Source organism: Zalophus californianus, chromosome 7, assembly GCF_009762305.2.
Source record: "Zalophus californianus isolate mZalCal1 chromosome 7, mZalCal1.pri.v2, whole genome shotgun sequence".
NCBI classification, from domain to species: Eukaryota; Metazoa; Chordata; class Mammalia; order Carnivora; family Otariidae; genus Zalophus; species Zalophus californianus.
This window is the reverse complement of record NC_045601.1, coordinates 32,854,898-33,098,690: the sequence shown is the minus strand read 5'-3', so window position 1 is coordinate 33,098,690 and position 243,793 is coordinate 32,854,898. Positions and strand designations below refer to the sequence as shown.

Genomic DNA, 243,793 nt, shown 5'->3' with positions numbered 1-243,793 from the left:
AGGAGTGTTCCTGCTCCTACGAACTATGCCTATCAGCCGGGCACAGTTTATTACAGATTTGTTGTATGAATGATGATAGAAAACAGAAGGTATTGATTTCATAACTCAGTATAGAGCAGTCTTTCTCTTGGGTATATCTTTGCCATGACTCCTGATACTTAAAAAATAATTTTTTTAAGGGTAAGTAGCCAAGTTAAACTATCGTTCTTATGTTTATCTACAAAGTGTGTCACTAATTAGTGATGAGTAAAATTAGGGATTCTGATCAGATAGATCTGGTTCAAGCCGTAGTTCTAACCTTTACAAACTGAGTGACTTTAAGCAAATGACTTAACCTCTCTAAATTTCAGTTTTTTTCACCTGTAAATACAGGCATTTTTGATAGCAGCTATTTCAGTTGGAGGTTGACTAATTGAGATGTCAATATCACGCCAGAACGCTTCAGACCAAATCATCTAAACTTTTTACTTTTTACTTACCACTACCAGACTCACAGGCATTGGCTTGTTGACTGTACCTTCACAATATGTCCAGATATATTTGCTTTCACGCATCTCCACTGCCCTTGTCTTGGTCTAAACTACCATCATCTATCACTTGGCTTATTACAATAACCTCCTAGCTGGTTTCAATGTTTCCACTCTTGCCAATGCCCCCTTCACACTTTTCTCAATGTTGTATCCAGTACCCACCTTTTAAAAAAAGATTTTATTTATTTGAGAGAGAGAGAGTGTGCACGAACAGGGCTGTGGGGGGTGGGGGAGCAGAGGGAGAAGCAGAGAAGCAGACTCCCTGCTAAGCAGGGAGCCGAATGCAGGGCTGATCCTAAATCGCTGAGAGCATGACCTGAGCGGAAGACAGCCTCTTAACTGACTGAGCTACCCAGATGCCCCTTATACCATCTTTTGAAATAAAAGTCAGGGGCACCTGGATGGCTCAGTTGGTTAAGCATCTGACTTCAGTTCAGATCATGACCTCAGGGTCTTGGGATTGAGTCCCACATCAGGCTCCGTGCTGAGCAGGGGGTCTGCTTCTCCCTCTCACTCTCCCTCTTGCTGTCCCCCTGCCCCCCCCCCACTGCTTGTGCTCTCTCTCTGTCAAATAAATAAATAAAATATATTTTTAAAAAAGAAAGAAAGAAAAGTCAGATCAGCTCAATCATCTGCTCAACACATCTCCCTCCCTAGAGTTTCCCATGTTACTTAGAGAAGAACCAGTCCTTGCAATGTTTTCCAAAGACTCACAGGATTTGGTCCAACTTGCTCTTCATCCTCTGATGCTCTCCCATTTTTTTATTCCACTCCAGCTCTTCCTGGAACACACATTCATAACTACCTCATGTAGATCATTTGCATTTGCTGAGCTCTCTGATCAGAATGTTTTTCCATCCAGTGTATGTAAGCTTGGCTCTTTCTCCTTTCTCAGATCTTTATTCAGAGGTTACCTCCTCAGAGAGGACTTCTTTCACTACTTTACCTGATATTGCACAGCTCTCCCTCTCTCCCCCTCCCTCCCTCCCACCCTCCCTCCTCCCTTCCCTTCTTCCTTCCCCTCCTTTCTCTTCCTCCCTCCCTCCCTCCTCTGCTTTACTTTTTTTTCTTGGTTCTTATCACCACCTAACATCCTAAATGTCTTACTAATTTATCTTTATTTTTAACTATCCCCCTAGAATATGAGTTCCACAGAAGCTGTGATTCTTAACTGTTTTATACCTTAGCCTGTTGTATACCTTTGCCAAACAGTGCTTGGCAAATAACAGTTGCTCAGTAAATAAATATAAAACGCAGGTTGAACCAATAAAGGAACGATTAGGAAGGCAAGATGTGGCTCAACCATTTATCTATCTATACTTACACCTATTGAACACGCCTCCCTGGATGACACTGATTTTAAGTGAAAACTCATTCTGATGTTCAACTCTAGCTAATGAGAGAACACCTCCCCAAAATATAGCCTCCACTCTTGGGGTGAAGATTCTCCAAGGTCTAAAGAAAGCAGGGAAGGAAAGGGAAGCTTCTAGACGTTTTTAGTCAACTCAGAAGATAGGTAGAAAATGCTGGTTGCCAACCCTCCCCTTATACACACACACAAACTGAGCTGCTATTGGTAGGCAAGGGCCATAAATTGGGGAAGATGTGGCCTCTCGTTTGGACCAACCAAACATTTTGGGATCAGGAAATTCTGTCTGAGCAAAGAGAGAACGTCACTCATAAAAGCCTCTTGACTCTGGGGCAAACTACTTGGATGTGGAAGAGAAATGTGGAAGGAAATTTCATCACAGGAAGGCAGCAGGACTCCAAAACATTCTGTAAAAGTCTTTATAAACTTGAATGTTTTAGACTATTTCTGTACCTTCTCTTTATTCATTCATTCAACTCTAAAATTTTTACATAGCATAAAATCTCATCTGCAGGGAGAAATTGGTGAACAGCTTGGAGAAGCACTTCCCAATGTCCCAACCATTTACACACACTCCACAGCCTTTTACTGCTCATCTGTAACTAAAGAGTTGCTTGCAAGAAAATGTTGAAATCATGAGTTACTTTTTTCTCACTACATTCATTATAACTTTTCAGAACATGTTACCATGGAAGATTTCATGTGAGAGATGGAGGCAGAGAAGTAAGGGAGAGAGATGGAGGCGTGAGAAAGATTAATCAGGTTAATAGCAAGCAAAGAAAGAGGCATTATCCAAATTTGAAAGGAATAAAATTTTGCATAAGTTGACAGGGAGGATAAAGGGGGCTGGTGGCAGTTCATCTACAAGAAGGTCTTTTGCTCTAGAATTATCTTACCACAGTCACTTCTTAGATTGCCTCTAAAAGACCTAATTATGTGGTTTTCTTAGGTCTGAACAAATCCTTTTTTATACTGCTCTTTATGGCAGACTATAGCATGAGTCAAAAATTCCAAGAGCATGATAATCTCCATCCTTTGTAGCACCTGCTCCAACTTTATGTTAATCATTGGTGGATAATCTCGAAAGCTGAGAGCTACACATTTCCTACTATTGTATCTAAAAATCGATAGTTATGATACCAGATTCAGTTGATGAGCTCATCATGCTTTGTATTTTCAGACATTAATTTTGACTTCAAAGTTTTCAGAAAAATAAATTCCAGAGAAAGCATTATTTTTCCTTTAAAAGACTTGAACACACTTACTGATATATCAAAAAAAAAAAAAAACTGAAAAAATGTCCTTGCAAAGACAATCATTTTATAGTGACTTCAGGCTGCTGATACATTCTAAAGACCTTTGTTAAATGGAATTTCCTTTCATGGTGGCCAATTTATCTTTTTACTGTTAGCGGTGTGATAAGGCTGACAACTCCAGAGCAGCTTAAATCTTTATTCAGAAGTATCACACCTAGAAAGAGGAGGTTTTGTGTTGTTATATTGTGGTAAAGTATATAGAACATAAAATCTACCATTTTAGCCATTTTAAGTATACAGTTCAGTGGCCTTAAGTATATTCACAATGTTATATAACCATCACCGCTTTTCATATCTAGAACTTTCTATCATCCCTAACGGAAACTCTGTGCCTGCTAACTACCAACTAACCATTCCCCTTGACCATCAGTTCCTGGTAACTTCTAATCTATTTTTGGTCTCTATGAATTTGCCTATTCTAGATATCTCCTATCAGTGGAATCACACAATATTTGTTTTTTTGTGTCTGGCTTATTTCACTTAACATAATGTTTCAAGTTTCATTCATGTCATAGCATGTATCAGAATTTCATTGTTTTTTAAGGCTGAATAATATTCTGTTGTATGCATGTACTACAATTTGTTTATCCATTCATCTGCTGATGGGCATCTGGGTTGTTTCAACCTTTTGGCAATTGTGAAAAATGCTCCAATGCACATTGGTATACAATGTTTTGTTTTTAAATATAATGATGTTTATTTTCTCCTAAGTGATTCAAAGATCTTTTTCTAAAATTATTGTTTGGCCTCTTGGCAAATATATCCGCATGTCAAACCTTTAGTTAAGATTATTTTTTTAAAGATTTTTTTAATTGATTTATGAGAGAGAGAGAAAATGAGCACAAGCAGGAGGGGGGGGAGCAGAGGGAGAGGGAGAAACAGGTTCCCTGCTGAGCAGGAAGCCTGATGTGGGACTCAATCCCAGGAGTCTAAGATCATGACCTGAGCCGAAGGCAGGTGCTTAAGCAACTGAGCCACCCAGGCGCCCCTAGTTAAGATTATTTAGTAAGTCATTTAAAAAAGTCTCAGTTTATCAAAAGACAAAATTCCCAGTGGATCATGGGCAATTCTGCACAGGTCCATGTGGGGCAGTAGCCTACACCTTGGAGGCTGCATATTAGAACCCCAAAATACTGAAACTTCAATCCCTGCACCAGAATAACCAAATTAGATTCTGGGGGTGGACTATGACTTGGATATTTTTCATACTCCTCTCCCAGGAGTGGGGGGGGGGACTGAAAATTCCAACCCTCTAATGACATGATTGATTCTCCTGACAACCAGCACCCCCCACCCCCCATATTTAGGGGATTTCTAAAAGTCACCTCATAAACTCAGTTGTAGTTGAAAAGGCTTGTTCTGCATAACAAGACATCCATTTCACCTGTATGGCTCAGAAGTGACTTCAAGAACTGAGGATAAGAGACCAAATATCATAATAAAACATCCTCCCATTTCCCTTACCAGAAAATTCCAAGGGCTTTGGGAGCTCTGTACCAGAAACAGGGACAAATGTACAAATACATATACATACAAATGTTTATACATTTAAAATCCAAAATGTGTTTATTGGGATAGCTTCGCACTCGTCTTGATTCGGGATGCTTTCAGTGCTGCTTCCATCTGAAGGAGCATCCTTCTGCAAGCCTTGCTTTTCCTACAGCAGGTTGGCAGAGGACAGCAGAGCAGCCAACACAGAACTACTGTGTGTGCATGGCTGAAGATGGTGGGGATTTTATCCTGTCCTGAGTATTTCACGTCCATGAACCAGGACCCGGGGCTCTGCACCAGGCACTTCTTGTGTTTCCTCTTTTCCTCTTCTAGAGAGGAATGACAGAGATGCTTTGTGAAAGGCATGTTCTTGTGAGGAAGTCATCGCTGTTGGAAAGTAGATTTCTTATTATAAATCACAATATCACACCTCCCCAGTGTAGGAGGCCATCATACAGTCCCATTAAAGGCCTGAATAGAATTTAAGAGGTGAAGAAGGGGAGAATTTGCTCCCCCACACCCTGGCTGTTCAAGCTGGGACATTGGTCTTCTGCTCCATGACTGAGACTTCCACCATTGGCATTCCTGGTCTCTAGGGCTTCAGACTTGGGCTTGGAACTACATGACTGGCTCTCCTGGGTTTCCAGCCTGCTGACTAAGGGTCATGGGACTTCTCAGCCTCTATAATCACATGAAACAATTCCTTATTTTAAAAATCACATATATGGGGCTGCCTGGCTGGCTTAGTCAGTAGAGCATGTGACTCTTGATCTCTGAGTCATAAGTTCAAGCCCCATGTTGGGCATGGAGCCTACTTAAAAAAAAAAAAAAAGAAATGTGAGCTCTCAGGCCCCAAACTAGACCTGCAATAATAAAAAAACCCATATATAGATATTGATATGGAAATATGCTCCTATTGGTTCTGTTTCTCCAGAGAACCCTGATTAATAGGCAGTTCAGTTATTCAGAAAACAAAAACAAAAAACAAAAATAGGAGCCAAGTGTAAGAGAATTGTATGGGAAGCAATTCAACTTCCAGCAATATAAGGCTAAGAACTGTAACCAATCTGAAGGTATTGTCTTTATTTTTCATCTTTTAGTATGCAGTCATTTGAATCACTTCTGTACCAGTTGCTGAAATTACTCATTTAAGGAGAGCTAAGTCTGCTCCATCTAAATACAGAACCCACATAAGTGGAAAGATGGTAAAATCTTTCCAACTCTTGGTATGAAAGTATTTTAAATATTTATCATTTAGCTTTCTACATGTACTTTAATATTTTATTATACTGCCGGCATCCTTCATGTTTATCTACAACTCTGTTCGACAGTAATTTCATTGATCAGGGATGGACAAATTATGGTCCATGGACTGTTTTTATATGGCCAAGATAGAAATAGTTTTTACATTTTAAATGCTTTTTAACAAATCAAAAGAATAATGTTTTGTGACACATGGAAATTATATGAAAGTCAAATTTCAGTGTCCATAAGTAAAATTTTATGGGAACACAGCCACATCCATTTATACTAGGATGGGGCGTTATGTAGCTGCAACAAAGACCATATGGCCTTGCAAAGCCGAAAATATTTAGAGTCTGGCTGCTTACAGAAAAAGTTTGCTGACCTCTGTCCTAGATAGCAAAAGGATGCGGGTTTCATTTCCTTTGTGCATTAACTGGCCTTTCTAATGAAGGCGATAATTCAGATGTGCTACTAGCATAGGTTTTGACTAGGCCACTCAAAATCTGGATAGGAAAACGTTTACCAAGCTATTTTATAGTCTTCACAAATCTAGTCTATAAGGTGTGTATAATAAATGTCTATCTGCTAAATTAGTAAGTAAATAACTGGAGAATCTCAAAGCATGTAGCCTCAGCAAGAAGCTAAAGAAAGACATACTTATTCCTGCTGTATATTTGCACAGAGCTCAATGTGTATATATGGCATACACTTCAGGAAGCATATCCATATCTGATATTATAGCTCTTTCCCAACAGATTTATAGGACGTTAAAATCACAGGGTACGGGGACACCTTGTTAACCAGAGACAGTACCATAGAATCATAGATCTAGAAGGGCAATATTTCATACAGCTGTTGACTTGAAGCAGGACCAGGTTTGAATCATTCCCAAAAGATAAATTTGCTCTTTAATAATAATAAAAATGATCCAGAGACACCTTCTAACTTTCTGTGGTTAGATATTTCAGAAGGTCACAACTAAATTCCAAAAAAGTACTTCCTATTTTTCAGCTTTAGTCTGCATATAGTAGCATAAGCATATTTTTGAGGCCATTCATTCAATAACTTTATAAACAGCATTGGCCATAAAGTTTTGCAATTGTGTCTCCCTTCTCCTGGTCACCTTATTCTTAGTTTGGGGGCAGTGTTTGGTACATTTTTATGTGTTTAAAAGTTATCACCACTTGGGGTGCCTGGGTGGCTCAGTCAATTGAGCCTCCCACTCTTGTTTTTTTTTTTGCCTAGGTCATGATCTCAGGGTCCTGGGATTGAGCCACATACCAGGTTCTGTGCTTTGCAGGGAGTTTGCTTGAAATTCTCTCCCTCTCCCTCTCCCTCCCTGCCCTCCCCTCTTTCTCTTTCTCAAATAAATCTTAAAAAAAAAAAATTATCACCACTTCTTGCATCCCTGGTACTCATAATGATGGGGATTAATAAATTGTGATAGTAAGAATATTAGATTTGGGGCTGCCTGTGTGGCTCAGTTGGTTAAGCATCCGACTCTTGATCTCAGCTCAGGTGTTGATGTCAGAGTTGTTAGTTCAAGGCCCACATTGGGCTCCACATTGGGCATGGAGTCTACTTAAAAAGAAAAAAAAAAGAATATTAGATTTGGAGTCTACAAATCAAATGTGAGTTCTGGCTTAAGATGGTGCCTACAATATTGTGGATGCTCGGTGAATATTTGTTCTCTTGTCCTTTTCTCTGTGAAGCTGGATGATTGACAGACTCTCTGTGAGCAGCAGTTTTCTTACCTATGAAATGGGAAATATGGAAATCATATGAGATGTTTTTTAAAACACTCACTAACCCTATGAAGCATTATGTAATTGCGAATTATTATAAGGAAATGAGAATTTAAAAATATAAGAAAAACTTCTGTGAGGTTGACTCTCAATGGTCAGAGAGTCAACTTGGACATTGTCTTCCCCCCACCCACTACCAGATTTTGAGTTCAGAGAGATCATTTACTTGATAAACATAGACCTCAGGCCAGCCTTTCTTCATTCTGGCCATCACGGCACTTAGCAGTAATCAAGCCCCCAGTGAATTCTAAATGAGGGTCCTGACTTGTGCTGAATTTGCCTTGGAGGTTTTTCAGTACAAAGATTTTTTAAATATGTTTCATTAGAAGTTATAATGAATTATCGATCAAATATTGCAGATTACTTTGCCCAATTGTGTAAAGAATATACATAGATTTTTCTAAACAGGCTTTTTTTTTTTTTTTTTAATCAGAGGTTAAGAGAACAGCATCGTGAAGGGGAGTAAGTCAGAGGGGGAGACGAACCATGAGAGACGATGGACTCTGAAAAAAAAACTGAGGGTTCTAGAGGGGAGGAGGTGGGGGGATGGGTTAGCCTGGTGATGGGTATTAAAGAGGGCACGTTCTGTGTGGAGCACTGGGTGTTATGCCAAACAATGAATCATGGAACCCTACATCAAAAACTAATGATGTAATGTATGGTGATTAACATAACAATAAAAAAGAGAACAGTGTCGTTCTGGCTATTTTATACTAGACTGAGGGGGAAAGCCCATTTAAATACACATTGATTATTTCAAATCTCAGAAAAAATATTTGATTTTAACAATTATAAATACACTTATTTAATTATTTGTGTGTTTGTTTGTTTGTTTGTTTGAAAGATTTTGCTTCTAAGTAATCTCTACACCCAACATGAGGCTCAAATTCACAACCCTGAGATCAAGAGTCACACACTCCTCTGACTGAGCCAGGCAGGTGCCCCTATAAAAATACTTTAGTGTTTCCTTTTCATAAAGGGGCCATGGTTTTGTTCTAGAAGTAAAACTAACACTTGGTTTTATTTCTATTTCTCTTTGTCTGAGGGCAATATTTTGGCTGTTCAGCAAGGTCACTGTCCAACTACTCAGTTTGCTGTTGTCACATGAAAGTAGCCGCAGATAATATGTAAATGTGGGCAGGGCTGTGATCTCATAAAACTTTGTTTAAAAAACAAAAGACCAGCCTACAAGCTCTAGTTTTCTGACTCCTCTTCTACGCTAATAAGTAAAGACCACCTGAAACAGCTTACTGTTACCCAGAAGAGTAGCAGTACAGAGTCCTGTCCCAGGGCGGTATCCAATCTCCAGCTAGCCCACAGGAAATCTGATAGTCTTGCCATCACAAAGGACTTCACACTGGTCTACTACATTGGTGACATACTGATTGGAACAAGTGAGAATTCACAAGTACGCTTTATGATTCTCAAGGCATGTGCCAGAGGGTGGAAGATAAACTCTCAGTAAGTTCAGGGCTTGCTAATTTGGTCAAGTGCCTAGGAATCCAGTGGTTCAAGGCCTGTCAAGTTATAGGGAGGGGAGGGGGGGAGATTAAATTTCTGCAACTTGTAACCCCTACCACTAAGAAACAATTCCTAACTCATACTACATATAGTTTCAGAAAATTACCTGACTACCCTTGAAGGTAATGAGTCAGATATTATTTGTTGGTACTTAGCATCATTTCCATTCCCTTTATACTCTCCCTTTCATCATAGGAGCTGGATGAATGAGAACTACATTTCCCATAGTCCCTTGTGGGAAGGGTTCCCAATCCAGTTTAGATTCTGCCAGTGAGATGTATACATGCATGGATTAGAAGGCAGGAGAGAAGTAGGAGCTATTCCTCTTTCTCCTGCTGTGTTGGTGGAAATGTGAACTTAAGACAGGATTTTTTGGATCAATTTCCCTTCCTGCTTTTTATCCCAAGGCTGCAAGGCAACCATGATCACTGATTTCCATCTCTTGAGTTTTTTTTTTTTTTTTCTGACTTCTGCATGAAAGTAAGGAATTTCAGATTCAGTTTTAGTGAATCTGGAAGCTGGGGGCAGCTCCCCAACTTTCACTCTGTAAGCCTCATCGAAAATTCATAAGTACCTCTTTCTCTGGTTTTAAATATTTAAATTGGTTTCTACTTTCTTGACTGAGCTTTGACTGCAGAGAGAAACAGGATCTAATTCATTTTTGCAGTTTCTGTATTACTCAAGAAGATCTGTTGGTGAAGTGCAGCTGGATGACTGAATAGATAGATCCATTGCACGCATATTCTAATAATTTTGTCATGAAGCCTTTTGTGGCATCATTCTATTTCGTGTAATGGTGAGGATCATTACTGTTTGTGTCTAAATCTCAAGCAAATGAGTCCTCCTTGGGGATTAGTACAGCATATTATCACTCCCTGCCATCTGGCAGGTGGATATGAAGAAATAAACAAGATATTAGTTGAGATAAACAGTTTTTGCTGGTTTAATATCATATACAATTTGACCTTAAGTTCTGGGGCCACTTGGGCACTATCTCTTAGTAAATAACTTCAAGAGCCCAGATAATAGTAAAATGTTATAAAATAATCAAGAAGTGGTGTGCTTTGAATATTTATTATCCTGTTTTTTTATTAACAGCTTATTGACATATAATTCAACTAAATGCACAATTAAAGAGCAAAATTCAATGGTTTTTAGTATATTTACAGAGTTGTGCAACCATCACCACGATCTAATTTTAGAACATTTTCAATATTCCAAAAAGGAACTCTGTGAAACAGTGCCCCATAGGATTAATGAAGATAAGACTATTGGGAAATTTAAAGTTTATTTTTCAGAGAGCGCTTTCTCCCTAATTGGCTATTGTTTCTTTTCAGACCCCACTAACAAACCACTAGCTGTCTCCGCAGAGGCCTGGACTGACACAAATGAAGGTCATTGATATAGTTCCAGCCTCTAAATGAGCAAGGCCCTGCATTCCTTACCGGAGATAATGATCCCAAGATCCATCTCAGAGCCTGCCCATAGCCCCTCTCCTTGTCCTCCAGATGAACTCCTGATGTCAGATGCCAACATTTGCCTCATTTTAATGTTAAGTCTCCACCCCCAAAATGACCATGGGATGTATGTTACATATATGTTTGCTCAATGCACATGCTCCATCTTTCCTCACCAATAGTATAAATTTTCTGGCCCTTTTCATCAATATGTATGTAATCCCAGCTCGTATGACTATAAAAACTTATTCTAATCCTTAGTTGGGTGAGTACCCTTTTGTCTCCTCATTTGGCTGCCTCTGGAATAAACCCTTTCCTTGCTACACACCCAATATCTCAGTGATTGGCTTTGCTGTGTGGGTTTAGTTGTACCTGTGACTATTCCAAGTTATCACCCTCTCTCTCCCCTCCAGCTGTAGGCAACCACAAATCTACTTTTTGTTTCTCTGAATAAGCTTAGCCTGGACATTCCTTATTTTCCCACATCCTCAGCAATGTTTGTTATCGTTATCTTTTTGATTATAGCCATCTTAGTGGGTATGAAGTATCTCATTGTGGTTTTGATTTGCACTTCCTTAATGACCAAATATGTTGAGGATCTTTTCATGTGCTTATTGGCCATTTATATATCTTTGGTAAAATATCTGTTCAAATCATTTATCTGTCTTTTAATTTGGTTATTTTAAAAAGGTATTACTGAGTCAAAGGTGTTTTAAAAAAAAAGTCTTCTAGATACAAATCTCTAACCAGATATACGATTTGCAAATATTTTGTCCCATTGTGTGGGCTGTATTTTCACTTTCTTAGCAGTGTCCTTTGAACTTTAAAATTTTGATGCAGTCCAATTTATCTACTTTTTTATTTTTGTCATTTGGGTTTCTGGTGTCATATTTAAGAAATTATTGCCTAACTCAAGGCAAAAAGATGGATCTTATGTTTTCTTCTAAGAACTTGATACCATCATTTTCAATATAACTTATTTAAGTATAAGTTCCTATAATTTAATTTTTAATAATAGCTGGTCTTATTCATCAGGTCTCAGTTCCAGAAGTTTAACAATTGGCTCTTGCAGTCTGGTGTGAGCCAGATCCAGCACATCATTGGTACCAAGAGTGTACAGGGCTGGACGGATCTAGAATAAAAACATTAGGACCAATAGGAGAAAGAAGCTGCTGGTCACTCACCCAGATCACTCAACCAGGAAGGCAGGGGTGCCCAGGGAAATCTAACCTCACTCCAAAATCTGGTCTTCCTAAAGGCAAGTAGAAAATTCATCTAAGGCTAATCCCATGAGGGACTCAGGTGTGCTTCCAGAAACAGCAGTTAAGAATGGGATTCCTTTGGGGCGCCTGGGTGGCTCAGATGGTTAAGTGTCTGCCTTCGGCTCCGGTCATGATCCCAGGGTCTGGGATCAAGTCCCGCATCGGGCTCCCTGCTCCTTGGGAGACTGCTTCTCCCTCTGCTTCTCTCTCTCTCTCTCTCTCTCCCTCTGTCTCTTATGAATAAATAAATAAAATCTTTAAAAAAAAAAAGAATGGGATTCCTTTGGACTAAATCAGAAGACAAGTTGGGGGCTGGTGGTGGCAGCATTAGATTGATTTATATTCTATAAAACTCAAGAGATTAGCGACCAGGGAAATGAGTTCTGACTGAGAGAAAGAACGTTGGTAGGAAATAAATGCGGTAGTGGCTCAAGTCATTAGATGGAACGCAGAGAAAGCTCCCATACTGTGACCAGACAGATCACCAGTCTTTGTGGAGTATGAAAGCAAAGTCAAATTACTCTGGGCTAGACCCATTGACTGGTAAGAAGTATGAAAACTTGAGAGAGACAGAGGATACCAGATTTCAGAGTTAGCAAGAACAAAGGATTGAAGGACATCTAGTTCTGGGAGAATATCATTTGAGGTATCTGAATTACTCTCCCCTCACAACACTTTCTCCTTGATCCCTTGTTGCTAAAACCAACTAGAAATATTGGATGAACTATGTAAAAATATCTTTAAATGTTTCATAGAGTTGGCAGAACATTAAGAGATCTATAGAAACAACAAAAAAAGGAAAAGGAAAAGAGTCCTGAAAGACAAATGATCTGTAAAGCTGATGTTCACCCTTATGATCAACCTAAGGGACCTTTGAGTGTACATTTTGCAAATTACACAGTATGCAGAAGATAGCAGATACAGCCAAGGAGCTATGCAAGATTGTTCAATAAATTTGAGATTCTAATAGGCAACGCAATCAGTATGAGTGAACAGGAAATGAATCTATCCTAAAGAAGAAGATCTTGCAAATTTACCTGTCTCAACCTTTGCCCTGGGAGAATGGGGGAAAAAAATTCCCTAAGACTTCATAACCTTAAGCAAGCCCTTATGTGGGTTTGAGACCAAATTCAAGCTACCTATGTGTAGGGTTGCCAGGTTTACCAAATAAAATAGAGAATGCCCAGTCAAACTTGAATTTCAGATAAACAATGACTAACTTTTTACTATAAGCATGTCCCAAATATTGCACTAGAAAAGAGTGTATAGAAATGAATAGTGGTGGCCTTGAATGCATAACTGAACTTATACTTAATTTGGTAGGCAATCTTAACTGTATAGAAGTCAGCCTCAAAAGTTCATCACAGATAGCAAACCAGCTTTCAGAGTCCATGCTCTTAACCGTTCCACTATGTTATGTATGGACGAGGATACCTATTTACAGAATCCAGTGAATTTTTGACAAAATATTAGGCACTTGATAAGTATTTGACTATTAGAAAAATTTCAGTGTTGCTGATGATTTGAGAAGTACAACTGTAGGGGCACCTGGCTGGCATAAGTAGGTAGAATGAGCTGACTCTTGATCTCGGGTCATGAGTTCAAGCCCCATGTCGGGAACGGAGCTTACTTTAAAAAAAAAATTAGGGGAAGGGGAAAAAAAAAAGAAATGCAACTGTAAACCTTTGGAAAGTACCAAATGAATAGTAAATTCAATACAGTGAGGGCTTTTGGGGAACAGATACCTTGCCTTTACACTATCTTTTTTTTAACCTATAGAACACTCTGATATACTACTAATAAAATTCATTAAAATCAAACAAGTTTCTCTTAACTTGGTAAGTTTACTTTTGTTGTATGCATCAAGAAAATAATACAAATAAAAGGGGAAAAAAAGTCCAAGGATATTTCTACAAAGTAGAATTTGACATAGCTTGTAACACTTTCATTTCAGTTATAGTGTTGTCATAATGATCAAGATTTAGGGACTGGCATAATACCACAAAACATCATATCATAGTGCAAATTATGCTATATATATAAAAATATTATATATAGATATTTTGAAATAGCTATTAGAAAAATATTAAAGAAAAAGGTGACATCAACTATTGTATATCATTTATTTACATGGAGAAATTATATTTAGAAAATGTACTGTGTTACTACAAAGTGATAAAGGTTGAAAGTCAGAGGACCTTGGGTTGACACCTTATGATGAGGGGATTTTTGCAGTTTTGTTGATTATAGTTATTTTGGCTTTCTTTCATCATATAGCTAGATCAACAGAAAATAAAAGATATTTTTTTTATCTGAAACCACATAATATTTAAGCAAAGGGCTGTTGGGTAGTGAATATATTAAAATAGATGACTATCACTAAGGAAATCCTTTACTGTGTCAGGGAAAAGAGACTCAAGGTTTCTCCAACTCTGATTCTATTTCTTTCTGGCACTTTTAAACTTTTTCTATTTTTTTTTTCATTCCTTATATCATCTAATTGATACACAATTCAAAGAAAACCACATAATATAATTGCCAACTATATTCTGATGGGTATGCAAATAAGATTAGTCTTGCTAGTGCCATCTTGTGTAATATTGTTTTAAATATCAATTACACAACAGAAAAATGAGGAATACTTATGCCAAGTAAGCAATAAGGTGATTAAATTTGGAAAGATGTGAAATCTGCTAACCCAGGTATTAATATCCTATTAATATAATCTGTTACTATGTTGCTGAAAAAGAATTATAACATTCACTTAAAATGGACAAGGAGAAGTTCAAACATAAACCACATCAATACTTTCAAGCACATAAGAGGACAGTGAAACCAACAAATAATATTTAGCCCCCATGATCTACAAAGTAGACTCTGACATAGCTTGTAACACTTTCATTTCAGTATTCAGAAGATCTTACCAGAAAGTAAGAACAAGAAATCACTAAGGCAAAATGGTCTAGTGGAAAGCATGACGGTTGACATGATTTATATGATACAAAAAATAGCCAAGAAAACATGTGGTTTTGAGCTAAATCTTACAGGATAAACTATCAGATGAGAAACAAATTCCCAGCACTAATCAAATTCAGGAAACCTAATTAGAGCTGTTAAGCCTAATCTCACAATTGGCATGTGACCAAAACGTGGTCAGAAGTACCAACTGCTTTAGTGTATAAAAATAGAGATTATCTCAAGACCAACAATATAAGAACATTATTATCTCTAAGTAATGATACAACCTAGTACATTCCTCATAAAAATTAAATGATCCCATTTCATTTGATTGAAGAAAAAGAATCACGTTCTTGATGAATATATTCTTACGGTGATTATTTCTTATTTTTACCTGGAAAGGAAGAAGTGTAATAAGTATGTAGTAATTCAGGAAGCTGATGAAATGTATTTAAAGGAAAAAAAAAAAAAGATTCTGATTGTAATCGCAAAGACAATGAAAGTGTTCCAGCCATCATCCCCTAACTTCATACACTCTCCCTGCGTGTCCTCAAACAAACCCATAGTTTCAATGATCACTTGTACATCTCTAAAACTTCTAAATCACCAAAATTCTTCCTTCAGTGTCTTCTCCTCCCAGCAAATGATTCCACCACCTATTTTCATGACATCCTTAGGAAGTAGCTCCCTTGACACAGCCCCATCCAAAAACTTACCGGAATCCATCTATCCTAACCAATCCTTCCTATTTCTCTTATCTAAGCTCAATGCCTTCATCTTGTTCTAACGTTATACTCCCAATATTACTTAACCGGTTTTATTCCTTTACTGTATCTCTCTCTACTAGTTCCTTCCCATGGGCATTTAAATGGAACAGAGTTGAATGGCACTCCCACCCCTCAAAAGCTAGTGAAACTGCTCAGATTGGGGTGGAACACGAAAGTCCAACCACCCATGAACAATTGCTGCAAATTCTTAGGCACTTACAACCATAGGACCCTCCCAGCCTCTAAGCGAGGTGTCCATGTGCTCTGCGTTCCTCAGCCTTCTCTTTGGTTTCCACAGCGGAATTGCTCACACTGAAAATTGATGGATTTAATTATTGATTTTACTCAAGATGCCTGAGGCATGCGGAGAAGAGTTGCATTACCCGCCACACACTTTCTGTCATCTTGCTCCCTCAACTTGCCCCTCTCCATCCTCTCACTTCTCATTCACCCTCTTCATTCTGGATTGCTCTGAGAACTCCCAACTCACCCCACTTCTAATGTCTTGGTGCCAACCAATTTTCTCTTTCTCCACATTATTGTTTGCTAAGTTTTGCCAGGGATTGTCTTGCAATCTCTTAAATCTAGCATTTCCATTTCATTTCTGGGCCAACACCTTAGTTCAAGTCTCTGCCTCTCATTCTTTGATGACTACAGTACCACAGTGAACTAACTAGACTTGGGGCTTTCACTCTCTCTGCCTTCTCCAGTAAATCCTGCACAGACATGAAAGATGGGTCTTTCTGAAGCCATCATTCACCATGTCAGTTCCAAGGTCAGAGGTCTTTAGCAAATCCCAGTTCTTGTGTAATAGAGTCCCAATTGCTTATCCTGGCATTTAAGACCTTCTATAATCTGGTCCCAACCTAATTTCCCAGCCTTATCTCCCAGTCCTCTGAACCAGTCAGACTGGTAGACCCACTCTCTCTTGTACCTACTTGCATAGTCCTGACTTCCAGCTTGGAATGTGTTACCCCCTGTGCTCTAAATCTCTCACTCCACTCATTTTCAGACCTGCTCTCAAATATTACCTCCTCTTCCAAGCTTTTCCTGGCTCTCTCAGGAAATCTTTATCCTTTGGACACATTATCTCATTTCTTTCGATCTGTATTAGGGTGACAATTGTCTGTTTGCTTGGGACTGAGGGGTTTCCTTGGACATGAGACTTCCAGTGCTAAAACTTGGTCACTCCACCTATAATATATGTGGTGAGGGTTCTTGGGAAGGAAGGGAAGGCAGTGACTTTTGTGGATACCTGCTGTGGAAATTCAGATGTCAGGGCTGTCCACAAAAAACTCCAGGGAGGGAAAAGTAAGGTGAGGACACTTATTGGCCCTAACAACAGGCCAAGTGGGGCTGAAACCTTTAGATTAACACATAGCCAAAGGGATCCCATTTCTGCAATTCCCTTCTACACACACACACACACACACACACACACACACACGTTAATTTATATATATTAAATAAATAATTAACTTTGAAGGAATTAAGAAGAGCAAGGGTGAATACAAAGATACATTCCAAGTAAAGGAGTTTTATCTTTTTTCAATTTTTATTTTTTAAAGATTTATTTAGTTATTTATTTTTTCAGGGAGAGAGTGCACATGAGCAGGGGGAGGGGGCAGAGGGAAAGGGAGAGAATCCTCAAGCAGACTCCCTGCTAAGCTTGGAGCCTGATGAGGGGGCTTGATCCCAGGATCCTGAGATCATGACTTAAGCTGAAACCAAGAGTCAGACACTCAGCGGACTGAGCCACTCAGGCACCCCCCATAATGAGGAGTTTTAATAAGGAGCTAAGTGGGTGGGAAAAGTACAAATCTTAAAACCAAGAGGAGTATCTAGACGGGTAAACAACCTTTTCCTTTTATTGTTACCTTGGAAACAGAGTAGGAGTTATTCAGTGCTAGGAGAATTAAATACAACCCAGAAGTTGAGGTCAGGCTTTCTGTGGATTTTCTGATTCTAAATTGAAATCCAAGGTGAGTTAGAAAGTTTTGCTAAAATGGCAGCAGATTAGACAGAGAATTTTGTTAGATTTGAAAGATGCACTTGCATTTCAGATCTGTTGCAGAACAATATTCAGATCCGTTAAGAAAAGAAAACTGTTGTAATTGTTTCTTCTGTTATAGAAGAAAAGATGAAATGAATGAATGAAGATGTATTATATACAGATCAATGGTGAGTAAGGGAAGCATGGATCTGTTAAATGTAGATGCATGTTAAAAGGGATGGAAGGGCCAAGAGCTATCTAATAATCAGGAGGCATTAGGTGTACATGAGACACCTGTAGATAGGAGTACTTATCTCTGTACCTTTCTGATAGAGCAAGTATGTGTCAGCAGCTTAGGGAACCTCCCAAGTATGGGCCCCCTTGCATGAACCTCAGTGCTTGTCCATATAACACATACAAACAGAGAAAGCGGATGGAGCAGCAGAGATAGACAGGATAAATGAATACTGCATACTCCAGGAAACACATTTGTATAAGGATTTAATATTCAGCCATTGAAATTATGGTATAAAAGAATATTTAATGACTGTGAAATTAGTCACAATATATCACAAGGAAAAATGCAGGTTATAAGGCCAGATGCAATATTATTCTATTTTTATAAAATATATACTATAGCACATGTGTGTGTATAGTATATAGAGAGATATACTTCTGCTTGATATGTTATAGTTAATTTTAAACATTATTCCATGAGTTTTTCTGAATTTAAAAATTGTATAAGACAACACAAGTTACTTACATAAATTAGAAATCAGAGGGGCGCCTGGGTGGCTCAGTTGGTAAATGTCTGCCTTCGGCTCAGGTCACGGTCCCAGGGTCCTGGGATCGAGCCCCGCATCGGGCTCCCTGCTCAGCGGGAAGCCTGCTTCTCCCTCTCCCACTCCCCCTGCTTGTGTTCCCTCTCCCGCTGTGTCTCTCTCTTTCAGATAAATAAATAAAATCTTAAAAATAATAATTAAAAAAAGAAACATTTTAAATTATTTTAAATATTTCTGACTTCAAATTTCTAATTTTTTTAAAGATTTTATTTATTTATTTGACAGAGAGAGACACAGCGGGAGAGGGAACACAAGCAGGGGGAGTGGGAGAGGGAGAAGCAGGCTTCCCGCTGAGCAGGGAGCCCGATGCGGGGCTCGATCCCAGGACCCTGGGACCGTGACCTGAGCCGAAGGCAGACATTTACCAACTGAGCCACCCAGGCGCCCCTAAAATGTTGTTTCTTGACATTTAACTTTTCAGATTTTTTAATTGTGACTGGCTACGGAAATAAATCTATTATTAAATAGGTGTAATGATTTTTTTAAAATGTAATAAACGTGGCCTCCCTTTGTCCCCTTTATTATTCTTTTTAATGTAATGAACAGTCATCTCTTAAACAAATGTTATACTCAAACATTAATTTATTTTTTATTTATTTTATTTATTTTTAAGATTTTATTTATTTATTCATGAGAGACAGAGGAGGAGAGAGAGGGAGAGAGAGAGAGAGAGAGAGAGAGAGAGAGAGAGAGAGAGAAGCAGGCTCCCAAGGAGCAGGGAGCCCGATGCGGGACTTGATCCCAGGACCCTGGGATCATGACCTGAGCCGAAGGCAGATGCTTAACCATCTGAGCCACCCAGGCGCCCCTCAAACATTAATTTAAAAGCATAGATGTTTTATTTTATTTTCTTTTTATTTATTTATTTTTTAAAAGATTTTATTTATTTATTTGAGAGAGGGAGAATGAGAGATAGAGAGCACGAGAGGGAAGAGGGTCAGAGGGAGAAGCAGACTCCCTGCCGAGCAGGGAGCCCGATGTGGGACTCGATCCCGGGACTCGAGGATCATGACCTGAGCCGAAGGCAGTCGCTTAACCAACTGAGCCACCCAGGCGCCCATGTTTTATTGTTAAACACACATTCCTCATCCAACAAAATGAAATGCCATCCTGAGTTGCCCTGGATGACCAAGGGCCGTAGTTGACTTTCTACTGATAACTGGCTATGTCTTGTGAAACCGTGTGACTTCATTTTCTTTGATAACCCCTTGTAGATGTAGTTTATTGGGAGGACCAAAGAACCTTCTAGGACAAATCTAAAGCAACAATAACTGTTTTGGTAGAAATGCATGGGGATGAGACCATAGCCCAAAAGAGAACCAAGGGACCTGAAGAGAGAGCTCACCATACAGCATGGAGTTGGCCAGATGCATGAGCCAATTCAGCAGCAGGCCCTGAAGGTCAGAGAGGGTGGGAGCCCAGGAGTGTTGTTGCAGCTTGAACTGGAACCCTTCCAATCCAGTTCTCTTGGCACTGTACATTATCCTCCGGGGAGAAAAAGGCCGTGTGTATGCACTGCTAAAAGATAAACTGAGGCATATTAAATTTTTAAGAGTTTATTTGAGCAAAAATTGTTTTGAAGCTGGTGGCATGTAATCTAGCAGAGAGGAAGGAGCTCTGGGTGGGGAGCTGTACGAAATGAAAGACTGTTATGAGCAGAAGGGATGGGAACAAGGAGGTTATACTAGGAACAAAAACTGTGTGGATTCTTGCAAGGTTACTTTCCTTGAGGAGGTGTCAGGGGTCTATCAGGCAGATTCCTTAACTAGTGCTAATCAGTTGACTCCTGACTGGTTTAAGATTCCATTTCTAGGACAGTTGAAACTATAATTAAGTCTTGGTTTGGTGATGTGGGGCTTGACATAAGTGACTCTGTTTTGGGCCTGTTGTCTTGTTTTTAATAAAAGGAACATGCTTTCTCAATGAATTCTCTCTCAGAGGTCCAAATAATCTTGTGTCACCTTATCCATTGTTAAAAAACAAAATTCGACTGAATACAATTGAAGATCAAATTGACTTTATTCAATGATTCATCAAAAGGGGCAGCATACCATCTAGCAAATAAAAAGGAGCTCTAAAGAGCTGAACAAAATGTGAGACTTTTATAGTCAAAAGAGGGCAGGGACAAGGGCAGATTACATTATCTTTCTTTGGGGGACAGAAGGGGTCTATCTGGTGCATTACCTCACTAGTGCTGACCAAGAAATTCCACATTTACTGGTTTAAGATTACATTACTGGGAGAGGTTGAAATTGTCATTAGATTAGATATGAAGTGCTGGTTTACTGACGTGACACAGCATAAGTGACTCCATTTTGGGTCTGTTGTCGCTGTCTCCGCTTCTCTCTCAACACCGCCAAGCAGAATGTAAAGCATGGGGGAAAACTGGTGTTCTCATTTGCAAGAGATTGTAACCCTGAGGACTGAGACGATCCATGTGGCCAGGTGAACCACCAATCAGCCGATGTCTGGTGAGGACTGAGGGCTTCCTGGAAAGGAGACTGAACCGGAGTGGCTCAGAGAGGCAAAGGCAGCCTGGAAGATTCATTAGCGATGTCAGACACCATTTAGAACCCCAGATGTATTTTGGAGTTATTTCACCAGTGGCTGGAGTTCTTGCTAGAGCAGGTAGGTTCATTTAGCAATTAACACTCACATGTTAATGTCAGTGTCAGCTGTTTTTTTTGCCTTAGGCTGTGAAGCTTTAGGACATTATTACTTATGATACTGTTTCTTTTTTATGAAATTTATTTGGGTATGTTGCTTTCTTTTTTGACAAATCTGAGTATTTAAATAGATCTGATGCTTATAAAAGTTTCATTCATTCAACAACTATTCATTGAGTAACCTCTATGCCCTCAGAAATACTAAGACTTTGTCTGCTTTCAGGTGGTGACTAGGAAATGTCTGGTAAATAAAGGTTGTTTAATAAGGTTCATTATGCAGATATGAGTTACTCTTCTCTGCTGATAGGATTTCTACCTCTTCCGGAAGTGGGGAATATCTTTACAAATGGAAATTTATGTCACCTTCACAAAGTGAAATTTATGCCCTGCTTTTAGCATAGAGGGGGAGGGCAGAATACTTTCACTACTGTTTCTCAATTGCTCCCAGCCCCAAATCTTGATGTCCAAGTGACATCTTTTGGGGTGGCATATTCTTATCCCCTTCAATATAGGCGTGGGTTACTTTTTTTTTTTTTTTTGCAGCTTTTAGTTTATTACTTATTGCAGAAACTCATGTTTCTTTCTCTGCTATTAGGTGATCAGTTCCTTAAGAAAAAGAACTTACCTGCACAACCTCAGGGCAGTGAATGTTAGGGGAACCCCGTTGTACCTCTCTAATCAGCCCATAATTGCTATGAGTGTGCAAATCATATACTCAACTTGCTAGAATCATTTTAGAATCAGAGTAACAAGCTTTATTACTTCCTGTGCATGGTCTTTATGTCAACTATCGTGGTTGTGCCAAGGTCCTCTTTGCTTCCATTCCTATTCTAGGATGCATTCAAGATCAGTCAAGCGGTATTTGCGAAATAGGCTACATTAATTTGAGGGGTGCACCTAATTTTTCTTACTGCGTGGCTTCTTTGCATTTAAAAGTTCAGTAGAATTCTGTTCCAAGGTCAGCCCCCCCAATTAAGTAAATTGCTTTTTCTCCCATTTTACTCGTACCAGTGCTTTAATCTGCAAAATATCAATTAGCTGGTTTCCATTTCTAGGCAGAAAACCATTGTTAAAAATTCGAGGCTTTGCCAAATTTGCTTTTTAAAAAAAAAAGCAAAGTAAATAAGACATTTATACAGAAGGACATGGTCTCATTCTTGTACATCTTGCTCTTTCCAAATATTTTGTAATCAGAACTATTTTGAAAGCTGTTTGCAAAACTAAACACACGGATCCTTAGAAGACCGCCATGGAATGCTTGCAGGCAGGTCCCAATCTTATCCTAATCTCAAACCGTGGGGCGGGAAAGGCCGCGCCACGGGAAGTGACTGAGGGCTCCCAAAGGCCGCAGGAGGCCTCCCGATCTGGAGCTCAGCCGGGGACCGAGCGCCCCTCGCGGCGACCCCTTCGCCCCCCCCCCCGCGCGGGGCTGGCGTCGGACGCACCAATCCGGGTACCACCGGCGAAGCGGCCGGCCTCTTCCGCCGCTTCCCGGCGTCCGGTCTGGCCATGCAGCTCCTTCGGGCGCTGCGGCTCTGGGGGCTCGGTGCCTCCGCCAGCCCGCTCGCCGCTGCCCGAGGCCCCCGCGCCGTCCCCCGCGGCCACCGCCCCCCGCCCCGCCTCCGCGCGCCGCCGGCTCGCCCCGGGCTCCGCCCCGGTCTCCGCCTCCGCCTCGCGCCCGGCTCCCGGCCGCCTCGCTTGGCCGCCGCCGCCGCCCGCCCAGACGCGTTGTCCGCTAGCGTCGCCGCCATGGAGCGCCCCGGAGCCGGTGAGCCCGGGCTGCGGAGCGGGCCGGGTGGGGCGGCCGCAGCCGGGGGCCGTTGGTCCCCGCTCAGCGCTCAGCCTCGGGGAGGGCCGGGCCTCGCCGCCCCGCCGGCGTCCCCAGCGCGGGGAGCGCGACCTCACGCCCGCCGCGCTCGCGTTCTCTTCTCTGTACCGGCGGGACTCCGGGCCGCGCCGAGGAACACCGCGCAACCCGGCGTGCCCCGGACTGCCTGGAACCCCGCGTTCCAGTGCGCGCGCTCTTGGCGTGGCGGGAGGCGAGGGGTGCAAACCTGCCCCAAGTTTCACTTTTGTTTCCCCCTTTCTGATCTTGTGACCTTCAGTTCCAATTTCAAGCCCCCCCACTCATGGTGTTTGTGTGGTCAGTGAACTCAGAAAAGTCTCGGTTTTCGTCGTCTATCCCAGACCTTAAAGATCTGAGCCACCGCGCTGTTTCATTTAGGAGTTTATTCTAGGTGTGGAAATGACCTCTTTTAAACTGGCGCCAAATCTGTAGTAGGGCCCAGAATTCATTTCCAGCTTAGGTCAGCATTATTGTGAACGGAACTTTGTGGGTGGAGCTAGTGAGGGGTTGGACTTGGGGGAAAGAGACCAAAAACCAATTAGAGAAAAGGCTCATCTGCGAGACGCTTTTTGTAGTATAAACGCATACAAAGAGAAAGAGCCTTAAAATGTTAGAATGTGTTACATGATAGCCGGTAACGAATAGAAATAGGTGTACAATCATTATGGGAATGAATGATTAAGACTCGTGGGTGGGTTTGGAGGGCATAGAGAGTGGGTGGGGGATTATCAGGGAGAAAGGAGACCCACACCCTGGCTCTGTGCTTCGTGTGTGGCCTTGAAGTTCAGGATACTGGTAACATTATCTGGGCCTTTTTCCTTACTCATACTTGGTTGGCAAAGCTTAAGATGTTTTTGGAGTTTACTGTGTCCCTATGTTCCTTTTCACCCAGTATTAACATTCTGTCCATTTCTTTCTAGTAGTGGATTGTATTTTTGTTCTCTTTTTATGAAGAGGAAACCAAAGCTGACTTGATTATCACACAGCTCAACACTTATCTAGATGTAAGATGCTGTTATTTTTAGTGGCTAAGCCCTCACTAGCATGGATGGCAGGGACCCTTTCCATTGGTTCTTGGGGAACATACCTCCCAGATATACCTAGTAGAGTGAACAGAAGAGTCTTACTTAATGAAGTCATATTTTATTATCCAAATAGGAAGCTTGCATTTTGTGTGACAGAGGGCAAAACTGTCCTTTTTTCGTCTGTTGGCCTGTCTTTAATATAAAGTCATTTGCTGAAGTGCACATATATTTGAATAGTAGTGTATACTTAATGTACGGTTTTATAATATATTTTAAATGTATGCATTAATCCTTTTTATAAAAGTAATATTCTATTTAAAATATTGGAATAGGGGCACCTGGGTGGCTCAGTCGTTAAGCATCTGCCTTTGGCTCAGGGCATGATCCCAGGGTCCTTGGATCGAGCCCTGTGTCGGGCTCCCTGCTCTGCGGGAAGTCTGCTTCTCCCTCTCCCACTCCCCCTGCTTGTGTTCCCTCTCTCATTATGTCTCTCTGTCAAATAAATAAATAAATAAAATATTGGAATAGCAGAATGAGGAAAAATACAAATATTTTGAGTACAGCTAGGTCAGCATTAGAAATAATTTATATCCTTTAGACTTTGTCTATATAATTGTAATGACAGAAGATATGCAATGTTGTATTTGCTTTTTAAAAAGTCAATATTTGTTAGAAACTTTTTTCGGTTGTCGCAGTCTTTATAGCCATTATTTGTAGTTGTCATTAGAGTGAGTGTGCTTCATTTATTTCTCTGTTATTGGGCATTTAAGTTGTTCCACTTTCCTTTAAACAAAGCTGTGGCGAGTCTAGGTCAGCATATGTGATAGATACAGATATGTTCGTAAGAACATTTTCATAGCTTCAGAGTGTTTTCTGAAAGCATTCCCTCAGTTTACAGCTCCATAAACTACGGATGTTGAGAGGCAGCGGGGTGTGTGGCCAGAAAAAAGTTTTTTCAGTAGAGTGACAGGATTCGAATTCCAGCCCCAAAATTAGCTGTAACCTCGGGCAAGTTACTTAATTGGCTAGTCTGTAAAACCAGTAAGTTAATAGTACCTCCCTGATAGCATATGGTTGTATGGATTAAATGAGTCATTTTCTATACAGTGCTTCCCGCTCTGCCTACTGTTACTACATACTTAAGTGTTAGCTGTCGTGGTATTTGGATTTGTGCAAAAGATAGAATTTTATTTTGACTCTAGTTAGGCCACATTTTTAGTACTCCAAATGACCATTTTATGGTTTAAATGCTTTATTTAAGAGTCTGTTATTTTAAGGCAGTTTTTCAAAAGCAACATGCTTCCAGCTTCTGTAGAAAGTGCAGTTACGATGGATGTCTTTCAGTGCCGTCTGTCACCTTTGCCCAAACAGTGGAGCTTAGAGAACTGGAGGAAGGCTTCCAGATTTGAACTCTGTTGAGAAACATTGCGCTAGAGAATGACCAGCAATTTTTGAAGTTATTTGGGAGTGGCATTCTCTTTTTTCTGAGTTAATAATTCATATCTACAAAATTGTTTCTATTATTCTGTAGTTTCATGGAACAAAGTTTGTATTTCAAGTTCTAGGCTGTTGATTTTGACATAACATTGCATTCAAGAGTTTATATATGCTTTATTTGACAAGATGGAGAGTGATATTGAGCAAGTACTAATATCCTTCACCTTTTATTTATGTCAAATGGGATAATAGTACCTTTCCTTCATCATCCTGTGAAAATGAGAAACTGATGTGCTGAAGCTGCCATTTAAACACCAGGAATGAGTTTTTCTTGGGCATTGGGACAGCTGTACTGCAGTGTAACTTGAGTGAATATTAACCACTCTCAAATGTGTGCTTACCTGTATCCAGTCATGCAGTACAAATGTACTGATCACCAGCTGTGAGCTGAACACTGTACTAGGCATTGAGGAATCAAATGAAGATAAGACGTGGCACTTAAGAAACTTAGACTAGGGGGGCCGTACTTATCGATGGGGGTGTAATTATGAAAATGCCCCCTTTCACTTTCACAGGTGTCCCAGTTTGGGTGGTAGACTATGTGATCACTGTAACTTAGTGTCTGATGGAGAAGACTGACAAATGGATGCCTACATGTGTTTGTCCTGTGACTGGAGGAAGCACTAGGTCCTGGGAAGGAGATGGGATTGCCTGCCTCAGCCCTGAGCTGGGGATCAGGAAAGTTTTCCCTAGCAGGAAACGGCAGATCTGAGTTTTTACTTTTAAGTTGATTATTCTCAACTGTTAACATAATCTCTTGGTCTGGTGAAGATTGAAGTTTGGAAGAAATGAAAGGGGATCTTTGGGAGCAATGATTTTCCGACTTCCGTTGGACATTAGAATCACTCTGTGAGGCTTCAAGAAAATACCCACAGCTACTCTGTGATGTCCAGAGATTCCAGTTTGATAGGTCTGGAGTGGGACCCAGACACTGGTAATTTTAAAAAGCTCAGGTCATTCTATTTTTTTTTTTTTTTAAGATTTTATTTATTTATTTGAGAGGGAGAGAATGAGAGATAGAGAGCATGAGAGGGAAGAGGGTCAGAGGGAGAAGCAGACTCCCTGCTGAGCAGAGAGCCCGATGCGGGACTCGATCCTGGGACTCCAGGATCATGACCTGAGCCGAAGGCAGTCGCTTAACCAACTGAGCCACCCAGGCGCCCAGCTCAGGTCATTCTAAAGTGCAGCCAGGATTTAGAATTTTTCAACCAGGACAACGATGTCATCTAGAAGAGGAGATACGTAGTGGGGCCTGGAGAGTTCCTATGAATTGCCTGGGATCACACAGTTAGTGAGGCGACAGCACACAACACTAGAATATCTGCCTCCTAATTTCTGGCACCAAACCCTTTCTGTTATAGCAGCCAGCTTGCCTTGTATCATTATCCAAATGCCACTGTTGTTACCAGTGACCATTGTTCCTTCCTGATTCTGCTTTTGGTATAGCCAGAGTGATCCACAGAGCACTTGTTCTCTAACTATTGGTTAATGGAGCTCAAGATAAACTAAAAGTATTTCAATAACTTTTTTCATTTAAAAAATGACAAGAGTTAATTCATCATGCCATTCAAGTCTTCCTTTTGCCTTCACAGTATGTGGTTAGAGCACAGAAGTCAGCCTCTTAGGCCGTTCTGCGTATTGCCAGGAATCCAGTATGTTTCTGAGGGGCACAGGGACTTGAGAGCTACAATTGAAATGCCAGTGTTAATGGGCCAATTTCATATCACTGAGTTCTTTTCTTCCTCCCAGCTTTATTGAGATGTAATTGACAAATAAAACTGTATATACGTAAAGTGTACAGTGTGATGATTTTTTATAAATATATATTACGAGATGATTGCCACAGTCAAGTTAATTAACATCCATCACCTCACATAGTTCCTTTTTTTTTTGGTGAGAATGCTGAAGGTCTACTTTCTCAGCACATTTCAGGTATATAGTACAGTATTAATTACAGTAACCATGCTGTACATTCGATCTTCAGAACTTAGTAATAAGTTTTTAGATTAAGAATACAATAGAGAAAAACAAAAGTTGGGATTATTTCATTTTGTTCTGATTTTCATTCGGCTTTGTGCATATTTAACTGCCCAAATACTCTTTGTTGCTACCTTTTCAAGTGTAAGCTTCGTGGTCAGTGATGATTCTTTATGAGTAGCTGCATGTGCCCAAAGGTACAGGATATGTATTGATCTATTAAAATTTTTGTTTAGGTATAAACTGCATTTATATTTTTCAGTGCAAACATAAAAATAGAGAGGAAACATTTACTTGTTTTCACATATGTCAAATAGTTGTAAGTCTGTGATTAGGCTCATAGTAAACTAATATTTGTTGAACACTGTTTGCCAGGCACTCATACTTGATAAATAAATAGTATCATTATTAAGAATGTACTATCACTTTTTTTGTTTTGGTATCGAACATGACTAATTTATATATAATTCTTTTTGTTGTATTTTTTTTGCTTTTATCTAGAAAATGTGCGTGTGTATGTGCGTGTGTGTGGTGTGCGTGAGAATAGAGGTCACTCAAATTGCAATAAAAATTTAGATTTTTTTGGTATACATGTTTACTGTTACTTTTCATGATAGTTATGTTGTATGTTGTAAGCCATATTCTTAATGGAATGTGGTTTAGGTATTATATTTGAAAATAGAGGGTTACAACAACAGAAAGAATTAAATGACTTCATTAATACCTTTAATGGTAAATTAGTCTTCAGGAAATACATAGGGTAAAAATTATACAATTATCCCAAGATTTTGTTCAGTCCTAGTTCGGACGACATTTGTGTTCTGTCAGTAAAAGCATGGAAAATAATGGTAGTGGGATGACCACCTACTGATACATTTAGCAATTTTATCAGTTTAAACAGACACCCTCTTTCCCTTAACCTCCACCCGAGGTATATGATTGTTCCCCCCCGTAACTAGAAAACAGACCAAATGTGAAATGTGGCTTTAATATTAACAAGTGTCTTTAATATTAGCAAATAGTTCAGGGCTGTCAGGGGAAGTATAAAATCTTTTGCTTTTTAATCATTGAATTTCTAGGAAAGCATATTTAGAACCATGCATATTTAGAGCCATGAATTTCCAATGTTATAGAATAATGGAGAGAAAAAATTTAAAAGTCTTTATTGAAAAAAATAAAGGTCAGAACTTGTACAAATGAAAACATACATGATATTGTTAAAAATGTGAGGGAGACTGACAAAACTTTGTTGATTTGTTTTCAAAAGTATGTGGAAAAAATGTAGTGTTAGAGTTAAGAAAATATAGCTATAAAAGATCTTAGGGATTGTTGATTAACTCAGTGTTCATCTAACCCCAAGTTGAATATTGTACTTCAGAAAATTATTAAGACTGTTTAACATAGAAGTGCATTTATAGAAATGTAGAATATGGTATAAATAATGTTTATATAGCTTTACAATATATTTGAATACAAGTATCATTTCTCAACAGATGTTAATTTATATTGAATTCAGTTGACTTGTTTTAGTTTAGGATATAATTTTAAAAAAATAAGTTAGATAATACATTTTTCTTTTTGATAAAGGAGGAATAAATTCCAGTGAGTGTGAAAATGTATCAAGAGAAGAAGAAACGTCAGAAGAATTTGAAGCTAATGCTATGGATTCTCTGATAGACATGCCATTTGCCACTATAGATATTAAAGATGATTGTGGAAGTAAGTACTGAAAATGAGACAGATTTGCCTATTATCCGGGTTACTTGTGAATAGAAAACAGGCAAAACCACCAATGTATTCTACAAATGTTTATTGATTATATACTCTTTGCCACTTGCTTTGCAGTCTTATGAAGAACCTTGCTATGATTTGATACAGTTTTATCTTGGCTGGGGTTCTGTAACTGGGGGATCCAAAAGAAAATGGTTTGGTCTCCCCCAGTGTGGAGTGCTGCCTTGCAAGGAACATCCCACCAGTCCCACTCCTGCCTCCGTGGATCTGAACTCTTGTCTTTTTGGGGTCCTCATTTACTCTCCGTGTTTAGCTTGCATTTTGAGCAATAAAGCCTGGCGGTAGTTTGAAAAAAAAAAAATAGTTCTATCTCTTCATCTAAGAAAAAGATGAGACTTAGAGAAGTTAATTAGCTAAATTCACATAATTGAAAAGACTATTTAGGGGCACCTGGGTGGCTCGGTTGAGTGTCAGACTCTTGGTTTTGGCTCAGGTCATGATCCCATGGTTGTGGGATCAAGCCTCCCTTTGGGCTCTGCTCTCAGGGTGGAATCTGCCTGAGATTCTGTCTCTCCCTCTCCATTTGCCCCTCCCCCCTTTTTTGTGCGTGTGCTCTCTCTCTCTCAAATAAATAAATCCTTTTTTTTTTAAGAAAAGAATTACCTACAGAATCTGTGATTTCTGATTCTTTCGACCTTTCTCTGAACAGCTATAATCTCATGAAACGAAGGCTGTACATGATGCTGTGGGCTTACATGGGGCAAGGCTGTATCAGAGAGGCGTCTGGCCTGGATGTGGTGGTAGTGGGTATCCTGGAAGGCCTTCCTGGGGGTTTGATAAGAGTGAATGCCTGGGGGCGCCTGAGTGGCTCAGTTGGTTAAGCGACTGCCTTCGGCTCAGGTCATGATCCTGGAGTCCCGGGATCGAGTCCCGCCTCTGGCTCCCTGCTCAGCGGGGAGTCTGCTTCTCCCTCTGACCCTCCCTCCTCTCATGCTCTCTCTCTCTCTCTCATTCTTTCTCTCAAATAAATAAATAAATCTTAAAAAAAAAAAAGGTGAATGCCTGGGGATGCCTGGGGGCACCTGGGTGGCTCAGTTGGTTGGGCAACTGCCTTGGGCTCAGGTCATGATCCTGGAGCCCCGGGATCGAGTCCCACATCGGGCTCTCTGCTCAGCAGGGAGTCTGCTTCTCCCTCTGACCCTCTTCCCTCTTGTGCTCTCTATCTCTCATTCTCTCTCTCTCAAATAAATAAAATCTTAAAAAAAAAGCATTTCATTTAAATACATTATTTAAAAAAAAAAGAAAAGAGTGAATGCCTGGTGGATAAGTATGAACTCTCCAAGGTTCTTTCCTCTATACTAACTGTCCTTGTACTTAACTGATCCTCTGGATTTTCTTTCTTTCTTTTTAAAGATTTTATTTATTTATTTGAGAGAGAGAATGAGAGAGAGAGAGAGAGCATGAGAGGAGGGAGGGTCAGAGGGAGAAGCAGACTCCCTGCTGAGCAGGGAGCCCGATGTGGGACTCGATCCCGGGACTCGAGGATCATGACCTGAGCCGAAGGCAGTCGCTTAACCAACTGAGCCACCCAGGCACCCGATCCTCTGGATTTTCTATGGAGTGATGGACAAGTACAGATTCCTCTTTTATTTTGAGCAAATAAAATGAATATATCTAAAAAAATGCAGTCACTTCTTTCTGATTTCATCACTTTCTCTAATTTGGGTATAAAATAACGAAGAATTTTCCTGAATAATCATGCCTACATGCCTGTGATGGGCATCTCCCATCCAGCCTTCCTGTCCCTGAGCCTCATTCTAATCTGAATCATTCCCATTGGAGTGCTCTAAAACTTGTTCACCATGCCAGCTCTAGGTGCTTGGGACTTAACCACCTGACACAGAGCTTGTCTGTTTGAACAAACAGCTTCTACTTGGGACTGACGGTGAACTGCAAGAATCCCAGAGAGCAAATACTATTTCCGAAGCTGCTGTATTTTATCTCCACTGGTGGGGAGAAACAGTGGCCACTGGGACCAGAAAGAAGGAAGGGGATGTGTTTGTGGCTCTGCACTCCTTTCTTGCTCTGAATGGTCGAGCTCCTTCTTTAGAGGATGGGCATTGGGAAGATTGGCCAATTGTTTATACAAGAAGATCTTTTCTCTGTGGTATAGGTTATATTTATTACTGAAGAGGTGTTGTCTGTGTAAGTTAGGAGCTCAGGTCAGTCCATGCAAATCCATTTTTAGCTGTATAGCATTGTACTACTTTTTAATAGTTCAGTCTTTGTGAATAAGAGGTCTTTGTGGATTAGTTTAGACTCCAAACCACCATGTACCGTATTATTTTTGTGGCAAGATAGATTTCAAATTCCAAGCTCCACTTTACACACAGTCAGTGTGGTATGAGAAAAACAGAAAACTTGTGTTTTGAGTTTTGGTTATTTCATTTTCTACTCATGTAACCTTGGACACTTAAACTGTATGAGCTGGGCTTTTCAACTGTGGACTGTGGGTAAGTTCCTCTTGTTTACCTCACAGTGTTGCTGTACAGATCAGAGTAGATAATGTGTGTAAGAGGGCAATTAAAATGTAAAACAATGCACAAATGCTATTTACAAAAGCTTTGAAACATATCCCTCAGTTATTTGGGGACAACTCGTTCTCACTCCTTTTTACAATAGCATTTACTAAGACACTAGAAACAAATACTAAAATTCTTTGCAACTTGAAATTACTAGTTTTTGTGAAATGAGATTTTTTTATAGAAATGCACAGAAACTGGGAGTTTTGTTGTCAACTCTTAAACTTAAGATAGACGGAGTAATAGTGTTTGTATCCAAAACACAGGAAAACTGGTTTGTGGCTTGAATGGACTTAATGTGGCTTTCTCTTACATTTAGTAACATGGAAATTTAATCAATTTACTGGACTGTGGTAGACAACAACCTTAAAATTCTCAAGTTGCTGGTTGTTGCCTTTGGTTCTTTCAGTTTCCTTTGGTGGGTGAAAATTGTGACTTAACTGCCAAGAAATTCTTGCTGATAGAAACCCTGGCAGAGCAATGAGGAAAGTACTGCTAACAAGAACATCGTGGGAAGGAGAATCCTTGCCAATAAGAAAATTCCTCCCCAAATGCTTGGTTCAGAGTGTCTTCGTTGCCAACTGTGTTACCTTTAGTGTGGGTGCTATCATGAGTAGGTGTCTTGTGGTTTGGTTGGCTGAAATGGGTCTTTACATTTTTTGTTAGTTTTGTTTTTGAGAAGAGACTATTTTACTAGAATTTTATGGTAGAATATAAAATGTATTCGGGGTGCAGGCACCAACTGGCTCAGTTGGTTAAGCATCTGACTGACTCCTAATCTCAGCTCACGTCTTGATCTCAGAGTCACGAGTTCAAGCCCCATATTGGGCTCCATGCCCAGTGTGGAGCCTACTTAAAACGAAGAATATAAAATGTATTAGAATATTATGTTGAATTAAATATAAGTTGTATTAGAATTATATATACTAGAATATAAATATACACATTGGAAATAAAATATCCAAATTTATGTGCAAAAGAAAATCTTTTAGAAACGTTGAAGAAGCAGTACAACCTGAGCAACATGTTCTGGGAGAAAATATAACATTAATGAGTTGTTGACCTGGGCCTGGATGGGTCTGTTCTTTTTACAAGGTGGAAGTGTCATATATAGAAACCCAGCAAATCATCCAGAGAATGCTTAGAGTTGCTGTTAGTCTTGCCTCTGAAAGTTGAACAAGAGTTTACAATGAAGAGTCATTCTGCTGGTAGGAATAGCTTACTGTACTTCCCATGGAGTATAAATCTGTGGAGAGCTTTAGTTTAATTGACTCAGTTCTCTCGAGAGAATCATAGTCTGTAACTATCAAGCTATATTTAAATCAAGATTGAAAATAAAATATTTGAGTGATTTTTTTTTTTTTTTTTTTAGTCCTATGTCTTTTATAAGTGGAATTCAGGTCTTATATCAAAGTTATAATTCTTATTTTACCTCATACAGAATTCTAACCTTGTTATTATTAGAGATTTTAAAGATATGGGAGATTATTATTTTGTTACTTATTTATTAACTAATACCATTAAGTTGTATTTTTTAAAAAAGTACTTTAACTCTTTTTTTTTTTTTTTTAAGATTTTATTTATTTATTTGAGAAAGAGAGAATGAGAGACAGAGAGCACGAGAGGGAAGAGGGTCAGTGGGAGAAGCAGACTCCCTCCCGAGCAGGGAGCCCGATGTGGGACTCGATCCCGGGACTCCAGGATCATGACCTGAGCCGAAGGCAGTCGCTTAACCAACTGAGCCACCCAGGCGCCCAAAAGTACTTTAACTCTTAAGTATTTTAAAATATCAAATGAAACCTACCTTTCCCTAAAAGATTTTTTTTTTAATAGAAAAATATATCAAATAAAGATTGAATGTCAATATCTGGTACAGTAAGTGATTATCTTGAGTGAATTTTAACTTCTTATTTTTTTTTAAAGATTTATTTATTTGAGAGAGACAGTGCACATGTAAGAATGGGGGAAGGGCAGAGGGAGTGGGAAAGAGAGAATCCCAAGCACACTCCCTACTGAGTGTGATGCCTGATGTGGGGCTTGATCTCACAACCTTGAGATTGTAACTTGAGTCTTGAAATCCAAGAGTTGAATGCCTAACCGACTGTGCCACCCAGGTGCCCCTGCTTTTTAATTTTTTTTATTTTTTTTTTAAGTAATCTCTCACCCAACATGGGGCTCGAACCCACGACTCCTGAGATCGAGAGTTGCATGCTCTACTGACTGAGCCAGCCAGGCACCCCTCCTGAATCAATTTTTAGAAAGGATGAAGTAGGGGCTCCCGGCTGGCTCAGTCAGAAGAGCATATGACTCTTGATCTCAGGGTCATGGGTTTGAGCCCTATGTTGGGTGTACAGATTACTAAAAAAATAAACTTAGAAAAAAAGGTAAATTATGTTCTGTGTCATCTCTGGGGAGGCATGGAGTACATATTCCAGATTTTTATGAAGGGGCTTAAGGCAAATATTTGTCTCAATATTTAAAGGAAAAAGATGTAAAATCTTTGTATTGTATTTGTAAGGTTTTACATCTTTTTCCTTTAAAGACACGTACACAAACACACACAAGAAAACAAATAAATTGGAAAAGCCCAGTGAATATATTAATTCATTCAACACACATTTATTAAATGCCTGCTGTGTAGCAGGTACTATTGGTGCTGGGTAAAGGATGTAGAAGATAAAATTCATTTAGTACATAAATGTATGGAGAGTTATCCAACCTCAGAAGTATAAAGGATGCATGTTAAAATACGATTGTAACTTACCAGATTGGCAATACCTTTTCAAAATAATACTCAGTGATTTTAATGTCATGTCTACATTGCTTGTGACAGTGTACTTTATAAGTCCTTTTAGAATGTAGTTTGTTGGGGTCTCAAGCAATGTTCAGACTCAGGGATTCCCAATGTAAGGACATAGTCTTACTTGCAGAAAAAAAAATTATTCATCAATATATGTGTCACAACATCTTTTATTTTTTTATTTTTTATTTTTTTTAAAGATCTTATTTATTTATTTGACAGAGAGAGAGAGAGAGATCACAAGTAGGCAGAGCGGCAGGCAGAGGGAGAGGGAGAAGCAGGCTCCCCGCCGAGCAGGGAGCCCGATGCGGGGCTCAATCCCAGGACCCTGGGATCATGACCTGAGCCGAAGGCAGATGCTTAATCGACTGAGCCACCCAGGAGCCCACAACATCTTTTAAATAGTAAAAATATTGGAAAAACCCCCAAATGTCCAAGATTAGGGAGTAAGTACGAAAATAATTTTTCTGAAAACTATCTTACAAGAAATATTTCCTACCTAAAATGCAAAGTGAAAAAGTATGGGGGAAAAAAGTATGGGTGTTTGTTTACAATTGTATAAATACTTTATGTGACCTGTCACCAGAATTCATAGTGGTTGTGTTAAGATAGTGGGTTTATGAGTAATTTTTTGGTTCCTTTTGTCTAATCTTCAAATTTTGTGAGTGTTTTTTATTCTTTTTATGAAAAAATACAATTAGCCAAACTGTGGAAAGAGCCCAAATGTCCATCGACTGATAAATGGATAAAGAAGATGTGATGTGTATATATATATATGTATACATGTACATATAAACACACACACACATACACATATACACAATGGAATATTACTCAGCCATCAAAAAGAATGAAGTCTTGCCATTTGCAACAACGTGGATAGAGGTAAAGTGTATTATGCTAGGTGAAATAAGCCAGAGAAAGATGAATATCGTATGATTCTACTCATATGTGGAATTTAAGAAGCAAAACAGATGAACATATGGGAGGGGAAAAAAGAGAGGGAGGTAAAGCATAAAAGAGACTCTTTTTTTAAGATTTTATTTACTTGAGAGAGAGAGGGAGAGCACACAGGAGGAGGGGCAGAGGGACGAGCAGGCTCCCTGCTGAGTGGGGAGCCCAACGTGGGGCTCAATCCCAGGACCCTGAGGTCATGACCTGAGCTGACACCGAGTCAGATGTTTCAACTGACTGAGCTCCCCAGGCTCCCCAGAGACTCTTAACTATAGAGAACAAACTGAGGGATGATGAAGGGAGGTAGGTGGGGGATGGATGAGTGATGGGTATTAAGAAGGGTACCTGTTATGATGAACACTGGGTGTTGTATGTAAGTGATGAATCACTGAATCCTATTCCAGAAACCAATATTGCACTGTATGTTAACTAACTAGTTAAATAAAAAATTGAAAAAAGATGGAAAAGAAAAAAATACAATTAGAATTTGTAAATGTGCTTAAAAACTTGCTTTTAAAGGTGTAAGCTTCATTGACTCAGTAAATAGAGAGCTGGATAAACTTTTTCCTCTTTGATCCTGTCCACTAATGTTACTCCTACACTTCCTAATAGTGTTAAACTATGGTGGTTACAGCTACGGCTGTGGGGTCAGATTGTCAGGGTTTTACACTTTCTCTTAAAAAGTTTTTTTTGGGGTCATCTGGCTGGATCAGTTGGAAGAGCATATAACCCTTGATCTCAGGGTTGTGAGTTCAAGCCCCAGATTGGGTGTAGAGCTTACTTTATAAATAAATAGATTTAAAAACTTTTTTTTTGGAAGTATAATATACACCATTATATTACTTTCATGTATGCAACATACTGATTCAACAATTCTGTACATTGTTCTGTGCTCATCATGGTACATGTAGTCACCATCTGTCACCATACAACATAATTACAATATTTTGACTCTATTCCCTGTGCTGTACTTTTCAACTCCATGACTTACTTATTTTATAACTGGGAGTTTGTACCTCTTAATCCACTTTATCTATCTATTTCACCCATCCTCCCCTCCCCTCTGGCAAGTTTGTTTGTTCTCTGTATTTAAGAATCTGTTTTCCCAGGGCGCCTTTGGCTCACGTCATGAACCCAGGGTCCTGCGATCGAGCCCCGCATCGGGCTCCCTGCTCAGCGGGAAGCCTGCTTCTCCCTCTCCCGCTCCCCCTGCTTGTGTTCCCTCTCTCGCTGTGTCTCTCTCTGTCAAATAAATAAATAAAATCTTAAAAAAAAAAATCTGTTTTCCCTTTGTTTCTTTGTTCTTTGTTTTTTTACATTACACATGTAAAAAAACAGTAAAATCATCTGATATCTGTCTCTCTCTGTCTGACTTATTTCACTTAACTTATATCCTCCTGGTCCATCCACATCATCGCACATGGCAGGATCTCATTCTTTTATACGGCTGAGTAACATTCCGTTGTGTGTATATGCTCCATCTTCTTTATCCATTCAAATATCCGTGGACATTTGGGGAGTTTTCATATCTTTGCTATTGTAAATAATGCTGCAATAAACATAGGGGTGCATATATTTTTCAAATTAGCTTTTCATTTTCTTTGGATAAACACCCTCTAGTAGATAAACACCCTTTATTCTTTTGCATGTGGATCATATGGTATTTCTATTTCTAAGTTTTTAAGGAACCTCCAAACTCTTTTCCACAGTGGTTGCACCAATCTACATTCGTACCAACAGTGCACGAGGGATCCTTTATCTCCACATCCTTGCCAACACTTACTTTTTGGCATTTTGATTCTAGCTCTTCTGACAGGTGTGAGGTGATAGCTCATTGTGGTTTTGATCTGCAGTTTCCTGATGATTAGTGATGATGAGCATTTTTTCATGTCTGTTGGCCACCTGTATGTCTTTGGAAAAATGTCTCTTCAGGTCCTCTGCCCATGTTTTAATTTTTTTTTTTTTTTAGTGTTGATTTGTACAAGTTCATTGTATATTTTGGGTATTAACCCCTTACTGGATATATCATTTGCGAATATCTTCTCCCATTCAGTGGGTTGCTTTTTTCATTTGTTGATGGTTTCCTTTGCTGTACAAAAGTTTTTTATTTTGGTGTGATCCCAATAGTTAATTTCCTCAGGCATCTAGAAAAATGTTGCTAAAGCCAATGTCAAGGAGATTACTGCCTGTGTTTTCTTTTAGTTTTATGGTTTCAGGTCTTACATTTAGGTCTTTAGTCCAATTGAGTTTATTTTGTGTATGGTGTAAGAAAGTGGTCCAGTTTCATTCTTTTGCATGTAGCTGTCCAGTGTTCCAGCACCATGCTCCTTCACTTTCTTATTGTGTCCTTTGAGCAAATGTCTAGGCTCAATTTCATTATCTATAAAATTGGCATAATAATTGTAGCTATTTCAGGAGTTGGGAGGATTTAACTTGTTAAGACATGTAAAGTTTCATCAATCTCATCAAAATTTTTTGCCTAAGTGTACTTGCTAAATTAAATATTTAAACAAATTTTCATCTTGAGAGCAATATTTTATAATAATATTATTGAATGCTTTCAGCACATTGCTAACTGCTTTATATTTTTTTTATTTAATCCTCAGAGAAAATGAGGGATGTAAAATTTTTTAAAAGAAAATTTTATTAATTTGTTAAAGATTACTCAATAAGGGGGAATAATGCTATGAAATGGAGAACATAATATTATAAGTCATAAATTCAGGAGTTTTAAGAAAGATTACTTCAGGGGCGCCTGAGTGGCTCAGTCTGTTAAGTGACTGCCTCTGGCTCAGGTCATGATTCCAGGGTCTTGGGTTCGAGCCCCGCATCGGGCTCCTTGGTCCGTGGGGAGCCTGCTTCTCCCTCTCCTCCCCACTTGTGCTTTCTCTCGCTTGCTCTCTCTCTCAAATAAATAAAATCTTAAAAAAAAAAGAATGATTACTTCAAAGATTTTGACTGCCTACAGAACAAGGAAAAAAGAGAAGATTATCAAAACAAAGAATCTAGTTTGTTCCCAGCCTTTTGGCTAAGAGGAAATGTGAAAACAGTCAACCAACAATAACAGATGGACTACCTAATTAAAGTAATTTCTCCCATAATTCATTCTCTTGTAGTTTTTTTTGAAGGAATAAAACTTAAGGAAAAATTAGATAATTTGCATAAAATGACATGTGCTTTGGATAAACAAATGCATGGATCAGAGAATTGTAGCCTTTATAAGACGAGATTAATTAGAGCACATTGAAATGGTAATGGAAATCATTATGAAAATTAACAGTTTTCATAACAAAACATTATGAAATTAACATTATGAAAATTATCACCAGTGTAATAAATTAAATTTATGAGATGAGGTTATGAGCTCCAGTCCAGTGAAAGATCCAGGGCGCATGGCCAAAGTGTTCTCTGTTTTGCTTCTGTGATCACTGATCTTTAATGCTTTTATTTATAAACTAGATATTACATGAATACTTTGTTCATTATTATTTTCATAAAAAGTAAATTAAAAGAACAATAGCAAATTACATCAACTGAGCCAGCCAGGCACCCCACAAAAGAAAATTTTAGATAATCCAATTGAAAAGAAAGTTAAATAGTTATGGGTAAGATTAGAGAGAGCTAAGGGAATTTAGAAAAACCCTCTATGTCTTTATTTTTACCAAGAGGTTGGTTTATTTTTAAGAGGTTGTATTTTGAATTGGGATTTTACACTATGTCATTCTCATGATACCAGAATTTTTTTTAATTAAATTAATTAATTAATTTGATAGTATAAGCAGGGAGAGGAGCAGAGGGAGAGGGAGAAGCAGGCTCCTCACTGAGCAGGGAGCCCGATGTGGGGTTGATCCCGGGACCCAGTGATCATGACCTGAGCCGAAGGCAAAGGCTCAACAGACTGAGCCATCCAGGTGCCCCGATACCAGAACTGTTAAAGAGTTTTTATATAATTATAACTATTGTCTTCCGAAATTATGGTGTTCCTTCTCTGGATGTCTGTAAAATGGACTTACGCAATGTTTGAAATGGCAAAAATAAGTCGCTACAGGAAGAACATTTTAGTTTTAAACAGATAAGGTATAAAACAACTTAAAAAGCTAAAAGCCTCGTGGTCTCCTAAATACCATGTTTTTAAGTCTGTTCATATTGAGTAAAATACAGCAGAAATGATTCAGTGTCTTAGTTCATACTAAGGATACATTTTACATTGCCACCCAGTACACGTGTGTGCAGAAACCCCGACGTGGAGCAGTGCTCGTATCTGCCATAAACAACGTACGACTATACTACTTGCGTTCTATCCTCTTCTGCATTCTAATAGTAGTCTATTCTGTTTATTCCATTTCATTACCTTCCACCCCATTCCATTCCATTCCAGGTTTTAAAAAAGTGCTTTTAGATTATCTTCTAAGTTGATTTCATAACCCACTTGTAGGTTGATACTAGCAGTTTGAAAAAAGAAAAACAAGAAAAACTAGACTATAGGTTCAGGATTCTCTTTCTACTATATTAATTTTGAAATGAACTAGAGGTGATAAAATCAGCTGTATTATTAATTTGGACACTCTTCTTCACCTTCCTCTTCAGGTTATTTATTCATTTATTTTAGTAATCTCTACACCCAAAATGGGCCTTCAACTCATGACCCCAAGATCAGGAGTCACATGCTCTTCTAACTGAGCTTGCCAGGCACCACTGGACACCATTTTTTATCTAATTTCACCATGAAATGTCCTAATTGGTACAGGTGTTAAATTAGTACCTTTACCACAGATGAGAGAAAACTAACTAGAAGAGACTAGATAGAGATTATCTAGCTCTCCCACTCCTGTACCTGCCCCTAATTCTTGTTTTTGTTTTTTAAAAAATATTTAATTATGGAAACTTTCAAGCATATTCAAAAGTAGAGTAGTAGACCGAGCCTCATCTCTTTATCACCTCTTCCTCACTGTGGATTATTTTGAAGTATATTCCAGATATATTTTATCTGTAAATACTTTAGTATGTATCTTTAAAAGATAAGGAATTTTTTAAAAAAGCATATCCAAAATATCTATCCCATGACAAAAAATGAGAGTAATTCCTAATGTCATCAAATATTCTGTCAGTATTCACATTTCTCTGTGTCATAATTTTTTTTAAAACTGTTGAATTAGGAACCAAAGTCTGTACATTTTATTTGATTGACAAGTCTCTTCAGTTTTCTTTTTTCATCTATAGATCTCCCTTTGTGTGTGTGTGTGTGTGTGTGTGTGTGTGTGTGTGTGTGTGTGTGTGTGTGTTTATTGAAGAAATCAGGCTGTATTGATGTACCTATATTATGGTCATTTAATGTATTTCTCTGTCCTTTGTATTTCAGTAAACTGGTAGACTAAGGAATCTCGATTAAGTTTTGGAATGTTGGCAAGAAAGCTGCAAAAATGCTATGAATTTCCTATTGTGTGACATCAGGAGGCATATGATGTTTGGTTGTCTTGCCTTTTTGTGATGTTAAGATTTATCAGTGGCTTTCCATCTTGTCACTTGATGTACCCATTAAAATTCCCCATCAGCTTTCCATTTAATGGATCATCCATTGATAATCTTTGGATTGATCCATTACTCTGTTAAGGGTTTCAAAATAATGATGTTTTAACTCTGTCTTTTTGAATTACTAGCTGAACATTTCTATAAAGAAGAACTTTCCCTTAGTTAACTGTTTGATTCCCTGTATGACTCTTTGCTTATAAGGAAAAGCAGGATAAATGCTTGATTTTTTTTCTCTTTTATCACCAAATTTGTAGATCCAAAGGTGACCTGTGAGTTTTGTTTTTAATTTTTCCTTTGAGTATCATAATGAACTGATGGATTTAAGCGTAGTTGATGTATTTCACACCACTGAAGTTATTATTCTATCTGATGCTGTAATTGTGCCATCTTTGGCCAGTGAGGGGACTTTCAAATTGACATGGTGCCAGGAGTCTTTGAAGATCCAGGCTCTTCTGGTATATTTTATGCCTCAGACCTCGAATAAGCTATTCTGTATGGACTGGCCAACTTTTTAAGTTTCAGGTAGGGAAATGAAGTGATTTGATGGAAAGATGCTTGCTGGAAGACTAGTCTTTGGGGTCATTGCTCTTTTCACCATCTAGTGCCGCCTCTGCAGGGCTGAAACGCACATTACTAGTTGCCTCACCAGCAGTTGTTCCCGTGCTTTTCCTTTCATAGATTACTTTCCCCACAGAGGCATAGGTTGGTAACTTCACTGTCCAGCTTCCAGTGCTGCTTGGGGTTAGCCCTGTGTCCGGATTTGGATAATTGGATATATAAGGAAGGATGCTGGGAACTTATTTAGAATTGGTTTGTGATTTTACCTTAAAAAGTGGGTGTTTTGCTTTAGAAATATTTTTCAGTGTTATCTTTAATTTTTTAAAAACTGCTCAAGATTGTTATTCATTTTCCATGATCATAGAGAGTATAAGTGGTCTGGATGGTGAAAAACAACAGATAGTTTATACTTCATCTCCGTTTCTTTTTGGAGTCTTCTAAATGATGTTAGCAGATACACATTTATCTCCCTAATTCTGTTTAGCTCTGGGTAACATCTCATAATTATAATAGAAAATGATAGTGCTTAATTTGTACCAGGAAGTAGTCTAAGAGCTTTCATGTATTAACTCACTCAAAAAATGGCCCTGTGAGGTAGCTACTATTATTATTCTCAAATTATGGAGGAGGAAACTGAAGTAAAGAGAGTTCTTGTAACTAATTGAAGATCTCACAGCTAGTAAATGGGGCTGGGGACAGGATTCCAACCCACAAACTCTGATCCAGACTATATTAAAATTGGTTTCCATTTCTAGAGTACTGGTTTACTAAGAGCAGGTGGAGGTGGGCTAGAAATGTATTCAGACGTGGCTTTAAAATATATATGGTATTTTATTAGCATATTTTGTGGCTCTGTTTAAAATTAGTAGATTTAGGGGCGCCTGGGTGGCTCATTTGTTAAGTGTCTGCCTTCGGCTCAGGTCATGATCCCAGGGTCCTGGGATGGAGCCCTGCATCCGGCTCCCTGCTCCGCGGGAAGCCCGCTTCTCCCTCTCCCACTCCCCCGCTTGTGTTCCCTCTCTCGCTGTCTCTCTCTCTCTCTGTCAAATAAATAAATAAAATCTTTAAATAAAATAAAATAAAATTAGTAGGTTTGTTACTATAATCAACTGTAGGACAGTTTCTTAGATGTCTAAAATTACAAGCAGCGCGACAACATATTGATTTGATTTTCCATATTTAAAGAATTGCATGGGAAATAAAACCCAATGGCATCATATGAAGCACTTCAAATGATGCTCATGATACAGATGAGAATGCGGCAAACTTTTTCTTAGTGATAGAATTTATAAAGTTCTGACTAGCTTACATGTATACAAGAAGCTGATAATAATTTATATTTCAAACACATGTTCTCTGTTTGTGAAGATATATCATTTTAACCATGTTAATCATCAGGTATATTGTTGAGAAACATGGTAGTGAAATGGATGCACAAACATACCAGATAATTTTGCCCTAACTCATAATGATATAGTTAGACTTATTACCCAGGTTACCTTGCTCTTAACTTACCCCTACCTTCTAGATGTCACAAGTGTATGTTACTCCTAGAGTATGTTACTCCTGTCTGTTTCTGCAAACCTTTAGTTTTTAAGTTTTAAGCATACTCTACTAATTTTCTTAGAAGTTAGCACTAAAATACTATTTGTGACATTTATTTAAACATTATTTACTCTTAATTTTTTTATTTTTTAAAAATCTTTTTAAAGTTTGTTTATTGTTAAGTAATCTCTACACTTAATGTGGGCCTTGAACTCATGACCCCAAGATCGAGTCACGTGCTTCTCTGACTGAGCCAGCCAGGTGCCCCTACTCTTAATATTTTAAAGAACAGTAGGGGTGCCTGACTGGATAAGTTGCTGGAGCATGCAACTCTTGATTTCAGGGTTGTAAGTTTAGCCCCCCAATGGGTGTAGAGATTACTTACAAATAAAAAAAAAAAATTTTTAAGAACAACAGAATAAGGAAAATTACTTCTGCCCTTTGGTTTTGCAGAACTTCAACAGAGAAGCGGTTTGAGCCAGTAGAAAACATACTAGAAGGAGAAAGTTAAAAGGTTTAAATGCCAGATTTGACTCTGTGACATTGAACAGTTTTTAAAAGTGTTTCTGCGCTTCTGTTTCCTCATGTATAATGAGTTCAGGCTTGCGTAGGCACATGGGCATTGTGCCGTTGGTTGAGCTCAGACTTCCCACAGTCCTTTCCGAGGCATTGTGTGTGATGATCACTGGGGTCTCTTAGAGTTGATCCCAAAGATGGGGAAAAAAAAATTGGGAAATAAAACTCAATGTCTGCCTTCAGCTCAGGTCATGATCCCAGGGTCCTGGGAGAGAGGATGGCTGTTGGTTGTGCTTTAGATCGTGGGCCAAATCTGGCTAACTATCTGCTTTGTAAAGAAAGTTTTATTGGAACACAACTATATCCTCTGTGTCTACAGCCGACTTGGGTGGTTTTGACTAAGACCATATGATCTGCAAAGCCTAAAATATTTACTCTGAGTTCCTTTACAGAATACTTTCCTAGCTCCTGCTTTAGACTTCAAAATGAGTATTATGAATGATTGCTACTTATGTAGTGCTTGTTTCCTTTTTTTTTTTGACTAAATTATCTTTGTTGAAATACATCAGACATATTATTGTTTGACTTTTTCCCTCTAGTCACTGATGTACCTCACACAAATTGGGAGAGAAGTAAAGAAAATGAACGGATCAGTAAAGATCAAATAAAGAAGAGGAAAAAAAAGCAAAAAGATTATCAACCCAACTATTTCCTATCCATTCCGATCACCAACAAAGAGGTGCTTTTTTTAAATTGAAGTATACTTGACATGAAATGCTACATTGGTTTCAGTTCTACAGCATGGTGATTTGACGATCTATATTGTGCCGTGCTCACTGTCGCACGGGTGGTGTAGCTCCCATCGGTCCCCATGCAACGCTATCACAATACCATTGACTGTATTCCCTTTGCTGTTCCTTTCATCCCTGTGACTTACTCATTCCATAACTAGAAGCCTGTACCTCCCACTCCCCTTCTCCCATTCTGCCCATCCCCCCACCCCTCTCCCCCAGGCAGCCGTCAGTTCTTTGTGTATGTATGGATTTGTTTCTGCTTTTTTGTTTGTTTATTCATTTGTTTTGTTTTTTAGAGGTGCTATTTTTTTAAAAAAACTATTTTACTATAAAGTTTTATTTTAAATTAGATTTAAGGTACATTAAATGCTTGTAAGCCCATTTGCTGTCAGCCCTTAAGTGTCTTTGGTGGCATTTTAGTTGGGCTATATAAGAAATAATCCTGTTTAAACAATAGAATCTATTTAAACAGTAATTTTGAGAAATACTATTTAAAAAACCATATTTAAATAATAATTTTGCAAAAGCCTTTTGAAAAGCGTTGCCAGATGGCATGTCAAGTGTGGTTCTCTCTAGGCATTTGCTCGCCACAATGGGGGAACCTTTCAGAAGCAGAGAGTAGTGACCAGGTAGAAAAAGAGGATTCTGAGATCTCTGCTAGGAAAGTAAAGTAGGATTTCTTGCTGCTTAGTCCTGTGTAAGGCGATGATTATTGCAACACAGTTTCTTTAAAAATTACTCATTGTTGTGCCGATTTAATATTGCGTGATAACTTGGGCAGAGTTAAATCTGTTAAATCTATTAAAAATCTGAAAAATTAATGTGGTATGAATAATAGGAAATGGGACCAGTTGATTGGCCCAAACTAAGAAACTCTTGTACGTAGCTGAGAGCTACAGTATCTGATTAAAACTGCTAGAGCGGTGAGGTGGGAAAGAACAGCTCACTTGGAAGATTGATTGTTTTCACATATTGGTGCAATTTGAGAGGCAGATCGGAATTTCTGTTTGATTGTGGACTATGAACTCTTTTACTAGTGTTAAACAACAAAAATTCCGAGTAAATTTGAAGATCCAGTTGGCTTTATTGAACAAGTCATGAATTGGGCAATATCTCATGTGGCAGAGAGAAAAGTACTCCATCAGGCTGCAGAAAAGGAGAGGGTTTTAAAGGTAGAGAGGGAGAGGAAAGAAGGAAACTATTAGCAAAGAATCCATCGTTTTAGATAAGGTCACCCTCCCATGGAAGGTGCTGACGAGGAAATTCCTTGTGGACTGGTTACGTTCGTGGGGGGACAGTTAGGTTAGGTGTTAAGTCTTGGGTGGGCTGACATGGGGCTCTTAACATGTGACTCCATTTTGGGCCTGTGGTTTTCTTTTTAACACTAGGCACATTTTGCATTTGTTTCTCCCTTTATTTAACTAGAATGTTTCTGGGGGATGCTAATGAATTTTTAAAGCAAAGTATTTAAAGCAAATGAAATTGAAATCAAATGAATAAATATCAAAAGAAAAAATAAATATTATTTATGCATTCCAGGAAATTCTAGTCCGTGAAACCACAGTTTAGCTGGGGAGAGAAGATACATAAAAAGAGAATTTCTATTACCTAGCAATACAAGGTTTTAGAATTTTATTTATTTATTTATTTATTTATTTATTTATTTATTTATTTATTTAATGGAGAGACACAGCCAGAAAGGGAACACAAGCAGGGGGAGCGGGAGAGGGAGAAGCAGGCTTCCCGCTGAGCAGGGAGCCTGATGTGGGGCTCGATCCCAGGACCCTGGGATCATGACCTGGGTTGAAGGCAGACGCCTAACGACTGAGCCACCCAGGCGCCCCAGGGTTTTAGAATTTAATGCAGTAATGAATTAGATTTTGATTTTACTGGAACACACCAGTTAAGAGTGGTGGGTTAACAGTACAATAGTCTTTAAAAGTGTTTAGGTGACACAGAGTTTAATATCATGAGCAATTATCTATTATGTTACATATTATATAGTGCATTAAAATACCTATGAGTTATTTGGACAGGTTTTCTTTTGAAATTTAGGATCATCTGCACATATGGGAGTTAGAAGAGGGGTGATGCTGCTTAACTGATCAGTCCAAAGCCAATTCCTTAGGACCCAGAATGTGAAACAGGCAAAGTGACTTTCCCACAGACACACGATTTGTGATTGGAAGAGACCCCAGGTTCCTTACTTTGCTTTACAGCGTAGAGATTGTTCCACTGCACTCCATCAGTATGGAAGTTTGGGAAGCACTTCTGTAAGTTGCTTTAATTAGGCCCTTCCTGTAGTCTGTCTCCCTTCACTCCTCCGTCCGTGGCTCCTGTGGTAGTCTGAACGGCAGCTTGGTGTCCCCTTCATGTCCCCTACCTCTCCTCGCCTCCTTCTGGCCCCCTTCCTCTTCCAGTGAAGATCAGTGGGGTGATTGTGGTGGGGAAGGGGATGAAGATGAAAGGGGGTCGAGAAATTCTTTCCTTCTGCCACTTAGTTCAGGATTTGGGCCACAAAAGTGCCTTGAGGAAGGGGAAGAGAGAGAATGGTCTACGGCTTTTAGTTTTCGCCCTGTAAGCTGCCATAGTTTTTGTTTCTGCTTCCCACTGTCTGGGTGGTTGTGTAGAAAGGAGGGGGAGTGCAGCTCTGGAGTCCCACAGGCCTTGTCTGAATACCATCGGGCTACAAACTTGCTGTGGACGTAGGTCAGGTGACTTCATGTCTGTAGATTACATTTCTTTAGGTGTAAAAGGGAGGTGATAATTATTTTCTAACCCCAAATCTGGACGTGTCACCCACCTGCTTATATCTTTCACTCTTTTCCTGTTGGTTTTGGGACAAAGACAGAGGCCTTACCGTGTTCTATGAGGTTTTGCGTGGTTCAGCTTTCTCCACTTTGGTACTTGTTCCTTCTCCTTGAGCCCCTCTGGCCTTGAATTTGCCAAGTTCCCTCTGCCCCCAGAGAAAGCTTTTTCTGTCTGGGAGTTTTCTTTCCTCTCTTCTTGGTTTTGTTAATGCCATAATCTCAGCTCAGACCTCTTCACTGGTGACCACCTTGCCTTGGTCACCCCCACCCTGCCACCACCAGGCTCTCATAGCTTTCCTTTTGGGGTCTATCATCCTTGCAACCTGAACGTGTTCATCTTCTGCACAAAGTTCTTCGGCTCATTCCCAGTACCTAGAGCAGAACTTGGCAGGAGTAGAAATATACACACAGAAAATACTGTCATTTCAGGGCTGGAAATGTGTTTGTAGCATACCAAGTTACACCAAAACATTTACAATAATTTACAAATAAGAAATACAGTGTTATAAGGTGGTTTCATAATACAAGTTTAACAGCCATCATTTGAGGGTAGGGTGACTGGTAGTTATGGGGAATGCAGGCTTCAAGGGATCTGGAAACCAAATAATTTAATGTTTTCCTCTCAAGAGCCTTATTTGCAGGTAACAGAAATACAAATACAAATACAAATACAAATACAAATACAGGGAGGAGAGGTAGGGTGGAACAAGATTAGGAGATACACTTTATATCTTTTATATGAACATCTTTTTTGTTTGTTTTAAAGTATCACATGTTAAATTTTCTTTTAAAACTACTTATGAGCTTTTGTGGGAAGGCCTGGGAAAAGAAGCAGCATTTATAACATTGTTTCAGCGTGAGACTGTATTCCAAGTTCCAATTAAGTGACCTGCAAACAAGCTTTTAGAAGCTAGCACTTTCACAATGAGTTGCTCTACTTTTGGCCTCTGCTTGTTGGCATCCAGTTTTAAAGAAAAAAGTGTTCAGACTTTATGGGTCTTTGATTTTTAAACCTATTCTTAGATGTTTGAAATTCTTCATTAATGGAAATTCATAATTTCATACTTTTAAGAAATAGAATTGGAAAATGCATTAGAATGGCTGCATAAAAATATCCTAGTTTCAAGTATATGGAAGCATGTGTTTCTCCCTTACCTGCAATTATACATTAGTTTAAAAATAAAAATAAAGAAGGAAAACATTTAATGGAGTTATAATAAATCCTACATGTTTCTTAAGTGGCTAGAATTATTTAATTAATTATTAATTCTAGTTGGATTTACTCTTATGTTGGTTTTATGCACTTTCCTATGAGTGGTAATATTATAAGGTAAATCAGCACTGAAAAAATGCAGGGGAACAATTAGAAACTGAATTCAGGAGTGTATTAATTTTTTATAAGATAATTTTTTATACTAATGGAAAAGTATGATTTTCTTTGGGGGTTTTAAAAGGTATTTGTAACATTTAATTCCATATTTCATCATTTTCTAATGTGAAAATTGCTGGTCTTATAAAAATAATAAAAGTATTCAGTTCTTTTCTGGGATATGTAATTGTAAAAGTATTTGCTCTCATCGTGTGTATGTTAAGCACTTGGTAGACTTGGAAAATTCTCCTATTTGAGAATGATTTTTTACTTTCTTTTTTTAAAGATTTTATTTATTTATTTGACAGAGAGAGACACAGTGAGAGAGGAAGCACAAGCAGGGGGAGTGGGTGAGGGAGAAGCAGGCCTCCCACGGAGCAGGGAGCCTGAAGCGGGGCTCGATCCCAGGACCCTGGGATCATGGCCTGAGCCGAAGGCCGACGCTTAATGACTGAGCTACCCAGGCGCCCCAGAGGATGATTTTTTACTTTTACTCCAGTTTTGCTCTGTCATCAGTTTTTCAGGTTCTTTTCATGGTTGTAGACAAGCAAGAAAAATGAAAGTATTCAGCAATGAAGAAAAGTTATGTAGCAAATTGAAGTGATAATTCTAGTAAGTCTTAATGAGGCAGCAAATTTAGGAACAATATAAGTTAACAGCTTCAAAAAATTCTGGAAATAATGTCAAAAGATGGGGTCAAAGACATTCTCCTACTCTGTGTTGGAATGTAACTTCTCTTCCTCATGCAGCACTGTAACTTTAAGGCTTTTTCTTTGTACTCATATATGCCTTGAGTCAATTAGAAAGCTTAAAAGATATAAAAATGAATTTTCTTACTGCATTATTTTTAGGCAGGTGGAATATGGCTTAGTGGTAAGGTTTAACAAGTGGTTGTTTGTTCTTGTTCTCTAAACACAAAGATAATAATGAAATATTTAAGATTTTAATAATGCTCTTATTTTTAAAAGTTTCTTTCAATAGCATATTTAAATATGACTATAGTAATAGGTTTTTATTTTTTTATTTTTTTAAGATTTTATTTATTTATTTGAGAGAGAGAATGAGATAGAGAGCATGAGAGGGGGGAGGGTCAGAGGGAGAAGCAGACTCCCCACTGAGCAGGGAGCCCGATGTGGGACTCGATCCCGAGACTCCAGGATCATGACCTGAGCTGAAGGCAGTTGCTTAACCAACTGAGCCACCTAGGCGCCCTATAGTATTAGGTTTTTAGAATGTGCCTGTGTAGTACTGTCAATGGCTGGGGATTAGGGTGACAGATAAGGTTTAATAGCTTTATAGAATTTTAAACAGTGGCTCTAAAAATTAGTTTTCTTTGGCCTTTAATGACATTGGTACTTTTTAAAGTGGCTTTCGGAAGAAGACTCTGAAGTTTTTTTCATTTTTCTTTTATGTTTTAAGAATGTAATTAGGAATAAAAAAGGATTTATAAAGCTCTTAAGATGATATCAAAGAATATTATAAATTAATCTGGAGCATCAAAGCATAGCTGGAAATATATTACTTGATTCAGGGCACTTGGCTGGCTCAGTCAGAGGAGCATCCGACTCTTGATCTCTGGGTTGTGAGATCAAGCCTCATGGTGGGTGTAGAGATTAGTTAAATAAATAAAACTAAAAAAAAAAGATATATATTACTTGGTTAGATTATCTTTAGAATTTTCATAGGTTGAAGGTAATCCTGTATCATAAATACTGTGTGACATTAGAGAATTAATCTTCAAAGTATTTTATGGTTTTGAATTTTCAATGTGAATGGTCTGAAATTGTTTTACCATGCTGGACATTGCACTAAAATGCTGACTACACAAATGAATGCAATTTTTCGATCATTATCCTGAATTTACATATGATTATTATTGGAGCCCAGAATGAAGAATGTTTTTATGAAAATGTAGGTATTCTACCCATTAGGTTCAAGTAGCAAGTCCTGGGGTGCCTGGGGGTGGCTCAGTTGGTTGAGCGTCTGTCCGACTCTTGTTTTCGGGTCAGGTCGTAATCTCGGGTCCTGGGATCGAGCCCTGTGATGGAATCTGTGCTCAGTGGGGAGTCTGCTTGGGGTTCTCTCTCTCCCTCCTCCTCTGCCCTCCCCCTACTCTCTCTCTCTCTCTCTCTCAAATAAATAAACCTTTAAAAGAACCAACCAAACAAACAAACAAAAAACAAGTAGCAAGTCCCCAGTTATGACATAAATATCTCCAAACATTGCCAGATGGCACCCTGGAGGCAGAACTATGTAGGGTAGAGGAACACTGATTTTAATATTGGCAGTGTTCCATACCTTATATTAGGCAAATGCTGTAGAGCTTACATTGTATTTTCACGTAGCTTATCTATTGTGATCTATAACACAACACTGTAAGTTTGGCAATGCAGATTCTATTATTCCTGTTTTACAGTTGGAGAAGCCAAGACTCGGGGAGACTAGGTGACTTGGGTGGGTTCATACCTATGGTAGATTTGGGGTTAAAATCCAGAATTTCTGAGCCAAGTCCAGCACCCTTAATTTGCATCACTCTATTTATAAAACAGAGTTCTCATCCTGTGCTACTTTTCATGTTCAGTTAAACCAGAATTACCATTTGTACCAGCTAAGATTTGGAGATGTAATTATACTGTTTAGAGGTATGACTTTTTTTTAAACTGAAGTATAGTTGACACACAGTGTTACATTCGTTTCAGTTGTACAACATAGTGATTTCACAAGTCTATACGTTAGGCTGTGCTCATCATGAGTGTAGCTACCATCTGTCACCATGCAATGCTATTATAATACCATTGACTCGCTACACTGTTACTGTATCTTACATCCCCATGACTTACTCATTCCATAACTGGAAGCCTGTACCTCCCTCTCCCCTTCACCCATTTTGCCCTCCCCCCTGCCCCCGTAACCATGAGTTTGTTTTCTGTATCTGTGGGTCTCTTTCTGGTTTTTATTTGTTTATTTGTTTTGTTTTTTTAGATTACACATATAAGTGAGATCTTATGGTATTTATCTTTCTCAGTCTGACTTATCTCACTTAGCATAATACCCTCCAGGTCCATCAATGTTTTTTTGCAAATGGCAAGATCTTACCCTTTTTATGCCTGAGTAACATTCCATTTTATATATATAAAAAATATATTTATTTGTCCCCTCTTGAAAATAAACCATTTCCTTGTATCTGTTGCATTTTTTCTCATGTGTTGTAATTTATCCTTAAGTTTCTTTGCTGTTTTGGGTATATGATTTTGAAGAGATTTTTTTTTTAATCTTCTGTTTTTCAATTTATTTTAATAGATTTAATACCCATATCTACCACATAGCAATGTTCAGAGGCTTCAGTGAACTAATATGTGTAAAATGCTCACTTTAGTACCTAGAACCTAGTGATCATACCATAAAGGTTAGTTACTTACTGCTATAGTCCTTTAAATACTGTTTTTTTGTTTTGTTTCCTTAATTAAAAACTATTTTTTAAGAAAAAACTTTATTTCTATAAGTAAGGGAGTAGATAATTAAATTGGAACCCTAGGCTATTAAAAAAAAGTAGATATTCTATGTCTTTAATATTTGGAAAGTGTCTAATAAATTTTAGGTGAAAAACACATTTTAGAATAATGTGGACTGATATGTCCTCGTGCCAGTTCTCTTTTTTTTTTAATTCTACTGTAGTTAACATACAGTGTTCTATTAGTTTCAGGTATACTTTAAATATTGTTTTTGGGTGCCTGGGTGGCTCAGATGGTTAAGCGTCTGCCTTCGGCTCAGGTCATGATCCCAGGGTCCTGGGATCGAGTCCCGCATCGGGCTCCCTGCTCCTTGGGAGCCTGCTTCTCCCTCTGCTTCTCTCTCTCTCTGCTCCTCTGTCTCTCATGAATAAATAACTAAAATCTTAAAAAAAAAAAAAGAATAAATATTGTTTTTATTATTGTCACTAGTCACCATGGTGAGAGGGTGGGTTAGGAGAAATGAGCATTTCCCTTGAGGTGTTTACAATTTAGTTTTATTGATAGAGAGTAGAGGAAAGTGACTCTGTATAATCTTTGTGTACTATTCGTCAGGAGCGCCTTGTTTATCAGGCTATCAATATTCTTTTGCTAGGTTTCATGGAAGTGACATCTTGCCTTGGGAAATAGTATGTTAGGTGTTACTGCATAACTTCCTCCCAGGAAAACACCATTTCCTGTGTCACTCTTCCAGATGGCAAGAAGCAGAGAAATGTTGAGATTATTTTGGGTGATGTGGATTTATTGTAAAGATACACGGGAAGTCGGATCCCAGGATGGCATCTCATGATTTGTTCAGTCACATTCTGCAGATAATGGGAACATTGTTCAGGATAAAACAGCTGCTCTAGTATCAGAACAGTCTGCTGTGCTCATGATTCTGTTTTTTCTTATCTCTGCTATTTTTTAATGGACTCTGCTTCTGTTGCCAGCCCCCTCTCCTTCCCCTTTGCTCTCTGACGAATTCTGCTGCCTCAGAGCTTCTGTGTGCTCTCTTTTCTCTGAGTATTGCTCCGTTTGCTGTTTTGCATTCCAACCATCTTCCAGTACACTCACATGGAGAAGTTGACTGGAATTGTACCTAGCTGGAAGAGAAGGGAAGGATATCATTCCCCCTGCTTGTTTCAGAGCAGAGACTGAGAGGGGGCAGTCTGATGAGAGACGAGAGCTCTCACTCCATGCAGACTGCCATTGTTTTTGTAACATATGCATTTGGACTTCTTTGCAGCTCTCTTTCCATGGTTATGCCCCTCCTCACACATCTGGAAAAATGACAATAGTCACTCCTATTGAGATTATTGCTGTCCTAAAAAATTTTAAAGGCCATGAAGAATGGGTTCTCAGACACATTCATTTGGGGACAAATAAATAATACTTCCAACAGGAATGGAATGTTGTCTGCTGGTTTGACCTTTCTATGGCAAGAATGAAACTTTTTTTTTATTTTAGGAAAGATCATAATTATCGTGAGTCATACTGCATATTCCAAGGACAAGTTTCTGAAAAGATGCATGGTCACTGAGAGGTTGTCAACCAGTGGGTTCAACCAGTGACCCAATTTATAAAATAAGGGTATTAGGCTTGATGTTTGTTTGTTTTTTTTTAAAGATTTATTTATTTATTTTAGAGAGAGCACGTGTATGAGTGGGAGGGGCAGAGGGAGAGGGAGAGAGAATCTCAAGTAGACTGCATGTTGAGCATGGAACCCGACGTGGGGCTCAATTTCAGGACTCTGAGATCACAACCTGAGCCGAAATCAAGAGTTGGATGCTTAACTGACTGCGCCACTGAGGCACCCCTAGGCTTGATGTTTTTAAGATGAACAAGGATTGTATGATTTTTAAAAACTCGTATATCATATTAAGCTTCCCAAGTCATTTTATCCAGGATATTTGAGAACAAGTAGGTAATTAAGCATTGCTTGGTTGAAGAATCTTGACATAGTTCTAATTTTGATTGTTGCTTATTTTTCTTGACATAGTTCTAATTTTGATTGTTGCTTATTTTTCTTCTTGATTTACAAACTGCCATAGGGAAATTTTGCTTGCCTAATCTATGTTTTGTATGTATATGTGTGTGTGTGTGTGTGTGTGATTAGATTACAAGAGGAATTAAGATCCTGCAAAATGCAATAATACAACAAGATAAGCAACTAGCCAAAGCAATGACCAGTGATGGCTCCTTTCATATTACCCTGCTAGTGATGCAGCTATTAAGTGAAGATGAAGTAAACATGTGAGTAATATGCCTTCCTTGAATATCACTTTTCAAGTTACTACTTTAATATGAGTAAACATAGCAGAACCCAGAGGCATTGAAATTCTAAGGAAGCATTCTTTGTTATAATTTGTTCCAACTAATAGTCAATGTACCGAATTAACAATACAAATATTCCTCCTAATTTAGACTTCTTCAACTCTGTTATTGTTATCAAATAGTAGCCCTTGGTCATGCAGTTGTTTTGCCCATGTTAATCATGTAAGCACTCTGGAGGCTGACCATTTAGGTTAGGATTCTTGGTAAAGATTTTGGAACCATGGCACAACCATCTCTGAATAGCTGCCTGATTTGGGGCAAATTGTCCACTTTTTAAGTAAACGGGAAAAATAATAGTACCAGTACACGTAAGAGCTCCTTGTACAGGGCCTGGCACACACAGGCAGCCGGTGTTGTTAGTCATTAGAACTGCCATTCCCTTAGGTCAGTAGACAATTACCATTTTACCTTACTCAATTTTAGAGTACCTGTATGCTGCCCAATTCGAATTCTAGAGTTGTGCTGTAAAGGTTGGGTATGAGTCATTGGCTGCTGCTTTTCAGCAGCCAGTTGGTCTTCTCCCCCAGTTCTCTGGGATACTCTGTACGTATGATTGCTCCTTTCCTTGGTACCTTCTGTATATCTCTCTGGCTTAAGCTGAAGCTTTAGCTCTTTGGAAAACCAGAATCAGAATGCATTGCAGGTTACTTCTGTTTTGTAGTTGACCTGACATGTAGTTTCCTGAGGGAATGAAGAACGAGGCTTGCATTGGGAAGAGGGTGAGGGAAAGGGAGAAAACAATGAACTTATGAGTAACTCAAAATATGAAGCCAAATTATGGTTTTTGTAGTTATGTCTTTTAAACAGTAGACCTTCATGTCTCTAGAGATCGGTCTTCTGATCTCTTCCAACCTGATCTACCCAAGAGCAGGTCTTGGGCACCCTGCAATTGCAGAGAGGCCTGGAAGATTTTTTTACTTGCCTCACTTTCACTGTTCACTTTGCCAATCAGAAGACAAATAAATACTCTGATGCTCTTAAAGGAAAAGAAGCCAAAGAAGAAGGAGATGAAAGCCTGAGAGAAGAGTGGTGCCCTGTGTGTGTTAGAACGCTGAATTAGTCCGCGTTCTCTGGAGACAGAACCAACAGGATGTATATCTGTATGGGTATCTAGATGTGTTGATATCTCGACATATCTGTATCTACACTTACATATGGAATTTATTTTACGGAATTAGCTCATGTGACTGTGGAGGCTGGCAAGTCCAAAATCCAGGGAAGAGTTGATGTAGTCTCAAGTCCAAGGCAGTCTGGAGGCAGAATTCCTTCTTTCTTGGGGGACCTCAGTCTTTTCTCTTGGTGAGCTGGTGTAAGGGGTGGCAAGTGGGAGACACTGAACCAGCAACAAATTCAAAAGAACTTCTGTGTGGTCAGTGAAAGCACAGACAACTTTGAGGAGGGTTGTAGGTGGCTGCTGTGAGTCTTCTTGTCCTGGGTGGGAAGGAATATGGAGCCCCTCCAGTGCTAGGTGGAGTCTTCGAGGCATGAAGGCAGACACAATGTTCTGGCTCCCCTGTTGGGGTTGAATGTTCTTTCCAAGCCTGGCCCCCACCAGTGCTGGAGCAGAGAATTAGGAATGGTAGAGACACTCACATTGGTTTGGGGTTCTCAGTGTATGGGGGAAACTCAAGCTTTTTGGGGAAGTTCCTGTTTAACTAATGCTAGAAGAATGTGGTGTCACATATCACATAGGTGGTAGATTAGAGTCGAGGAAGATTTCTAACAGACGGACCTGAGGAAGTTCCTTCAATTCTGCATTGCCTATCAAGACATAAAGATGGATGCAGAAGTTTCTTGTGCCCTGGTGGGTGGACTTGGAAGTCCAACTCAGAAAGAATTGGTGAATCAGGAGCTAGGTAAGGGTTGAGGACACTGCTGAACATCCATGTTTCTTGATCAGAGACTCTGGCAGGGATCTTGTGCTTCGGCAGTACCTGCTGCTACAAAGCCCAGAAAGAGCAAGCGTGCTGTCATGGACCCTGATATAGGGCACCCAGGGATATGACCAGACCAGTCCCCCCGAAGTGGGACTCTCTGAGGACTCAAACAGCAAGCAGTTGAGAGGTCTTCCTCAGTTCTTTTAGAAGGGTATGCTGGATTCCTTGGGAAGGAGGAGGAGAGAGGGAAGGGAAAAACTCCTGAAAGGAGGTTTGAATTAACTGAATAATTGTACCCCAAAGAGACTTTTTTAAACCAGAAAAGGTTGAGTCACCGTTGATCAGTAAGTTTAGGTTTATCTTTGTCATCAGAAATGGGTCTTGGCCATGGCGTACGGCATGTCTCTGTCAGCCTCGGCTCCCCAGCTTCCGTCCCCCATACAGGTATTATTTCCTTTTATTCTCTTAATGGTATTGGGAGGCAGCACAGAAATGCCATCTCCCTTATACATATGAGGAAGCAAGAGCCCTAGTAATTAAGCAAATACTGGTCAGTAGAGAAGCCAGAACTAGTCAGTTCTCTTAGTACTCCATGGGGTGTGTGTGTGAAAGATGGGGAGGCACAAAGAGAAGGGTGGGGTGGAGACAGGAGGGAGAGGATGAGCACAGGGGCATGAGAGAAGTGGGAAAGATCAGTCTGCACAGGTATGAATGGCTTCCTATGCCTCAGTGGCCTCTACTGATGAGCACGTGGTGTCCAGTGGGGTTAGGGTGAGGGGGAAGGTATGCCTCCAATGTATCGTACTGTTTACATTTCTCAGTGGGCTCAAGACTGCCTTCTCCAGGAGACTTTTAGAAATATTTGTGGGGGTATTTTTGGGTGTCACGATTACTGAGGAGTGCTGTGGGCATTTGATGGGCAGGAGTGAGGGTTGCTAAGCCATCTGCAGCACATGGGACAGTCCTGAACGAGGCAGCATCGTCTTGCCCTAAGTCATGGCATCACATGTTGAAGAATTCCTGTGCAGAGAGCATGGTGACTCTGCGTCATTCAGGCCTGTGTTTTACCAGGGCTTTTTGTAAATACTTCTAGTTTTGTGAAAAAATGAAATGTTTAGCAAGTCAACTTTGTGTTTGAAGTGGCATCCTTATGCAACTTTATGATACTGGGAATATTCTCTCTACTAGAAGATGATGACCAGATATTTGCAGTTTAGTAATTCTTCTTGACAAAAGTTATAATAAAAAAATCTAAGAAATAATGAGGTTTGCTATACAGACAAGACAGTGTTTTGCAACTCAACCAGCGTTAATTATCAGTCATGTGCAAGATACTGAGCTAAGTGCTTTGGGGAAAATGAAGATGAATCAGGGATGGCTCTTATGCTCATGGATTATACAATTAAGTTGACTAGATACCATATGAACTCAAATAACTATAATAGAAAAACATAAAAACTGTTATGTTTCATAAGATATAAAGTATTAATGGAATTTCAAAGAAGTAAAGATTTGCTACTAGTTTGGGAAGCCAGGGAAGTGTCTGTGGCAGAGTTTTTATTTTTTATTTTATTTTGTTTTTTAAAAAGATATATTTATTTGAGAGAGCGAGCGAGCATGCAGGAGGAGGGAGGGGCAGAGGGAGAGGGAGAATCCTCCAGCAGACTCCCTGCCGAGTGGGAAGCCTGACACGGGGCTCCATGTCAGGACCCTGCGATCATGACCTGAGCCGAAGTCAAGAGTCAGCCGCTTCATGGACTGAGCCATCCAGGTGCCCTAGCAGTGTTAACTTTTAAATAAGGAACAGAATCAAGATGTGACTTCACTTTGGGTAGCTATATAGTGAGAGAGAAACCGATTGGGTTTTCTGGTAAAACATTATTTGTAAGAAGGATTTTCTAAGTCTCTAATCTTTTAACTTTACCTTTCATCCTACACTGTATAGTATGTTGACATCTATATTATCAGTTCCTTGTTCTGTGTTCTTACTTTTCAAAATGTAGTATCATTATTTAGGTGTTTAATGATATATTGACCAATGGGTTGGGTATGGAGCATGCAGAAGCATTTTTTTAAAATCATGAATTTCTTCAGGGCACCTGGCTGGCCTAGTCAGTAGAGCGTGCGACTCTTGATCTCAGGGTCGTGAGGTTATGCCCTGTGGTGGGTGCAGAGATTACTTAAAAAAAAATTTTTTTTTTTTTAATCATGAATTTCTTCAGATACCACCTCAGGTCCTTTGCCCTCATGATGTAGAAGAAAGGCATAGAAATTTGTAAGGTCAAACCCAGCTGCTGAGTTGAAAAGATGGTTGTCCTGCCTTAATTGCAAATAAATACACCTTTGGGTCTGAACTCTAGTTTCAGAGTCTGTTTCGTGTATGCATTTACTTTTTACCCTTTTTACCATAAAGAAGTCTTTCCATAAATCAATCTTGAAAAGATATTCTATTTAAAAGAATTTGAAAGTTAGTGATACTTACCAATAGACACTATGACTTTTTCTTACTCTGTGATCAGTGACATCTCATTGGGACTTACTTATTGGTTTATGCTCCTAGAGCATAAATAGTTACATTTAAAATGAGTATCTTGAATTCCCCAGTTTACGAAAGATGAGCCAGAAGTGGTCATTCAACTTTCACATGCTCTAACTCCCAGCATTCAGTGAAGGACAGTCTTGCAGTAGGCGTATGTACACTGTGTCTTTTTTGGATGAACATAAATACAATCAGGAAAGATTGGATTTAGGATGCGGGTTTGGAGGTACAATGAGAAATGTTGACCTTTCCAAAGGTATTTTGAAGTATTGTACATTTTGTTACGGCATAGATGAGAATTGAAACTCAGTATGAAGTTATGGATGAAATCCGTTACAAACTTTATATGAAAACTAATTTAGAAATATGAAAGAGCTAGAAAAATACCTACATTTCTTTTCACACATTTGATGTATAATTACTGGTGAACAAATCACACTGATCAAGACAGTTTAAATTAACGATGTTTCAACAGAAGGGTGTTTTAAAGCCCTTTACATTATGTAAGACTGTACCCTTCTTTTTGGAGTAATTGCTGCCCTCTAGTGAGATTTTAATTTTTTTCTCATAACAACATACCTACACCAGAATTCTCTTAAAGATGGAAATAATTTATCCTAATTTTCAAAATATTCCAAACCTGATCATGTTTAATTCATTTATATAGTAAACATTTGTTATTATGAAGAAAAAGAAAGCATTTGAAACAGAGTAGTCCTATAATCACATAGGTTAAACAGAAATAAACTTGTGTGGTTGTAGTTGGTAAATATAAGCTTGTATTTTACCTTCTTACAGAGGCTATTATAGTTTAAGAGATAATGAATGTTAAGTTTTAGTAGAGTACTTTGCAAATACTATTTACCCTAAGTAAATAGAATAAATACTGTACTAGTACTTTTAATAAGAATCCAGAACTTCCCACAGAATCTAATATAAGTTCTTTTGGTATTAGGTTTTTGGAATATATGGTCAGTAATTTTTTTTGAGTTGTCTGTGCAGTGTTCCCTTGATTAAAAACTTCTTGGTGAACTATAAAGTAGTATTTTCTTTCATGTCTTTAATATAATATAAATTATAATTAAGTAAAGATTTAATTCACTTCTTCCATAGTTTTTGTTTAAAAAACAAAGAGGGAGACAAACCATGAGAGACTCTGGACTCCGGGAAGCAAACTGAGGATTACAGAAGGGAGGGGGGTGAGGGGATGGGGTAACTGGGTGATGGGTATTAAGGAGGGCACGTGTTGTGATGAGCACTGGGTGTTATACGCAACTAATGAATCGTTGAACACTACATTGAAAACTAACGGATGTATTATATGTTCACTAATGGAACATAATAAAAAAAGTTAAAATTAAAAAAAATTAATAGTTTTATTTTAATCATATGGATTAGGTTTTGAAGTTATTTTTGAACTTTAATTAGAACAAATATCAAAATTTATCTTTCTAAAACTGATTGGTTTTATATATTTTATTACTTAATATGTTACTGAAAATTATATTATCTCTTACCAGTGGTATAGGTGCTCTTTTGGAATTAAAACCATTCATAGAAGAAATCCTCCAAGGAAAACAGTTGATTTTGCCCTTTCAGGGGATTGACACTTTCGGAAATCAGGTTGGATTTGTGAAGCTGGCAGAAGGAGATCATGTAAACTCACTTTTGGAGATAGCAGGTAAAATAAACAGCAACACATCCATGTGAAATCTCATCTTTTGAAGAAATAACCTCCCCATCCCCAATTCTTATAATAGAAATTTGAAATCTTTTAACTTATAACCTTACCTTATAAATGAGTGGCTTCAGCATTTGCATGTGTAGGTAAGCAGCCAAATAAAATACCTGAAGTTATCTTGATTTTTTTTTTTTTTTTTGAGTATGGTTGACATCAGTGTTACATTAGTTTCAGGTGTACAACACAGTGATTTGACAGGTTTATACATTATGCTGTGCTCACCCCAAGTGTAGCTACCGTCTTACCCAATATGTCACTGTTACCGTGTCACTGACTGTATTCCTTATGTGGTAACTTTTATTCCCATGACTTTTTTTTTTTTTTTTTTTTAAGATTTATTCACTTTAGAGAGAGAGAGAGAAAGAGCATGGAGAGAGAGCACGGAGTTGGGGGGGAGGGGCAGAGGGAAAGTATCTCAAGCAGACTGTCTGCCGAGCAGGGAGCCTGATGCAAGGCTCCGTCTCATGACCCACGAGATCATGACCTGAGCTGAAACCAACGGTCGGTAACAACTGACGGAGCCACCCAGACGCCCTCCCATGACTTATTCATTCCATAACTGGAAGCCTGTATCTCCCACCACCCTTCACCCATTTTGCCCAACCCCCCCCCCACTCTCCCTTACTGCAGCCATCATTTTGGTCTCTGTATTCATAGGTCTGATTCTGCTTTTTGTTTGTTTATTCATTTGTTTTGTTTTTTACATTCCACTTATGAGTAGAATCATATAGTATTTGTCTTTCTCTACCTGACTTATTTCATTTAGCATAATACCCTATAGGTCTATCCATGTTGTCTCAAATGGCATGATCTCATCCTTTTTTATGGAATATTCTGTTGTATATATACCACATCTTCCTTATCCATTTGTCTATTGATGGACAGTTGGGTTGCTTCCATATTTGGGCTATTGTAAATAATGATGTAATAAACATAGCGGTGCATATGTCTTTTTGAAATTAGCGTTTTTGTTTTTGGGTAAACACTCAATGGAATTATTGGATCATATGGTATTTCTATTTTTAATTTTTTGAGGAACCTCCATACTGTTTCCACTGTGACTGTCCTATCTTGAGTTTTTTGACCTGAAGATATGTGGATTCTGGGCTCTGGAAGGTGATGGGCTGGACTTAAATATCTGCTAGGACTGTCCTAATCATAAGTCTGAAGGATTCTAGTGCTTTTCATGACATTTGACATATAGTTGGCATTTAGTAAGTATTGACAGTATGGATAAGAATTACCAGTTGCCTATTCAGGCTTTGTGGGCATTGTCAGCCCCATTCCAGAGAGTCTGTGGGTGAGACAGCAGCTTTTCCTCTGTGCTACTTTTTTCCCCCTTTCTTTTTAGGTTCTACTCTCTGAGCAGAAGTCCATTGGTGATGTTAGAAGGTCTGACAGGTCACTTTGTGCAGCATAATTGAAAGTGTTTAGTGAAGTAGAAGAAGAAAGTTACAAAATCTGGATGAATGACTTTTGAGTTGATCCAGAGATTGTAGTTTGGTTGTCAATCTACATGCTGTAAAGAATTTTTATCTTCATATCGTGTTGGATCATTTCCTGTTATTTCATTTCAGGTTTAGTGATCTTTGGTTCATAATACAATTATCATTGGTCCATGCTTGTTCTACTTTATCTATCTATCAATCATCTATTGGCCATCCATCCATCTCTATTTTATTTTATTTTATTCATTTATTTTTTTCATCCATCTCTATTTTAAAATGGTATCATAATCACCTGGGAATCTGCCACCAAACAAAAAACACAAAACAAAATCCATGAAACAAAAGCTAGGACACTGGTAATAACCTTAACTGTGTTGTCCTTTTCATTAATCCATCCCATGGCCATACTTCATTTAAGCGAACCATCATCCTGAAGTTAGTGTTTATTATTTCCTTATATTCTCCCAAAGTATATGTATTTTTAAGTGGTTTTAACTTTATCATGTATATGAATTTTTGAGACATACTTTTTTTAACTTAATAAAAATTATCTTTGTGTAGTTTTATAGTTACTCATTCAGAGGTACATCTTGGGGTGCCTGGCTGGCACAGTCCAAAGAGCATGTGACTCTTGATCTTGGGGTTGTGAGTTTGAGCCTCACGTTGGCCACAGAGCTTATTTAAATAAATAATTTTAAAAAACCAGAAAAATGAAAATGCTTCTCTTTTTGGGTTAAGGGAGACTTTGAGAATCAAATTTCATTTCATTGTTGGTTAAGTTTTCTTTTGTGGAGCAAAGTACATATCAACAAACATGCAAACAATATTTATGAGTCAAGAAGGACTTAAAATTATTAGTTGGTCAAGAAAAAGGCAACTCTAACAGTTTTGATAGCAAAGCATTTGGGAACCAATGCCCATAGTTAACAAACTTAATCTGTTCTTCCTAACTGTTCTGGAGACAATGCTAGATTTAGGTGTTTTTTTTTTTTTGGAATATAAATATCCCTGATCTCAAGAAACACTTCTGATTAGTCATTCATTCATTGTTCTTTTGAATAATTCAATGGGTGCTTGCAACATTGAGAATTCCATCCATTCTTAGCAAATATTCTCACAAAGGCAGTTTCCAGTATTGATGAAAGATCCATTGTGTGCTGAGGAATGTGAAATCTTGCCAGCTTTAGTATGACTATGAGCCCAAGGGTGTTGCTTTGTCATTTTAGGAAAGGCCACTGCCCCTGTAATTCTTTTCTTGATGTGAGAGACTGTTGCTTAAAAATACATACACTTTTCCAAACTTTAAGCAAAACATTACAAAAATGGAAAATAGAGGGAGAATAGCATTTTGTCCTCATATAATCACTGTTTGTTATTGCTTGCTTTTAATCTTTTATGTGTATTTTGTACTGTTGCTTTTGATTATAGTTTTCATACACTTTTATAAGAAATCTAAATATTTAAATGTGTATATGGAAAATTTTTGTTCAAGTTTAGTCAATAAATGGACTAATACTCCATATATATAGTGTTCAGATAGAATGTTCAATACAGAGAATTTTTGTCAACATTTCACTTCATTAGATTTATTTTGACAACTTCATTAGATTTATTTTGACAAGAATGCCTCAGGATTGGTATTGCTTTAGTCCAGCAGTATCAGTAAATAATGTAATTTGTCTTTGTATCACATTTTATAAACTACTTACTCAAATAATATATTTCTACTTTTAGAATTGACCAGGGTATACTACATTTCTTAAAAGTGTAATAAACTATGTGTGTGTATATGCTGATACAAGAATATTAAAATCTTATTTGTTCAGGGTGCCTGGGTGGCTCAGTTGGTTGGGCAACTGCCTTCGGCTCAGGTCGTGATCCTGGAGTCCCGGGATCGAGTCCCGCATCGGGCTCCCTGCTTGGCGGGGAGTCTGCTTCTCCCTCTGACCCTCTCCCCTCTCATGCTCTCTATCTCATTCTCTCTCAAATAAATAAATAAATAAATAAAATCTTTAAAAATAAATAAATAAATAAAATCTTATTTGTTCAAAATAGTGAAGGCAGAGCTAATTTGACTTAATGGAGAACAGCATTTTTAAAGAAAATAAATTTAATAAAGTATTGATAAAGAAGTTTAAGTACATATTATAAGTAAAACTAACTTGAAAAGTTGTTGAAAATTATAATTCATGAATAGTTTGATTTACCTAATTTTCACAGAGTTTTAAATTTATAAGTTAAAAGAAACATTCTTAAAATATTATATAGTTGTTACAAAAAAAGAACTGAATTTTAGGCCCTAACACTTGAATTCATTACTGAAAAATTACAGGATCAAGAATAATTTAGATTTTTTAATGTGTAAAATTGAAGAAAATTATTCTACATTTTGGACTAATACAGTCTGAATCTATGTGCTTTTACCATCAGTACTTGAATTATGCATCCAGATGTGCTGTTGCTAACTGTTGTTTCTGGTAGATGCCTAGTGGGCTGAAGAGACCAAGCCCATCTTTGCAAACCGTGTCCATCTAGGTTTATGGGATAGGTGCTTGAGGAAGCCAGTAAGGTGTGTGGCATCAGAACTCTGTGTCTCAGCTTCCTATCTTGACCTTGAGAGATTCTGTTTTTCCAGAATAAAACAGCACCTACTTTCTCCTTAGAAGTACACGGTAGCTCATAGAGCTAAGAAGATAGTGAAAATTATGCATTTATATGGCATTTCTCCGCATCTTACAATGATGAAATTGCATTGCAAAGCTGTTTGTGTAGAAATGAATATGATTTCATTCATTTATTTCAGCAAAATGTAATTTTGTAATTTTGTTAAGGTGTGTATTAGATTGAGAGATTGCTAAAAGTTTAGCCTGCTAGAATTACAATAGTTCTTGCAAATCTTTTTTTTAAATGAGAAAAGTGCCCTTGGTTAGCATGAGAAAACATTCCAAGTGTATTTATCTCATATAAGGAAAAGTGAAAGGTTTTTAGGATGTTCATTTGAACATTATACTTTCTCTTATGCTGATGGTCATTTCCCCGAAAAGATGGGGAGCATATGCCCTGTGTTTTCTGCTTGTTGTGGGGAATCTGTTTGGTTGCTGGTATCTTTGGGCCTTTCTAGGCTGCTCTATTACAGAAGAAATATAATATCTTCTATAACAGAAGATATTAGAAGTCTTGGACTTCTCACTACCACAGGTAGGTGGGCATCCTTCCCCTTCATGGCCTGGGTTAGTCTGTGTTTAAAAACATCAGAACAGGGAGCCTGGGTGGCTCAGTTGGTTAAGCGACTGCCTTTGGCTCAGGCCATGATCCTGGAGTCCCAGGATCGAGTCCCACATCGGGCTCCCTGCTCAGCAGGGAGTCTGCTTCTTCCTCTGACCCTCTTCCCTCTCGTGCTCTCTATCTCTCATTCTCTCTCTCTCAAATAAATAAATAAAATCTTTAAAAAATAAATAAAAACATCAGAACACCTTTGCCACACTTCATTTAGAATAAGCAAAGACCAGCTTTTCTCCCCAATCAGGATGTCTGAATCACAAGCCTGCACCACTGAGGACCTTCAGAGGCTCTGTTGAATGCCCTGCTTCTGTGTGCACGCTTCTCTAGGCACAGGTTCCCCGCACTTCCTGTCCCTTCACATCCCTCTTTTACCCTTTTCCACTGTCCCTGTAGGGGAGGAAATGTGTTTTTCCTTCCACCCTCCTGGATTGTCCCCCAGGGGCCCTGTAAAATTAGACCAATAAAAAATTAACAGAAAAACAAGGATTTTATTAATGTGTGCAGTACACATCATGTAGAGAAGATGCAGTGAAGAGTAACTCAAAAGGATGGTTAGAACTTTGGCTGATACGGCATCTTAACAGAAGAACAGCAACTTTGTAGAGAAATGATAAGACAAAAAAAGGATTTAGGCTTTCTGGAATGGCAAATTTTGGGAAGGTAAACATATGGGGGGCTCTAACAGAGTAAGGTTTGTACAGGTCCATCTTGGCCAAAAGACTTTCCTGGGTAAGGGGATTTTGGGCAGTCTCATTTTCTAGAAGTCTGCTTTTAGTCAGCAAGGAAAGATCTGGAAGGTTTCTTTCTGCATCTACTGACTCTCATTCGCTCAAAATTCTTGTGCCAAAGTGGCGTATTTTGGAGTGGCATATTGTGGTTCCCTACATCCCCTCTTTTATTTTACTTGATTTTCAGTCAAACACTTAAATGAATTTACTTTGTGCCATTATTCTTACCATCTTACAAATATTAACTCATTTAATTTTAGCATTTCTATGAGATAGGGACCATTATTATCTTCCCTATCTTATAGATAAGGAAACTGAAGCACAAAGAGGCTAAATAATTTGATAGTAAGTCATAGAGCCAGGACTCAAATCCAGGCAGCCTGGCTCTAGATTCTGTGTGCTTTAAAAAAAAAAAAAAAAAAATTACTATCATTCATTATAATATATGTGTGAAATATAATGTACATAAAGAATAGTATTTGGTACAGAATAAATGCTCTCAAGTTAGCTATCATTATCATCAACATGAAATAGTTTCCAAAAGCATTTTTACTGATTATATAGTATTCCATTGCATCCTAATTTATTTTACTGTTTCCCTGTTGTTAGACATATTCTTTTATTGTACAATTGACCCATAACATTATATTAATTTCAGGTTTACAACATAATGATTTGTTATTTGTATATAGTGAAATAAGTAGTTAACATCCATCACCTCACATAGTTAGAAATTTCTTCCTTGTGATGAGAACTTTTAAGATTTACTCTTGCAGCACTTGGGTGGCTTGGTTGAGCACCCAACTCTTGGTTTTGCCTCTGCTCAGGTCCTGATCTCAGGGTTGGGGGATTGAGTCCTGTGTCCAGCTTGTGCTGAGCCTGGAGTCTTGCTTGTTCCTTACCCCTTTTTACCCCTGCTTGTGCGTGTGCTCTCTCTCTCTCAAATAAATAAACTCTTAAAAAATATATTTATTCTTTTAGCGACCTTCTAATATGCAGTACAGCATTATTAAATACAGACACCATGTTGTACATTACATCCCCTGACTTATTTATATTATAACTGGAAATTTGTACTTTTGACTCCTTGCACTGGTTTTGCCCATCGTCCACCAGATTCTGTGTTTTTAATCACTACGCTAGTCGGTTACACTGTAAATTAACAACTGGACTCCTGGCTTTCAGGAGCATCCCCTTTACCTTCTTGCCTTAGCTGATCTATTTGCCAGTCTGAGATCGCAGCTTCCTCTGGGTGCAGGTTGTTCTTTCCAGCAGTGCCTCACACCGTGGGGCCCAGACATGTCATCCATGTTCTCTTAGTTCTCTTTCGCTTTGTTCCCATTCTACCCTCACACACAAGCCTTTTCTTATTGGTAGTTCTTGCTATTACCCTCTACCTCTCCTCTTTGCTGTTGTCCAAATATTTCCTCTCACTTTTTGAGCACTTTGTTTCCTAGCTCACATTGTGACCTTTTCTTGCAGCACCATGAACACAACCATCCAAACATCCTGGCTCAAAGTGAGCTGTGGATTTGGAGTCTTTTAGAACTGACATTGCATTCAGTTTTCTTATTTGTAAAACAAGCATAATAATGACTGTTCTCAAAATAAACTGAGATAACATACATGAAATGCTTAGCACAGTGTTTGGCACATATACAATGGTAAATAGATGGTAGCTATTATCATTAATAATAATGATAAATACCCACCACCCCCACTGCTACCATCACAGCTATTACTTTTCTTAAAATCCCTTGACTTCTTTGAAGGTACCCTCTAATACCCATACTCTGCTCCCCCAGTTCATAAGCATAGTGATACCTTTTGGCTATTCATCCACCTGAACTATTCTAAGACCGTAAATCGGATATAGCTGTCTAGCACCCTAACTTCTCTCCCTTTATGCTGTTTCACTTTCTTTCCATGCTGTGGAACCTCATGCTATTCATGCTGTGGAACCTCACCGAGGTCTCTGCTCTCTTCTTCCTGGCCAACAGAGTTTATTTCTTCTTAAACTGGTCACGGCCTCATGGTGCCTCACTCCGTGGGTGGTTCTTTCGGGTGTCCTGTCTTCTTGTTCTTCTCTTTCTGCAGGCTGGCAAACACCAATGGTAGATCAGTTTAGCCATTTGCTTTTTTACCTCAACACGTGGGCAAAATAAACTCCAGACTCCTTACTGTGGTCCATGGTGTCTCCGTGTTGGTCTCCTGCCTCCGTCTCCTGTCTTATCATGGTTCATTAGGGACTCACCGAGTTCATTCTTGCCATGGAACTTTTGCAAATGTCTGAGTAGACCCTCCATCTGGACCTTTTCATTCTGTAGCTCAAATGTCACCACCTCGGAGAGCGTTTCCCTGTGCCCTGTAGAGAGAGTCTCCTCATAAGTGAGCCCTCTGTCACTGTACCTGGTGTGTCTCCTTCACAGGCCTCATTACAGGTTGTAATTGTGTAATTTTGTTTGACATCGTTTCCTGGATGAAGCTCCATGATGGCAAGGACCATGACTGTTTTGTTGACCATTGTTTACTTAGTACCTTCTAGAATGTGTGACACGTAATACACGTTAATGAGTAGTTTTATCAGATGCGTGAGAAAAATGAAGAAAGTGTACAGTCCTATAGATTGGTTCTCCTGCAAGTATAAGTTTTCCAGACTCAGCAGCATCCTGTTCAGCAGTCCCACTGCTCCTGGTTTTTTCTTTCTCCTGTCCCCTGTCAACTGCTCCAGCCTTTTCTTAGGTTCCCTTAACCTGCTCTTCCCCCCACAGATAAAACTGAGGCTGGGACCCACTTCATTTGTTCCCTGTATGTAGTAAACCTACCGCTACTGCATTTGGCTTTTTAAATCGTATAGTTTTAGGAAAAGAGGTGTCTTCTGTCTACCTAAGACTAATCTCTTCAGCTGTGTTCTTGATCTGGTGTGGCAATCTGGATCTTGCTCTACCAGTTCCTTCCTCTCTTTACAGCATTTCCATATCTCCAGCGTTTCCTCTTCATCAGCTCATTTCCCCAACTTTGTTAACTGGATTATGCCTTTCTTATCCCCAAACAAATAAACAAACAAGAAACAATGTAAATAACAGAAAACTCAGCACTCCCTTGACCTTGAATTTCCCACAGCTCCTGCATTGAACCTCTCCTTCCCTTCTGAGCCAAATCTGTAAAAGCGTAGCCTCTGATATCTGTCTCCAATTCTTTATGTGTGCTTACTCTCCTTTCTTTAAGCTCCAGCAGTCAGTGGGTTATAACCTACTATGTCACAGCACAGGCCACTGATGGCTTTCTAATTCCTAAACCTAATAGATGCTTTAAACTCACCTTTTCGCTACTGAGATACCACTTTCTTGGTTCTTTTTTTAATCTCTCCTAATACATCTTCTCAGTTTATTTTATTGGCTTACCTCTTTATTTAAGTATATTTTCAGGTTTCTGAAACTTCTTTACTGCTTAACCTTGTTTCTGCTCTCCTATTTACTATTTTGGTAACCCTCTCCACTATCCTAAAAGGAACATGGGCCAGAAACGTAGGTGTCGTCCTAGAGCCCAGAAGGTTTTTTGTTTTTGTTGGTTTTTTTTGATGGTAGTCATTCTAATGGGTGTGAAATGATATCTCATTGTGACTTTGATTTTCATTCCCCTAATGAGAGTGATTTTGAGCATCTTTTCATATGCTTGCTGGCGTATTATATATCTTCTTTGGAGAAATGTCTCTTCTTCATTGATTTTTTAATCAGATTTTTGGTTTTTTGTTCTTGAGTTATAGGAGTTTTTTTTTTTTTTTTTTTTAAGATTTTCTTTATTTGCCAGGGAGCGAGAGAGCACAAGCAAGGGGAGTGGCAGGCAGAGGGAGAAGAAGGCTCCCCACTGAGCAAGGAGCCCCATGCAGGACTCCATCCCAGGACCCCAGGATCATGACCTGAGCCTAAGGCAGACACTTAACCGACTGAGCCACCCAGGTGTCCTGAGTTGTAGGAGTTCTTTATATATTCTGGATATTTAGTCCTTATCAGATACATGATTTTCAAATATTTTTTCCCATTCTGTAGGTTGCCTGTGCATTCTACGGATCATTTCCTTTGATGCACAGCTTTGTTTTTCTTAAAGGGGTTCATGAATTTTGTATATTTAAAAATATTTAAATGTAGTTAATTAGCTCAATATTTATGAATCTTGTATTAATCACCAAAATGTACAGTAACTGGTACATTTGAGAACATTCAGAACTTATAATATCACTTATTTAAATGGAAGGTATTTCTCTTTTTTCCAGCTTTAAGTTCTAGCTTTTTAATTTTTTAAAGTTTTTAAATTTTTAACTTTTCAGACGTTTTTAATTTAGTCTAATTAATCTATTTTTATTTTTGTTGTCTGTGCTTTTGGTGTCATGTCTAAGAAATCATTGCCAAGTCCATAGTCATGAAGTTATGTGTTCTTTTAAGACTTTATAGTTTTAGCTCCTATGTTTAGTTTAGTCTTTGATCCATTTTGAGTTAATTTTTTGTATATGGTATAAGGTAAGGGTTTAACTTCATTCTTTTACAATGTGGATATCCAATTTTCCCAACACTATTTGTTAAGAATGTCCTTTCCCCACTGAATGGGTCCAGGCATTTTTGCCTGAAAACCATTTGACCATATACAAGAGGGCTTATTTCTGAGCTCTTTGTTCTGTTCCATTGGTTTATAGGTTTACCTCTTTGCCAGTACCACACTGTTGTGTGTTTTTCCTTTTTTTATATAATTTTATATAATTTTTGTATAATTAATATACATACAGTATTATATTTGTTTCAGGTATACAATATAGTGATTCAACAACTCTGTACAGTACCCAGTGCTCATTATGATAAGTGTACTCTTTAATCCCTGTCACCTGTTTCATCCATCCCCCCACCAACCGCCCCTCGGGTAGCCATCAGTTTGTTCTCTATAGTTAAGAGTCTGTTTCTTGGTTTGTCTTTCTCTTTTTTTTTATCTTTGTTCATTTGTTTTGTTTCTTAAATTCCACATATGAGTGAAATCATATGGTATTTGTCTTTCTCTGACTTATTTCACTTAGCATTATATTCCCTGGTTCTATCCACGTTGTTGCAAATGGTAAGATTTCATTCTTTTTTTTTTTTTTTAAAGATTTTATTTATTTATTTGAGAGAGAGAATGAGAGAGAGAGAGCACATGAGAGGGGGGAAGGTCAGAGGGAGGAGCAGACTCCCCGCTGAGCAGGGAGCCCGATGCGGGACTCGATCCCGGGACTCCAGGATCATGACCTGAACCGAAGGCGTCGCCAAACCAACTGAGCCACCCAGGCGCCCCAAGATTTCATTCTTTCTTATGGCTGAATAATATTCCATTGTATACCACATCTTCTTTATCCATTCACCTATTGCTGGACACTTGGGCTGCTATTGTAAGTAACTATTTACTTATTATTTAATTTATTATTGATTTATATTTGTTTTTATATTATTATTATTTATGGCTATTGTAATAACGCTGCAGTAATCATAGGGGTACGTGTATCCCTCTGAATTAGTGTTTTTGCCTTTTTTGGATAAAGACTCAATAGTGTAATTGCTGGATCGTATGGTAGCTCTATTTTTAGCTTTTTGAGGAACCTCCATACTGTTTTCTGGAGTGGCTGCACCAGCTTGCATTCCCACCAACAGTGTAAAAAAAAAAAAAAAAAGAGGGTTCCTTTTCCTCTACATCCACACCAACACCTGTTGTTTCTTGTGTTTTTGATTTTAGCCATTCTGACAGGTGTGAGCACACTCTTTTGATGACTGTAGCTTTGTAGTAAATTTTGGAACAAGGAAGTGTGAGACTTCCAACTTTGTTCTTCTTTATTAAGAGTTTTTGGCTATTTAGGGTCCCTTGAGATTCCATATGAATTTTAGGATTTTTTTTTTCTATTTCTGCAAAAAACATCATTGGAACTTTGGTAGGAATTACATTACATCTGTAGATGGCTTTGGGTAGTATTGCCATCTTAGTGGTATTAGGGCTTCCAGTCCCTAAATGTGAAATGTCTTCCATTTAGTTGTGTCTTCTTTAATTTCTTTCAGTACCATTTTGTAGTTGTCAGTCCTTTGCCTCCTTGTTAAAGTTTATTCCTAAGTATTTTATTATTTTTGGAACTATTGTCAATGGAATTGTTTTCTTAATTTCTTTTTCCGATTGTATTATTGATCTTTTATAAAACTCATTTCAAAGGTCACTTCCAAAATAAAGGCTTTTCTGATTTCTTCAAAATAGAAATGACCATTTTCCCTCCTAATCTCCCCTATATTCCATAGATGGATATTTACTGTAGAAACTGTAATATTTCATAGGATTTGATTGTTTAGAAATCAATGTTCCTCAACTAGAGTGAAAACTCTTTGAGGGAATCTTTCATCTTTGTCTCCCCAGAGCCTGCTATGTAAGAGAGGCTCAATAAATATCTTTTAAATGGATATATAAACCAGTGAGAAATGTCTGATGTAAACATAAAAGTGTAATTGAAAGAACATTTAACCTTACATAGTCTTTCTTCCCTTATTTATATTCATGTCTAAATCTTTGTATGACAGTAAAATCCAGTCCTGGTGTCTAGAGTCCCTGATGGGGGTGTGCCTGGGTGGCTCAGTCGTTTAAGCATCTGACTCCAGCTCAGGTCATGATCTTGGGGTCCTGGGATTGAGCCCCACATGGGGCTCTGCACTTGGCAGGGAGTCTGTGTGTCCCTCTCCCTCTGCGCCCCACCCCCCACTCATGCTCTCTCTCTCTCTCTCTCTCTCTCTCTCTCTTAAATAAGTAAAGAAATTCTTTAAAAATGAAGGGAAATGGAATCCCTGATGGATGATGTACCAGCATTCTCTGACAATTTATTTGGCCTAGCTGGTTGTTAGGATGAGGAGAGGGACTTGAGAGATCATTTGTAATAGCCTCATCACTTTTACTGTCAAGGTTAAGTGACCTGTCCAAGAACACAAGTTGAATAATAGGAGAACTGGGCCAGTGTTGGAATGCTCAATCTGGGTCTCCTTCCTCTACTGCAGTGGAATGAATGGGATGCCTCTGGCATCAAGGTGTAATTTTAAAGACTCGCCTTTAAGAATGAAACATTTTAAAATTCTATTTGAGGGGCGCCTGGGTGGCTCAGTCGTTAAGCGTCTGTCTTCGGCTCAGGTCATGATCCCGGGGTCCTGGGATCGAGCCCCGCATCGGGCTCCCCACTCCGCGGGAAGCCTGCTTCTCCCTCTCCCACTCCCCCTGCTTGTGTTCCCTCTCTCTCTACATCTCTCACTGTCAAATAAATAAAATCTTTAAAAAAAAATAAAATTCTATTTGACAGTTTTACACAGTAATCAATTGGAAATATTTGCTTAAAATGATGAGTATAAAAATTTTAAAATGAAGTTCGTTTCAACATTATGCCTGCCATTATGTATCAAATAACTTACTAAAACCATCTAAAAATGGAACAGTTTGAGGAGCATACGGAAACAAGAATCCTTTAAATAGTAATAACAGGAATGACAAAAACAGTTGTATGGCTTTTACTTAAAGTTTTAGATGGCTAAAAAGTGATTCTAAAATTTTATTGAGATCTTTTGTATTATATGTGACATAGTTTTACTGTAGCTTACGATGGTATAAGAAAGTATCTTCCAGATGGAAAGCAAGAAAAGACCTTATCACCTCCTATTGTGTGGTGTATTGTCTAATCACAGATCAGTCTTCTTAAAACTAAAATCCAACTTATTATTTCTGTTGCATCTAAAATAGAATATTTAATCTTAAGAGTATGTTAGGACTACCTAGTTTACATTTCGTATTCTAGACTATTTTTATTAATAAACTTCTTTGTATACCTCAATAAAAAAATAAACCTCTTTGTGATTATTCTCAAATTATATATCATGCTATCATATAACTATCCCTCACGATGTTAGAAACAGGAAAAAATAGCAAAAGAAAAGGAAAGAAATTTATAAGAACATGTGTATAATTAAAAAGATATGATTTTATTAAAATTGATCTGTCATGGTTTACTTTCAGACAACTTTTAGCAATTTCTTCACATTTTAAGTATAAATTTATTGTTGCTACATACTTAAAAGAGTTCACGTAAAGAAAATCTCCTATGTAAAAATATGTCTATTTAAAATTTAAAAAACAGAGAAAACTTCCCAGTACTTAACACACTCAATAAATGTTTGCTGAATAAAACAAACAAACTCGCCTAAACAGGTAAAACTGTAATGTATTTGTTAGGATTATAAAATATTGTTTCTTTATTAAATTATTCATTTCAGTCTTCTTTTATATAGCCAAGTTTCCTGGTGTTTAAAATACACTTTACAAAATTGTTCTTCAGACATTTTGCATCTTTAGCTATGAGGTAAATTATATTATTTAGAAAGTGTTTTTAGCTGACTTTTGAAGGATGTCTGATATATTTGCTGTGTGATTTTCTATTTAGTGCTTGAAGGAATGTCTGTGGTACTAGGAGGAATTGAACAGTCTCTTAAATTATTCATAAGCTTTTCCTCCAGAACATGAATTAGCGTAGATGAAAAATGACATGTGGTTTTCACACCAGCAAAAACTCTTCTTATCTCAAGAATGGTATTTCCTTAACCATTATCCTGTAGTCTGGCTAAGCAATAGATTATACTAATAGGAATAAGAAACCAATACTAAGAAATATTTTTCAAAAAAAAGGCAACAATTTCTCTTTTCCCTATTTCTGTCTACCTAGAGAATGTACTATACTGGAAAAACACATTAATAACAAATTATATGTGCTTTGTGACACATATTATTTAAAACAGTATTGTGAATAGATATCCTTCATCAAAGATTTCAGGCCCAGTGAATAATGAGAACTCTTGGGTCAAAATCTAAAGTAATTGAAACCTTGGGGCTCTTGGGTGGCTCAGGCAGTTAAGCAGCTGCCTTCGGCTCAGGTCATGATCCCAGGGTCCTGGGATCAAGCCCCGCATTGGGCTCCCTGCTCAGCGGGAAGTCTGCTTTTCCCTCTCCCTCTGCCTGCCGCTCCCCTTGCTTATTAAAAATAAAATAGAATAAATAAAATCTTAAAAAAAAGTAACTGAAACCAGTAAATAGAAAAATATTGTATCTTTACAATCAATTGATGAGATTGTCATATCAAATAAAATAATATGTGAAAGCTAATGTAGATAGTAACGAACAGTACAAATGCCTACTGTTTTCATTTCTCTTAACAAAACTTCTTTCCTTATATCTTTGTAATTTTTGATAACTCTGAACATTGTTGAGTCCTCTTTATTGGGCCCAGATCTGTCCCCTGAGACTGTAAGCTCTGTGAGAGCAGGGCTGTGTTTGCTGTCGCAAGCAGACTGTGTGTCTGGTACATATGGGAAGTGCTCAGTATATAAAGAAATGAATTTTTGCTTTCACACCTTCATGCTGGTTCTGTTTTCTGGATTGATATGAACATATTGCTGAGTTGCTGTCAGCAGTTCTTCTATGTGATAATTCTTCAAGTACTTGAAGACCTAGAAAATATGCCCTGATCCCTTAAATCAGATCCTAGGAACTTAGTGAGTCCACCATTGTATATGGTAAGCCATCAGACATTGCCAGTATTTGACAAAAATGATGGTTTTGCATGATTCAGCCTAATATTTTAACTCGAGGTCTATCTAAAACAGTTGTGGGTATGCCATAATAGAGAGGGTCAGAGCTGGGTTATGAGAGTAGTTGAGGAAAGATATTCCTGCTTATAATTTACATGAGCCAAAAGATGATAAGTTAATTATAATAGTAGATGTTATGAATACACTCTTATTGTTTTAAAATATGCATATGCTGGACTGTTGTCTTTTTTTTTAGCTGCCCAGCATCTAAATTCTTCCCCACTGTCTCCTGTGTCACATACATTCTTCCTCAGGTTGCTTTGGTGCTAGGAACATGATCTTGCTTTGGTCTAGACTTTGAATCAGAAGCTAGGACTTCGAACAAAAAAGGACTGTGCAGAATCTGTTCTGGGGACGGGTTGTGTCATCAGTGGCAGGCAGGTGGCTGCAGTTGTAGCCCTCCGTGTGCTGTCATGGTCGCAGTGACCCCAGTGGGAGCAGGTGGTGACGGCCTTCTACCTGTGCTCCACCACAGCTCTGGACATCTGCTTGGCCTCCTAGCCTTCCAGCCTGGTCTTCCAGTCCTCCCAGTGTTCTTTTTTTTTTTTTTTCTTAAAGATTTATTTATTTTAGAGAGAGAGAGAGAAAGAGCATGAGTGGGAGGGGCAGAGGGAGAGGGAGAGGGAGAGAATCTCAAGCTGACTCCAAGCTGAGCATGGAGCCCGACATAGGGCTTGATCCCCTGACCCTGAGATCAGGACCTGAGCTGAAACCCAGTTGGGTGCTCAACCGACTGCGCCACCTAGGCGTCCCTTGGTATTCTTATACATTTCTTCCCTGCTTAACTCAGCCAAAGTTGCCATTTGTTGTTTGTAACTAAGAACAGTGTTGGGTTTTTGGTTTTTGGTTTTTTTTTTCATCTTATTGGTCCATTGCTTGACTTATTACCATGGAAGAGAGAGGAAAAATCATTTGCTGCTATGACTAGCAGTGATGGGTTTTAGGACATGCCCCACATTTAAAATGGTGATCAAAATGTCACATTTAGCACATATTAGCATTTAGTAGATATTATGAAAGTAAAATAACAAACTAAGATTTTGATCTTTATTTTGTTAAGATTTTATTTATTTATTTGACAGAGACACAGCAAGAGAGGGAACAAGAGCAGGGGGAGTGGGTGAGGGAGAAGCAGGCTTCCCGCCGAGCAGGGAGCCCAATGCGGGGCTCGATCCCAGGACCCTGGGATCAGGACCTGAGCCGAAGGCAGACGCTTAACGACTGAGCCACCCAGGCGCCCCAGTAAGCTAAGATTTTGGACATGTGGGGATAATATTTTGCGATACTGAGTTTTTCTCCTTGAATTTCTTGTATCCTTTGTTCTGTGCCTAGCTGCCTCCTGGACAGTGGCACCCATGTTCTCAGAAGAGAGAGAATATAGCAAGAAAAATAGAGAAAATGCTTTGGGATTTCAACACCTAAGCATAATGATAAATTTTTCCTGCTTTGATGCTAGAAAACATTCTCAGGGTCAGGCAAAGAAGAGAGCTAGAGGCCAAGGTAGAGTATGAGTTCTTGCCCTTTCATCATCCCCTGAACAGCACAGCAGAAACTCACATCAGTCTGAGAGCAGGAGTGACCCTGTGCCTTCCTCCGGGGGTGTGTTCATAGAGCCAGCAAGCCAGAATTCCCTCTGCTTCCAGAGTGGTAGTGGAGGTGAAGTGAGGGTGGTATGGTGTGTTGGGTGTCCTTCTAGTGTTCTGACCCTTTCCACCTTGGCCCCGGGAAATTCTGTTATTTTTGTGTGCTCAAGAGTAGCACGGAAGTGGTAAAGGGCCTGAGACAGGCCCAGCGAGTTCCTGCTTGCCCTGGTATGGTGTGATGATCCATAGAATGAAATCTTGCATGCCTGAGAGGGCACAGGAGTGGCAGAGTCATTATATATGGGAATGAGGGAGGCGGCAGCTACAAAATCAAGCGTGGTGCATGTCTCAGGAGATGCCAGATGGTGACCCAAGAGCCAGGCGCTACACCCCCATCGAAACCACTCTGACACCCCATTAGCTACCTTCCCTTCCGCTAAAATACAGCTCTAGGGAAAGAGCGGAGCACTTTGAATTGCCTGAGATTAAATTTCTTCCACCAGGAAGAAAGGTATATTCTAGCTGAAATAGATGAATAAAGAAAGTTAGTCTCACGTAAATTTTCCTTGCTTAAAACCCCCAGAATTTCCCACCATACTGAGAATAAAATCTGAAGGTTTTATCATGCCCACGAGTATCCTGCCTACTTCTCTGAACCCATTCTTACCTCTTCCCCAAAGGCTGACCCGCCCTGCTCCAGGTGTTCCATTCTTTTTATTCCTTTTCCTGTTTCTGGACCTACTAAACATTCTTCGTAAGTTCGTCCCGGGGCCTCGAGTACCCTTCTCCCCTTAGGTAGCTTCTCAGCCGTCTCCTCTTCAGAGTAGGCTTCTCAGACCGCCATTCTAACATCACAGCCTCTTTTCTTCCACATCACTTTGTAGCTCCTTCACCTGCTTTATTTCTCTTCCTATCACTGATCAATACCTGACAGCAGCCAGCATGTGTGGACGCTCCCCGAGGGCAGGGGATTTGCTTTGTGCATCGCTGTCGTTCCCACAGCTAGAACAGTACCTGACGACAGTAGCCGTCAGTAATTATTTGCTGAATGAGTGAGCAAATGACCAGATCTGAGTTTGTCAACTGTGGTTCATAAGTGCTATATAAGTTTTAAAATAAGCTAACCAGATTTTACCTTGTATTTAAGAAATTTTTTTAGAAGGGCGCCTGGGTGGCTCAGTCAGATAAATGTCTGCCTTCGGCTCAGGCCATGATCCCAGGATCCTGGGATCGAGCCCCGAGTCAGGCTCCCTGCTCAGCGGGGAGCCTGCTTCTCCCTCTCCCTCTGCCCCTCCCCCGCTCACACTCCTCAGATAAATAAATGAGTAAATCTTAAAAAAAAAAATAACTTAGAGGGGAGAAAGAAGATTTTAAATTCTTTTTTAAAAAGTTTATTTATTTTAGTAAACTCTACACCCAGTATGGGGCTTGAACTCATGACCCTGAGATCAAGAGTTGCATACTCTTCCACTTGAGTCAGCTAGGCCCCCCAAGACTTTAGATTCTTCACATAGGAGGTAGCATGAATGTTGTAGTCCGTTAGATTTGAGTTCAAATTCTATCCTCACCACGACTTAGCTCAGTGATCTTTGAGTAAGCTATTGACATTTCAGAGTCTCAGTTTCTTAATTTTTAAAAATGGGAATAATAACTTACCTCTTAGGGTTATCTGGAGGAGTAGATGATCAAGCATACATAAAACACCTAGCACAAAGGTGATGTTCAATTCAAATTCAGTAGGTACTATTAAATACCCATAGATGCTAAGCACATGCTCCAGACACTGTGGGTACTTAGCTGATTAACTCCTACTAATCTCTGCTCCAGGATCTCCTCACCTGGGAGGGCAGGTCCTTTTCTCTGCTTTTTATCCTTCATGCCAGCCAGCATACCAGATATCACTGATGGGGCTAATAATTATGTCATTGGTAAAAAGAATGCATCCATTTGAATTTTCTCTTGTGCAGGTATTTCTGTTTTGAAACTCTGCTCTTCCCTGTTATTTTATTACTTTCGTATGGACCAGTCATTACAGCAAACCCTTCTTTTTCTCAGAAAGGATACTATTGTATCTTTGTTTTGTTCACTCCCACATCTTTTTTATTTCGGGTTCCCATTCAAAAAAACTGAAGTCTTACCCTATGTAAAAAATAATCAGATTGGATGGAAATATATTTGGTTTTGTTTTCATCCAGGTATTTCTGGTTATAATTCTATGTATCATTAGTAATTTCCAGATTCCAACAGAATTGGTGGTTGAACTAAAGCATTCTTATGACACTAGTATTTATTGTATTAAAAACATCTTTTATTTTTTAGGACACATTTTCTGGAAATACTAGATAATCTCCTACTAGGTTCATGATTTTTAATTGTTAGAAAAATTAAAGCATATTTAACATTGATAAGAAATAAATGAATTTAAAAGGAACAATTTTTCACTAAACATTTGGATTGGATGTGGTTTTATTTGATATTCGAAGACTTTTTTTTGCCTTATATTTCACCTGTTTCTATTTTTTAATGGACATCACTGGCAGGATTATTGTTACTAAAGGGACCCTCTCTGTGTGTTTTTTGAGCGTTGATTTTTCAAACTGTTTTTGGGTAAATATTGGAATCCTTTTAGAAAATGAAAAGCTACTTAGAAGCGCATGCATAAAACAGGGGAGCTTCTCTGACTGAAACCAGTGTGTGTGTGGGTGTGGTGGAAGATGACAGAATGCCCTGCCTTACTTTTCCTCATTCAGTTGCTGGAGCAGCTTTTGTGCCCTTCGCTGACCTTGGTTTAAGCTAGGGTTTTATCCAGCTTGAAACATGGTCAGAGTAGGAGCGATGGCATCTGGATTCCAGTTCCTTCTTCACTAATAAGGAGGGTGACTTTGATCATCAACTTCTTATGTTTCTGTTTTCTTATCTTTAAAATTAACTTAGGGATTAGCCCTACCTGATTTTGAGGTAGAGAGAACAAATGTAAAGTTGTTTACCAAAGATCTTTGAAAACTATGAATTTTTCATACATATAGCAAAGAATTCTATTTGTGCATTCCAGTATGATGCTCGTGCACTTGTAATAATGTTATATTGCTAATGTCTAGTCAGTTATTGTGCTTATTTAGTTTTTTTTTAACTTTTTTTATTCAGAAGTAATACATGCTCGTTGTAACCACTCAAACAATATACAGATGTATAAAGAACATGTTACTGGTCTCCTCTATCTCTATTCAATGTCAACCCTCATCCTAAGGTATTTTATACCATTTTTATGCTAATAAAACATAGAGAGTTTATCTTCTTTAAATAGGCCATGAAATCATATTATTGTTAAATTAACCATGCAACTTGCCTTTTTTTGCTTAATAGATCATGGGCATCTTTCCAGTTCAAGATGTGTAGCTCTGATTCTCTTTTTCTTGTGATAGTCCTTAGTATGCTGTATGGTAATTTAATGACCATTTCTTTATTGATGAGGTTATTTCTACTTTGTGTGAATTCAGACATTTCTAAATATCTTCTATATAGAATTTTATATGCTGATAATTTTATTTTTGTGTATTTTCCTAGAATTGAATTTGCTGGTTCAACTACTTGTGCAGTTTAAATTTTAAAAATTATTGCCTAGATTATTTTCTGTCGTGGTTGTGGCAACTCTCATTCCCCAACAGGCATTATTTCTTCAAATATTTTTCTCTGTCTTCCTCTTGCCTCTTTTTTAGGGACTTCACTTATACATATATTAGACAACTTGCAGTTACCCCACATTTACCGATGTTCCTTCTTTTCTTTCCTTTCCTTTCCTTCCCCTTTCCTTTCTTTCTTTTTTCTCTCTGTATTTTATTTTGGGTGGTTTCTATTGCCATGTCTTCAGGGTCACTAATTTTTTATTCTACAATGTCTAATCTGTCATTAATTCCAGTTTATTTTTCTCTAGACATTGCAATTTTCATCTCTATAAATTTGATTTGGGTCTTTTTTATATCTTGCATGTCTCTACTTTTTGAACATAAAGAAAACAGTTATAACAGCTATTTTGATTCTCTTACCTTCTGACTCTAACATTTGTGTCAGTTCCCTTTGGTGAATTGATTTATCTCTTCATTGTAGGTCACATTTTCCTGTTCGTTTGCATGCCTGGACATTTTTTATTAGATGCCAGGCATTGTGAAGTCTACCTTGATGGGTTTGGATAGTCTACTTCTTGGGCTTTGTTCTGGGACACAATTAAGTTACTTGGAGACAGTTTTTTTTTTTCCTTTTGGATCTTGCTTGTAAGATTTTTTAGATGGGACTAGAATAGTACCAGTTCAAAGCTAATTTTTCCCCACTACTGAGGTAAGACCTTTCTGTTCATTCTACCCAGTTTCCCAGAAGTCTTGAGGTTTTTCCAGCCTGGCTCATGGGAACAGACAATTCTCCTGCCCCTGTATGAGCACTGGGCACCATTCCCTCTAATCCTTTTGAATGTGTTTCCCCATCCTCAGGTAGTTTCCTAATATATATGCACTGGTCTATACTCAGCTGAATACTCTATGGCAACCCTTTGTAGATCTGTGGGGTTTTCTCTCTGCACAGGTCTCACTTTTCTAGGAATCTTGCCTGTGAGCCGTAGATACCTTTGCTTCCCCTACTTTCGGCTCTTTTTACTCGACCCAGTGAGATGACTAAGCTCCACCTGGGTTTCTCCTCCTTGCACAGGGTCCTAGACACTCAAGGATGAAAGCTGGGCAGTTGAAGGGCTCACCTTGTTTGTTTCTCCTCTCTAAAGGATCACTGACCTTCATTGCCTGATAAGTAGAGTATCTTACAAACCACCATTTTATATACTTTGTCCTTTCATTGTTTCAGATGGGAAGGTAAATCTGATTTCTGTTATTCCATCTTAGTCAGAAGTAGAAGTTTTAGATATTATGGATTACAGATAAACTAGTCCTTTTTTTATGCATATGGGCACTGCTAGGATATTTAGTGAAGATCAGCATCATATCAGATAAATGCTTATTTATTAGATGTTTCCTTTTCAAATTGTTGCTTTTGTATGCTTAAAGTTTGAAATCTCTGCAGATTTAATAATATGTTGTCCTACACATTGTGGTTTTATTCTTTTTTTTTTAGAAAATAATATCTCATACAGGTATATAAAGCAATCTTCATTATAAAATAATTTGTTATTTTTTGAATTGCCATTTTTATAATAAAAAATAGCCATGTGTTACAGTAGCATTTTTATGTTTTTATTTTCTTTAGAGGCTGCAAAAAGGACATTTCAAGAAAAGGGCATCTTGGCAGGAGAAAACAGGAGTTTTAAGCCTCACTTGACTTTTATGAAATTGTCCAAAGCACCATGGCTCCGGAAGAAGGTGAGTGAACATTTTGATTGTAAGCCTTGTGTTACCAGCTACACCAGCCTTACTAAGCATGCTCGGGGCATGAGTGACATTTGTAGTGGTTCTTGACGCCCTACCACTCTCGGTCCTGGGATTCCAAGTCAGTTTGTTTTCCACTCCCAGGGATGCTGGCTCGCGAGACTCCATGCAGGCTCTTCCAGCTGTGCCCTCCTTTGCCACTGGGGCTCTTCTACCACATCCTCTGCCAACATTTAGCTGCATATTCGGACCAACATTTCCTGATGCTGCTTCTCATGCCACGTCCGCTTCATCCCTTGAAGAGCATCGAGGCAGGGCCAGGGTCCCGTTTTACTGCTTTCTTTGCTTCTGGTTGTTTGCAGCCTGCTGCCCTCCAAGCTTCCTCCTCTCGCCTGCATACCCTGGTGCTGCTCACTGGAACTGGGTTCTTCATGGTGGGACAAGCTTCTTTATCCCCTTTTACCCAGCTCTTTCAAGATTTCCAGAAGACAACCTTGTGCTTTTAGCAGTTGTCTCCACTGAGGACTTGGAACAGGTGTTCCATGGACTGGGCAAGAGGGTAGTTGAGGAGCCCCAATCCCCCCGTTACTTGAATGTACTTCTCCCTGAGGATGGGCAGAAGTGACATGAACTGAGAGATATGTCTCTTGACCTCCCAAATCTCAGGGTGACTTTCTGCCTTCCCAGGCCACCCCCTCCTCCCTCAGTTTGAAGTAACTTTTGGTTTTCTTCTGATTCGTGAGCTTTTCTCCTAGAATCCTAAGGGCATTCTTCATTGTTTTTCCCGTTTCGGCCTAGGGAGCTTCTCATGCAAATTTAGCCATCTGCTGACCTGCTGTAACATACCAGGGTTTTGGAGATAGGCATGCAGATTAATATTTGTTCCTGCTCTCCATGATCCCTTGCTGCAGTTAAGACTGATTTGCAGCTCTATAAATGAAGGTCATGTTTATTAGTAAGTCGATCTCTTTTCTAAATTGGGTACCTATTGTATTTAATGTCTCTGTGCACAGAGAGTCTTTTTGATCTTTTAAAACATGTGTTTGGGTGATTGGCCATCCTGTGGTTGTGCAAACTATTGTGAATACCTTTTCAAAAAGACACGTTGCATGTTTTTTTTTTCTTTTGATAACTATGCCGCACATTCAATAACTAAATCAGGTACCATTCCTGAATATTTAGGTAAAAATAATTTGTATAAATAATAGATTTTGAAATTTGGAATAAGAGCTGACAAAACTTGCAGACTGACCATTTACTTCTTTACTCGTTATCTTTCTTGTTTTGCTTTCAAATGGATTGTTCTCTTCCCAGTGATTTCACACTTAATCCCAGAATGACAAGTCAGTGGTGAAGGTAATATCCACATTTCAAAGTGTTTTGTCTGTATGGCATTAACTTTTACTTGAGAGCACACAAGGACATTTATCACAGGAGTGTTTAAACTACTCTAGAATCTGAATTTTAACATTTCAGACTAAATTTAAATGATTTCTTGGCAGTTAATTTCCCAGAATCTGCTCCCTTATTTCGTAGAGCAGGAATACGAGACTTACAAATGTGAAGTGGCCCATTCTTCCCTGACAGAGCCCTGTGTGGAATCCATCTTATCCCTTTCCCAGGCCCAGATTCTTCTCTCCCACTGGCCACGTCCAGTTCATCCAAATTAATTTCTGTCATCACGTGAGGAGCTCCCTGGCCCAAGCCATATTAATTCAACAAATATTTACTGCATGCTTAATACGTGCCAGACATGGGCTGCTGGGCCCAGAGTTCTGATCAAAATAGAAACAGTCCCTGCCTGAATGGTATATAAAATCTAAATCAGGGGCGCCTGGGTGGCTCAGTCATTAAGCATCTGCCTTCGGCTCAGGTCACGATCCCAGGGTCCTGGGATTGAGCCCCGCATCAGGCTTTCTGCTCAGCGGGAAGCCTGCTTCTCCCTCTCCCACTCCCCCTGCTTGTGATCCCTCTCTCACTGTGTCTCTCTCTGTCAAATAAATAAATAAAATCTTAAAAAAAAATCTAAATCATTGTATTTTGTTTAGATTAGAAAGCTTAATCTTTAGAAAATAAAGTATGACCTCACTGCCTTTCAGAAAGCCAAATGAGAGATTTTTCTCTTCAATAATAGAATGACTCTGTTCCTATGTACCACTCTGATGTCCAGTATTTCTGAATGCTTAAGAAAGTATATTTTAAACTTTGGGATTCATGTGTCAACGCCGAAGCTGCAGATTTCCACCCTCTAGCTTCAGATCTGGAGTTGTACCTAAAGATCGTGACTTTTGATGTTCGATCAGTGCCACTGATGATTCTGATCCAGATTCTCTGTAGAATAGACTATTCAGAGACCTGCAGGTTTCAATAAATAGCCAACATTTTCTTTATGCACTTGTTCCACTGTAAAAGTTAAAGCCAGTATGAAAAGGTAGCATGCATAAAAGTACATTTTTATTATGCTTTGTGGTTTGGAATACAGATTATTTGAAAATATGTGTTTCTTCAGTCTCTTTCTTCTTAACTTTTTAGCTTTCCAACTATCCTCCTTTCTCAGCACTAATTCTCTATTGGGTTTTTATTCGGGTTCACTCATTTGTAAGGGAGTGGACGTTGATAAAATCAGTAGTGGAATGTATTGCTAGTGTTCAATGTTGTTTAGATTGATTACAAAATAGAGAGAGAGAGAGAGAGGTTAGGAAACTAGGTTTTTATCACTGGAGTGTTAAAAGTTTGTCTTATTTCAAGTACTTTATTTTAAAAGTGATTTTAATTATAAAAGTATTAGGTAAATATTTGGTGATTGTAAACAGTCCAAATAGATGCAAACCTATAGAGTGAAATATACAATTTTCCTTCAGTACCACCCTACCACCCCCTTCTTCCCAATACAATTTCTCTGTCTGCAGGTTACCACTACTAGTATATTCTTCTGACTTTTTCCTATACACTGCAAATGTATATAGGTGCAAATACCTGCATGTAGTTTCTTTAAAACAGAAATAAATGTACATTATTTTGATTTATCATAATTTATTCTCCTCTTGATGAATAATTACATTAATTTCTGTTTCTTTGCTAGCACAAACAATGCTGTAGTAAGCATCCATGTTCATTTTCCTTTGGGTAGACATGCCAATATTTCAAAGAACCCATTTCTTGAAATGGAGTGTCAAGGTTAAAGGGTATTATATATTCAGCTTTTCGAAAACACCATAAATTGCCTTTTAAAACAGTGGCCCCAATTTATACTTCCAACCGCATTATATTAGAGGAACATTTGTTAGGATAAGCTTGAGGTAGAAGGACCATCAAAGATTATGAATGGTGGCTTGGCATGGCCCTTTGAGCTGTGAATTAAACAGTTCCCATAAAGAAAGTTAAAATATTCATATTCTTTCACTAAGAGGTTCATGCTGCTGGGATTATCTTAAACAAATAATTTTTTTATTGAGATAAAATTGACATACAACATGGTGAAAGTTTCAGGTGTACAACATAATGATTTAATATATTAATATATTGCAAAATGATTACCATAATAAGATTAGTTAACAAATCCATCACCTCATATAGTTACCTTTTTTTGTTGTTGTGAGAACTTTTAAGACCTACTTTTAGTAACTTTCAAATATACAATATAGTATATATATTTTTTACAATATATAGTATTTTTAACTATTATCACCATGTTATACACTATATCCCCAGGACTTATTTATTTTATAACTAAGAAATAATTTTAAAGAAGGAATTCTTTATGTATAAAGATGTTTATATCCATATACATATGGATATCTGAAGCAATATCCATAATAGAGGAAAAATTAGAAATAACTTCCATTACAATGAGGGAATTTTTAGGTCAGTTACTACAAATTGTATCAGTGATTTAAGAAGCTATTAAAATAGATAACTTATAAGAACTGTGGAACAGCATAAAAATGTAAACCATAAATAAAGTTGTGTAAAGATAGTTTCCTTGGGTTTGCCTTCAACACAGCTTAATGTGCTTCCTTGTATTTTGGAGGTAAAAGATAGTTTCCAACAATTGCTCTTTTAGCCCTTAAGTCTTCTGGTAGATCAGTGAATACGGCTGACCTTAATGTCACCTGGAATATAGTAGATTCCCCTTGACACACCCAGAATTTCTGTCTTGGTTGGTTAGGGGTTTGCTTAGGTTCTGAGGAAGACTGGAGCCTTAGGGGGCTGATCATAGATATGGTGATGGGCAAGTTAGTTGTCTCATGAAAATCAAGGGTAAAAGGAAACCACAAGATGCAGAATACTTGAAGGTTTTCCATGATCTTGAGGAGTGTTCCTTGAGTTTCTGATGGATGGGTGATGCATAGTGAAAGTATCTAGAAAAGAGCTAATGATGTCTCCCACTAAGATGCTCTGTTTTGAGGTTGGTGTACTCTTTATATTTCAGTTTGACCTGCTGGAAGGCCAACTGGAAATCATTTTATGTGTCAGGTGGATAGATACTGGTGTACTCCTAAGATACTGGTGGTTCTGTTTTCAGGGTAGACGTGATAATTATTAGTAAAAAGGGGTGTTCTGGGTAGAGAAGTGCCCCGGATCTTTATAGGCCAATTCTGAGATAGTTAAGATGATCCATTCATTATTATCTACAGGAGCTGTAACCTATTATTCTGTAATAGTACCTCAGTTGGTATTTTTTTGTTTTTGGTTTTGGTTTTTTTTTTTGCCATATATCAGTTATTTTTTATCGTCTAAAAAGTTGTTATCCATGCCAGTGTAAACAAAAAATTCAAAGTTGGAGCCATAATTGGTCTGTTCACGAAGGTAAAACATCTCCTTACATAAAAGATGTGGACAGATGTCAGGTGCAGGGGTTGAGTGTTTACCACCACTGGAATGGTCATAAAGATCTAGTGTGAGGATTTCCCAGTGGTGTTGAGTGTTGGCTGCAAAAGTCCCTAGGCTTCTGGGGTGCCATCCTCTGGTAGGCTCCTATTTGTAGGTAATACCATTTAATAGAATTAACCAAAAGCCCAGTGGGATAACCAAAAGTTCTATAGATTGTGATCAGAATTTTGAAAATACAGAAACCCTTCTTCTTCACATTTCCTGATAGGGATCTTCCTCTGCTACAGCATGGTATTCTGGTTCCCAAGCTTAGAACTGAGTTCTCTACTTTAGATTCTGAGAAATTTAAGATTTTTCTTGGCATCATATATTTTTCTAACACTAGGAGGCCTTTAGTCAATGTGTTTCACACATACTTAGTTGCATGAAATTCTAGTAGGGTATATTGCATAAGAGAATATTAAAAGTAGTTATTGTATATTTTAAAGCTAGTTTGATTATCATTGTGCTTTTAGAGTTGTAGTTTCTTTTATTAAATGAATGGAGCCTCAGAAAATCTTATTAAATTACCACAAGTCTGAAATAGTAACTAAAATTAAAGTTCTTTGTGTAGTTTTCTTGGAATACATTTGTTCTACATTGTTACTCTGCAACTTGTTCACCTCCATGCTTTTTATACTGCCCTTCTTTTAGATACATTTTTCTCATCGAGTGACCTTGTACTTCTGTGATTTAACCATTGCAAAAACTGGTTGGTTAGAAGTGTGTGCTAACACTTGGTGGCAGAAGAAGACCAGTTTCAAATCAAACACATACCTTAATGCAGATCTAGTTTCCTTAAGAAATAAATGTGATCTTTTCATGGATAAATCAGTTGTTTTTAAGCATTAATTATTCTCTGGTCTTTTTCCATACCTTTCTTGATCTGTGACTATTTCAAATTACTAAGGTAGCACTAAACTATCAAAGCTATAGTTTATTAATTGGCACTTCCTTGTATCAGCTTTTCACATAGTTAGACAATGAGAGAACTTTAAAATGAAAGAAATGATCTCCTTTGAAATTGTTAGCTATTACTGTCACTTAGATGGGTTTGTTTTGAATGCAGGATTTGATATGCCCAAAACATTGGTGGAGGGGTGGTTATTGGACCCTAAGATGATGAGGCTGAGGGGAAGTAGGGAGGTGGATACAGGGCAGTCATTAGTAGAAATGGCAATGGGAAGTGGAAAAGGAGAGCGTATGGACGAAGGTTGTGTTCTAATTGTATAATTAAGGGGGAAAACTCAGTCCCTGAATTGTTTGGGGATTCAATATACAGAACCAAGATTGTAAAACAAAATCTTCACCTACTACCAGTATTTACTCTTCTATATTTAATAGCACATTTTCTCAGGATTTTTTTAAAGATTTTATTCATTTATTTGAGAAAGAGAGATCACAAGCAGGGAGGAGGGGTAGAGGGAGAAGCAGACTCCCCAGAGCAGGGAGCCTGATGCAGGACTCGATCCCAGGACCCCGGGATCATGACCTTAGCTGAAGGCAGACACTTAACCGACTGAGCCACCCAGGCGCCCCTCAGGATTTTGTTAAATGGGCCGATCTAAGTTAGTTGAAGTTAGCTGCCACTCACTTTCCTGGTTCTGCATGATAATGTGCCTTAATAAGCCATTTCAAAACTCAGGAATACTAGTTTAGTTTAGGAATGAAAGACTATTCCTTCTCAAGGAGGTCTCTGTGATAAATTTGAAGGAGCATGAGTTTTCTTGTTTTAGCTTTGTTGTTTAGCATTGGACAAATCTTTTAACTTCTCTTTACCTTTGCTAACTCATAGTTAAAGAAGGAGTGTAGTCTTACTGACCCCTGACTCCTGTGCTATTCTGTAATGTCTATAAGGTCAGCATTTTGACCAACTAAGCGAATTTGGCTTCACATAGAGGTTTTTTTGGTGTTTTGTTTTTTGTTTTTTAAAACCTCAGATAGGTTTTCTTATAGGCAGAAAGGAGAAGGTCTTTAAGTATAAGAAGACCATGGCAACTTAGATTTGGATCTTTCCTTTCTGCTCCTGGAAACCGCACAGAGCAATAGAGACAACGGGGAAAATATCACAAGCTGCATCTTCAGTGAAAGTAGGAGATAGAGAAATCTGTAAAAAGCAAATGATGTGCAAGTATGGCCAGAAGCATCGGGGACCAGCAGGACTTTCATGAGACGCTGCTTCAGGATGGGGAAGACTGTAGAGGGAGGGGCAGACCCCTAGGTGACAGATCTCAGAAATGATCAGCAAATTCTTACTCCTAGAGGGTGAGGACTCTGCTGTAAGAAGGTAGAGAAAGTGTGAAAGGGGGCCCAGGGGAGGTGAATCTCAGGAAGCACCAGCTTCCAAAGAGGAGGGAGTCCCTCCTGCAGCAGGGAAGGAGCTTGGGGCTGGCAGCCGAGAGGCAGAGCCCACATTCACAATAGTCCCTCCCTGTAGCAGACTGGGAGGGAGCCTTGAGCAGAGGAGCCTGTAAGACTGCCCTGCCACTTCCTTCACCCCCTCCCTGAAAGCAGGCACTGTAGGGATCAACAAGCCTTTATCCTTCCAGACAAAAGCTTGTCTCAAAATATCCTTGGTACAAGATAAAGCAGATGGCTTCAGTAACTGAGTCCTGGATCTCCCAACGCCGAATGACTTAATTCCTCGTGGTTTTTAGTTGTTTTCGGACATCTTCATATGACCAGGTGCACTTAGATCTGAGGCTAGAGTGGAATTGGATTTTTCCTAATTAAAAATCAGTAAATAAACAAAACACAGCAACACATCTCTTTTCGTTTTAATGGCTTTTTAAAACTAAAAATCCAGTGAAATCTGCTCTGAGATGGAATACTAATTTCTCCTGAGATATTCTAGGTGCCATTAGTCAACTGTGTCATCTACTGTGTGTCAAAGAGCATGATTTATAGCAAGTGACTTCACTTATGTTTCTAATGCATTTTTCAACTTCATGCTGTTGTATTGTCTCTTTCTCTTATATTGAAAAAAAAAACCCAAACTGAGTTTGCAATTATTTAGCAATTGGCAATTAAAAGTGATACCTACACAGGTAAACTGAGTATTCATTTGAAACCATTTACTACTTTATACATCTTTAAAATTGAAACATATGGGAAATTATAGACAGAAAGCTGAATTATTTAAGGGAGGATTCTAGGAATTGACTAATGTCAGAGGAGCAAATGATGCCTGGTTGACCCTAATTCTGTTAGAAATTTTGAAAACTTGGAAAACTCTAGAAGAAATGACATAGTCAACCTAATTTTAAGTCTGTGCAAAGTGGAATGGAGATTTGAAGCAAGTATTTTCATTAGCATGTCTTGAAATTTTTCTCTTGCAATCTCTCAGGGTTTTACGTGAGGCAAGGATTCTGTGATCAAGCGAATGTTAGCAGTGTTGGGTTAAATAAAGTTTATCTGATTCTTTATTCCAACACTTCCTAGGAATTTTGAACTGCTAATATATATCATAACTCTCAAGGGCTTAAAGCAACAAAGATTTATTTTTTGCTCACAGATGTGGGTCACGTGTGGCTCTGCTCCGTTTTGTCTTTACTGAGGACCCGGGCTGGGCAGCCTCCACGTAGGACCATGCTGGTCTTTTGGCAGAAGGAAAAGGGAGATGGCAAATCCCAGGCTGATTCTTAAAGCTCAGAAATGATTCACGTCATTCCTGCCCACATCTTATTGGCCAAAGCAAATCACATGGTCCCTTCTGAATTCAACAAAGCGGGATGTGTAATGTACTTGTAGGAAGGGACACTACAAGGAGGGGCAGTGACTATTTCAAACATTTAATCTACCTCAGCATCATTTCCCAGATGTACTTGACTAGCAAGTCCTTTTTTCATTGACCGTCTTGTAGCACTAGTGTTTGGCAGAGCATGGTTTAGGAAATGTTGATCTTGATAATTCAGGCCTAAGTGATATTTTTGCTTCAAACATCCAGATTCAGTGGACATTTTTACTTATTTTCTAACATTTGCATTCACAGACAAAATTCTGACTTACGTGTAATTTAAGGAGCGCTGTGAATTGTGTAAGACTGTTGAATCACAGACAGACCTGTGCCTCTGAAACAAATAATACATTATATGTTAAAAAAAAAAAGATAGCAGGAAGGGAAAAATGAAGGGGGGGAAATTGGAGGGGGAGACGAACCATGAGAGAGTATGGACTCTGAGAAACAAACTGAGAGTTCTAGAGGGGAGGGGAGTGGGGGGATGGGTTAGCCTGGTGATGGGTATTAAAGAGGGCACGTACTGAATGGAGCACTGGATGTTATACACAAACAATGAATCATGGAACACTACATCAAAAACTAATGATGTAATGTATGGTGATTAACATATAATAAAAAAAAGAAACAGTTTTAGAACTGGTATTAAAATACAATAACAAAGGAGTCAAGGTAATTAGAATTGCATGGGTTTGGCTTAACTATATTAAAATATAAACGTTCTGTCTATCTCAACTATTACCATTAGTGTTGGGAAAATTTCTTAACAGGTCTTTTGTAGACATTTTGAAACTCTATTAATTCCATTTTCCTAGTTAAGGACAGAATGGAGCATATTGATCTTGTATGAAACCAGCAAGCCCCACAGTGGATTGATTATGGTTAAAGGCAAAATAGAACACATGATCCAGAAAACTTAAACTTTATTCCAAAACAGTGTTGATACAGAATTATTTAGTTTATTTAGTTATAGTAGCTAATTTCTTACCCACTTGACTAGTCACATAAAAGCAAACCAGCTAGCATTATTTGGATGGTAATAAGATTTTCTCCACCACTGGAGAGTGGTCATTCACCTCTTGTTAATTTTAATTAATTGCATCAGAAAAGAAGATAAAGCTATATTTTTTTCTTGAGAGCCCCAGTTAGATTTGAGGGGAAATTAAGGTTGCAATCCAAAACTGTACTAGTTTACATTGGAATTATACTTCTATTCCTAAATATGAGCTCACTACTTTTGGCCATTCATTAGAATATTACTCTCTCGAGAGGTACCTTAAAAACAGAGTAATACTAATTTGAATTACTAAGTTGGCTCAGTTCTCTTTCTCTTGGTTACTCCAGTAAGTTAGAAAAAAAATGTTATTGGCCTCTTTGCCGGGGCCAAACTTCATGTTATGTGTAGTTGAAGACCTAACAAAACTTGCTCATATCACCTAAGGGACTAGCCACTTGTGACTACAGGAACTCCAGCTTAGTTCCTGCAGTAAGGGTTCTTTCTCTTAAACCTACCTGATGGCACCATTTTGAATTGTTGCCCAAACTGATACCATTTGGAGACCCATCTTCAAGGCCTTCCAAGTACAACTGTGGCTATGCACTGCCCTTAAGCTCATGGCCAGTATAAAGACTTCCTTCTTTAGCTACTGCCTTCCCCACAGCTGAAGTTGATGATAATAATTCGTTACAGAACTTTATTTGGACCAGGACATTTCTTGCACAGTAATTTCATGTTTGGTTTCTAGCACTACTGTGAGATCTTACTGAGCCATTGCCTGGGACGCTGCACCTCCAGCCACATCCCTCCCTGTGCATACACATTGCACTGTTCGGGATGTGGTCCTCTTGGATTCTTACTTCTCACCCTCCCAGACCTACCCTGATAATCCCAGGATGGTAGACAGAGAACTTTGTACTCTTGGACTTCCAGCACAAACATCTCTAGAACTTAATTCAGTGGGATTAAGTGTGTGTGGGGAGAAATGGTCCCATGGGAATAAACTGAATGGTTATAGAGTCATGTCACGTATCCGTCTCAGCGGGTTGTAACTGTCTATGACATATATCCCTACTGGCAGGTGCCAAAATTGTAATCCCTGTTGGCAGGGATATGTGTGATGGAAAGGGGTAGATGTGTGATAGGTACGGTGGATACGGAGGGGATGGTGTCAGGTGTGGCCAGTCTAGCTTTCCTGAGGCCCAGCCCACCGTGATGACACAGACCAGGTATAGCCAAAGAATATACCAGTGCATATACTTTTTTGCATACTCTTATCCTAAGATGCAGATCCCGTACTTCTTGTTAACTTTTCCATCAAATTTTTTTCTACCAAACCCACTGCCTTATTTTATTAGTCTAGAAGTACTTCTCAAAATTTTGAAAAGATACTTCATTTAAAAAATTTCTAAAAGAGAGAGTTGTATGAAAATTTCTGGTTAGTCTGGTATCTTTATCTTTGTACTTTTTTTTTTGATGGGTATATAGGAATTTTTATTATACTATTTTCATGTGGTTCAAAAATTATATAAGAAAAGTTTTTTGAAATTGTATAGATAATAAAGGGGAACATCTCTGTACTTTTTTTGAAGCAATATGTAATCTCATATTCATAGATATATACTGACAGTGAGTCCATTAGGGAAACTGTGTAATCCCTGTAATTGTATATTTCAAGAATATACCACAGGGAGATTTCACATTAAATGTGATTAAGTTTGAAATGAGGACACAAGAAAGATTCCAATTGTATATTATATACAAATTTATTTTGCATAGCAATGTGTATCATATTAAAAAAGGAAATCATTGGATACATTTCTTGCTCTATCTGGAGAGAAATACTAATTTTGAAGTTGGTTTAGAGGTACGCATGATTCCCAGGTTGTATCTTTGGTGACTGTTTCATATGTAACTATTTTTTTTTCTACCAAGCTCTCTTTTAGCTAATATGATATTAAGGGAATGTTTCCAACCAAGTAAAGTGAAAAGGCTTGTATCATTGAGCACCTTTTGACCTTGTCCCATTTCCTAACCTATAGCACACTCAGTGTACATCTTAGTGTTACTATTTCTTTCCTGCTCTTTCACTCACTTCTCATCAAATTCCCTGGTTGGGACACCTTCCTCTGGAAGGTAGGGGCTTCTGTCCTAAGGAGTGTGCACAGAATAGGCCTGGGCAAGTGAAGTAAAGCACTCTCCTGAGAATGATGGGGGAGCCAGAGGAAGGAAGAATGTTAATGGGAAGAAAACCAAGGACACTGATTAATTCATAAGATAGTGGGAAAAGAAGCGAGTACTAGATGCATAGAAGTGTGATGAGCTACAAAAACGTTCTAGGTCTTTCTTGCTTAACATTAGAAGGCTATAGTTAGTGACGTCTGTGGATGCGTTAAGCTATTTTGTCAAATATATGGCCCGCTTCTACACTATCTAGGTATTTAACTCTCATTTGGATCATATCTGAGGCTACAGTTAGGTCTGAAGTTCTGTCTATAGACAACCTAACCAATTTAGGTGAATAGTTTTGACCTCTGGACTATAAAATCAGAACACATTCAACCACGATATAAGTATGTTGCAGTATATAAGCCAGTGTTATAGGACAAATTACAATTGTTAGGATTTTCTGAATAATTTTTTTACTCTCCTGCTTGATTGTTGAGACCCTGAGAAGTTTTTACACCAATAGCTTGCTGGCATTACTTCATGTTGGGAAGTATTGATTAGAAGGGAAAGCTATTGACTGAAGGAGGAGAACATTTAAGATTAAGTTGCGAGTGAAGAGAGTTTGGTAGAATACTGTTGGTGGGAATGCAAACTGGCTCAGCCATTCCTGAAAACAGTATGGAGGTTCCTCAGAAAGTTAAAAATAGAACTACCCTATAATCCAGCAATTGCACTCCTAGGTATTTATCCATAGGATACAAACATATGATTCGAAGGGTTACGTGCACCCCAATGTTTATAGCAACAATGTCCACAATAGCCAAAATATGGAAAGAGCTCAGATGTCCATCAACAGATGAAAGGAAAAAAAAGATGTGGTGTACACACACACACACACACTGGAATATTACTCAGCCATCAAAAAATGAAATCTTACCATTTGCAACAATGTAGATGGAACTAGAGGGTATTATGCTAAGCAAAATAAGTCAATCAGAGAAAGACAAATACGTGATTTCACTCATATGTGGAATTTAAGAAACAACACAGATGAACATGAGGAAGGGAGGGAAAAATAAAATAAGACGAAATCAGAGAGGAAGACAAACCATAAGAGACTCTTAATCGTAGGAAACAAACTGAGGGTTGCTGGAGGGGAGGAGGGTGGAGGGATGGGGTGACTGGGTGATGGACATTAAGGAGGACAGGGGATGTAGTGAGCACTGGGTGTTATCTGCAACTGATGAATCACTGAACTCTACCTCTGAAACTAATAATACACTATATGTTAATTGATTAAAAAATGTGAGTGAATAGACCACATATGGTGAGAAATTTTGAGGTGGGGGATATTTTATGTTTTATCTTTAGTTTATAGAGATAAATGGTTAAGTTGGTGAATTCAGGAGAACGTGTTATTTGTTCCAAACAGCAAAATATTTGGGAAACAGATGTGACAGGGAGGAGCAGGCTGCAGCTTGTTTACATCTGAGTGACCACAAGGCTCTGGTGAGCCAAGCACACAGCTGGGGCTGGATCAAGGGGAATTGAGAGTCCAACTGAGACTGAGTTGTATAGGAAGCAGTCTTGGATGCCTCCCTTGAGAGATTCTTTGTTTCAGTGTAATGAGAAAAGCCACAGGAGAATATAATAGTCACATGGCCAAACAACGTATGCTATCCTCAAGAAAGCTTGAGGAGGAACTGAGAAGAGGTTTGCTAAATAGACAAAGAATGAGCATATGTAATTTTCCAGGGAGCTGGTGACCTTGAGAATGTCCCAGGGACCGTCAAACTGTTACCTCTTTGGTTAATATGTCATTAGTACAAATGAACTAAATGTGGATTCTTCTTCTGTTCTCTCTGATGTCGGCATCTCATGGAAAGAACCTCCAGGAAGTGCTACAGCATATTCTTTTGGTGATTTTGTGAGGTAGCTTGCGCCCTGAGGAGTTGGACATCATCTTCAGCCTGTGCAGGCTTTCCTGGCCACTGGACGCCCCCAAGGAGCGTTCAGCTCCTCTCGAAGTGTTAAGATAGGTCGAAGGGGTTATCAACAGAGGATTAAAAAAAATAGAGCTCTAGCAGCTATATTTCTCCTTATTACTTGCTGAAAGGTGTAATATTTTAAATATTAGATATAATGCTAAGGTAAAGAGTTTCAACTGTTTCTTTTCCTAAAGCCTCAAGATTAAACAAGGCAGTAGTGCTAAAACCAAATTTATAAATAGAGGGATTGAGGAGATGGCTTATCTAAAAACCCCATGGTGATGCCCCATCATAAAGTAAAATGAAAAATTGAGAAATACTGTATACTCAAACAGCTGGTTTAGAAATGCAATCTCTGCCAATATTTTACTCAGTTATTTGGGTGTTGACAGTATAAGAAGAGTTCTTTTTATAGGCTGGATTAGATATTTTTTTCCATTTATAAGTAACCTCTGAATTCTTTTCCATTTCCCTCTATGAAGTACATTTGTTATGGACATATAATTATCACTTGATTTATTAATATTAATGCAACATGTTAAAGGCAGGTATTTTTAGAATGCAAGAGATTCCCAAAGTAATTTTCACATTGGTTTTAGAAATATGATAGTACATATGATTATATATTAAGGATGATTAATAGCCTTAGGATTTTAATATTTTAAAAGAAATAGTGATGAGCTTGACTATTATCATTCTGTTCTTTTCAATTTGCCTGTGCTCCCCACTTATCCTGAATCTGAACCACACCACCTCTTACTAGCTATGTGTACTTTAGTAAGTGACCTAATATCTGTGATTTAGTTTCCTTCTCTGGGGATAATAATAGTACCAATCTCATAGAGCTATTGTGATTATTAAATGAGTTAATAAGTGTTTCTAACAGAGCCTGTACAGAGTACTATGTATTTTCTATTACTGTTGATATACAGATAATAGAGCATCATTTTTTTCAAATTGGCTCCAAACAATAAACAAAGTACCATTGTCTTTTCTATTTTCCATCACTCCTACTTTGTCATCTTTAAAGTTAGTGACAGGCACGAGGCAGGGGATCAGAGCCTCACCCAGGCAGCAAATGGGCATGCTGGACAGGGGGACCAAGGCGGAGCCCAGCCCCGAGGGGTGACCAGAGAGGCAGGGCGAGGAGACAGGAAGGCTGCCAGGCAGATCTCGCCCAGGGGTGCTGGATACTGGATCTGAAATCAACATGCTATAATAGAGGCCAGGAGCTCATGTGGTGAGGCTCCTTCATCTTCTTCCATCACTTTCAAGAACAGGCTTGGATGGAACTGAGCCTGAATGGGAAGAGACTCCGTTTTCCCAACTGAGAGGAGCTGAGGGAAGGCTGCAGCTGACAAGAAGGTAATCGAGGGGTCTGTATGAGGAGGAAGACGGAAATGAAACAATGCAAATAATGAAAAGTGTAGTTATGCCAGGACATGAAGGAAGGAGTCATTAAGAATTATAAAGTAAGATTTGCCTCAGAGAAGTCCCATGTCAATATATATATCCTTTTAATAACTTTGAATTGCCAATATGTAACTTTTCATTAGGGGCAGTGACCCTTAAAAATGATTTTAGTTTTTTAACTAATGCTATACTACTACAGATATATAAACTTTCCAATTGTGGAAATGAGTTATAAAAGATTACCATTCTTGGGGCGCCTGGATGGCTCAGTTGGTTAAACATCTGACTCTTGATTTTGGCTCAGGTCATGATCTCAGGGTCCTGGGATCAAGTCCTGAGTTGGGCTCCGTGCTCAGTGGGGAGTCTGCTGGAGATTTTCTCTCTCCTCCTCCTTCTGCTCCTCCCCCTGCTTGTGTATGTGTGTGCACACATGCCCCCCCCTCAAATAAATAAAATCTTAAAAAAAAAAGATTACCAATCTTTGACGAGCTGATCCCCAAAATGACAAACCAGTTTGGTTTGGCTCTTAATTTATTACTGAATTTTGGTTTCATGTCATTATCACAGGAAACATACATTTCTTTATAGCCACTCATAACAGGAATAAACTATTAGAAAACACGGCAGAGCTCCAGGAATGTCAGGCTTACTATCAGTGGGAGACATAATTTCTTTGATATGCAGCCTATTTATGTTTTCATCATGGAAGTTGTGATTATTGTAAGATAACAAGTCACGATAAGAAATTATCTGCTATTATTTAAAAGTCTTAAACTTTTTAAATGAAACTGGCATTTCATTGTTCCTCTGATCACAATAGCTTTGTCACAGAAATTAAATTTTATCTTTCAGAACCTTAGAAGGATTTTCATATTCAGATTGGAAACTAAAGTGAATTTTCATATTTCATGGCTTTCTTTACTTCTATATTGAAAATAGAGTTTGGTGCATAAAAATACTAAAATATGTCTGAGCCCTCTTTGGTACATATTAGATTATACATATTAAATTATACACATCATTTAGCTAAATGGTGAGTGCTTTCTGAGTAAATAGGTTCTATTATTTAGCAGATGCAGCCTCAGATGATTCTAAAAATACTCATCGTGGTCTCAATGGCATTTTTCCTGTGTTGGCTGTTTGGTGCCAAGTTACAATCAAGAATGAAATTCTCAGGGTTTCATGGTACATTGTATCAAAGATCATCAAGTAGCTTTGAACACCACTGATAATTCTCCTTAAACTGTGCCTGAAACTAGGCTAAAGGAAAGTAAAACTTTAGTCATTTCTAATGACTAATTAAGACAGTCTTGAAAAATTTTTGTTTGATGTTTCTTGCTACTCATTTATTGTTTCGAAGTCAGATATCTCATATTTAACTTCCTATTTTGTCTTTCAGTGTTATGTTGCATAATTGATCTGTCGTTATATTGGATAAAATTATAAATGTGAAGCCCTTGAAAATATACCCTGTCCCTGCTAGGCTCAAGGCAAAAATAATATTCAGGTTTAGTCCTAGGCAGTCACCAAGCATGTCCACAATTCTGGGGGTGCAACACCCTTCATGTGGTTTGGTTGAAGTTAGCCTACACATTGTTTCCCTACCTTTGAAATAGTCCCAACTCTCTTAGCCTTTACAGGTCAAATGTTTCTGGCTTTATCCACTTTTGTAATTTTCTTTGAGCTCTTCTAATGTGTTATACTTCTACTGATCCTTAAATGACAAAGTACCTTGGGAAGAGTCTGGCCTATGAAGAAAGGGAGCAGAGAATAATGGGGGGGGGGGCTCTAAAACATGAAAATAATGTTAACCCAGCCTTTTTAGCTTTAAACTAGAACCTTTCAGGGTGCCATCTCTGGGACTATTTGGCAACTCAGTGGATGCATCCAGAAAATAGGAGCCTTGGGATGCCTGGGTGGCTCAGTTGGATAAGCATCCAACGCTTGGTTCTGGCTCAGGTCATGATCTCAGGGTTGTGAGATGGAGCCCTGCATCAGGCTCCATGCTCAGTGGGCTGTCTGCTTGAGATTCTCCCACTTGTACTCTCTCTCAAATAAATAAATCTTTTAAAAAAAAAGTGAAAAGAAAATAGGAGCCTTCTTAGCCTTACCCTGAATGATATCCAATTTTTATATGCTCATTTATTTTCTTAGAATGCTAGTTCTTTCTTTTCTTATGAAAGAAAAACACCACCTGCTGTAGCTGGGTGGTGAGACCAATTCAGATACATTTTATTAGAAAAGATGTATATTGCTGTGGGAAAAAGAGCCTAAAAAAATGAAGAAATATATTGCCAAACAGAAAATTCCCTAGAGAACAAAGATCATGTTAATATTATATATCAGATAAAGCAGATTCTTATCTGTTTTTAGATTCTTTATCACTGAAGATGTTTTCTGTTCAGGGCATATAATTTCAGTGCCTCTTAAGGCATGCCTTTTGAACCACAGTTCTCTCTATAAATTATGACTTTAAGACTTAATTCCATTCCACTCTCTAATAAAAATTCGCTCCTTAAAGACTCATGTCATCTGTGAAGAATTCTTTTTTTTTAATTTTATTTATTTATTGAGAGAGAGAGAATGGTAGTGAGCATGAGAGAGAGGAAGGTCAGAGGGAGAAGCAGACTCCCTGCCGAGCAGGGAGCCCGATGCGGGACTCGATCCTGGGACTCCAGGATCATGACCTGAGCCGAAGGCAGTCGCTTAACCAACTGAGGCACCCAGGCGCCCCATCTGTGAAGAATTCTTACAAAAATGGCTGGTCCTTACTTTTTGCTAAAATTTAATAAGCCTAGTGAATTGTCATTGTTATGTTTCCCTTATTTCTTACTTTAAAGAAATAATGACATCTTACAAAAACCAAAATGGAGATTATGGTGGCTAGCCAGCACTGACGTTGACATCTTGAAAACTGAAGTTCTTTTTTTCCTGAGAAGTTATGACAAGTCTTCTCTCTGGTCTAAGGGAATGACACCAGCCTGCCCTGCGTCCCACCCCCAAACGGCACACATGCACACCCAAAAAAGCATTTAAAAGACAAACAAGAAAGGTCAGTTTCCATTTTCTCAGAACCTTTTTAAAATGTTTCTGAAACCTTACCTCTACTGAAGTTATTCCTTAAAGTTCACTATTAGTAGATATGTATGTTATATATAATATATATAGAACAGCCTTTATCATATAACTATGATAGCCTTTACTCTATTTCACTATTTTAAACACTTTTATAAGTTCACTTATTTAGTCCATCTAACACTTTGAGGTAGGTTCCATTGTTAACCTCATCTTACAGACGAGGGAACTGAAGCAAAACCGCATCTTGAAAAGCAGCAGGCCTCGTCTGAACTCAAGCCTTTCAATTGCTCCTTGGCAGCATGCTCTGTTGGGGCCTCTACTTCCCAAATCAAACGAAGGCTACTTGGTTTCATTCTTACTGAACTTCCAGTGAGCAGCATTTGATGTTGTCAACTACCTTTTTTTTGAAACTTGATCTTCTGCATTTGTGACAATTATTAACACACGGTTCTGTGTCACGCAGGTGCTAGGCACTGGGTACATTTCCATGAATACGAATCAGACAAAATTCTTTTTCTGTGTGGAACATACATTCTACTGGGGAGAGACAGATAATGACAGCCCATGAAACATCAACACAGTAAAGTAAATTTCACACTGCGGTAGGAGGTGGCACGTGCTATGGAAAAATGTCTGTAAATATTTATAAAGAGGGAAGGGTAGAAAGGATTTGGGAGTCATATTAAAGAGAGTGGTCAGGGGAAGTTCTATTAAGAAAGTAAAGGGCTCAGTTGTTGGGCGTCTGCCTTCGGCTCAGGTCATGATCCCAGGGTCCTGGGATCGGGCCCTGCATCGGGCTCCCTGCTCCGGGAGGCCTGCTTCTCCCTCTCCCACTCCCCCTGCTTGTGTTCCCTCTCTCGCTGTGTCTCTCTCTGTCAAATAAATAAATAAAATCTTCAAAGTACCCTCCAACCACTATTTAAAAAAAAAAAAAAGTAAAATTTGAGCAAGGACTTCAAGGAGGTGGGAGACTGGTCATGAGGCTATCTGGGGGAAGAACATTTCTGGGAGAGGAAACCAGGGGTGCACAGGCTTTGAGGTGGGTTTGCACTGGTGTGATCAAGGAAGGCACGGAGTCAAGGCTGAGGCCGGAGAAGGGTCAAGGGGGAGGAGTAGAAGACAAGGCCCAGGAAGTACTGAGCAGATGGAGCAGGACCTTGTGGGCTGTCTTGGGGAAGTTGGTTCTTCCTTTGAGAGAAATGGGGACCCTTTGGAGAATTTTGAGTGGAGGAGTGACCTGATGTGGTGTTATGTTTTTATAGGATAATTATGGCTGTAGATGAGGCAAAGGTGGGAAAACAGGAGGCTATTAGGATAATCCAGGTGAAAGAAACAGAAGAAGCTCGGACAAAGGCAGCAAGAGAGGCGTGAGAATTAGTCACGTGTTGAAGGTAGAGCCAAGAAGATTGGCTTGGAGGCAGCATTGCAAGAAAGAGGCCAATTCAGGGTGACCCCAGGGTTCTGGCCTGATCAGCTGGAATAGAGTTGCAGTTAATTGAGGTGGGAAAGTCTATGAGTGGAGCTAAAGTTAGGAAAGTCTATGAGTGGAGCTAAAGTTAGGAAAGTCTGTGAATGGAGCTCAGTTTGGATACAGAAAAAGAACACGTATCAACAAAAACATGTTAAATACAATATTAAAAATTAAGGACAACTTAAATGTCTAACAATAAATAACTGGATGAATAAATTAATGATGCCCCCATGCAGTGGAGTATGGGAACTGTATGGGGCAGTTAAAATTAAAAATATTAAAAATATTTTGCACATCTGTGTATTATTTATTGACATACTAACATAAAAAAGCTGATTGCTAAATAGTACTCATGGCTCAACCACATTCCTATAAAAAAGGAAAAAATACTTTGTTTTGCATAGGAAAAATAAAATACATAACAAAATTATAGTATTGCAGTGTGGGGCAATTTAATTTTAAATTTTTTGTTTTTATATCTTTTTAAAATTTTTGTCAAAACTTTTTGTGAATAAAAAGGGAAAATATATATTCTACCTACATTTTAATAAGATTTATATAAATATAATCTAAATATAACATATGTATGCATAGAAAAAGACCCGAAGGGGGTTGCCTGGGTGGCTTAGTCAGTTAAGCGTCTGCCTTCAGCTCAGGTCATGATCTAAGGGTCCTGGGGTTGAGTCCTGCATTGGGCTCCCTGCTCAGCGGGGAGTCTGCTTCTCCCTCTCCCTCTGCCCCTCCACCCCTCTCTGTCTCTATCTCGTGCCCTATTGCTCTCTCTCAAATAAATAAATAACTTAAAAAGAAAGAAAAGACCTGAAAGAGGTACCCACAGTATTAATGTATTTTCTGTAAATGGCAGGGACATGATTTTTTTTTTAGATTCTTCGTATTTTCTTTTTCTTTTTCTTTTTTTTTTTTAAGATTTTATTCTTTAAGTAAACTCTACACCCAGTGTAGGACTTGAACTCCCAACCCCCAGATGAAGAGTTACATGCTCCACTGACTGAGCCAACCAGGTGCCCCTAGATTCCTCATATTTTCTTATTTTTAACAAACAAGTATTGCCAGAAAATTTTTAAAAGTTATAAATTAAAAGGAAAAGTTCACACATGGTCAGCAAGTAAACTTGCCCTGTAAGGTATTGTATCTTCATCTTATGGACTGTGTTTGGGACTATGAGGCTGGGTGCAGGACCATTGCATAGGAAAGAGTGGGGGGACATTCATTCATTCATTCCTATGTTTTGAGAAACTACAGAGGTAACAATGTTTTCCACTGTTATTTTTCACCAATCAGCCCTCTTCCTGCTATGAAAGATACTGAGAACAAGGAGAGGCAGGTAGAGAAGGACTTGGAAGATCACTGACCCCCTCCTCCAATTCAAATAACCTTTAACTGTCTTCAAATGATTCTTAAGGAAGGAGTTTAAAAATGCATCGATCTTATTAAAACACTTTATACACTATAAAATGTTAAGATCTATATCACTTTTTAAAAATTCATCCATTTCTTCATTGTTGTTGATGATTACTCTTTTTTGATACCTCAGACTTCAACTCGATACACTTTATTATTTCAGAAGCTTAAAGTATATGAAGTTCTGAATGCTGCCAAATTTAAAGCCCACACTCTTTAATGATTTTTTTGGGGGTAATACAACTCATCCTAGACAGGGAGACTTTAAAAATAGCTTTACGACCATTTTGTCATATCCATTTTCAAATGCCAGTAGGCAGAACTGTATACCAAAGTGTAATATCAGGTTCTAAAAAAGTGATATAAATATGAACTAGCTGCCTCAGTGGAATGATTGAGTGATGTGATTTTGTTTTGTCATTTCAAGGGAGTGAAAAAAATAGACCCCAAATTCTATGAAAAGTTTATCGGTCACAGATTTGGAGAAGAAATGGTACATCGCATAGATCTTTGCTCCATGCTAAAGAAAAAACAAAGTAATGGTTATTATCACTGTGAGTCTTCAGTTGTGATTGGTGAGTACCATTTAAAGATTACTTACACTCTTTAGTTTTTATTTCTTTAGCATCATTCCTTTTGGCAGATATTTAGGGCTAGTTGCATATATTTTTCTCAATGACATATTTTTGTAAATATTTTATTTTGGCAATAATACATTGGAAATTTTATAGAACATATTTACTATTCATATTTATCAGTCAAGATTTTAGTACCTATGGTTTTTATACTTTTGTGCTTTAAATATAATTATAATGAAGTCTTGAAACGATTCAAAATTCATTCCAGTTTAATTTTATTTCATGAATATGAAGAAAGCATCTTCTCCAGTGAAGGCCTCTATGAACACAGAATTCCACACCAGGCATTTTCATGTTTGCTGCTTTTAATTAGGAATTAGGAATAGAATATTCCAGGCCAAAAAGTTTCATTCTGAGAAGATAAGGTCTAGGTGGCCTGCAAAGATTGAAAACTTGTCCTTCAATTTCTTCCCCAAAGGAAACATGTTTTTTTGGGGGGAAACAAAGATTCATACATGAATGCTTCTATCATCTTATCAGGGAGATGGCATGTGATTGAGACAGACTCATACACAATTATGTTTCCAAGTGGAAAGTGTATACATCAAATGAAGATTTTTTTTTTTAAACCAGAACAGGACTATTCTGCTGTGTGAATGTATTCAAAGGAATCTGATCTGTTGTGATGCAAATGTGCTATTTCAAACCCAGGCATTATTCTTATAAAATTGTGAACTTCAAAAAAGTTTTAAAAATAAAATATAATTGTGAACTTCAAGACAACCTGATTTGTATACTTTTGAAGTAACAAAGAAGAAGTAATCAAAGAAGATAAATACCTGTATTTAAATATTTCAAGGTCTTCAACCAAGATAATTTCTCTCCATATCAGCTTGAAGAAAACCTGTAGAAGTATACTTAATACTGAAGTTTATTAATGCATTAAAGAAAATGTTCCAGAGACACAATTTTCTTTCCAAATTCTCACTAGATGTTTTCAGAGAAGTCATCATTTTACCTTACTTCAAGACCTTAGCTATCTCAAACGGGAGATATTCAGTATGTCATCTGAATTTATATTCTGAAACATTTCACGTCTATTTTAAGAAAGATTTTTGTGTTTTCAGAATCTCTGTTGGAGAGCTATCTTCCATTGAAGTTTTGATAAGGACCAAACATTTCCATTTGGGTTAATAGCAAAGGACAAATTTAAGACTTTCTTGTGTAACACAGATGTTTGCTAGCTTTCCATATGTTCTCTGTGTACTTACTTTAGGCCAACGTTGAAGGAGAACTCTGTGCTCTTCCTTGCCTCTCCTGATCCTGTTTAAAAAACAAATGTATAAAAAAAACCTGAGCAATGTGTAGGTTTTCCCAAAGATATCGTGGGATTGGCATCAGACAGCTTATACCCTGTGTCACCTACATTGCCGTTAGACAGCTCTGTGAAGCTCACCCCAAATCACGATGCATCAACCAGTGAATTTTCTATTTTATTGCTCTTTTCCGCTTAGTCTTTAAAATTTCCCTTATTCTAGGCAACATCTCCAGATTTTCCCCTCAGGCTTCTCTATCTCTCATCTTTTCTAACTCAGAGCAATTTAGCTTCTCTTAAACTCCACCAATCTTGTGTCCCCATACTGATCATTTAACATTTTAAAAAATGGTTTTTGCCTGTTACAGACGCTCTACTTTTTCTGTCACATTTTGGGATGCCAAAATGAACTTTAAAATCATATTTGCATCTAAAATGATAATTATGTTATAATTAACCAATTTTAATACACACTAGAATTCCTTTATCTGCTACTGATAGTTACTGATTTTCTCAACCTTATTTTTACCTGAGTTTCATAACAGAATATTTAGGAAGATTCAGGACACTTTCTTTGTTTCTTGATCAAATTTAATTGACTTCTTTCTGATTTGATCCTAACTCAAATTTAAAGCCCGTTTCCTATACCTTGAACCAGTATTTTATTGTATTAATATTGTATTGTATTAATAGAATGGGACAGATTTCCATTCTTAAGATATTTTGCATTCAGAAGTCTAGGGTAGAAGTTGGGTTCAAAGACTCTGGGAGTTGTTTATAAAAACCTACATACAAAGTAGGTTTGTATGTAGGTACATAAGTGAATTTTTCTGGGGAGGGAATTCATTAGATTTGCATTATTTGCTATGTCTTAATTTGTTAATAGCGAATTCTTGGGGAGTAATATTTTCTTTTTGGCTGTCTCAGTTATGCCATTTAGGGCAACTTATTATTATTATTATTATTTTAAAAATATTGGGTGCCTGGGTGGCTCAGTTGTTAAACGTTTGCCTTCGGCTCAGGTCATGATCCCAGGGTCCTGGGATGGAGCCCCACATCGGGCTCCCTGCTCGGTGGGAAGCCTGCTTCTCCCTCTCCCACTCCCCTGCTTGTTCTCCTGCTCTTGCTATCTCTCTCTCTGTCAAATAAATAAATAAAATCTTTAAAAAAAATCAGTGACTCTGTGTTCATCTCCAAGATTTCCACTTGGTTCTTTTCATATTGTCCCATTCTGTTCTTTGCCTCATGGACATTATTCCTTCATTTATCTCTTTGAGGATTTCAATATAATTAATTCTCAGTTCTTTTCATATATTTAAAAATATTTTATTTCATTTTTCTTTTTTAAAAATAAATTTGGTGTATAACATTGTATAAATTTAAGGAGTATAAGGTATTACTTTGATACATTTATATATTGTGATATGATTGCTGATGTAGCAATATTTATCACATTATGTAATTATGTACAGTATTTGTGCCTATATTAATTATACTGTAAATTAGATCTTTATTGCTTATTTACTGCTTGTTATAAGTTTGTACACTTTGAAACACCATTACTCTTACCCCCTACCACCCAATTTTCTGGTAACCAGAAAATTTTTACTGTTTTTTACAGGTTTAACTTTCTTAGATTCCACTTACAAGTATCATACAGTACTCATTTTTCTCTGACTTATCTTGCTTAGAATAATGTGCTCACGGTCCATCCATGTTGTTACAAGTGGGAGGATGTTCTCCCTTCTCATGGCTGAATAAAATTCCATTATGTATATGTACCGTATCTTTTTTATCCATTCATCCATTGATGGGCATTTGGGTTGTTTTCGTATTTTGGCTATTGTGAATAATACTGTGATAAACATGGGAATTCATATATCTTGTTGAAATCCTCTTCTCATTTCTTTGGGTTTATATCCAGTAGTAGAACTACTGGATCGTATGGGTATTTCTATTTTTAATTTTTGGGGGAAACTCCATACTCTTTCATATAGTCATTGGACCAGTTTACATTCCCACCAAAAGTGTGTAAGAGCCCCATTTTCACCATATCTTTGCTAACATTTGTTGTCTCTTCTCTTTTTGATGATAGCCATTCTGACAGGGGTGAGGTGATACTGCGTTGTGGTTTTGATTTGCATGTCCCTGGTGATTAGTGATGTTGAACATCGTTTCATGTGTCTGTTGGCCATTTTGAACAAAAAAGCCCCAAATAATCTGATTTAAAAATGAGTAGAAGAGCTAAATAGACATTTCTCCAAACAGGACTTTTCATATTTTTAAAATCTCTAGTTCCTTGGGTATGAATTCTTCTATTTGTTGGATCTTCTGTGGCACTCCTTTTCCTCTGGGGCTTTTTAGGTTTTCGAGTGCTTACTGTGTTGAACTTGTGTGGTTTGGCAGATGTCTCAGCACCAGTCTCACCGGGAACACTGCTTTGAACTGGGCTAGCAGCTGGCAACAGCAAACCATCCTTGTCCATAAGAAGCTAGAATCTGTTCTTTTTGTGTCTTTTATCAACTTGTGAGGGTTTTGTTTGTTTTGTTTTGTTTTTTATAGTAAAGACTATTAGCCCTTTACTATATTGGCTCAAATATTTTCCAGGTTTTATTTTACATTTAATTTTGGTCACAAGGCATTTTTCACAATAAATGCTTTTAAGTTTTGTTAAATTATAGATGAAAAATTCTTCTGTGATTTCTTTAATTATTATAGTTAAGAGTCATCTCCAAATCAAAGATTTGATGCATATTCGTTTATATTTTCTTCCAGTTTTGTTGTTGCTGTTGCTTTTGCATTTGAGCTTTTAACCTACCTGATCTGATCATTAATATAAGTACTCAGACCCAGAGGATTAATACAGAAATCCGGTTACTAAAAGTGAGTGTGAAGTAGGGATTTAGTTTTAGGAATGTATTTTTATGATATTTTTTTATACCCCAGCTCTGTTCCAGAGATCATAAATTAGCAGCCTTTCATTTTGTATTTCACGGGCACAGAGTTTTGTTTTTTTTTTCTTCTAATTTTAATAACTTGCCAACATTGGGGTAATTTTATGTAAAAAATCTGGGTTCCTGCTGCCTTCTGAACAATCAGAAAATGTGACACTGGTTCTACATTCTTGCATGGTAACGATTTTCTGGATGGAGTAGTTGGCACGCTGACCTTAGAAGTAGCTGCCTTTTATCATCCCCCTTACTCTGTTGTTCTTACCATAAATTTGCTGAGCGTGTTCACACTATGTGCTTGGTTCCGGAAGGCATCTGAATTTGGATTTCCCCTGCCAGTTACTGCTATTCCCTGTGCCTACTTTATATTTCCATGCTGAGCATTTTCCTCTCTGTCTTCAGCCATCATATACCTCGATGTGAGTTGAGTGTTAGGAGAGTTTGATAGGACATGGAGGCAACATTCATATTTTCAGATACAAGAAAAGGTTCTACATCTTAGTTCTCTCATAGTCCAAACTTTGGGTGATATTATGCCTGCTTAATATTGGGCTGCAACTCGTTACAAACCTAACCGCAATAGTCAGCTAAAACTCAAATCCGGGCGCCTGGGTGGCTCAGATGGTTGGGCGTCTGCCTTCGGCTCAGGTCATGATCCCAGGGTCCTGGGATCGAGTCCCACATCGGGCTCCCTGCTCCTTGGGAGCCTGCTTCTCCCTCTGCCTCTCTCTCTCTGTCTCTCATGAATAAATAAATAAAATCTTTAAAAAAAATAAAATTCAAATCCAAAAAGAAAAAAAAGTAAAAAAATTTTTTTTCTGGTGAAACTAGGAATGAAATATGGCTCAGATATCCTGGAGTGGTGGAAGCTGTTCTCAGTGAGCTACTTACAGGAGTTGGGTGAATTAATTTTTCTCAGGCAGCTATATTCCATTTATATTTCCTTAGGGAAGGTAATTGACTAAATGACATCCTTTGTAAGATTGATGAGCAATTTAATGCTTGCAAAGACTAGTTTACTTTCAGCTGTCAGACATATCTTAGAGGAGGCAATGGGGAATTTGGAACGGTCTAGAGGTATTTTTTTGTTTTTGAAGGCCAGCATATTTCTTTATAATTTTTGCAAGTAGAGGTGGAAGCCATAATTTTCTAGGAACCTCAGCTATTTTTTTATTTAATAATAATTATTCATCATTGATTTAATGAATGTTTTTAAGTGTGTACAATGTATGTGCACCTCTCTTCAGTATCATGAGATACAGAGAAGTGTAAGACATAGTCCTTAAGGGTGATGAGTCACTGGCAATGAGAAATGGAAAGGAAGGAGGACTAGACAAATGGGGGTTTGCCCATAACAATAGAGGGCTCTGTTAGGATGTAGTGGAAGAAGCTTATGATTTTACCTCCTAGAAGAATGTGGTGGTGAGGAGAGGCAGAGCTCGAAGGATAGGATGAGACTGAGTGGGCAGATGGAGAGCAGGGAAAGGACCCTGTCCGGGAGCAGCAGATTGGACTTATGGGGGAGGGAAGCAGGCTGGAGGCAATATTAGTGATAGGAGGCACGTTACAAAAACTGTAATGACTGAACCTACAGTCTAGTTAGCCGACGGAGGTACGGCAAGGAGCTTGCTAGGTTTGTGTATATGAGGAGTAGGTGAAGGAGTAGGAAAGGAGATGCACACAGTCACACATACTAAGGCAATGGGTATGTAATAAAAAAGGCTGAGTGGATAGGTGTAGGATAAAAGGGGGTGAAGTTTAATACTTCACATAATAACACAGAATTGGATCCTGAAGATAAGACTTTGAATTAGTTTCAGACTATAACACAGAGGCAGTGAAGGTGTTAAGGTTGGGTCAACTGTTGGCCCAAATAGAAACATACAGGTGTGCTCAGATAGGGTTATAGAAGACAAAAAGGGTCATGGTTAGGTAAATTAGAGTTGGCGCAGCTGTAGTCAGTTCGGTCTGTATCCAGTGTGCAAAAGATCAGAACAGAGAGATACCAGACTCAGACTTTATGGGATGAAACACTATGAGAATTCTAAGTGATGTGGGTCAATGAATTTATTCTGTCCAAATGTGCCTTTTTTGAGAATCACCCTTTAGAAACCTGGACAGCTTAGACAATCCTGTCAGTCTTAAAAAGCTTGACTTGGTCCACAGAGGGATTTCTAGTAGTTTCTAGGTGGTGATTCAGCCAGTAGGAAAAGACTTTTTGGGGTACATCTGGGGAAACCCTTAGCTCTGAGTTTGGTGCTTAAGCTTCAGTGCTCCTTTCCCCTTAGAGACCAAACAGAGCTTCCAATGCACTGAGTTGTCCACTTCTGGATTTTGCCTGGTTTAGTATGTAGGCATGAGGATCTTCTTTATGGAAGATACTACTGTCAATGTAATTGACCCCTTGGTTGTTGCAGCAAGAAGGGGTGGAGGGAGAAGGAAGTCAACAGTTTTTCTTCCTTAGGTGAAAGCCATAACTAGGACAAAAGTCTTAGAGCTTTCTAGAATCCTTAAATCTGAAACTTAGTCAGATGAATGATAAATAACAAATTTTTAAAATGTTTAATTTGAAAATATTTGTTTTGCTTAAATGACATACGTTCTCTTGAAGGTCCACTTCGTGGGAAGGGATATTGGCAATAGATATGTGCTTGAATGTTTACTTTTCTCATGTGAACTGTTTACTTTTTGCTGTAGAAAAATGTGCTTCACTGTGCTTATCTAAGAATGATTCAATGTCCTAATAATTTACAGGGCTACGCTTCAGTTGGGTTTTAAATTCATTTATTTGAGAGAGAGAGCACACGCGCGTGTGTGCGAGCAAAGGAGGAGGGGCAGAGGGAGAGGGAGAGAAAGAATCTCAAGCAGACTCCCTGCTGAGCGCAGAGCCCGACATGGGGCTCAATCTCACGACCCTGAGATCATGACCTGAGCCGCAATCAAGAGTCAGATGCCTAACCAACTGAGCTACCCAGGCACCCCTGGATTTTAAATTCTTTTAAAACAGACTTTAGTTTACTAGTTCTCAGAGTTTGGTCCATGGATCCCTGGTGGTCCCTGGGATAATTTTAGGGACTGTGAGGGCACAACTGTTTTTATGGTGCAAAGGCTAAGATATTTGCCTTTTCCACTGAGTTAACATTAATACTAACAGTGCAAAAGCAATGGTGTGTGTGGCCAATATAAGTCAAAGCAGTTGCAATTAAAAATATTTTAAAAAAGCCAATTTCATGTAAGAATGTTATTGCTGAGTAGTAAAATCTATTAGTTGTATTTGATTTGTCTCTGTATGTGTCTTTTTAAGTATTTTGTTAATGAAAATGAGGAGTGTGCATAAAGCACTTCTGCATATAGAAGAGGGGGAAAAGCACTTGTGTCATTGTTTAAGCTACCAGCTAAAGTAGCCACTTTCTTTTCTGGAATGTCATTTTTTCTTGAAAAGATGACTTGCAAGCTGTCATTTTCACATTTGGGTATTTGGCCGGCATTTTCTTTAAAATACACTTGTTACATGAGAGGCATCTAACATTATTTGCTACTAATGATAAAATTCAGGATTTCAGGCAAAAATAAGACTTTTGAAAAACACTAATTTGTTACCATGAGTTTGACAGTTTCTAAACTTTAAGACTTTTTCCCACTTTTTATTATGGAAAATTTCATAAACAAAATTAGCCAAGTAGAGTAATGAACTCCATTTTCCCAGTTTTTTTCCCTCTGTCACACTACTTTTATCTTACTGAGGTACAACTTATATACAAAACTGTATATATATATATTTTTAAAGATTTTATTTATTTGACAGAGAGAGACATAGTGATAGAGGGAACACAAGCAGGGGGAGTGGGAGAGAGAGAAGCAGACTCCCCGCAGAGCAGGGAGCCCGATGCGGGCCTCGATCCCAGGACCCTGGGATCATGACCTGAGCCGAAGGCAGACGCTTAAAGACTGAGCCACCCAGGCGCCCTAAAACTGTATATATTTAAAGTGCATAATTTGATGAGTTTTTAAACTGTGAAACCATTATCACCATCAAGATCCTGAACATTTCTATCACCCCCAGAAGTTTACTAGTGTCCCTTGGCAGTCCATGGGTGATAATAATGATTGGTCCAATGTGGTTTTGTTTTTGTTTTGTTTTTGTTTTAAGTAGGCTCCATGCCTAGAGTACAATATAGGGCTTGAACTCACAACCCTGAGATCAAGACCTGACCTGAGATCAAGAGTCAGACACCCAACTGACTGAGCCACCCAGGCATCCCTAATGTGGTAATTTTTGATGTTATGTAAAGAAATGTGTCAAAATATGGAAGATCTGCATAACTCTGTATTTTTTAAATGACCAATATGTGTTACAAAAAACGTGGATAGATAAAAGATCCACTGAAAGTCCAAGATATCAAAAGATTTGAGTGTAAAGAGTAAGAAGAGTTTATAAGTTTTAAGATTTCACATTGCAACTAAACTTTAAGAAACTACAACTTGTTGTGTTTTGGTATAATATCAAAGAAGAATATCCACAGTTATCTGAAAAGGCTATTATTCTCCCCCCCTTTTAAAAATCTGTATCTAGGGGTGCCTGGGTGGCTCAGTCGTTAAGCGTCTGCCTTCGGCTCAGGTCATGATCCCAGGGTCCTGGGATCGAGCCCCGCGCCTGGGTCCCTGCTTGGTGGGAAGCCTGCTTCTCCCTCTCCCACTCCCCCTGCTTGTGTTCCTTCTCTTGCTTTGTCTTTCTCTGTCAAATAAATAAATAAAACCTCAAAAATAAATTTGTATCTATGTGAGGCAGGATTTTTCTTAGGCTGCAAATGAAACCATATATTGCAACAGATTGAATGCAGAATCAGACATGAGGATAAAGTGGTCTTTGATTATTCCAGACATCAAAGAAAATTGCAAAAATGTAAATGCCATTCTTCTCACTATAAAATTTTTAATTAAAATATAGTTGTTTTTCATAAAAATGTTCATAATAATATTTTATTACTTATCGTAAGGGTTTATGATATTTTAAAATGAATTAATAAATTTTCAGAAAATTCTGTTTTAATTTTGAACATTGTAAATACTGATAAATAATAGCCCACATAAGCCAAGGCCTTTGAGTGGGGAGGAAGATGGGGAGATTATTAGTAATTTTTAAGAGTGTAAAATGTTCCTAAAACCAAAATATTTACAAATTGCTGCTTCAGTTCATGGTCCAAGAAAGCCATGAAAAGATTTAATCCTCAGACAACTCTCCAAGCTTAATTATGCGTGTGTGTGTGTGTGTATAGAGAGAGAGAGGGAGAGGGCATGCAAGCATGAACAGGGTTGGGGGGAGGTTGGGGGGGAGTGGCAGAGGGGGGAAGAGAGAGAGAGAGAGAGAGAGAGAGAATCTTAAGCAGGCTCCACACTCAGTGCATGTGGAGCCTGACACGGGGCTTGATCTCATGACCCTGACCTGAGCCAAAATAAAGAGTTGGACGCTTGATGGACTGAGCCACCCAGGCACCCCTCTCCAAACTTAATTTTGATCAATATTTCCAGCCTTTTCTTCCAACAAATTAATTTTGATGGCTGCACAGTTAATTTCCATTTAAGCTTTCTGTGGTAAAAATGTAAGAAGTGCAAAAATACCCCAGACTGATAGTAGCATATCTATATGAATGACACATTTAAAAATCATTTTATATGAAATTGATATTCTATAATATAGAATGCCTCTTTTGTGGTGGGCAGGACCAAAAAGTTTGTCTTGTTTTCTTTTGCACAGCCTGACAGGGAAGACAATTAAGAAAATTTCATCTCTGCTTAGACCAATTAAGATGAATCTATTTCGAGCATGTTAGGAGAGGGAGAGGTGAAAAGACAGTTTATCATCTGAGAAAACTGTACATTTTTTTTCACTTGAAAACTTTAGCAGTTGGAAATTTCCTCTGTTCAAAATTATCAAGTAAATTAGTAATTGCTGAGTACAGAGTATTTAATTATTTACTTTCTGACACAGAAATTGAGTGACCGTGTAATGTATCATTTAAATGTACCCTTGTGAGTATACTAGGCTGGGATAAAAGAAAAAAAAAAAGAAAGCCAAGAGTGTCCAGATTCAGCTGGGACTGTGTCATCCTGCCTAGAAAGCAGAATGCTCTTGACATAGTGGAACCTTTGATGTGTTAAAATTACTCAGATGCCCATGTTGTTCCTTTTCGTAATCTAACTGTCCTCCTCTTAAGTGTTTCTTTGGTGAAATATGTCTTCTCAAAAGAAAGTGAAATTTCATTATTACATGCCTTTAGTAAAAATAAAAAGCAACTGATAATTGGAACTCTCAGCTTATTTCTTTACATTTGCTTGAGTTAGAGGAAGCCTCAGATCAAGTAACTGAGAAAATTAATCTTAGTGATGGCTCACTGTATTTTAACTGGTGTATCAGCTATTAATCTTGATGCTAACGCAAAGTGGAAGCTGTGGCTCAGGCTGATTGAAAATGCAACCATTCGTTGGCTTGGTTTCAAACCTTATGATTTATATTAGATGCCGTAGGGACCTTACGTATTAAAGGAGCAGTGCTGTGTGGTAAATTTAACGATCTGACAAATTAAGCATCAGTGCTAGCATGATACAATAGCAGTTCATGTTATTTTATGATTTATTTGTTGAGCCTTTGGTTTTAAGTGTTTTAGGAATATGAAAGTAGAGACGCCTGGGTGACTCAGTTGGTTAAGCGTCTGCCTTTGGCTCAGGTCGTGATCCCAGGGTCCTGCGATCAAGTCCCACATTGGGCTCCTTGCTCAGCGGGGAGCCTGCTTCTCCCTCTGCCAGCCGCTCCCTCTGCTGTGTGCATGCACACTCTCTCTCTCTATGTCAAATAAATAAATAAAATCTTTTAAAAAAAGGAAATATGAAAGTAAATATTGAATTTCTAATAAAAAGAAAAAAAACTACATGAATGATAATATTGGAGTGCAGAGTCTTGTGGTCAAACAAAGGCATTAAGATGTACAGTAAAACTAGTGTTAGGAGACCCTGCCGGTTGCCAAAGGTCATGGCTAACTAGCCCATCACATTGCCTAATTGACTCTGAATACACTTTTTCACCACATTAGTTATCTCTCTAAAGGTGCTTAGCACAGTGCCTAACATATAGTGTTATAAAAATGTTAGTTATTCATATTAATAGCTGTACTACTCATATTAGCATACTTGTTGCAATGGTGTTCTTACTTTTCTAACATCAGAACACCCATTTTAGGTAATTATAGACTTGCGTTACTCTTAATGCTTTCCTTTAATGGCCTGTGATTAATATTGGTGCATTTAAAAAATGAAAATGCATGGATGTATATCGTGCTTTTGATTTATGTATTTATGTAATATTTTATATTGCATATATATTTATATGTAATTAATATATGTAAGTACAATGTGAGGATAGAAACCTTAGCTTTGTTTTTTCCTGGCTCTAGGAAAAACACAACAAAGTTGGCAATCTGTCCTCTTTAATGTAGTGTTATTTAAAAAAACCCAGTTTGATAATGTGATGAAATCATGAGACAAGTATGTAAAACTCATGAAGTTCCTCTCCCATTTCAGTGAAGCACTAAGGAATTAGAGAGGATGCAGAACAGTGGAGAGACAGTGCACGCACTACAGAGGGAAAAGCGCAGTGACCCAGAAGTTCCTAGAGTGAGACAGACCTTGTTGTAATAGTCACTGCCACTTCCCAGCTCGGTAGCCTTATGCACATTACTTCATGACCCTAAACCCATCTGTAAGATGGGGTTAATAATGATGGTTAACTCATGAGGATGTTGTGAGGACTGAATGAGATAATGCACTAAAAGCACTTAGCATCGTGCCTGACTCATACTCAGTACTCGCACTCACTAGTGTCCATTATTGCTGTGTTTATTACAAAGTGTGTGTAGCATTCTTTTTTTTTTTTTTTGAGATTTTATTTATTTTAGAGAAAGAGCGAGCAAGAAGGGAGGAGGGAGAGAGAGTCTTAGACTCCACACTGCGTGCAGAACCCGGTGTGGGGCTCGATCTCGTGACCCTGAGATCAGGACCTGAGCAGAAACCAAGAGTCAGTCACTTAACCCACTGTGCTACCCAGGCACCCCAATGTGTATAGAATTCTTAGCCTAGGACAGACAGGGCTAAAGAGTGACTTAAGGAAGGGTTAGCATAAGGGAAAAAAGTCGTTTTCCTTTTAGTCTTTACTGGGAATATACTATTTTAGGAATTAGGGAAAACTGTGGACTCTAAAAGATTGGTTGTTAAACACTGGGACGAGGTGTTAAGGGATTTGTTATAAACGTCTTTACTGACCCATCTTTTAAGGTGGAAGAGGGAGTACCATTTGTGAGTCATCTAACCTGGAGGTCTGAGTGAGCTCATGAAATTTTTTCCATCATTATCATTCCCAACTTCTCTATTTTGTGTTAAATTGTCGTACTTCAGTTTTTGCCAGAGCTAGGTTTTAATTATTATCGCATCTGATTAACTGGAAGAGAATAATATTCTCATTGTCCATCTCTGAAAATCCATTTCCAGTATGTTCTTTTGTTCTCTATTTACTCTTAAAATGGGAATTGGAAGGGAGGGGGGACTATAACCGTAGTGAGTAAACGGCTCTTGGCTGTTGTACTATTAGTAGAGTGAACTTGGGATTCGATATTGCCCGAGCGATCAGGCTAGCTCCCTCGGGGCATTTGAAGAGCTGCGAGCTGTGCACGTAAACACATTTTATTGTATTTTACTTGTGCAATTTACTGAACAGATATTTATTGAACCTCTCAAGTGCCAAGCATTATGTTGTATATTAAAGATCAAAGGTGGGCCAACACGGACTATACTCTCAGAGTTTACGTTCTAGTGCAAAGTCATGCAAACAATTACAACTGAAGGTGATAATGACTGTAATGCAGTTAATGGGAACCAACTGAATGTATGTGTAATTCAGCCTGGGATTGTCAGGAAAGGCTGCACTGAAGAGGGAAGAACAGAGTGAGGGAAGGATAAGTGAGAATGTGGGAAGGAGGGCAGGTGAAAGGGAGGTGTTTTCCAGGCAGAGTAGCTTCCCAGAGGAGTGTAAGTAATACAGTCTGCACGTGAATTACCGATCCTTCAGATTGTATCTGAATTCAGATCTAATTTTGTAGGGGATGGGAGCCTTCAAAAATTGTGGAGCTCCAATGACACTCTCAGATTTGTACTTTAGAGAGGCCATTCTACCAGTAGTCTGAAAGCCCGATGGTGGGGAGAACAGGGAGCTGAATCGGTAAGATCAGTAAGGAGACTGGAGCACTAGCCGAGCCAGGTCCTGAAGACGGTCTGCAGTTAACATTGGCAGCAGAGGTGGAGAAGGCGGGGTGCACTGCAGGTCTAGGTAGGCAGGAGAATCAGTCTTTTTAGGTTTACGGCAGATTATGAAAGACAGGGGAGAGGTCTAGAATGGCTCCCATATTTGGGGTTTGACAGCTAGGTCGACTGTAGTGCCCTCCACCAGTGTAAGGGATAAAAGAGAAAACATTTTGGTGACAAGGGGATGAGTTTGATTTTAGACATATTAAAACACCTGTGGCCCAGTCAAGTGACACATCCCAGAGGGAGGTGTGGGACATAGACGACCTATCCGAGAGATAGATTTGGGATTCAGTGGCATTAGGTTCACAGTGAAAGCTGTGGCTATGAATGAAATAATTGAGGGGTATCTGGAAACCTGGGACTTCAGACTAGTTTTGCAGCTAGTTACCTAAGGTAACTATTGCAGAGGAAGGAAGGAGATCTGAAACCAAGGGGCTAAAATAAAAGGTGGTGGAAACTGGTTAAACAAATATGACAAATCTGTTTATTGTTTCTTGTTGGTCTATGGGATCTGGACAGCAATGGCATAAAAATGCCCCTTTACTATGTAAATTTCCTTCTTTTATAGAGAAACTTGTTCTGGTAAAAACAAGGGCCATGAGAGCTGAAGAAACTGAGTATACTCATTTCCCTTTATTAAATTTAAATTCTCTGTTTCTATTCGTTAATCCATAAAGATCCTTGACTATTTTATCTAACTTGAAAACATTTTATATAAAATACCTAGAGCACTAACTGTAGCTAATGGAGAGAACAACATTTTGTCAATTCATTCACTGTGGTTCTACTTGATCTTCTACTGATGAGGATATTCAGGTGAATATTTTGTCTTGCTTCTGGCTATGAGTAAAGGAAACTGCATATGATCATCATAAATTTTATATTTCCTACCAGAGAGCCAAAGCTGCCAAAAATATTTCCCTTGCTAACATCTCTGATCAAAGCAAAAGCTTTTATTTAAGAAGTCAGTCTTAGCATTGTAAGGTTGAGGAGAAAGACAGTTAACAGTTTTGATACTTGTTCTCCAACTATGCATTCAGTATGTAAGTGTGCCATACACTTACCCATAGATGATCGTTTTTGCTTTTCTGTTTGTTTGTTTTTTTACTAGTGTGGCACTCTGTTTCAATTATTTACTTTTTAGGGCTTTTTCCCTTTTCTGCTATACAAAATTATTTATTGACCCTTTCAGTAACTTTACTAATTTTAATTGACCACTGGAGACACTAGGGGTTTGCCTGTTATGAATCCATTTTCTTCCCCTCCTTCTCTGTTGGCAGAGCCCCGCCTTCCTCGTGAGGTGGTGAACTTCAGGGCATATGGGTCTGGCTTTGGGCCTGCCGGTGACTGGTTCCATTCTTCTTGCCAGTAATTAGTTTAGGAAGTGGCATGTGACCACATCTGGTATTTGAGGGGAAATCTACATGGGAACTCAGAAAATAGTGTTTTGGCTGAGACTTAGAGATCCATAGGAAAGAGAACATCATCTTTTAGCTGGAAATTGTTGGGTATGCGTGTGATGCCGGGACTTAGCGGCCATCTCAACCAGGGGGACACTAGGGGACTACAAACATATGCACTGTGTATGGCAGACTAGAAAGGGGAATCTGGATCTTGTTAAGCCACTGAAATAACCAACTCAAAAGCCATTCTATCTCTGATTATAGGAGGTAATGAATTTCTTTATCTTTTAACCATTTGAATCAAGAGTTTTTTGTTACTTGCAGCTGAGTGCATCCCACCGGATACACATTTTGGATATGAAAGAAGAAATATATTAACAGAAAATAGTCATAGTGATGTGATGTTGGGGTATGGGAGTGAACAGTCAGGAAAGAATTCTTGAGACGTGGTTTTATTAAAGCACAGGGATAGGACCTGTGGGCAGAAAGAGCTGCCCTGGGATTGTGAGGAGCTATTGATTATATATTTTTAAGCGGGGAGGGGCAGAGATAAAGGAAGTTTCCAGAAGGATTTTCATTTGTTAAAGAGGATTTACAGGATCCTGGAGGTCTGGCTAATGCCAAGCTAAGGTTGCTTTTTGCCTCTGGCAAAGCAAAAAAAACAACAACAAAACATTAAGGCAGTTGTGAGTTCCTTAAGGAATGTTGCTCTCCTAGCTCAGCCACTTGTCAATGGGTGGCAGCAAAGGTGTAAGGACATTTGATTTTATCTACATTTCTTTTGCCTTTGTTTTCCACATCATCAGTATTTTGGCTTTATGGGTATTTAAACTTTTTTTTTAGTTTGTTTGTTTATTGACTGATTGATTTTAGTAATCTCTACACCCAACATGGGGCTTAAACTCACCACCCCGAGATGGAAAGTCACTTGCTCTTTGGACTGAGCCAGTCAGGCACCCTAGTTTTATGGATATTTAAACAACAGTTATCAAATGTTGTTAACAAGTGTCCATAAACAGAACGAATAGTGACATAGTGTATCAGATGAATGTTACACTGGGCCACGGTAGATCAGGACAGATACTGAGACCTGCCAAAACCAATCATGATTTCCCTGCCTTTCATCTAGTATAAGTGAATTTTCTTTTTATTATTTTGGGGATTTACTTTCATTCTTCCTCATCCCTTTCACTCTTATTAGAGAAAAAAAAAACCTTTAATAATAGTGCACTGAGTTATTAAAGCACCTTTTATTTGAGGTCTTCCAATCCTTTATATAGCAGGAAATGTGACTGTTGTCTCGCCCAAGGTCAAACAGTGGAGCATTTTTAGAGCTAAATACAGATTGGACGATATCCCAGATAAAGAATAATTAGGAACTGTGAAAACCCCCAGTAAATTAGAAACTATACAACCAAATTTTTGTTGTTTACATTGTTAAATTGCAAATAGAATCTACTCAATTGGATCCTGTTGGCTTTTCTGAAGTACATTTTTTTTTCCTGCTGTGAAGGATGTTGCTTTCTCTCTGAAAGTCTCAGGGCATTAACGGATTAAAAGCAGTTGAATAAGAAGGCAGCCATGTCAAATAATACAAATACTGGCCAGCAGATTAAGTATAATCTTTGCTTTCCCTTTAAAAAAAAAAATAGGTTTTAACATCCAATCATTTAACTTGTCCTTGAGTTAAGTCACTCCTGCCGGTTTTTGCGATTTCATTGTTAATGCCTGAAAAGAAGGACAGAGTGTAAAAGCAGGACTAACAGCAAAGCTAACTAGAATAGATAGATGCTGTTGCTGGCCTTTGTTCTCCTGTTACTGCATTGCCTTTATAAAACTGTCCAGTGGGATTTACCACAAGGCGAATGCCCCTCCTGCTCCCGCGGGCACATGCCTACAGATTTCTGCCTCCAAGTAGGTTTGGCCCTGGCTTTCTCTCTCACTTACTTTGGTTGTACTCCTTGTCTCGAAAGTTAACCTCACCTCAAGAGCCATTGTGATCATCATATCAGCACATACTAAGTGTTTAATAAATAGTGACTAGAAGCAAATTGAAGTGATAAAATGGTATAATGTAAACTGGAGGTGTCCAAGCAGATAATGAGACCTGTCAGCCCATCCTCCAGGCTCTTACCTCAAGAGCTCTACCGCTCTCTAGTCTCTGAGCAGGAAAGTAAGTTCTCCTCCCTGATTTAGTTCTTACCAATTAAGGGAAGGGCTGCAGCTACGTACATTGTTGAAAATTGGGTCATGCACATAGAAAATAACTGATTGAGGGAGCCTGGGTGGCGCAGTTGGTTGAACATCTGGCTCTTGGTTTTGGCTCAGGTTATGATCTCAGGTCATGAGATCAAGCCCCATGTCAGGCTCCGTGCTCATCGGGGAGTCTGCTTGAGATTCTCTCTTTCCCTCTGCCCCTCCTGCTTGTGCTCCCCCTCTCTCAAACAAGTAAATAAATCTTAAAACACAGAAGAAAAGATCTTAATAATAAGCATGGAGAAAGCATTTGAGAATTGGCACTAGGTAGACATGCATCAGCAGAGATTTGGGAGTGACCATTATGGATTGGTAAAGAAGGACTTCTTTTGTAATTCTAGTTATCTGCTTGTTTCCTCCCCTTTCCTAAATGCACATACACTGTATATGGTACATTATGTTTTTCTCCTTGTGTTTTAAAAAACACATTTTTCCTTCAATTACCTACTGAAATTCTATAGCATGTGGCAGTTTCAAATGCAAATACCTCTAACTTTCAGTTTTAGAGAAAAACAAAACACTGGAAAGAGAAATAAAAAGTCTTTGTTGAAAATATGACTAACGTAGGAATAATAGTAAAAAAATATTCTTTGTTCCCAAATTTCACAGTTAGATCAAGATTCTTTTACCTGGTAATTAAAAATAGACCTTTACCAGTGAGATTTACAGATAATCCTTGAAGTTTTTCAGTTATAACTTTTTCAGCCTCTTTTTCTTTCAGACAGACATTCATAAAAAGAGCTTTCAAAGATCAGTATTTAATCATGTAGCTTCAGAAGTTTGCCCTTTGGTTACAAAATGGCTGCAAAGATGTAACAGTGGGTAAAGAGGAGAGGAACATCCATTAGATCTGGGTGATATATGCTTTGTGGATTGATGATTGAAAATTGAAATTTGGTTTTACAAGAACATAGAGAAACAGGATACAATATTGAATATGTGCATCCAACGTTCTTAAGGCCCAGATTGGTTGTCTTTTGGCACCCTGATATCAACATAAGAAATTGGGATATATTCCAGAACAACCCAATTTTTATGAGTTGTATTTTCATGAATTGTCAAGCATTTCTTGAACTTACATACATTTTCACTGAAACTGTGACATTTCTTGGCATAACAGTTTCCATAAGCATGCCATCTGCTGTATAATGAAATCTTCCTGAAGTTTGTCTCTTGCTCTTAAAGGCATGTCTCCTAAGGGCTTGGTTCCAGAATTTGGAGGGATAAAGGATTTTTTCCCTCTCTTTACACTTCATGACTTAATGTCCTCTTTCCCTCTACTCTTTTTAATAAAGGAACATTTACTTCTTTATTTTCTTTCTCGTGTGTTTCTGTAAGTTGTCAAATGCAGATTCCCTTTAATTAATGAATTGGAGGTCTCAGAAGAGGTGGTAATCTGGACAGTTTTATAGATTCAGAATCTTACAGTGAGATTTGTTCTTTACCTTGAGTCAGACTTTCATATAGCCAGGTTGCTCAGAAATCCAAGTATATGTGTTTTCAGATTGAAAATGATGCTACCCAGTGATACAGGGAATAGAGTTTTAGTCATAGTTAAGAATTCTGTTGTCCCCTTAGAGACAGTATTGTCAGAGGTGATCAAAGCACATGGAGAAGAGTCAGCGGCCACCCCCTCCTACTGTTTAGTTTCCTTCCTACTATTTTAACCATTGTAATAAGAATCCAAGCAACTGTAGCAGACAGGTATCTGTCCTAACCATGATTTGTTTGTAGGTAGGCCTGTGAGAAAAGAAAACCCGAAAAGGTTATAGCTTTAAAGTTATGAACATGATATCATATCAGGTTTTCTCATTCAAGTTAACTTCTTTTTAAAATCTTCTCCTAGTTATGGTAGATCTCTCTCTATGACTGAAAGGAGTCTGTTAATCCTCTAACAAAATCCTATTAATATTCTCAGGGCTTCCTCATGACTGATAGGAGTTGCTATTTTTCCTGGAAGGTGAATGCTTTCAGGGGCCATTCTGGTATTTCTGTGCTCTAGATAGAGTCCTGCCCACAGCATGGCAAGCAGCAGAGCTAGGCTGCAGCTCCTATAAGGGATCTGCCTTCATAGGATTATACTACTTGTGCCCTATGAATAAAGGAATTTGGTGACAAAACATGAGAAACCAAGACATTTAAACATATTACCATTGAGCTTGGTTAAATAACTATTTTTCTGTGCATTATTCTGATATTGAGGTAAGCTGCTCATAAGGTATATACCTGATACCCCATACAAATTGTGTTTAATAATACAGAACTCTGGGATGAGATGCTCAGGATTTGTGCAGCCACGCAAATTGAGTTCAAATCCCATTGTTGTCCTATATTCTCAGAGATTTTGGCTTAGTTTTTTTCTGAGCTCAACTTTTTCCCTCTGTAAGAAGGGGATAGAAAATACTCCCTACCTCACAGAACTGTGGTAGGGATGAAGTGAATGAGTAAATGTAAAGCACTTAGCAAGAGCCTGGCATATAGTAAGTGTCCAGGAAATCTTAGCATTTATTCTTGCTCAGTTTATTAGTTGATTGTTTTTGTGAGATAAGGAAGGGCAAGGAGGGGCTTGTATCTTGTACTATTCAAGTCAGTTACAGACTGTTGTGTTCCTAAACAATTGGGTAAATGATGAATAGATCATCATTTCTAGGTCCTTCTGTATGGTAGCTCTTCAACTTTGAGGAAGGGGCATGTGATGGTAGGGAAAAAAAAATCAGTTTTTTCACCAGTATTCCCAACCTATGTATAGTTTGTTTTTCAAACAAACAAAAATCCAGACTTATGAATGTCTCTCTTATTTTGAGTTGAAAATGTGGGTATATGGAAACTCTTATGAAATCTATAGAAGGGAAATTACATTTCATTGTATATTTAATGAATTATCTTTACTGAAAGAAACACAAAAATATGCAACGTGAAGACCATTCCTGTAAATCCTGGGCTGAGAGTAGCCATGACCTACAGTATGAAACTGTAGCCTTCCAGAACAGAGAGAAACCTTAGTGAGAGGAAACCAGACTCCATCCTCTCCTTGACGTTAAATGATATGCTAAGTATTTGCACAATTAAAAGCCAGTTTAAAAATTCCTGTCTTGAATTTTTCAGTTGTTTTTCTAATCTTATATTATGGTTGATTCACTCAGTGCCTATGAAAAAAAAATCTCTGACATTAGAGAGAGAGAGAGAGAGAGATCTGACATTATATATATTTCCCCCTTGGACTGCAGGATATCCTGAGGTATACACTGTTACTTATATTTTTATTCTTAATTGCATGTTGTCAGAAGTAGTGCCAATAGGAATTAATTAATGAAGTGAAGTTGGTGTAGGGTTCATCACAGAGTATTATCCCCTGAGTGCTGCATCGGAGTGAGGGGCCTTTTTGCCCGGAGTCCACATGTGTAACGTGTAAGCAGTAACTCAAGATGGCAGCTAGTGGGGCAGGAGATTGGAACAGGAGGAAGGGAGATTACTGGCTGGTGCTAAAAAGACGTAGGTGCAAATAGCTATAGTTATCCGTTCTCTGCCTCTTTCCTTCCTCCCAAACACTATCTACTTCACAACAAGTTAAAAACTTTATAATGAACTTAACCTGATTTCCAGGTCTTACAGAGGAAGATAATCCAAACTCTGACAGAGAGGTATTTCAGAACCGCTAATATCTGGCAGATCTGGGATTCAAACCTCTGGCTTTCTACTTCTAAAGGTTTTATGGCGACATCAGCGTTGATGATTGGGGAATGCCAAGAATTACTCAATTTTTTTCAGTGAAGAGTGTCTACTACAAATATTTCTTTCTTTAAATGCAGGAAGTAATGTTTAACATAAAAAAACAGACAGCTGTTATTTTTCCAGACTGCACACTCTTCTTGTTCAGAGGGGTATGAGCAGGCACCCTGCATCCAGAACCACGGCGAGTTTTCACGATCACCCTCCCACCTCCTGGTAGATGGTGTGTGCGCCTTGTTGGAAGTAGAGGACGGCAGGAATTTGGATGGCATTTCGGGCACTAGGAGCTGTCTTTCATTCCTGTAGTGTCATAAAGTAAGGCTGTTCCCTATTTAAGGGAACAGATTTGGAGCTGTTACTTGAAGTCATTTATCTCCTGTCATGAAGTTCAAATATTGTGTCTTAAAATTAGTTGTTGTGCTGTCCCTGGATTTGCTTGGCCACGTCATGGATTCATTCTGAAAGGTGCTCTTATCTCCGATCTTTTTCTCAGTGGTGCTTCTAGATTTGGGGAATTTTCTGGGCCAATGACATATTTGATGCTCTGATTTCAAAATCCGTAGTACTGATTTAATAGACGAGCACAGCACTGTTTCAGAAAGCAGACATTTAACTTTAACAGCTACACTGTCAAGTGCCGACAACAGGATTGTCTTTTGCCCCCACTTTTTCGCTGTCGTTCCTACAGTCAGTGCAGCTAGCAGGTCACTAGTGGTACTTCGTCCAAGTTGTGTTCTCAGTGTTCTGCCACATCAGCTTCCTTACCCATAAAACATACAAAGAACCCCAAATTTCCTGGGGATAAAAGAAAGCTCTTCCTCTTTAAATAGCAGGCCGAAAATGTAGGCATTTTGTTTTTCTTTGGCTTTCTTGGTGTAATTACTATATTTGTTTGCGGGAGAGAGGACCACTCATTGTGGTTTGTTCTGGACGATCTTGCTTCAAGACACACACGGTTCTGCAGGCTGTGCTCCTGGCACGGAGCGGAGCCCGGGAGCTCTCAGCTGGGTGAGAGAATTGGGCGAGCATGTGGCTACTTCTCTCACTGAATGCCAGCCCCAGAGCCCTTGCCTCTGGCTGGAGGACTGGGAGGTGGAGCCTTTTTGCTCACGGCGAGTCCCCTTCTCCTTTCTCTCTGCCGGCTGTGCATTGGCTCTTGGAGCTCCGGCTGCTGCTGGGAGTGGAATAGGCAGGGCGTGCTCGCAGACCGCGGCACAAGCTGCAGCTTCTATTTGGGGCGCCCAGGGAGAAGAGCACCTGGAAGGAAAGACAGCACCAGTGCCATGGGTCAGCTCTGCTGTTTTCCTTTCTCAAGAGCTGAGGAAAAGATCAGTAAGTGTGATTGTACTGGGCAGCATCCGAAGTGCTTGACTATTTTGTGTGGTTGTCTTCCAGGGGTCGTTTTGGGTTTTTTTTCTTATGGGAAAGATAACAGAAGAATGAGCTGTGATTTTTTTTTTTTTCTTTCCCTGTGCGTTTCTTGAAAAGGATTGGTAGGTATGTGGTTAATAATTAACTGGGGAAATTACCATGACTCAATAAATAGGCTGGGTTAAAAATACAAAATCCTGAAAACTTATTTTTGATTTTCGTCTGTTGCTAATCCTACAGTTCATTCTTACCACACTATCTAGAGTCAGAGTTTAGTTTTGACTTTCTTTAAATCACTGCATTCAATTTGAGATGTTGTATAAGCCGGACTTAATTTTTCTTCTCAGCAATTGGGGTATTTTCAGGGCAGTGCTCGATAATAACATATAGAGAAGAAAAGCTGGCTCTAGAATGACGTATATTACACATTTGCAGGTATTTTCACGTGTCCTCTGCTTTGTTCTCCGTGGAGGGGATTCAGGTGTAACTGTTAAGACAGCTCTCCAAACAGGTGATGCCGCTTTGCTTCCCAGCAAAAACCTTATGCATATTTTTAAGCCGATGCCAGGCAGATTCAACATCTGCTTGTGGTTGGGAAAACAGAACTTAAACTGATGACACTTGCATTGAATTCTTTTCCTCACTGGATTCTGTGTATTCGCTTACATTTTGGCTTTGTTAAATACAGTACTAGCATTTTAACTCTTGTGCTGAATAGAATTTGCCTTACACTAGTTGCCCCCAAATCCTGAATTTTTAGTTCCCTTTCCATAAAGTGGTTTATAGTCATACTTTGTGAATTTGCAGCCATATCGTTGGGGCTTTATTTAAATAAATTTAAATAGGTCTCTAGAATCTCATGATATCTGGTTCAGATACTGAAAGGTCCACATCTGGCTTATATTTCCTGCTGCTGTTTCTTTAGGAAACTAGCCAGGGTTAGGTTTTAAAAGCATTGATATACATCCTGTACCTGTTCACTTGGGAAATAAGCCAGTTTTTATAAGAAATCTTCTGGGAGTGATTTGGAATGAATGTTGGGAGACTTTGGGGCATTGGATTATTAACAAGAGCCAATAACTGTGCTCTAAATTTTACTTGTGAAAATGATAGTGTACAATACATGATGACCCTGAGCTTAAAACCTGAGTGAGTTTACAGCAGAATTGTTCTTTTTTTTTTTTTTTAAACAATGAGCATCGGTATTAGTTTGGCAGCCTGAAACTTTTCAGGTATTGGTCAGGATGATTTATTTGTAGTTCCCGAGGGTTTTGGTTGATGGAGTCATTGCTTGAACACCATCTGTATCTGAAGAACCGTGGTATGGACAGATGTAGGGATAGTAATTCTCCCCTTCTCCCTCTTTACCCTTCACCACTTCCTGCTCCACTGCTCCCGGTTTTCCCCTGGAACCGGCTTCCCTTGTATTCTGCTTCTCTCCTTCCGCGTGTGTAAGCAGTCTTCTTGGTGCTAACAGAAGTCAGGGTTCACCTCATTGAAGAGTTTGCTCTTCTCTGTCTTTATCTGGGATTGTGGGGTGCAAAGTCTCATGTTTTATGCACAGTGCTTCTTCATATTAGCTGACAGGGAGTGGTAGAGACTGCCTTTTGGGGTTACTTCCTCAAGTACCAAAATTTTAAAAAAGAATTGAAGGCATTACACTGGTGTCTGAAGCAAAGTTCTAGTTCAGAAGTGCAAATGAGGGTTGGAATCAGTGCATTTGCACCCCTTTCTTCGCCTCCACCCCCACAGGCTGCTGACCTTCCCCTGTCCCCTCACCAGTCTTGCATTTGTCTTTGATTTTGATGTTGCTTCCCTGTTTTTCTCCTCACGATCTGCTCCACACTCCATCACACATCCCATCAGCTGTTTTCCAATGCTGTGTTTATCTGCTACCGGAGGGTCTAAAGAAGAGTGTCCCTGCCAGGCCCTGCTACGCTGCTGGTAATACATGTCTAACAGTACTTACAAAGGGGACTTGAGAAAAAAGTGGCGGAGAATTCATTAGCCATGCCTCAAGAAACATGTAAATTAGCACTAACTATAGATAGCCAGTCCATAAGTTGTGTTGATAACAGGTAAAAGCATCCATAGTAGACTTGGGGGGGTGGTGGCTAGCATTCTTCTGATCCTGCTGCTGGATTGTACAGTAACCTCCTGGGTCTTGTTCATCATTGTATCCCCACCTAGCAGCCTTGTTAGCCTGCTCTGAACCACATGCTCAGTGGGGACCTGCTAGAGGCAGAGTACAAAAATGCAAATGCCTGCACCCTTCAATTCTGCTGTAAAGGATGATGGCTCTGGAATATACCTCCTCAGGGCAGCTCAAATTATGGAGAACTGCATGAGGTTTGGGTGAAAGTTTAAATTTGTGGATGTCATTCTCAAAACACAGGTGAGTTGGAAAGCCCGTCCTCTACCGTCTTGCAGAGGTACAGATGGGATATACCCAGTTGGCCAAGTGGTAAGAGTCAAGTGACCCCTTCTCCCCTCCCACTGCTGCTTTATCCTGCTTTGACCCTTGGTGGTGGTGGTAAATGGAAAAGTATTCCCATTTAATTCATTTGTTAATGTTACTATTTTAATCTATCAATAGCGAACAAGATGATTGTTTAATCAACTAGTTGTACAAGGGGCCTAAGTTTGTGTGAAAAGTTAACTGCTTGCATAGCCAGAAATCTTGGTAATGGGGTGAATCGTAGAATACAGTAGAACCCATAATGGTTTATTTTTCAGCTAATGCAGCACAAAGCAACTACACCCTTTTTTGTTTAAATCCCAGCAGTAAGCATTTTCTTAAACTGTATGCTTTTGGGCCACATTAAGTAGAATATAATGATAATGAATGCATGTTTCTTGCAAGATTAATAAATGCACTTATTGCAAGATCAAGCTGTTTCTGTTGCTACACAGGAACATACTTTACATGAAACATTATTCTAGATACTGTAGGATTAACAGATGTTGTAGATACTCTCAATGCAGTATTTTTTTGCTGAATTTTTATATAGCACTTGTTTTCTTTGCATTACCTAATTTCTCATAGTGAGCTTCCCGAAGGGACTGTCCACGAACAGGCATATTACTGTACAGGCTTACTGACCATTGTACTTTATCAGTCTCATGAAATAGACCTCGGAAAAAAACTTAATAACGAAAGGCAGACACTTCTGTAACGAATTAGAAAACATTCCACTTTCTCTTCCCGTATTGCAAATTTTCCTATTTGGAAGTACATTGCTTTTATGTAGAATGAAATAGATGAATGTCCAAAGATAAACCGTACTGCCTCATCAGCTAGTCAGGTTACTGTCACTGGAGGTTGTCAAGCATAGGATGAGAAGCCATTGCTAGGGATGTGTAAGGGTGAACGGAACAGCTAATAAATGGATACACTGGCAACTTGGTTACTTTCTAGCCCTGATATTTGGTGATGCTGAAAATAAAATAGTATGTATTTCAACAAGACACATATTTTAATTTTACAAGTATGTGTCTTTTTATTGGAGTATAATTGACATACAAATTAATTTCTTGTGTACAGCATAGTGATTTGACATGTGTCTGCTTTGGGAACTGATAACTACAGTAAGTCTAGTTACCATTTGTCCCCAAAGTTAATAGAATATTATTGAATGGATTCCCCATGCTGTAGATTATATTTCCTTGACTTATTTATAGGTGGAGTTTGGTACCTCTTGATACACTTCACCCATTTTACTTCCCTCCCTCTGGCAACCACCAGTCTGTTCTCTGTATCTGTGAGTCTGGGTTTTGTTTTGTTGGTTGGTTTTAGCTTCCACATGTAAGTGAAATCATGTGGAATTTATCTTTCTCTGTGTGGCTTATTTCACATGGCATAGTACCGTAAAGTCTTGTCCATGGTGTTGCAAATGGTAATATTTCATTCTTTTTTGAGGCTGAGTAGTATTCCGTGTGTGTATGTGTGCACGCACACACACGCATTCCACATCTTTATCCATTCATCTATCAATACTTAGGTTGTTTCCAAATCTTGGCTATTAGAAATAATGCTGCAGTGAACATAAGCATGCATGTATTTTATCAAATTCATGTTTTTGTTATTTTGATAGATACCCAGAAGTGGAATTGCTGGATCATATAATGATTCTATTTTTAATTTTTTGAGGAACCTTCATACTGTTTTCCATAGTGGCTACACCAGCTCACATTGTGCATGAGGGTTTGTTTTTCTCCATACCCTCACCGACACTTGTTATGTCTTGTCTTTTTGATAATAGCCATTTTGGCAGGTATGAGGTGATATCTCATTGTGGTTTTGATTTGCATCCCCCTGATGATTAGTGATGTTGAGCATCTTTCAAGTGCTTATTGGACATTTGTATGTCTTCTTTGGAAAAATACCTATTCAGATTCTGTGCCCGATTTTAAATCAGATGTTGTTGTTGTTGTTATTGAGTTGTGTGAGTTCTTTGTATATTTTGGATATTAACCCCTATGGGATATATATTAGTAAATATTTTCTCCCATTCCTTAGATTGCCTTTTAATTTTGCTGATGATTTCCCTGTCTGCGCAGAAGCTTTTTTGGTTTTGTTTTGTTTAGAGGCTTTTTAAGTTTGGTATAGTCCCATTTGTTTATTTTTGTTTTTGTTGTCCTTGCCTTTGGAGTCAAACCCAAAACCACATCACTAACGTTATTGTCAAGGTTCTTACCACCTATGTTTTCTTCTAGGAGTTTTATGGCTTTAGGTCTCACATCCAAGTCTAATCCATTTTTTGAGTTAATTTTTGTATATGTTGTAAAATAGTGATTCAGTTCCTTTCTTTTGCATGTGGCTGTCCAGTTTCTCAACACCATTTATCGATGATACCGTCCTTTCTGTGTTGTATGCTCTTGCCTCCTTTGTCATAAATTAATTGACCACGTATACATGGGTTTATTTCCACTCTGTTCTGTTCTATTAAATTGTGTGTCTGCTTTTATGGCAAAATCATACTGTTTTGATTACTGTAGCTTTGTAGTTTAGTTTGAAATCAGGAAGTGTGATACATCTAACTTCCTTCTTTTTTCCCAAGATTGCTTTGGCTATTTGGGGTCTTTTGTGGTCCCATACAATTATTAGAATTAGAATGATTTGTTCTAGTTTGTGAAAAATGCCATTGGAATTTTGATAAGGATTGCATTGAATCTGTAAATTGCTTTGGATAGTATGGACATTTTAACAATAATAATTCTTCCAATCCATGAGTGTGGAATATCTTTACATTTATTTGTGTCATTTTCAGTTTTTTTTTCATCAGTGTCTTATAGTTTTCACTGTATAGGTCTTTCACCTTCTTGGTTAAGTTTATTTTTAGGTATTTATTTGATGGAATTATAAATGAGATTTTTTTTTCCCCATTTCTCTTTCTGATAGTTTGTTATTAATGTATAGAAAAGCAACAGATTTTTGTATTTTAATTTTGTATACTATAACTTTATTGAATTCGTTTATTAGTTTTAACAGTTTTGGGTAGCCTTTTTTGGGTTTTCTCTGTATAATATTGTGCCATCTGTTAAATAGTGACAGTTTTACTTCTTTCTTAGCAGTCTGGATACCATTTATTTCTTCTTTATGTCTTGTCTGATTGCTGTGGCTAGGACTTCCAATACTATGTTGAATAAAACTGGGGAGAGTTGGCATCCTAGTCTTGTTTCAGGTCTTAAAAGCTGTGAGTTTTTCATATATAGCCTTTATTATGTTGAGGTATATTTCCTTTATACCCATTTTCTTGAGGTTTTATCGTAAATGGATGTTGAATTTTGTCAAATGCTTTTTCTGCATCTGTTGAGATGATCATACGATTTTTATCTTTCATTTCGTTAATGTCACATTATTTGATGTTGAACCACCCTTGCATCCCTGAAGTAAATCTCACTTAATGTTGGTATAGGATCCTTTTAATGGATTGTTGGATTCAGTTTGCTAATACTCTGTTGTGGATGTTTGCATCTATGTTCATCGGGGATATTGGCCTATAATTTTCTGTTTTTATGGTGTCCTTGCCTGGTTTTAGCCTTGGGATAATGCTGGCCTTAAAATGAGTTTGCAAGCGTTCCTTGCTCCTCAATTTTTTTTGGAAGAATTTGAGAAGAATAGGTATTAAATCTTCTTTGAATGTTTGGTAGAGTTCACCAGTGAAGCCATCCAGCCCTGGACTTTTGTTTGTTGGGAGGTTATAAGTGTGTGTTTTAACAATACATACATATTTTACTTTTATATATGAAATATTTCTCAATATAGTTTTTTTGTTTGACATGAGTTATGAGGATAGTATTTGTTTCATAAATATGAGCCAGATCTCAAGATAGTTTGTTTCTGATGATTTGGAATTTGGTGATATAACAGTAATATATAAATTGAGATAAACAGTGTTAATTTCATGTCTGGTGAATACTTATATTTTTGAACCTTAATTACCATGGTGGATATCGTTCAGTTACACACAGGGAAGTCTGCGTTTAGATTTTCTAATTCCCTGGAGGGCTTCCTAGAAATCCTACAGCCTTATCCTTTGCTCCTCTCATTTGTACTTAGATACACCCACTTTGAGGTTATCTTTCATATGTGTGTTCTATCTCCTCACAGATTTCAAACACCACACATGCAGGACCCATGTTCTATACCTCTCTTCATAGCTGTAGAGACTAACATAGTGTGTTACCTAGAGGAGGCATGTTCTAAATGTTTGTTAGTGAAGAGAGTGAGACACATTTCCTGTTACAAGTATGAGAGAACAGGAGTCAGTCTGACATCAGTCTGTCAGAGGACAGAACTTGGAATGACTCTGGTTAATGCTGTAACCTGGAAAGAACTTTGGTTACTGAATGTACCAGAGAAGCATTTTAATTTGTTCTCACTTAGATGCTACAGCATGTGTCCCAGGAAATGTGTGATAGGGAACCTGCCATCAGTGGGCAGCAATGTTCATCATCCTTGCTCGCCTGTAGAAATGCTTTGGACACAGGGACACAGCGGTTTACTGTTCTGCTGCTGCCTATTGAAAACCTATAGCCTATCCCTTGGCATGAAGTTTTTACTATAGAAAGAGCACAGGGGCATAAGGAGAAGTGGGCAAGAAACTCAGCTCTGCTAGTAACAGCCTGATGCTGGGGAAGTTACCAACCTCTGTGGGCCTTGCTTCCTCATATTTAAGAAGTAGGGCTTGAACTACTGTGATCTTGAAAGTTTATTCAGCTTCTCCCCATTTGTCCCCTAGAAGTAAGAGTCTAGGAAATAAATAAGATAGAATGCAGTTCTTTCTTCTTCCTGCTCTTCCTCCCTCCTCTTCTTCATTTTAACTTATTGAACACTTCCTTTGTGTCAGGTACTATGCCAAGTAGGATCATTCGGGAAACTGCTTATGAAGAGCAACTATTAGAAAATAAATGCTTCCTAACTGTCCCAGTTAAGAGGGGAAGTGGCTGAAAGCCCGTAGTTTGGAGACGTTCTCAGTTACAGTCATCCAGAGGTGCTGGGGGGCCAAGAACTGGCAGGAGGCTGGGACTCCAGGTGGTTCATTCCCTGCTGCCCCCTCTCTGAAGCAGTGAGGCACAGTGAAGGCAGCAGTGCTCTGTGTAACCCGAGACTCCATTTTGTATAAGTTTCCTGTGGGTAATATTGTGGCAGCACCAGTAATGTTGTGTGATATAAAGCATTTAACCATAGTCACTAAAGATTAGATTTTTTCCTTTACTAAATAATGTATACCCAAGAGGTTTATGTTTCTAAAATTAAGTAGAGGAACTTTAATGCAAATTCTCATAGTTACTATTCCTGTCTTCACTCCCTGATTCCCTTTGCTAATTCATAGGCTATATAGTAACTGTTTTCCTTTTTGTTGCTGTTCTCAGACCTTTTTACAGGTTTCCTGGATTGTATGATCAAATGCTGAAGTAATTTTCATTGGGAGTACAAAGTTTGTAGAATTTTTCCCAGCCTTTAGTGCAGTCACTGGCGCTGTGAGCTCTACCCAGATGCCCTGTCGAGTAATGTGATGTGACCTGTCCCTATGTCTTCTTTCCTGGGTGAGAGCCGTGTGAAAAAGGAGTGGCGAATCTGATGTACATAAAGATTTTGGCTAATAGAAAAAAAGCTTCGTGTATTACCCCTTCCTGGGGCATTTGCATTTTAACAAGTCTCATTATCCCACGTGCTCTTGGGAAGTATTTGTAGTAAAATAATAAAATAAATTAAGCAGCAGTAATGACTAAGTCCAAAATAATCTCTAGTGGAGGAATTTCAGGCAACTAGTAAAACTCTTTCAGGGCATCTGATAAATCACTTTCTATAGATAATTGCCTTCCTTTTAATTAAGTTGGCCTTGCCTAATATGTAGGTCTTTCAGCTTTCATCCACAAATTTCTGATACCCACAGTAAAGAAACCCAGAAGAGCTCTAAAATTCTCGGTGCTGAAAGCAAGGGATTTTGGAGGCAGATAGACTCAGCGTACATCTTTGGTTCTAATATTTGCTGTGTAACTTCTCTAAGCCTCCGTACCTTCATCTTAAATATCTACATATTATGAGAATTAAATAAGCTAACGTGTATAAAATACCTGACCCTGTGGTTAGCATATAATAGACCCAGTAAATATCATTTCTCTGTAACAAATGAGAGTATATTGTATAATTGTAGTCATTTTAGAAGTCAGCTTGGCAGAACCATGGTTTTATTTCTAGCATGCCCAGGAAGAGAAAAAAGGGACTTATGATTTCAGGCCTTGAATTGTTGAGTAGTCTTATCAGTGTGGTATTTTTTCCTTTGGGACACTCCCTTGCCTTCTCCTTGGGGTCTGTCCATCAGGATGCCTTACTTCCCTGCCCTAGGAGAGACGTGTGGTCCAAGCAGAGTTAACTGAGAGTCTTCCCTAAGACTTGATAGAGGGTCTGTCTTCCTTTTGGGTTGTGAGTGTAAAGGATGTAAACGTAAGATTGCTAGTTGGTAGGGAGTCAGTGGGAGTCTTCCTGAGAATGAAACCAGCACAGAAAGGAGGCCAGAGAAGGAGAAAGAGTCAGTCCTGATGATAATATTTGAGCCTGAGTGCAGCCATGATGAAGACCTTCTTCATTAAAGCATGAAGCATTAGATCCTTCTCTTTCTTTGCTTCAGTTTGCTTGAGTTAAATTTCTGTCACCTACAACCAAATAGCTTCAGATACTATTATAGAGGACACTCTGTATCTATAAGAGTAGACCCATTCTGGAACAAATATTTATAAATCTGGTGAAGAAGTAAAAACTCAAAAAAAAAAAAAAGTAAAAACTCTGATTTCTCCTGAACTTTCATGTTCCATTTTAATGGCAATAAAATTTAGCTTCAAGCAAGAGCTGTTATGAAGAGTAATTCCATCCACTTCAACTAATATTGTTGAGCACCATACATTTGGAAGGCTCTGAGCCAGGTGTTATGGGAGGTGCAATGATGATACATGGTCCCTGTTGTTGGAGAATTTCCTTTTAATTTGCATGGCTTTTTAAAAAGAGAATTGTTGGAGCCCAATGTTTATTATGCCCTGAGTGGAAAAAGCCAAGATAAAAGGTCTTGGTGTTTTCAATCAAACAAGCGAAGTCACAGCCCTTCCATACCAGGGAAGTTACATGGCTGCATCTGCCAAGTCCAGGAAGAACGAGTTAATTACCACTGAGAGTGGAGGTTGCCTCAGACCCTTGTCACAGGCAGTGGGTACAGCTTGACGCAGGCAAACACCGTTTCTACAATAAACATTTTAGAAAATAAAGTTTCCTATGACAAACATTTATAATGCCAGAGGTACAAGTTCACAGAACTTGGAACTGTTAAAACCAGCCTTTCCATTATATAGTCAAGTTCTCTGCCCTTAGCAAGTAGTCACAGACAAAAACTGAACTATACGACAAAAATAAAAAGAACAAGTATAGTTTTAGCTCAAAATCTGTGGAAACTGGGATATAAAAGATGTTAATTTTCCTAAAGGCTGAGTCAAAGATATTTGAAGTTTATAATTTTCTGTTTCTACATACTGCCCCCGAAACTTGTGAGTTTATTCAAGGACATTTGTAAGCCTAAGATATATATACAGAGAAATTGTAATGCCTGAGAGAAAGTGACGTGAAAACAGGATGCTTGGAGTAGATGGAGAGAAGGTTTCACATTCCTAAGAGAGACAGAGCTCACCAGTTGGTAATGCAGATGGGAGAGGGAAGAAGGAATCTGATGGAAAGCATGACCCACTTTCTTACATGATCCTGCAGCCCTCCCCACCACCTCTCCTTTGTCTTGTGGTTAGAATGTTGGTGTTGGCATTTGCCATGTAAATTACTGCAAGTTTCAGTTTGATGTCTTACATCTGACTGTTAGAGCAAAAATAAAATTCACACTTTCTAAGCATTTAAAATATTCAGCTAAAGTTAGCTGTGAAGCTCAGCTTGTTCAGAGTTTTGATTGATGTTTATGATAGCTAATAAAATGGCAAGCAGATGATCTGTTCATCTAAGACCTTCTCTCTGGATCTGTAGCAGTTGGGTCTTATTTAACATTCTGACAAGTGGGAGTGTGTCCTGAGGAGGGAGGCCAGGATGGTGAGGAGCCTGGAACCCACATCATAAGAGGAAGGCTGAGGGACTGTGGCTGCTGAGCTAGGAGAAAAGAAGGGGGATGAGCTAGTTGTCTTGAAATATTTGGAGGACTCTTTAACATGGAAGGAAAAGAAGAGTTATTATGGTTCCAGCGGGGCAGAATTAGGACAGTGGGTGTATGTTCTCACACATTTTCTTTTGGCGATCTTAGATATATAAAACCCAGTAGTATTTTAATTCTGTTTGCAATAACTCTAGTTTTTTTTTTTGATACAACTATGTGTATTTATAGATGTGTACCTCTCCACAAATACATATGCAAATATATAAACATATGAAGAATTTAAAAATAAACAATAGGAGGATTCTAGCTCTCATCAGTTGACCTTTGAACAACATAGGGGTTAGGAGTGCTGACCCCCTGCACAAAGATCTGTATATAGTTTTTGACTCCCAAAAAACTTAACCACTAATAGTCTGTTATTGACCAGAATCCTTACTGATAATATAAACAGTTGATTAACACATAGTTTGTATGTTATATACATTATACACTGTATTCTTATAATAATGTAAGCTAGAGAAAAGGAGATGTTATTAAGAACATCATAAGGAAAATATATTTATAGTACGGTACATATATTTATGGAAAAAATCTGCATGTAAGTGGACCTGCTCAGTTCATAACCATGTTGTTCAAGGATCAACTTAGCAATAATTCTAGTTTTAAATAATGAAAATACTGAAATGGAGTCCTAAGCACAGAGAAATTATCATAGTCAAATTTTGTATTAGTAATTCTTTTTTTCAAAGATTTATTTATTTATCTGAGAGAGAGAGAGAGAGAGCACAAGTGGAAGGGGCAGAGGGAAAGGGGGAGAGAATCTCAAGCAGACTGCGCTGAGCGCAGAGCCCCATGTGGGGCTTGATCTCACAACACTGAGATCACGACCTGAGCTGGAATCAAGAGTCAGACACTTAACCAACTGCACTATCCAGGCACCCCTGCATTAATAATTCTTAATTTGAAGCCACCTTAAGTGGAGGACCAAAGGTTTTGTGAAAAAAATGTATGCCTCTTTATTATTTTTTTATCTTATAATAACCATTAAATGACTATTTTAAACTCATTTCTTTAAGATCAATAGACTTGCTTTAAAATAGAAATGTAGGGGCGCCTGGGTGGCTCAGTCAGATAAGCCTCGGACTCTTGATTTTGGCTCAGGTCATGATCTCAGAGTCGTGAGATCAATCCCTGCACTGACTCTGTGCTGAGCGTGGAGCCTGCTTGGGATTCTCTCTCTCCCTCTCCCTTTGCCCCCCCCCAACTCCCCATACTGTCTCACTCTCTCTCAAATAAATAAATAAATAAATAAGTATTTAAAGTTGAAATGTACTATACAACTTTGGGTTCTTATCTAGGCATGTTTTTGTATTACGTATACATAACATTAAATGTTGATTGTTGAATTCAGTAGTAACAGTGGGCAGTTGGTATCAATAAGTCCTAGAAATAACAAGCTAAGGTGCATTGCCTATTACTTGTATAAATGAAATTTTTATGAAAATATTTTGTCCAAATTTAGACTTTAAGTTAATTTTGTCTAATATGGGTGTAGGAAATTTAAGATAACAATTCATTATGATGCTGCTGTGTATACCACCACTATATACTGTACACTCTCCATTACTTAATCTCTGTAAAATTCGATTTACAGATTTGTAGCTTTTATAGAACCTAAAAATGGAGACATAAAACTATATGAAATTTGAATATTAAATTCAAAGGCATAATAAATTGTTTTATGGGGAAGCAAGTTCACAAAATATGCAGTTCTTCTAAAAAAAAAAAAAAAATCAGCCTTACAGCTGCTCCTAACTTGGTACTGTTTGCTCTTATGTCTTAGTCCTCTGTAAATACCACACTGTGGGGGAGAAGCTACAAACTGTTGTGTCAGTTAGGATCCGGTCAAGCAAATACACCGGTTATTTTAACAGAGAGAATTTAACGTAGGGAATTAATTAAACAAATTTTGGAGGAATAAAGAATAAAAGGCAATACTGAGGGAAAACATGGGTAGTGACTTTCAGGCTGGGGTCACTTGGGGGAGGGACCCCAGGGAGCTGAGACTCAGGCCTTGGAGGAGGGGCTACTGTCTTCCGGGAGGTACCTCAGAGCACACAGCTGGGCCCTGTGAGGCTAGGGTGCTGGCCTCAAAGGAGGCCACTCTGTTTTGCTCTTCTCTCTGAGGGAGGGCAGTGAGGCTGATTCCGGGAGTGAGGAAATAAGTGAAAACTGCAACCAACGGGAATGAGTGGCTGCCATCAGGGGGACAACCCCATGGGAACAGTGAGGCAAGCTCCTTTCCCCCTTGTGCAGCTGTCCCATGTCCCTCTGGAGCTTCTTTTTGGAAGAACCATATATAAAAGCTGTGGAAGTTACAGGTTGTAAGCTACGAAGTCCTGGAGGGTACTTTACATATCATACATATGTGTAGCTGGCCAAGGAGAAATCCGTTTGCCAAGTTCAGTATCATAAAGCTGAATAAGGAAGGTGAGTTCAGAGCTGAGAGACAATCGTTCAGTAACTGGCACAGAGTGATTGGCTGTGTTTTAACATTATCTTCTATTTTCATTGTTCCAAGATAAGCATTCACTTTGTCAGTTTGTGGTCCTTATTTCTTTGGGGACAAGAATAATAATTGTATTAAATAATGGTGTATAAAATACCACAAGTATTTATAAACTATGTAGAAATGTGAATATTTCAAAAGAAATACAGTTTAAAAATAGGTAGTAGTTATGAAACGAATTGTTAAGATGTTTCTGAGAAAATCCATCACCCAGGGGCGCCTGGGTGGCTCAGTTGGTTAAGCGACTGCCTTCGGCTCAGGTCATGATCCTGGAGTCCCGGGATCGAGTCCCACATCGGGCTCCCTGCTCAACAGGGAGTCTGCTTCTCCCTCTGACCCTCTTCCCTCTCATACTCTCTATCTCTCATTCTCTCTCTCTCAAATAAATAAATAAAATCTTAAAAAAAAAAAAAGAAAATCCATCACCCAGGTCAATTTAGTAAACTTAGAAAGAACAGAATTTTTTTGAACTAATTCATAAACAGTTTATGAAATTCTTTAAAAATAATTTCTCTTTTAAAGTTTGTGTTCTACAATCTTACCAGTCTTACTCACAGTATGATTTTTTTTTTTTGGTGAATATGTCTCTTTTTTTCCAGCTTTATTGAGATATAATTAATACATCATTCTGATGAATGTCTTTACACCAATTCTCTCATTCCAAATTAATGATGTTCACTGTGAACACATGATAGAGGGACAGGTTAGTGAATTACGGGGATTACACCTGCAGCCAGGCAGAGGTTAGTGTTTGGAATGATAAGCAGTACTCTCATGACTTTGGAAATTAAGGGAACCAAAGGCTCAGATGCCAGGAGGCCAGGGCAGTCTGTGGAATGTTCTGAAAATTCTGAGGAATTCTTTTTTATAATATATATTTTTAAAGATTTTATTTATTTCTTTGACAGAGAGAGACACAGCAAGAGAGGGAACACAAGCAGGGGGAGTGGGAGAGGGAGAAGCAGGCCTCCCACTGAGCAGGGAGCCCAATGCGGGGCTCAATCCCAGGACCCCGGGATCATGACCTGAGCCAAAGGCAGATGCTTAACGACTGAGCCCCCCAGGCGCCCAAAATTCTGAGGAATTCTTAAAAGGATCTGGGATCAGTTAGTCAGAACAGAAATAGAAAAGGGCAGTCAAAAGGGTCAAGGCAGTGAGAGGTTAGATGCCAGGAAGTTACAGACATCAAGGCAAATTTATTCTTTTTTTATTAAAAGGGAGAACTTACTGGCTCTAATATACAAACAAGAAGATGGGTAGAGTTGACCTTGAGGTTGACTGACAGGCATTGTGAGCCCTCTGTCTCTTCCAGCGGCTTCTGTGTTCTCACCCTCTCAGACTTTGCTCTGTGATGGAGATGACTTCCAACAGCTCTTAGGAGCATTTTTCCTACTCAACTTTTGAGCAGAATGGGTTTCTCTTTCCTAATCCCCATATATAAAATCTGAAGGAAGGTACAGGTTATAAATTATACAACCCTAGAGGGTGCTATACATATCAAAGACATTGTAATTTATGTATTATGGCATGAAGTACTTTTATATACTAATAAGAGCTGTTTATTGTGAAAAATTTCCAAGAGATAGAAATGAAGTGTCTTGAGGAAGGGGCACTTAAAAAAATTTACACAGGGCACAATATGGACCAGTGGTTGCTCTGGTAGACCAGCAGCCCCGCTGGAGTCATATGGAATGTGAGATGAGCAGTTAACTGAACCGGAGAAGTGAAGTGGGTGCTCTGATTTATCAAAAAGCGTTGATGGTAAGTGAGGAAAGGATTTGGGCCAATCGTTATAAAGTGGATATGGTCTGGAGCCCTGTGGGGGTGGTCAGCAATGGAGCAGTCAGTCACTGATCCTAAAGGAACCATGGTATGCTCTTTCAGTTCTTGACAAGGAGAACCACCATGCATCCCCTCTTATTCTAAATATTGGGAAGCTCAGAATCCAGCTCATGGCTTTCATGATCTGCACTTCTGTGATCTATACTTCCCTCTGTTCTTTACTTGCTGTTATAATTTATGTTTTTTCTTGGTGTCGATTTTTACTTTTTACTTATAGTGTACTTTTTACTGTATATATTTTTTGCCACTAATTATCTCAAATCTTCTTGATTTGGATTTGGATGACGAACAGACAAATGATGGAAAGAAGCATGTGGCTGAAGGGATGGAAGGGCCCTACTAGGAAAACAAGAGCAAGGTAGAAGCTGTGAAGGATTTTGACACTCACTACACGTGCATAATGCACATTCTGAAGTAGATATGTTCCTGGAAAGTTGCATAGAAACTAGACTTATGTGATTATTTTTATCAGTTGTGATTTACAGAAAATCACTGTTTCAGTGCCTCACATTCAGTGTGGTGCATCTAGAAACCTAAAACCATCTGTACCTCATTGTCTCAGCTGAGATCTGTTCATTTGCGTGCTGAAAGGCCTGTTGTAAGATTAATTAGCCTTAGCTCTCCTTTGTACCTCAGAAGGAATGTCATTCAGTTGCAAAAGATGTAAATGCAAGCTCTAAAGAACAGTGCATAAATTTCCTATCTGCAGTCACTCCAACATTGTTTTAAAAAACATACTCTATAAAGTGCGTAGGTTACTAATAATCATGTTTGCTTACAGAGATGTATAGCAAGGAGGTATCAACAAATAGCCTTGTAACCTTGTAAGTTGAAAGCTTTCACTTAAAACAGTAAGAATAGCTAATTGTATTGAATTTTTACTATAAGGGGGGCACTGTAGTAAGTGCTTTGTATTATTATCTTACTTAATTTTCACAACAGTCCTATGGCATGGAACTACTGTTATCCCTGGTTCGCAGATAAAGAAAGTGAGCCTCAGAAGGGTTAAGCAGATTTCAGGGATACAGAGCTAGTAAATGGAGGAGCTGGGTTCTAGTCCTGTTTTCTGACCCTATAACTTAACAAGAAGCATTATAAATATTTTCTAGTTGGAAGTCTCATTTTAGTGGTAAAGACATCACAGAAAGTATCATAGAAATATATTTCCCATCGCCAGATATGCAGCAGCATCGTGGCATAATGGTACAAGTGTCCTGACTTTGCCATATTTAGTTGTGTGGACTTGGGCAAGTCTCTTGGCTTTTCTGACCCTTGGTTTTCTCATAGGTAAAATAGTGATAATAATAGTAAGCTTTTGATTTAAATATGTAGGGAGAAAAAAGGTAGGCACATAATAGGCACTTAATATTAGGTAGGCTTATTATTATTAAAAGGTTCCACAAATATGATTATTACCACTGAGTAAAGTAATGTTAGGTGTTATGAAAACATGGGTATGTAGAGCCTTGGGACTCCATATGCAGGACACTAGGTCTTCGAAGGAACTGGTGATGAGGAGCATGACTCCTCAGCCTCTGAGGCTCCTGAGAAGAGACTCTAAACAGCTGTAGGAGGGACAGGCTCTGGTTTATTCTTCAGAGAAAAACACTGGACAAGACCAGGGTTATCTCTGATCTCGTTTTCGGTGCCCTGCTTTCCCCAGGGACATCAGGCTTGCCATTAGCACACGTGGCAAGTAAGCCCTGTGTGACACCGAGTGTTCTGTGCTCACCCTGGGACACGTAGGCAGGTTTCTTACCCAGACCTGAGACTCCTGTGCTGGGAGCAGTTCTTCCATACTTGGAGATCAAGAGCTTGGGAAGCAAACATCAACTGACACAAGAAATGAGTTCATTTACATTTACATACCATTAGTGCATTACTCAACAAGTGTAAATGGTAGTTTAATTATCTATTGTAAGAATTCACATATTCAAAGAACTTTAAAAGATTTTATTTATTTACTTATTTGAGAGAGAGAGAGAGCAAACACAGAGGGAGAGGGAGAAGCAGATTCCCCACTGAGCAGGGAGCCCGATGCAGGGCTCCATCCCAGGACCCTGGAATCATGACCTGAGCCAAAGGCAGACGCTTAGGTGACTGAGCCACCCAGGCGCCCCTCAAAGAACTTTAGTGAACAGTAGATATCACCAAAGAGAACTTGAAAATCATTTCATTTTCGTCTGAGTGCTTTCTGGAAGCCTCTAGTAAATTGATAATCATAGGTCATTGAAAAAAGAAAAGTATATCTTAAATTACTCTCTTCAGTCATTCTTCCTGAAGCTAAAGCAGTAAATGCATGAGTTCAACAAGCCTCAGTTTGTTTGTTTTTTAAATGAGTAACAAGACTATATTAATGAACACAAGTTGGCAGTAAGGCGAAGAGTGTGTGAGGAAGTGGGGGTGGCCAGGACTGCAGTGGTCAGGAGGTGAGGGGAAGTGGAGACATCGCCCCTTGGCATCTCTCCCTCTTCAAGGACTCACAGTGTTCCCCTCGGAGCCTCTCAGTGGCCTGTGAGGACAGCAGAGCAGGGTGACTGGCCCCTCTCACAGCCGGAGAAACTGGTTCCAGTGCTCAGAACTCCGTGGTCACAAGTAGGCTCAGTTTCTTTATTCATTTTTGTTACATGCCCTGAAGAATGGCCAAGACCTTAAATTGTATTTTCTCTTGATTTTATTTATTTTATTTAAAATTTTTTTTTAGGTAGACTCCACCCTGGGCATGGAGCCCAATGTGGGGCTTGAACTCACAACCCTGAGATCAAGACCTAGGCTGAGATCAGGAATCAGACGCTTAACCGACTGAGCCACCGAGGCGACCCTCTGATTTTATTTTCATGACTAATCATTTTCAAGTTTTCTTTAGCATCACGTATTCTCTGTTTGACCCACTATTATTGCTTTTACAATACCTGATAGATACGGTCCACAGATTGGCCAGTATTCACAAGCAAAATACACTGACCAAATAGTTTTATGGACCTGGATTTTCATTGCTCAGACTTTAAAATTTAGGTTTTGGAAACCAGCAAAGAAAACCCACAGTGGCAGTTTAAGCTATTTTATGTGTTGGTTAGTTGAGTAATTAGATTGAAAATCTTGTAGTATCAAATGCATTCTACAGTCTCATCCAAAAAGGGTTTGGTTTAGGATTAGGCAGGTGAGTTAAAAGGAGCTATGTTTTGAATAATTTTAAAAATATGATTTATTTCATTCTATGATATTGAAGTATTTATGATGCTCTTGATCACATTGTAGTTATGGTTGTATTTTAGTCTGTCTCACTGAATTTAATGACTGGTTATTTGCATTGAACCTAAAACAAAATGAAGTAAAATCATTGGTTAGTGGCATATCTGATGTTTTCCTATAAAATTATAGGGACATTTTTAGACCCAAGCTTATATTTTTAAACATCAGCAGAAATGTGAATACCTAATTTTCCTTAACATTATACCTCATGGGTTAAAATAGGGAATTCCTTGAAGACAAGACGAAATAATTTGTGTAGAAATAAATGATGTGCAAACTACTTGGTATGTCCTGCAGGAGTCTCCATAATCTCTCCCCTGAGTACATTTGCAGCCTCCTCATTCTCCTTCCCTCCTACTAACTGGCCATTGTATACTAGCCCAAGTTCTGCAGTTACCTGAGCAAGCTGGTTGGCCTTCCCACTTCCACCACAGTCATGTCATTTCTCCCCTGGCCCCCCTGAGATACACTTTGAAGATCCGGCTCAAGCATAGACTTTCTTTTGATATTTTCCCCTAGTTAGAATTGACCACTCTCTACTCCGTGTACCCACTCTGTGTTGTACATCTTTCCTTCCGAGCATTCATGATCTCTTCTTTATCTCTTCACACGTATTTCTACCTCTGCTACATTGCAGGTGTCCTGAAGGCAGGGCCCATGTTGGATTAATTTCTGTATTCAGAGCAGCAATGCTAATCACACACAGAGGGAGTGCACTGAATGTGTGTGGAAGGAAAGATGAAAGGAAGAAGGAAGGATGGGGGATGGGATGAAGGGATTATACTCCATTAATCAATATCCATTATTTAGTATAAAAATCTTAATCTGAGAGTGAAACTTTCTGAGTTTCTTGTTTTTGTTTTTGTTTTTTTTCCAATTAGCCAACCATTAAATTATGTGCTGTTTTTCTCATGTGTACCTTCCCTGCCCCGGGGTGTGGGTGTACCAGAGAACTGTGGGCTATCTGCCTGGGGGCAGGGGCCCTGGATGAACTCATCTACCTGACTTTGAGTGAGAACTCCAGATTTTCATCACTTCTACTATGTGATCTTAGTTTGTGTAACCTCTTGTGTCTCGTTGTTCTTGCTTGTAATATGGGAAGAATAACACTTATTTTACCTCAGGAGGTTTCTTTGAGAACCAGATGCAATAATGTTTCTGAAAGCACTTTGAAAAGTGTGAAGTGTTGTCTGAGTGACCGGAGGGAAGCATTCCTGTAACTGCTGTTTGTGACCTGGCACCGTGGGGGTTTTCTCAGTCTGGGGGACCTTTGGTGTGTCCTGATGGCTTGAAAAGAGGAAAAGTGGTATCTACAGTTATGATTTATTTCACCAGATTAGATTGATGGCAGCGTTTATGCTGCTGATCTGCCTTGGTGAACATTGCCTTTAGATCAGGAAAGTGGCCTTTATTTCTGCTTGAATCAACTCCTAGCCTGGAATATCAGCCTGAGAAGAGAAGTATGTATTACCATGAGCAGGTGTGTTAACCCAACAAGTGAAAATTAATCCCAGCTGGTTGTGCTTTTAAGTTTTATGTACAACTCTCTTTTTTTAAAAAGATTTTATTTATTTATTTTATTTATTTATTTGAGTGGGGGAGGGGCAGAGGAAGTAGGAAGGAGAGAGAATCTCAAGCACACTGCACACAGAGCCACAGAGCACCAAGCCCAACATGGGGCTCAATCCCACGACCCTGAGATCATGACCTGAGCCAAAACCAAGAGTCGGACGCTCAACCGACTGAGCCACCCAGGTGGCTCTGTTTTATATAAAACTCTCTTAAATATTAAGATGATAAAAAATTACATGAACATGGTAAGTTTTACGATTTAAAGCAATGCTTATTTTCTAGCCCCCTTATTTTTCTGCCAGACAAGATCATGATGCTTTTGACATGTTTGAGACCATTTATTTTCTCTCTGTCATATGAATAACTTTCCAGGGATAACCATACTTCTGTTGATACTCCTTTGTACCGGGGCTTATGTTTGAAATCTCTGCTGCTTTTATGATTGCTCAAATGGCACTTCCCAGTTTTGCACTGGATGCACTATACAAAGGATGTAGAGTGGTCCTTGAGCAAATAGTCAGGGATATTGAAAACTTACATTCCCAACGCGAGCAAATACAAGAATAAAAATTCAGGGAGGAAAAAAAAAAACCCATAGTCTCTACATAGTAGAGAGCATTTTGTGATAGGGAACAGCTTAGAAACAATACAAGGCAAAACAAATGAGCAAGACAACCTAGTGAGTACAATGCCCCTTGGACATAGATTTCAGCAACAGAGTGACAGTGATCACTTGTCAATCAAGGACTGGCTGCACATGAGTTTGCTCTTTTGGAGCAGATTAGACCAAATGATACATGTTTTGTACCCTGAAGGGGAGAATTAAAATGATTTAGGGTTCATTCATGCTCAGAAACCACCCCTGTCTATTACACTGGAAATTATTTTTCAAATTTTTATATTGAGCACCTGTGTTGTTGATGTATCAGAATTCATTCCTTTGTATTGCTGAGTACTGTTCTGTTGTGTGGATGTACCACAGCCTGTTGATTCATTCACCAGTTGAAGGGTATTTTGGTTGTTTGGGGAAATTAGGAATAAAGCTACTACAAACATTTATGTATAGGTTTTTGTGTGACCATATGCTTTCATTTCATTTGTTTTCAATTCTGGCTAGAAATGAGATTGCTGGTTACATGGCAAGAATATGGCCAACTTTCATAAGAACAGCTTTTGTAAGAAATTTCCAAACTGTTTTTACAAACTGACTGTTCCATTTTTGCATTTCCACCAGCAGGAAGGAGTTCCAGTTGCTTTACCTCTTCACCAACACTTGATATTGTTAATCTTTAAAATTTTAATTTTAGTGGGTGAGTGATAGTATCTCATTGTCATTTTAATTTGCCTTTCCCTGATGGCTAGTGATCTTGAGCATTTTTCACATGTTTATTGGCCATCTGTATATCTTTAATGGGGTAACTTCAATTCTTTTGGCCATTTTTAATTTTTTTTTTTTTGTCTTCTTACTAAGTTGTGAGAATTCTTTTTTTATTCTGGATACACATTCTTTAATGGCTATGACTTGCAAATATTTTCTCCCATCCTGTGGTTTGCCTTTTTTCCCCTTAACAGTGTCTTAAGAAGAGCAAAAGTTTTACATTTTGATGAAGTCCAATTTATCCTTTTCTTTCGGTAGATTTTTTTTGGAAAAAAAATTTAAGAATCTTTGCCTAATCCAAGGTCACTAAAAAGTTCTGTATTTTCTTCTAGACATTTTATACTTTTAGCTCTTATATTAGCTCTCTGATCCATTGTAAGTTCATTTTTCTGTCTGCTGCGAGGTAAGGATCACGTTCCTCTCTTAAAGCCTATGCCTTGGGGTACCTGCATGGCTCAGTTGTTGAGTGTCTGCCTTTGGCTCAGGTCACGATCTCAGGGTCCTGGGGTCGAGCCGCGCATCGGGCTCCCTACTCAGTGGGAAGCCTGCTTCTCCATCTCCTACTCCCCCTGCTTCTGTTCCCTCTCTCGCTGTGTCTCTCTCTGTCAAATAAATAAATAAAATCTTTTAAAAAAATACATAATAAAAATGTAGTCCTTGTATCGTGTACCTTGCTGAACATATTTTTGTAGATTCTTTAGGACTTCTAGATAAATGATAATATATACTGAGAACGAAGACAATTTTACTACTTCTTTTTCCAATCAAGAGGCTTTTCACTCGTTTTTGTTGTTTTGTCTGATTGCATTGTCTACGACTTAGAGTACAACACTGAGTAGTAGTAGTGAGAGCAGATCTTTATATTGTTTCTGACCTCAGAGGAAAATCATTGCCTTTTACCTACTAGGCATTGCTGTGGGTTTTCATAGAAGCCCTTTTAAGCCTAAGAATGTTTCCTTCTATTTTTAGTTTGCTAATAGTGTTTATCATGTTTATCATGAGTGAGTATTAAATCTTGTCAAATTCTTTTTCTGAATATATTGAGATGATTGTATTTATCTATTGTCTGTTAGTATGGTGAATTATACTGATATTCAAATGTTAACTCAATCTTGCATTTCTGGAATAAACCCCTCTTAGTTATGATACAGTATCTTTTTCATGCATTGCTATATTTGATATGGCAGTATTTTCGTAAGGGTTTTTATATCTCTATTTGTGAGAGATACTGTTCTTTTTTCTTTTTAGTTTTCTTTTTTCACAATGTCTCTCCGGCTTAGGTATCACAGGATGAATTGGGAATTGTTCTCTTTCTCCTATTTTCTAGAAGATTTTGTGAATTGGTAAAATTTCTTCCTGAAGTACTTGGTAGAATTTACCAACAGTGGAGCCATCTGTTGAAAGAGTTTTTTTTTTTTTTAAAGATTTTATTTATTTATTTGAGAGAGAGAGCATGAGCAGGGGGAGGGGCAGTGGGAGAGGGACAGGCAGGCTCCCCACTAAGCAGGGACCCCTGGACCGGGGGCTGGATCCCAGGACCCCGAGATTATGACCTGAGCCAAAGGCAGATAGTTAACCGACTGAGCCATGCAGGAGCCTGAAAGATTTTTTTTTTTTTACTATAATTTCAATTTCTTTAATAGGGCTATTTATGTTATCTGTTTATTCTTGAACAATCAGGTAGTTTGTTTCTTTTAAGGAACTTGCTCGTTGCATCTAGTTTGTTGCATCTATTGGCATAAAGTTGTTAATAATATTTCCTTATTACCCTCTTAATGTTTGTACCATTGATGGTGATGTTCCCTCTCCCATTCCTGATATTGGTAATATATATCTTCTGTTTTTTTGTTCTTGATCAGTTTGGGGAGAGAGTTATCAATCTTACCGATTTTTTTTTTTCCCCAAAGAGCCAGCATTTGGTTTTATTGCTTTTTCACTATTGTGTATTTGTTTTCTGTTTCATTCTACTATTATCTTTATTATTTCCTTCTCTCTGTTTACTTTGGGGTTAATTTGCTTCTCTTTTCCTTTGTTTTTAATGTGGCAGCTTTAATAAAACTGATTTGAGACCATCCTTTCTTATTTTCTAATCTAAGCATAAAATGGTATAAATTTTCCCCTAAGTACAGCTTTAGCTGTATCCTACAAATTTGATGTGTTGTCTTCTAATTTTCATTCAGTTGTTCAGAATATTTTCTAATTTCTTTTGCTTTCTTCCTTAATCCATGGGTTATTTAGAATTGTGTTGTTCAATTTCTAAATAATTGGAGGATTTTCAAGATATCTTTCTGTTAGTGATTTCTTATTTGGTTCCACTGTATTTTGAGAGCATGCATTGTTCTCAAAATACAGTGATAATTTTAAATTTATCGAGACTTGTTTTATGGCTCAGAGTATGATCTCCTTTTGTAAAGGCTTTCTGTATACTAAAAAGAATGTGTGTCCTGTGGTTGTTGGGTGGAGTGTTCTGTAATCGTCAGTTTGGTGGATTTGGTTACTAGTCTTCAAGTCTTCTATATTTTTATTGAATTTCTCTCTCTTTGTTCTATCAGTGTAAGAGTGGACTTGAAATCTCAAACTCTAATTGTGGATTATCTCTCATCCTTTCAATTCTATCAGTTTTTATTTCAGGTACTTTGAAGCTCTTGCTATTAGTTGCATACACATTTAGGATTTTTATATCCTCTTGAACTGATTTCCTTAAGGTTATAAAGTGTCCCTCTTTATCTCAGATAATACTTTTTTTTCTGAAATCTGCTTTGTTTGATATTGACTCTCTAGCTTCCTTTTGACTAGCTTTGGTATGATATATTATTTTCCATCTTTTTACCTTTAACCTTTCTGTGTTTTTTATATTTGAAGTAGATTTTTGGTAGACATCATAGTTGATTCTTATTTTTTATGCAAATTAACAATCTTTAATATTTTATTGGAGTGTTTAGACCAATCTGTGTTTTACGTGATTAGCAATATGGGTGAATTTAAACCACCCACTGTGCTTGTTCTTGTCCTATCTTTTCTTTGTTCTTTTTCCTCCTCTTTTACTGCCTTATTTTGTATTAAGAATTTAGGATTCCATCTATGTTTATTACTGGTTTATTAGCTACCTCTTTTTTATTTTTACTTTAGTGGTTGCTCTAGGGTTTTAAAATATACATTCTTACCTTATGATGGTGTGCCTTCAAATAATATTATGCCACTTCACATTTAATAAAAGAACCTTGCAACAGTTATTTCCATTTTCCCACCCAGTCTTGGTGCTATTGTTGCCATATACTTTATATCTATGTATTTTATAAACTCCATTTAAAACAGTTGTTTTTTTTGTTTGTTTGTTTTTGTTTTTTTTTTTTTTTTGAGAGAGAGAGACATACAGAGTAAGGGTGGGGTAAGACATGGAGAGAGAGAAAGAATCTCAAGCAGGCACCACGCCCAGTGAAAGCCCAGCATGGGCCCGATTCCACAACCCCTGACCATGACTCTAGCAGAAATCAAGAGTTGGACCCGGGAGGCCTGCGTGGCTCAGTCTTGTCAAGCGTCTGCCTTCAGCTCAGGTCGTGATCCCAGGGTCCTGGGATTGAGCCCCGCATCGGGCTCCTTGCTCAGCAGGGATCCTGCTTCTCCCTCTGCCTGCCACTCCCCCTGCTTGTGCTCACGCTCGCTCTCTCTCTCATTCTGACAAATAAATAAAACTTTTTTTTTAATTAAGAAAAAAAAAGAGTCGGACACTCGACCGACTGAGCCACCCAAGTGCCCCAAAACAGTTGTCTTTTAAAGAGATTAAGAATGAGAGAAAGTCTTTAATTTTTATCTACATATGTACCATATGTACAGTTTTTAGTTCTTTCTTGTCTCTGAGTAGATCCAAATTTCCATCTGGTATCATTTTTTTTTCTGCTTGAAGTTTTCCTTTAATATCTCTTCTAGTGCTGGTTGATTAACTCAGCATTTATATGTCTGGAAAAAATCTTTCTTTTACCCTCGTTTTGAAAGATAATGTGTCTGGATAAAGAGTTCTATGTTGCCTTTTCTTTATCGTTTAGTACTTTAAAGATGTTGTACTCTTGTCTTTGGCTTGTATTGTTTCTGATGAGTAAGTCTGCTATCATTCTTGTCTTTGTTCCTCTGTGTATAATGCATCCTTTTTCTTTTGGCTGCTTTTATGTTTTTTTCTTAATACTGGTTTTAGCAGCTTGATCATGATGTTCCTCAGTGTGATTTTCTTCACATTTCTTAAACTTGATATTTTTGAGCTCCTTGAACTTAGAGTTTAAGTTTTTATTGAATTTCAAACATTTTTGGCCATATTTCTTCATCTATGTATTTTTTTCACACTCCACTTCTTCTTTCCTTAAAACCCTTTCCTAATTAAATTGACTCTCTGGTCCAATATTCCTGTTTCTTAACTGTCTCTGTAATGTGTCTCTTACTTTCCTACTGCATCTACCAAAAATTCATGTCCTCATTGTTTCTCTTTTTATCTACTGTAAAAACTTGTCTCTATTTTTACCCCTCTCAAATCCTTCTTCCATATTCTACATGGCTATTATAGTGAATTTTCTAAAATATGCTTTCCTTAAAATTCTTCAATAATTGCCTATTGCTTATAGAATGAACTTAGACTCCATAGCATGGTACATAAGGCCCTTCATCTGTACTTGCTCTCCAGCCTTCTTCCCTCCTACATCTCCTCCACCCTCCCCATGACACTCTGGACTCTTTATACGGGTACCATGGAATTACCTTCAGTTCCTTAAGTGCATCATGCATTTTCATTCTTCTGAGCACACATTCATGCCTTTGTTATGTCTGAGAAAACCTTCCTACTCCCTCTTACTCCCATGTCTGAAAACTCCTATTCACTGAGCTGAAATATCTCCTTTGTGAAAATTAACCTTGTTATCCCTTTCCAATTCCACTGAACCTTGAGCATATTCTATTATTGCATTAACCTTTTGTTTTACAATCATTGTTTATTGGTCATCCTCCTAGACTGACTTCTGTGTGATCAGAGACTAGATTTTATGTGTGTATGTATTTATTTATTTATTTGAGAGAGAGCAAGCAAGGGGAGGGACAGAGGAACAGGGAAAGAGAGAATCTTGAGCAGGCTCCATACTCAGCGTGGAGCCTTATGAGGGGATTGATCTCACGACCCTGAGATCATGACCTGAACTGAAATCAAGAGTTGGACACTTAACCAACTGAGCCATGCAGGCACTCTGATTTTATTTATTTTTAAATACTTAGCAATGGCACATAGTAGGCACTTAATACAATGTTTGAGTAAATTAATGATTGGCTTATAGTAAGTATTGAACTCATTCTTCTTAAAATAAATTTAACTCAGATCAAATCATAATACATGTACTAATAAAATAGCTATCATATTTTGAGAGCCTACTATTTTTTAGGTACATGGTAGGCACTTTCCATACCTTATCTCGAATGTTTCCAACAACAATGCAAGGTATATTATCCTCACGAGTGGCCTATTGAAGGGAAATTTAGGTTTAGAGAGATTGTGAACAAGGCTGTGCAGTTAGAAAATGACAGAATTGGATTTCAAACTCATACGTATATATTTTTCTCTCCTTACATATTAGGAGTTTTGTCACATCACTACCCATAGTTCTAGCTCATCACCAAGGCTTCCAATAAGAAATGATAGCATTGAGGCACCTGGGTGGCTCAGTCGTTAAGCGTCTGCCTTCGGCTCAGGTCATGATCCCGGGGTCCTGAGATCGAGCCCCACATTGGGCTCTCTGCTCAGCGGGAGGCCTGCTTCTCCCTCTTCCACCCCCCCTGCTTGTGTTCCCTCTCTTGCTGCGTCTCTCTCTGTCAAATAGATAAATAAATCTTTAAAAAAAAAAAAGAAATGATAGCATTACAGTAGAAATTGCATAAAGAACATTGTGGATCATAATAAGGACTCAGAGAACTGATGTTACAGATAGATGGAAAAGGGAAATCTCTACAAGGCTATTACATGATGTCTGGAAAGATTTCTTTGGTAGGCTGTTTGGCCTACAAACATGCAGCAAATGTGTCTTGTCCCTTCTCTGATATGACTGTATGAAGAGCAGTCATGAGGGCACAAGTCATAGAAAGCATCCTAAGCCATGTGATTTGGAGTCTTTGCAAGGATCCTTTTTTTTTTTTTATAGTGAAAGATGGTAATTTTATTTTATTTTTTTAAATAATTTTTTAGTTATGTTAATCACCATACATTACATCATTAGTTTTTGATGTAGTGTTCCATGATTCATTGTTTGTGCATAACACCCAGTGCTCCACGCAGAACGTGCCCTCTTTAATACCCATCACCAGGCTAACCCATCCCCCCACCCCCCTCCCCTCTAGAACCCTCAGTTTGTTTTTCAGAGTCCATCGTCTCTCATGGTTCGTCTCCCCCTCTGACTTACTCCCCTTCCTTCTTCCCCTCCTGCTATCTTCTTTTTTTTTTCTTAACATATATTGCATTATTTGTTTCAGAAGTACAGATCTGTGATTCAACAGGATCCTACAAGGTTCTTACAAGGGTGTGTGGGTCAAGGGGTTGGCTTCAGGCTATGCCTTGGGGAACAGTGGAGGGAAGTGAAGACTCTAGAGTCTTCATCATGACAGCTTTGGCTGAGGCTGTGTGGGTTGTGCCCTGGCCCACTCAGGCTGTAGGGGAACTGCCTGTTGGGATCTTATCTCCCCTTTGTTTCCCCTAAGACCTATTAGTGATATTCAGTTTAACTGCATGCTATTCACCCCCTCCAATTTAACAGTGGTGAAGATGGGGTGGATGGAGGGACACAGTATAGTGTGGGATCCCTTGGGGGTGGAAATTGTCCATTTTTCACATAAAGTATCATCTGCGCTACTGAACCCAGAATAAAACTTATAAAGGCATGTTTTTTTTTTTTTTTCCTTTTTGAGATTTATGTCATAGAAAATATTTAAAATACCATTTTGGTATTTTGTTTCTAAAATTTTCTGGTGTGTGTGTGTGTGTGTGTGTGTGTGTGTGTGTGTGTGTATGTTGGAGATGGGAAGGAATTTTGGTATTTGGCAAGAAGAGGGGAGCTTTATTTACAGGAACTCTATTTCCTGCGGTGTTACAGCTAATACTTCGGGCGGATAAGTGCCAAAGGACAGACAGTGTGAGTTTAAATGTGCACTTGGGGACAATTCTTGATCTGTCCCTTATCACAGATAAGTTGCAAGTGGTGTGCAAGGAAGTTGAGTGTGCCACCCCAGTTTTTAGAATAGCCTGCAGATCTATATTAACATTTCTTTTTATCTGGGTAGATGAAGAAAAGGTAAGCTCAAAGAAAAATCCGCTGCTAAGGGGGACACAATTATGCTTCAGGAATGTGGAGGACAAAATGGTGCAAGTGATGGGAAGATGCTTCGGAAGCCTTTGTCATAGATACCACATGAAGTTCCTGAGAGTTGGGATGTGAGCTAGTGAGAACTTTTTTTTTTTTTAATTTAGACTTTATTTTTTTAGAGCAGATTTAGGTTCACAGAAAAATTGAGAGGAAGATACAGAGATTTCCTGTACACCCTCTGTCCCCCACATATGCATAGCCTCCCCCACCATCAGTATCTCCCACCAGAGTGATGCTTTGTTACAGTTGATGAATCTACACTGACACGTCATTCCACCCAGAGCCTAGTTTACTTTATAGTTCACTATAGGTATTGTACATGCTCTGGGGCTCAGACAAGCGTATGATGTCCTGTATCCATCATTATGGTATCATACAGAATATTTTCACTGCCCTAAAAATCCTCTGTGCTCTGCTTATTCATCTCTCCCCTCCCTACCCCACCCCTGGCCACCACTGATCTTTTTACTTTGTCCATAGTTTTGCCTTTTCTAGAGTGTCGTATAGTTGGAATCATATAGTATGTAGCCTTTCCAGGCTGGCTTCTTTCAGTTAGTAATATGCATTTGAGGTTCTTTTGTGTCATTTTATGGCTTGATAACTCATTTCTTTTTAGCACTGAATAGTATTATTCCATTATCTGGATGTACCACAGTTTATCCATTCACCTGCTGGAGGACATCTTGGTTTCAGGTTTTGACAGTTATGAATAAAGATGCTATAAACAAAAATAAATATAAAATCGAACTAAAAGAGTTAACATGAAAAAAAAAAGATGCTATTAACATCCATGTGCAAGTTTTTGTGTGGACCTAAGTTTTCAGCTACTTTGGGCAAATACTAATGTGTGTGCTTGCTTGATTGTATGGTAAGAATATGTTTAGTTTTTGTAAGAAACCATCCACTGTCTTCCAAAGTGGCTGAAACATTTTGCATTCCCAGCAGCAATGAATGAGAATTTCTTTAGCCCCATATACTTGTCAGCATTTGGTGGTGTTGGTGTTCTGGATTTTGACCATTCTAATAGGTGTATACTGATGTCTCATTGTTGTTTAATCTGCATCTCCCTGATGGCTTATGATGTGGAACATCTTTTCATATGCTTACTTGCCATCTATATGTCTTCTTTGATGAGGTTTCTATTAAGACCTTTGGCCTATTTTTTAAGTGAGTTGTTTGTTTTCTTATTGTTGAGTTTTGAAGAGTTCTTCACATATTTTGGATAATAGTTCTTTTAAAAATATTTTCTCCCATTCTGTGGCTCGTATTCCCATTAGCTTGACATTTTCATTTTCCACAGAGTGGAAGGTTTTAATTTAATGAAGTCTAGCTTATCAGTTATTTCTTTCATGGGTTGTATCTTTGGTTTTATATCAAAAAAGTCGTTGTACCCAAGGTCATCTAGATTTACTCTTATGTTATCTGCTAGGAGTTTTATAGTTTTGCATTTTATAATTAGGTCTGTGATGCATTTGAGTTAATTTTTGTGAAGGGTTTGAGGTCTGTTTCTAGATTCATTATTTTGCACGTATGTGGATGTCCAGTTGTTCCAGTATCATTTGTTAAAGAGACTGTCTTTGTCCCACTGTATTGCTTTTGCTCCTTTTTCAAAGATCAGTTTTTGTGTGGGTCTATTTCTGCGCTCTCTCTGTTCTGTTCCAGTGGTATATTTTTCTAGTCTTTTGTCAATACCAGACTGTCTTATAGTTTTATAGCTAGTCTTGAAGTTGGGTAGTGTCAGTCCTCCAACTTTGTTCTCCTCCTTCAGTACTGCATTAGCTATTATGTTATTTTTTCCTCTCCATAGAAACTTTAGAATCAGTTCATTGATATCCATAAAATAATTTGCTGGGATTTTGATTGGGACAGTTGAGTACTTTTAATGCAGTTATACTTTCTCCCTTGGTCTTACATGGCATTGTAAGCAAGATTTCTTTTGTTTTCTTTTACAAATCCTAGCATGGTTTATTCTTTTTTAAAGAGAGATTTTATTTATTTATTTGAGAGAGAAAGGAGAGAATGTGAGCTGGTGGAGGGGCAAAGGGGGAGAGAGAGGGAGGGAATCTCAAGCAGACTCCACGCTGAGCACAGAGCCGGATGTGGGGCTCAATCCCACGACCCTGAGATCATGACTGAGCCATAACCGAGAGTAAGACACTTAACGGACTGAGTCACCCAGGCACTCCTCTTGTGATTTATTCTTGTCAAGACAAATAGATATTTGTGGTGGGTGGGGAATAGTGATGGTTCCTGAAGCCCACTGTGTGACATCAACTAAGCAATTAACTCACATAGAAGGACAGCTGAACCATATTAATGCTGATCTTAAATTATTCTAGTAGGTAGAACATATTTTTATTACCACAAAGGAATTCACTTTTTTTTTTTTACCACAAAAATAAATTTTCTTTCTACATTGGATCAGTATCAGAGATCTCAGGTATTATAAACAAAAACAGAATCATGGGTACATACAGTGGATTAATGGTGTTATAATTCTTAGAGTGTGGAATTGCCTACTTGAAATTTGTTGAAAATTTAGGTCTTCTTTTAGGGACAGTACTTTATTTGGTGGGCTTAACAGAATTTCTCATTGCCTTTCTTTTATATTTTTAGTATTCCCCTAAGAAATTGATTGAAGATATTCTGGGGGAGACTTCTAAAATAACAGTGTCAAAGACAAAGGTTAATCTGTCACTTTAAGTAGGTATGATATTAAATAACCCAACTAGACCAAGAAAGAAAATTTTATCAAGAATTTGCTTCATAGGTTGGAAATATTTTTTGCATGTAAAATGCAAAAAATGTTGGAATATCAAAAGATAGTTTGTGTACCTTGCAATGGCATGTTGAAATGCTATTTTAAATTTTTTAAATTTAATTTAATTTTATTATGTTATGTTTGTCACCATACAATGCATCATTAGTTTTTGGTGTAAGTGATATATGATTCATTGTTTTTGTATAACACCCAGTGCTTCATGCAGTACATGCCCTTCTTAATACCTATCACTGGGCTAACCCATCCCCCCACGCCCATTCCCTTTAAAACCCTCAGTTTGTTTCTTGGTGTCCATAGTCTCTCATAGTTCATCTCCCCCTCTGATTCACCCCCCTTCATTTTGCCCTTCCTTCTCCTAATGTACTCCATGCTATTCCTTATGTACCACAAATAAATGAAACCATATGATAATTGACTTTCTCTGCTTGACTTATTTCACTTAGCATAATCTCCTCCAGTCCCATCCATGTTGATGTAAAAGTTGGGTATTCTTCCTTTCTGATGGCTGAGTAATATTCCATTGTATATATGGACCACATCTTCTTTATCCATTCATCTGTTGAAGGGCATCTCGGCTCTTTTCACATCTTGACTATTATGGATATTGCTGCTATGAACATTGAGGCGCATATGGCCCTTCTTTTCACAACATCTGTGCCTTTGGAGTAAATACCCAGTAGTGCAATTGCTGGGTCATAGGGTAGCTCTATTTTTAATTTTCTGAGGCACCTCCACACTGTTTTCCAAAGTGGCTGTACCAACTTGCATTCCCACCAACAGTGTAAGAGGGTTCCCCTTTCTTCACACCCTCTCCAACATTTGTTGTTTCTTGCCTTGTCAATTTTTGCCATTCTAACTGGTGTAAGGTGTTATCTCAGTGTGGTTTTGATTTGAATTTCCCTGATGGCTAATGATGATGAACATTTTTTCATGTGTCTGTTAGCCATTTTTATGTCTTCTTTTAAGAAGTGTCTGTTCACGTCTTCTGCCCATTTTTTGACTTATTTGTTTTTTGGGTGTTGAGTTTGAGAAGTTCTTTATAGATCTTGGAAATCAGCGTTTTGTCTATAGTGTATCTTCTCCCATTCTGTGGGTTGCCTCTTTATTTTGTTGACTGTTTCCTTTGTTGTGCAGAAGTTTTTTATCTTGATGAAGTCCCAAAAGTTCATTTTTGCTTTTCCTTCACTAGCCTTTGGAGATGTATCTTGAAAGAAGTTGCTGTGGCTGATGTCGAAGAATGAAACTCGACCATTCTCTAACACCATACACAAAGATAAACTGAAAATGGATGAAAGACCTCAATGTGAGACAGGAATCCATCAAAATCCTAGAGGAGAACATAGGCAGTAACCTCTTTGAAATGCTATTTTAAACTATGCTTCAGGTAAAAGGAAGGTAGCCATTTATCTTAGAGGTCACTGTGGAGACATACATTTATTCAAGTAGTAGGCAGAAGAAAAATACAGTATAATTTTAATCTTAAGCTGCCTCTTGTTAATTAAGTTGAACTAAGTCTGTTGAAAGTGGGACTACAAATATGGTCTTACTGGAATGGAGATACATGTTTTTTGAATTGCTGCCCACTCTCAGGGCTCTGTGATGAACCTTCCAGTAGGGTCTTAGTCTTGAGGATGCTTTGTGGAAATCGTAAGGTGGAAATCAGGACAGATCTGAAAGATTCATTTATAAATTTCTTTGGTTTTTTGGTTGATTGGTTAGTTATTGTAGGTGGTTAATATTTGTCCCATAGGCTGGATATTTTGTCATATTGACCAGGTTTTTCAAGCCAAGTGGTTGGAGATTTTCACATGACTATTTGGATTACTCTGGATTTCTCTGCTCTTGCTTTAAATTTTTTTCTTCTTCTTGCTTTAAATTAATATTAAATGTAAATTTCTGGCCAAGGTGTGCTATCCTTATAGCAAGATAGCAACATTTAAAGTCCTTTAAGGACTTTAGTCAACAGTTCATTGAACTGTTCATTGAACTCTCATGAGTGAGGGATGACTGAGAAGCCTAGGACATGGTTTCTCTACTCAAGACCAGATCTTTAGCAGAGCGGACAATCAGTAGTTGTTGAATAAATATATTAATAAATAATGCTCATAATTTGTGAAGAAACTAAGAAAGGAAAACCAGCAGGACTTTGTTTTGTCCTCTGCTGTGTCCCCGTAGGCTAGAATAGCCAGGTATATTGTAGGTCCTCAGTGCATATGTGAATGAATAACCAAATGACCATGTACCGTCCCTGCAGCCAGAGTTCTTGGAGCCACTTCCAGCTGGGTTAGTCAGGGAAGGCTTCATGGAGCAAAGGGATTTTGATTAGAGAAAGGGAGGGCCATCTAGAAATAGAGGGTGATGCAGAGGATCCTCAGGAGAGGTTGGAAGCTGGCAGTGGAAGCACAGCAATGGAGGCTGATCACCAAAGGTAAATTTTAGAAAGCTTAGGAAGACTGGTTTAAATTTTCCTGTAGAGACAATGGAGACTAACAGGGACATTTTAGAAATATTAATCGAGAGGAGAAGAGAAACTGTAAAAAGCACATTGTTGGGGCTTGTGATTAAATGGGTTGATGAGGGAAATGAAGCAGTTAGAGATGGTGACAGTCTTGTTTTGAGCTTACTTGACTTGGATGATAGTAAAAGCATAATCAGAAATCGGAAAGTCAGAAGGGGAAATTAACTTTTTGTGGGAAGGTTTTTGTGTTTTAAACCTCTTAGTGTTTGAAGTAATGGGAACACTTCATAGTAGACTGAGAAAAATCTCAGAAACACAGATTATTTGACTGGAGGCATCTTAGAGAGTGAGTTATGATTAGACTCCAATACAACCCTCTGTCTTACTGATGACGTGTCAGTGATGTGATGACTGATTATCTTAAAACTGACAAGTGTAGGGAACAATCCAGAGGAATGCGTTCTCTGGCCTAGGTGCATGGCACAAGTAGGGTGACAGGATGCAGTCATTTCCAGTGTTTTGGAGGGTACTTAGAGTATACCTTCATTTGCAGTTTGAGTTTCCCCTTCTTAGTGTTTTTATGGTTTTTTGTTTTGTTTTGTTTTGTTTTAGACAGAAGAGAGTACGTGAGCATGAACTGGTGGGGGTGGGGCTAAGGGAGAGAGAGAGAATCTTAAGCAGACTCTCTGCTAAGCATGGAGCCCAATGCAGGGCTCGATCTCACCACCCTGAGATCATGACCTGAGCTGAAATCAAGAGTCGGGCACTTAACCAACTGAGCCACCCAGGTGCCCCACCCTTTTAAGTTTGAAGAGTCATTGTACAAATAGTTCCAGATAGGTAACACATTTGGAGGTATCAGCTATACAGTATAAACACTATCTTGTAAGATTAAGATAAAATCCTTTAAGTATTACACAATATGTTCATTCCTTCTTACTAATAAAAATAGTCTTAAATTGCCCCAAATATGGTAACAGTAATGAATTTCTTTATCTTTCTTTTGATAATATCCTGACATATTTAGGTTCAGTAACTTCTATGTAGGTATTATGGAGTTGAAGCTTACTCAATTCTAAGCATATTTTGCACCACAAATGTTCTTTCTAGAACTTTTGATCATGAGTCTGGAGTGCCATATTGCCACTTCTGAGGGGAAAGCCGTTGCTAAGGGCTCCCACTGGTAGCAAGTCTAGATGAGTCTTTAAGCTATCTCTCGTCTGCTTGGATGTTTCTAGGAATGATGGTTATAATCAGAGTTGGTCCTGGACATGTGTTAAATAGAAGTGGTGGGGCTCAGAAGGAGGGTTGGAGACCAGTTCTCACCCTTAGCATATGCGCTTTTGTACTTCAATCCCTTTCATATGTAAGGATAGAAGATAATTATCCATCCTCCAGCTCACACCCTTAGTAACTGCCTGTCCCAGATCTAAGATTGCAAGTGAAACACTGGGCTTTTGGCTTCTGGAGGCCATGGGTGATATTCCAAAACTGAGCTGCGCTTTATGTGTGAGCAGTCTAGTTACTTCTTTTTCTTCCCCAGCTTTATTGAGATATAATTGACATATGACACTGTGTAAGTTTAAGGTACAGAATGTGGTGGTTTGATACACCTATAGATTGCAAAATGTTTGCCACAAAGACATTAGTGAACACATCCTTTACTTCACATAATTGTATTTTAAGATTGTTGGTATAGTGAGACCGCTAAAGCTCTGTTCTCTTGCAGCAGTCACGTGTACGGTACAGTGTTGTTAACTATAATTGCCATACCGTCCATTAGATCCCCAGAACTTACTCATCTTATAACTGAAAATGTGTGCCCGTTGGCCAACACGCCTCATTTTTCTGTCCTTGCTCAGTCCCTGGCAACCACCATTCTACTTTCTGTTTCTAGATTCCACATATAAATGAGATCACACAGTATTTGTCTTTCGCTGTCTGACTTCTTTCCCTTAGCATAATGCCCTCAAGTTCCATCCATGTTGTCACAAATCGCAGGATTTCCTTCTTTTTATGGCTGAATATTGCATTTTATATAAATACCACATTGCATTCTCTTCATCCATTCATCGACAGACACTTAGGTTGTTTTCTTGTCTTAGCTATTGTGAGATATATTGTGATGGACATGGGAGCACAGATATCTTGTTGACAATATGATTTCATCTTCTTCAGATATATACCTAGAAGGGGGATCACTGGATCATATGGTAATTCTACTTTTAATTTTTTGAGAACCCTCCATACTGTTCTCCATCATAGCTTCACCAATTTACATTTCCATCAACAGTACACAAGGATTCCCTTTCTTCCACATCCTTGCCAGTGTTTGTTACCTCTTGTTTTTTTGATAATAACTATTTAATAGGTGTGGGGTAATAACTCATTGTGGTTTTGATTTGCATTTCCCTGATGATTAGTGATATTGAGCACTTTTCATGTGCTTGTTAACCATTTGTATGTCTTACTTGGAAAAATGTCTATTCACGTCCTTGGCCCATTTTTAAATTGGATTGTTTGTGTTTTTGCTTGTGAATTGTATGAGTTCCTTATGTATTTTGAATACTAACCCCTTCTCAGATGTATGATTTGCAAATATTTCCTCCCATTCTGTAGATTGCCTTTCATTTTGTTGATTGTTTCTTTTGCTGTGCAGAAGATTTTTAGTTTGATATAATCCCACTTGCTGATTTTTACTTTCATTGCTTGCTCTTTGGTGTCATCCAAAAAAATCATTGCTAAGACCAATGTCAAGGAGCTTTTTTTCCTTTGTTTTCTTCTAGAAGTTTCTGGTTTTAGGTCTTATGTTTAAGTCCTTAATCCATTTTGAGTTAATGTTTGTTGAGTGTGCATAAGATAGGAGTCCAGTTTCATTATTTTGCATGTGGATGTCCAGTTTTCCAAGCACCGTTTATCAAAGAGACTATCCTTTTGCCATTGTGTTTTCTTGGCTCCATTGTCAAATATTAGTTGACTGTATATGTGTGAGTTTATTTCTGGGCTCTAGATTCTGCTCCATTGGTCTATGTGTCTGTTTTTATGCTAATACCATACTGTTTTGATTACTGTTGGATGTTCTGTATATACCTGTTAGGTCCATTTGGTTTAAAGTATAGTTCAAGCCCAGTTGGTTTTCTGTCTGGATGATTTATTCATTGTAGAAAGTAGAATATTAAAGTCCCGTACTATTATTATAATATGCTGTCTGTCCCTCACTTTAGATCTATTAGCATTTGTTTATCATATTTAGGTGCTCGAATGTCTTTCCCTTCAGTCATCTGCCTTCCTGGGTCAGCAGCTCAGTGGAAGGAGATGAGGGACTGAATGGGCATGAGAGATGAGCTCCTTGTGTTTTTTCCCAGTTAATGGAGACAAGGAAGAGAGTGAATGGGAAATGTCTGGCATAGGAGGAATAGGTGAGAATCAGCCCTTTTACAGTAAAATGAAAGGTAGAATAATTAAACCTTCATCATCACTAGCAGGGAAGTAAAATGGCCATAAAGTATTTTTTAAAAGATTTTATTTATTTATTTATTTAAGAGGGAGAGAAAGAGAGAAAACGGGCGAGTGAGCCAGAGCACAAGAGATCAGGGGGAGGGTGAAGCAGACTCCCCTGCTGAGCAGGGAGCCCGATGTGAGGCTCAATCCCAGGACACTGGGATCATGACCTGAGCGGAAGGTAGATGCTTAACCGACTAAGCCACCCAGGTGCCCCATGGCCGTAAAGTATTAACATCTAGTAATTTACTCTCATCATCCTAACTCTTGAAGAGTTTATTTCTTAAATTGCAGTGATCACACTGAGAGTAAAAAGAATATTAGTTTTACAAGCTTATTTTAAACCAGTTCCTAGTGGGCGTGCTGAGAGTTGATTAACAACCAACCTATGGGCCAAACATTTAAAACACTAGTGATCCTAAGCAGTTAGTTGATTGGGAAATCTTGATCACTTGACATTTGGCAGTGGCAAAGGAAAAGCAGACGCAGATCTAGTTGGTGAATTCACATGCCTGAGGCTCCAGGTGATGGGCACATGGACTTTAATAGTAGCAAATAGCCATGGATGAGAGAAGAACAAAAATTCTAGAAATGGGAAGCTTCCAGCATGGCAAGGTGGCATATTTTTAGATTGGGGTTAATGAATTACTTTTCAATCTGAAATCTTCAGGAATAGGCAGTTTCCTGTTTCTGCAAATACCAAATGAAAGGCCAAGCCAGTATTCTTGGATTTATAGATCCAATTTACCAGATTGAAAGGACACTTGCTCTCTTTAACTAAGCGAACTAGCCGGCCCCTGCATGCCAAGTTTCTGTGGCAGTATGACCTCAGTGACCTCTCTTCTCTATTGTGGAATGTAGGTGATAAGAATGGAGGTGAGCCCGATGATGCTGAACTGGTAAGGCTCAGTAAGAGGCTGGTGGAGAACGCGGTGCTCAAGGCTGTCCAGCAGTATCTGGAAGAAACACAGAACAAAAGCAAGCCAGGGGATGGGAGCTCTGTGAAAACTCAAGAGGCTGATAGGAATGGCACTGACAGTGACAACAACAGGAAGTGAGAGCCCAGTGCAGGCAGGCCCCCGCTGCTCCGTGAGAAGCATCCCGCTCCCCTCTGCTGGGTCAACGGACTAATTTGCATTGTGCTGTTTCAGTGTCTCTTGTCCAATCTGTGGAGATTGCCCACCACTTTCATGATCAATGTGTTCGCATTTCTGAAACACAACAGAAGAGAAATGGAGTGCTGGGACTAGCAGAGGAGATTAACTTACAGAAGAATGGCCCAAGTTTCACTTGCCCTCTGCCATGGCCGAGGGAGAGGGGGGAACTTTGGGTTATGCCTCGTGGACTCAAAGGGCATGGAAAGGGCCTGGCCATCAATGGAATACTGCCATTTATATTGCTTAGCAGGGCATTTGACCACTTTATCTGAGGCCAAAACACACACACAGCTAACAAGTGCTAAGTTTAAAATAATCACTGTTGAAATCGTTTTCCATACTGTTGGTCCATAATGTCTCACGTCTGTCCTACATCTGCTGTTGCTATGAGGTGATTTTTATTTACAGTCAATTGGTTTCATGCAAATGATATATTTTTGGCAAAATGCAACCTTTTCTATAAAACGTGGGCAACATCTTACAGGTTTCTTTTAACCTTCTTTTGATAAGTCAGTGTGCCATATTTCATGTTTTTCACTGGCATTTGTATGTAAAATGTATTATATAATTTTTTTTTCCATAGGCAAGAAACCTATTGGACTCCGGGACTTAATTAATGAAGCTTTGCATCGAGAAAGGATGAGTCTGAAGTCCAAAGTGAAACAGATAAAGGAACTTTTGTTAAAGCCTGAGACTCAGGCCAGGATTAGGAGGGAGCTTTTTGAAGGAAGATCTGTTAACAACAGTAATCAAGGAAACCAGGTTGATTTCAGTGTAACTTTGACATAAGCTCTACATTACTATCATGGTACCCTAGTCAATGCAACCTTGTCAGATTATTTCATAGCTCTTTGGTAAATACCAAAGAAGTGTTCTGATAGTGTCTACACAACAGGAAACCAACATTTGGTAAGGAATGAACAATTTCTTGCCAAAGAAAACTGATTGTGATCTGTTATTTTTAAAGCTAAACTTGTGTTTCAGCATGTTTGTTTCTGTAATATCAAGAGTTATTTTATAGAAAGGACTTAATTAGCTGTCGTGAGATGTTTCTTGGGTTCTCACAGATAACACATACAGACTGTGAAAAATCATTTACATACAAAAAATACAGTATTTTAAGGGTCACTTGCCTTCTGTTGATGTGATTTTTGTTGTTAAATCAGAAGTAGTATTGTCCACACAAGTCTATACCTAGTGTTACTTTTAATGGAAATTTGAATGTTTATTGAACACTAGTACTTGAATGAACATTTCTAAGTGTAATTATTACAATTACTGGTTAAGAATGTTTTATAACATCCATATGTATTATTTTTCAATGATCAAAATGTAGTTTGCTTTTTCATTTCTTAATGAATAAATGTTTGGGATTTTTATTTTCTACTTTTCTGAAGAGAAGCCCTAAGTCTTACTGTATCCCTTATAATCTGAATTTGTTTGCACTGGTTCATTTTTAAAGACAATTCTTGAAAAATTTCCCCCCATATGATAATCACTGGTAACAGCTTTTTCTGTAGTCATTGCAAAATTGCTGCTACTAAGAGATCATGATGGAGGGGAAATTGGAGATCAAATATGTAATCATTTCAAATGTAAAATCCAATTTACTCATGGATTTTAGCTATTTTTTCACTGGGTAAATTCGACATTTATTTATAAATGAGTTTATGCATTTTCATGCCTCTTAATAAATGTATTGTTTTCCCTTATTGCCTCTCCTCACTTTCTTTCTCATTCTTGGAAGTTGTTGGCTCTGTGCTGGCAGAAGGAAGTCATAAACAGGAGCTCGGATAGTTGTCGTGTTTCTTCACCTTTATTTATGCCCTTCTCCTTCATGCTCAGAGAGCAGTTGCCAGAACACCTTTCAACTTCAGATTTTTAAAATCACCTCAAATCAGTCAGCTTCACAGAGAATTAACAACAGAACATTAAATGCAAAGAAAATCTAAATAGCATCCCACAAACTGCTAATTATGTGTCAGTGAAGTGACAGCAGGAGCAAAGATGAAAGGAGTGGATCCTTCCAAATGTAAGACAGGGAGCTGCTTACCATGAAATCCCTTGGGGGTAGAGGGCTCTCCTGCTCGAAGACAGCTTCCTTAAATAAACCCGTAAGATAGGAAGCAAAGATATTTTGGGGCCCACCTTGTTTTTCAAATGAAGAAACAGACTCGAGGAGACTGAGTGCCTAACGCAAGGCCGCTGCTGCTGGGAGCTGGCTGAGAGCGACAACCTGGGGCCCCTTCTCAATGTTCCAGGGCTGTTTTCACTGTCCCCTAATCCAGGGTAACAGGATTTCAGGAGAAATAGCTTTTCTCAGCCTCTATCCACAAATGTCTTTATCCTCAAGGAGCTGTTCGAGTCCTTCCAAACAACTTGAAAGGCTGAAAGAGTGTTCTTTTTTGCCATCTGGGGTCACAGGTCTTTAGTTAAGAATCTTCGCTTCCATTGGTTCCATGTCTGTGCACCAGATGATTTAGGCACATTGTGACATTTTTCCCTTCGGTGACCCTCCTAGGAAGTTACTAGGACTGTTTGACAGATTAGGAAGCTAGGAAACTGGGGCCGTAGATGGTGAAGTGGCTGTAAAGCTAAATGGCTATTTATAAAACTAATAGAAGGTAGGGCTTCTTGAGACTTGGGTCTCCTACTTCAAAGCCACCGTCTTTCCACAATGCAACACGTCTTCTCCCCCCACCAAGTACAATGCATTTCATGAGTAAAGGATGGGTAACAAAGAGCGTCACTTTCTTTTGACGAAGTCAGCTCCCTCGCAGTCCTGAAGTTCTAAAAGGTATATGAGATCTGTCAGCTGATAGAATGGAACTGGCAGGGGAGGGAGGTGGAGGGAACCCCAGATATTTAATTTAGGGATTAAAGATTCTAATTCTTATCAATGAAATCTTCATCTAAGCAGGTTTACAAAAATAATGGAAAATACACAATAAAACATGTTTTCTTCATAGTTCCATTCTTAAAAACCAAGTAAGAATTTGTAAAAAATCTAAGTTTGGGATCTGAAATATTCAAAATGACCTTTACCCCACTAATTAGAGTCATAGAATAATCGCTTGTCGGGTCCCATCACCAGAATATATTGTCCCAAAATGGTAGTAGTTGGGTCTCGGTTTGGTCCAGGAGGTGCATTGTGACTTCTAGACCTTCCACCACTGAGAAGTGATTTTTTAAAAAAATAACTTGAACTCACAACCCTGAGATCAGGACCTGAGCTGAAATCAAGTGTTGGATGCTTTACATTCTTTTCTATTTGTGGTAGTTCTCATCTTGAGGCAGGGAAACTGCAATAGTACATACATTTATGACAAAATTCTGACATTTTTCAGTCACTGGAGAAATAGTAGATCCTATATGAATATTTTAAGGGATGTTAAAAAGTCATATTTGCAACAGCAGGACAAGATTCTGTCAGCTTTGAACTTGGTCCTATTTATAGACGCTCATATTACTGTATTAATCTACTTCTCAGTCTAGGCTAACTATAGCCCTTTGAGATATACTAGATTTATATAGAGAGCATACTTAAGATTCAAACCGTTCACTCCAGAACCGCAAATGTGCCTCCACCCAGTGATTCCAGCAGCCAGATGTCCTCCTAAGGAGGTAAATAAAGCAGTTTTAACTTGATATTCTAGGTATCATTTCAGACCTATGACCAATAAGATATATTTGCACTTTTGCACTCAATCACAGGTACATAAACCAGCTACCACATTAGGTCACAAATTAAGATTTATTTCATTATATAATTAAAGACAACAAACCTATAGTATATCCAAACATAACTTGAATGGATAAATCTGTTGTCAGTCATTGTTTTCATCATATTCAAGAACTCTTCTCTAATAATTTTTTCTTTGAACAAACTCTAGATGCATTTCTGAATCCAATTTTTCTCAGGTAAAGAGAATCCATATAAAAAATAAATAGACCCAATGTACTTAAAAGAAAATAGTTTCCAAGTGCCTACATGAATTTGATAGCAGCACATATGCTAACAAGACAAAGCCTTGGATTATTTCATTCACAGTAAAAATGAATATTAAAGAAATTCACTTTGAGTCAGCGAATTTAAAATTCTGATGCTAGCTACAGCACTTTCCCCCCAGATCACTGTTCTGGGAGTAAAAAGGTAATCTGAGAGCTGAAGGAAGGTGTTAATTATCATCACCAGCGTAATACACTCAAAACTACTTATTTGCATCTGTTAGGCACAACTGATAAGTTTAAGCAATTTAGGATGATTTTAAAATGTAAACTGCAGTAGTTATTCTTCTATATATTCTGTCATTAGTCATTTATTGGAAGGTCATTAAGTTCTGTTACAGCATAAAGCTAGGAATAATACAAGTGAGGAATCAATGCACGCTTCCCAGTAAACTTACGTTGCTTTCCCTTTAGTGGTTCAAATTATTTCTGAAAGCCACTCTCCTACCTATGTATTTCCATGTTATGCAGTATCCTCTGACCCATCTGCTTGCAGTCCTGTCAACTTGAGCAACTATATGGCATCTGGGGCTCTTGTTCTGAAGTAGCCTCATAGCGAATTGGCACGACTCTTTGGATTATTTCCCACACTTCCTGCCAAAAACCATGTGGGCGCATAGTCGCCATGATAATGTCTTTGAATCAAAGCGCACTGCCCTTTCTTTGCTTACTCTTTAAACCACATAGGTGGTAACTTATCCATAATTTAAAAAAAAATTTTTTTTGGTAAATGCTCGTGTGGGATCTATAAAGCTCTAGGTGGTGAAAGGACAAAGAATAAGTCTTATTGCTGGACAGGAATTACAGTGCTGAGAAAGGAAACATAAGTGATATGTATGCACCACTCCAAAAAATATCTGATATGGTAATTGAGACAGAGAAAATAGAATGAATATGGAACAGTGGGGAGAAACTAAGTATATCTTTTTAAGACTCTGGAAGGCAAATTTTGAAGCTATTTTTGTCAGGTTCATGCTTGAGAAATATCTTTATGGAGGGGCATGTGATAAGGGCTTTGGATGATTTCAGGGATTGTGTCACACTTAGTGATCTCCCAGCCTCTTTTGAACACCTTCCTATTTGAGGGGAACTTCCTGCCTTGTGAGCCCTGTTTCCCCAGGGTAGAGGGCCTGAGGTAGAGGCCAAGAACTCACCTTCTCAGCCTTCTTTGTCACTGGGGTTCAGACCTGGGCTGACCTGGGCTGACCCTGGGTCACCTGGGCTCCACCAAGCCAGAGCGTGACTCTGCATGGACAGTGGAGAGACAGACATCCAGCTCTTAGAAACAGTAGTGGCAAAGATGCCCTCTGGGAGCTCCCATACCCTGTGTGGGTGGTATACAGTGGCAGAGGTCACAGGGCTCCCCTGGAGCAGCTGGTGGTGTAATGGAGCCCTTTTCCTGCTGTTTGGCCACCCAGCCTGATTCTCTAGACCTTCTGGGGATTCTGTGAGCTATGGAGAATCTTTTACTATCAAGTTCCTTTTCCACTTAAGCTAGCTAAAGTTGGTTCTGTTACTTGCAACTAAAACTCCCAATTTATACCAGCTACACTCCACTGAATCAGTGTTCCCACACAAAGCACGATTGGCATGTTGAATTGGACACTTCTCTGTAGAGTGGGTTGGTCCTGTGCATGGTAGGAAGGTACCATTCCTAGCTTCCAGGCAGTAAACGTCAGCAGACTTCAGTTATTATGACAACGAAATATGCCCCATGCATTTCCCAAATCCTCTCCAAATGGGGGCAACATTTATGAGCAGAAAAGAGTCAGGATTCCTTTTCATGCCCATTGTTTCAACAAGTAATTTAGGCCTTAAAGAGGACATGCTCCCTGGGGCTCTGCCAACACTTTATCAGGTATCTGGATCGAAACAGAAAAACAAAACCACCTGCACGCTTTATGCAACATGAATCAAAAGACCCAGTTGCTGTACATGGAAAATGGCAGAAAGGACCAATTGTGATGGTAGTGGTGTCATTGTTGAAAGAATTTTAATGGTTTATATAATTTGGGGGGCAGACTTAGAATTCTAAAATGATATCACATGATGGGTAATATAATAATAAGGCTGTTTCCTATTCATTTCATAAAAACAAATATTTTACATTGTGTGCTTAATAGAAAATAATGTATAATAAACAGATGTAGGGATATTTTAATATAATAAATTAGAGATACATCAGAAGTACAGAAATGCTTTAATAAATGAAAAATATTAATTTTCTCTGGGAGGCATGCTAGAAAGATTTCAGCCATAAAAATGGGGAAGAGCTATTTCTGGGGGCTCCACTGATACCCAGAGGTGGCTTCCTGAGTCAAATAACATGCATGGAAATATAGAGAAGAGTTAAATGGAGCGTTTACATCAAAGGAATGTAATAAGTAGAAAAAAATGAGTCCATCATATTAACTCTATAGAGTGTAGAAGATTCAAACTTTATGTTTTAAGAGAAATGACCAGTCTTTAGTACACTCAGAATGCCTGCCTTTTATGCTTGTGATAAATAAACTTATAGTTTGTTGCTTTCCATAATGAAGTATTAAGAAAAAAAAATCAGTGAATTTCCTAATCTAGCTAGAAGAAAATGATATAAATTAGGATAGTTAGGCCCAGGGAAGATTGGATTATTGTTGACAATTCTTCACCCCTCCCTGTATCCATTTCCATGTGACTGCCTGCGTCTTATGACATAACAGTTACTCTTACCGAAGGCAGAGTGTATTTCTCTGCCCCCTTGATGTTGGGCATGGCCACCTGCCTTGTTTGGCCAATGGGGATGTATGTAGGTGTGAAGCAAGCAAAGGCTTGGAATTTGGAATCTGTGGAGCACACCTGAAACACTTCTGCAGCCTGGAGCCCAGCCCAGCCATGAGCAGTCATGTCTTTGCAGACATGTGAGCAAGAAATAGATGCTTACTGTTCTATGCCACCCGTTTTTTTGTTATGCAGCGTTACTGCGGCAAAAGCTGACTAGGTGGGACCTACACGTCAAACTGAAACACAACAGCAAATTTGAGCAAAATTGTGCCAAAAAAAAAAAAATGCCATAGTATTCAGGCAGGATGTATCATTTTGGGGCTATATGAATTCTGAATCATCTAATTTAGTTTAGTATTCTATCATTTAGTAGTTTTGCTTTTAAATAACTTACACAATATGTTTATATCTAAATATAAAATATTAGTAGTGATGAGTTCTGAGCGGTAGGATTACAAGTGAGTTTACTTCCTGTTTTGTGTATTTTAGTATTTTCAAAATGTCATATAATAAACATTCCTATAAATAAAATCTTAAATGCTACTTTAAAATAAAAATAATCTATTTAGCTATCAGACAGTTGATTTCGTTGCAGCCTTTACTGCGTAAAGATTGCATTACTCAGAAATAAGGCCCATTCGTTCATTCATTCATTCATTCAGCATTTCCCAGGGGCCAGATACTGGGCTGGCTTTTTAGGAAGTGACAGATCCATTTGTTGGAATGATGTATTTATTCCTTTCCCTATAATCCCTGCCTCCCCGCCTTATCACCCACCTCGTTTCAAACAAGACCTTGTCTTTGGTGGGGGGCTACAACCAAAATAAAAAGGAGGCTGCGTTTCATATTTTTGGCTTTTGAGCTCCAGTGGCCCAACTCTTTAAACAGGAAAAAAAGAAAGATTTGTTTATTAGAGAGGAAAAGTGGCAGAGGGAGAGAGAAAATCTCAAGCGGACTCCCTGCTGAGCACAGAGCCTGATGCGGGGCTCAATCCCAAGACCCTGAGATCATGACCTGAACCAAAATCAAGAGTCGGACACTTAACCAGATGAGCCACCCAGGCGCCCCTCCTGCAGCCCAGTTCTTGGTATCAGCCGTAGCTTTGGCAACATCCCAGGATCTTGCAGTTGGGCGCTGTTTACTGCCATTTCCCGTAAGGCACCAGTAAGCTAAACAGAATACCAATGTGTGGGTGAGACAGAGCCTTCCTCATAGTCACGGGTACAAAGGGAGTGACACTCAGACCCCTCCGGGAGGTTAAGAACATGAGGAAGGGGTTAAAAAGAATTTTGTGAGGAGGAGGTATTTGGAGCAAGCTGCACTTTATATGCTATGCTCTCCATGGCAGAATGTGTTTGCTGAGGGCTGCACCCCACAGACGACTCCATCCAAAGCCCTGCACGAGGAGACTTGCCCAAACTCTACCAGACTTTTAACATAACAAGATGAAGTGTCTGGGACGACCCAGCCCTTCTTTGCGTTTCTGTATGGAAAAGATTAAGGCTGCCAAGAGATGTGCCGTTTGTTCCAGCCCAACACTTGACCTCCTTTTCTTCTTTCACTAAAAGAAATTAAAATGGCAAAACCTTCCTCTGTCCCTTTGAGAAGTGTGTGTATCTCCTTCTACCCAGAAGTGTCTTTCTCAAAGACCTGAAAGCCATTCCTTTGAAACGTCATCATCAGGAAGAAGGGGGCGCCTGTCTCCCTCCCTCTTCGGGAGGGTAGAAACCTAAGTCCCACAGATGCCAGTCAGCCTACCCAGAGAGCCTAACCCTATTTCCAGTGACCCACCCTGCTACTTGCTTTCTGTAACTTTTCACTTTTCTGCCTCTGCTCAAGACCCTGCTCTCTCCCTCCCCACTCCCTCATTCTCCCTTTCAAATGCCAGATCCCCTCAGTGCCAACCTCAGTGGCGCTCAGAGGACTAGCTTCAGGCATCTGAGACCACCAAAACCCACCGTGGGAAATTTATAGGATGAGGAGGAGACTGGCTCCCAGGCGGGGGCAGGCGAGCTCGCTGTGGGGTTGGGGAGGGGAGAAGGCATTGGCCAGCAGAGGTGGGAGGCCAAGGAGGGAGAACGGGCCTGCTCAGGGCAGAACCGTATCCTCCGGGGCCAGGGAGGGCCTAGCAGGAACCCCCAGGAGCCCACAAAGAAAGAGGAAACTTCCGTCATGTTTTCTCCCTCAGGGGTGCCTGTGAGAACCAAGTGTCAGGTCCTGAGAGAAGGAAGTCACCCAGCCTAGGAAGCACTGTTGCCTCCCCTCATGTCTCCTCTGGCGCTGAGCTTCCACCACGGGAGGGAAAGGGCAGTGGGGGAGGGCAGCGCAAGGTAAGAGAACCAGCCCTCTCCCCACTGCAGCAGCTCGAGCGAGTCACCGCCTGGGCGCCGGCAGGACCAAGAGAGACCGAGACGGCGTGGGCTACTTCGAGGGGCTGGTGGAATAGATATTCTGCAGGAGAGGAAACACACAGTCCGGGGGACTGCTAGAATCGTCCCCCGGGGAAAGAGAAGGCAAATGAAGCCTAAAGGGACGGGGAAACAAAAACAAAGCTGTATTTGGCTAATATCACGAGTCTTGTTTGCTCAACAAACTGGTCGCAGCCAGATGACGGAATCGGCCTCCATCGCCTCTGTGGCCCTCCAGGACAGCGTCCACCCTGGGAATGGCGGGGGCGGGACTGTCTGTCGTGGAGGGAGCGGCTGGGCGTGTGTCCTCCATTCCTTCCCCCTGTTGCTCTGGACAGTTGGTTGGGTGACGCTCGACCCCCTCCCCGACATTTGAGTTTGAATCTGAGAGCAGGGAGCTCCTTTGCATCATTTCTGGTGGGAGTGCCAGAGAGGTGGCCAGCTTAGGGTGGAAATGCCCCTTTTGCTGCTGTACCGGAGGTCATCTCTAAGAGTAGAAGTGGTGCCGGGGCTTGTTCGGGCCAGAGGGAGTGTAAGAGAGCACCCGCTTCCATTGCATGATGAGTTTTCTGAGGGCTCAGGGTGCCATGAGAGATCTTCATCTATCCCAGAATGGGCAAAAACCATAGTTCACAGGAAAAGTTATAAACTGGCAAAACCATGTATCATATACAAAGATACGGACCTCACTAATAATTAAAATAAAACAATTAAAACAATAATGGGCTACCTTTTCTAAACCCCTCAGGGCATAGAGAGTTAAGCAGTGATAATATGCGAAGTTGGTGAAGTTGTGTGAATCAGGAACTCTTGAATCATTTTGGTAGGAATATGAACAGATATAACATTTTGGGAGGACAATTTGGTGAAATTTATGAGGATGAATCAACTGAAATTGTTAACCCAGACATCGGTTCCACTGCGAAAATTTTTCTAAAATTATATTTGCATGTGTTTGCAAAAATACAAGTACAAGGCTGTTCATTGCACCCTGGTTTATGATGGCAACCACAGCAAAAAAAAAGAAGACAACTGAAATTAAATCTATATAGGTCTGATTAATAAGTTGTGGTATATACCAAGTATGCTGCTGTTAAAAAGAATAAAATGGATATAGATATTTTGAAATATATAGATCAGTAAGTACATTTTAAGCAAAATGCAAAGCACAAGACAATACCATTAATCTGCTCCTATTCGGGAAGTTTCTGAAAGGAAACCCAAGAAATTATTGAGGAAGATGCTTCCTTTGGAGATGATGACTGAGGGTCTGGAAGAACGCTGGGATTCACTCCCCATCAGTGTACACTGGGAACAGTAAGCAACTCTTAGACGCAGGGACTTAACCCATGGCAGGGAATAGGAAACTGGAAGATGGAATTCAGAACAGCGACGCCTTCAAGGAAAGTTCAGTCTCTGGTGTAGGCAATGAATGGAGTCACCTGCTGGGCAAGGACAAGAGAGCAGGGGATGGAAGGAAGGCAAACGGGGAGAGGTGGGAATACAGCTTTCTCAAGGGTAAAGAGGCGGACATTGAGCCAGTTATGGTAAGTGTCCAGAGATCCTTGGTGACAGGCCCTCGGACACACCACCACAGGAGAGTTTCTCCTCCTAAGGTTTACCTCAGGGATTTGCTACTAGTACAGAATTTAAAGGGCTCGACATATAAATGGCAGAGATGGCACAGTTGCTCCTGTTCCCGGAAATACAGTAACACAGAAAAAGTTTACCCAGGAAGGGTTTTCAGGCGGAGGCGCTAGAAAGAGTGTGGACATGTGAATCCACAGTCACCTCAAGGGGGAACGCCTTTCCCCTCTGAATCTGACGCTGGGTTTGAAGACAACACTATACGGCGATTGTATGTCTTCATACAGGGACCAGACTGGGGTTCTTTAGTGACTTGCAAATGACAAAGGGGGTAAGGAAACCAGAGAACCAGGACGAGAGCCATACACGACAGTCTTCTTTGAAGCCTTTGTTCATAGCATCATTTTCTTTCTTTTTTACCTCGAAAAGCTGATTTTATTTTTTTCCAACTTTTTAAAGGAATAATGGACAAATGTAATTGTTTATATTTAAAACGCATGGTGTGGTGATTTGATATACATACACATGGCGGAGTGATTTACCAAAGTCAAGACAATTAGCGCATCCACCACCTCAAGTAACTTTTTGTGTGTGTGAGTGTGACAGTGCATAAGATCTGCTCTGAACAAATTTCAAGTATACAGTGCGGTATGATTAACTACAGTCAGCGCGTTGTACAGCAGATCCTCAGAATGTATTCCTCTTCTAACTGCAAGTTTGTACTTTTGACCGACACCTCTCCATTCCCCACCCCCCACCCCAAACCCCAGGCAACTACCATTCTGTTCTTCATTTTTGTGAGATTGGCTTTTAAAAACAATCGATTCCACATATAAGGGATAACATACAGTTTCTGTCTTTCTCATTTCACTTGGCATAACGAACGTCCAGGTTTTATGTCATGACATCATTGATACCCGGTTACAGAACAAACCGCCTTTCAAAAATGTGCAACTAGTAAAATTTTCTTACAATTTCTGGTTATTCTTTTAAAGAAGGAAGAGAGGGAGGGAAGCATTAAGAGAACTTGTGGCGAGGCACACCTTGATGGTGTAACAAAAATATCCCGTTCATTATTTATCTTGTTAGTTATGGATCTTGGTACTTGTGTATTAAAAAATATTGCCCAGAGCTAGAGACACAAAGTGAAAGTTAGGGAAATGGGAGAATTGGGTGCTTCACGCCCACCATCAATTACTCCAGTCTGAGTTATATTACTTGGGCAAGCAGCTTAGAATGCTTAGGTGACACGGAAGTAACAATGTTGTAATGATGCTGGAGATAAGAATTTTAATGATGCTCAAGGAAGAAGGCTACAATGGCACTGATTAAGACCGTAGATGAGAGGCTGAAAACCCAGCATCATGATAACAAGGAGAGTCTCATTGTTGCATGGTACAAAATAGGCACTCAAGTAATTTCTAAACCAATTCAAACATTTCTATCCAGCAAAGTTCATTTTTTCGGTATACGGTTTTGTGAGTTTTTAATGCATGCCTGAATTCTTGTAACCATCACCACAGACAAGATCCAGAAAAATGTTCATATCCTGAAGAATACCTTTAAGCTGCCCCTTTGTATTCAGGCGACGCTCCCTCCACCCTGAGCCCTGGGCAACCATTTATCTGTTCTCTGTGCCTACATTTTTGCCTTTTCCAAAATGTCACATAAATGGAATGATACAATATGTACCCATCTAAGGCTGAGTTCTTTCACTTAACATAATACATACATAATTTTTTTTTAATTTTTAAAAGAATGTTTATCTTTGCTGAAGACAAGATAAAGGAATACAGGAGAGACTCAGTTACTATAGGACTTACATGGATTGTATCTTGACATCCTAAAAGAAATGGAGAAGTCACTCAGACACTGCTGAAACAGTTTTCCTTCATCTGTAATAAGAGCTTCATCTATTTAAAGCATATGTATTCTGATTTGCCTTTTCTATTTTGGGCATGTTAAAAAAAAAGTCCTCTAGAGGCATGATGGAAGAAAACTCACCTTCCTGCAGACTTCCCTTAGTCTCCACATGTGGACACCTAATTACTCAGTTTTTAATTAAATTTTTTAGTTAGTTGGGCACTGGAACTTACTCTGTTGCTGGCGAGATAATCCTTAGCAGCAGATTTCCTTGTTCCCTGGAAAACTGCTGACCTTCCAAGTTGTCATAGGTTTATTTAGGGCAGGCTGTGCTGCGGAGCACAATTATGGGCAACACAGAGTTGAGTTGGAGCTGTAAGAGGTAAGAAGAGCCAAGGCTTTGTATTTTGTGGCCTGAGGGGCATTTCCAGCTTCCATCAATGTGCTCCCACTTCATTATAAGCAATACATTCTTTTTTGCTGCTGAGTGCTGCTCTTTCATATGAAGGAAACCATTATTTAGGGAGGGAATTAACAATGTGCTTTGGAATTCCCATTGCAATGAACATATTTAACAGATATGTAGTTCAGTACCTGCTGAGTAAATAAAAGCAGCAACCTCCATTTCTAGATCTCCTCACACACACACGCGTGCGCGCGCACACACACATTCTCACTCCTATGTGTTGTGGGGGATTGGCTTTCAGGGAACAGTCTACATTGCAAACTGGTTTGCTGTGGAGTTTTTAATGCTACATTGCCATAAGGAATAGAGGTGCTGTGGGATGTGTAAGGAAGAGTAGAGCCTAGAGAATGGTTATATGAAAACTTGCTTGATTTCTTCAAATGGTTAATATCAGGCGATTTGAGTTGATCTTTTCCAATGAGCTCAGTTCTGTACTTCCTAGGGTTTTCTTTAAAATGTGTTATAATTACAAATGGCTTTGTTTTCCATTTTAATTGTTGACTGCATTTCCTTGAGGGTCTCTGTTTATTTAAAACTTTGTGTTTAAAATTATGAGAAGTTTGTGATCCAGAGACAGAGTAGTTCAATAACCAAGCACAGCATTGAAATAGTTCTTTTTTTTTTTTTAAGATTTTATTTATTTATTTGACAGGGGGAGACATAACGAGAGAAGGAACACAAGCAGGGGGAGTGGGAGAGGGAGAAGCAGGCTTCCCGCCGAGCAGGGAGCCTGATGCGGGGCTTGATCCCAGGACCCTGGGACCATGACCTGAGCCGAAGGCAGATGCTTAACGACTGAGCCACCCAGGCGCCCCAACATTGAAATAGTTCTATTAATATCATCCCTCTTGTGCTGATCAGACTGGGAGACCCTTCACTGGTATGTCTTTCACACTGGAGAAAGATCAAGTACTGCACCAAAGACTAAAAATGAGTAGACCATTGTTTATACATACTTCATTGGGAAAACTGAATTGACTTCATTTCTTCCAGCTGGGTTAGCCTCTTTTGAATTCAGGAATGCTATGATGAAAACTGTTTTGAACTGTGTATGTTTGGCTGTCATCCAAACAGCAGTAAATGCTGCTTCTTCTTTGTGCACTCATTACACCTTGAACATATTCTTATAATTATTGGCCCAAGGTAGTTGTCTTTCCTTCAGGTGTCTTGGAGGCCTTCCATGACAGGAACTTTTCCTTTGTACACCATAAAGTCTCAATAACTATTTTTGACAGAATATTTACGTATTGAGAATTATATTTTTTTCCATTGTTTCTAGACTGAAAAGACAATGTACTATGGCTTTGGAAATGAAAGTTTAGAGATCTAATTTTCCATAAAAAATAAATCAGTCATTTTGCAGGTCATTCCTCCCTATATTGCAAGAATATCCCAAAAGACTCATCAAGTATTTTCTGCCTTAAGTGCTGTTTACTGCTATTCTTCTGCCAAGGAGCTGCCCAAATACCAGCTTCTGAAGCTTTATCATTCACTCCTTATGCTCTGCCATAAATGTCTCTGTTGCCTCTTCAGAAGAATGCTGTCCAGAACAGAGTGGTGTTCTTTGCTCCATCCCAAAGGTGGAAACACTGAGATCATAGTGTGGTACTGCCTTCCCTTCAGTCCTTACGGAGTAAAGCCGCAATTATTCCTCACAGAAATGGATAGTATTCCCCTCACCTCAATATTGTGGCACACTATATCATCTGGGCTTTTAAACACATTGCCTAGTCTTACAATGTCATTCATGAAAAATGACTTCAAACTTCCACTCTTGGCCATGACGAAATATCAGTGACCAGAGATAATCCCCCCCCGACAAATAATTTGAAAACTGGACAAAATATATAACACAACTGTGTTTAGATATTAGAAACAAGCAGAATAATGTGATCTTTGAGAGAAGAGAAACAAGCTCTACATGTCTCAGCTTTCACCCAAAGGCAAATTCCAGATTGGGAAGGGAGCCCTCCCAAAACATGGGTGGCCTTACAGAGTTGAAGGTGGAGATCAATGTTCAGGGAAGCTGTGATGGCTGGAAGTTGTGGGTCAGAGTTCTGGAAAAAGGAGAGTTACACATAAGAAGACTTCCAGGAATCTGTACGGGGGTCCTCTTGGATCTTGGCTAAGTATTAGGCCACACAAGTATAGCATGAAACTACAAGGCAAAGAAAGCCAGGGGTGTCATAAGCAGAAGAATTCCCAGAGTTCACACAGGACAGGGAGATGTTTCAACTGGCCAGGCAAAGTGAAAACTCCTTAGTGATCATATGAGACATGTGATGGAGATCTCAGAGTGATGACGCTTTAGTAGTAGAGCTGAACTGTCTTTTGAATGAAGTCTACCCTAGCACCATTCTAGCAAAGCTTAAAACAAAGCTTGTTTTTGTTTGATTCAAGGGATCAAACTGGTCTACTATCTTTAAGACAAAGACCACCAATCTTTAATGGAAGGCAGCAAAGTCCAGATACTCAGCACCTCATAATGAGAAAGTCCAGCATCTGATGAAAAAAAAAATTACTAGATATTCAAAGAAGCAGGAAATGTGACCCATGACAACAAGAAAAATTGTCAAGAAAAATAGACCCCCAAATGATGAAATTGGTAGATAATATTGTTAGAACAGAAATGGTAAGTATATGAAGCACATAAAGGAAGACATAACATAATGAGAAGAGAAGGGAAAGATTAAAAATAGAACTTCCAGAGATCAAAAATAAAATATCTGAAATGAAAATTTCACTGGATATGATTAAGAGCAGATTAGATACTGCAGAAGTAAAGATTAGTGAGATTGAAGACATAGCTATAAAATTAGCCAAAATGAAATAGAGAAAAACCATTGGGAAAAAAATAAACAGAGCCTTAGTGACCTATGAGACGGTATCAGAGTCTGGCATACTTATAATTGGAGTCCAAGAAGGTATTACAGTTGCATGAGGGATAGAAAAAAAATAGTTGAAGACATAATGCCTAAAAAAATTCAAAATTTGATAAAAACTATAAATCCCAGATTCAAGAAGCTCAATAAATCTAAACAAGGATAAACACCCACATATCCACACTTTCATATACTCAATCCCATACTGACAAATCATACATTTCTAAAGACCAGTTACAAGATAAGAATGAGAGGGGCGCCTGGGTCGCTCAGTTATTAAGCATCTGCCTTCGGCTCAGGTGATCGTCCCAGGGTCCTGGGATCGAGCCCCGCATTGGGCTCCCTGCTCGGCGCAAAGCCCGCTTCTCCCTCTCCCACTCCCCCTGCTTATGTTCCCTCTCTCACTGTCTCTCTCTCTCTCTGTCAAAAAATGAATAAAATCTCAAGAAAAAAAAAGGTAAAAATGAGAGCAGACTCTGGGGCATAAACTGTATAAGCCACATTTAAAGTGCCAAAAGAAAACTGTATTAACCCAGAATTATATAACCAGCAAAAAATTCTTCAAAAATTAAGGTAAGAAGAAACTTTCTCAGAGACAAAACCTGAGCAAATTAGTTGCCTGTATACTTTCATTACAGGGAATGTTGAAGAAAATTTTTCAGGTGGAAGGAAAATGATACTAATACAGAAAAGTTAATTTTTACATAAACATAAAAGTTAATTTTTGCAGTTGGAAGGTGAGTATTCTTAAATTGGATAAAAATCAAGACTCAATGGTATGCTATATATAAGAAGCACACTTTAATTATAAAGACATACATTAAAAGTAAAAGATGAGAAAATATATACCATGCAAATACTACATATAAGAAAGCTGGTGTGGATATGTTAATATCAGTCAAAGATGACTTCAGAATGAAGACTGTCAGGGATAAAGTGTGTCATTTCATAACAATAAAGGGGAAAATTAATTCATCCAGCAGACAAAACGATAATAAATACGTATAAATCCAATAACAGAGTTCCAAAATACATGCATCAAAAACGAAGGGGACTAAAGTAACACTGTCAAGCAACTTGACCTAATTGACATTCATAGAATATTCTACTCAAATAAACATTCTTTTCAGAGAGGAATTAAGATAGAAAGAAATAAGAGAAAAACTTCTGAAAAATGCTTAAACCTTTGGAAAGTAAGCCACAAATGTGCAAATAATCCATGGATCAAAGAAGAAATTACAAGGGCAGTTATAAATTATTTCAAACTGAATGAAAATAAAAACAAAGCATATTAAAAATTGTGGATGCAGCTCAAGTAGTGATTAGAGGAAAAGTTAGAGTTTTAAATGTTATAGTAGAAAAATGAGAGGTCTCAAATCAACGATCTAGGCTTCCACCTTAAGAAGCCAGAAAAAAAGGGATGAAATTAAATACAAAGTAAGTAGAAGGAAATAGTAAAACAAGAGCAGAAATCAATGAAATAGAAAATAGAAAAATAATTGAGAACATTTTTAAAAAACAACAAATCCTTATTCTATGAAAGAAAAACAATTAAATAAGCAAGGCTCTTGCCAAACCAATCAAGAGAGTGTATTAAAAAGCTAAAGAACTAATAAATGAGCTTAGCAGGGTCATAGGATACAAGGCCAAGAGAAAACTGTAATTGCATCTTTGATATATTAGCAATGACAATTAGATACTAAAATTGTAGAAAGTCATTTATTATAGCATCCCCAAACATGAAATACTTAGCAATAACTTTTATAAAATATGTAGAAGATCAGTATAGTGCAAACTACAAAACTGAGAGAAATCAAAAAAGACCTTAAAAAATGGAGAGATATACCATGTCGATGAACCAGAAGACTCACTTTTGTTCAGGTGTCTGTTCTCCCCACATCGATCTATGGATTCGGTAAGATCTTTTTAAGTAGCGTTTGCTTTCCCTTTAGGCAGGGGGAGTTTTCCCTTTGAGATAGTTCACCTGTGTGTTCTTGTGAGCTGCAATGCCAGTATTGAGCTCAGTCTCTGGAGTTTGTGCTGCATGTAGAACATGATATATTTTTTACTTATTCTTCCATTGAATTTAATATCTTGGAGTATATGCTTGAGTGGATGGAATGTTTTCTCTGGCAGCAAAGGTGATAATATCTCAAAATTAAATTTAGTAAGATTTTCTCATTTTAAATTAGTTCTCCATAGAAACCATTCAAGAAACAAAAAGGGTGGACGAACTGATAATAAGTATCCTGCTTTTCATAAAACAAGTTCAATAACTGGCATCTCAATTGGCAGTGGTTAAGTTCATAGTGATCTAAGACTTGGGAGATTGTCATTGGAAATGAAGTTGACAGCAATTACCTTTTCTCATTCTTTATTGCCTTACCTCTCAAAGGGCAGTCCATGGACCAAGAAAATTGACAACCTCAGGATGCATTTTAGAAATTCAGAACTTTAGACCCCACCAGGACAGATTTAATCAGAATCTGTATTTTAACATGATTCATAGGTGATTCTGTACAAATTAAAATTTTAGAATTGCTGCACATTTATTCTTCCTTATGAAACGCCCAGCTAATCTGAGCTGGCATATTGCATCCTGGAGAAGAATGAAGTAGCAGTGATATCAGCAATACATATTATAATCTCACTAGGACAACTGTTCTCAAACTTAACACATAAAATCTCTAATAACTTCGATTCACTATATTCTTTGACAAGACTTTGAATCAAAAAGCTAACCATGAATATTTAGACAGCTTCGTGGAACAGAAAATCAGAATTATAAAATGCTTTAACCTGTCAAGTACTGTAGGAATTAAAATGAGAAACACATCAGTAGATTCCTCAAGATTGTTGGTGGGGGTGGGTTTGGCAAAAACCCAAGGGAAAATATATTAAAAGGATAATGTCAGTGACTTCAAAAATCACTTGTGAATTTTTCCAAAAAAAAATTTGTGCTTAGTAACCAAACAAATGCAAGGACTATTAGAGCAGACCTGTAATTAGCGATCAGCCACTGCCTTCTCTTAATGTATTCGTCAGTTTCAGTTGCTACTTAATCAACTGAAGGATGCTACTTTGTATACAAAATAACATAGTTTCCAAGCACCTCTAAAAGTGTTTACCTTCACTCAGCAATCGAATATTTACTGAACACCTACTGTATGCCAGGCATGCTAGGCTCGGATACAAGGCTAGCCATGACATATTTCTTCCCTTTGTTGAGTTAGAAATGTAGTACGTTGCTGAGTTCGAAATGTCATAAATGTTAACATAACCCATAGCCACAGAGCTATAAGAACAGAGAGGAAGGAGATTTATCCTGCCTTGGGATTTAGGGAATACTTTGCAGAGGAGGTGACATTTGAGACAGGCTTTTAAGGGTTGACTAAATCCTATGGCTCTATAATTTCTCCTGATTCACCTGGGGGCTTTAGATTTATTTTTAATTTTTTTTTAATTTTGAGCTTCTTTATCAAGTATAACAAGGAGCTAAACAAAGGAAAATGAGATTAAAAAAGAAAATTTGCCTACTGTAGTTTAGCAGATTACTGAACATCAAAGGAAGTGATGTAAAGCTTTGAGTAAATGGAATAATCTAATTATATGTTATGTGGTGACAGCTCCTCTTTTATTGTAGTAAGAGCACTTAACGTGAGATCTATCCTCTTAACACATTTTTTAAAAGATTTTATTTATTTATTTGACAGAGAGAGAGTGCACAAGCAGAGGGAGAGGGAGAAGCCGACTCTCGGCGGAACATGGAGGCTGACTCTAGGCTCAGTCCTGGACTCCAAGATCATGATCTGAGCCAAAGGCAGACACTTACCCTACTGAGCCACCCAGGTGCCCCCTCTTAACACATTTTTAAGTGCACAATACAGTGTTGTTAACTATAGGTATAATGTTGTACAGTGGATCTCTAGAATTAACTCATTTTGCAAAACTAAAACTTCATACCCTTTGTGCAGCAACTCCCCATTTTCCTTTCCCCCAAGACCCTGGCAACCACCATTATACTCTTTATTTCTGAGTTTGACTACATAAGATACCTCATATAAATGGAATCATGCAAAAAAAAAAGATTTTGAATCATAAGAAATTATTCTCAATTAATGTATCATTGAACCTTTGCAAGCATTATATTTTGGATTTGACTATATGTGTAATTTAAAATTATATATGCTTTAATGAGGTCTACACAGATAATTGAGACATACATAATGAAAACAATTTTATGACTGGCCTCCTAATTTAGAAAGAGACCATTTAAAATTTTTGTGTGTGTACAGTTTAGGTAACAGTTCACTCATTCATTCATTCATCCATTTGTTCCTTCACTCATTTCTTGATTATCTCTTCAGTGCCTATAGCGTACCAGGTACTTACTAAACGCCAGTGATATGAAGTGGGGATAAAACATGGTCCCCACTTTTACGAAGATAGTCATAGCTGGGGGGCAAGGAAGTGCCATAAGCATTGGGTGCTGTGACCGAGGCATTTATGGGGTCCGGGGGCTAAGGAGAAATTCCACCTTGTAGAAGGAGTTTTTAAGAGGGGCTCAAAAAATGAGATACAGCTTGAGTTAACTGTTGAAAAATGCTTTGGTGAGGAGTCAAAGTTGAAGGAAGGTGACTGTGTTTGGACACTTTGGAAAACAGTATGGAGGTTCTTCAAAAAGCTAAAAATAGAGCTACCCTATGTCCCAGCAATTGCACTATTGGGTATTTACCCCAAAGATACAGATGTAGTGAAAAGAAGGGGTGCATGGACTCCAATGTTCATAGCAGCAACATCCACAACAGCCAAACTGTGGAAAGAGCTGAGATGTCCTTCAACAGACGAATGGATAAAGATGTGGTCCATTTATACAATGGAATATTCCTCAGCCATCAGAAAGGATGAACATGCAGCTTTTGCATCAACATGGATGGAACTGGAGGAGATTATGCTAAGTGAGATAAGTCAAGCAGAGAAAGTCAATTCTCATATGGTTTCACTTATTTGTGGAACATAAGGAATAGCATGGAGGACATTAGGAGAAAGAAGGGAAAAATGAAGGGGAAGAAGTCAGAGGGGGAGATGAACCATGAGAGACTATGGACTCTGGGAATCAAACTGAGGGTCTTGGAGGGGAGGGGGTGGGGGGTGAGCCCGGTGATGGGTATTAAGGAGGGCACGTATTGCATGGAGCTTGGGGTGTTATACTCAAACAATGAATCATGGAACACCACATCAGAAAGTAATGATGTACTGTATGGTGACTAACAAACTAAATAAATAAATAAATAAATAAATAAATAAATAAATAAATAAAACAAATATTGTTTAAAAAAACAAACCACAGGTTGTGAAAGTCTATTCACATGAAATACTATGTATGTGTGTGGAGGGGGTGTGTGAGGGGTTTTATAGGCATTAAAGAGATTCAAGAAAGGATGGCCAATCAAAATGTTAATGGCACTATTTCATGGGGTTGGCATTCCAAGGAAAATGAGTAGACCCAGAAGTAAAACACTTCTCTTTTTAAGGGCAGATGATTTTCTTTTTGTTCCTTAATACTTAGCAGTTTTATTCCCTTTTAAAGCATTCCAAACACTGCTTTTCTTGATTTTCATGTCAACCTCATGAGCCTGTTAGCATAAGCATTATTACTTTTATTTTTCAGATGGGAGGACAGAGGTGCATAGACTGGTAGATAATAAATGAAAAACGAATCCATAGTCTCCTGAAACTCAACCTAGATTATCCTCTGAGTGTAGTCCCTGACTTGTAGTTAGCAGAATCTTTGGAAGCTGGTTCTAACAGTAGCCTATGGGAAAGCAAGATACAGTATGAAATAATACATGAACGTGCTTATATGAAAAGACCACTTTACATACATTATAGCAATCTTGTAAAATAGTTTATTATTAACCATGTTTTATGGAAGGGGTTAAGGGACTGGCCTAAAGGATGCAGAGTAAGTGTGCGACCACATGGGACCTGGTCTTCTCATGCTTTTTCTGTCATGCCATAGTTAAAGATTTCAGTGATCACTTGGGGCGCCTGGGTGGCTCAGATGGTTAAGCATCCACCTTTGGCTCAGGTCATGGTCCCAGGGTCCTGGGATCGAGTCCCAGATTGGGCTCCCTGCTAGGCGGGGAGCCTGCTTCTCCCTCTGCCTCTGCCTCTCTCTCTCTCTGATTCTCATGAATAAATAAATAAAACATTAAAAAAAATTTCATTGATCACATTCAGGTACGGCACCAACACGATAAATAATTTAGGATGAATAAATTTCAGGGTGTAGTTTTTCCTTCTTTCTTAAGATTTCCTCTCCTTTCTGCTTCACTCTTTTCCTGCAGATCTTTGGATTACATGCTCATTTACCTCCTAAAGTGTACAAATCGCTTTTCCCCTCTCTCGTTTCTTTTAAAAGTTTGTTGAGGACTAGACGGCATCTCACACCTCGTTGCACCCAACACGATGCCCTGCAAATACAAAGTGCTCAAGAGAGGGCTATTAAGTGAACAACGGAGTGGGAGAATGAATGGGAGAATGAAAACTGTGGTAATGTGCCTAAGGTCACACACAGAGAGTAGAGTGAAGTGAAAGCAGAATCGAAGCTCTTTCCTGCAGGTCTGGAGACAACCCGTTGCTGCTCAGCTTAACAGCAAAATCTTGAGATGAAAAAGTTCCAACAAATGACACCAGAGAACCAAATTTAGATCTTTTGCCCAGCTCTTGTTTTGTGGATGGCACCTGGCTGATTCCATATTTGGAATTCCATTTCCATACAGAATTGAAGTTTGATGAAGTTTGAAATCCAAGCAGCCAAAGAAAATGCTCAGTAACTGCAAATGCAGTGTTTGGGCTCTTCTCCGGTCCTAGAGGTCTGTCCCCAGGATGTCATCGTCGGGTATGTGCATGTTGTCAACAGCCCTGGCTGGACAACTGGGGTCTAGCCTCAGCTCTACCATCCACTATCTCCCAGACCTGATGTAATCTAGTGCATTTCCAGACTATTCCTTACAGCTGACTGACGATGTTTGTATGGCGTGTGGGTTGTATTAGATAGCCAATCAAGGTTTTTGATCTCGAGGATTTTTTATCTTATCTTGCCATGCATAACCACCATTGTCTTTTCGATTGCTCAAAGAACATTTTTCCTCAGATTTCACATGCAGTCACGATGGTGGGTTTGCAGAGATCGAAGAACTGTGAACAAAGAAAATGCTCAGAGAAATGCTGCTAGAATAATGCCTCCTGGCCCGAGTGCTAGAACTTAAAATATTTATTCAACAGATATATACTGAACGTCTCTGGTGTGCCAGGCCCTGGGGGTATGAGATGAACAAAACAGTTATGCATGAAAAGTTGACATTAATTAGGGTTTGGGTTTGGCAACATCGTAGAGCTTGAGTGAGGCCTTCTGGAAAAATGGTGGGGTGGCAGCCATAGCAGAGAGGGTGGAAGATTGTTCAGGAGATGAGGCCACAGATGTAGTAAGAACAGACACCATTTTGAGAAATTTGGTTATGGAAAGGAGGAGAGAGAGGAAATAGATGGAGTGGGGTGGGGAACTCTTTGATTTTGTGTTTGTTTTTAGTGAGAGAAGAAGTGAGAGAAGGGAGAGGCAGAGATTGAAGACACAGGAAGGAGAAGGGATGGGGCTCTCACTCGTTGAGGTACTTGTTAAGGTACAGGATATGAAGCACACGTAGAGTTAGCCTTCACTGAAGGGGAACACTCTTCTATTGTAAATCCTGACCAGATTATGGAGAGGGGATGGGATTCTGAGGTTTTCCTAGAATACCCCGGAAGAAATGGGTTCCCTAGATGCCAGTGATGAACTGTATGGTCTGCGTGACTCACCAAACCAACCAAAACCTGTGAGATTATGTCAGAGAGCCTTTGAGTCCACACAGTAGAGAATGTTGGGAAATATCCATGTGATACTCTGAGAAGCTGGAATCTTGGTTGACATAGCTTTTCTTCTACAGAACATATAATGTTTTTTTAGTTACCAGTCTCCATTAGTCTGGAGACTAATACATTGTGGGCAAAGAATTTGCAGTAGTTTCTACAGTAAGATATAGTTATTGATCATCCAGTCTTAAGCCAATGGGACTGTCAAAACTCAGGTAACTTGTAAGAGAGGCCTTCCACCCAGAGACTACAGGTCTATATCCTGTGATGAGTTGAAGAAAGTGTACTGAGTTTCAAAGATCATCTTTCTGCCAACTTCCTCATTTCTACTGGATGTTCCTAATGACCTTTCCGCCACCCCCCCACCCCCGCCACCGATTTTTCTTTTCCCAGGGATGCTCCTTCCTGCTTCCTTTGGATACAAGTCTCTATTGGATCCTACTTGTCCATATGCTTGGGCTAATAAATTTAATCTCAATTCACCTTATTCTTAGATTTAGCCAGTCTATGCTAAGGTATTCAAAGACTTTTCAGTGAACCAAGTAATCCTGTCTACCATTACTATTAGTTACAAAATGTTAGGGAGGCAAAATTTTCTTTGTCATCAGAAACCTTCCAAAAGATCTCACAAAGCTTTGGCAACATCTGCATCTCTCATAGAGTGTATGTTTTCTATAGTGATTCAGTTACCAAGAGTGGATTGGCAGCAGGATTTTGTCAGTGGCTGGGTGATGCTGAAGATCATCTCTGACCAGTCCTTGGAAGGCTTCATAGGTCTTCCAAATGTTTTCTTAACTCTCTCCACAGACTCCTTTAATCATGGCTGAGGCCTGGATGTTATTAGATTTATCAGGGACTGGATATGAAATCCTGCACCAAGCACACAGTTAATATAATTTCTTTTACTTAGAATTCTGCTGTCTGTCCAATCTGGTTATCAATTCTCTTTTTCAAGACTGAGGATTAACAATAGGAAGAACAAGTTCAGATGTCCCCCCTTCTCTGAATGATTCATATCATGTTTACAAAGGAAACAGTTAGTTTTTCCATTTCTTTTGATAAACCTCCAAATATTCTGACAAAAGTTTCCTCAATAGGATACCAAAATTACATGAACAAATGAATACAATTCACAATCACCAAATATATACCAGGTACCATAGGTTTTAATATAATATACCTTAGCACAGACTCAAAAGGATTAGTACTAGGACTGAGCACCAAATTTAGGTTTCTTCTGTGCTACAGTAATTAACAAATGACCGTGAACGTTCGGCCACCTGGATATCCCAGTCTCTATGCTGCTTTCCTTTTCATAGTGCAAGACAGCATTGGCTTGTTACAAAGAAATTTATTATAACTATTTTAAACAACAGTCTTTCCAGTTGTTTCTTCTTATAATCACAGAAGAAAAACGAAATATCTGTAAACACCGTCAGACTACATTTAAATGTAAAGGCTTAAATTTTTTTTTTTTTAAGCATTAGGCAGTCTAAAAGAGTTCAGATTTTTCCTTCTATGCTTCCCCTTCCCTGATTCACTTTTTAAGTCAAGATATAGGGGCGCCTGGGTGCTCAGTCTTAGATTAAGTGTCTGCCTTCGGCTTGAGTCATGATCCTGGGGTCCTGAGATCAAGTCACGCACCAGGCTCCCTGCTCTGCTTCTCCCTCTGCCTGCAGCTCCCCTGGCTTGTGCTCTCTCTCCTTCTGTCAAATGAATAAATAAAGTCTTAAAAAAAAATGAAAGTATAACTTACGTATTATAAAATTCACCCATTTTAAGGGCATAGTTTGGGTCTTTATATTTTAACAAAATAAAAATAAGTTAAAAAGTAAAACGACTTACTTTTTTTTTAATTGCACAAAACATGAATATGGAATAAATTGAGAAAGCTGCCTATATTCCTCCAAAGACTCTAAACTTGGGATTGATTTATAAGTGTACTGATTCCTACTTTCCAGGATCAATTTATTCCCAGGTTATAGAAATGAATTGGGAGTAGAGAAAAATAGTAAATATTGTTCACTTCATTTTATGAAATAAACACAATCTCAATATCAAATAGATACAGACAAGATGCCATAGCCAATTTACTTTATGTGAAAGTTTATAAACAAAGGATCTAATAGAATTTAGTAGTATGTAAGACAATAACCTATCGGTTGCAATGGAGTTTATTTTAGGAAAACAATGGCAGTTAAATTTAATATTAGGAAACTTACTGAAATAACCTGAATGCATAAGTTAAGAATGGAATATGTTCATCTCAAAGTAGGTTGTATAAGTATTTGAGAGAATCCTCTTATTTTTTATTTAAATAAAGTAAAACTAACCTCTTTGTGATGTAAAAATGGAAAGAACATTCCTTAATGTGATAAGGCATATCAATTTGAAATCAACAACCTAGAACCCATTTATTGCTGAAATTCAAACATATTCCCTTTAAAGTTAGAAATACATTAGGTGATCCTGTATCAATACTATTATTTAATAACAGTCTAGAATTTCTAGTCAGTGCTATTGGATATAAAACTAGATTAATAGAAAGATATTAGAAAGGAAGAAGTCTCAACATGATTATTTTCAGATGACATTATCATATACTTATCACACATCATCATACATAGACAACTCAAGAGACTTGACAGAAAAATTCTAAGAATTAATTGTAAAGTTCAATGAAATGGCAGGATACCTGATAATGACACCAAAAGTCAACATTTAAGACAAAAATGAGCTTAAATATAATGAAAAAAGAAGAGGCACTCACAATTGCAACCAATATTTAAACTACACACCAAATACTTTAATAGAAAATGATCAATTATAGGATTCATAATATTCATGAAATAATCTCAGAGAAACAGTTTAGGAGAAGTATAGACTGTCCTAGTAATGAGCCCTAAGAGAGGAATGGATGTGTAAGGAGTGCACAACTTCCTTAACATGAATTTATAAGAAGTGCAAAAGCAAATTTTTTCTAGGAGTCTCTTTGAGTATTCATCAAGGCATTCCAAAGTTATAAGCATGCCTAAACATAATTTGGTGAAAGCAGTCTAGGGGCTAATAATATATCTCAGATGTACGGTTATCTGAGGGTCTGGCTTGATTCAAAGACAGATTAAGATGAAAGCAGCACAGAATTGTCCCAGGACTAATGGCTGTTGGGATTGGGTGATGTGTATATTTAGGTTCATTATACTATTCTGCTTATTCTGGTCTATTCTTGTGTGTTTGAGATTCTCTATAAGAAAAGGTTAAAAAGCAAACTTAAGGGTGCCTGGGTGGCTCAGTTGGTTAAGCGACTGCCTTCGGCTCAGGTCATGATCCTGGAGTCCCGGGATCCAGTCCCGCATCAGGCTCCCTGCTCAGCGAGGAGCCTGCTTCTCCCTCTAACCCTCCCCCCCCTCGTGTACTCTCTCTCTCTCTCTCTCATTCTCACTCTCTCAAAATAAATAAATAAATCTTTAAAAAAAAAAAAGCAAACTTAAAACAGCAGCTTTTTAAAATATGCTTAACTGACCCAGTGAGGGATTTTAGTGGCTCAATCACCTTCCTGGACTTATGTACAAAATGTCTATATGAATGAATGTGAATTGTTTTTCTAGGGAAGAGGTCCAAAATTCTGATCACATTCTTAGGAGTCTATTTTACTAAAATAAGAGCAATTGGAGTAAATAGCTTTCCTAACTTTTGGCCAACCCTCCATGAGGATTATTTCTTTTGACTATTGTTTTTACTAGAAATTAAGAAATAGAGATTGAGGGCACCTGGGTGGCTCAGTTGGTTAAGCATCCAACTCTTGGTTTTGGCTCATGTCGTGATCTCAGGGTCATGGGATCGAGCTCCGAGCCAGGCTCTGCACTCAGCATGGAGTCTTTTGTACCTCTCCCTCTGCCTCCCCACCCCCTCCACTCACTCTCTCTCTCTCTCTAAAATAATTTTTTTAAAAATAAAAAAAAAAGAAATAGAGATTGTAAGGTTATGATCTCTTGCACAAACCCTGAGGTACAAATGGGACTTGCTGTGAGGATTCTTGGAATCTTTGTGGAGGAAGAATTTATGACTGAGGAACCTAAGACTTGAGGGGAACACAGAGTTGGGGGCGGGGGGCTGAAGATGCAAGTGAAGTCCTGAAAGCTGTTATAATAGGCTGTCAACCTATTAAAACAACATAAATGGGGCAACATGTTAAATAAAGCAAGCAAAAGTGACATTTCATAAATCCTAAAAGAGTTAATTATGGGCATTATAAAACTAATTCCCATTTACCATTTCTAACTCTGCAGAAGTTATTCATCATCCCCTATTGAGCTGCTTTCAAATTCATTTTGCTTTGCTGCTGATAATATGTATTTTAAAAAGCCCTCCTCCTCCCTGCCTCCCACTGCCTAGTTAGTTTCATTCTTGATCCCAATGTTCAAGACCTTTAAGTTTTGTCCCTAGAAGATGTTGATTCCCGCCTCCCAGGCCCATGATGTTCTAGAGACAAATAGAGTGAAATAGCACCTCTTAAGAATGTTCCAGTGCCCTCTTTTAGAAAAGACTCAGTCCTGTGATGACTTTTTTCCCGCAACTTCCAAATTATCACATACAATTTCATTAGAAAACTCCTACTCTGTCATCTACTTTGTCTCCTTTCCTTTTATAAGTAAATGGTTTTTAATGAATAAAATATGAATGCCCAGCTGTGATGGTGATGATGATGATGATGATGATGATGGTAACTGATGATTACTCTGGGCCAGGCACTTTTCTCTGTGCTTTGCACGTATTAACACATGCAATTCTCACATCAACCCTACAAGGTAGTGCCAGAAACATTATCTGAAACCTAGTAATAGGGAAAAGAGAGAAGTTTGTGTCTTTCCAGGGCATGGCTGGGCTTGCAACTAGTCTTGATTTTCTATTGCCTGAACAGACTATTTTGCAACTCTGCAGAGGCAGAGATTAACTTGTAGATTTGTGTTGAGACACAAAGAATTTCTCTTGGGTTGGTGGGCCAGTGGAGGGGGCATGTGGTAATCCCAAAGGTTATGGTTCATTGCCCTCTTGGACATTAACCTATTTTTGTTTCTAACCCTGCAATCTTTTCTGAACATTTGTTTATTACACTGCCTATAAATGCATATTTTCTCAAGTGTTCTTTGGGCAAGTTTTACCATCTTACTGTTCCCTCATTAACTACTGATTTAAATAAAATCCATGACACAATCACTTTTTTAACCTTTTGAAAATCATACTCTCAACACTAGGTGTGTTGCCTTATAACTTCTTAATCATTGTGTACTAGTCTATTGTGAGGACTTCAATCAGTTTACTCAGCTGATTTCCTCATTGTAGGGTACTGAGGTTACTTCCAATATTTTTCCTTTTAGGAAAAAAATGCTATATGAAATATTTAGTGTTCAGTTGTTCAATTATAACCATACAAATGAAAAAGTTTGTACCAATTTTTATTTCAACAGAATATGAGAATACTCACTTTCACATTTCACATCTCTCTTCCCTGAATGATTCTCAACAAGAGTGACTCATACACATAAATTAAAAAGAAGGAATTGATGAAAATGCATAACTAAAATTTTGAGGAAAGAGAATTTAGAATTGGGGACAATTTACTGCACTATGTATTAAGGGCAAATTCTATGAATTGAGAATCAACTGAGTAGGTTTGACAAGTTATTTTCTAACTAATCTTTTTTTTCTTTTAAAGATTATGCTTATTTATTTGAGAGAGAGAGAGAGACAGACAGACAGACAGAAATAGCGACAGAGATCACGAGCAAGTGTGGAGGAGAGGGAAAACAGGCTCCCTGTGGGACTCGATCCCAGGACCCTGAGATCATGACCTGAGCTGAAGGCAGACACTTAACTCGCTGAGCCACCCAGGTGTCCCTTTTCTAACTAATCTAACATTTGTGCCTACAGATATGGCAGTGGATTATTCATAGAGAGAATCAACTTCTTTTCCTCCCTCATTTTTTTCCCTTCCTTCTTTCCCCCTCTCTCTCCCTCCCTCCCTCCCTTCCTTTTTTTTTTTCCAAAACACATATCTAGATGCTCTACAAAACAATGGCTAATAAAAGCCACAAATTTTTATCTCATCAAGGAGGACAACAGTAATTTCAGTGTGGAAAATACAGTATTTATTATGAACACCTATGTATGGACTTGCACAAATAACCTAGAGAATACCTAATTTTTAAGAAGATTTTATTTATTTTGAGAGAGAGAATAGGGGTGGAGGGGCAGAGGTAGAGAATCTCAAGCAGACTTCCTGCTGAGCATGGAACCCACAGGGGGCTGGATCGCATGACCTGGAGATCATGACCTGAGCTAAAATCAAGAGTCGGATGCTTAACCAACTAAGCCACCCAGGCACCCCGAGAATACCTAATTTTAAGCCATATTGTTTCGTTCACACCACCATAATCTATTTTATGGTGGAAGTTAAAACTTATTTCTTAAAGTTAAATAAAAAGGAAAAAAATAGCTCAGTGAATTTTAAAAGATTTTAGTAAATACATGTTTTGAGGTACATAGAACATGGCAATTTCCACTATCTTATCTATCTAGAACTTAATTCTATTTTCAAGGCATCAGAAATGTAAATTCTTGAAGCTTGTGGTTTCTTAAAGTCAACGGTGAGAGCAAGTCCCAAAACACTGCTATCACTACTGCTCGTTCTACAATCTTTTAGTGCTTTACAAATGTTTAATAGTTAGTGAGTGATGTCACTAAGCCCAGACAAAGAGTGTGTTACTGGAAATGTATTCAGAGCTCAAAGAACTAAGAGGAGGAAGAGAGGCAGATGCAAGGAAGAGAAACCAGTGCTCCCAGAAACAAGCGGAATGTGTTGTCTTCTTGCTACCGAAGAATTCCTAATAGAGTGAAAGCATTGACAATTTGTCTTGAACACCTCACAGCTTCCCTTTTAGTTCCAGAGTGATCTGGAGTTGGGAGGGAAATATATGTATATTAACTAATTTAAACTCGTTGATGACTTTATCTTGAACATGAACAAACCTAAGGGTCTGAAGGTAAATTAGGCAACCTTTGCCCCCATCTCTGAGATTCCCCAGGGAGGTGAGAACCATGCAGAGAGAGGAGAAGACAAGCAGTCGATTGCTGAAGATTCAGAGATTGTGGGAGGTAGTGCTCACATCTCACCAAACTGCTAACCTGACATCAGACCTGAGTTTGAAAAAAAACACTCTTGGCATGCTATGCCAGGAACTTCATGTTATTCTTCTTTTGTGTGTTTACTGAATTTCCGCTAAAAGCACTTAGCTACTTCTGGTCCTTAAACATGGTCCAGGTTTTCATAACGTTAAGGTGACCAACAACAAGAAGGTTGCCAAAGTCGTTAAGCTCAGTAATCAATTATCCAGATGTTGGGGGATGTTTACCAGAAATTTTCCCTAATGAGCCAGACCATTTGGCTCAGCTTACGGGTGTTGCTAGAAAGGCTTTCTTGGAAATTAGTTCAAGAATATCCTCTTTGACAAAAGGGCCGGACTCCAGGCCTGAGAAATTAAAGATTTATTTCTAATTGAAACATTTTCAAGATTAAAAGACAAACTAAATTGAGTCTGGAGCAAGGGTGGGGTTTGAAGGGTTGAGTTTTTCTACCAGCTCTAGAATGTAGTTTTAGGACACATAAGTGGAGTTTTAACGTGTTGAACAGACTAGGTCAGTGAATAAATATGCATTGGTCTCTAGAATTCATACTTTCCCGAACACGCTAATTGCAAGTACTTTGCATGCCTACAGTCCCCTGAAAAATATTTTAGCTGAAGAAAGGGGGGTATAGTATAATGATTTTTCCAAGCTTCTCTGTTTGATTTCCTTGAGGAAATCTGTGTTCTCTGAAGTTTGGTATTCACCAGAATCTGCCTGATGCGACACTCCTCGTGGCTCCTTGCCCAAAGCCCAGCCCAGGATTCCAGCCCAGGTATGACAGGCCCTGGGGTGCCCATGGAAATCCTAGAGCTGCCACAGTTTGGGATCTCCTGGGTGTTGCTATTGTAGTACCAGGCTGAAGAAGGACTGTAAGAGAGCCCTAAGAAGAGACACCCTAGGGAAGACCCTGGGCCAATCCAGACGCCTGAAGGCTTTTTTTGAATGGGATTATATATAATGTGTTTGTACCCTGTAGGTATTGGAAATGTAGTTACTTGTCCTGGGATGAGGTACGAGTGGGATTTGCCTCTGTGAGAGAGGAGGTAAAAGTTGAGATGGCTTATCTCAAAACAAGGATCCGGGTATGTTTTCTCCTAGGTCAGACATCAGATTTAACTTTACCATCAGACAGTTCCTTACTTTCACGTTTGCATTACACCTTCCTGCCTTTCGGGTAACAGAGAAAACAAGTGTGAGGGTGGCAAATGGAAGCTAAGTGGCACTTCTCCACCTGGGGAGCTGGAGAGAAGACTGTGGCTGAGGGGTGTGGTCAGGGGCGCTCGGGAGTCACAGAAGAGCCCTCCAGGTCAGTGTCGGCAGGGGCACGTGTCCCTGCTCCATGCCCAGGGGAGGCAGAGACGCATCTCCTCCAGAAACACCAGCTGGAGACAGACCTTCCGTCTCCTGGCCCTTCCCAAAAGTCTTCTCTTCAACCTTCCACGATCTGATGTGAGACTCAGAAAAAAAAGCCGAAGATGTTTTCTTGTGAGCGGAGGGCTGGATCCAGGGGACACTTTGGGACATCCTTGGAAAACTGTAAAATAAAAAAGTCTGAGACCCACTGTGTCCAAATCATGTAAGGTCCAAATCATTCAGATCCTGTAAGGTGAGCTCTGAAATGACAAGGCTCAGGGCAGGAGTGGCTTTCCGAACAGAAGTACCCTGCCTTTGGAGAAGCTCATCACCGAACCTAATTTAATTTTTCCGCATGTTCCCTGTGTTCTTTTCATTTCTCGGAAACCAATTTCAGAGGTAAATAGCTGCCTGTCAACTTCACAAATTAAACAAATGTCATATAATTGTATAATTCTTCACTATTTCCCAATTCTTCTTCTTCTGATGCCTCAGACTGCTAAAGGAGCGCATTTATCCACAACATTAGCTTGTTAAACTAAATCCTAGGCAACCTAGTTTCCAAAAAATTGACTTTTATATTCTTTTAATGTGATATGGCAAATGAAAGCCTAGTATTTATTGTGGAAATAAGTATTTCAAGCACATCGGTTTATTTCCAATTTCCTTTCTTCTCATTATTTCTTATTTTTATTCTGATGTCTCCAGATTATTGCAGACTTTTAAAAAAAACTCTTTTCAGATTTAAGTATTTTCTGTGATGATTTCTAGTCCTGGTCAGAAACACCAGATGAAATAGATAGATTTCAGGCCTTGTTTGGCATCATATGTAAATATGAAGACCAATGGACATATCTTTTTATACCAGTTCCAAACAAACACTAATAAAGTTAGCTTTAAAATGTATATTATTAGTTATAAACTCCTCAGGCTTGAAAAAAGCTTTTGAAATTGTTAGGTGGATTGCACAGCTGAATGCCAACAATAACAATAAAAGTTCTAGGTTGAAATAAGCTCTTTGCATGCATTGTTTCATTTGATCCTCACAATGCATCGTGAAGTGGGTGTTTCAAATAAGGAAACTGATGTTTAGAAATTAAGCAACTTATCTCAATCACTCAGCTAATAGGGAGCAGATTCAAAGTTTGAATTCAGGTTTTTGGTACCAATGCTTTAGACTCCTAGAAAGTCTCCCTAGCCAGAGTTAGAATAATTCATATAGAAATATAGTCATACCTTTCCTTAAGATTCACTAGATCTCCTTCTTTGGTTTTCAAATATTTTGATTTCTTAATTTAAAATTTTGTCTATATGAATTACCATATATTTAGTATCAAGGAAATAGGCTGATAGATGGTGTGAGTATTCAACCTGATATCCATAACTGTTTAAAGAAATTCATAAAGGGGCGCCTGGTTGGCTCAGTTGGAAGAGGACATAATTCTTTTTTTTAATTTAATTTTATTATGTTATGTTAATCACCATACATTACATCATTAGTTTTTGATGTAGTGTTCCATGATCCATTGTTTGCGTATAACACCCAGTGCTCCATGCGGTACGTGCCCTCCTTAATACCCATCACCAGGCTAACCCACCCCCCCACCCCCTCCCCTCTGTAACCCTCAGTTTGTTTCCCGGAGTCCATAGTCTCTCATGGTACATCTCCCCCTCTGATTCCGCCCCCTTCATTTTTCCCTTCCTTCTCCTAATGTCCTCCATGTAATTCCTTATGTTCCACAAATAAGTGAAACCATATGATAATTGACTTTCTTTGCTTGACTTATTTCACTTAGCATCATCTCCTCCAGTCCCATCCATGTTGATGTAAAAGTTGGGTATTCATCCTTTCTGATGGCTGAGTAATATTCCATTGTATATATGGACCACATCTTCTTTATCCACTCGTCTGTTGAAGGGCACCTCGGCTCTTTCCACAGTTTGGAAGAGCACATAATTCTTGGTCTCAGAGTTGTGAGTTCAAGCCCCACATTGGGTGTAGAGGTTGCTAAATTAATTAATTAATTAATTAATTAATTAAAAAAGATTTTAAAGAAGTTCATAAAATTTGTCTTTGCAATATACCCAAGTTCTAATGTGTGGTTGTAATAGCATGATTAGAAACTGAAGCTACACTGTGTCTACCTACCATCTAAATATTTTTTTCTAATTCTGTATTTCCAGATGGTGTACAATTTCTTTGTCTTATGCCTGACTTTTTCCTGGGTAATTTTATGCAAAGGCCCAGGCATTTTTCATGTCTTGAAATCAAGTCTAGTTCAAAGTCCCTCTGACTTTAATGGCTTATTCAGTGAATGACACCACCCCGACCACTTGCAGAAACATGCTCTCTAGGTAACATGCCTCCTGAATTCATGGCTGGCACAGACAATGGTAACACAGTTTTCTTACTCTTTTCTTTTCACCCCATTGTATTATTCCATTCTGGATGTGTACGTATCTTCTTTGGGGTTAAAAATTTGGTTGTGCCATTATTTAGTTTTACTTATCAGCAGTTGAATGATCTCATTTATGACAAATCAGGATTCTAATTAGTTAATGGGATAGTATCAGATTCCCAGTGTACGTATTTTTATTCCTAATTTTGGTCCAGAAATAAAATTTAATGTTCAGAAGAATAAAATTGCCTCAACCAATGTTCAGTACACAACACATTGACCATTATAGTTTCTTCGGCTGCTTTGAAGTTCTTTGGATGTACATATTTGATTTTGCTTTCACATCTGCCACCAAGATCTGGTCTCATACTGTTGGATCAAATAACCATTGTAAAAATTTAAAAGATGACCCTTTGACTTCTTATTGTATTTTATATTATTGTTGTGCAATAAAGTTTATTTAAAAGAAAAGCTAATATAGAAAAGAACCCACAGGGGAGTATATCAGAATTAAATCCCATGTTCTTTGCAACTTCCCCAAGGCTAGTTTCCAAACTATATTGTTTTCACAATAAAGCAGCTGATTTCACATAACATCTGTCGCTATGGTGACAATAGGACAATGATAGCTGGAAAAGCTAATAGTGTTTTTCTAACTTGCCTTCTGGAATGTGTAGCAGACATGAAAGCAGGAACAAAGCGATTCCTGCAGGGTGAGGTCAGTGATGAGCCCATCCAATGAGGCATTGTCTCTCCTCCAAATCAAGAAGGACAAGAGCCTTTGCCAACCAATCCTTTTGTGTTTCTGCTTAAGCGTCCAGCATTTCACCTGTTTGACTGCCTGAATTTCTTGGGAAGAAATCAAAAGAGTAACAATAAGCATTGCTAGGAAGAGCATGATGGAAGGAAGGAAAGAGGGATGGAGAGATGAAAACATAAGTGCTACTTGTCATGGCTCCAAATGATCTGAACCCGGGAGAGGGAGAGAAGGGGAGAGCAATTGCATCAAAGGGTAAATGGGGAGGAAGAGAAGAAGGCATGGAGGTGTGGCTTGCCATCAGCAGTGGCAGTTACAGCCCGTGTGACTAACAAGTTTAAAAGCATAGCTTTTTATATGGTAATCTACACGTGCCTCTGGCTGCGTAGCGTTATTGGAGCACAGATGGAAACATGGAAGGATACATGGATACATGTAAGCCGTTAGCATGGGTCACCTTGGAGATGGGGTGTATGTTGGGGGGAGGAGAGGAGAGAGGCAAGTGGGTGCCAAGAAAAAATAAGATGAAGCACGTATGTGATCACAGTGTTGAAGTTCTCTAAGATTATAAAAAGATGTAGAAAGAAATTAACTCGCCTTCAGACTTTGGAGGGGCTTAGCACAGACAATCCCATGGCACTTGGTGAAGGGCGTTTTGCTCGGGCATGTCAAGGGAGGGGCTGATATGGACTGGAGGACAGTATGTAGGCTGTTCTAATGCTGCCCCGATACTTAGTTGTAGATTCTTTTCCCACAATTTTCTTATGCTTTTTTCTGGGGAGTTGGGGGGGTGGGGCTTGATGGTAAGATAGGGAAACTTTGGAGAGGTAATTTCCTGGAAAGGTATCCGGCCAGCATTATACCTAAAGGTGAAAACAAACAAACAAACAAACAAACAAACAAACACTACCGAGTGATCTGAAGAGCGTATAAAAGCTGTCTGTTTAAAAAGATCTCACTTAGAGAGGCTGCTGGAAAGATGGCAGAGTAGGACACCCCTGGGCTCACCTCTTGCTGTGGCCACCTAGAGAGTACCCATGTTGGCGTAAATAACCCAGAAAGCAGCCTGAAAACTGGCAGAACAGACTCTCCGCAGCCCGGCATAGACAAGAGGCCACAGCGAAGCAGGTCCACCCCCTCCGATCGCGCTTGGCAGGATCCCATCAAAGCCGTGCCACAAGCCTGGCAGTGTGCACACAGCCCAGACAAGGGTCAGCACCACTCCAAAGTGAGTCCTGCCCCAGGGAGAGGGGAAGATAACCACACACCGATCTGACTGTGATCCCAGCAGTGGGCTAGGGGCAGGCAGCAGGCCCCACCCACCAACAAAGCTTCTCCGGGGACAACACAGGGACAGTGCCTGCAGTCTGGTGCTACTGCATCTCTGGCAAACACCTGGTCTGACTCAACTCAAGCCCAAGGCAGCCCCGAACCAGCCCACTAACACCACGGGCACCAGACTCTGCCTACAACAGGCAGAGAGCCGTTGCAGACAACAGGACTGAAGGCAAACACATCCCAGCCACAACGGTAGGACACCCTTGGAGCGACACATATAGGAGACACCTCCTGAAGCACCAGGTTCTGGGGAACAGGAGACATTGCACTGCAGGATCTCTTCTTCATAAAGCCACTACTTTCAAGTGCGGGAGATGTAGCTGACTTTCCTAACACAGAGAAACAGACAACTCAAGAGACAGAATGAGGAGACAGAGAAATATGTCCCAAATCAGATAACAGGACAAAATCAGAGCAGGAGACCTAAGTGAAACAGAGATAAGCAATGTGTCTGATAGCGAATTTAAAGTAACGCTCATAAAGATACTCACTAGAATTGAGGAAGGAGTGCAGGACCTCCATGAGACCCTCCACCAAGAGATAGAAGATGTAAAAAAGAAACAATTAGAACTATTGGACTCACTAAATGGAAATAAATATAGACCATCTGGAATAAATTGCAAGCAAGAGGAAATAGAAGAAAGGATCAGCCACCTGGAGGACAGAGTCATGGAAAGTAATCAAGCCGAGCAGATGAGAGGGGGGGAAAAATACAAAAAATGAGAATAGACCCAGCAACACTGTCAAGCATAACAGTCGCATGATAGGGATCCCAGAAGGAGAAGAGCAAGAAAAGGGGGCAGAAGATTTGTCTGAAGAAATAATAGCTGAAAACTTCCTGAATCTGGGGAAGGAAAGAGAAATCCAGATCCAGGAGGCACAGAGAGCCCCCAACACAACCAACCCAAAGAGGTCTGCACCAAGACACAAAGTAAATAAGATGGCCAAAAGTAGTGATGAAGAGAGAATTTTAAAAGCAGCAAGAGAAGGAAAGCAGGTACATACAAGGGAAACCCCATACGGCTATCAGTGGGTTTTTCAGCAAAATCTCTGCAGGCCAGAAGAAAGTGGCATGATAAATTCCAACTGTTAAAAGGAAAAAATCTATAGCCAAGAATACTTGATCCAGCAAGGCTTTCATTTAGAATAGAGGGAGAGATCGAGTTTCCCAGAAAAACAAAAATGAAAAGCAAAACCAGCCACGTCCCTGTCACACACAATGCCATCGGCCTGTGGGTCCCAAATGCACAGTCCAGCCGCCCTCCTGCCTGAGTCAGCATGCACGGCCTGCCACCTGCTCAATGCCAAGTCAACACGCCTTCACCTCAGATTGCCAAGGGCTCAAATTGACACTCTTCCCCTCAAATTCCAGCCCCTGTGCTCAAGTTTGTGCACAAAAGTGGGCATAATTATAACAGCAGAATGAAGCAACCCAAACATCTAACTATTTCTGTGGAATATAGAATGGATAAAAGGAGTGTGCTAGGCTGAGAACATCTCCAACAAGCTCATCAAAGAACAATACATACAGCATGATTCTGGTTAGTTAAAAAAAAAAAAAAAAAACTAGTAAGAATAAAACAAGATGAAACCAGAGAGGGAGACAAACCATAAGAGACTCTTAAGCATAGGAAAGAAACTGAGGATTGCTGGAGGGGAGGTGGTGGTGGTGGGGGGGAATGGGGTAACTGGGTGGTGGGCATGAAGGAGGGCACGTGCCAGAATGAGCACTTTGTGTTTTATGCAGCTGATGAATCACTGAACTCTACCTCTGAAACTAATAATACACTATATGTTAATTAACTGAACTTAAAAAAAAAGGAACCCCCCCCAAAATTACCTTACTTATAAATGCTTAAAATTTCACTTATAGTTAGGCAAGGGATACTAGATAGGTTTCAATTCATGGGCATCTCCATTCCATTGGTTGTCTCCGTCTAGTATGCCATTATAATTATGTAATGTTGTCTATCAAACCATCCCAGAACTCAGTGGCTTAAAACGACAATAGACATTTTATTATGACTTGACTTCTGTAGGTCAGGAATTAGGAAGGGCTCATGTGAATGTCTCCCATGAAGGACACTCAGACAGTGATTAGGGCAGTGGGGGTCTGGAGCAGTTGGGGATTGACACGGCATCTCTCTCTCTCTCTTTTTATATATCTATCTACATCTATTGATTGATCAACTGATTTATCCATAGATAGTTTCTCTGCAAAGCTTCCTCATAGCATGGTGGCCTCAGGGTAATTGAATGGCTGAAGACTTCAAAGACATGTATTTCACCTTTAAGAGCGAGCATTTCTGCTAAGAAGGCTGAAGCTGCATCATCTTCTATGACTTAACCTTAGAAGGCCATCAGAGTTGCTTCTGCTACATTCTGCTGGTTACAAGTGAGCCACAAATCCACCCAGACTTAAGAGGAGAGGAATTAGACTCTACCTCTTGGCTGGGAGGCAACAAGGTGCTGGAAAGCTCGTGGGAAGCTGTGGCCATCTTGGAGAAGCACCATCTGCTAAAGGTGCTTTATTGAGAAGGGTTTCAGGCCACATCCATGGTGCATGGGAGCACAGGAGCGCTGGAGTGTTGTTGCGTGTGGAGGTAGGTGTGTGTCACAGGCGCTGATGAGCCAATGCAGCCTGTGTTATGCATTTGCCCTCCTTGCATTATGCACTTTCTTCTCTCTAGCCCTTTTGTCAAACAGAAGTGCCTTTGCTAATAATATTCCCGTATTATTTTCTTCTTTGACAAAACAGATTAAGTCTGCAAACAAAAAAGACAAGAACAAAACAAACAAACTCCCCCCCCAAATCCAGGGTGACTTAGAGGATGCAGCATGGCAAGAGAGTAGGTAGAAAGGGTTTGGGAAAAAAATAGCCAAAGGCTGGCTCTGGAAGATGTCATAGGAACCTACTGTTGTAAGGCTATGGACTGCGGAGAATATCTGTATGTTTTTCGGGTACAGATTGCAGTGGGGTATACTTCTTAGACAGGAAAAAAAGAATAAGTAACAAAATGTGAAAGAACTTTATACAGAAATTAAGAGCTTCAGCATGACAAAAGAAAACATTAAGAAGTCAGAAGACAAGCAGATAGGCTGGAGAAAAAATGTTTGCAACACACATAACAAAGGATTATATTTCAAAGAGCTTCCAGCAAATGTGCAGGCAAATGATAAACAGCCCAATAAAAATATGGCCTAAGGATATCAATGGGCAGTCCACAGAAAAGAAAGGGAAAAATGTCCAATAAATATATGAAACTTTGTGATCTGGAAATAAAAATTAAAACAAAAGTGAGCTACTATTTTTAACCGTTAGGTTCCAATATTAAAAATAATGACAATATTGGGGCACCTGGGTGGCTCAGTCAGTTGAGCATCCAATTCTTGATTTCATCTCCGGTTGTGGTCCCGGGGTCGTGGGAGTGAGCCCTGCGTCTGGCTCAGAGCAGAGCCTGCTGGAGCTTCTCTCTCTCCATCTCCCTCTGTCCCCTTTCCCCGCACACTCTCTCTCTCTTTCAAATAAATAAATAAATAAAATCTTTAAAAAAAATCATGACAATATCAAGTGCTGGCTAGGGTATGAGGCACTCACTTACATGGTTGGTGTGATTGTAAATTGCCAGAACTTACACAAAAGTAATCTGGTATTTTTATTAAAATTGAAAATGTATATGTCTTTAATGCCACAATGTACACGTTTGAGAATATATTCAGCAGAAAAAATTATTTGCTTATAAGTTTAATGCATATATTAAAGAATGTTTATTATGACAATTTTCTTATTTACAAAAACCAGAAAAAAATTAAGGGCTTGTCAAGAAGGCAGTGACTGAATTTTTTAAATTATGGAATTTTAGTCTATAGAATACTATGTAGCCAAGTAAAATATAGAGGTATATCTCTACATATGTCTTAAACATATATCGATATAGAATAAAGTTAAAAAGTTACAGAGTAATATGTATGTGTAGATTCTATGGTTTATAATATGCATAACATAAAGAAAATGATAAATATATGTGCCTATGATTAGTTAAATAAAGGAACTATAGAGGGACTCACTTGAAATTGTTAGTGGGATTAACAAAAGGTTGTTAATTCCTACTTGGGGAGACAGGAAGGGAAACAACTTTCCTTTATAAACATCTTTATCTTTGGAAATGTTTCTGGAAGCATGTATTGCTGTTTGATCCAAAAGACAAAAGAAAAGGAATAGCCATTACATGTGTAGGCTAGCTTAGCTCCAGTGCAAATAAATATCAGTTGAATGAATAAACGAATTTCTTGGATCCATCCCCTCACTTATATAAGTCTGTTTTCTGCTTAGAGGGAGTCTGGGATCTCTACACTGAAATCCCCCCCTTTTTTTAATCATAGTGATACGGGGCGCCTGTGTGTCTCAGTTGGTTAAGCGTCTGCCTTCGGCTCAGGTCATGATCTTGGGGTCCTGGGATTGAGCCCCGCGTTGGGCTTTCTGCTCAGCAGGGTGTCTGCTTCTCCCTCTGTGTCTCCCTCTGTGCTCTCTCTCTCAAATAAATAAATAAATAAATAAATAAATAAATAAATAAAATCTTTAAAAAAAATAATACATCATAGGGATAATACTTCTTGCTCTTCCCATGAGGAAGTTTATTCCAGTAAATCAAGTTTCTATTTTGATAATTCAGGCATACATAGGATTGTCAAAATAATTCTAGCAAAACAAAAAACACACAAAACAAATGTAAATGGCTCTGCTTCTCCTATATTTAGAGGATCAAAGATTTGCGGCATAGATTTTTCCAACCTGATTCAGTTCTCTGCCCAAATTAACTAGAAAATGCTCATTTCACGCAATTATAGATCTTTATTGCTTTCATTATAGAATGTTTTCCTTAAGGAATAGACCGTTTTTGAGAAAGCCTAATTTTCTGCAGTGATTAAAAAAATTATAACACCTCATCTTTTCAAAAATTGAATTTGAACAAAATCCAAGAACAGTTTAAAATTCAATTTCCTGCCTTGGAGACTCCATCAATACCTACCACCTACCCAGTAAAAGTCTATGTTTCTACTCATTGTGTTTTGATCATCTGATTACAACAATGGCTTAGTTTTTGATGCAAACTCTCATTTTTTCCACCCACATGATTATCTCTATATGAACCTGGTGGTCACTAACTACACCCATTCTTTAAGGGAGGGGGGCCAGGGTGCCTCCTTCAATGTTCTTGCCTCTTCCTTAGTTCCTATTACTAATGTCCCTGGACTGGGAGTTCTTTATCACTCACCCAGCAAGGAGCAGGATCTTCTCTGCAGGTAATATATGCACCTGTGCCTCACCTCCTAGGCTGCTCCGTGAAGGCAGAACACCCTCCAGACAGAGAAGCGTCCCATAAGCTTCTGCTTTCCCAATTTCTAGGTACCTGGTCTGGATGCACTGCAGAAAGGCTGTGCTCCTTCAGGGAGGGAGAGTTCACTTTATTCTCCCACCTGCAGACAGGGTGTAACTCAGGTGGCTTTGAGAGTGTTCGGTGGCAGGAAATGTGCTAAAAATGCAAGGTTGTTTTTTTTTTTTTTTATGTGTGTGTGTGTGTATGTGTGTGTGTGTGTGTGTGGATAGGGAATTTTTCCAGGGAGAGGGGCTTAATTTAGCAGGTCTTCACAGCTGCCAGATTGAGGAGACACGCAGCCCTCCTGTGACAGTGATAGGCAGCCTGTAGGAGGCTCGGAGCCAAGGGGCAGACTGTGAGCTGCACATTTTTCTCTGGGGACAGACATTTCTCAGAGAGATCAAGACTAAGAGGGAACTACTCTAATTCTGTGTAATTAAGGAGTGAGATGGAGCACAGAAATCCAACTGATGCTGTTTCAGTGTATAAGATCCAGATTTGGAGCAAGTACGGGAAGCCTGAAAATGTTGGGATGCTGGCATCAAGTGTCGTCTAATGAGGAAATGTGTATTTAAACTGTAGTTTTAATATATTAACATATATCTTCACGCCTGAATTACTTTTAAAAATAAGCTTTATGTAATTCTCCATTTTTTTTGTGTGTGGAATTATGCATTTGCATCTCCCTCCCCAGGGGTAGGTCAAACGGAAGCTGTCTCAGTCAAGAATGTCCTGCAGGCACTGAACTCAGCATAGAGAAATCATAGCATCGTGCACATTGGCACTACAACAGACTGCTCGCCTCACCCACACTGGGCCCTGAGCGCTGCCTAGTGTTTCTCTCAGATGTGGTCACTATGAAGCCCCCTCGTCCATTCTTGACCTACGTGCATGGGCCAGAGAATGTAGGGAAGTGATGAAATCACAGTTATTAGCCAGACCATACTGGCTGATAACTGAGGAAATAAGTCATAAAATTCAGTTTGAATTGCATGTGTACATTCTCTAAGGCCAGATCTTAAAAACTCACACTTGTTAATTACAGATTCCCATTCAGTAGTAGGTCTGCGGTGGGAACCAGAAATTAGCCTTTTACATAAGAATCTCAGGTGAATCCGATACAAGTGGTCCATGGCCCATCATTTGAGAAAGGTTGCCTAAAGGAAACTCTGGTTCCTAAGCTAAGCAATTTGCAGACTTATTAGTGTGTGAGCAATTAAAATTTCATGGTAGCTATTTCCAGTCTATGTGTGTAGAAATGAGCTGAGATACAGGTGTTGTCAAGAAGCAGGGTTTTTTGGGCCCAGTTGACCTGTCACTCTTCAGGCTGCCGTAAGCTTTTCCCATACCCTACATTGTTTTCCTTCTTGGAGATGCTAAATCAGACTGCTATAAATATGGAAAAGAAAAAAAAAAGGAAGATTTTTCATGCACATTAAAAATAATGCCCCAAGTTTATTCTCTCCACGAAACCAAGTAAACCAGTGAAAATAAAATCTACAGTAGGCAGAAAAGGGTGCCACTGTACAGTAAAAAGAGGTTATGGGAATAATGATAATGTCAGCAAAAATGCGCTATAGAAAAAGAAGGGTCAGCCTTCAGGGCCCAGTGATAATCTGAAGGTCCACAGGACTCTGTTTTCTCTATGGGTAAATGCCCGTTTTAGCCACTCAAGTTAACACCATATGTAAGTACTTGTGTGTTAATTTTCTCCTAACTATATACTTAAAATTGACAAAAAATTTCTTTAGCGTGCTTGCAGAAACATGAAATCCTAGCTCTTCTGAAGAGAAGATAAACGGACCGGAGGCAGGATACTTTTTGGAGATCACACTTCTCCTGGAGCCTCCCTACAAAGGGAATCAAGGAGATTTATTCTTCCTGGCCTCTAGGTTTAGGACAAATGTTTTTCAATTGGCATGTCCCTAAAACGAGGTAATTTAAAGCTGATTTTAAAACTCTTCTCCCATCTTCTTCTAATTTTGTTAGAGTAGGCAGTTAGACATGAGCAGGAGGGGAGAAAGGAGGGTAACACAGGGACATTTGCCAGCGACTACCCATCCGTGGCCCAGAGACGCATCTCCCTTGGACCAACCCCTTTTGCTATTTAGCGCACACTGATAAGCACAGGCCACCGGCTACAGGGACTTGCCCAACTTTGGAGCATGCGCACTTAAGAAAGACTGTGGCCCCCGAGGATATTGTAGTATTATTTGCATTGGGGTTGGGGCCCTCCGTGGGTTGTGCTTAGGCGCTCATGGGAAGATGACTACCACAGACTTGCGCACGGGGTTGGAGGGGAGGAAACCAAGGCCGACACAAGGGTGGAGTGATAATGACAAGATGGGAGGGAGGAGACCCAATCACCCCCCATAAAAGAACACAATGAGAAACTCAGTGGGCTGCCACCCATCCTCGGGTCAGCCTCTCCTCGGTCTCCCGAGTGTACGTTCCCTTTGCTAAATTAAATCCTTTGCCGCTTTAACTCTCTATGGAGTCTCTCGACTGGATTCTCTCCTTTAAGCACCGAGGAGTTCCACAACCCACCAGCCAGGAACAGTATCATTAGCGGGAAGACCAACTCTTGATGGTTATGGTAATTCTGCCCTGGCTTAGTGAAATCCCAGACACCTAGACGTCAGCTGTATTGATTTGTTACCAGCCAGAACTTAGTTTGAACTTTATCTTCTCTATTCGCTGTTCCATGAGGATGCTGGTAAGCCATGAGGAATAAGATACAACTAAAATGAGGGGTGGGGGATAGATGGAGAAGATACAAGAAATCCCAGGTCTTTTGTCTTTTCTTTTCTTTTTTTTAAGATTTATTTATTTATTTGAGAGAGCGAGAAAGAGAGTGAGAGAGAGTGGGTGAGGGGCAGAAGGAGAGAATCTTCAAGCAGACTCCCCGCTGAGGGTGGCGCCTCAGCGGGGCTTAATCTCAGCACCCTGAGATCATGATCTGAGCTGAAACCAAGAGTCTAACGCTGAATGGACTGAGCCACCCAGAAGCCCCCAAGAAATCTTAGTTCTTGACCTTGAGGATCCTAATGCTGTTCCTAAGGTATCTCCCTGTCCCCTCAATTCACATCTACACTTGAGGGAGCTCATTTTTCGGTACATACAGTAGACCCTTACTAAATATTGCCTGGAAGTCAACATGTACTCTACCGGTAATAAGTAGTAATAGAATTAATACCCATCTTTCCTTTTAATCCACCTCATTTCAATTTGTGATCATTTCACATCACTTACTTTTTCTGGGTCTCAATTTCTTTACCCATAAAATGGAAACAATGTCTACTTTGATGCTTGCCCTAGGATCACATGAAAGAGCATTGCCAGATTTAGCAAATAAAAATAATGCCAAGAGGCGCCTGGGTGGCGCAGTTGGTTAAGCATCCAACTCTTGGTTTTGGCTCAGGTCCTGATCTCAGGGCTGTGAAATTGAGCCCTGTGTTGGGCTCTTCTGCACTCAGTGGGGAGTCTGTTTGAGATTCTCTCCCTCTCCCTCCACCCCTCCCCCTCTCCACTAAAATAAATAAATAAATCTTAAAAAAAAACAATGCCAATATAAGTGTACCCCATGCAATATTTAGAATATACTAATATTAAAAAATTATTTATTACTTATCTGAAATTAAAATTCACCTGGAATCCTTTATTTTTCTGTCATTCTTAGAAATAATATGTGATAATAGCAGCCATTTGTTCAGTGCCTTTCATGTGCCAGGGGCACTGCTAGGTACTTGGATTACTCTGGCTCTATGGTAATAGCAGTCAAAGGCAGTTATTACTAACCCCATTTTGCATCTAGGGTGGAAGTTTTCCAAAATCAAATAGTCAGTAAATAGCAGAGTTGAGGTTCAAATCCACCATTTCCTGCTGCTTCTTTAGTTGATGAAAGCATTTTGAAATTGGAGAATACCCAAGTGTTTATTATTACAAATGGTCTCTGGTCATTACTCCTATCCTGGGTACAGCAGAAGGGACTGGAGAGAGTAATGGGAAAATGGAGATTAAGAGGTGCCACTGAGTGTAGGAAAAAGCCTGTATTTTCTTCTCAACTTCTAGGATGATGGTCTTGTGCCAGGAAATCTGTGTTTCTAGGAATATCGAAGCAAGGGCGTCGGGGCTCTCTAACAACACCACAGTGTGTGATGTAACACATGGGATTATCTAGCGTCAGGCCCATGCCAGGGCACAGATTTGTTGACTAACTAGACTTAAAATAAATTGTTATGCAAGCAACCATATTGGCATTTTTACCTTCTCAGTGACCTTACATATAACCAGGATACCCTAAATAACAGCTACCTTTGTCTATTGCAAATGACAACTAAACAAAGATGCCATCAGGGATTTTTCTCATTCCTCCGTTACCCTCCCCCACCAAACCCATAACTTCCAATCTTTTGAGTACACTCAGAACTTCATTCATTCATTCATTCAGCACTTATATAGCACTTTCTAGATACTGTTCCAAGCACTTTACCAATATTAACTCATTTAATTCTCATGTAAGGTAGGTATTGTTATTACTCCCATTGAAATTTGGAATGGCACCCCAGGTTTCTGCTAGGATCTTGTGGTGACCAATACCACTCCCTCAAGATGTCTCTGCCTCAATGTGTGGAGGCTCTGAACATGTTATGTTGTGTGACAAAGGGTCTTTGTACATGTAATTAAGATTATAGACTTTAAAATTGGGAGTCTATCCTGGATTTTTGAGGTGGGTCCAATCTAATCCTATCAGCCCTTAAAAGCAAAAAACTTTCTCTGGCTGGAGGCAAATAGATGCAGAAGGAGACATCAGGGATGAGAAGCATGAGCGGGACTTGATAACACTGTTGCTGGTCCTAAGATGGAGGTCCCTGCACGATGAGTAGGGCAGCTGGCCTTAAGTGGCTGAGAGGGGCTCCCCGCTGACAATTGGTGAGGAAACTAGAAACTCAGACCTGCAACCCATGAGGAACAGAAAGGTGCCAACTACCTGAGTGAGTTGGAAAGCAGATTCTCCTAGATAAGGGAGCTTCAGGTGAGAGCTTCAGAGGAGTGCTCAGGCTGGCCTTTGAGACACAGAGCAGAGAAACCTGCTGAGCTCCTGTGACCTGGCCTAAGGAAGGGGTGGGATAACACATTTGCATTGCTTAAGCCACTAAGTTCATCGTAATTTCTAGAGCAGCAAAGAAAACTAATACAGAGGTATCATTTTGGGGTGCTGTTTTTTACATTTTAATATGGTGGCCATATCACCCTCAGTTGACCAGAGTATTTAATTAAGTAGAATATTTCACTTTGTAATGGTTGTGTTAACCAAGTGCTCTTTGTATTGTGCAGTTGAAGAGGCTTGGTTTACAGTTCCTCAGATAATGGATCCCTACCCATTTCTTGGACTCAATCCCTACATTATTGACTTGCTTGGAAGGGGACTCAAGCTCAAAGGAAACTCTACAGAATGGAAGAGGGAATATTCTTGCAATGTTGAATCAGACGTGACAGCAGAGTAAGGGAATTAAGAGCACAGATTCTCAGCCTGAGTCTGTGGCTTTAAACTCGGGCTTGATTACCTACTAGCTATGTGACCTTGGGGAAGTTACCTAACATCTCTGTGTTTGGGTTTATCTTCCAAATGTGGGTGACAAGAAGAGTACCTAGGGTTGGTGTCACGATTTAATGAGTTAATATATAGAGAGAGCTCTTGAAATATGGCCTCAGAATATGCACAGATGATCTAGGGTTAGCTGTATCATGAATCTTTGTTGCAGAAGGCGAGGTGGAGATGGTGGTACACCAGGTAAGAAAAAGTTCACAAAGATTTGTAACCAGAGAACTGGAAATCAAAATAACAGGGAGATATCACTTTAAACAAATTAGACAAGCACAAGTGAGAGAGCTGGATAACCCCAGTGTTGGGGAGGATGTGGAACATGGGTACCACCCTCAGTACTACTGCTGGGAGTGAGATGTGTGCAGTCATTCTGGAAAGCAACCAGCTACTACTTAGTCAAGGTAAATAAATACGCCCCCTATGTCTTAGCTGGGATTCTTCCGGAAACAGACCCCAAGATGAGGATTTGAAGGGAGGTGATTTATTTGAGAGACGAGCCCAGGAGACCCTGGTAGGGGAGAGGAGAAGTAAGATAGAGAAGGAAAGGCACTCAATAAAGGGTATGTTTTCAAGCATGTCACCACTGTGGGCTCACGGAGCTTGACTGGGGGATTCCAGGAGCCAGTGTAGAACAAGAGCCTCAGAGTTTGCCCACTGGAGGGATTTCACTTGGTTGAGGGCTGCTGAGAAAGCCCACAGGCAAGGAGATGCAGATCCTGGCAGTGGGCAGTTGAGGAGGCCTGTGTGCCCATGTGTGCGTGTACGTGCATGCAGTGGGGAGACCAAGCAGATATGGGTATGGCCCTCAGAGACTGCCATGGGGTTGGCTCAGGATTCCACTCCTGAGTATAAGCTTAAAGGAAAGATTACAAAGTTCCATATGGGATATGTATGAGGATGTTCTTTGCAGCATTACTTGTGGTGTCAGAAAGTTCTAGGCAAGCTGAGGGATCATCACTGGGAGAGTAAATAGACACAATGTGGAGAATGGGCACAGGGAGTATTCTGCAGTAGTTAAAAATAACAGATTGGATTATACATAGCGACATAATGACTCTTAAAAATGATCTGAGGTGAGAAGATAAATAGAATGAGATCTGTAACACACAAACACACACCAATGAACATTTTATAGCAACACACTTAATCAAAAAAATACACATAGACACGTTAGAATTGTTTTCTACAAGGGAGTCGAGGAAATGGAATTGGCTCTGAGAACAAGATAGTAAATAAATGATTGATTTAATTAATTTTGTTTACAACACAAAAGGGAAACCTTGTATAGATGGTTGATGATAATGTGCTACGGACCGAGGAATATGAAGAATTCAACAACCTGACACCCGAGAGATAGAAGGTACATTGGTGATTTCTGATCATCTCCATTTCTCTAATCCAATGTGCTTGTGTGTTGGGCTCCCAGACTTGTGTCTCCTCAGTGGTGAGTCCATGGCATGAGGAAGGGGACCTGGGAGAGGACAGCAGAGGCTACAGGACTGAGGGGAAAGGGCAGGGAATTCTCACACAGACCAAGGTGAAGTTGGGGTAGAGGGGTTGCCTGCATATCCCTACCTGAGGGCTAGAATGCAAGCCAGGCTAAACATAAAGTAGCCAGAGGCTAGGAGTGGGGGAATGCAAAGTGGGGGAGAGAGCCAGGAAGGAGAAGGCCCGGCCAAGGGTGATATGTAGGCGCCATGTTCACAAAGCGGAGTCCTAAGGTAGCATCAGGCGGAAGACATCTCAGGGGCAACCTTTATGTGCTTATATCTGCCACTGCCAGATACTGGGACAGATTGTCTTCCCTAATGAAATGCTTAGGAGTATTGGAAGTTATGTAAAATACTAAATACAATTTGAAGGGGCTTATACGAAAGATGGTTCTGATTCTGATTTTAATATAGTCTGTATACAAACAGTGGGCTTGACGTCCAAAATGGGAATATATTTTTCACTTTAAAAAATCTGTTTGTGGGTGCCTGGGTGGCTCAGTTGGTTAAGCAACTGCCTTCGGCTCAGGTCATGATCCTGGAGTCCCTGGATCGAGTCCCGCATCGGGCTCCCTGCTTGGTGGAGAGCCTGCTTCTCCCTCTCCCTCTGCCTGCCTCTCTGCCTACTTGTGCTCTCTCTCTATCTCTGTCAAATAAATAAATAAAATCTTAAAAAAAATAAAAATAAAATAAAAAAATAAAAAATCTGTTTGTATGTTTGTACTAGTTGAGAACATCTACCTTCCCTCTTGTGATTTCCAGCAATCACGGTGCAAATATTTAATAAGTACGTATTATGGATTCGACTGTTTTGCACAGGATGCATGAGAAATTTTGGACTTTAATTTGAAACCATAATGAATTTGAGGTGTCATTCCCAATACAGTTGTGTAGATAAAGATGAAAAAGTCATGGTCTATAAATTTCATCCGTCTTAGAGGTACATTATACTGTTGTAAGTCAGTGTTCTAGAAAGAGACTGATGAAATTTCCAAGAAGGTGGGTATTTTCTTTTTTATCACACTTTGGAAGAAGTTTAGAAATAGGGCTTTTGTTCTAAGACAGTGCTTAGAAAAAAATTATTTGACCAAAGACTTAGAAAAATTAATCGTGGGGGTGCCTGGGTCGCTCAGTTGTTAAGCATCTGCCTTAGGCTCAGGTCATGATCCCAGGGTCCTGGGATGGAGCCCTACATCGGGCTCCCTGCTCAGCGGGGAGTCTGCTTCTCCCTCTCCCTCTGCCTGCCGCTCTGCCTACCTGTGCTCTCTCTCTCTCTCTCTCTGTCAAATAAATAAATAAAATCTTAAAAAAAAATTAACAGTGTTTTCAGTTGGTACAGGGGCCTTATCTTCTATCATGCCCTGCATAGCATCCCGGAGTTGAATTCATAAAGCGTTCTGGCTGACTTAGCTGGATTGGGTGGTTAGATTATTTCTGCCTTCTTAGCCACGTGACAGTGACTCTGATCGATTGAAATGGTCCGCTCTTGGTGGAATACCTTCTTGTTGCCAAAATGCAAAGAATCCCATTTAATGGTAAATTGTAAAATCTCTGAGTAGCTCCCCGCTGAAATAGTTTGTATTCTCTGTAATAAATGCTTCCTTTGAAGCAGCTGCTATTTCAGAGGAGATTGTAGGCATTTAAAAAAATCTGGGTCACTCCTCATGCATTACAGAAAGGAATCTGTGATAGACTAAGGCCTAAGGACCCATCTGTAGTTAGGTGGGAACTCTGTGAGGTTGTAAATAAATCTGGTGGGGGGCCCAGAGCAGCTTTCAAACCTTGACCCTCAGCCCCGAGATTGCCAAATACTGAAATCTGTGGATGAGAAAGAAAAAAAAAAAAAAGGAAAAACGGAGTCTTTATGTAAATACACAATTAGAATGCTAATCATATTTGCATTAATGATGAGGATTTTAATATTGAGGAAAGGATGACAAAGGAATGAGGTTACAAGGGAGAATCACCGAAACTCCGCCCATAATGCTTTCTCTTTCCTCACCATTGACCACTCTTAAAAGGAATAGTCACGTTAACCTCTTTTTGGTTTAAAAAAAAAAACAACCCACATTGATATTTGTTAGGGCCAGAGATCGACCTCTGATTGGTAGAGAGTTCAAGTGGCAGAAGATAGGAGGTTTACTTTCCAGTTTACCAAGGTCACACAGGCATACGCACCCAACCTCAGATCTCTCTTAGTACTTTGCACTTTTAAAAATGTTTTTTCAATGTTTTATAAATATCTTGTGATTGACGCATTGTATGGTGGGGCAAAATGTGGAATAATGGGTAAGAGCGCAGATATTGGGGCTAGACTCATAGTTTCAAGTCTGCCAGTTACTGGCTCTGTGACCTGGGGAAAATTATCTTGCCCCTCTGTGCCTCAACTATTTATCTGCACAAGGGGTTTTATGTTAAGGATATAATTAGAATGCTGTTTATAGTCACATTAACTATGCACACTTTAATATTTTAATGTTGGTAGGGTTGTTGGTGAGCAATAAATGAATTTAATATAGCAAAGGAACAACATCTAACATGTTAAAACCTTCAGTAGGTATTGGCTATTGTTAATTCTTGCTTAATAACTTAAAAAGAAAGTTGCACTCTCTGTATCAGAAATTTTAGTATTGCTTGGTGATTATGACTCTCAGTGAGCATTGTCAAACTCATTTCTCTCATTTCACAGCTTCTAGAAGATTATTTCCTCACCAACACGGGTAATACCTCCAGGGTTTACTGAGCTCTTACACTCTGCCTCACAAGCTCACAGGCCAGGTACAACTGGGGCATGCTGACGATGCTCTGAGCTTCGATGTTGCTCATTTAGATGTATGTTAGTTTGCTAGGGCTGCCATAACAAAGTACCCAGATGGGTGGTTTCAGCAACAGAAACTCATCTCCTCATGATTCTGGAGGCCAGAAGCCCAAGGTCAAGGTGTCCAGAGGGTTGGTTTCTTCTGAGGGTCTTTTTCCTTGGCTTGTAGATGGAAGTCTTCTGATGCCTTTACATGGTTTACTCTCTATACCAATCTGTCTGTGACCTAATTTCTTCTTTCAATTCTGTTGGATCAGGGCTTACCCATATGACCTCATTTTACCTTAATTACCACTCTGAAGGTCCTATCTCCAAATACAGTCACATTCTGAGGTACTGGGGGTTAGGTCTTCAACACATGAATTTCCAGGGTAGGGAGCACAGTTCAGCTCATAACGAGGAGTTCTGCTTTCTAGTTAGGAGATGGAAGAGAAGGATAAGGGAATTGCAGTCGCCTGCCAGACTCAGCTCAACCTTGCCTCAAGATTTGGCATCAGTCCTGTTCTCCCTCAGAGGCTTTGATGAAGTTGTAGTTCAACAGCTCGAGTGATGACTGACATCATATCACTCTTGCTGTAAGTCATTCTCTGGCTTCCTAAGCCGGAGCTCATAACAATAACAGGTACTGGTATACAGTACTTACCGAAGGCCAGGAACTAGGCCAAGTCTTTCACTTGTATTTTCATTTCCTTCTTAATGAGTCTATGATCCACTAGACCCAGTCTGGTAGTGTATATACATATACATATAATATGTATATATAATATGTAATATTACAGTCCAGCAATGTAAACAGGGCTCTGACATGGCCTCCCTTAGTGGGTCTTTCCATTTGCCAGTCATGATTTGTTTTATAATTGGAAGTATTTACCTCTTAACCCTCTTCATGTATTTCCCCCATCCGCCCCCCGCCCTTCCGCTCTGGCAACCACCAGTTTGTCCTCTGTAATTATGAGTCTGTTTCTGTTTATTTGTTCATTTATTTTGATTTTAGATTCCACATATAAGTGAGATCATACGGTATTTGTCTTTCTCTGTCTGATTTATTTCACTTAGCGTAACACTCTCTAGGTCCAACCCAAAGTCGTTGCAAACGGCCAGATGTCATTCTTTTTTATGGCTGAGTAATATCCCATTGTCCATCTTACACAACCTTCTTTATCCAATTCATCTGTCAATGGACACTGAGGTTGCTTCCTTATCTTGGCCTTATCTTGGCTGCAGTCGACAGGGGGTGCCTATATCTTTTTGAGTTGGTGTTTTCATTTTCTTTGAGTAAATACCCAACAGTGGAATTACCTGATCATAATGCTATTTCTATTTTTAAAGTTTTGAGGAATGAGGTAGGTAGTTTTATCCCCGATGAATTTTGTGTCAGCTGACTGGTCATGGGATGCCCTGATTAAACATTATTTCTGGGTGTTTGTGAGGGTGTTTCTGGACAGGATTAGCATTTGGATTGGTGGACTCAGTAAAGCAGATGGCCCTCCCCCATGTGGATGAGAATTATCCAATTTGTTGAGGTCTTGAATAGAACAAAAGGTGGAGGAAGGAAGAATTTGCCCCATTTTTCATTCCTGCCTGCTTGCTTGAGCTGGGACATCAGTCTTCTCCTGCCCTTGCACTAGGATTTGCACCATCAGCAGCTCTGGTTCTCAGGCCTTCGGACTTGGATTGTATTGGACCACTAGCTTTTCTGGGACTCCAGCATGTAGCTGGCAGGTGATGGGACTTTTTGTTCTCCATAACCATGTGAGCCAATGCCTCATAATCTCTGTCTCTCATCTATCAGTCTATCTGTATATCTATGTACCTGTGTATCTATCTATCTCTCTCTCTCTCTATCATCTATCTATCATCTTACTGGTTCTGTTTTCCTGGAGAACGCTGGATAATACAATCCCAATTTGACAGATGATGAAGCTCAGAGAGATTCAGTTACATGTTACCTTGTCTAAGGTCACATAGCTGGTAAGTGGTAGAGCTGGGATTCATGTGCAGATGTTCCAGCTTTCATGGTCTTAACAGGATGTTGCAGATATTGTCAGTGGCCCTCCCACATCCCTTGGATCTTCCAGTGAAGTTTGGCCAACTTCTACCTGCTAGTACCTGCAACTCTGGGTCTTAAACCATGGAATCTGGTCCACTTATGCATGTAGCAGGCCAGGAGGATATCCTTGACCAATGACTTTTGGAAATTAGCGTTTAAATGGAAGGATCCTGGGTGCTGTGTTTTGTGCTTTTACCTAGACATTCCTGGTCACCCCCCACTTGGGTAACTGGCTGCTACTATCTCTTTAAGTGGCTGCCTTCCCTTGCCTGAACCCCTTCCTTCTTTCCCTGCTACAGTTTCCTGCACTTCCCGAATAATCTATTTGTATCCAAGTGCCTGCCTTCGGGTCTGTTTCTGGCAGAACCTACACCACGACAAGTAGCAACTGTACCTGCAGGTCACTAATCTCCAGCCCAGACTTCCCTCCTGAGCTCCCAATTCATACATCCAACTTCCCGATTGAATGTGCATTTAAATGTTCACAAACAGTCCAACCTGAACAGGGGATATTAGAGTGCTGGGAATCTTTTTAACTGTTTCTCTCCAAGTTCTTCCAAGTGTATCTTATGAGGTGGAGTATAACATACAAGTCCTTGCTGTGGTTTGAAGAGTCCTTGTCATTTCAGCTGCTCACCTCTCTGGACCATCTTATTTATTTATTTTTTTTTACTCCCACTCTGCTCCCTGGGCTCTAGGGCACTGGTATCGCTCAGGTTGCCAAACAGGTCGTGCTTGTTCTCTCCAGAGGCCCTGCACTTTGCCCCTTCCTCTGCCTGGAAGTGTTCTCACACCCTCTAGGCCGGGCCTTAGAAGCCCCCTCCTCTAAGATGCCTTCCCTGGACCCCCTCTCTGAAGGTGCTTCTCTCCTAGCTGTGCTCCAAAACATCACCCTTTTATTTTCTTTGTAGTCCTTAGCACCCCCTGAGATGATCTTGCTTATTTGTTTATAGGTATATCTTCAGTCTTCCCCACGATCAGAGCAGGAACTGGCTGTCCTGTCTCCAGTCACTTCCCAGCAGTGATACTGGGCTGGCACGGCGTAGACAGACTGTCCAGGAATACCTGTTTGCACTTGTTCAAATGAAATTTTTAAACATATAACATCCAGAATTTCTGCAAGTATATTTCACTTCTTATTATATTTTCTTCACTTTCAACATCGACCTATCTTTATGGGAAATTTAATTGAAATGCTTTACATTTTTACCTCAACTGTTTTTTTTTTTTTAAGATTTTATTTATTTATTTGACAGAGAGAGAGAGAGAGAGTGAGAGCAGGAACACAAGCAGGGGGAGTGAGAGAGGGAGAAGCAGGCCTCCCGCGGAGCAGGGAGCCCGATGCGGGGCTCGATCCCAGGGCCCTGGGATCATGACCTGAGCCAAAGGCAGAGGCTTAACGACTGAGCCACCCAGGCCTCCCTTACCTCAACTGTTTTTAAAGAGATCTAGCCACCTGTTTTTTTTAAACTCTCATTTGATTTTTTTCATGTAAGAATTCCAAAGTGTTTTTCATATAAAAGTGCCCAAATGTGAGGACTTGAATATAGATTTTTTTTATTTCACCAAACACATCTTTCTGAATTTGTTATTTTTAAAATAAGATAACCCTGTGGTACACACAAATGATGGAGAATTATTATACTGTATGTGTATATACATATATAAATCAGAATATTAGACTGTAGATTTAATTACTGTTATCCTAGATTCTCACTTATTTTAAAGTAAAAATAAATATGTTACAAATAAGTTAAAAGGTACTAATAGCCATTATTTTCAGTAGCAAGATGTATTATTGAAGATTTCAAAGTTTAATCCATTAGTTCAATTATAGTACTTAAGCAAAGAAGGCACTGAGCACAAATCTGAAGCCCCTTACCTCATTCTTTTTTTTTTTTAAGATTTTATTTATTTATTTGAGAGAGGGAATGAGAGAGAGAGAGAGCACATGAGAAGGGGAGGGGCAGAGGGAGAAGCAGACTCCCCGCTGAGCAGGGAGCCTGATGTGGGACTTGATCCCGGGACTCCAGGATCATGACCTGAGCCGAAAGCAATTGCTTAACCAACTGAGCCACCCAGGCGCCCCTCCTTACCTCATTCTGCTGCTACTTTTCTAAAGATGACTTTGAGTGGCTGATCTTTTAAAAGCGTACAGTGGCTTCTTCTAAACTGGACACAAGGTAGAAGATAATATGAAATGAGTCTGAAATAATCATTATCTGTGACTTAGGGTCACTTAATAAACAACAGGATAACAATATTTCAGCAGCCTTCCCTCTGCTCAGGGTAAAGGAAGATTTTAGCTGGACACAGTCTGCAGATCTGGGCGCAACACACCACAGAGATTTCGGGGAAGGGTGGGCAAGATAGTTTGTTGGGTTTGCTCTAACTAAAAAGGGGAAAGAGAGAGAGAAATCCAAAAAGATGGTGTTAGGCTGAGACTAGATTATGTGAAAATGCCCACCAAGGGGTTGAGAACGTGTGGTAACTATTCTTCAACTTAAGGTTATTTATAAAATGGTTTGACAAATCAGCTTTTCGAATGCTCAAAATGGGTCAAATCTTTTGCTTCCAAGAGGATAGAATACACACATTTCCCCCATTCCTCCTGCTCAGTGCACCTAAAAGCTCTGGACGTTATCTATAAAACAAACCTAAGCAGACCCCGAGAGGTAAAGAGAAGGAAGCAGACTTTCTCGAGATCTCAGAACATAAGGAATGATACATACAGTGCTGAGTTCTTTGAGTTTTCTTTTAGCTTAATATACCCCAGACCAGGAGCTGAAGAAGCCATCGCCCCAGAATGTCCATGAATATAGACCAAAAACAAAACAAAATAAAACAAAACAAAACAAAACAAAAAACAACTCCCCAAAAAACACACAACAACAACAAAAAAACGCTGACAAAAGCCTGCCCTCTCTAGCCAAAGAATCAGGAAAGGAGAAGCCCAGCAAAACAGAAAACTTTTAGGAAATAATTGCCGTGTTACAGCATCACCCCCACCCATCCAACAGTTGGAGTGGGGAGTCTAGACTCCCACCCTTATTGGGCTTGACACCCCAAACCCCACCAAGGTGGTGTCAGAAAATGCTGATTAGGGCACCAGAGCGTTCATCCCCACTGTGTGGTGTCTTCACCTCCCCTGGTGTCTGTGAAGACCATGTGAGAGCCCAGTCTTCCACCCCTAACGAGCAGAGAAGAGGCATCCCATGCTCTTCCCATTAGAGTGATGGCAGAGGAGGCCTATGAAGAGGCAAGCCTTTACTACAACCCAGCGATAACAAGACCATCCCTTTCCCTGTGGTACAGTAAAGCCACGTGGGGAGCAATAACAAGGCACTCTGACCCTGCCAACTAGGGAAGTACTAAGTGGAGACCTAGGGGCAGCTGGATCTCCCAGCCCTGGCCAGGAGTAGACAAGAGCTTCCTCAAGTGTCAGTGGAGACCAAATGGATAACTTGGACTTATCCCCCCACTGGCAGGAATGAGGTGATGCCTCCCCCTTCCCATGCTGCAGTGGTGTCTCATGAAGGCCAGCTAAAACAGAAAGTTTAAGTAGGGCCTAGAGTCTCATAACAGAATATCTAAAATGTATATGGTTTAATTGATATTCAGGTATTATACCAAGAACCAGGAAGATCTCAAACTTAATGAAAAAAGACAATAGATGCTGTATTAGTTTGGCAGTGCTGTCATGACAAAATGCCAGGGAGTCGGGCGGTTCACACAACCAGAATTCATTTCTCAAAGTTCTGGAGACTGATAATTGACAGTTTGGGTTTTTCCTGAGGCTTCTCTCCTTGGCCTGCAGGTGGGTACCTTCTCACTTGTCCTCATACAGCCGTTCCTCTGTGCATGCACATCCCTACTAGCTCTTCCTCCTCTTATCAGGACACCATATATTGGATTGGGGCCCCATCCTATCGGTCTTATTTTGACTTAATCACTGCTTTGAAGGCTCCATGTCTAAAGAGTCATATAGTTCAGGGCCCACTCATATGACCCCATTTAACCTTAATTACCCCCTGAAAGTTTCTATTTCCAAATACAGGTACTTTCGGAGATTTTGGGGGTTGGGACCTCAACAAATGAGTTAGAGGGGGACATAATTTGCCCCGTTATAAATGCCAACATCAAGGTGTCAGAAATTTTAGAATTATTGACGAAAACTGTAATGTAGCATCATAAAAATGCCTCAGTGAGAGATTATGAATACACTTGAAACAAATGAAAAAAAGTAGTCTCAGCAAAGATATAAAAGGCTCAGCAAAGCATGAGAAGGTGTAAAGAACCAGCTGGCAATTACAGGACTGAAAACTATAATCAACAAAACAAAAAACTCAGCAGATGACTTCATCAGAAGAATGGAGGGGGCAGAGGAAAGAAGCCCATGAACTGGAAGATGGAAGAATAGAAATTCCCTAATCTGAGCACCAGAGAAAAAACAGCCTGGAAAAAAACAAATAAAATATCCCACAGGGACCTGTGGGACCCTAACAAAAGACTTAACATTTGTTTCCTCGGAAGTCTGGACGAAGAGGAGAAAGAGCTTATAAGGTCAGAAAAGTACGCAGAGAAAGAATGGCTGAAATGTCCCCAAATTTGGCAAAAGACATAAATCCATCGATTCCAGAAGCTGAGTAAACTTCAGACAAGCTAAAGAAATCCACACCGAGTTGTAGTCAGGACTTCTGAGTTTACCACAACTAGGAAATGGTGGACTGCACCCTTTTACACACTTTGTTTATAGGAGGGTGGTGATGTAGTGTTTAGAAAATGTGTAAGCAAAAGTCAGAGGGACTTGGGTTTGAACCTGGAATCTGCTACTCCAACACGTTCATCCTGGATGGAGCAAATTATGGAATCTCCTTTGAATTTCAGATTTCTCATCTGAGAAATGGGGTAATGATATGCCTCCCCCAGCCCCAGGAAATTATCATCAGGGTTTAATGAGAAAATATATATATAAAGCACTTAGCACACAGTAAGCGCTCAGTATATGTTATTCTCTTTCTTCTTCCCTACCCCTGACCCGTCTCAACCAATGAGAAGCCCATGAGCACTAAAGCCTGGAATGCAAAAGCCTTTGGATAAGATTAGCGGAGTTTGACCCCAAACACCAGAAGATCCATTAAGTGTTCTAATTTCTTTGCACTTAAAATGTGTATTTTCCCTTCAGTTGATTTTTCACCAGATATTGTTTTTTTCTTTCTCGGGAGACGGCTTTAAGCATCATGGTTAAGAGGCTAATTTCTGGAGTCAGGCGGCATAGGTCTAGACCCTGGGTCCACAATGAGGTGGCTGTTTACTTAGGTTCCTTGAGGCTCACTTTCCTCATCTGTGTTATTCAATCACCCCATTAGGGTTGCTGTCCTGATGGATGATTTATTATATGTAAAGACCTTAGAACTGTGTCTGGCCTTGGAAAGGTACTCAGCAAGGACCGTAGCTGTTTGTTGGACGTAGATGTATGGATTACCTTGTTGCCTGTGGGCTGTACCTAGGAGCAACCCCTTCTCAAGAAAATTCACCTTGGTCCCTGATCCTCAAGCAGAGGCGCTGCTTTCAACTCTTGCCTTTCCCACCCTGTACCCCACACTCCTCCACTGGTGTAGGGTCTTCCTTAACGTCCCAGCAGGTAGGCACTCTGAGTATTAGTTCAAATTGAATTGGGTAGAGTTATAGTGTATCTAGGGTTCTCCAGAGAAACAAAACCAATAGGATGCACTCATATACCGTGTGTGTGTGTGTGTGTGTGTGTGTATCTCTCTCACAGCACTTCACATATATATGCACACATTATATCTACACACACATTATGTTTATACATTATATATAAAACACATTATATATAGGTACATATATATAATCATATATATAAATATACACATATATATATGAGAAGGAGAGAGAGAGATCAGGGAGAGAGAGATTTATTTTGAGGAATCGGCTCGTGCTAATGTGGGAGCTGACACGTCTGAAATCTGCAAAGCCAGTCGGCAGGTTGGAAATTCATAGAGTTGGGATTGCAGTCTCGAGTCTAAAATCTGTCGGCTGGAAACTCAGTCAGGGTTTCTAAGCAATTCTTCCAAACCAGGCAACTACCTGGGGCCATAGTAAATTGCCCCCAATTGGAATATTAATACGAGTGCTTCATTTCCATGAATATTACAACATCGCGCATACTATTATCTTTTAGAAGTTCAGCCATCTAGCTCTGCGGACCTCACTTAAATGGCTGCCGGCTGGCTTGGTGTGATGGTGGGGCCCACGGTGTGTCTCGGATACCGCGCAAAAATACTGGGTGTGTGATTCTTCCTTTTCCTCACATAAATGCATTGTCCACTTCAGTTCAGACGGAGCCGATTTTCACTTCGTCACGTATCCAGAGAGGGATGTGTGGAGGCTGAGGTGATTGGCACTGCATATTTAAATGGATTCTGTGATGATTTAAGGTCATTTATAGATCAGTATCCTGGGCAGCTCCCAAGCTAACGTGGCCGGCAGCGTGACTCTGTTACAGTATACTAGGTGGGCAAGTCTGGCTAAAATCCAGGGGAAAAGGTGACTACTGCCTGAGGGATTGCTTGTGCAATCCTCGTCTGAGGAGGAGCACCTCTGAACTCGAGCCACATCTGATCCATTCCACACACATCTCAGCTCCTGGCCTGGGCAGAGGGAAATGCCTTTCGAGATTTCAGAAGGAGATTTTGAGAAACAATACTTTATGTTTTCCTCTCAGATATAGGAAAAAACCTTGAACAAATCTGCATTAGGTAATTTTGGCAAAAATTGACAGTGAAAAAATTATGAGAAAACCAAATCATAAAATAATACAAATGAATCAATTCTATGTGGCACACATCAGAGTGTTTTCACCGTTAATTAATAGACTTGGGAGCATGTCAGAGTCACCTAACCTGGTCTCTTTGTTCTTAGATGATGAAGCCAAGCCTAGAAAGGTACTGCGTTTGCCAGTTAATTCATTAATTGCCAGACAGTGGCCAAATCAAGATGAAAACCAAGCATCATGGCTTCCTGCCCAGGACTCTTTCTACCACACGCCACGTGATTATTCTTCAATACTTTCAGTTTTTTTCTTTATTCCTTTAAAAATTCCCTTTATTAAAAATTCAGCTTTGCTTCAAATTATAAAACTTTTGACAGAGGGCAGGAACGTACCAACAGAACTCAGATGCTTGTATTTGTACATTACTGCTTTTCACCAAATGTTTTTATTCTTGCGGTGGCCTGGGAGCTCCCACTGGATCCCTAGACCGTGTTAGTGCACACTGAGCCTCTGAGGCCCAGTCCCCAAACTCATTCAGCCAACAAAGCCTCTACCCCGTGCCAGGCAGTATGCCACGTACTGGGACAACAGAGATAAATAAGAAATGATTTTTTCCCGAAGGGGGTTTCGTTTAGTTGGAGAAAAGCCCATGTTATCAAACACAATACAAAGATGAGGCAGTAAGTGTTGGAATACAGGGCCCTGGACCCTCAGTGAAAAACCTGTATCTTTAAGAGTTCAAAAGAGTCTCTTGAAAAGGTACCATTTGAAATAGTCTATGAGGATGGGAGTGGTTTATCAGGCAATGAAGGGAGAGGCCTCAAAGGATGGGGAAGGGCCCACGGGGAGGTATGCAGGGCACGGTGGGTCAGGAGCCGAGAGGAAGATGAGGTGAGAGAAGAGGGCCGACAGGAAGGCTGGGGTCAGCTCAGGAGGGATCTCAGGTCACGTGCTGAGGAGTGCTTCTACCATGGAGGATTTCACTGCAACGGTCAAAGTACACGTAATACAATGTCCCGTCACAGAGATTTACAAAAAGAGAGAATGGGGTTTGACAGATTTATTTTTCTGAGAGAGAATGCTGACCCTCATTTACTTCACCTAGGAATGAGAAGAAATATTCCTGATATGATGTGTGTTGTAGGAATCACATGGTGCATGTGAAAGCGCCTGGTAAATTGTGCAGCAAGGTGTAGGGGTGAAATAATTTATTAATGTCACATGATAATAACATCAGATGGTGAAGCTCTTGTGACAGTGAATGCTGGGCGGACAGTGCAATTCTGAGCATCAGGGTCATCCTGAGACTGAATCCTGAGGATATTTCCAGCAGATTCCACAGCACGGACTTCAACACCAAAGCCTCTGTCCAAATCGCCTTGGCGAAATTTCACACTCATGCTCTACACTCGGCTTTAAATGAGGGTCTCTACAAGAAGCAGCATTGAAATTGCTTCGGCATTTGCTGGGAAACCCTCTTCAAGAACTTTGGTCGTTAAATATCTCAATGTTTTCCATGAGTCAATTAATGAATTCATTATCTTACATCATGATCATAATTATTAGGTTACAAGTTAATTAATTAATGTCAACTAAGGAAATAAGAGGGTGCACACAAAGATTTATGTGCTAGAATGTTCACTGAAGTGTTATTTATAATAAGAAAAATCAGAAATGACTTTGAATGTCTCTCAAAGGTGGGGAAAAGCAAATAAACTATGGTCTGCCTCCAGGGTGAGATATTTTGTAACCATCAAAAATGATTTCAAAAATCATGATATGAAGAAGTGTTCATAATATTAAGTGAAAAAAATTGTAGGGCACACCATTTGTTCCCTGTTTGGGGATGGAAAAAAATAGTAGTCCCTCCCAAAAAGACTGAAAATAATAGATCAAATTGTAATACTCATTTTTTTCTGCATGAAATTATTACAAAAGATTTTTCTTTTCTTTTCTTTCTTTTAAAAAAAAGATTGGACTTATTTATTTGAGAGAGAGAGGGCATGTGTGTGTGTGTGTGTGTGTGTGTGTGTGCAAGAGAGAGAGAGAGGGAGAGGGAGAGGTGAGAGAGAGGGAGAGGGAGAAGCAGATTCCCTGGACTCCCTCAGCAAGAAGCCTGGACTCCGGGCTCAATCCTAGGACCCCGAGATCGTGACCTGAGCTGAAGGCAGATGCTTAAGCTTAAGAGGTGCCTCTCTTTTCTTTTTAAACCCATTTCCAGAATTTAAAAGAATTGTTACTAACTCTATAATGAGGAAAACTAATGTTAAAAAAATGTATATTGAGTAATCTTGTGCTAAGAAATTACTATCTTGTGGTTTAAGCTTTTATATTTTTGATGAAATCTCTGCTCCAACTATTGGTACCAGTCTGGGAGATTTTATTCTAATAACTGGAAGTTTCTGAGTTCCTCAACCCCCTTTTCTCCAAGAGCAATAAAAAACCACTCTACTTTCTCACTGCTCTATTTTCAATTGCTTTATTAATAATAATAAAAAAAAGTAACTATTTCAAAAACATTTCCATCTGGCCAACCAAAATATTCTGAGTGGTATAAACCAAACATGCTGAGGACACAAAAGAAGTTTAAAGTCTTATTTCTGTACAGAAAGAGCTTATGATTTATGTGGGAGGATGAGACAAACGCAGGGAACAACTAAGACATAAGAATCACAGTGATTTCATAAGAGCAACAGTGATTTTCCAAGATTAGTCCCTCACTTTGACTTGATAGATGAAGACAAAGAAGCGAAGAGACAAGAGGTTTTTCTAATACCACATAAGGCTCCAGGATTCCTGGTTCCACTGTGCTGAAAAAATGCAGGATAGTACTTGAAATCCAAGAGGAAATCAAGGTCAGCAGCCCCCACGAAAGAGTTAAAGAAAGAAGAGATGGGGGAGGGGGCTAGTTAATAACCATGCCCCGGGCTTTGACTCTTCTTCAACAGGCACTGAGTCTGTGGGCCCTCAGCTACTGAGATTACCTCACTGATGATATCCTATTGCGTGAAGGTTCGGCGGTCTCCCCTTATCCATGGGGGATACATTCTAAGACCCCCAGCGGATGCCTGAAATTGCAGATAGTACCAAACCCTATATATACTATGTTTTTTTCTGACACAGACATACCTATGATAAAGTTTAATTTGTAAATTAAGCACAGTAAGAGATTAATAATAACTCATAATAAATAGGACAACTACAGCAATATACTGTAGTGAAAGTTATGTGAATGTGGTCTCTCTCTCAAAATAACTTACTGTTCTGTACTCACCCTTCCTCTTCTTGTGATGATATAAGATGATAGAATGTCTATGTGAGGAGAAGTGACATGATGATGTAGGCAGTGGTAAGTAGTGTTAGGCTACTGCTGACCTTATGACGATAAGTCTGCCATTGACCATGGCTATCTGAAAGTAGAAAGTGAAATCATGGATGGAGGGGACTAGTATATGTCTGTGGCATCAAACACTAGACTTAGGATATGCTTCACTTTCACAGAGATAAAAATCAAATGCTCGGTTGGGCTGCAAATTAGGATGCCTTTAATTGCAAGTGACAGACCCCCAACTCAAACCATAACAAATTAAATAAATTAGAGGTAGAGGAGGAATTTATTGAAACATAACTGGGACGTAGCAGGCTTTAAGACTGGCCAGGTTTCGAGTTCAGATATTGTCAGGTCTCTTGTTCACTCTTTCTATTTCACTATGTCTCTGCTCAGATTCATTCCTTGGCAGGTGTTCCCCAGACCATTGGCAAGATGGCTGCCAGAAATCAAGTCTCACACCTACTATTTAGGAACCCCCTGAAGATGTTTCCCTGGAGAGCTCTTGCAGAAAAGTCCTTGGGAAGACCCTTATTCCCCAGGCTCTGCCATGTGCCTGTCCCTGAGCCAGTCCCTGTTGTAAGGGGATCTGGTTTGTGGGAGATTCAGTCCCATCCTAACCACCTGAACAGTACTCCCCTTAGTGAAGAAGTGTCCTATTAACTGTTGAAGTGCTGGCAGAAGGGGAGGGGGTGCTCATCACGTGTCCACTATGGGAGGTAGAGCCAATGACCTGAGTATTAACTGTGTAACATCCATGATAAACACAGAAGGAGAGAAAGGAGTAATAATGAGATTACTAGCACAGTTTTCCCAGAGAAGATCGGTGGTGGCAGGCGCTAGGATAATACACAATTCTGTTAATAACAGACTAAATCAAGCCTAATTGGAAAGTAAATCTCCTCTAAAGAAAACTCACACCATACTCATAAATACATTCTTATGAAATACGCTTTCAGGAGTAATTGCCGTGACTAGACCAGTCCAACCTGCAGCTCTTGGGAATGAGATTATGCTTTTGAACAAACGCTTAGTCTGGAATCTAAAAGGTACAGATGTAATAGCAATATCTCCTTAGATAATGATTTCAGAGATTAATCACTCGTACCGCTAATGGAGCTGTTCATTGGGCAGCCTAATTCCTGAGAACAAGGGAGGAGCAGAACCCCAGCATTCCCTGTATGCGAGAGTGAACTCTCGTCACCAACGTGGTGGGTGCGGCATTTATCACAATAATTCCTCCCAACATTTGTCTCCTGCTTTATACTGCCAGATATCAGCTCCGTTGATCTTTATAACCTTCCCGGGAAACAGGTGCTATTGTCGTCACCAACATTTTGTAGGTAAGAAAACTGAGGCATAAAGAGATCACAGAGCTGATGAGAGGTGGACTCTGATTCTCCCGGAAGAGCACATGTGTTTTTCCATAGCTCTTACCGGAAGAGCACATGTTTGCTGAGAGAGAAGTGAGTTCAAACCCTGCCTCCAGCACCCATTAGCTCTGTAACTATGTCCTTTTGACCCCCGTTTTCTCAGTTGTAAAGAAGCAATGATCATATATCATATAATGGTATGATGCTAAAGATTGTCTCTCTTCTTGAGTTCTCTTATGGGGTCCCTCTCCTGCTCTCCAGACATCATTCCGTTTAGCCTTCAGGTTGGAGCAGGGAGGGAGAAGGAAGGGCCACAGCCTATTTTCTGGGCCACGAGCCTAGTCAAGGAAGAACCTGCCCACAAGACAGGGCAGTAAAAATGCAGCCAGAAACTTCTGGCCTGAGGGGTAAACACAGGGAATGAAAGGGGAGGAAAAGGGCACAGCAGAGTTTTGGTTTTCTTCTTTCACCTGCTCAGGTGTAAATTCAAGGGGAAGGGATCTGGGGGCGACCAACAACGGAAGGTCTTCTGCCTCCATTTGTGTTTAGAAGGGAAGGCAGTTCTCCCTTCATACCCCAGCTCACCCAGCCCTGTCCTGAGTAGTTCTATCAAAACCTTGGCGCAGGGTGGCAGGGTTAAGCAGAGGGAGGGACCTAATTTAGCAATCCTGAGTGCCTTGGTTGCCCCTGGCAGGCTGGGGCCTGGCTGGGAATTTGCTAGTGTCCCCAAAACAGGGCTCCAGCTGGACAGAAGTACCCAGAAGATACACGGGGGGGGGGGGGGTCAGAGTTGGAGATTTAGATTTGGAAGTTGTAAGCCTAACTGAATGCTTTTGCTTTTCCCTGTGAAAATACATTTCTGTTTCTATAGTGACTCTAGCTAGGGTTTTCTTCTGCAAATGTATTTTGAGGCCATTATCTCTTCACTCTGAAGGCAAGGCATTTCATAATGTTCTTCAGAAGTATTAACTAGCATGGAACAAATACTAGGTTATAAGCCAGAATAAAGCATACCTGTTCTTAAGACAAATATGGTATTATCTCATTTAAATGTGCAATCTAAAAAAACCAAACTCATATAAACAGAGAACAGATTGGTGGTTGCCAGAAGTGGGGGGTGGGCGGGAGGGTGGGGGGTGGGTGAAATGGTTGGAAGTGGTCAAAAGGTACCAACGTCCAGTTATAAGATAAGTAAGTCCTGGAGATACAGTGTATAACAAGGAGACTAGAGTTAACAATACTGTATTTACAGTCAAAAGTTGTTAAGAGAGTAGATTTTAAAAGTTCTCATCACAACGGAGGGAAGTGTGTAACTATGTGTGGTGATGGATGTTAACTAGACTATGTACTGTGGTGGCCATTCTGCAGTATACACAGATATCAAATCATTACATTCTATACCTTCCACTACCACAATATGTCAATTATATCTCCGTAAAATGGGGAAAAACAGAACACATGCCTTTTACAACCAGCTTTAGTGTCTATTTGCCTGTGAACGGGGGAAGGCCTGCCGTTTCAGACAAAACCAAGCCATCCCACCACTACCGCGCACTCCTGAGGATCTGAGGGCGGATGTGCCCAGGTCCTGGTGGGAATGGTCTGCAGGACTGTCAGAGTCACCGGCACAGAGGTCCAAACCATTACCAGCAGCATTAGCCTCGACACGCTATGTAAGCACTGGCTCTCAGACAACGTGGCACATGCGTATTTCTTCGCAGTCTTCCTCTTAACACGGCATGGTCTCTGGCCAGACGTGGTCATTCACAGAAACAGAACATTCTCCTTCTGTTGGACATCTCTCTCCGCTCCCTACGTGTTGAGGGAGGGCCCAGTTTCTCAACCTTTTATGAGGGCCATTTGTACCAGATGATTTTTCCTTGTGGGGAGCTCGTCTATACGTGGTAGGATGTCTAAGAGCATCTCTGGTCTTACTCACTAGAACTAGCAACTGTCAAAATATCTCCAGACATTGCCACATGGCCCCTGGCCCAGGTTGGGGGGCAGAGGGAACAAAATCACTTCTGGGTGAGAATCATGATGTACAGTGTGACACTTACGGGCTCTTGGTCTACATGTAGTTCGTTGGCTATCATCTCTGCTGGGGGAGCACCAGCCCACCCCGGGCCCAGCCGCAAGCCCCAGTGCAGATTCAGCCAGCAATTCAGGAGAGCTTGGCTAGTGGTGGTTGTGGGTGTAGATGCCTGTGAGAGGGTAGGTGGGGAAGTGGGTAGCTCCCTAGCTTCCAGCAAAGTCTATATTTGCTTCATTTTCTGCAGAATTCAGTTGATTATTAGTAAAATTACCGTGATAATCAGGAACTTTCTTTTTACTTCAGTTACCCTTAAAACACGACCCCATCTGTTTATTAATGTGTGCTATGCAAAGACCATCATTGTTCTAATGTGTGCCGTGACATGAACAAGTTTGGGGAAGTGCTGTGATAGCTGTTTAGAAGGATGTCCCTAAAAACACAGGAGCTCGCATTGGGCTCAGGTCATGATCCCAGGGTCCTGGGGTCGAGTCCCACATCGGGCTCCCTGCTCTGCGGGAAGCCTGCTTTCCCCTCTCCTGCTCCCCCTGCTTTTGTTCCCTCGCTGTGTCTCTCTCCGTCAAATCAATAAATAAGATCTTTAAATAAATAAATAAATAAAATCCCAAAGATGGAGACTCCTACCCAGAAATGACGTTTTGGTTACTTGACTGAATTCCCCCCCCACCAAAATCAATGGAGGGAAATCAGTATCCATCTGCAGCCCTCTTCCCCGCTGAAGATCAATGTGCTTGACTCGACTAGTTAAAAATGAGAACTGAAACAAACAGCTGGATTCATTTAAGACATTTCCCTTTCATTTCAACTTGAAATAAACTTTTCAGCAGATTGCCTTTGTGGCAGTTGAAGGCCAACATAAATTTCAACAGCGGGTCGCTTGCCTTTAAGAGACCAAGACTCCCTGGTGCTTCGGCCAACAAAGCCTTGGCTGGGAGTTGGCAGGCAGCCTCGAGGCACCAGGCTGTCAGTTTCTCACGCAGAAAGGGGCACCCGCTCTCAGGGAAGATGGGACCAATTCAAATACATCCTGGCAGGGGGACTCAGGATGGGCTCACAAGTTGTCAACTGATATCATATCCTGCTACTCAATGGGGTCCCCTGCCCAGTTCCTGGTTGACTCCCTCCATGGCATCCCTCCCGCTCACGCAAGAGGAGATTGCTAATTTTCCAAAAGGGGAAAAAGCGATAGCATGCTGCGAAAATCTCTGTTGACTGTGCGAAATTCGTGTTTGTCCTCATTTCTCCAGCCTCAGCTTTTGTTCCAGTTGATCATTTTCTCAGAGGGAACAGAGGCTGCTGATTACCTAAGGATTTTGCTTTGCATTGACTGCAGGTCCGCTGGGAGTGTATGTATTGATACCACCTAACAAAGCGGGATGAGACAGTACGGATGGAAAAGGTTCAGAGTTTCATTTGTTAACTCACTCAACAAATAAGTCTACTGAATATCAATTACGTGCCATACTCTGTGCCGGATGCTGGAGACACAACAGCAAACAGACTTCGTCTCCATCTTCACTGGGCTCATCTACATTATTTAGATAATCATTCAAATAGATGTAAAATCACTGGTGTGAGGGGGCCCGGAAAGGAGGGGGAGGCCTTTTCAGGGATTTGGCCAGAAAAGGGCTCAGACCACGGAATTTCACGTTCAGTGTTAGGTATTTGTCTATGAGCAATGAGCACATCATCGATGGGTGTTACTAGGTGTGTGATACAGCCAAGTTTGTTTTAGAGCACTCTGTGCTTATGAACCGAAACCCAGATCGACTTCATGGCATGCTATTCGACACACATTTGAATGCAGAAGGTATTCTTATCAGTGCTATAGTTAATTTACTTGTCTGGACTTGAGAAAGAATGGTGAAAATGCCCTTTTTAAAAATAAAAATCAGAAATACTGACAGCCAATAAGTTGAATTCTCTTGTTAATCTCAGCAGATGAATGAACTGAAGTTGCTAACTCAGATTCAGGAAATTACTTGGGTCTGGGTTTATGTATGTTTATACTCAACATGCAATCATAACTAAATACAAGCTAACGAAATTGTTTCATGGGTTGTAGAGGGTTGAGGAGTGCCCTCCCAGCATTCACGTCTATCCAGCCCTTCAGAATGTGACCTTATTGGAAATAGGATCTTTGCAGATGTAATTAGCTAAGGATCTCCAGATGAAATCATCCTGGGTTTAAGGTGGACCTTAAATCCAGGGATTGGGGTCTTTTAAGAGGAAGGAAGGGAGATCTGAACACAGAGACACAGACAGAAGAGCATGTGAAGACAGAGGCAGAGATTAGGTTGCCACAAGCCAGGAAACGCCAGAAGGTACCAGAAGCTGAAGGAGGTCAGGAAAGAGCCTCCCCTAGAGCTTTTGTGGGGAGCCCTGCTGACACCTTGATTTCAAACTTCTGGACTCCAGAACTGTGAGAGAATACATTTCTGCTGTTTTAAGCCACCAAGTCTGTGGTAATTTGTTATGACAGCCTTAGGAAACTAATACATGGGTGCAAACAGGCTTTCTACACTCCCAAATTACATGGTAATTATTGAAAAACTATAAGCTGGCCCTGACACATGACGAAATTGCTTTGTTGCACCAATTTTTGAACTTGTTTTTCTTTTCTCATTTTTTAAAAAAGGTAAACCAATGGTAAATTTCTCATGGTTCTTACTGCCTGCTTTAGCAGCATAAAAAACATAGATTTTAAGCTATTATTATAATAGATTTTTAAAAACAAAATAACTTGTTTATTTATTGTAAACTTAAGTTATGGACGACGTTTGGTTCAAATTTGCACAGGGTAAGTTAAAATAAATTTCATTGCATTAAATGACATGAATGTTTTTCTGAAAGCATGGTTATATTGATGTAAATTTTAGTAAAGAGCAAGCACACAACGAACAAAAACAACAAAAGTCATTTGGGCCACAGTGGGGAGAACAGATTGGAAGGAGCCAAGACTGGAGAGGCAACCCTTCACTGGAAGGGGCAGAGGGTTTCGTGTGTGTGCAGGTCGGGGGCGAGGAGGACTCTGGTTCTGAGTGCAGGGAGGACCCCAGATGGGGAAGCATGGGTCCTGAGCACTGAGTCCTCAGCCTGTCTGGGTACTTGTACAAGATCCTCGTGGCCAGGGCCTGGAGGGAGCAGTGCTGCCCCCACGTAAGTGGACCCGTGGGCTGGACAGAGAGCTTCCTCATGGGGCCATGGCAGCCTGGAGACCAGAAAGTCTTTTTCGAGTTTTGTCAAGGATTCTGTGAAGAGGGGTCTTGTGACAATGACAGATCTCAGGTATCATCCTCTCGGCTCCAAGGTCAATTTAATTTAGTTTAGAAAAAGAAAATAATATGATTGGTACATATCCAACATTATAGAGCAAAATCATCCTGTTTACCTCAAGTTTCTTTGCAAAGTTTACGCTTTTTGGATTAGATTCTGCATGAAATTTGTAGTACAAATGTACCTCTAAGAGGACCCAAATCATGCTTCGAGTCTCAGCAACATTGTCCACCAGCTATTTCACCCCTGTCGGAATTGCTTCTGGTTTTTTTCCTGTCTGTGACAGAATTCCTTCTGCTTGCCCCCACTTCACTTTCTCCAGGCTCCCGGTGTTTTGTTGTTAATCTGCTGTTCCTCCAGATGGCCAGTTCCCCAAGGGCACATTCTAGCAGAGCTGATCACTGTCCTGGCAGTCACCTTTCAAAACCTGGAGACTGCTAACAAGTTAAACCTGCACTGCATAAACACACAGTGCACCCCAGAAGGGTACCCGAACAACAGCAGCCTTGTGTCTGGAGCCATCTCACTGGCCAGAGACTAGGGGAAAGTGGATGGTTCTCTTCACTTTGCCTCTTTCTGAATATTTAAAATTTTTCAATGGATTTCTGTTGCCATTACTCCAGAAAAAAGTTTTATTAAGCAAATAAAATGAAATGACCATTTAAATATAGAAATTAATTCCGTGCTTCAATTAGGTGTTCCAAATTCCTTTACCTTTTCCATAAAGCATCATTTCCCAACCATTTTATATACATCCATTCCTTTAGCCCTTACAGCAACCCCATATGGTAAGTGTTATTTTTATGCCGGTTTACAGACGAGGAAACTGAGGCATAGAAATGTCACCTGATTTGCTGAAGGCTGCAGAGCTATTTACAGCACCTCAGGATCAGAGCTCAGACAGCCAAGTCTAGAGCCCACGCTTCCCAGCCCATGCACTGCCACGCCTATTACTGCTGTGGGTGGCATGCCCTTGTTCCATGGCTTTCCTTTCTCCCACCATTCCATCCTTGGGAATGTCTATATAAGCCTGGTGGAGTGGAATCTTCGAGAGTGTAGGTTCCCGGAGGGACCACAGATCCTCTTGAGAAAGAACACACAGTAGGGGAAGAAAGAGCCAAGCCGGTTCAAGGACAGCCTGATGTCTCTCTCATCTGTCTTCCAGGCCAGCCCCTATGGCGCCAAGGCTGAGACCTAGGGTGAGCAGGGAGAAGGGTTGTGAGAAAGAAAGCCCCAGTCGCAGGAGATGGTGACAGGTTAGGGAGATGATGCCCTCAAGGCAGGAGTCTCCCTGCTCGGCGCTGGCCTGGATTGCTTTGACTGGGGGAGGGTGGGCACCAGCAGAGGACCTGGTATCAACGGCTGAGTGCAACTCTTCCTGTGAACAGTGACAAGACCCCTCTCTGTTATGAAGTGAGACAGGCAGGAGGAAAGTGACAACTGTCATTGCTAAGAGAATTTAGCTTGGGAAACAGATGAGATACTCCTGGAACTTTCTGGAAATATTTGGAAGGAATTTCAGGAGGACTGAAATGACCGCAGAACAAGCTGCTGTGCAATCAGAAAAACTCTCTTTGGGGTCTGACTTACTCCCAGGCTGGTGTGGCCTGATTTACACAGGTTCAACAGTCCACATTGTCTAGTGTCTGCATATGAACAACGGGGCGGCCTTCTTCAAGGACTGGAAAGTACAAGTGCAAAATTAGGTGGAGGGCCTTGGAAGAGGCTGTGGCCAGTGGTTTCACGAGTTTTCATACCTTCTCTTCTGCGGGGGTGGGAAGAATCAATAATACCCACATCTATCACACGTTATGCATTTCTCAACTTGCTTCACCCAGCTGTGGCTTTTTAAAGGATCTCATTCTAAGAAAGAAATAATATACAAGAAAGCACAACTGAGTTAAAATTGCAAAGGGTGATCTCTGCCCTGAAGCTTTGGTGTGTCGATTAATGGAAAGGATTATTAGCTTAACCACCACCCCCAATAGAATTGTGTCTCTAATATCTTTCAGTTGGAAGTGTAGATCTACTCTGCTAAGTAGCAGATTGAAGGTCAGGCCAAAAGAAAACCAATTATCAAGAGTGAAATGCATTGCTGCTTAACACCTTTGTAGACACAAAGCAAACTCCTCCTGAAAAGACACATTTACAATATGAAAAAGCACTTAAAAAGATGACTCTCTGTGGGTGCCATAGAGTTTAGCTTTCATCTCTCCTTGAAGAATCCAAAGTTGAAGAATCTATCCATCAAGCAAAGGAGAACTAAAGGGCCAAGAATTCCATTTTGGTAACTCTAGATGCCATGGTAAGGGTGATGACATGGACTGTTTGTAATTGTCAATTTAAATGTGTCTTTGATCAGATCTGTGTAAAAAAGAGAAACTGTCAAACCTAATTTTAATATTTTTTCCTAAGTAGCAGTTCCTCAATATTGCAATTAAATATTTACCTCTCAAAGTTTGATTTCATCCTTTTAACTAATCTAGAGAGAATACAAGCTAAGTTTCTGCTTAGGTTCTGTTTTTGGACTCCTTGCGATCTTGTCTTCATTCTTGTTGCCTCAGTAATTTCTACTACCCTGCTACCCCACTTAAACTGCTTTGAAAGCTCCTCATCAAAGACAGAACATGGTATGAATCTTAGAACGGCATGTAAGGACTTCCACATGGGGCCCTGACTTCCTATGCAAAACCCCCTCCCTCTGACAATCCCCTTGGAACTCTACCTACCCTTGCTGAATGACCCACATACAGCTCCCCTGGCTCTCCAGCAGACTGCTCCCTGGAGCCCAGAATGCCCTTTCCCAGCTCCTGGTAAACAGTTGCTTTCCCTGTAGACTCAGCTCCAGTGACACTTTCTCTAAAGCTTTTTCAGAGGAGTGATCAGATTTTCTCTGTACCCCCTCTCTCCCATGGACCTCCGCCCAAACACACTGAACTCTTCAGAGAATTGTTTACTTGCCAATCTTTCCCTTCTGGTCTAGAAACTCAAAGGCAGAGGAGATCTAAGACCATGCCTTAGATCACATTCCTTTTTGCATTATTTGGTGCTGGGTACATAGTGTGTGCTTAATAAACATTTGAGGAATCATTAAATTGGGTGATGGGCATTAAGAAGGGCACGTGATGGGCATTAAGGAGGGCATGTGATGTGATGAGCACTGGGTATTGCACGCAACTGTATATTATTGAACACTACATCTGAAACTAATGATGTGCTATATGTTGGTTAATTGAATTTAAATAAAATATTAAAAAAAAAGAAAGAAATGGAGAAGAACTTTGAAATGAACTGTATCTCCCTCCAAATATCCAGATATCCTTCTTTCAGATGTCTGCTCAAATGCCATCTTATGTAAAATTACACCTGTCCTCCCGGCTTCTGGCACTTTCACACCCTGCTTTATTTTTCTCCATAACAGGCCATCTGTACATGTTTCCTTATGGATTGTCTCTGTGTGCCTCAGCTCATCACCAGAATGTAAATATTCTGAGATAAAAACCCAACCCAACCCAACCCAACAACAGTTCCCGGTTTCTAGAGCTGCCTGTGCTCCTTGGCTCATGGCCCACTTTCTCTATTTCAAAGTGAGCTACATTGAGTCCTTCCTGGGTTTTGCTTCTCTGACTTCCACTTCTGCTTTACCTCTCCTGTCTCTTCTGCTGCTCAAGTGATTAGCTTGGCCCTCACTTCTGTAATCCAAGATAATCTTGTTTTAGGCCCCATGACCTTAATTCCCTCTGCTATGTCCATTTTGCTGTGTAATGAAACATATTCACAGATACAGGGGGTGAAGATCATGGGGGCCAAAATCCTGCTTGCCACAGCTACCCGTGGCCTTAGAAAACAAGGACACATACACATATTTGCATAAAGGAACACTTGAAGGATATAAAAAAGATGATATATGTGGTTAGCTACAGTTGGTGGTTGGGATGATGAAAAGGCATGGATTATTAAGATTTCCCAGTGTAAAGCATTTGATATCATTTCGGTTTTTGAACCAAGTGAATATATTACCTGGTGTAAAAATAAAATCCTTAAACAAAAATAGAGTTACCATATTGGTCCAGCAATTCTATTTGGGGGTACATAGCTAAAATAATGGAGAGCAGCGTCTCAACCCATGTTCATAGCATTATTCACAGGGGCCGACAGGGGGAAGCCACATAAATGCCCATCAGTGGATGAATGGATAAACAAAATGTGGTGTTTACATACAAGGGAATGTTCTTTAGCCTTAAAGGAAGGAAATTCTGACACGTGCTACAACCACCTTGAGGATATTATGCTAAGTCAAATAAGACAGTTGCAAAAAGACGAATACTATCCAATTCCACTTACACGAGGTGCCTAGAGTAGTCATATTCCTATAAACAGACAGCAGAACGGTGGTTGCTAGGGGCTGAGGGCACAGGAGGAGGGGGAGTTGTTTAATGGGTACAGAGTTTCAGTTTTGCAAGATAAAAAAGACCTGAGGATTGGTTGCACAAAGATGTGAATGTACTTAATAGTACTGAATTGCACACCTAAAAATGGGTACAATAGGACATTTTAGGTTGTATGATTTTATCACAATTAAACATTAAAAAAAGAAAAAAAAATAAACTGTTGCCTTGTAAAGTGGATGAAAATCAAGCAATGGGCTTGGCGTTCCTGTGGTCCAAGACCCCTCACCCCTGCCTGCCCCAAGCCAGCAACTGGGCAAATGTGGGTGGTAAATATTAATCCCACCGGTTAAATGGAAGCTGCCACCAAGCCCTATTTACCAGTGGTGTAACCAGCAAAAATGCTACATGGCTTCGTCCTTGTAGCAGGGGCTGACTTATCCCAGCGCTGAGAGTATGGCGAATCTGTCCATGTCTTGGACGTCAGACCCATTTCTCCTGAGACTCTCCTAATCTGTGGTTTGCTTCCCTGAGTTCTATTCCTGTTCTACAAAAAGCACATCTCCAGATGTCTGACAGTGAGAATGTTCAATCCCTTCAGGTGAACCCCCAACCTTTGCCCATAGCAACACCTTCTTGCTCAACAAGTAATTCTGAATTACTTCAGAATACAGTGATATAACATCAGTACATTTTGGTCATGAATAACATCACCATTTATAGGATGGGAATATCAATTATATTTCTCATTGTTTTGACGGAGATGCCAGGAGTGTAGTTCAATTCATTTGTGTTTTTTTCTTCCTACATATACCAGGTGATGTTAGGGCTGAATTGTGTCTCCCAAAATTCATGTCTTGTCCTAATCCACAGTACCTTGAATGTGACTGTATTTGGAGATAGAGCTTTAAGAGAGGAAATTAATTTAAAATGAAGTCATGAAGATGGGCCCTAATTCCAATATTACTTGTGTCCTTATAAAAAAAGGAAATTAGGGGGCACCTGGGTGGCTCAGTTGGTGAAGCATCTGACTCTTGATCTCAGCTCAGGTCTTGATCTCTGGGTTGTGAGCTCAAGCCCTGCTTTGGGCTCCATGCTGGGCGTGGAATCTACCTAATTAAAAAAAAAAAAAAAGGCAATTAGGACACAGATACACAGAGAGGAAAGACTGTATGAAAACAGAGGGAGGAAATGGCCATCTGTAAGCCAACAAGAGAGGCCTCAAAAGAAATCACTCTGCCAATACAGTAGTCCTCCCTTATCTGTGGGCAATACGTTCCAAGACCTCCAGTGGATGTCTACAACAATGAATAGTAGCGAACCCTATATATACCGTTTTTTTCCTATACATACATACCTCTGATAGGTTTAATTTAGAAATTAGGCACAGTAAAAGATTAACAATAACTAATAATAAAATAGAATGATTATACCAATATGCCATGATAGAAAAAATGAATGGTCTCTCTCTCTCAAAATATCTTAGTGTGCGGCACTCACCTCTCTTCTTCTTGTGAGGGTGTGTGATAATAAAACGCCTTCGCAAGTTGGTCAGATGGACTGAGGTGAATGACGTAGGAGCTGTGCTGTAACTTTAGGCTATTGCTCACCTCACAGCAGAGGATCATCTGCTTCTGTGGTTTGACCTCGGCTAACTGAAACACAGGAAGTGAAACTGTGGACAAGGGGGTGCGTGTGGGTGGGTGGGGGGAACTATGTACCGTGATCTTGAATTTCTAGCCTCCAGAACTGTAAGAAAATAAATTTCTGTTGTTTAAACCACCCAGTCTGCGATGCTATGTTACGGCAGCCCCAGCAAAGTAATACAAGTGAACAATTGAATCTCCCCAGGAATGAGCAATAATTCCACACAGAGAAAACAATTATGTTCCTGGAGAGGCAGAACACAAAATCTGCTGAGAATTCACTCTGGCCACACAAACACACGCATTTACTTCACCAAAACGAATACTTCCTTTTCAGGCGATAACATCTGTTCTTCTAGTTGTTTAACAATTTTCTTGAAGACCCATGTGCCCTACTTTAAATTTGTTTAATTAAAGGCGGGGTATGGGGGGGGAGCAGGAAGGGAACACCCCAGCACACTGGGGAAAGGGGTTGCTCCAGCTGTTGTTCCAGCTAAAGCCTGTTGGGCCTCAGCCTTGGTCAGTGGCCTCTGAAGCCCATAACATGGGGCTTCTGGAATCCTCCATGGGACCCAAAGTATTTCTCAGCTGACTCTGAACAAAATTCATCGCCATCCTTTATTCTGCCTTCCTTTTCATGCTGCCTCCCACTCCCATCCCTCTAAACAACATGTGTGTGCGCACACATGTGGAGGCTTAACTCACTCCTGAGGTTGTGCAAAGGGAAAGGCTACATCGCCAGCAGCTACAAAACATACCTGCTCCAAGAGCTTAGGGAAAGAAAGGAGGATGGCATGGCTTCCTGGAATAGCACAATTTTCCTGGTGAAAATGCACAGAAGCGACGTTTAATATTGCATTGTATATATATTATGGAGCCATCAAAAAAAAATGAAATCTTGCCATGTGCAAAGACATGGATGGAACTAGAAGGTATTATGCTAAGCGAAATAAGTCGATCAGAGAAAGACAAGTATCAGATGATCTCACTGATATGAGGAATTTGAGAAACAAGACAGAGGATCATAGGGGAAGGGAGGGAAAAATGAAACAAGACGAAACCAGAGAGGGAGACAAACCATAAGAGACTCTTAATCTCAGGGAACAAACTGAGGGTTGCTGGAGTGGTGGGGGATGGGAGGGAGGGGGTGGCTGGGTGATGGACACTGGGAGGTGTATGTGCTATGCTGAGTGCTGTGAATTGTGTAAGACTGATGAA

At 39.4% G+C, this 243,793-nt stretch overlaps 1 protein-coding gene and 1 pseudogene across 4 annotated transcripts; one reads left to right on the top strand and one right to left on the bottom strand.

Moving 5' to 3' along the window:
* Positions 1-4,822: 4,822 nt before the first annotated feature.
* LOC118357216 lies at positions 4,823-5,072 on the bottom strand (annotated as a pseudogene).
* Positions 5,073-22,846: 17,774 nt separating this feature from the next.
* On the top strand, positions 22,847-167,163 carry AKAP7 (A-kinase anchoring protein 7). Of its 4 annotated transcripts, XR_003521662.1 has the most exons (9): positions 22,847-22,990; positions 29,155-29,286; positions 44,382-44,521; positions 54,363-54,499; positions 60,517-60,677; positions 82,694-82,806; positions 104,386-104,533; positions 165,156-165,842; positions 166,035-166,167. XR_003521662.1 is itself a non-coding variant. In XM_027603462.1 (8 exons), the coding sequence occupies exons 1-8, from the start codon at positions 22,972-22,974 to the stop codon at positions 165,350-165,352; spliced, it is 1,047 nt and encodes a 348-aa protein (XP_027459263.1). In that variant the 5' UTR covers positions 22,847-22,971; the 3' UTR covers positions 165,353-166,174. The 4 variants fall into 4 exon arrangements, 3 of the variants coding, with proteins under 3 accessions (XP_027459263.1, XP_027459262.1, XP_027459264.1); XM_027603462.1 differs by having other exon boundaries at positions 165,156-166,174; XM_027603461.2 differs by lacking the exon at positions 165,156-165,842 and having other exon boundaries at positions 22,848-22,990; positions 166,035-167,163.
* The last annotated feature ends 76,630 nt before the right edge of the window (positions 167,164-243,793 follow it).

Excerpts from the sequence above, each read along its gene's own strand:
- AKAP7 (XM_027603461.2), top strand. Across the intron at positions 82,807-104,385 it reads CACCATGGCTCCGGAAGAAG|GGAGTGAAAAAAATAGACCC; the intron begins GTGAGTGAACAT and ends TGTCATTTCAAG. Across the intron at positions 104,534-166,034 it reads TGAGTCTTCAGTTGTGATTG|GCAAGAAACCTATTGGACTC; the intron begins GTGAGTACCATT and ends TTTTTTCCATAG.